We start from the raw sequence: 288,358 nt of genomic DNA on the forward strand, positions 1-288,358 counted from the left end.
CCATTCTACTTGCCCAAACTGACCAACCCATCTTCCATCATGAACACATGTCAAACTTCACATATTTTCCTGTGCAGGCCGGAGAAACTTACAATAGAACTGGTTTCCTCCCCATCATATAAACAGTCACCTCCCCATTGTAAAAGCCCAGAAGCAGAGAAACAGAGCCAGGTGTGGAAGATAGAAGTGTAGGATAAGGGATGCTTGTGGGTCATAAACAGGCATGGCTACTGTATTCGGCCTTCTAATCTTGCTCAGGCCAATGTACAAAACAAGTTGCTCAGATCTTTAATATAGATTGACTAGAGGGCATGGACTGGTTTGGTGAGGCCAACATCACGTAGGCAGATTCAGCCTGTTCAGGTCAAATGGGAGTCAGGAAGAACTCAAGCTAAGGAATACGTGTCTTTTAATACTTGCTCTACCAGAATCATTGGCTCATGTAAATGCCTATGTAAAGGGCAACACCTAAGATGGCTGCTGGTCACAACATGGGAGCCTGTGGGCTCAGAATGAATTTGCCAATAACTCCTGCATGCATCATTGTATCGTGATGAAAATACACACACATATAAAACTTGCCATTTTCGTTTCTCAGATATCAAAATCATAGCAGAATAATGATATTTTAAACACAGGTTCAGATTTCACAGAACCTCAGACGCCCCTTTTGCCCTTACATAGGCAATTACTCAGTCTATATTAGCAGCTGTGTCCAAAATCCGTTATAAGCCTCTTGGAAGGCTTCTATTGTCCATCAAATCCGCTTCCATCATCTTCTTCCGCGTTGGGCCTCTCGATCCAGGCCTTTTCATGCTCAGTAGGAGTGCTCTCCTGGAACACCCACAGTTCATTCAAAGTCTCAATGTCTTAAAACAAATGCACCAGTGTCTCTTCTCTGTGACACCTCAGGAAATGTGCTCTTCATTGATCAAGGGCACAAAACATCTTGTGCAGAAACAAGCACCACTGAGAATCAACCTCTCAAGATCAGTAGCTCCTTTCAGACTCCAACACTCATCATTTAGTGTCAGAGGACGATCAAGCTGCTCTTCTCATGGGCACCGGAATGTAGTGCCTTTTCCAAACTTGGATTCTCAGGTGCACTGCCTTTCTGCTGGAGCAAAGGGAAAAGAGGTGTGTGTGGGGAAAGGCCAAAAACTCAGGCCAAGGGGGTCAGGGGACCGTGCGCTGCCAGAGGTTTCAAGCACATGACAGTTTGAACAAGTTGAACAAAGTGGATGACAGTCCTGCCATCAAAAGCAGGGATCCTTCGCATCTTTGCACTGAACTTCTGAGGCAAAACAGAAAATCAGCTCCTTTTTTCTTTTCTTTTTACAACGCCTTCTGATGAAACAAATGGCTTGCTTAGGAGGTACCACTGGAGGCACGCTGATGATCGCTGTCCATGCTGATGACCGCTGCCCACGCTGCTGATTGCTGTTCACGCTGCTGATTGCTGTTCACGCTGCTGATTGCTGTCACGCTGCTGATTGCTGTTCATGCTGCTGATTGCTGTCAGGAATTGCAAGGCCAAGAAGTCTGTAGTCGTCTGCCATGTTTACTGATGGGGACCAGGCTTTTTTGATCACCGGTCAGCAGGGTAACATTCTTCCTTTTTGACTCTGGAAGATTCCCGCAGAACCTAGTGATATAGGAAGTGTAACACAATTGTTAGTTTCCTTCAAGTCAGATATAAAAACAGTTCATGGGTTGGCTTTTTGACAAGAGGGCTGCAAGCAAGTGGCCTGCAATCTGCAAAGGAGTGGCAATATGTCATGGGAACCTAAATGGATGCCCTCACACAGTGGCATTGTCTAATGGGGTACATTATTTAATGGGGTAAATACATATTCTCCTTAATGATGAAGCCTAGGTGTTCCTAAACTCCTTATCTAGAACATCTCAAATAGAGCAATGACATAATACACATTATCAAGGACATGAAGAAGTCCCTTCTTTAAACAATGTGCATCAAATGCGCTATGTAATACAAAGGCTACTGATCAACTGTGCAGACAAAAGGGACAAGAACTAGAGAGTCCTGGTATCTGCATGATTAGAACACATCCTATAAAAAAATTGAAACAGCAGAAACAAAAGAGAACTGAAAAATTAAAAATAGACATTAAAAATATGTCGTACTAAAAAGAATGTAAACTTGAGGTATCTCCTATTGAGATGGAAAAATCTCCTATTGAGATGGAAAACTTGTATTGGGTCAATTAACCAGGCTATCACTATCCTGATAGTCAGTCTGAAAAGACATTTGAAGTGGGCCTAAAGAAAATTCTCGAAAACTAGTCTGGTCACACAAAAGGGAATGGTATGTAGCATAAGGGGGGTTCCTAATACATCACTGCAGTCTAAAAGTGTGAACATGAACAATACACCCATAATAATAAATGGGCTGACTGGTGAAAGGAAGATGGAGAAGGGAAAATGGAAGTAGAACACAACAAAAATCTTCAATAACTAAACATGATGCAACATTGGTCAGGTAAAAAGCAAAAAGAAAAATCTATATGAAGGACAAGAGTTTGCTTGGGTGGCCTAAGGCATGTGACACAGCACCAAGAGCACAGGGATACATGAAAGACCAATGTTACACCAATTTAACTCTACCGCTGACAATCTATACCCTACACGATAATTCTAACTAATGTTCAGTTGTCTCTTCAGGGAAAAAATGAATCCATAGGCTTATTCAGGAATAAAAAATGCGATCAAAAAAATGCGATATCGAAATTAGGCCACCTTTAGTCACGGATCTATAATTCCATCCTTAGGCCCAATCAAGGATACATAAATGCAGAGCTGCCTGTCCTTAAGGAAAAAGGCAGTAAGTGACTAACAACGGATAGCACACTTTGATCCAGTATATCATTTTAGTTTTCTTAAAAAAAAATCATCACAGCCAAATTTAGGCATGCACTGGAAAAACTGCTGCCTTACTCGCTCACAGTATGAGGTCCATATCTGTGAAATTTATCTTAATACAAATTCATCCAATTTATTGTGAAACAATGCATATCGTCATATGCGTTCCTTCACAACACAGGGGAACTTGTAATTCAAAGTAGCACCATAGAACAGAACATACACAAAAAAAAAAAATACACATATCAAGCCATCTCAAGCCATAAGATATACTTGCTGTATATCAAGCACAAGGAAAAAACAGCCCAGACAAACAAACAGCATATATGAATAAGCGGTCATGCACAATATTATGGCATATGTACTTTACATTATAAACCTGCAGCCCAATCTCAATTGTCAAGTCTAAAATCCTATACCGTCCTTTTGACAGCAGGGCATCAGGTAATTGATACTCTGCTGTAAAATATAGTGTCGCTGTGTCAAATAACGCGTTTCAGTGGACCAAATGTATAAATGAAACATAAACGCACACATTTTTTTCTTAAAGAAATTACGCAAAAAAAAAATATTTCTCTTCAACCAGCCAACTCACGTGTCTTGTGAATTAATCCATGAATTATCTGTAGGAAGAAGCAAAAAAGATACACAACACACACATTTCTCATAATACAACATCAATTATAACCCTTTTTATCAGACTACAAAACATGACACAACGTGACATACAAAAAACTTTTCATTACTTACCTGTAACCTTTTTCCATGTACCTTGCAAAAACACCCATTCTCACTCAGGCCTAAGGCCTTTAAGTTGCAGAATTTTGGGGAAGGGCTTCTACTTATTGCCTATCTAAAACTTAATGTAACACTTCGTTTTTCTTTTTGTCAAATAAACTTAACTAAAAAAAATTCGTTCCTAGCATGGAGACACACATATACCAGTTCTACAGATCATTTAGCCGAATGTTTGATTTTTTTTTTTCAAAAAAATCACTTTTGCTTTTGCCCTTTTTAAATCATGTTCCCTCATTTTACACAGTGCTTAATTTGTAAGACATGAAGTGCAGGTGCTACAATTTTGCATGAGGAATACCTTTCCTATTTGTTTATTATCTCAGATGTGCGCTTTTAACGCAGATGTAATGTGAATGCGGTAAATGAGAACAAGCCAGCCTGCAATGAATGAAGGTTACAGATTTAAATCATATACAATCAACTACATCTCATATAAAGCGCTTGTGTGCAGTATTTTGAAAGCAACTGGGAGCTATGCAAACCACGTGTGGGCTCTGCAATCCTTCAGGGTACTGACAAATGAGGCTGCAGTTTTACCAATTAAATAGTGTTCCTTTTATTATTATCAGCTGGATGCAATGCTGTGTCAGCCCTGCCGTATTTCTAATTTGAGAGAAATGTGTTGATGACATAATTTACCGAACAACAAGCGTTTTGTGGGAACATGCTGGAGCTATTATTTATTCTTTGGCTAAAATGCAATCATCATTTGCTGTACATGTGCCCTGCATCCTCTGCTCATTTTAGTTCAAAAACAAAAACCCCATCCCAGCTAATGTCGAATTTGTAACGCTTTAAGAAGACACTTTTAAATTATGAACATGAGCAGGAATTAAATTTATCGGAGCAAGTCAGGCTATTCAAGTGACCTCAGGTCAGGACTGTGGCAGGGGCAGGGATTTAAATACAAAGAGGCAGCTGAAGTTAGCATCAGATGCATGTTTATCCATGTCATGCTGCATTCCACAGGCGAGGCCCTAATTAAAAGGTCACAAATGTCAACAAGACAGCCTTACAAGATAACATCTCGGCCGCTAACACATTATACAGGTTCTGCCAGTCCCCTGCTCGTGGTAACTGAAGCTGACAAGGCCAGTAGGTTTAACCATTTCCACATAACCTGCAATATTTCACTATATTTAAAACAATTTCTATGACACATTGACTCGCTGAATCATAAGAAGGCACAACCTGCAAACATATATATTAAGATCTAAATGTATGTATTTTCTAAAGAGACACTTTAAACAGGGGCCCTGAAACCATTTAAAACAGTCTATTTGTCTGAAAATCGACTTTTGCATTCTGGATACTAAGAAATAAATATTCTATAATTTTATTGCTTAATGGGTATTACTAGAATGTCTAATACCTGATTTATGAGTCATACTTTTGAAAATACTAAGTTATACCTTATAGAAATGAGCTTGTTTGCGCCTAGGGTAAGGGAAATTGCGCACAGAAGTGTTTGGTCATTTTCGTGGTACAACATAAATTAAATCAAACATTTTAATGCTAGGGGGTCATAGTATGAGTGTTAAGCTTCACAAATATTAAAAAACGATTTTTGTAGCACTTGTTTTTAATAATTATTTTTCATAATTAATAATTTTTTTCAACTAATGAAGCCTAATTATTGCTATTTGTGACTGTTCTACATGTAAAACGCTCACTACATCCCTAGCCTATTATTTAGATACATATTAACACACAAGCCTATGCGCAGCTGCCTAACTGGGACTGCGTGAGATTACTGCGCCACAATTTTTTAAAAAGGACTGTTTGCAAAATTCCACCACCCGTGTTTAACTAGAGAGGTGCTGGCTGAATGAACATTCTTATTGGATATACTACAGCTGAAAAAGACTTGGCTGTGAACATCTAACACCGTGCGTCTAAAGAACAGGCAATTTCGTTTTTTCATTTTTTTTTTCTTGGAGCCTTATTTACATCTATTGAACGTGACCCATACACATACATATATTGAGCTCATTCCAGACACAAAACAGAAGGGGGGGTCAAACACTCAGGACACACAAAACAGCGCGCTCTAACCATTTCTTGTACATAGCGCCGTTCTTGTACATAGCGCCGTTGCAATTTACAACAAAACCCACAAACAACATAGACATTTAAACACACATTTTAACCCATAGGTCAACACTTAGGACAGGAACAAGGAACAGCCTACAGATTGTGTTAACCTGCCAATACTAGTTGTAAACCGTATTTACAACAAAAACGTTTTTAGTTCCTATTTTCTTTTTTTTTTTTTTTTTTAAATTCTTCAACAGATTTCCAGAAGCCTGTAAAAGAGACAGCCTCACAGACCTTTAAAGAGAGCTCATAAATTGGAGTTCCAACCGGAGGTATCAGACGCGAATCCTCCAACCGGGAATCCTTTGTTGCAACCTAGTCAATACTAATACAAAACAAAATACCGCGACCAGGCATCTGCGCTCACTAGTCAGGTTTCAAACTTCATGGGGCTATCTCCAACGATATACACGCAAATGTACGTGACCCACGGTTTTTGAATACTGCAGTGTTCAAATAAAACTAAGGAACCAATACTGGGGAAGATTATCCAACTAAAGCAACCGGCGATAATCTGAACCACAGCAACCAAAGGCCTACCAACTGAACCAAATGTACCGGTACCCAAACCAAAGATTATCTTAACAAAAGCAACCAGTGATAATCTACAAAAGCAACCAAGACTAAGGACCGCGTCACATTTCTGCGACCAATAAATAACTAAGGACTGCGTCACATTTCTGCGACCAATAAATAACTAAGGACTCAGAACCAAAAAAGGACTGGGAGCGACCCATTTTTATTCTTCAACTAAAACAGATGGAGAAAATATCTCTTCAACTGCCTATACAAATTGCAATTTGCATATACAAAAAAATATTTATTCAAATTGTAACTGTCAATTCCCCACTGCACTAACAGTCTGTTAAATACTTACAGCAAAAAAAGAATGGGTTCCTTAGTCAGGAGTGACATCTTTAGGAGAGTTTTAAGTCAGAAAAATCAAAAAAACATACTGGGCCACAGAGACAGATAATCCCCCAGAAAACCCTGTGCCCAGAGTACCTCTTTTTGGTAGAATTCTGTCTTGACTTCCCCAGTAGTTTTTCCATCCTTTGACAAAACACTCCTGTAGATAAGCACTCCATGATAAGGCCCCACGTTGGGCGCCATTTGAGGAAAAGTAGAAAATATCTCAGTCTCCCCACCAGGGATCTATCCAGCAGTTTGCATAATAAAGCAGCAAAGGAATTGACAGCCAATCTGTAAAATTAAAAGACATCTTTACTATAATTAATTATGAGGCTTCGTCGTCCAACCGTAGTTTTACAATTGAAAGAGGGAGCCTGCCTGATCTTTCTCAGGCAGGCTTTTTATACAAAAAGTTTGCCCCTAGGCTCACATTCTTGCTGTGACACACATCATTGTAGGTCGCTCCCATGGTACCATAACAAAGCAGGCTATAATTATGAATTCCATTCTACTTGCCCAAACTGACCAACCCATCTTCCATCATGAACACATGTCAAACTTCACATATTTTCCTGTGCAGGCCGGAGAAACTTACAATAGAACTGGTTTCCTCCCCATCATATAAACAGTCACCTCCCCATTGTAAAAGCCCAGAAGCAGAGAAACAGAGCCAGGTGTGGAAGATAGAAGTGTAGGATAAGGGATGCTTGTGGGGGTATAGAGACAAAATATCGACTCCAAAATATCGACTGGACATAATATCGAGTTTTAAATATAGACTGGACAAAATATCGACTGGACATAATATCGACTACAAAAATATCGTTTTTCAGGTAAGTGAAGTAATATCGACTGTATAAAATATAGATAGCAAAAATATCGATTTTTTAATAATATATTATATTTTATAGTGTATTTTTATGTAATAATATGTGTGAATAGTGTGTATTAATGTTATAAAATATTTTATTACATGAATTTTGTTTTGATAATAATTGCGTAATGTAATTCTGTAGCGGGTTGTGGGTTTATAGGGGAATAGGGTGGGAAGTAATTTAATAATACTTAATTAATTAATATATGTTTGTTAATATTTTTAATTAATAATTAATTGATAATTAATTAATATTAATTAGTTAATTAATTGATATAATTTTCAATATATTTTGTATTAGTAAATAATTGTTAATTAATTAATTGTAATTAGTTAATTACATTAATTAGAGTACATTTTTTATATATATAATTTTGTGTTATTTTTAAGTAATTAATTTTGAAAAAATAATATTAATTATTAAAATAATTACACCTAATGTTCTAATATATTTACTTTATTGTTATTGTTAATTAATAATTAATTGGTAATTAAATAATAATGATACATTTTGGGTAAAGGAGCATTTTTAGGGTTCAGGGTCAGTTTTCAGTTCATGGGTAAAGGGGTATTTTTAGGGTTCAGGGTCAGTTTTCAGTTCATGGGTAAAGGGGTATTTTTAGGGTTCAGGGTCAGTTTTCAGGTCATGGGTAAAGGGGTATTTTTAGGGTTCAGGGTCAGTTTTCAGGTCATGGGTAAAGGGGTATTTTTAGGGTTCAGGGTCAGTTTTCAGGTCATGGGTAAAGGGGTATTTTTAGGGTTCAGGGTCAGTTTTCAGGTCATGGGTAAAGGGGTATTTTTAGGGTTCAGGGTCAGTTTTCAGTTCATGGGTAAAGGGGTATTTTTAGGGTTCAGGGTCAGTTTTCAGTTCATGGGTAAAGGGGTATTTTTAGGGTTCAGGGTCAGTTTTCAGTTCATGGGTAAAGGGGTATTTTTAGGGTTCAGGGTCAGTTTTCAGGTCATGGGTAAAGGGGTATTTTTAGGGTTCAGGGTCAGTTTTGGGTTTTTGGGTAAAGGGGTATTTTTAGGGTTCAGGGTCAGTTTTGGGTTTTTGGGTAAAGGGGTATTTTTAGGGTTCAGGGTCAACAAATAAGATTTAAAAAAATTATTTTTATTATTTTCATTTATTATTTTATTATTATAATTTAATTTAAGTCGTTTTAAGTATATTTTAGTAATTAAAATTTAATATTAATTTAATTTAACACTGTTTTTAATAAAGTCGATATTTTTTACATCTATATTTTTGTTAACGATATTTTGTACTCGATATTTTTGTACTTACCTGTTTGTAGATACAAACTCGATATTTTGACTGTCGATATTTTGTCCACGATATTTTGGCAAGTCGATATTTTGTCAGTCGATATTATTTCAGTGATCCGCTTGTGGGTCATAAACAGGCATGGCTACTGTATTCGGCCTTCTAATCTTGCTCAGGCCAATGTACAAAACAAGTTGCTCAGATCTTTAATATAGATTGACTAGAGGGCATGGACTGGTTTGGTGAGGCCAACATCACGTAGGCAGATTCAGCCTGTTCAGGTCAAATGGGAGTCAGGAAGAACTCAAGCTAAGGAATACGTGTCTTTTAATACTTGCTCTACCAGAATCATTGGCTCATGTAAATGCCTATGTAAAGGGCAACACCTAAGATGGCTGCTGGTCACAACATGGGAGCCTGTGGGCTCAGAATGAATTTGCCAATAACTCCTGCATGCATCATTGTATCGTGATGAAAATACACACACATATAAAACTTGCCATTTTCGTTTCTCAGATATCAAAATCATAGCAGAATAATGATATTTTAAACACAGGTTCAGATTTCACAGAACCTCAGGGGTCCCCTTTGAAAGGGTAGGTGTGGACATTATGGGTCCACTTGAGCCTCCCACAGCCTCAGGGAACAAATTCATTCCAGTAGTAGTTGATCATGCTACTAGGTACCCTGAAGCAATTCCCCCAAGGGTTACTACAGCTCCTGCAGTAGCCAAGGCCCTCCTGGGTGTCTTCACCAGGGTAGGGTGTCCTAAGGAGGTGGTTTCAGACAGAGGTTCAACTTCATGTCTGCTTACCTGTAGCACATGTGGAAGGAGTGTGGTGGCAGTACAAGTTTACTACCCCATACCACCCATACACCAATGGCCTTGTTGAGAGATTCAATAAGACATTGAAAGGTATAATCATGGGGCTCCCTGACAAACTCAAAAGGAGATGGGATGTCCTGTTGCCAAGCCTGCTTTTCACCTATAGGGAAGTGCCACAGAAGGGAGTAAGGATTTCCCACCTTTTTTTTAAAAAAATTTTTTAAAACCTTTATTGCACAGTATCAGCAAAACAAATACGGGCCCACAACCGTCCGGCCGGCCACGACATCATTTAAGCAATTTAGCAAGCTATATGGTGACTCGGTAGTACATTAATACAATATATCAACAGCTTAGGTTACACTGACATCTTCGCGCTACCGAGAAAAAGGAGAAGTGAAGGTTCATTTTTAAAGTTTTTTTTTAAAGTATGTTGCAAAGTATAAGAACTAAGAAGGATCAGAAACCAAACAATCCACCGAAGACAAGAGAGGGCAACGTCCACCAGACGAGATCCAATAAGCAGACATAATCAGAGTAGCCGCACAGGGATGATACAACAGGATAAACAATAGCAAAATATAGTGCACGCCAGTCGCTGCCCCCCTCACTCAGAACCACCCCACTGACCCCAGGAAGAAACAGGGAAAGGAAAAGATTTTAAGAACAGAAAGAAAATAAGGCCCATAGAAACTGAAACTGACAAAATAAACCCCCCCCCCCACCCCCCACCCTACACGCATGCAGAGGCTACGGCCTACCCCCCCCCTAGCAGTGTGTCTGTCGCCCAAAAAAGAGTACCTGAAATACAGACATAAAAAGAAAAGGAAGGAAGAAAGAATCATATAAGACCGGAGGAGGGCCATACGTATGTGCTCCCGACAATCATCATGTACATTCTCGGCCGCCCATCCCCGGAACCCCGAACCAATGTAAAATAGCGTTCAACTCCCCCGACTATCCTCCATAGTCCCAGCAGTGCAAGCAACCGCAGTCCAAGAGAATGGGAACATCCTCAACCCTGCCCCCTGCGATCCGATGTATCGACGTAGTCCAGCCGTACAGCAGCCATCTTGGATGAGATGGGCGAACGGAAAGTCCACAACAAGGCAAAACGCTGTCCACCAAGGCCCGTCCATCTCAAAGCCATGTATGCCACAACAGTACAGAAGAGGGCAACACATTGCAGCAATCCTCTACGGTCGGCCGGCCAGAGCAGAAGCAGCAGCTGCAAGATAGAGTAGCAAACGTCACCAATAGACCACAAAGGAGATGTCGGACACGGCGTCCGAAGACGAGTCCCCATCCACTGAACAAGCCCACAGACACCGGGCCACTGCATCACCAACACAGTCAGCATCCCGGGGGTATCGGGATCACATACCTCCAACTCCTCCGAGCACACCTGGTTAGTCAGTCCACAGAAGTCGGACACAAGGTGTGGCGAAGTGCCCCGCAATCGAGAGCATGCTCGGCCAGTCGGGGGCACAACAGAGAAAATGGCATCCAGGCGGTCCTCTAGATCACAGGCGTTATCGCGTAGAGCAGTTCGAAAATCACCCAGGGCGCTCAGAACGTCCCCAATCCGCAATGGTGCCTCAGGAGGAAAGGATGCAGCAGGTCCCTGCATACGGGGCTCGGGGACTCGCGTTAGCCCACGAGATTGATCATCAACGTCTCCATCAAGCAGCTGTTCATCTCGCCGGTGCTCCGTATAGCACAGCCGGGCCAGGGGCACAAAGGAAGCACAGTCCATTTTTACACCATGCACGGTGCAAATGTAGTGTTAGCAGCGGTCTTATCCCCAGTTGCAGCCCAGGATCGTGTAGTACAAGTGCTGGATGCTCGATCTTTAAAATGGCACCCACCGCATCACTGAGCGAGACAATAAAGCAAACAAAGCCATCCACGGGCTGGGGCGACGACACAATGTAGCAAGCACAGCTGCGGTATCTCCCCGGCGTAAAGGCGAATGGAGCAGAGTAGGACGCAACCGCGGACAAACCCAATGCAGCCGCTGCTCTCCGCCGGCCGGCTCAGCCCCGTCTGTAATGGCCGCTGTCGTTGTAGGTAGGGCCGGCCAACCCCGAGGAACAAAGACCCGGTCAGCTCCAGGCAGCGTCAGGGAGAAGGCGAGGACGCCCCGTCGCTTCCACCGCAGGGAGCGCGCAGGGAAACACACCGTTGGAGTTGGAGTCACCTCCCAAGGCCGAAAACTCGACTCAAAGACAGGATTGCTGGCAGGATAGGTCACGGCACGGGAGGGAAGCGAAAGGATCGGCGGAGCCGAAGGATCAAGCGGCCATCATGGTTGCAGGCTAGGCTCCTCCTCCAGGATTTCCCCCTTTGAACTCCTGTTTGGTCATCCTGTAAGGGGACCACTTTGCCTTGTAAAAGAGGGTTGGGAGAGGTCTCTGCAAGAACCGAAGCAGGACATTGTGGACTATGTGCTTGGCCTAAGGTCCAGAATGGCTGAGTATATGGAAAAGGCATTCAAGAATTTGGCGGCCAGCCGGGAGCTTCAGAAGCACTGGTATGACCAAAAAGCTGCACTGGTTGAATTTCAACCTGGGCAACAGGTTTGGGTGTTGGAGCCAGTGGCACCAAGGGCTCTCCAAGACAGATGGAGTGGCCCTTACCCTATCCTGGAGAAACAGAGTGAGGTCACTTACCTAGTAGACTTAAACAAAAGGGATCCACAGAGAAATATATGGTATGGTCCCTACAATGGCGGGGAACACACTGTGTTCTTTAAATACCCCTCACACACCAAAAGGATCCTTGGTGTCATGCTTCATCTATGGAATGCCGCGTGCTACTAACCAGCGATTACGCAGGAGCACTGTTGTAAACTCTATGTGTGGTGCGTGAGGGTATTTGATACTATGTGAGTAGTGGGGTCAGGAGTGAATGGACGTGTGAGTGTTCCCACCCACATTGAGGTTGCTTGTGTTTTTAGGGCTCGTCCTTTCCTATTCCGCAGGAATAGGAAAAGAGCCCTAATGCAGCCAAACCATTTCTTAAGGCCAAGGGCTCTCCCCAGAGGATTTTGGGAAGTGCACGCCTCGTGCACGAGCTTGCCTGAGCCTTCTGCCTATCAGCCTGCCAGTTCTCCTCACCTAATTATTCACTTCACTCACTCTGGCTCTTCAAAGGGTCTGCTCCCCGACCCCCCCCCCCGCCTGCACTTCACGGCCGCTTGTGAATGGGGTAGCAAAGGTCCAGGGATTTTGAGGCCTGAACAACACTTGAATAAGTAATGTTGATTGGTGGGTGGAGACACACTCGAAGCTCTGGACCTCTCGAACTTCAAATGAAGAAACAGTTTTGAAAAGGGGTAAGTGTGTTCTCCACATGGAGTTACATTAGTTTTCCAAGATTAATATCCATTCTTCCTCGATCATAAAATGGTGGACAGAGACATTTTTGTTTTGTAGTGCAGTTCCTTTATTTTTATTTTCATTCATAGAACAAGGACAGCCGACACGTGTTTCGCCCCCTCTTGGCGATTTGCGCCGGGGCTTTCTCAAGGCTAAGTTGGCTAAGTCACGTAGACAAGTGTCGTTTCCATATGATTAACAATATCTCAAGTACGAAAATATAGTTCTTCAAGTTTAAAACAATTTTTGTAGGCAAGTGCCTCTGGTCCTACGGTTCTTCCGGCATGGCGGGTCTCGGGTTGAACACACTTACCCCTTTTCAAAACTGTTACTTCACGGCCGCTTGCCTTCTGTCCCTTAATCTCCCCGTGACTCCCCCCTCATCTCTCCCACTCCACTGCTTCAGGCCCCCACCATTTGCTCTTCTTTGAGTGCTTGCTTTTCAGACACTTTATTCTCTTTTTTTTCTTCAAGCGCTCCGCGAGAGTGCGGGTTTAATACATTTGTCTTCTGTGTATGCTTCTCTAGGACCCCTTCTCCCCACCCCAGCCCATGTTGCTTTAAATCCCAGAGTGCCTCTGCCCAACCTCCGCTCCACACTGCTGTATCTGTGTGTACCTAATTTGAGCACCAGTTGCGTTACACAAGATCACATCCATTTACTAAGCACATGAAGATTAGGTGATGTGCCCAAGATCACATGATGTTGAGCCGATGCTGGGACTGGAACCTGGTTCCCCAGTTCTTAAGTCAGCAGCCATGATAGTAACGCCACGTCCTCCTCTTAGACAGGTCATGCCTTGCTTTGTCCGTAAGGTGAATAAATATGATTTGCCAGTCTCTCTCCCCTGTGCAGACCCTGTTTTTGTGTCTCTTTTTGCCACTGCCTGAGCCCGACAGCTCCCACCTAACGCTCTAACACATTAGTGTCGAACCCATCGGCTGAGGAGAGCGACTGGCTACTGTTGATGTCAATCACGTTGATGAAATCTACAGGTCCATCTGGTAAAGTGCGAGCCAACCAGCAGCGCAGGGACTACAGCTCTTGCTAAGAGTCAGCTCGGGGGTTTCAAGAGGCCCAGGGCTCATTCTGTTACACTTTGCAGATATGCTTGCACTGGGAACGTGAGTGTTTAAGCGCGATTGACTTAATTCAGCTGGGATGATAATGGAATAATAAAGTGGCTGTGAGAAAAGAACATTTGTTTTCTTAAATTTGTTTGGAGCGACCAAAGAACGTTTGGTCTGTGTTGTCCCTGTGGTATTCGACTGCCTCTCATGTTTTCATTTTCGTTTTCTTAGAATGGTTTATTTCTTGCCCTTTAAATTCAGCGCTCGGAAGTGAGTTAAGCGGTGTCTTGTGAAAGAGAAATGATCTAAATAAATAAATGAATGTGTGATTGCACAAAAAGGAAGTTGTGGTCATTGGAATGAATACATTACAGTAATAAACTTTTTGGTGCATCACAGGCAAGACAATTACCTCTGTATTGCTCACCTCTTCCTGTTTATTGCAAGCGCAGTTAAGCGCACACAGCGACTCCAAGGATGTTCACTGTTTAATGCAGGATTTTTTTGATTTAGGATTTTCACCCACACCACAAACCTTCATAATCAGGTTATTTATTTCATGTTTACTTCCAGGGAGAAAAAAAGGTGGTGGAAATGGTCCAAACCATTTCTTCAGAATCACTCGAAATTCCTCTTGTTTTTGTTTACGTTGGGTGCCGTGTTAATTAATGTTCATGTTTTGTTTACTCTGCTTCCCATTACAGCCAGTGGTCACACAGCCTTTCGTACAAATAATATAAATTATAATATAGTAGGCAGAGATGCCTAGCAGCATAGTCAGACTTGTTTTCTTCAAGTTGTCCCCTTAATTTAAGTGCAAGGCTTGCAAATTAAAATAAAAACATAGATAAGAACGGAAAGACACGCCCCTTTCACGTGCCCCTGGTTGTAAAAGGAAGTGACACATAGGTTGAAAGCCTACAGCACGTGTTGTGCACATGAAAGTGACAATGCGGAAACAAAACGGCTGGCTGCTCTGGAGTCTGCAGAGATCTTATCGGCGCTAGAACCGTCTCCACCACAAATGGGCCCCAAACACTGTCGATCGCACAAAGTGGCCATATGTTAAAGTGATGCTGACACTCTCTAATAGATGTTTTCCACTTTGAATTCTCACAGCTCTGCCCAGAAGAGAAACGTTTTCCTTTCAAACTGATTTGCCCGATGCTGTTCTATTCACTTTAATCCTGAATGTGAATTCCTGCTTGCATACAATAATATTGTATTTGTGCACACAAACGAAATGGATGTGTTATACATTAAATAAATGCACATTTGAATCGTTCATTAAGGATAAAAGCATATTTGCAAATTAATTTGACAGAGTGCCTGTGCCAACCAGGGAGGCCTTGAGGGCAAATAGCTGGGCTTTCAGAAACTTGATCCGAAACACGACTTGCTCATGATATGAATGTCTTTTTTTATGAGTGCTTAAGTTCATCGTGTTTTGTGGCTTGGAGATAACACACGCACAAATCTAGTCAGGCGCAAATGCTATTTCAAAGTGTTTGTATATTGAAGTCAAATCGTTTTCCATCAACAAGCACATTTTCAATGTCACTTCACATTGTGACATGAATGGCAACGAACAGCTGTGTTAAGAGATATATTGTTTACATTAAGAGATATATTGTGTGCAACTACTGATTACAGAATATGCAGCCCTTCATATGAGCAGTCTGTGTGCAGACACACATTTATAGCATATCTAGTTTTAAAAGCCACCATATTTTTCGTATTTTACACTGGCAGTGAGCTGCTCTTCAAGCAGGGGCATCCCATGCCACTGACACTGTCCCCAGCCCTTACAGTGTATCTGAAATGACAACATGGAATGTTTTACTTTTACTAGAAGGCACCACAGTTTTCACCTTTTACAGTGGCAGTGAGTTGCACGTCAAGCAGGCTTTGCTATTCCGCTAATACTGCCCCAGCCCTTCCAGACTTTCCAACTCACAATCCACCTACACATAATACCAGTACACTCAAAATCACATAATTACTATCCATATAATGCCACTGCACACTATGTCACATAATTCCACTACACACATCCACTCCACACCACACACTTACCCATCACACAATTCTACAACTAACAATTCCAACCCAACCTACATAATTTCACACTACATACTTGTACAGGGACACCACCACATCACTCGGGACACCACCACATCACTCAGGGACACCACCACATCACTCGGGGACACCACCACATCACTCGGGGACACAACCACATCACTGGGGGACACCACCACATCACTCTGGGGCACCACCACATCACTCAGGGGCACCACTCAGGGGCACCACCACATCACTCAGGAACACCACCACATCACTCAGGAACACCACCACATCACTCAGGAACACCACCACATCACTCAGGGGCACCCCCACATCACTCAGGGGCACCACCACATCACTCAGGGGCACCACTCTGGGGCACCACCACATCACTCAGGGATACCACCACATCACTCGGGGACACCACCACATCACTCGGGGACACCACCACATCACTCAGGTACACCACCACATCACTCAGGTACACCACCACATCACTCAGGGACACCACCACATCAATCAGGGACACCACCACATCACTCAGGGTTTTTTAATATTAATACATCTAAGTCATGTAAATACAACACATATTGCATTACAAATGCTATAGGTGTCATGTTTGCAAAAGTTAACACTATTGGCATTGTAAATGACAAAGTTATTAATTTCGCTATTTTCAAAATAAAAACATAAATAAAACATTTGTCATCTACAATACTAATACCTCTAACTTTACTAATGCGAGCCCTATTGCATTGCAAATGCTTGTTTGCCCTTATCTCCCTTTACTTTAACATGCATATGTCTTGCTTGATGCAGCACCCTTTTTTTGCCAGCAGCATTGTAACTTGTGCCTTCAGGAGAGACTGTGTTAATGTATTTTAATGCATCTCGTAACACGGGGTCTCATGTTTATTGTAAGAAGTACTGCGACCATTGTTGCACTTGCAAACAACCGATTAGCTTTCATGGGCAGTCGGTATTCATAGGCATAGAGACGCCGCTTTACTGCAGATACGCAAGAATCACGAGAGCTCCCATCCGTATTATTATACATTGATGCATTTCGCAACACGGGCGCTCTCGTTTTTATACAGAGCGCTGAGATCATTATTGCGCTTGTACATAACCAATAAACTTTCATGGGTAGCCGGTATTCATAGGCACAGCCTCCATACTGCACATGCGCAAGAATCACAATAGATTCCTACCGGCAGGACGCATGGGCAGATCGGCACCTGTCTCCTCTACTTATTTATTTTATTTATTTATAAAGTTTTATATAGCGCAAACTTGACCCAAGAGGGTATCAGAGCGCATTACATATAGGATTGTTGCGTTACAAGTTACATCAGATACAAAAGCATACTAATGAAGAGTACACATAAGCAATGTTACAGTAATTCGAAGGAGGGAGGTGAGGGAGGAGTAATAGCGGGGAGACGAGGAGGAACAATGCCCAATGTCCGGCTGGGTAGGTGACGGTCAAGAGGGAAAACCAGGGCCAGACTCCTCATTAGCTGTCAAGCAGCTCCACTGGTCATCAGCCATGTTGCTCAGGTCTCATCGTTCAGGAAAACCAATTTTTAGTTTATTTGAAATGCGAATGTTATATGGCGCTAATTAGACTCGGAGGTATCAGAGCGCATAACCAGGGGAACGTTGCATTATAAGGTACATCAAAAGGATTATAAAGTGCTGTCTAGACCCGTAGATATCAGAGCGCTATAGCAGAGGAAGATTGAGTTACAAACTACATCAGTTACAATAGCGTAGTAGGCACAGTAAACAAACAACGGGAGGAAGGAGTAATAGCGGGGAGACGAGGAGGAACAATGCCCAATGTCCAGCTGGGTAGGTGACGGTCAAGGGGGAAAACCAGGGCCAGACTCCTCATTAGCTGTCAAACAGCTTCACTGGTCATCAGCCTTGTTGCTCAGGTCTCAGCTTTCAGGAAAAAACAGTTTTTAGTTTTATTGATTGGCGAAGGTTATATAGCGCTATCTTGACCCGGAGGTATCAGAGTGCATAACCAGGGGAACGTTGCATTATAAGATACATCAAAAGGATTATAGTTTGAGTGATCAACCTTCAATAGAGTAAAGCTGGTAGTCAGTGTGCTTATTTGCGTTTCCATAACGGCCCTAGATTCTCGTATTTCTCGCAAAATTAAGTCCAGCTTATCATCAGTACTGATGGGCTCCATGGGCGGAAACAATTCTGAGTCCGGATGGTGCATCTGCGTGTTGGGTACTGTTCGCGATGGGCCGTCAGGGGGTGGGGGTTCCGATTGTTTGGTTCTGGCACGCCCCATATTCTCCAAGGAGTCAGAAACAGTATTGGCTCAATTCACCCCCGGCACCTGTGGGATGTTGATAGATAGTCCACAATAGTTACTCAGGGCCGTATCTTGTGGTCAGGAGCATCTCAGTATTGAGCCCCCAATACTATCGACATACCAATGCGCTACGTTATCTTTCAATTTGGCATCGATCTCCGGTGGCACGGACGACTTCAACCACACTCAGATACTGGCACCCCTCTCGCATGTAGGGCACAACCAGCAATGACACCCAGTCTGGCACCTCTCCAGGCTATCATGTGCCCCTGGGTATGCAGTCTTGTCTAGAGATGCAGGGTAACAACCACAGAAAGAAGTGTCAGGGCAACCGTTGGTATGTGCCTGGGGGCACAGAACCTGCCAGACTGACTATGTTGATCTTTCTTAGACACTGGTGTTCTCTGTCAATCCAGTGAGGTGAGCCCTGGCATCTTGTATATTAACAGTAGCAAACCCAAGAAACTGCTGGGCTGCACCCCCGGATGTTGCAGCAGGCCTTGCACACTCCCCAAGTCTCTCATACAGCTCACCTTTGGCAGTTATGGTCTGCACTGCGCCGCCATGCACAGCCTCAAATTTGCCCCTTCTCCTTCAGCACTCGATTTCAGGGTGGCCCGATTTCTTGCAAATTACACACCAGGATAGGCAACCCTGCTTTCCTTTGCCCGTTCTACAGCACTGTACATAGATAGAGGCAGCCCAGATCCGAGCCTCATTCGCATTCCCAGCGCCTTCTCTCGGCGTTGTACAGAACGGCCACACCCCCACATCAATGAGGTCAACGCGCCGGTGTAGGAGAAACACTGCTACGCAGTAGGCATCTTGAAATCCCATGCAGACCGGAAAAACCTTAAAAGGTATCTAACGTCACCGAGACCGCACGGAATTCCTTACCAATTATTCAATCAGTGGGTGTACTTAAGCCTGTTCCCCCGCGTTCCTCATTTACCCACGGAGCCGCGGCGGGGACGGTTGGAGAGAGTGAATCCTTGGGGTCTGTAAGTACGGCATAGCCGAGGTAGCAATCTCGATCTTGGAACTGGATTCCATCTATGTGAGTACCAATGCGAAGGCAACTACAAAGACTGTTTTTGTTTCTTTTTGCCCAGTTACTCTAAGATGCTATTAAGCACCCAGTCCCCCCGTTGTTCAGGCTCATGATGCTATTCAGCAACTGGTAAAAAGTATGCATCTCTCGAACAACTGTTTTCCGTTAGACAAACAATATTATGACTGTAGGACTGCTTTTTACAATCTACGGCAATCTGAATAGAGTGTGCGTTTTATGGTATGTGTGTGTTTGTCTTGTACTCGTCATTAGGTCTCGCCTGTCAATGCGCATGCGCATTGAGTTTGCAAGACTATGGGGGCTTAAACAGACTTTAACCAACTTGCAAGGAATCGATGGAGATTCCTTGCAGTGCCCGTGAAATTCAAGCTCAATGCGCATGCGCATTGACATTAAAAGCGCGTGCACATGCCCCCAGCCGCCTGCCTTGCACGTCTATTCCCTCAGCCGCACTCCTCCCACACCCCCGCTCCGCCCCCTCCCCTGCCTGCCGTGTCGCATTTCTTCAGGGCACCTCCCCTCATCCCTTCCCCAGCAGCATCTGTTCCCCAGCCTGCCGAGAGCAGCTCTTCCTGCTCCGCCCTCTCCCCACTCTCTCTCCCCTCACGACACTCCTCCCGCTCCGCCACCTCCCCACTCTCTCTCCCAGCACACCTCCCCCTCCAGCATACAGCACGGAATTCAGGCTCCGCCAGCAGCTCTTCCCCTCCCCACTCTCTCTCCCAGCACACCTCCCCCTCGATCCGCCCCTTGTTTAAACCTTGAAAAGACATCCCGCCTCTCCTCCCCCTTCCTTCCCTCCCCCCGGCTTCTTCCCACCCTCCTCCCTTTGCCCGAGGACATCACGAGAGCCGCTAACTCTCCTCCAGGAGCCAGATGATGAGGGAGGAGAGGCACAAGTGCGGACCTCTTCTGCTGGCACACGAACAGCAGCATCTGTTCCCCAGCCTGCCGAGAGCAGCTCTTCCTGCTTCGCCCTCTCCCCACTCTCTCTCCCCTCACGACGCTCCTCCCGCTCCTCCCGCTCCGCCCCCTCCCCACTCTCTCTCCCAGCACACCTCCCCCTCCAGCATACAGCACGGAATTCAGCAGGAAGAATTGAGTCCAGGTTCCGTGGACTATTCTGCTCATTGCCTTTTTCAGGAAGATTTCATTATGACTGCTGCCAAGAGGTCCTTCACTATTAAAGCAGCTGGTTAATCCTCATCCCAAACTTTGATTCTTTCATTACGGCAACTAGCGTTCTTGTCTTCCCTCCCTCTGTCTAGGTCTATATACTGAATGTTCTGTTATTAGCGTATTTCCTCCACTGCAAATTAATTGCCCATCAAATTACTAACAATAATATTTTTGACATATAGCGCTTGGAACTCCGCCAGCAGCTCTTCCCCTCCCCACTCTCTCTCCCAGCACACCTCCCCCTCGCTCCCCCCCTTGTTTAAAGCTTGTTATTCTGAATGTCTGTCTAATTTTACCCCGTGTACAGCTGTGTTTATTCTACGGGTAAGCAACCTTGGAGACTGCAGCCCATGTCTGCTTGCCTTCAACTGTGTTTTTACTGTAATATATGGACTTCGTGGGCTTTATTTGATTCGTGTTCGGCTCTGTCTAGTCTGTTGTTCAAATGGGGGTTGTTTACAGTTCCGCAGGTAGCTGAACCTTTTCCTCCTGCTTGCATCACCAAACACGCCCTCATTGCCCAGTTGGAGGTGGGGAGCGGCGGGTGTTGATGAAAATGATCTGATAGCTTCTGATGGGCTCGTCACAATTCGGCTTCGATAGTTTTTAGTGACACAGCCATCGCTTAGTCTTCAACTATAAACGTATCCATGCATCCATTCACCCACCCATTCACATTTGCATCCATCCATGTGTGCATCCATCCACCATCACCTCCAAATCCACCTCCACCACCACATCCACCACCACATCCACCACCACATCCACCACCACATCCACCATCACATCCACCATCACATCCACTATCACATCCACCGCCACATCCACCGCCACATCCACCACCACATCCACCGCCACATCCACCGCCACATCCACTGCCACATCCACCACACCCACCACCACCACATCCACCACACCCACCACCACTACATCCACCACCCCATCCACCACCACCACCACTGCATCCACCACCACCACTGCATCCACCACCACCGCATCCACCACCACCACATCCACCGCATCCACCACCACATCCAACATCACCACCACATCCACCACCACATCCACCACCACATCCACCACCACATCCACCACCACATCCACCACCACATCCACCATCACATCCACCATCACATCCCCCATCACATCCACCATCACATCCACATCCACCACCACATCCACAGCCACAGCCACCACCACATCCACCACACCTACCACCACACCCACCACCACTACATCCACCACCCCATCCACCACCACCCCATCCACCACCACCACCGCATCCACCATCACCACATCCACCACCACCACATCCACCATCAACTCCAAATCCACCTCCACATGCACCACCACATCCACCACCACATCCACCATCACATTCACTGCCACATCCACCGCCACATCCACAGCCACATCCACCGCCACATCCACCACACCCACCAACACCACATCCACCACACCCACCACCACTACATCCACCACCACCACCACTGCATCCACCACCACCACTGCATCCACCACCACTGCATCCACCACCACCACTGCATCCACCACCACCACCGCATCCACCACCACCACATCCACATCCACCACCACATCCACCACCACATCCACCACCACACCCACCACCACCACCACATCCACCACCACATCCAACACATCCACCACCACATCCACCACACCCACCACTACTACATCCACCACCCCATCCACCACCACCACTGCATCCACCACCACCACCACATCCACCACCACCACCACATCCACCACCACATCCACCACCACATCCACCACCACATCCACCACCACATCCACCGCCACATCCACCACCACATCCACATCCACCGCATGCACCAACACCACAACCACATCCACCGCATCCACCACCACCACATCCACCTCCACCACCACATCCACCACCACATCCACCACCACACCCACCACATCCACCACCACATCCACCACCGCATCCACCACCCCATTCACCACCACCACCGCATCCACCAACACCACATCCACCACCACCACCACATCCACCACCACATCCAACACCACCACATACACCACCACATCCACCACCACATCCACCACCACTTTCACCACACCCACCACCACCACATCCACCACACCCACCACCACCACATCCACCACCACATCCACCACACATCCACCAACACATCCACCAACACTTCCACCACCACCGCATCCACCACCACCACATCCACCACCGCATCCACCACCACCACATCCACCACCGCATCCACCACCACTGCATCCACCAACACCACATCCATAACCACCACCACATCCACCACCGCATCCACCACCACATCCACCAACACATCCACCACCACCATATCCCCCAGATCCACCACCACCACATCTATATGTGTGTGTGTGTGTGTGTGTGTGTGGCTCTGTGTGTGTGTAGGTGCAAATGCAATGTTCTTGGATTTTCGTCACAATAAAATACACTGAACATAATCTTCACAAAAGTTATTTACAAACGTTTAAGGTATTGCCATTATAAATTACAATAACTTTTATTTAAGTATTAATTATTTACAAAAATAAAAGCCATTGTTATTTGTAATATCAATACATCTAAGTCACGTAAATACAACACACATTGCATTACAAATGCTATAGGTGTCACATTTGCGAAAGTTAAAACTATTGACATTGTAACTGACAAAGCTATTAATTTTGCTATTTTCAAAACTAACACATAAATAAAAAAGTGTCATTTACAATAACAATCGCTCAAACTTTCCTAATGCGAGACCTATTGCATTTCCAATGCTTGTTTTTTACAGGGCACTGCACCGGTATAGAATGACCTTTTGTGTCTAGAGAGTGTCATTTTCACTTTTTTAGGTCATCATCTAACTATGCTGGATGTTACTACTGAAGTACCACATGTGTTTCCCTTGTGTTCTTCTTTGTCATTCCAGGTCCTCATTGTAGGTACTTTTCATTGGAGGTCCGCATTGCAGGCACTTCTTTATCAACTGAGATGAATAGGCACATTTAGAGTATTATTATTTTTACTATTCTTTGTAAGACAGGTAATTACCCATTTTTCCTGACGTGAGTAAGGTGGGGATCTATGCACCCCATCCTGAAGAAGAAGCCCTGCTTCGAAACATATCGACGCACAAGTGGGGTATTGTACATTAAATACAATAATACCCCCACCACACCCCTTTCAATAATACCAGCAGGGAGGCTGAATGAAAGTCTTTTCAGCCCTCACCTGCCAGGTATTTTTTAAACACTCACACATCCATTCACTCCTGACCCCACTACTCACGTAGTATCAAATAACCTCACGCACCACACATAGAGTTTACAACAGTGCTCCCGCGTAATCGCTGGTTAGTAGCACGCCACATTCCGTAGAGGGATGCAAAGACCCCTATGATGAAGCATAACACAAAGGGTCCTTTTGGTGTGTGAGGGATATTTAAAGAACACCGTGTGTTCCCACCATTGTAGGGACCTGTGATGGTGGGTGTGCTGCGGGCCGGAAAAGCAGGCGAGGAGGCCGTATATAGTGGGCTATACTGGATGTTTATTGTACAAGTTGGTAGAAGGAATGTCACAACAAAAGGAAAACAAGGATGGGTCCAGGGTCGCAGTCCGCTCCGGGTCTTGGGTTGTAGTCCTGGTCCTCGGATACTCCAACGACAGCTCCGATGTAGGGGAGGTCCACGGAGGGCAGTAAGAGAGGAAAAACAAAGGACCGTTAGTCTTATCCTGGTTATCAGGCGCTATATACCGAACACCGTCACCCGGGCAGTGAGGGGGGGGGAGAGAAGAGAGATCGTGAGGAAAGGGAGGTAAAGGGAGGTAGGAACACAGGTCGGATGATAGAAAGGGTGTCGAGACTGGAAGTGCGGGGATGGGGAAACGGTCGTCGTTATGCTGTGAGGGTGCTATACACTTATGCTACAGTGCAGGGTGCATGATGCTACAGAAGGGGGGGGAAGGAGAATTTACAGGGGCTTTACAAGGACTCCTAGTGAGCAGGGGAAAGGAAGGCTTAAGACACTCACCCGGTCCGCCGTAACTCTCCAAGTGAGTTACGGCCGCTCTTCAGCCACCTCCTGAGGACTCCACCACTCTTCAGTCCACACCTCTTCGTCACACGTCTGCTCTCCTTCTCCACCTCCAGTCCGAGTCTCCTGCCACGATGCTCCGACGGGGTTCTCTTCTCGAGTCTCGGTTTTATCCTGTGCTGGCGCTGCCCCTGGGGCGGGACTTCCGGGGTCGGAGGGATATGCTTCCTCCGGGCTCGTTGTTCTGGTTGGTCCCTGCGGGAGAAAGAAGGGCGGGGATCCGTGGGTTATGGCTGGTTTTCCGAGTCCTGTCTTCGCCATGGGTTTTGGCTTGCGAGCTCGCAGTCCCGGTGGATTCGAAGGAGGTATGTGCGGGGGAGGGCGGCCTCCATTGTGGGGCCGCGGGGACGCCACCTCACAGGACCATACCTCATACTTCTCTGTGGATTCCTTTTGTTTAAGTGTATTACGACTGAGGAGACCAAATCCACACCCTCTCCACTCCTTTTTTGTTTTTGTTTACACTTACCCAGTTGACCTGAGCACAAGCAGGACACCCAAAAGGGTTATTCATGTAAACCACCTTAAACTCTAGAATGACAGGGCTGACATCACCATGCTGATGGTGACTGATGAGGAACAGGAAGCAGAGAGTGAACCTCTCCCTGATCTTCTCTCTTGCAGCCCAAAGGATGGGTCAGTGGATGGAGTAGTCTTTTCAGACACACTCTCTGCCCAACAGCAGGCAAGTCTTGCAGCAGTATGCTAGTCTATTTCCCTGACCCCTGGTCTGACCAACTGGTGTACCCATGATGTGGACACTGGTGGCAGTAACCCTGCCAAAAACAAGATCTATCAACAATCAGACCAAGTCAAGGAAAGCATCAGATCTGAAGTCAGCAAGATGCTGGAGTTAGGGGTTATTGAACCCTCTGAGAGCCCCAGTGGTTCTGGTGCCCAAACCTCATCTACAGGATGGAAAGAGAGAGATGAGGTTCTGTGTGGACTATAGAGGGCTCAACTCTGTCACCAAGACAGATGCACACCCCATCCCAAGAGCAGATGAATTGATATACAAGTTGGGGGCAGTCACATTTCTCAGTACCTTTGATTTAACTGCAGGGTACTGGCAGATTGCCATGGCCCTAGGAGTAAAAGAGAAAACAAAATTCTCCACACCTGATGGGCAGTATCAGTTTACTGTAACGCCTTTTGGGTTAAAGAATGCCCCTGCCACCTTCCAGGGGTTGGTGAATGAATTCCTGACTGGGTTGGAGTCCTTTAGTGCAGCTTATCTTGATGATATTGCTTTCTTTTGCTCCACCTGGCAAGATCACCTGATCCACCTTGGGGAGGTATTGCAAGCCATGTAAGCTGCAGGACGAACTATCAAGGCATCCAAATGCCAGATAGGGCAGAGCACTGTGGTGTACTTGGGCCACCTTGTTGGTGGAGGCCAGGTACAACCCTTACAGCCCAAGATCCGGAGTATCCTGGACTGGGCAGCTGCAACAACCCAGACTCAAGTCAGGGCATTACTTGGCTTGACTGGGTACTACAGGAGGTTTGTGAAGGGATATGGGCCCATTGTGACTCCCCTTACAGAACTCACCTCCAAGAAATTGCCCAAGAAAGTAAACTGGACTGTTTTGACACCCTGAAAGACGCAATGTGCTCAGCACCAATTCTAAAAGCACCAGATTACTCCAAGCAGTTCATAGTGCAGACTGATGTCTCTGAGCTAGGGATAGGAGCGGTCCTATCCCAGATTAATGAAGGCCAAGACCAACCTGTTGCTTTTATAAGCAGGAGGCTACACCCCAGAGAGCAGCATTAGAGTGCCATTGAGAGGGAGGCCTTTGCTGTGGTTTGGTCCCTGAAGAAGTTTAGGCCCTACTTGTTTAGAACTCACTTCCTGGTTCAAGCTGACCACAGACCTCTCAGATGGCTAACGCAGATGAAAGGGGAAAATCCAAAACTACTAAGATGGTCCATCCCTACAGGGAATTGACTTTGAAGTGGAACATTGTCCAGGGACTTGTCTTAGAGATGCCCCTTAAAACCTAACCAACTCCCAGAGTCCTGATTGTGTGGCTGCTGAGGCTGCCACCACCAGACATGTTTCTGGACCCCTGGGTCGAGAGCCTGCTGCTCTCCGGGGCCTGAAACTGTGCACCTCCTGGGACGAGGTGCCAGGCTCCTCCCCAAGGATGGGCAGGGGAAGCTTCAAAGGCATACCGCCCTTGTGAGCTTCTCCAGATCATTTGCTGTACCCAGCAACTGACCCCCACCGGTTCTGACCCTGACTCTGGTGGGAAGAACGGTGGGAAACCCTTGGGGAGGAAAGGAGGTGTTCCAGCCTATGCCAACCCCACCCCTCAGGTGGAAGAGGCGAGGTGAAGCACGACTCCAGGCTCCGTCCACCTTGAAGATGGGGAGCCCTGCCCAATCACAGCTAGGCTCCTGCCCCCCCCCCTCCCCCTACAGGAGAGGATCAGGCTAGGGGGTGTATCCACCCCAGAGCAGGGACCTATTGGTCCCTGCCCTTGCCCTACCTGCAACGCCCCTAAATTTAGCATTTAGGGGCACCCGAACCTTCCTTCCTCAGATACCGATTGCAACAACAAGAAGACCAGAAACAAGAAGACCTGCTGCACAGCTGCTAACAAAAGGACGATGCCCACTGACTTGGCCCCAGAACCCTACAGGCCTGTTGATCCTTGAACCTGCTCCTGTGAAACTCCGGCGTCTCCTTGCGGACAGCAACTTTGACAACCCAGGAGTACCTGACTGCCTTGAACCTTCCAAAAGACTGGGACTCCCATGAGCAGTGGTTCTGCTCCAACAACAATACCACTGGTGCTAACAAGGAACCGCAAATTGAAGCCCACTCTACACCCGCCAAGCCCGGCCTGTGCCTGAGTGACCCAAGACCACGAGGACGTCCCCCTGGTGACTTGGACCCGAAGTCCAGCGCTCAAAGACCCTCCTCGACAACCCAGACGACGCCTGCAGTCTCAGAACCAGGGACTCCCGCCCCCCAACCCCGACCAGCCGAGGGTAAGATTTACAGACACCAAAAGACACCCCTGCACCCGGCGCCCTGCCGCCCCATGCACCTTCCTTTGGGGTACCTACCTCTTCTCCAGGATACCAATGTACCTCTCAAAGTGGTGGTCGCACCTGAAGAATCTCCGTCCCCGAGCCTGCAGCCTTTGTTCATTTTTTTACTCTCCCATTGGATAACATTGAGCACCCGACGGCTCAAAAGCACCCTGCACCCAGCCGCCCGAGTGCCACTGGAAGTGCAACAACTACCCTACTCTACTTCTCCACTTGCCCTGAGTAAGTGACCAGGAGCTCAGCTCCCACACCCGCTTGGCCTGCTTGCTTGCAGCCACCAACCGAAGGCCCCCTACCCTCCTTTGGGTTGCATTGGGCCTACTCTCTCTTCACCTGGCTGCTCCTGTGCCGCTGAGTGTGTAACTACTGTACCTTTCCGACCCTGGGAGACCCCTGAGTCTATGCCCAGAACATTAACTCCACCAGTCGTGTACTTACCTAAAAGCCGATAACTCACTTTCCTTCCATAGGCTAACATTGACTGGTTTTCACTGAAATGTCTTTTAAGTGTGGAGTTTTGAAACTTTAAAATATTCATCTAAAATCAGCCAAATAACGAAGTCTGAGATACTCACCTGTGATCAGGAGAGAAGCCAGAACTGTACTTTTTAGCCCAGTACTGAACCGCAAAAGTAATCTTAACTGTACTTACCAGTTACCTGCATTTTCTTCCATGGAAACCATTGACTGTTTTTCTGTGAAATTTCTTTTAAGTGTCGATTTTTGCAAACTACAAATATTCTTTAAAAATCGTACCATCTACTGAAACGTAAATACTTACCTGTCTGAGGTAGAGATCCCAGTGCTGAACCTAGGAGTCTAGTACTGGATTACAAAAGTAACGAGAACCTACTTTACCTGTGACTTGAATTTCCTTCCATAGGATAACATTGCTAGTTTTTCACTGAAAAGTTTGTCAACTTTGAAAATACATTTATATTCTTTAAAAATTACAACAGTAACCAAAACGCTTTTACTTAACTGTTTACAGCTTAGGTCCCGGGACTGAATCCAGGACCCGGTCCTGTGGTTAGAAAAATAATACTGAAAGTAATCAACTGCATTTATGTAGAAAAACCCATTGAGCTCAATGTTAAATTGTGTTTAGAATTGTGTTGCCTATTGCAACCCCAGTAGCTATTGTGCTTACCAAATCTATTGCCTTTCTGCAAAGTAATTACCAAAAGTCACTCATATTGAGAAAAGTATATTTTGATACCTGTTGGTTCTAAAAAAAAACAGCAAAGTAATTACCAAAAGTCACTCATATTGAGAAAAGTATATTTTGATACCTGTTGGTTCTAAAAAAAAACAACTATATCTTTTGATATAAAAACCATTGGCCTAGAGTGCTGTTCTTGAGTGTGTGAAACCTTTTGCTGACTGAGTGTGTACAACAAATGCTTAACATTGTCCTCTGATACTGCCTTACTGCTCGACCAAGCTACCACTTTAGAGAGTAAGGTCATATCTGACTTTGGCCTCTGTCATACCTCTGGGGACTCTATACACACTGTACCTTACTTTGGTCCAGAATATATATAGAGCCACTTTCTTACAACGACGTCCGTAGCCCAATTGTAGTCCAGTTGGGCTACGCACGTTGGACGCTCCCTGGCTCCAAGCTGCACGTCGGTCCTGAAGAGGGAAGGCCTCCGACCGAAAGCGCTGCCTCACGCTTTGCTTTTGACCTTAAAAATGCCCAAAAATGCTTTTGATGTGCACCGCTTACAGTAGTGTCACCTTCGCTCTCGTGGGAGCCAATAGCAAAGTTGTAGGCCCGCTCACGGCCAAAAACACCCTCATGCTAGAGGCGCGTCAGTCAACCAACCTCCCCCCCCAGCGGGAACTGAAGCCACAATTAGCAAGTAACACTCGCGCAGTACGCGTACCCAACATAAAGCTGCATCATTAAATTAAAAGGAAATCGCCCGCTTCGGGCCGTTAACACTCTCGCATCGCGCGAAACGTTTGACAATATTCAGTAAACTAGCATGAGTCATGCAATAAACATACATGTGTATCAAGCTTGTTCCGATAAGCGCATAATTACTAGTAAGAGTATAATAATTTGAATGGCTCTTATCTCTGCCATGAGCAGCAAAGAAAGAGGCTCATGGGACTGTGATGGTGATATTTATAGGATCTAGATGGGACATGATTGGTGGAAGAGCATCATGGGAAATGTAGTTTACTTATGTTATGAAAAACGTTTTAGGTCTCGCCTAGCGTGGCAATCATGCGCTTCACGCTCTGTGAGACATATTGTGGATGAGGAGCTTTCAGAAGGGGACTTGAAGCCCCGCCCCTGATTTTCATTGGCTTGTGTCATGGTTTATGTAAAAGGGTGGCCTCCGATTGGAACTGAGGGTTTTTGGTTGCCGCCCTTTCCCCTTTTCGTCCGGCCCCTCTGGACTGGATCGTCTGCCTTTCGGCAGTCGTGAAGCACTTTCTTATCTGTAGGAGGCTTGTAAGTGTGACATGTGCATGTAGGTGTGAACACATCTGTTTCACTTGTCTTTCTTAAAGGCATCCGCCTGTTTATTTTTGCATCGCACTTTCACTTAAAGTGAAAGCGCAATGCAAATATAAACAAGCGGCTGCCTTTTCGCAATGACAAGCGCTTGTTATTTGAACGCAGCTGAGGTCGCGTGGCTCTTTGGAGCATTTGTTGCTGCTCTTGGACTCTGGAAAGGATTCTGCGCGGTCCCACTGATATTCATTAAGTGATTGTAAGACCCCTTATGACCTCACAACCGTAGTTCTTTGTTAGTGCACCGGTGGTGCTGCTGTGATCCACACGCCCCTAAGAAATACCGCCTCCACCAGTTACATTGGGCTGTCTTGTTTGTTTTGTGTGAAATATTTATTGGGAGGCGTGGGGCTGGGAGGGGATCGCTTTCCGAGAGCTTTTCTTCCTTTGACACTTGAGCCGGACTCGCTTCACCGCTGATATTAACGAATTGATTGTAAGACCGCTTATGACCTCTCAACTGTAGGTCTTTGTTAATGCGCCGGCGGTGCTGTGGTAATCCACGCGCCCCCAAGAAATACCACCTCCACCAGTTACATTGGGCGGTCTTGTTTGTTTTGTGTGAAATATTTATTGGGAGGTGCGGGGGCTGGGAAGCGATTGCTTTCCGAGAGGCTTTCTTCCTTCGACACTTCAGTCGGGCTCGCTTCAAACTGTGTCACCAAGCTGGGGTGGTGACGGGCTGCTGGGGCCTGCTCTCAGCCTCAGGCCGGCCACATTCTGCTCTGTAGTGTTGAGTTCTGTAATTATACACTTGTGCCTAATTGGGACCGCGGCTGGAAGCTGCTGCACAGTTCCCAAATAATGGTTGGGAATGTTTCACATGGTGAGGATCTGGCAGGGAATTAATTTAATTTCTTAACCGCCTGCTTTCTGTAAACAGTGCATTGCAGTGATTTATAGAGCTTTGTTTGGTATCGAGCCCCCTTGGCCGTTCAAAAGTTCACTGCACAAAGACAATGACCGCCCGCACCTGTCACTTCAGACCTTGTCCCCAAGTATTTTATTAGAAGGGATGCGCCTGGAATCCTCGCTTGTGTTACTTTTGTTGCTAAAAAAGCAAAGCAGAAAAAAGGCTAAAATTGTGTATGAAAAACGAACAAACAAATGCTGACATGTGGTGACAACAGGGGGAGGTTATCTACAGATTTGCCATGAGAACCCACTCCCATAAGGACGTCACAGCAACTGAAGTTTGTACCTCTTAGCATATACATCTTAGATTGAAAAAACACAAGTGAACAACGTCAACAGGTGCTTAATGCCAAGGTGGTTTTCAGTATTTTCTGCCTGCAGATAATATCCCTCGCTTGTGGTGCTCATCTCTGAGGGAGAAACGCCCTAAAAACAAAATATGGAACCGCCTGTCACCAAGGGCTGCATGAAGGGGTGTAAAGTGTTGACGACAAAGCTCTGAGTCGCACCATTCACCAGCGATTTTGAGGGAGTGGCTAGAGACTGCCCTGAATCGTTTTGAAACAGAGGGAGACAGAGGGGGGGAGTTGCCAGTTTATTTTTTTTCCATCTTCTGTAAGCTAATGAGGGTGAAGCATGAGCCATAGTCAACGAGGCCACAAAATTAGCTGTGACAGGGAGCTTGATCCATTGCGCGAGCACCGTTCATCCCTCTACCAGAGTAAACAAATGTGCATGTTGGGGGGACGTGCTGTGTTCATTGGGCAGGCTGCGGGGAGGGGTGCTACCACTTTCCAGATACTGCACCCGGGATGTCCCGGACAATGCTGGCGTTCTCAGACATGGTTTGCTGGGGTGATGACTTCCCTTGTAAACTCCTGGCTCGTGAGGAGGGAGTTGGGCTCGCAAGACAGTTTTACCACTGTCTGAAAATGTTGCTTATATTACTTGTAGAGCAGAGGTGGTGTTTATTATTTCACTTGAAAGGCACAGGGTGTGTTTATTTTCCACATTCTCTGAAGTTGCATGTAGGCACTGCGGCTCTTCCATTCTGCAGGGCTGCAGGTGGTGCTCTATAGCGTGTCTTCACTGTTCGCTGTCCCGCCTTCTTGAGGAGTATCTCTCTCCATCCTTACATATATCTCTCGACCATCCCGGATATCACCCGCTCCCGTTGTCAGACGCTGATTGTCCCAAAGTCTACTGGTCCCAATTAACACCTATGACTTCACATGTACTAACTAATTTGTGCCCCCCTCTCGCTCCTAAAGGGTGTACTGCCTGTCTCCCCCAAAGCCTGCAGTCGACCCCTCTCACCAGTGACCCGGTCACGCCCACTTCCTAAAGTGCCACAAGGCTTTCTGCCAATAAAGCGTGTGCTCTTCCTTTGATACCCACTCTCATATGTTCCAAGTCTTCACCCCCTACCCCAAAACAGCACAAGGACTGCTATTCGCTCTGTCTCAAAAATGCAGCCGGTGGTCAACACTTTTACCTCACAATGAACCGGTGGGGTCTCCGCCCCCAGTCTTACAAAGGACTCGGGGTCTTCTATCAGTCTAGTCTAGGTACCAAGATACCCCAAGAGGGTAGCTGAGAATGGCATTATACCCAGAGAATGTAACCAGAGATGCTTCCCAGCCAAGGGAATGTAACCTTAGACGTCTGTCCTCAAGGAGGACTGTGTCGAGACGCTTGTCTGTGAAGGGAATGTAACTATAGTGCCTGCCTACACAGGGAATATAAGCCTAGATGGCTGCCTCCCAAAGCGGAGGGGGGGGGGCGAGTGCTATTAGCATTGGAAATGCATTATATTTATGTTTTTAAAAAACAATCACATTAATAAAAGCCAGTACCATTTACAATGCCAATAACTCACACTAGTGTAAATGCAATGCAAATGGTTTCGTATTGAAACCTTTTTTAGCAATTGACATATAAAATTACAATGCATTTTATTTATGTTTTACAAAAGAAAAACAAAACAAAAAAACAATGTCATTTACAATGTCTATAGCTCAAAATAACGTCAGTGCGACAGCCCTGCCAAGTGTCATGCATCTTGTGTGACATTAACGCATTTTAAGTTACATTAACGCATTGCCGCATGTAAAACGATTGTCAGGTAAATCAGCGTACTTAAAAGCTGAGTGTATTACCATTTTTGTAGAGTCTGATATTTTGTTAGGTTACAGAAAAACAAAGCAGTTGGGGCACAGCCTACACGACTTCTGCTATGCTTTGTTCACCCTGATTGGACGGTATTTTGCTTGTTCTGTAGGTAGGCTTGTCCAACCTCCTCCGGCACTAATTGGTCAGCGTTAATATGCACGTGCATGCAGCCTTATGGCCTGCTCAACATAGCAAAGTTTACTAGTGCCAGGCGGTCCATGGAGTTTTAGTACTGCTAAAGGACGAAGTTCAGCAGCAGCCTGGCTTGTGTCAGGGACTGAAAGGCGTGGCACAGGCAGAATGTTTTCCATTTTCAAAATCCTATTGCAACAAGGAATTGCTGCCACCAGAATTAAATTGAAGGACACGGGAGTCCTCATGGACACATGCTGCCTTCCCCTGCTGGAAGTGGGGAGTGTTCTCCAGGGGCTATCACTGTAAGGGAAAGTGCTGGGTCTGAAGGCTCTGAAGACTGCGTGCCAGCCATGCCATGCCCTCTTCAAATGCAGTGAATATTTCACATTTGATTTCTAATCACTTTTTGTGATAAAAGAGACGAAACTTAGCGCTATAATACTGTGCTTCCCCATCACGTGTAAATTTTGCCTAAAAATAGATACATTTGAATATTAAATTGTCGATTCTGCGTGGATTTGTTTCAGTTTGAGCTATAATGAAATTCTAGTTTAAATGAAGAACTATCAATAAGAGATTCTCGTAAAGGATGAGAACATATATTGTTCACACCTTCGTTCCCACTGTTGCTGAGGCCTAAAGGAGCAGGGATTAGCTACTATAGTTATTAAACAAGCATTTACAATGCAATGGTTTTGCCTTTGTTAAAGTTAGAGCTATTGGCATTGCTCTTGACATTATTTTTATTTATGTTTTTTGTAAACATAAATAAATAATCTCTTGCCCCTCTTCATGAATGATGAGATTCTTTAAAAGATGTCGGTATTTGTCTAACAAGGTTCCTTTTAAAGTTAAACTGACTGCTTGGTACTAAGGAGTGGGTGTTCCCCATTGAAGGCGATTCACTTCTGCGGTTCTGGGGAGAAGCCGTTCAATTACTGGTTGCAGGGCACCATTTATGTATTTTGTCATTTATGTTTCTGCTGCATGCAATGCTTAATTTGAACCAGTGGTTGACGGTGGGGCCCACAGGCTCATTTTTGCAGACCGGCACTTATTTTCTTGCATCAGACATTTACTGAGAGCAAGAGAGGGGAAAATTCACAAAAAGGAAAGAAGGAGGAAGAGAAAGAAAGAAAGAAAAACATTGCAAAGGGATAAAGCAGGAACCTGCAAGAGTTGCACTTTACAAATACTGACTAAGATACAGGGGGCGGGAGTGCCACGTGGTGGATTAGAGAGGCATGAGCTGGATTTAACACTACGAAGCCTTGGTATACACAAATTTCTTTGCGGCTTTCTGAATGGAGTTATTTGGAAAGGCAGGCAGGTAGGTGGCAGGCGTGGGGGTTGGGTTCATGCACAGGTGTGCACGCGCCTGCCCGTGTATAGTGACACCCACTGGATAATGTCCCGGTCAGCTGTGCAGGGAGGAGGAAACCCAGAAGGCTGTTGATGTGGAAGCTTATATGGACTCCATATTTCAGTTGCTAGACAGAATATTGTCAGATGGGGCAAATTAAATACAAATACTTTTGTTTTTTTGCTTGCACAGTATGAAATGCTCCACGTCACTCCTCCCATGGGGCCCCCGGATGTGCTGGTGAACAGTCCCGTGTCGGATGCTGGGGGCTGGGTGGATGTAAACAAGGAGACCCTGCAACACAAGAAGTATCCCAATGTGTTCGGAATTGGAGACTGCACCAACCTCCCAACATCGAAAACGGCGGCAGCTGTTGGTAATACTGAGCACTTATTAATCTTTTTAAAGTGTTGTTTTTACCTTTGTGGCCCACAGTCTGACACATTATGTGCAGAGCAAAGCATATCCACGCACAACCTGCCTATAGACGATTTGTTTATCTGTGGCAGCCATGCACGTGTCCTGGAACTGATAAAGATGGACGCAGGTTCTGAACTTGACGCCTTCCCTCTTCGCAGCACAGGGTGTACTTAACACTGAATGTTCTCATGTGACAGTGCAGAGACAATTTTTAAACGTCACCTGTTGTGTTTATTACAACTACTGTGACATCGTGGCTTTCGGGTTCATGTAGCAGAATGATCTTACTGAACATGTGCATGATATCAGATAATTCTGCGGCTGGCCTCGTGAGACGAACAGTCCCGTGTCGGATGCTGGGGGCTGGGTGGATGTAAACAAGGAGACCCTGCAACACAAGAAGTATCCCAATGTGTTCGGAATTGGAGACTGCACCAACCTCCCAACATCGAAAACGGCGGCAGCTGTTGGTAATACTGAGCACTTATTAATCTTTTTAAAGTGTTGTTTTTACCTTTGTGGCCCACAGTCTGACACATTATGTGCAGAGCAAAGCATATCCACGCACAACCTGCCTATAGACGATTTGTTTATCTGTGGCAGCCATGCACGTGTCCTGGAACTGATAAAGATGGACGCAGGTTCTGAACTTGACGCCTTCCCTCTTCGCAGCACAGGGTGTACTTAACACTGAATGTTCTCATGTGACAGTGCAGAGACAATTTTTAAACGTCACCTGTTGTGTTTATTACAACTACTGTGACATCGTGGCTTTCGGGTTCATGTAGCAGAATGATCTTACTGAACATGTGCATGATATCAGATAATTCTGCGGCTGGCCTCGTGAGACGAACAGTCCCGTGTCGGATGCTGGGGGCTGGGTGGATGTAAACAAGGAGACCCTGCAACACAAGAAGTATCCCAATGTGTTCGGAATTGGAGACTGCACCAACCTCCCAACATCGAAAACGGCGGCAGCTGTTGGTAATACTGAGCACTTATTAATCTTTTTAAAGTGTTGTTTTTACCTTTGTGGCCCACAGTCTGACACATTATGTGCAGAGCAAAGCATATCCACGCACAACCTGCCTATAGACGATTTGTTTATCTGTGGCAGCCATGCACGTGTCCTGGAACTGATAAAGATGGACGCAGGTTCTGAACTTGACGCCTTCCCTCTTTGCAGCACAGGGTGTACTTAACACTGAATGTTCTCATGTGACAGTGCAGAGACAATTTTTAAACGTCACCTGTTGTGTTTATTACAACTACTGTGACATCGTGGCTTTCGGGTTCATGTAGCAGAATGATCTTACTGAACATGTGCATGATATCAGATAATTCTGCGGCTGGCCTCGTGAGACCCCGCTGGTTCAAGAATATCAAATATGTGCCTTGATAATTTTTCGGAAGTAAGACTGTGGTTTCCTCTGCAAGTCTTTCTCCTGCTCGCACAGCAAACGAGTCAGTGACGTGGAAACGCCCCGTCCATCTTGACGTCACCTCGTTATACAACTCGCTTGGGTACAGCTGTCGCGCCTCTGCTATCACGCCGAGGAGTCCAGGGTAGAGAAATCTAGGCTGAAAACGTTTTCTTGGCACCTTATCGGGTCGCGCGCTCAGCCTGTCTGCTGTGACATGGCAATTTCATGGGGCCGGGGTGGGCAGACCGTGAAGGGGGAGGTGGGTGGGTGTCTGTGGGAGCGCACCCGGCCGCTTCTCTTCAGCACTCCACAGACGGTGTTCCAACGCAACATGTTCCCCAAGTGCAATGCCGTGACAAATATAGTTTCTGATGTAGCACTTCATTCTGCACGGTTTACAAGCACTTAATATTACTGTATCAAATAATGCTTAATTTACCAACCCATGAAGGATGGAAGGATGAGTTAACCTTGTCTGAAGTCGAGCACGTGACTTCCAGACCTCTCCAGCAAGCGTTAATTTACTGACGCCGCCGGGCCCGTCATATTACACAGTACAGACTACTTTTATTCCTCATAATGGACGCCGCCTCCCACCCCTGCCACTGTGTTGCCCCCGCTGTCCACAGCGCACAAGCAGCGAAAAGGAAGCGGTGATTGACTCACTCCCGGCTGCTCTTGCCACACCGACCTGCGGGGGACGAGGAGGGGCAGAAAAGGAAATACCTTCTCCGCATTAGCAGCTCACTCCCCCGCCCTCGCAGCCAGCGTGGAAAACAGACCCACTCCCACCCCGAGCGGCGCAATGATGAAAGGCGGAGCACTCCTGCGCCCCGCAGCCCCCACCTGAGCTCACCTTCCGCTGCTGCTTCTCCCAGGCGGGGTCCAGCAGGAGGTCCCGGTCCCAGTCGTCCTCCGGGTGCATGTAGTCGTTGGTCTGCATGTCGTAGTGGTCCATGCTTGCTTCCGCTCCCTGAGCCCCGGCCTGGAGTGCTGCTTCGTGCGGTCTCAGCCTCCCCCTTCAGCCGCTGCTGCCGCCCCCACAGTGTAACTCACGAGGCAGCCCGAGCTACATTGTGCGGCTGGGTGCAGGCTGCTCCCTCTGCGGGGGCTCAACCTAACCTCGGGGCACGCCCCCTCCCACCCACCGGGCGCAGGCAGCCAGCAGCGGGCCCCGCCCAGCCGGCCGCGGGCCGCCCTCACCCGGTCACGCCATTGGTGCAATGGAGTTCGGAAAAGTTCCCTTTCGAATGCCGCTGCCCCGTCATTGGTGCCCGTCCCTGTCAGTCAGGTCTCCCTGCAGCTCTGAGACTAGGTTGAGTGCCCGAGCCAGGCCCCCGCAGCCCACGTGACACCCAGTGCCTGGGACCCACTCTTTTGATGACGTTTCAAAGCTTTTAGGGGGCTTACAGTAGCAGCCAAGGGCTAGGGCAGCACCACTTGGTACGGTGACCAGATTTTAGGAAGCAAAACAGCCGGGATCTCGAGGCACCTCTAGCAGAGCACCATAGTGCTTGCCGTCTTCCTCTCCTTCTTCCCCGGGCTGCGGGGGGCGGGCACTTCCGGCCGGCCGCGCTAGGATTGGCCGGCCGGCCAGTCACGGGGCAGGAGAGACGCAGAAGTGCCGGCAATGCCGGACCAGACACGGGGGCGTTCCCGGCGTCGCGTGACGTCGGCAAAAGCCAAAGAATGTCGGGAACGCCCCCGTGTCTGGTCCGGCATTGACGGACAGGCCCCTCGTCCAATGGCAAGGCTCCGTTTACGGAGCCAGCCAATCAATGACGAGGGCCGAACCAAGCCACACTACTCTTCTCATCAGGTTTTCGCCTGCGCGAAAAAGCTGCGCAGAAAGCGCAGCTTTCGCCAGGCAAAACCTAAAAAGGAGATTGGGTTGACTGAGATTTGAGGTTGTTCCATTGCACAGATATAACATTAATTTAAACAGTAGAAGAGATACAGACAGGTGACATGGGGCAAAATTAGCTGCGAGGCAGGGGTACAATTCGCCCCAATTATCCGTTCCGAGGAGGCAGACTAATGCTTAACCGTGAATGAACTACACCTTGAAACAGATGTAGAAAATACAGACCCTTCTCTGAAAAAAAGCATGCTGTTCCTTCCTTAAAAAAATCACAAACTAGTGCTGCTTATAAGATACAGCACAGTACTCTATGGTATGCGTAGAGGAGCATCAGAATCATCCATGTCACTGTGCTATCCTGCTCTCTTCAGACTGCAACTGTCTACAGCACATCACAGCCCTGTCCACTGTCTGAGCAACTGTCTGCAGTGAGAGTGTCACCACAGACTGCAGCTGCAGTGTATAGGCCGAGCAGCAGAAGTTATTTTCCCAGCACTGACTCCATTGTTAAGTAAAAGAGAACCTGGGGTTTAATGTTCCTCCTGGGAGAGAGATTTACCCAGTGCAAGTTGACTCACCAGTAGCGTAAAGGGTTAATGTGCCTGCTGCAATTAACGTGCATCATGCATATCAACGAACCTAATGTTGCTAAAAGGAATTAGTTTGGTTAAAAATGGGGGAGAGGATTTAGCCTTACGACTAGAGCGGTCGACTTTGAAGCTGGTGGGGAACCGGTTCAAGTCTTGGCAACAATGCTCAACATCCTGTGATTCTGGGCAAATCAATGAATCTCCCCGTGCCCAGTGCTTTAAATGGGGGGAAAATAGTGCAGGTACTCATTTCAATTCAATAATCTTTATTTCGTTGCTTTGCAACATAAAAGATATACAGTAATACAATAATAAAAAATGCATATATACAATACCAGAAACCCAGTAATCAATATTACGGATCATCATTTTGGAGAATCTATTATGGTTTAGAATTATCACATAATTGAATAAATAGTTTAAAATACATTATACAAAGTTAAGAAATCATTAAATCAAATTTATAACAACCAAGGCATAAGATTTAAAAATTATCAAGGCAAATAAAACCGAAGAAAACCAGGTACTCATTTAAATATGGCGAGTGGGCGGAGCTTGGGGTGTGGCTCAGCTATACTTTTTGACTTCGATACTACTTGCAGTACATACCAAAACACATATGAAATTTCTTTCAATAAAGAAAAATAGGTTTGTTTACTCATAACACACAACGAAAGCCAAACGTGGCGATATTTTCACATTTCCTTATTTTATAATATATGCAACACCAATACTGTTAATGGCTGTTGCTTGGCACAATTCTATATATACTCGAGTGACACAGAAAGAAACAAGCAGACATGCACATACAAAGCATTACACACATTTAATTTAATATAACTTCCAAGAGTGTTTCTATTCTCCCCCACCCTTTCTCTTGTTGTTGTCTCACACAAAAACAATCATGGGCAAGCACACAGGCAAGTAGTCAAACATGAATGGACAGTTAATAAAAAAATCAGGTGGGATTAAAGCCATTCGAACCTGGTTACCTCCCACAGCTTTCTTTTTTTTTTTTTAAATTTTTGGAAACCTTTATTGTGCAACAAAAGCGTACAGGTACGGGCCCACAACCATTCAGGCCGGCCGCGAAATCAAGTGATAGCACAATAGGCAAAATCAAAACAGCTCAGCAGTCCCTGAGACGAGGAGCAGCAATTATCCGAAACATCACATACTGGAAAAAGGGAGGACCACTGAGTACAGGATAAATGAGGTTAATTTTTAAAGTTATAGGTAAGAAGGATCAGACGCAGTCACTTCATCGAGAACACATGGCGAGCAATGATCCCAGCGGATTAGCAACAAACTAAGCATTAATTAGAGGATCATCAGAAGAACTTGAAGATAATAACAAACAGTACAATACACACTGGTCAGTACCCGCCCCATGATCGTGGAACATCTTGACTAACGTTAGTGGAGAGACAAACAGCAGACACAATAAGCAGCGCTACACCTAACCACCAAACTGACCCAAAGGAAAAAGGAAAGAGTAAGAAGAGTCAAGAAAGAAAGGAGAAAAATAAGGCCCATAGAACCAAGACGAAACAAAAGACCCACCCCCAAACCCCCCACCCAGCACGCATGCAGAGGCTACGGCCTACCCCCCCCCTAGCAGTGTGCCTGTCGCCCAAGAACCGAGTCCAGAAATATAGACTCAGAGAAGAGAAAAAGGAAAGGAAAAAGAAGACATAAAAAACAGTGGAGGAGGAAGACCATCAAGAATATAATCTCGGCCGCCCACTCCCGGACTCCGCCACCGATATGACACCAGCAGTCAATTCAAGCAATGTCCCGCTTATCCCACTTAGTCCCAGCAATACAAGCAGCAGCAATCCAGGAAACGACCTTAACCTTGCCCCCTGCGATCAAGTTGGTCAATGGAGTCCAATAGTCCAGCCGACGCCACGGATGATAGGGGCGCCCGGGAAGGCCAACACAGAATGAGGGGTCGTCCACCAAAGTCCACGAAAACCATTGCTGCATGTCCGAGAGTGGCACATAGAGGATCAAAACAAAGCAACAATCCATCGGAAGCAGCAGGCCAGAGCAAGAACACCAGCTCCTGGAAGGGTTAAAGAGTCACGCCACCAGAACACAAAGAAGACGGCAAACATGGCGTCCAATGACGATGCACCAACCATTGCGTGGAACCATGAACACCAGACATCTTACGATCCACTGCGGTCATCACTTCAGCTGAATCATGAGCGCGATCAGCCAACGCCTCCATATGTACCTGGGTAGGCAGTTTACTGTGGTCTGAAGTAGAGTGTGGCGTAGTGTGCAGCACTTGGGGGCATTCACGGCCACCAGGAGAAATAACGTCGAGCCTGCTTCCCAGATCTCGGGCATTGTCGCGAAAAGCAGTTCTTATAGCCTCCAAAGCGCCCAGGACATCGCGGATTCCCAGCAGTGTCTCAGGAAAAGAGGATACAGCAGTGTCCGTCACCCAGGGCCCACGGACGTTTAGCAGTTCTGGACGCAGGTCGCCATTTTCACTCACCGACCACGAACCACTCCGATGAACCGGGAAGCACCGCTGGGCCGGAGACGTAGGGGCAACTGATCGCATTGCAGCACCAGCTGAATTGATTCCAGCGAGCATCCGGACCCCCAATCGCGATCTGAGGACTCCAATGCCGGGCACCCAATGTGCGATGCAGAAAATGGCGACCGTCACAAAACAGGAGCAACAAAGAAACTGTCCGGGCCACTTCCAAGCCGGGAGGGATACAGTGTATTCTCCCCGGGCACAATGTATCCAAGCAAGCAAAGTCGCTGAGCGGGATGGGGCGCTGTAGCGAGAGGCACAGCGCGACAGTCTCCCGCCGGTCGATCGAGTCCGCCTCTTCTGCTGTGGCCGCTGTTGTTGTGGCCACGTCCGGCCGTCCCCACAGACAAAGACTCGGCGTCTTCCCCACGAAGAGCCGGGAAAGAAGAAAGGACGCCTCCCCGCCGCTACCGGTCGGAATGAGACGGGGAACACACCATTGTGTTCAGGATCGTTTCCCCCGTTCACTCGCTGGGTTGAAATGCAGGATGGAGGACAGGATAGTGAGGTAAAACGCGAAGGTCGGCGGAGCCGAGGGTCTAGGCGGCCATCGCGGCTGCAGGCTAGGCTCCTCCTCCTGTCCCACAGCTTTCTTAATTACACTGTTGTGTTGCTTACTTATTGTTACTGCTCCTTTAATCCTACACATTCTAGTTATGTCATTACTGAATGTGGAATGTTACATATGTCATGTTGATGTGCATCCTTTGTAAGAGTCAGTTATTCCTTGATACTGAACTTGCTGGATTACTTCTACTGTGCTCTTCGATTGATTAAAGCATCTACCTTAATTTATTTGGATTCATCTTCATTTCACTGGCGACGGGATTCGAAGAGCAGAACCTACGTGGAATACCTGATTTTTATCATTTTTTTGGGGGGTTTACCTCATTTTACTGGGAAGGACGTTAAAGAACTCTTTGGACTTTTATCTACTTTGGTAAATATACCAGATATTTATTATTACTTTTGGATTAATCTTTGGGTGCTTGAGCATAATTTATTTCATGCATTTTTGAAATGACAAGCTGTTGAAGTTTATATAAAAAACAACAAGATTGACATTAACTTCTTCGTTTGGATTTAAATTATACTCCTAACAAGAATGACAATTTTATTGTGTGATTGAAAATCAAATGAGGAGGCGCTTTACCGTTTTTGCCAAGAAGCGTTTTGTTTCCAAGAAGCGTTTTTGCCGTTACTGCCATTGCGCATTGCAACTCGCACCACAGCTCGCTCAAAGGCTCGCACCATTTCCAAAAGAAAACATTTCTTTCCGTTCCATTCTCAACTCGTCAGTGACGATCTACTTCAGTGACGATCAACTCGGCGCAGTGAGGACGCCGACGTTCCGCTTTGAATTCTGGGTAATTGCGTGTGACGTCACGCGTTGCAGCGGCCATTTTGGTAAAACCTGAAGTTGCGGACTTCTCCGTTTTCTCTCGAAGGAAACAATTAACTATTTACTTCATTGCTTTGAAGTAACGGAGAGAAGATTTCAACGGCGAGTTACCTTTAACGGTCATTCGCACACCTTCTTTGAAGTATCGGAAAGAAGATTTCAACGGCGAGTTACCATTAACGGTGATTCGCACACCTTCTCAAAACCTTATCAGCGTGTTACCATCAACGGTGACTCGCACACCTCTGTTTATTTCTCGATATAATTATTTACTTTACGGTATTTCTGTATAATGATTATTAATTCTCTGTGATATTATTTAACCAGTATAGCAATTGTGTACTAGCACAGTTAGTGATATTAATTGAAGTATTTAGTCCAGCATTTTCTCATTTTTAATTTTAAATTATTGTAGCATTAGGATTTAATTTAGGATGACTCAACCTAACTACAATATTAGCCCTCCTCAAGCATTTTGGGTTTCTGGTAATGAACCACCACTTAAGTGGTTGGAATGGAAACCTTATTTTTGTAATTACATAGATGCATTAGATGAGGATGGAAAAATGTCTCATGCTCAGAAAAAGAGACTTCTTCTTCATTCTTTAGGTCCTGTTGGACTAAAGGTATATGAAACTATGACTAAACCTTCTTTTCCTGGTGATTTAAATGTTTAACTAAACATCCTCAATCTTTCTCAAATTTTAAACCTAAATGTTACAGATGCAACAGTTTAGACCATTTGGCTGATTTCAAAGGATGTCCTGGTCTGAAAGCCAAATGTTCTAGTTGTGGTTTAAAAGGTCATTTAACGAAAGCATGCAATAGGAAAAAGAAGAGTAAAGTACATTTTGTGAATGATATTGATGAGGAAGAAAACTTTGAGAACGACGTTGAGGATAATCTAGTGATGAATGTTCATGATAAGCTAGTTTTAAGAATAAGAGACGAAGACATGGTTAACAAACCTATTTGTACAATGAGTATTGGTGGAGTAGTTGTCAAAATTTATGCTGATTCGGGCTCACCTTATACCATTGTTAATGAAGAAATGTGGAAATCTTCTTTTATCCAACATGTTGGTGAGAAGTTATTACCATCAGATATCCACCCTGAAGGTTATTTGGGAGACCCTATTTCTATCCTGGGTTTTCGTTGGTTTGTTTTCAGATTCAAGGATAGAGAGTGTAGAGGAAAACTTTATATTTCAAAGAAAGGACCACCTGTTTTAGGGTGGTTCGACCAAAAACAACTCCACATTATCTTAGATCCAAATAGTAAAGAACAAGTTCTAGTAGTTGATGATTGTTCAGTTGTTACTGATAATATTTTAAAGAAATTTCCAAAGGTTTTTAGTAAAACTTTGGGGAATTTAATTGGTTTTGAACATAAGATCATATTAAAGGATGATGCTTGTCCTAAGGTACACAAGTGTAGAAATGTGCCTATCTTAGTGAGAGATGAAGTCAGTAAAGAGCTGGATAAACTTGTGTCTACTGACATCATAGAACCAATTGAGGCGAGTGAATGGGTTTCGCCAATTGTCGTCGCGAGACGTAGCAATGGTAAAATCAGATTGTGTGTAGACGTAAGATATTTAAACAACAACATTGTGGTTGACAAGTTCCCACTTCCTAAAATCAATGAGATGGTCTCTAGTATTGGTAACGCCCAATGGTTTTCTACTATAGACCTATCGTCTGCATACCACCAGATTTCTCTATGCCCTGAATCAATGAAGTTTACATCCTTTGTGACACCTTTTGGTTGCTTCCGTTATAAACGCATGCCGTTTGGCTTAGCCTCAGCGGCTGCAGTTTTCCAACGGCTTATGTACCAATTATTTAAGGGAGAAAAAGGTGTCAGATTTTTTCAAGACGACATTCTTGTTTTCGGAGATGATGAAAATGAGCATTTATCAAGACTACATAAAGTTTTGAATATTCTTGAGAGCAAAGGTCTTACTGTTGAACATTCTAAATGTAAATTTGCTCAGAAAAGTGTAACTTATCTAGGCCATATCATTGACGCAGAGGGGGTTAAACCCAAACCCTCTTTGGTTTCAGCTATCTCCGAGGCTCCTGTTCCGACAAGTAAAGATGACATCAAGTCATTCTTAGGAATGGCTGAGTTTTGCTCTAAGTATGTTCCTAATTTTGCGAGTGTCTCATACAATATTCGGCAACTTTTAAAGAAGGGTGTGAAGTTTGAATGGTCTAAATCTTGTGATGAAGACTTCATGAATATTAAGAACGCTATTGCCCAGACCACTGCTCTACACAGTTTTGATCCATCTTTAGAGAATGTAATTACTACTGATGCAAGTAACAAGGGTCTGGGAGCCGTTTTGGTGCAGATAGATGAGAAGGGGAAGGAAAATGTAATAGCCTATGCCTCAAGATCTCTTTCTCCTTGTGAAGAAAAGTACCCCATTATAGAAAGGGAGGCCTTATCCTGTGCTTGGGCACTTGATCATTTCAAATCTTTCGTGTGGGTAAAATGTGTTTGTTACGCAGCGACCATAAGCCATTGGTAAAGATTTTGACTACCGAAGGGGTTATCAATGCTTTTGCTCGCCTGGCAAGGATTTCTATGAGATTACAGAACTTCATTTACAAGATTGTTTATGTGCCTGGTAAAAGCAACGTCCTTGCAGATTTTCTGTCAAGGATGCCCGTAATGTTAGAGGAAGTTGATAATAATGATTGGAATGAATTACAGATAGCATATGTTCATGATGAAGGCCTTTCAGCCTTCAGCAAAGAAGAATGGAATAATGAGTATTTGTCTGATGAATGTTTACAAAAGGTAATTTCCTACACAGTTGAGGGTTGGCCAGATAAAAAAGATGTGTTGGATGATATTTTTAGACCTTTTTGGGAAGTCAGGTCTGAACTCTCTGTTGCCCATGAGACTTTATTAAGGGGTGAAAGAATCGTTCCTCCTGGTGGTTTGCGTGAGGGAATCATTGAACTTTGCCATGAAGGTCACCCCGGGATTGTGAGATTCAAATCTTTGGTAAAAAATGTATTCTGGTGGCCTGGTTGTGATTCTCAAATAGAAAAGATTGTTAGAGATTGTGTCATTTGTGCTTCTGCAGACAAAACCTTACGTACCCTTCGTCCTCCTATGTTGGAGTGTTCTCCTCCTGAATCTACTTGGGAATCTGTCGCTGTGGATATTATGGGTCCTATTCAAGATCAGGATGGTTCTCATCGGTATTTAATAGTCATCATTGATTTGTTTTCTAAATGGCCGGTTGTTAAGGTAGTAGAGAGAGCAGATACTGATTCTGTTTTAAGTTTCTTGGATGAAACTTTTGTTACTGAGGGTATTCCTTCTTGCATTCTCACCGATAATGGTGTTCAGTTCTTATCTGTTAAAGCGAAAAGATATTTCAGTAAACTTGGTATTAGGCATAGAACTACTTCTCTTTATAATCTTGGTGGCAATGGAGTAGTAGAACGTTTTAACAGGGTATTGAAAAATACTATTCAACTTTCTTTTAGTAATAATTTGGATTGGCCAACTCAGGTTGGGAAAGTTGTTTGGAATTATCGTATTACTGTAAATGACTCTACTGGTGTTTCCCTATTTGTCCTAATGAAAGGTAGGAACTCACGTTCTAAAAGCATTCCTACTTGGTTATTCTCAGGTGAAATTGAGCCTTACTCTAAGGATCTAGTAAAGGCACGGTTGGTACAGGTCCACGACAAAAGTAAAAAATATCATGATTGGAAGCATGGATCGAAAGAGGTTAAGATAAATGTTGGTGATTGGGTTAGAATAAAAAAACCTTTTAAGGTACAAAAAGGTGAATCTACCTTTTCTGAACCTTTCCAAGTAATGGAAATTTTAAAGAATTCTGTTAAACTTAGCAATGGGAAAGTTTGGAATTTAGGTAGAGTTGCCAGATGTAATCTGAGTTGTTCTTCTAGGCCTAACACCCTTTGGAAACCTGAAGATTTGGATGTTGATGGTACTAGTGGCAACGATAATTTGTTTGACAATTCTGGTGTGAATCTTAGTACGAGTGGTATTCCTGATTCCAGTGTGATTCTTTCCGAAAATGATGATCTAGGGTCTTCTAGCAACATCTCTGGGGATTCTGTTATCACTCCTATGGATAAGGGTTCGGCTACTGGTGAGGATTCTTTCCTCCGCCATTCCTCAAGGAAGAGGGTGGTTCCCTTGTGGCTTAAAGATTATATCACTAACAATAGTTAAGGGTTTTCATCGCAAATTATAGTAGTAGTTCCTTTCTAATGAATGTATGTTTTCCTTTTTTCTTTTTTTTTTTTATTATTTGATAGGGGGATGTGTTGTGTTGCTTACTTATTGTTACTGCTCCTTTAATCCTACACATTCTAGTTATGTCATTACTGAATGTGGAATGTTACATATGTCATGTTGATGTGCATCCTTTGTAAGAGTCAGTTATTCCTTGATACTGAACTTGCTGGATTACTTCTACTGTGCTCTTCGATTGATTAAAGCATCTACCTTAATTTATTTGGATTCATCTTCATTTCATACACTCAATGACTCTCACCACTGGGCTGCCTCAATGTCTGTGTTTGCAACACAGCATGATGGTGAACTCCCGGACGGTATGCAAATGATCCCACGCTGAATTGCTCAGCTGGGCTCGGCTCCGGTCTACAGAAGTGCCTTGCCTATCAATGAAAGGCCGCCAGCACCAGCGTTTCATGAGTACTGGTACTCTCCTCTGCACTAGAGAAGTGCTGGTACTCAGAGAGATAAATGTAAGAAGTGCCTGTACTCAGTACTGGTGAGTACTGGCCCATTTAAAGCACTGCCTGTGCCTAACAAAAATGAATGTGTCCTTTTGTAACGAAACTGGTACTCATGTAAAGCGCTCTGATACCGGATATCTCGGGTCGAGTTTGCGCTATTGAACAGACAAAAAAAAAAGCATTCTTATTACTAAAGTCAACCCCAACTACTATGGTACGTATTCAATCCTCAAATTGTGCTCCTCCAGATCAAACACTTAAAATATACCGCACAGTTACACAATTGTTTTACTGTACGGTCAGCTCACAAGGATACTAAATGAGTGCCCTTCCATATAGGTTTCTCTTGTCTTCATTGCTTGATTTTGCTTGCGAGAAAGGGTCACTCATAGTCGTTGAATGTCACTCATAATTACACTAAAATCACGAAAATGTCATGGCAATCTGGAGCCTTGGCAGCTATGGTGCGTGACCTATTGCATTGTAAATGCTTGTTTCATTGGCTGCTGTGTTTGACAGTAAAGAAAGAGAAGCATAATTCGAAGCCTCCAGTCCAGTAATAATTGTGCGTGGGCAGTTTAACACAGTTGTGAAAATGAGAAAGTCATGCAAATAGTCCCACTCTTGTAGTCAGAAGCATTTTGTATATTTTATGCAATGCAAGTCAATCAATCAATCAATCATCGCATTTATATAGCGCACTACTTACCCGGAGGGTCTCAAGGCGCTGGCTTAATTTTAGGTTGTGGAAAAGTTTTCATGATTACCTATTTGTTGAGCATATTTCTTAACTGATGGAAAGCACGCATTGTCTTTCATTTTAGAAGCAACAGATTTTAAATAATTATCAACAAAAATAATCCAATTAAAAACCAAACTTTGCTGACTTCTTGCGGCAATGCCCATATGAAGTCACTTGAATTTCAAACGTCATATTCTAGTAAGATGGCGCCGCTGCGTTCCGTTATTCTTTTTACATTTTACATTCTAGATCTGTAATAATAGGCTGTGTTCTGTGGTTGAAACGCGACGCATTGGTAATGAGCGCCATGTTGAACGTTTGACGTCGATACGCTCCTGCTACGTCACGAGATGGTCCCGCCTCTCTCACTGGTTAGAGACTGACACCCGGGAGTGGATTGTGCACCAGGATGAGCACGGCCAGTCTGCTGCCACCGGCGCCTCCTGCGCCGCCCGAGCCCGGTGAAGAGGAGGAGGAGCTAGAGAGCGTAGAAGAGGAGGAGGAGCGAAGCTTACGGGGTCGTGAAAGCGACGAAGGTGGGACCCAAAATGCTCTCCACTGTATTCTTTTCCGTGAAGGCTTCTGGACAGCTGTGAGCACCTCTTCTGATCACAGACACCTACGTCCCACCCTCATCTAATTATAATTAGCTCCCCTCATCACTTTTCATGGTGCATCTAATGCTTTATCTCCCAATGATCCATTTGCAGGCATCTTCCTGCAATGTTGTTCCATTATCACTTTCCTCTTGGGACTAGTTTTAGTGATTTGTTTTTTGCCTTTTCGCGTTCTTCGGCTACCCGGTGATTGTTAACTTCCCCAGCGATCCTCTCCTTGTTACTTGGCTCAGTGAGCCTCTTTTTGACATTCTTTGTCACCTTCACCAGAACGACGTACTGCCACCTGTCCTGGGACATATCTGCTTTTTTATGATCTCCCTCGCGCCCCCATCCTCAGCTCCACGGTCGTCCTTCCACTGTCAACATGGTCATGCACCCCCACCCCACCGACAGTTGCGACAATTACTCCCCTATCTCATTGTGGCTTTCTGAAGGGACACTCTTCCCTTTGTCAACTAATGAAAACAACTACGATCATCCATCCTGGGGGACCGATTTAAGGACCGTGACGCTCAAACTTCGTCCAAGATCAGATTCACCTTCTTCGTTGACTTCCCTAATCGACCCCGTTGTCACTGACCCAGAAACCCCACTCTTCAATGTCACCTGCGTGCTGAACTATTTATGTCCTTATATCATTGTCATCTGCCTCAGCGTCCGCCCTTTTTACCCCTTGCACGAAGGACCTTAACTGTTCGACGTTCTCCTACTCACCTACTCCTGGACCCTACTTGTTCGAAGGTTTATTATGTAGTTAATTAAAACCATAACAATATAAAACATTTAAAGGACATGTAATAATAAGAGCAGAAAAGTAGCTAGGTCTTTGCGATACCCTCTAACGTAACTGACACATAGTACCTAAGAGTAAAACTCACAGTCTGCGATCGACTTTGTTCTTGCCAGTTCAAGGGGAGCCATGGCACTAAAAATCCAATTCATTGCATTGTTACATGGTTTTATGCCATGGATTAAAAAAAGTGGTTTTAATAGTGTTTGCTGGAAGTGGAGCAATGACGGACAGCAGCAAAGTTAGTGTGTAAAAGTTTCACATTTGTGGCTGAAGCCTGCAATTTACAATGTTAGAGAACAGTGGCCAGTTTGGATTGAAGTCTTTCATTTGTAATGCCAACATCCTTGCGGCCAAAATTTGGGTCAGACTGGCTTTCCCGATTTGTGCAATTAAGGTAAAATTGTTCAGGAGGCCAACATGGCAGTCATTGTTGTATGAGACTGCCGGGGCCCTTAGTGTGGACTTGATGTTTTTCATATCTGGGGTCTTCAAGAGAAGTTTTATCTGTTTTTCCAATATGCTTTTTACTGCAATGTACGTAAATGATACATTATTTTGTTGTTGTTGATAAATTTTATTTCGGTCGAAAGACCATAAAAAGTGCATATAAAATACATCAGCACAAACAGTAAAACAAAAAATATCATAAAATGTTAAAAAGAGAATTAAACTAAGAGTTATCATGATACAAGACATTAAGCAGAATTGTGTATACAACAATCAAGTTAAAAAGGTATATCTCCTGCGCCACATGTTAAATAAATAACGAGAGACTGCAAACACAATGGGTGGATATGTATCATATGTCCGTATCCTACAAGCCTGTGTAAAGTGCAAAAGTCCCAAGTTCTTGCAAATGGGTGTTAGCCAGCGTTTTCTAATTGCAGAATAGGCAGGGCAGAAAAACAATACATGGGTTACATTCTCAGTTTTAACGCTGCAAGCTGGACAAACTTAATTGTTAGGATTTGACCATTTAGATGTAAAAGACCTAACTGGAAGAGTGCCATGCCTTAACTGTAGGTACAGCTTTCGGGCGACTGGGGGTTTGATTAAGTCCATAAATTCCTCGACTTTAGGTTCTGATTTAACTAGGAGGAATTCAGATGTCAGCTTACCCAGTGATACAGAGCTCATTAATATTTGATAGTTTGACGTACGTACATGAGAAAGAAGTTCTTTCTTGGATATCACGAGGCAGAAAATCTCAGGAGTTTCCCATAGTTCAGGAAAACCTAAACTGGTACTAACAGCACTAATATGCTGGAGCCAAGGGATCTTTTTGTTTTTACATTATTTAGAACAGTCAGATCAATTTGAAGAGTGGCTGCCGCCGCTGTTAAATAGGTGGACCGAGGGCTGTTTTTAATTTTAAATATATTCTGCTAAATAAATTTCAAGGTGCAGGGCGTGGCCGTGATGCATCTATAATAATATTTTAGAAATGACCCCATGCTAGACCATTCAGTGCCCTCCAGGCCTAATTCAAGTCTCGCCTGAGATCCCCTGGTGTAATAAGGCAACTTAAACACTCTTTTGTAGACTTTTAGATGTAGTTTTTCCATAGTTTCGATGAGTTGGCCTGGAAAGGCCTCGCTGCTGTAGGTGATTGTGATGGCAATACTGCGCTGAGCACTTTTCGAATTGGGGCTGAGGTGAGGTTTTCAAGGGCTGTGTGCAATTGGCAGAGTGTGGTGGTAATTAATGCTACCTTATCCTTTAAGTGTTCCAGGTGTGTTTTAGGTGTGCAATTTGCCAAAGACCATGTGCCCAGATAATTATAGGATTTTGCTCCTATGATTTTTAAGTGGCCCAGAGACCAATTACTTTTTGTTTGCTTTTGCATCCTTCCAAATGATATCTCCTTTGTTTTGGAAGCGTTTTCTATCATCTTTTTTGCCGTGTTGCATATGTGAAGAGCGTTTAGTGCTCTCTGGATTCCTATTTTTGAGTTGTTGAGCAGAACACTATCCTCAGCATACTGCAATATCATGATCTTAGTTTTGCCTATTTTGGGGGCATTAGATTGGCGTTAAGTGCCCAAAACATGCCTGCTGTATATAGATTAAACAGCATTGGCGCGAGAGAGCACCCTTGCTTTATCCCTTGGTTAGAGTTGATCTTCCTAGTTAACGCAGTGTCTGACAGCTTGAGCCTCACCCAAGTTGATGAAGATAGTGATATAATGGCATTAAGCAGGTCACTTGGTATGCCCCACACCTGGAGTTTGCTCCCTAAAATACCCATGTCCACCAGGTTGAATGCTGATGAATATTCCACAAAGCGTGCGTAAAAAGCTGAAGATTTCCGGCTGTGGACGAGGTAGGATAGAGTAATTATGTTATCCAGTGTGGAAGAGTTGGGTCTGAAACCTTTTATACAAAATGGGATTGCCTGCAAATTCACCTGCCTCCGGACCTGCACCGCTCCCGCCAAGCCGAGTACCCACAGCAACCACCTGAAGTGCATCCTGCTAAACACCCGCTCCGTCCACAGACACGCCGTCGAACTCTGGAACCTGCTCGACACCACATCACCAGATGTCGCCTTCCTCACGGAAACCAGGTTGAACGCCTCCTCCGCGCCCGACATCGCCATCGCCATCCGTGACAGATACAAGATCACCCGGAGAGACCGCGTCAACCAGACTGGAGGAGGCATCGCCATCGTACACAAGAACACCATCCGCATCACGACCGACTCCAACGACACCTTCTCCGTCGCCGAGCACTCCACTTCCAGATACACACCGACCCAAAGACGACCCTCAGAGGCACCCTCGTCTACAGACCCCCGGGACCACGCACACAATTCAGCGATGACATCACGACTTCATCAGCCCGCACGCCCTCCCCTCCGCTGACTACATCCTCCTAGGGGACCTCAACTTCCACCTGGAGAACAACAAGGACCGCAACACCGCCGCCCTGCTGGATAACCTCGCAAACCTCGGACTCAAGCAACTGGTCGGTCAACACCCCAACCCACTATGCCGGCCACACGCTTGATCCTGTCTTCTCCTCCAGCAAGCACATCACATTCAGCCACTCCACTGGACTTCACTGGACCGACCACAGCTGCGTCCACTTTAGCTTCAGAAGAACAACGACCCACCACCACCCGCAACAGGTTCCTCACAGGAGCTGGAGCAAGATCACCGTCGAGCAGCTCACCACCTCCGCCAGCACAACGGACCCCAACGAAGCAGCCCGCAACTTCACACAGTGTCTGACCGCCTGCGCAGACGACCTCGCGCCACTGAAGAACCCTCCCAGCAGACCCAGAAGCAAGAAAGCCACCTGGTTCACCGACGAACTCAAGGACTCCAAGAAGAACTGCCGCACCCTTGAGAAAGCCTGGCTCCTCGACCAGACCACAGACAACATGACCACCCGCAAGCACCACCAGCTCATCCGCACCACCAAGAAGAAATCACTGAAGGAACGACTGGACAACAATGCCCACGACAGCAAGGATCTCTTCAGCATAGTCAAGGAGTTCTCCAAACCCAGCACCGTCAACAACGACATCACTCCTTCACAAGACCTCTGCGACTCTCTCGCCTCGTTCTTCCACCGCAAGATCGCCGGCATCCACAACGGCTTCGGCGCACCATCCACGCACCCAATCGTCGAACCAACGCCCCCCACCGCCACCCTCCGCACATGGACCACGGTGACCACCGAAGATACAGCCCGCACGATGAACACCATCCACTCCGGATCTCCAACCGCCCCCTGCCCCACCACGTCTTCAACAAGGCCTACTCCATCATCGCACCCCAACTCCGGGACATCATCAACATCTCCTTCAACACCGCCACCTTCCCGGAGAGCTGGAAGCATGCCGAGCTCAGCGCCCTACTGAAGAAACCAACAGCGGACCCCACCGACCTCAAGAACTTTCGCCCCATCTCGCTCCTCCTTTTTCCTGCCAAAGTCATCGAGAAGACCGTCAACAGACAGCTGGCCACCTTCCTCGAGACGAACGGATCCCTCGACCCCTCGGAGTCCGGTTTCCGAGCGAACCACAGCACCGAGACCGCCCTCATCGCAGCCACCGGCGACATCAGAACCCTGCTCGACAACGGGGAAACAGCGGCCCTCATCCTCCTGGACCTCTCCACAGCGTTCGACACTGTCTGCCACCGCACCCTAGTCCAACGCCTCAGCAACACAGGTGTCCAAGAGAAGGCACTGGAATGGATCATCTCGTTCCTCGCCGGAAGAACACAGAGAGTCCGCCTTCCCCCGTTTCGATCCGAGGCCACCAAAGTCATCTGCGGCGTACCGCAAGGATCATCACTCAGCCCCACCCTCTTCAACGTCTACATGAGACCCCTTGCAGCCATCGCATGCCAACACAACCTCAATGAAGAACAGCCGCCTGAAACTGTACTCAGACAAGACGGAAGTTCTCATCCTGGGACCATCGCCCTCCACCTGGGACGACTCCTGGTGGCCCCCCGCCCTGGGCATCACTCCCAAGCCAACAGACCACGCACGCAACCTGGGCTTCATCCTGGACTCCTCCCTCTCGATGACCAGACAAGTCAACGCAGTCTTCTCATCATACTTCAACACCCTACGCATGCTCCGCAAGATCTTCCGATGGATCCCGACCGAAACCAGGAAGACGGTCACCCAGGCACTCGTCACAAGCCGACTGGACTACGGAAACACCCTCTACGCCGGAACCACAGCCAAGCTACAGAAAAGACTCCAACGCATCCAGAACGCCTCTGCCCGACTCATCCTGGACATCCCCCGACGCAGCCACTTCTCCGGCCACCTGAGGGATCTGCACTGGCTCCCCGTCAGCAAGAGAATCACGTTCAGACTCCTCACCCACACACACAAGTCCCTCCACGACCTGGGCCCCAAGTACCTCAACGACCGCCTGACCTTCTACACGCCCACCCGCCAGCTACGTTTGACAAGCCTAGCCGCCGTACCACGCATCCGAAGAGCCACCGCCGGAGGAAGATCCTTCTCCTACCTGGAGGCCAAGACATGGAACTCCCTCCCCACCCACCTTCGGCTGACCCAGGACCATCTCGCCTTCAGGAGACAACTCAAGACCTGGCTGTTCAAGCAATAGCAGACCCCTTCCCCCAAGCGCCTTGAGACCCTTCCGGGTGAGTATTGCGCTATACAAATGCTATGATTGATTGATTGCGTTTGTTGTTGCCCATGTCTCAAGATCTTTTAGAATTGCAGAGGAGTAGGTCTTGGCCTCAATATCCAATAAGGCAATCATGCGATAGTTGATGGGGTTCTGTCTGTCGCCCTTTCTAAAAATTGGATGCAGTATTGATCCTCTCCAGCTGTCAGGCACTTGATGAAACTTAAAGCAGGTGGTAAACAATGAAGAACGTATTGCAGGCCTTCGTGCTGAATCTTCTTTGAACAATTGGGCTCTGAGTCCATTTTGGCCAGGTGCACTTGAAGCTCGTGTTTTACTTAACGCTTTTTGAATCCTATTGATCTTGTACTTGGGGACACAGCCATTTTAGCCATCAACAGGGTCTAAGATTTCAGGTAGGAAAGCTCTCGGTTGTTAAACTACATTTAGCTTTTTTACATGCAAGGTCCACATTGCTTGATGGATGACATTACTCCTAATAACATCCGGGCATGTTTTGTTTTTAATATACCCCCATAAATTGGCTTGGCTCTGCTTGCTCATAATCAAGTAAACATATTGCCAATCCTTGTCCCTCTGCTGATTTTCATCTTGCCATTCCAGTTGCTTATGTTGTTTTCTTGCACCTAGAAGTTCCAGTTGCAACGCAAATTTGACTTGTTGGTTCTGGGTTTTCTTGCATGCCTTCGTCGGCATGCGGATAAACCACGAGCTAGTCATTATAGATATAGATATATTTTTGTTAAAAGGTTTTGACTGAAATCGCCCACGGCCTGGGTGGGAATCCAGTGATTCATGGATGCCCGGTGTGTTAATAGATTTTCACCACTTTGGGCCTGCAGGGACTGTCCGGTAGTGACTTTCCATGATGTTAATTTTTTGTAGATTAACTGGGCCTCTTTTTATTAAATGTGCCGATTCGTCATTGTGGGAGGTACCCAGTACCTTGTGACCTTCGCGATTAGAGGGCGGCGGTTAAAAATTGTACGAAGGGGAAGGTGATCACTCTCGTTTGTGGGATGTACTGTGAAGCTCTCAAGTTGGTTCATAAGTTTTCCAGAGGCAAAACATAGTCAACAGTGCTAAATCCCTGGGGGCGTGGCCAGCAGCATGGCCGAGAAGGATGTGTGCCTGCATAGCTCCTGCGAACTACAGTGATCCGTCGTGCATTCTGGTGGCCTGAGGTCCCAGAGACCACATATTTTCACTCCTGGGGGTTTAATATTGCCCCGACAGCAGAAGATTGTGTGCGGAGGATGCGGCTAGCTCGCTAAACGCCGTGATGAAGGCTGGCTCAGATGCCTGCGAGCGCAAACAAAGATGGCGCCACTGCGTTGCTGAAGGGAGAGCCGGTGCAGCTAGAGACCCTGACTGCTGGAGAGGGCAGCGGGTACGCTGAAGTACGCACGCGCCTGGCCGCCGATTTCCCTGTGGTGAGCGGAGGCGGTGAACAGACCCCCATAACTGCCCCAAGGGAGAAGCGAAGCGGCTGACGGAGGAACTGGCCCCCGGATTAGATCGCGCCGCTCTGGCAGTCAACGGCAACCCTGAGGGTGAGGGCTGGCCGCTGTGCCTGCGGAGGCCGGAGAGTACTGCGGAGCATGCGCTGGGCAGCTGGGATCCGCAGTGGGAGCAGATGACCCTCCGTCCGGTTCGGGAGGGAGGCGACCGCAAAGAGCCTGGGAACTGTTTGCGGCGGGGGAGGCTCGGTGACCATGGTGGTGGAGACTGTGGCCTGGGGTAGTCTGGAGAGATGGAGGGAGACCCCCTGGCCCACAGGAGGGACCCTGAGAGGCGGTCCCCCCCACCCCCCACCCGAGTTGTGCACGAGCTGAAGTGTGCCATTCCAGAAATAGTGCAACTCATTGAAGGAGCTGGGCGCATAGCTTTGGACAGTGGCGCAGAGCGGCTTCTTGCTGTAATAACAGGCAGCCATAGGAGGCAACCAGCGCTGCATTTACTACTGGGATGAGGCTTTTGGGCACACACAACTACGCAACATTAACTCATAAACTGTTATCGCCACGAAATACAAGCCGCAGGTGATCTGGCGGCCCAGAGCTGAATCAGTTTTGCTTGATCTACCCCTGGCCCTCGTGGACTTGGCCAACCGGGGGACTGACTTTTTCCCCTGCCCCCCTCCGTGCCTGCATGGAGAGCCAGTGGTGAGCGATATCTGGTCCCAGAGGTAAATATTCTGCTAAAGGTACACAAGCACCTGACTTCGGGGGGGCTGGCCGGATGGGGACTCGAGGAAAGTGAGGAGGTTCACGGTGATAGGATCGTCTTTGCAGGTGTGTGGTCCTTCGCGGCGCAATATGGGCAGGACGAAGGAAAAGGACCCTAAACCTCCCCGACAGGGCACACTTGGCCGCTATACCAAATCAGTCCCCCAGCCAGATGATGAATCTGTGGCTACCCGTTCGGACACAGCCCTGTTGATGCATGCAATCCAGGCATCCCATGAGGTCCTTGAGAATAAAATCGGAGCGGTGGGCACGGAAGTCACACTCCTGCGGCAGGATCTTCAAAATTTGGCAGAAAGAGTAACAGAATCCGAAACGAGGCTGGGGGAGGCTGAGGACACCATACAAGATATGAGGAAAGGTATGGCAGAGCTTCAATCGTCCCATCAACAGCTATTGTGGAAGGAGGATGATGCCGAAAATAGGGCAAGGCGCTACAATTTCCGCTTTGTTGGTTTTAGGGAGGGAATCGACGGAACAAACATAGCGGAGTTTTTGCACTCTTCGTTACTGCGCACTTTCTCAAAGGATACATTCTCTAACTGCTTCATTATAGAAAGGGCCCATTGAGCGTTGCTGGCCAAACCACTGGCAGGAGCGAGCCTCGGCCAGTAATTGCTTGTTTCTTGAATTTTCTAGACAGAGACATGATTCTCCGAGAAGCAAGAAAACTCTGGGAGATCCGACAAGACGATGCCCAAATAATGATCTTCCCTGATTATAGCCAGGAAGTGCAGAGGCAGAGACGCTCCTATGATTTGAAAAAAGCCAAACTGAGGGCCCTCCAAATCTAGTACATGCTACTGTTTCCGGACAAATTAAAAGTAATATACAAGGATAAAACCACTTTTTTCAAAATCCGTAAGGGGCATGGCAATGGCTGGAGGAGTGCCCTTCGTTGACGAGGCCCATGACCAGTACCCAAAAGATGGATGCTGCAGAACGACCCATGGTGAGGTCCAAGGGGGCACCGAAACCACAAAGAACACGTCAACGGCGCGGGGAGCGACTTCCAGGGGCGACTCCATACCCCAAAACTGGACCTGACAAAAGGAGGCATCAGAGTGGTGGTTCCCTCGACTCTAACCTGCGGACGGGTTCCAGATTCTTCTGCCTCACAGAGAAATCGCGTTCGGATGTGGAGGAGGATCCTCCGCTTTCCTCCTCCTCCTCCTCCTCAGTGCACCCCTTGGCGGTTGAGATAAATGCGATGGAACACGAGGCTACACCAGACACCATGGCGACCCAGGGGGAACCCCTGTACTCTAACTCATGATGCAGGGACTGATATGGCTGACCAAGAATCTGTAGCGTTCGCTTGGAGCAAGCAAGTTGAATGCCCCTCTTTTTGTTCATTTGTTTTGTCTTTATTCTTTTTCCGTTCTCGCTTGCTCTTGTTCACACCTTTTTATATGCTGTAACTTTAAAGGTTCAGAGTGGGCTTCTCCTATTTTGTGAGTTTGGGACTGGGTGGGCGACAGACCTCCATCACCCGAAAAGCTCATTCTCTACCATTGGGCCGGAGATGGGACAGCGGGGGGGGGGAGGGGGGAGGTTGAGTGGGGGGATTCAACTGTTTCCTGGGGGGTGGGACTTGTTATATGTTTGACTAGGTTTATCGTTACGTTTTTAAGGCATGCCAAATGTGGGATCATTCCACACACCTGCATACTAGTCACCCGACTCCTGCCTACCACACATGCATTTCACAATTAATGTCTCCTGCGACGGAAGGTAGTTACCAGGCTGTTTCACAAGTGGGTGGCTGCTTCAAGATCCTTACGTGGAACGTGAATGCCTGGGTAACAAAATAAAGAGGGGGTTGGTCCTGCCCTACATAGGTCCGGATATTGTCTTGCTACAGGAGACCCACCTGCAGGGAACGAAATGTGGGTTTCTGGCGAGAGGACAGTATAGAGTTTTGGCGCATGCAGGATGCAGGATACACAACAGGCTCCAGAGGGGTTGCCATTTTGATTAAGAAATCACCCCCCTTTGTAGCTACCCGGACATGGACGGACACACAGGGGACGTACGTGGGAATAACGGGAACATGGGGACGGCACAAGATCACAATAGTCTCGATATATGCACCACTGAAACTTCAAGCCAGAACACTTACTGGACTAGCTGATATCCTTCTGGACACACTACAAGTGGTGAGCGGGGACTTTAACGACGTTGTGTCTTCCCAGATGTACAGATCAAGGAATCGACTTGATTGGGAAAGCTACTGGAACTCTGGATGCTTTTATTGCCCGGGCAATAGGGATCTTGGAAAAAGAAATCGCTTTTACAGAAAAGCGATTATCCCGGAATCTATTGACAGGAAAAAGGTCGTCTTTAGGACGGATTGGCTCTGCAATCACGCCTGATAATAGTATATTAATGAACCCTGCACTCAGTCCAAACGTATCCAGTAATGTAGTTCCTCAATTAGTACCCTCGAACGTCTTGGAGGATAGCATAAATGCGGTCTGTATAGCATCAAGTACTGTTATTGGGGATAGCACTCAAAACTGTAACCCGATTCAAATAGCGCCAACATTGGCAGACTCTCATGTTTTAGAACCAGACCTGAATTTAGTTGAAACTTTTAAAGCGAGCAAGCGGAAAAGAGGAGGGGGTCATAACAAGGGTAGTAGAGCAAAAACAGCCAAATTTAACACCAGTCGAGCTGTGGCCAAATCTACTAAACATAAGGGAACCCCGTCCGCTGAACCCCCAAATCAATCCTGCCCAAATGATGACTTTCTTCACAATATTGAAAAATTGGTTAAAAATCTTCTGAGGCCCTTATTGGAAAAGACACAAATAATAAATTTGAAGTTGGACCAATTAGAACATCTTGTTTCGGTAAATACCGACTCCCTTGAACAATTGGTTAAGAATAGCCAGGGCATTGAGAATTCGGTTGGCAAACCTACTGTTATAAAGAAAGCAGGATTAGAGAACCCAGTAGGAGCGTTACAAACAGTAATAACAGCTGATCCTGCTAAAACTGTACCACAAACAACCTCTAATAATCCTACTATGGCAGAGGTTGTGTCCGGAAATCAAAAGCCTGCAGTAACTGCTCCAACCACAATAATTTCTTCTGTATCCAATCAGGCGGCTATTACTACTGGGCCTAAGGTAAGATCAAAACAGGGCCCTATAAACCAAGGAGTAAAGGCTCCAGCAAAAAAGGCGGTTTGTGTAAATTTGCCTCCTGACTCTGCCCCTTTTACAGCTATTTTGACAGGAGTGCCAGGGCTCAGGCCTAACCAAATGGAATCAAATAGGGATCTCAGAAACAGTGTAATCTATTGGCTTAACAAACATAGACCGCTCCCCCCTGCCTCTAGGACAGAGATTTTAAATGTTAGAAGGGTTCCAAGGGTGGGGCCAAGTGTTAAAGATTTGGAGGGAGACTGTATCCTCATAAATTTGAGAGAAAACTGGGTTAAGGGTCTTATTTGTCGTGATCCAAGGTTTGGCAGACTGGGTGATATACAATGTTTGGAATATTTTTACCCCAATTTAAAGCATGCACTTCCTTATCCACCCCAAAATTACCAAAGAATGAGATTTCAAGGTGAGGAATATCTTGGATGGATGCCAAATAACATACCCTTAAGAAATCGCTTTGAATCATTGATGGGGTTGGAGGATATAGACTGACTACCAACTAGCCAAAAGCCTGCCAAACAGTGTGGTGAAGTGGGTAGTTTCTTAGTGGAACAAACGACTGAAAGGTTGAGGGGCATCACTGATGAGATGACACTAACTTGTATTGTGATGAATGAAAATCCTGTTGAGGTGGAAGTTTGTGACACTGTAAATTCTATGTTAAATTTGCCCGATACCAGGCCAGTTGTGGCCACGCATATAGATTCTTTGGGTGACTCGCCGGGGGTAACCGGGCTTCGCCTAATTTCGTGGAATATTGCAGGTCTCTCTAGGAGGTTACAGGATGATGCTTGGTTGAACTATGTAGGAATCCATGATATTGTGGGTCTCCAGGAGACATGGAGTAGAACTGATCAGGTTCTTAATGGTTTTCAATCCTTTAACGTACTGGCTGTGCCATCACAGGCAGGTAGGGCAAAAGGTGGTATTATGACCGCCATTTCCCTTAAATGGAGTAATTTAAAAACATCTAGTATAGTGGATACGCCCTGGTACCAATTACTTTTGTTACAATCCCTGTTTCCTGTACCCCTGTTGTTGATTAATTGGTATTACAATATTTTCGATAATCATGACACTGCTGTAATTGTGAATCTCCAGGAGGATATATTCAAGGTACGAAGTAATTTACCTTCATTGTTTATTTTATGGGTTGGTGATTTTAACTGTTCTTAGTGCAAATTTGGTGGGACAAATGTCTGCGGTCTAGTTGATCTAAATGACCACCCTATGCAACATTTTAAGCATACACCTCAGGGTGATGCGTTAAATAACATTATTGTCATCAATGACTTATGCATAATGGAATCAGGGGTTGCCCCAAATTTATGTCCAATACCAACTTTCCAAGGAACTGGGGGTACTATGAGTGTTATTGATTTCGCTATTGTATCTAGTAGTCATTTACATTACATAGATAAATTTGAGACGCATGTAAATCCGGTGAGCGATCATAACCCTTTAATTCTAACTTTGTGCCCTCCTGCTATTGCGAGATATCCAACCTGGGATCAACCGATTACATATAATAGGAATAAAGGAGTCACTCTGAAGTGGGAGAAAGTAGATGCAATTGGGCTGGAGGTAGACATATTAAACTCTAATAGCTCTGAAAATGAGCTTTGTTTATCACCAACAACAGACCCAGAGAATATAATTAGAAACTTTGAAATTTTGTGTGGGAATGTGGCAGAACACCTTAAAAAACCACTGGCTTCTAAACAGTCGAAGGGCTTTAACTGGTTTGATGCTGTTTGTTCTGCAGCCCAAAAATTGTTAAAAAGGGCTTTGCACCAAAAACCTAGGAATAAGGAGTTGGTAAGAATTGCGAGAATTACCTACAAAGAGGCAGTTAAAAAACGAAAGCTGGATCTAAAAAGGCTAGCTTGGGATGACTTAGAGAAAGCCTCAGACTTAAAAGATAGTAGGCTTTTTTGGGAGGTTATAAACCGTCCTTTCCTTACAAATGATGGTAACGATAATATGGTAATGCAGATAACAGCCGAGTCATGGGAAGCCCATTATGGGAACATTTTTAATCCCAAGTCTATCCCCCTTACAGGTTTGCAGGATGAAATAAGGGATGGGGACATCCCGGTTACAGCTTCCCTGCTCAGTTCTTCGCTCGCCCTCTGTGAAGTGGAGGAGGCTCTGAGGAAAGGTGTCTGACTAAAACCCCCTGGCCCGGATGCGGTGCCGCTTGACTTTTTCAAACATAATACTGTCCTATGGGCCCCATTGCTCTTGAATGTTTTTAAAGCAGCTATTGTTGGTTACATTCCCCTATCTTGGAAGGAGGCAGTGGTGGTGCCAATTTTTAAGAAGGGGATAAGTGCGATCCACGTTGCTATCGCCCAATATCACTAATTGATGCATCATGCAAGTTATTGGGTAGGATAATCTTGGCCAGACTGGAAACTTGGGCAGATTCTGCGGGTCTAATTGTAAATTCCCAATATGGGTTTAGGAGAGGAAAGGGAACGACCGAACAGTGCCTAAATGTGGCACTAATTATGGGTAAGTACATGAAGGCTAGGGCTTCTTCCATCCACCTGACCTTCATGGACTTATCCAGTGCTTTTGACACTGTTTGTAGAAATAAACTCTGGCAGATGATGGAGGATATGGGTTTCGAAGAACCCTTGGTTACTCTGCTCCTTAGACTACATGCAGCCACAAGTGTGGCCATAAGATTCGGGCCAGGGGGGGAAAAAACAAAATCCATCCCCTCAACCGAGGGTGTGCGGCAAGGCTGCATTTTAGCACCTTTTTTGTTTTTAGTATATACTAATGGCCTGGAAAAGTTTTTGTTGGAACATTGCACGGATTTCCCAAAAGTAAACGGCAAGAAGATACCTATGTTATCTTATGCCGATGATACGGTATTAATGACCCTTACAGCTAATAGTATGCAGACCTGTTTGGATGCATTTAACAACTTCATGCTGGACCTGGACCTAAAGGTAAACTTTGCAAAATCTTTTGCAATGGTCTGTGGTCCCAAAGGGATAAAAACTCGTAAGTTCATGGTAATGAATTCCACCATCGATAAAATCGAAAATTTCAATTACCTGGGAAATGTATTTAATAACAAACTGAGCTGGGTTCCTTTGATGAAGGCGCGTGTACAAAGCACTAGTTGATCAATTGAGGGTCTATTCCGTTTTTGTAGCAAATTAGGGCAAAAACCAGTTCCACAGTTAAAAACTTTGTATAGAGCAAAGTGCTTATCAGTGGCAACCTATGGGGCAGGGGTATGGGGGACAGAAAACCCAGCTATGATCCAGGTCATGGAAAATAAAATTTTAAAACGCTTGTTAGCAGTCCCACTAGGTTCATCTAACACTTTTTGCCATACTGAGATGGGATTGGAATATGTGTCTGACATCATTCGCGTTTCCCCTCTAATATTATGGGGTAAAGTATGGCTATCAGTAGATCTACAGCTCTCAAAAGATATCCTTTGGGATTGTAAAAATCTTGAACATTCAATGCAGATTCCTTGGCTTTCATATGTTTGTGATACTTTGCATAAAATTGGTCTGGGCCATTTGTATGATAATCCTGAAAACATTCAGGGGGATATAAAAAACTTAATTAAATCAAGTTATCGTAATAGCTTAAATGTGTCACATTTAGACCAGCCGACAGAAAGCTTGGGTAAATCGAAAGTCCAATTTAATTTAACGTTTACTACCCATGTGCAATGGCGTTTTTATTTGACAAGATTTAGATTAAATACTCTTCATTTTCTTTTTGCCTTCCCAAAACAAGGGGGTTGGTGTGAGAGGCTGCCCCCTTGTCCTTGTGATGACAAAACCAGACAAAATACCATCCATCTTGTTCTTTTTGGTCCTCTTTATAAGGAACCAAGAATTAGGTTTATTAAGCCTATTCTAAAAAACCGGCGACCATGTAATTATAAAGAGGGTTATGATTATTTGTTGTCATTATCCTCACCTGGAGTATGTTCTGCCATGCTAAGTTTTATACGATTGCCATTGCAACTTAGGAAACTGTACTGTTAGTCTGTCTGGTTAATACCTTCCTTTCTCTGCTATCTGTATAACATGAGCTACAACTTCATCCTTTGGTATAGGGTGTGATCAATTGTCAAATGTGTTGGAAATTTTTATTTTTAGCTTTTAAAAATGTGTAAACTGTAATAGGAATTATTTTGATTTATTGATGTTAATATGTTCTTTCTTAAACTAAGGTCTGTATACTTTTATGATTCTATTATTTTGAATCGAATAAAGTTTATGAATCGAAATAGACTTGATTACTCATCAATGACACCCCTGGCCAGGGCGATCTCCACACTAGGACTAACCGATGTATGGCGATGGTTACACCCGGACGCCAGAACTTACTCATATTTTTCAGGAGCACACAGGGTGTATTCCAGGTTAGACTATGTCTTTCTCCCCCGACATGCCCTTCGCATGGGGGCAGGGGTTGGCGACTGACTGCATGGGACCTCCAGAATAAGGAACTGCCTCGGGGACTCAGGGCAGATACGAAGGTATACTTCGCAGAAAATATATGGTCGGTCCAATCAGGTGTAATACTCTGGGAAGCCTTTAAGACAGTTCTGCGCGACAGGGCCCACAATAGGATAGCATGGGAGAAAAGGAAAGCACAGGAAGAGCTTCATGCCCTGGAAACTCACATCCTGGAGCTAGAACACAGGCATGTTTTAGAACGGGACCCACAGATACTTCGACATCTAGTGGACAAACCACAACAATACAAGGCCCTAGTGACAGATGAAGCCAAAGCTCAAGCACAGGCGACCCTTCATAGATTATATGATGTACGGGATAAGTCTGGAAAGCTACTGGCGTGGTTATGCCGTAGATAGCAGGATGCCCGCTGGGTAGAACAGGTGATTAATGGTGAGGGACAAACCCGGCGAAAAGATGTCCAAATAGTCCAGGTATTCGCCACCTACTATAAGGATTTCAACAAGGCTAGAGACCTTGGCGCAACAGAAGATATACTGCCGTACATAGACCGCATTGAGACTCCCACCTTACTGAGGAGGATAGGCTAAGCCTCGAAGCTGACATAACGACCACTGAGATCAAAGAGGCCCTAGCCAGACTCCGTCCGGGGAAATCCCCAGGCCCGAACGGATTCCCCGCTGAATTCTTTAAAAAAGCAGCGGATCTACTGAGTGGCCACCTCCTGGCCCTATTCACGGAGGCAGCCCAAGAGGGCATTTTACCACCTGACCTCTGCATGGCCACAATTATCCCTGTTCATAAGCAGGGTAAACCCCCTGAGGAATGCGCATCCTACCGCCCCATTTCTCTCCTGAATGTGGAGGACAAGCTCTTGGCGACGATTCTGGCACTCCGACTGTGCAGAGTAATCTACTGTCTGGTCCACTTAGATCAGACAGGCTTCCTGCCAGACATGGCGACCAGATTAAATCTTAGGAGAACCCATAACTAGCTGATGGAGGTGTAAGACCGTCAGGAACCACATATGTTCCTGCCTTAGACGCTGAAAAAGCGTTTGACGCAGTACATTGGACCTTTCTTGAGGTAGTGTTAACCAAATTCGGCTTTGGTCCCACATTCTGGAATTGGGTGTGACTCCTTTATACAGACCCGAGAGCCAGGGTTAAAGTGAACGGGGTGTTGTCAGACGATTTCCCCATAAGGAGAGGGACCCGACAGGGGTGTTCCTTATCCCCGTTACTATTCGCCCTTACCATTGAGATAGTGGCCTGTGAGATTTGACAGGAAAAAGAGATACAGGGGTTTAAAATCAAGCAGACTGATACGTCCGAGGAGAAAATATCTCTCTACGCGGACGATGTCCTCTTATATGTCACCCACCCAGTCAGCACAATCCCAATGCTGTTTACCCTTTTGGGCCGCTATGGCTCCTATTCAGGATATATGATAAATTGGCACAAGGCAATCCTATACAGCCCCAGGCAGGGAGAGATTTGGCCCCTCTCGCCCGGTGCCCTTCGGGTTATGGGAACAGGGTTTACATATCTGGGGATATATGTAACCACGGATAGAAATCTCTCTTACCAGAGAATCATACAGCGAGTGCTCACAAACTAACCTCTTCGGTGTTCATGACGAGCTCAGCTCGTCATGAGGTACACTGCTCGTGTGCTCATGACGAGCTGAGCTCGTCATGACCACACCCATTTACATTATGGCCCAGCACAGGGTAAGAATTCAGAGAGCAACGGAGGTGTTAATGACGCCATTAGATGAAAGACTCTCCCCGTCACGATTTTAGGCCGTGCCGCAATGTTCAAAATGATTACGTTGCCGCACTTTCTCTATGCCCTACAAAATGAATATTTCCCCCTCTCTGGACAGGTTTTTAAAGATATAAATGCCGAGCTTTGGTCATTACTCTGGCTGGGGAGACAACCCAGGATAGCCCTACATACGCTTCAAAGGAATCAATACAATGGGGGGGGAATCTCCCTGCCAGATATCGAAGCATATTACTGGGCAGAACACTTATCGCCAATAAATGAATGGCTTCACACTCCGGCCGATCACCCCAAGTATAGACTAGAGAGAGGTACGATGGCGCACCGCACCTGTTTGATACATATATATATATATATATATATATATATATATATATATATATATATATATATATATATATATATATATATATTATTAATTGATTGAAAACGTAATGCTGCTTAGATTAGATTATCAATTTTGATTATAATTTTCACTGTGCACTGGTTTTTACATGTTAGGAATACACATGAAGATATATATGATAGAGTTCCTAACATATTTTGTTTTGTTGATTATTTAGGGCAGGGTTATGGGTCATTAAGACCAACCTCACATTTATTTACTTTTTGCACTAGAAGTCAAGGAAGGGCAATTCTGGCACCCAAATTTTTGAATCGCAATGAGATATACATGAATTGTTTACGTATTAGTATGAACAGGGAGTCCGTCCCAATATGGGGAGAGTGCAGTAGTCGAGGTCGAATATAGATACACTCCTGTTGAGGACCTCCCTGGACCATCTATCCTAAATCTGCAAAGTTGAGATGTACAATTATTTGTGAAAACTGATCGTGGACCTAGGGACTGATAAGAATGCATAGTTGCACAGAAACGCTAGATTTGCACATGTTCTGATGATGCACTTTAAGTACGATATGCACTTCATAGTGTTAGCACTTAGCACTTTATATTTATATATCCGTTATCCCTTGGTCTGAGTCTCAACCCGGAAGTGTGCAGAGATATTTGGTACGGAAGCCAGGAATATAACAACGAGGTTTTTACAGAACTTTTTCAATATATGTAACTGTTTTAGGAATCGTATTTATTATTCAAACGGTGGTCCTTTTTATACCCTGACCAGACATGTACTAGGACTCTTCATTCAAACCAGGAATTTTGAAAATATGTATTTTACAATGATTTTTAAATGAATGGTTAATGGACTTGAATTCGTAGTGAATATGTATTTTTAGCGAAATGTAACCTATTTTAAAAATGTATTTTACATCAATTTTGAAAAATAATGTGATATTGATGTCTACACGTGTTTTTGCACAGGTGGTTTTAATTTTATCACGTACTAGCACTTTAAAAGGTGTACCTTGAAGCTTTATCGCTGTCATGTGAACAAGGCTCCGTGTGACACTTTCTGCTTGAATAAAGTTTGTAGTACCTCGAGGTCCGTGTCCGGTGTCCTGTTTTGCCGGCTGGAAAAGCAGCGTGTGCTGGAGTGATACGGAGTTCACAATATATATATATATATACACACACAGGGTTAGGGGGAAAGAAAGACTGTACCCAGCAACGCGGGTTACTATAGAGGTCTGGGAGAGCGACCAAGATGATTGGCTGGACGCACAAACCAACAAAACAGGCCCCAATATGGTCCAGTTCTTGGTTAAAGAAACTGCGTAAGGGTTTGAAGGGTGGGACGATATTGGAGTCTCTACATTGGGAGACCTGCTACAGAGGGGAGACCTAAAGTCCCTCCAGACACTGAGGCTGGAATACGGATTGCACTACTCTCAGTACTTGAAATATGCGCAGCTGCGCCATGCATGGAGGGCGGAGACGGCGCTCTTCTCTCCCTTAACAGAGTATGCCCCGCTCGAGGGCCGCTTATTACAGGAGACAGCCCTGATGCATCATAGAGAAGTCGCAATTAAGTCCTGTCTCCGGCTTATACAGTACAACATTTTCCATAGGGTATAATATGACAGACTACGGCTGCATCGTATGGGGCGGGCTAGTGACACCAACTGTCTGCGGCGTGGGCATGCTCAGGGGGACTTTTATCATATTATCTGGGAGTGCCATATAATTCAGGAATACTGGGGTAAGATACGGAGGGAATTGAGTAGGGTACTGGAGGTGGCCCTTCCGGTGAAGCCAAAACTGGTGCTGCTGAGAGTAACCAATGAAGTCGACCTGAATCGTCCACTCCTGATTTTCGTATCACTAGCCTTAGTGGTGGCTAAGCGAGACGTGGCCAGAGCGTCGGGCGCTCCCATACCCCCTCATATAGAAGACTGGAGAAGAGGCATGGATATGTATATGGCAGCAGAGAGGGTCACATGCAAAGCTTGGGGATGCCCCAAGAAGTTCAATAGAGTGTGGGGGAAATGGAGACGATATCATGGCCTGGACGGGGGACTGTGACAAGGGAAGAATGGATAACCGTGGGCAAATAATGCAGCCGGGGAGACAATCACATGAACCTTGCAATGTAGAGACCTTTGGGGAATTGTTTTTCAGATCTGTCGTTTTACTTGTTAGATTGATGGTCTGGTGGGAGGAGGGTGGAGGGATACCGGGGAATGGGGGATGATTACATATGACATGCCTGTTATGTTTAGGAACTTAAAAAGCAAATAAAAATATATAAAAAAAGAACAGTACTAAATTCCTCTGAAAGTTTTAAAAAACGGCGTTGATGGTTCAAGGTTATTATCTGTGGTCTGTGTGGACTTAAGTCTGTGGTTGCTTAAAATTGTATTTAGTTGTGTGCTTATGGGATTTAGAGGTAGACAGTCGACGTTGGAACAGATTATTATTTCATGGTTTACACAATCGCAAAGAATTTGATCCAGATTGTCGCTCAGCTGGCTCAGTCTTTTAGCCCATGCTGAGCCAAAGTTATTAAAGTAGACATTAATCAGGAGGATCTTGATTCGGGAGGCAGATGTCTTAAGTCTCTCCAGTGCGAGCACTTGAAACATCTCATCTTGAGTTGGAATTGATGTTCTTGTTAGTTTCATGTTCAGATTAAGGTAAATTGTCAAGCATCCCGATGGCTTCACAAAGATGTTTTTTTTTCTTTGCTACTTGGCGGACCCCGTGAAAGCCAGCATTTGTTAATGGAGTTAATTACCACGTTTCTTGTAAACAAAGTACATCAGATGCCATTTACAGTGATTTTGTGGTATTTAAGCTTAATAGTCTTGATAGCCCAGCTACATTCCATGACAGAAGAGTTATATGTTGTTGAGACTTTGGTGGGCACTTCTTGTTGTTAGGAATAAGCTGTTGCTTCTCTGGACAAGATATTTGGCACCCAGTTCCAGCCGGGTTAGTGTTCTCCCCCAATTATTTTCCTGATGTGGCCCCTTGTTGATGAATAAGAGCAAGCTATATGTATGTTTTCTGACAGTGAATGACTGAGCTAGTGCCCAGTCCCCCTTAGTATGCTGTACGGGTGATCTTTTAGGTTGGATAGATTGAGTGTTTTTTTTTAATGCTGCTGGATATTTGGGCGCTGAGATTTTTAAGATTCCTATGCCCCAATCCTCAAGGATAGACTTGCAAACTAATATGGCTTCTGCCAATGAGTTTGTTTTTAGTGTTAAGACTGTGGCTTCCCTCCTGTTACTGCACACTGGGATGGATTTGAATTCTATGCTCAAAATGTCCTTGTATGTTATTTTTAACTGGGTGGGAATAGCCTTAGTAAGTTAGAGCGGTTCAGTACATCGTGACTCCCTTCCGAATGATAATGTGGAATGAGGGCAAGCTTAGTCGGTCGGTCCTCGCCAGAAAATTATTTTTGTTTGACCTTTGTTATGGGTATAGACAAGGACATGGGGGAAATGATCTTTGGTGGTTGGTTTGATGCTGTCAAGCCCGAACGGTGTTCTCTGTGAATCAGCACGTTCTTTCACGGGCGAGTTAACTTCCTGCGGAACTTGTCAACGCCCAACCTAATGATTGCTGCTCCCTCTGTATTTGGATGATGGACGCTGAGGGTCGAGCTACAGGGCTTTGGTCAGTAATGAGACTTAAGTTTTGCTTGAGAGAACTAATGTCATTGTGTCAAGGAGTTGAGGTGGTGTTGTTTGCCCTTATTCCGGATCTTTTGTCATGTATCTTTTGTTTCTGGGCAAGGTTTTCTTCTGCTCTTGCGTGGTTGGTAATTGCATTCCCTGTGGATGTATTCCTGGCATAGTGGTTTGTACTGCTGGACTTTGTGCCATATTGGAGTCTGTGTTTGGCTTAGATAGAGTGGGTGGCAAAGCCAGAGTTGCATGGAGAGGAAGAGCAGGCGATTGAGCAGGTTATAATATGTTGTTCATTTTTCCACTACCTTTAGACAGTGGGTGTATGCTAGACATGTTATTGGATTGTTTTGCTTCATTAGAAGCTGATTTGAGAAACGTTCTTTCTCTGCTTTGCTTCTGGCCTTCTTTTGTCTTTTTTTCCTGCTCTTTTTGATATGGCAACGGCCCATTCGTTGTCTTCGGGTATTATTTTGCCATTGTGGTAGCCGAGCACAGTTTGGTCCTTCACTTTTGAGACCAATTCTGCAGAAGATAGGAAGACTTCCTGATTTTAGTTTCCTGCTAGGATTTGAGGGGAAGATTTTGTATGAGCTATAATTGGTGACATTGTACCCAACTGGTAGATTCCTTGTCAGCTGCCTCCAGTATGCAGGTCACTCTTTGCTCGGTTTATCCAGTTTCTGTGTCTGTTGTTTTTTGGTCAGACCTGCTAAGGGTACTTCTTAGGGTCGATGTTCTATCCATTATCATTAGGTTCAGGACATCTGGCAAGGTACACAGTTTCTCCGCAATCTGATGACAGGAGCATGATGAGCAAGGGATGTCTTTGCCTCTAACACTTTTTAACCTCTTTTCCAGGGAACTGACTTTTTCCTCTATTTTTAAGATCGAGATGGCCAGTGCTTGGATAAAGTCAAGTTGCAATTCCAGTTTGTCAGACTGCCATATCAAGGCGGCTGAAGTGGCGTTTACTTAAGCCAATAGGGTGCTAATATATTAATAGGGTTCAATGTTATTGTTCATCTTTTTAATGGCAGATGATTCAAGATATTCCATTATACTTGTGCTCCTCTTGGAGCTATGGTCTGCTAATAGTTGGAGCTCAAGTGCTTCCTCAGTCTTTATAATGTTTATTGAGTTTTTATCCTTGCTGCAAAGTAGAGCCCCGAACAGGCTCTGGCCTACATCTGTTCCCCATTGTCCCGTTTTAAGGTTTTCAGGATCTACTTGTTCAGTTTACCTAAAGCTGCGGCCTACTGTGCCATGTTGCCTGCTCCATCTTTTTTTCCCATTCGCTGTGGGTCAGAGCAGCCGAGGTTATGTTGTATATTTTAAATAGGTATTGAGCCTTCAACAAGCTAACCGTGGAAGTTGGAAGGCAAGTTGTAATATGGGTAGCATTTTCGCCGTTTGGTCTTTTCCCATAATATTAGTTGATAGATCCATTTCTACCAGAACACTATCCGGAGGTCTTCCAGATGATGTGTTAATTACTGTATTATTTATTAATTGCTGGTGCGCCTGGTTGTGCCTACTGTTTGTTCTTGGGGACGGGGTTATGAGCGATATTATATCTACGATGGGGTCATGGGTAGCTGCAGGGCCTCCATTGGATTCCTTTCTCCTGATTGAGTCTGGGGTGTTTAGATGAGGTCCCCCGCTTCTTGCCGCCCATCCAATAAGATTTGAGGTGTGAGGCTGTTTTTTTTTTTAATTTCGTTTAGTCTGCCCCTTCGTCCTTGTTGAGGAGGTTTTTTGTGTGGAAATCTACTATTAATGTTTTTTCCACAGTTTCTGGAATGCCACCATTACTGATGAAAGTGGCCTTTTTCCTGTCCTTTTTGTCACTTGCTGTGGGTGTGAACATAGATGTTAATGGAGTATGAATAGGTGTGCAAGCTGTGTCTTTAATGGGCTTAATAGCTTACAAGGTCTCTGAAGTTGGTTGGCTTGTCTTATTGAGACAGAAGCTGGGTATTGCACCAATAGAGAGAGGTGTGCGTATTCCGTCGTAAGTTGTCATTAGCACTTCAATTACACCCCCCATACTCCCCCCGCCCTGAAAAAAGGCAAGGACGAAGGGGCAGACTAAACAAAAAAAACCCAGCCTTACGCCTCAAATCTTAATGGATGGGCGGCAAGATGCGGGGGACGGAGCTTCCTCAAACTACAAAGAGCCACCTGAGCTTTTCTGGTCCAGAGCGGTTCAGATCGGGCTACGCAGGCTCTTGCTGGGGAATAGGACATGCAAACAAAACAGGTGATGGACCGAATGTGGATCAATGTCACACATTCAACCCAGTCCAAAGATCTGGGCCCAAATCCATCGTTTTTTTGCACTCCACACCACCCTGGGTTAGACAATGGCGATATGCAAATCAGCTCTGACCCTGTGCCCCATGGGAACAGTCCAGTCCGAACTACAAAAGCCATGTCCTTCCCAGAACGGAATCAAGCATCCGAGGACCGGACCGGTTTCGAGGTAACACCTCTCATCAGCCCGGCTAGCTTGACTCCAGTGGTGTGGAGTGCCTGGGACCCACGTCTGGGCATCCCCAGCGCGTGGGTCCCAGAGCCTCCACACCACTGGAGTCAAGATAGCCGGGCTGATGAGAGGTGTTACCTCGAAACCGGTCCGGTCCTCGGATGCTTGATTCCGGTCTGGGAAAGATATGGCTGTGTAGTTCGGACTGGACTGTTCCCATGGGGCACAGGGTCAGAGCTGATTTGCATATTGCCATTATCTAACCCAGGGTGGTGTGGAGTGCAAAAAACGATGGATTTAGGCCCAGATCCTTGTACTGGGGTGAATGTAAGACATTGATCTACATTCTGTCCATCAAATTGTTTTTTGTAATTTTCTCCCTGAGTGTACTGGGGTAGCCCAGACGTGGGTCCCAGAGCCTCCACACCACTGGAGTCAAGATAGCCGGGCTGATGAGAGGTGTTACCTCGAAACCGGTCCGGTCCTCGGATGCTTGATTCCGGTCTGGGAAAGATATGGCTGTGTAGTTCGGACTGGACTGTTCCCATGGGGCACAGGGTCAGAGCTGATTTGCATATTGCCATTATCTAACCCAGGGTGGTGTGGAGTGCAAAAAACGATGGATTTAGGCCCAGATCCTTGTACTGGGGTGAATGTAAGACATTGATCTACATTCTGTCCATCAAATTGTTTTTTGTAATTTTCTCCCGGGGAATAGGACATGGGCGCTCTCATAGCGCCTTTACACTGACCGCCTAGTCTCAAACAGGTCTTATAAAAGTGGTGGCAGCAGCTTTTACCAGTTACCAAGTTCGCTATCTGGTTGTCGCAAGCATCGGGGGGCCTCACCCGGATCCTTAGCATCAATCTGACGGGCGCGGTGTAACCGCAGCTGATCTTACCTGGTTGTGGCTGCGGTTGCGGCTACAGGTTGCGGGTTGTGGCAAAAGCGGAAGTGTACATTCCGGAATTAAATTACATAGCTCCCTCTTTGCTCTTATCCACCGCTCTTACACAGTAACTAACACTTGACACTCGTCATCGGCTGCTGCTGAGCCTGTCCTCATTGAAATTGTCACCCGCAGCAAACATGTTTGCCTTTATTATCACCTTTTGTTATTACTGTCCCCCTTACCACTTTCTTCCACCCATGACTTCCGAAATATCGTCTCTAATTCCAATTCACCAATTTCCAATTCCTCTGATGTTGCGCTCCTGTTTGCCTTGTCACTTATTCTCGAGGCTCCACCTACTCTCCCTGTTATGTTTATCGAACTCTGACTTTGTCACCTGATTAATATCTCCTAGCCTTTGGTTGTAAGCAGTCTTTTTAGTCGGCAGGTAGTATTTGAGGGTGGAGGTGACAATGGAAGGAGGCTTCTGTTCACTCTAGTTCAAAATGTCCACGAGCAGCTTACAACCACGTATACAAACCATTGCTGTAATGTTCTTAACTTGGTGTTCTGAAACTTTGAGTAAGCAACTTAAAAAGGAGGAAGTTGTGTGAAGAGAATGTCTTGTGCATTTATAGGTGTTTTGTGAATTTTAATCCCTTCAAATATCTTTATTGTGTTTTTATTAATGCTATTTGATGACAGTAAAAGAGTGAGTGCTATGTTAGTGTCCGTTCCTTCATATAAAATTCCAGTCAATGATTTACCTACTCTTTGGGATTCTGGTTTAGCTGAATGGGGACAACACTGGAAAGGAGAGGCAAGGGGAAGTAAGATGATCCTACATATATGCAGGCATGGAGCAGAAGAAACCTTTTAATAACATCTGCTCAAAATCGAGAAGTTTATTCCAGAGTAGCCTGTAAGTCACTTACTAATAACAGCAACACAAATGAACAATTGTTTAGGGTGTATGCTGAGAAGGGCTGAAACAATCAAGAGGCGAAGAAAGCTTTAGGTCAAGCTGTAATTTTTTTTGTGCTGACCATTTAATTAAGACAGCTTACTGTTGTAAGCCACCTCTAAGTTTAACTTTAAACACCCAGTCCTAAGAAAGGGTATAAAGTTGCAAGGATGATTTAATATGCATTTCCTTTAATAGTATACTCTGTAATGTTGTGCCATTAGGCTGTTGGGAATCTATGAGTGAGGGGAATTAAAAGCCTTTAAAATCAGCTATGCTAAAATTTCAGAAACATTGGTGGCTTGTGGTCTTAGGTAAATGCAGATGGCTGTACGGTGGACCGTAGTTCAATGTAACAGTACCAAATTAAATTCAGATTATTTGGTTCAAGGCAGAAATTTCATTAAAATATAATGGCAGCCTGACCAGGAGCCCAGAAGCACTGTTGTGATATTTGAATGCAAACGAAACAATTGATGGACGGAATGCTGGACAATGCAAACATTCTTCTCCAGTCACCCCAGTTTGGACCAAGCCACTTGCAAATCAGTCTTGAACCTGTTCCTTATGGGAACAGCCCAGCCTGAACTGCCAAGCCAGGTACTCCCTGAACCGTAAACAAGCATCCTGGGACCGGTTTCAGGGCATCACCCTTCATCAGACAGGCTAGCTTGAGTCCAGTGGTGTAGTGAGCACGGGACCCACGTCTGGGCATACCCTTACCACTTAGGGTGAGATATGCAAAAGAAACAATTGATGGATTTAATGCTTGACAATGCAAACATTCACCCCAGTCCATTCATTGTTTCTTGTGAAAATTGAATGGCCAGACTGAGGACAGTTTAGCACAGGGATTACGATTTGGGCTGTTTTGTGTCTTGGGTTGTACCTGGCCAGGCAGTTCGGACAGGATAGTTCTTCGTCGACCAGGTTCAAGATTGATTCACATATGGCTGGGTCCGGACTGAGTGGGCACGGTGGACAAATGAACAATGGGTTGTAATGCTACTCTGTGCGATTGCCGGTGGTTAGACTTATTGCAAGCATTCCACTCATCACCTTTTATGTTTTTGAAGTACAGGTGTCTTGACAGTGATGCACAGTGCAATGTGACAACAAGCAATGGAATTCACATAAGTTGGTTTCAGGCGGGAATTTCAGGAAAACATAAGTCTGACCAAGATTACAGGAACAATGTTTTATTATTTAAATTACCAGCATGAGGACAACTTCACACAAGAATTGCGACTTTTTTTTATTTTTGTGTCTGCACTGGGATAAAGTACACATAATTTGTACTTAGCTAATATGCCTGGTTCTCTGTTCCCTATTGACACAGGACCCTGCCAGCCACTTCTTTTGATTTCCCCAAGCAAACCCAACATGCCTGGTAGGTAGCTTCACAACACTGAGAACCTCCATGACGTTGGGTTTGGGAAGGAAGATATGGGAAGAGTGTATGAAATGATATAATGCATGAGAATTGGTCTACAAGGAGAAGTTTTCTGTATTTATTTATTGACCAGGTACTCAAGAATACAAGATACCTTTTTTCCCTGCTGCCTCTGTAAAAAGAGCTATCGAGATCTTTACCCTCTGGCACCTCGGCGTAAGCGTGCATCTCCAAACATCATTAAATGCAAAGTGCTCACTGTACTGGCACACTTGAACTATGTAGATGCAAATGTCTAACTCCAACAGTAAAAGTGATATAGCACACTTTCATTCCCATTTTCTTGTTTACAGATACAGAAGATGCAAGTGAGACTGACATGGCAAAGCAGGATGACGTGGACTACGTGGAAATGAAGGAGCAGTAAGTACCCCAAGGGAGGTATTCTGTTAATCAATTAAAGCTAAGTTTGTTTGAGTTTTATCCATTTGAACGGATTGAGCTTTTACATAAGACAAGTGTTGTCCTAGTGCTTCATTGCTCCCCCTTTAAGAATATTTTTTTTCGATACACCAGAAAGAAAAAGTTGTACTGGTGTCTGGACGGGCACTGCCTAGAATTAGCAACTGAATATAAATATCTCAGAGTCTTACTAGACAGCTGACCCCAGATGGAGGCCCTGCAACCATTTAGCAGCGAAGCCCCTAAAAAAATGACTGCTAGGCTTAACCTTAGATCCACTACCACAGGTCATCCAGGTCAAGCTTCAACCATTGCTAACTTATTGAAGCAAACTAATGCGAGGGAGAGATGCGATTACCTTGGACAAAATCAACATCTGGGCCTACAGACCGATCTTCCACCTCCCGTCCTACGCGTCTCCTGCCGAAATTCGGACTGAATTTGGCCTAAAAAAGCAGACTGTGGCTAGAAGGGGGCGTTCGCTAGCACAAGATCAGGGGAGCTGAGCATGCCTCGGCTCAATAATTCACACCTCCTGACTGAACTGACACGTTGTGGAAACTCACCCGCCAGAGAGTACTTTTTTGACTCTCTATCAAAACTAGGTCTTACAAACCTGTGGGACACCCCTGCAACCCACCAGTGTTTCAAGAGGGCAGTAACAAAAGCAACGAAAAGCATATCCACAATCGAACACAAAGTAACTTTTGCAACAAGACTGGTCTGCTCTCAATGATTAAAAAGTCCTTAAACCACAACCATACTCAAGTGCAGGATTCAAAATGAAGACGAAGGAAAGATTCTTAAGATACCGCCTGGGCATCCTTCCTATACTCCAGCACCAACCTCCCTAGGAACAAAAACCAGGAGAGCATATTTGCTGCTTTTGCGGAAAGAGAAGCAAGGATCTTGTGCACATAATCTGCATCTGCCCAAATTTACAGGACATCAGACGCACCCTGCTCCACCCTACCTTCAAACAAAAAAGGCATTAGGACCTGCAGGCAGACAGTGAAACTATGCTTCAATGCTACTGTCATCCAATTGAAACTGCCGCCTCACAAAGTTTCTCCGCATAGCCGAAAGGAGACTGACTCAAACATTACCTCACAACAAAGGCATAAAGAGTAAACAACAACCAGCCCAAGAGTATACCGAACACCAAACAGGAGCAAGTCAGGCTACTACAACAACATCCAACGGCTGAGCATTCCATCACTCTATGCAAAATGCTTACAGAACCTCCCTTCAAGCAACCTGGAGGTAGACAAAGCCAGAAAAATCTACAAGATCCCACAAAACAAAACATTAAAAATAATAATAAATACAAGGGATCCAATTTTTCACAATGAACACTAAGCAGTTTGCTTTTTTTTTTTAAACTGTTTTATTCTCCTTCAATTTGCATCAGGTTAGGCAGAGGAATCTACAAAGCAAAACAAAAAAGCAGACGGGATACCAAACATGCCAACAGTACAATACATATAGATCGCTGCACTGTAATTATGGTAGACCATTAAGAACTGAGCCGCCACAAAATGAATCTATAAAACATTACTAAGAAAAGTCTTCAATTACTAGCTCCCTAAACCGGCCATTTTGGCAATCTGACGCAGGTCCTGCTGTTTAACGTATCACACTTTTGTAAGTATAAACCAGTACTACTCCCTAGATCCTATAAAGCGACTATACCATCGGCCAAAAAAACCAAAGAGGAACAAATACTCCTGACATCCGTTGCCTATTTTGCATTTCCATTAGTGTTTTCCACCAAGTAAGGTTATTCAAGAACTCGTTGATAAATACCTAAGTTGCTAATTTTTTTATATCGTTATACTGTCCATTTGAATTACAATCTGTTCCCAGCTACCTAACGGTTCCTACATCCCAATCATATGGGACTGCCAAGAAGACATAATATGCTTAACATTGGTATATACATGCAATGGAAAATGTGCTTTTAATATTGAAAGCTGCCAAATGCTGATCTTACAGATTATTGATTTCATAGCACGAAACGTCTTCACTTTAACATTGGCACACAGAGAAACATGAAAATAATGTTAAAATATTTTTTTTTCTTACTGCACACATTTCATTATTGCTTTATTTTATAATGTAAACGATATGGCAAAGGTTTTAATTAATCATGCAAATAAAGATTTAATTACCCTTTCAGAAGAGGTGCCCTAGCTCGGCTTAAAATCCAGTGTACTGATTCCATGCAAAGAGAGAGGTTTCAATACATTTCACTATTAAATGTAAAGGTGTATTCTTAATACGCAACATACTTGCCGTGCTAGATTGCTTTTGTGAAGAAATCAGCATCGTTGTTCTGTACCTCAGGCTTATAGCCTCTCTGTAACTGCTAGGCAGAAGATCACCTTTAAATCAGGAAGGCGTCTCAGTAGCATAAAAAAAACCTGTTTCTTTATATGATGCAGAAAAGTGAAGTAGTGATATTTATCAAGCCAGTATAATACAGCACGTCTCATATGGTTGGATTGCATCTGTGCACTAGATGATCTTATTGTCATGACCAAAGTTATGCTGGAACACAATGTTGTGAAGGGTAACTCCCTGGTGTGCATTGTCAGGATATTGCAAGTCATAGAGAAGTTGTGAGACCATAAAGGGGAACAAGGCCTAAGGCCTTGTTTCTTTATAAGGTCACACCATAACTCTTTCCACAAACCACTTAAATCCTTGGTATCTTGCTCTTCCGTATGAAAAAGATAGTGTTTGAGGCATGTGTGCTGTAGATACACATGCTTTGCATACTCCTGCCATCTAGTGTTGGGTCCGGATGTTTGCAAGTTATTTTTCTATGAAGAATTCTTTTTCAGTCACAAGGTAAGGTGACTCCTCCTTTCGGTGATAGTGCGCATGGGTTCGATTGTTAGATTGTTTTCTTTCAACCATCTGGTTCGGATGTGGTTTGTGGCACTCCGGTTCGAGACCGTTCTTCGGGATCCCCTCAGTGCTCAACCTAATGTACCCTCATTGGCATTGTTTTGTACGCGTCCCCTTATTTCCGCATGTCGAAAAAATAAAACTCCCATCTTCAATCGAGAAGACTTTGTTGGCGACTTTCGGGCATAGCCATGTCAGTCGACTTCCACTCCATCCTAATCATCCAGACTTCTGCAGATGGAATGGACTCCGTTTCTATTCAGTCACCGGTTCCACTCCAAGTATCCGCGCACCGACCTGCATAAAGTCTGCAACTTGTGCCTCTCACCAGAGCACAAAGAAGAAACTGCAATACTTGCAGATCGTTTCGATCAAAAAAGACTTTGCATGGCCCGTCGATGTAGGGACATGCAATGGCAGAACATCAACTACACAATGGATATCTTTGGGAAAGGTACCGAGGAGGAGGAAATGGAAGCGTGGGCAGCAGAAGAGGAGGAGGCCTTCTCTATCCAGAAATGGGACAGGGTGCCAAGAGTAACCAAGCCCCTTTGCCCACCAAAATAATTTCCACCAAACAAAAGGCTTCTGCGCAACCACTGGCTTCAGGACCGGGTTGGCACTGAGACACTGCTTCTAACGTCTCTCCTTCGGGCTCTGCTGCGAAACAGCATATCAAGCCTTCCAGCTCGGGCTCGAGTTGAGATAAAACATCTTCGTAACAGAAACCTTTGGCTCCAAAGGATAAAAAGGACCAGTCCAGCTCGCAACCGAAAGATACCCTTCTAAAACCTCTGGAACCTATCTTGGAGCTTGTGAAGGAAAAATTGGACCCTAAACAAAATAAAATTTATAACAATCCAGACACTGGACATATTTTGGCCAATTATGCAATACCTTCCAAAAGAAAGGTGGTTCCATAGGATACAAGCTACAGAATTCCCATAAAAAAGGGACATAGCTACAAGTTCTATCTACCCTATCCCTCAGTCCCCTCTGCCACTTGCACGATTACCAGGCTCATACCTATTAAATATCACACCTCCGGGCTCTCAACATACACAGCCTGATATAGATGAGGGGTATGACAATAGTCCACTACCAATAGATCAATGACATGATTACAATATTGCTCAACCAATGGGTAGTTACCCTGATTTATACATGGCAAAACCACCACCTCCTGATGACAACACAGCATACCAGGAGTTTATCTCAAGGGCAGCATTATACCATGAAGTTTCACTATACGTGGAATCCTTAGAAGAGGATTTTCTGTTTGAAACATTAGGTTCTACACATAGGACAACTCCAAGTTTAGCCAAGTGAAAAGGCATGATAAGAAATGACAATGATATTTTTAAAGAACCAGTATGTGCCCGTATATTAACACCTAGGGTCAATTTAATAAAATTAAATTAAAGAAAATTTACAAGCCTCCACCATCTGATCCAGCTTTTATTAAGAGGCAGTTGCCTTTAGATTCCCTAGTGGTATCCAGTGCTTGAAAGAGAGCAATTTCTTAAACTACAGCACATGCACCTTCTCTAAGCTAATTGATGCATCGGGCAAAAGATTAGCTGCACAATCCACCAACCATTGGCGCATTGCCAACACACAAGGAAAGTTGGTAAGATATGATAGAACCCATTGGGACTAAATGAAAGAGCTACTCCAACACCTCACAGAAGAGTATAAAACGAGAGGACAGAAACTAGTGTAAAAGGGAAAATTAATATCCAATTCCTCCATCAGCTGTGCACTAGGCGCTGCTGACACTGCAACTAGTGTAATTAACATCACCATTCTCCTTAGAAGACCTGCATGGCTCGGAATCTCTGGGTTTAAACCAGAGGTTCAACAGTCTATTTTCAATGTTCCATTTGACCAAGAATACCTTTTTGGCCCTCAGGTGGATGTGTCACTAAAGGAAAAAAATGAAAACAGATACAGAAGTGGCAAAATCAATGGAAGCACTTCAGCCACCATCCATTTAAGCTTCTTTTTCGCCACTCATTCTATAGAGTATATACAGTTTCTATTTGATTCTCCTTCCTGCCATCATGACTTCGTTGAATTAGTTTTTCTTATTTTGAATGGTTTTGTCTAGACTATCACCCTTCGGATTGGGGTGTTTCTCAGGTACCCTCGTTCAAGTCATCCCTCTAAGAATCAATCACATGGGCGCTGGTACCGAGCTGCACCTTTTCCTTTTAGGACAAATGCCTTTCTCCTGCATGATCTCCAGGAGCCACTGGTTGTAGTCCAAGCCCCAGGTGGCTTCTCTCAGCAGTGCGGTCTTACAGGGTCCCTTCTGTCTAGCTGTCAGTGGCTTAACTGAGACTGCTCTATCTGTGGCTTTGCAGTACTCCAGTATGCCTTCGGGAGTATATGAAGCTGGCCTAAGCCACTCACCCTGTGCTTCTAGGGCATCTGCCTTGGTGTCTCTGATCCCAGAATGTGTAGTGGGTGCCAGGATCAACAATGGATTGTCGGGCAGATGGCTGGAGCTCTACCAAAGCATGTCCACTATATTGGCTTCCCAAGTAACTCCCCCAAACGTGCATAGCATAGAAAAAGATATTTAGCATAAATCCGAGACCTTTCTCATGACTCCTCTCGAACAGTTACCAAGTATAGCCTTATTTCAGGTCTAGGTTAGAGAGGATAGCGCTTCTATGTTCATGCACTCACAGGTGGGGTATGCTACTCCCATTTTCAAATATTCTTACACTCTTGCCCATGTTGTTGATATAGTTTGCCATCCAGCAAGGGTTTTAGGGGCATATGTAGATAATTTCCATTTTGCGATTCCCAAATAGCGATTTTTAAGATATCGCTATTTGAGAATTGCAAAATGGAATGTAGGTAAAAATTCGATATTTTTTTACGAATCTCTAACATTCCTTAATTGCGATTAGCAAATTGCGAATCGCAATTAAGGAATGAGTGTCCCATTCATTCCTATGGGCCAAGAGGCCCATAGGAATGAATAGGGAAACATTCTCAAATTGCGATTTTCTATGAGAAAATCGCAATTTGAGAATCACAATTTCAAGGGTGCCAGGGTGTCTAAAGGACACCTGTTGCACCCCTGGAATGTGCCTGTAAGTACATGTGGCGCACAGACATGCCCTAAGGGCATGTCTGTGCGCCACATGGCACTTTGAATTTTTTCTAAAAATGCATTTTTGAAGGAATTCGCTAAATACCATCTACTTGGAGTAGGTGGTGTTTTGCGATTCCTTATGCCAAAATCACAATTTCTAAAAGCACCCCTACATAGCTTTTAAGGAATCGCAAAATTGCGATTCCTTAAATGCTTGAGCAAAATAAGGAATCACAATTTTTGCGATTCCTTATTTTGCTAAGTGGCACCTACATATCATAACGCCGTTTGCGATTCGCAAACGCCAAAATTCACCGAATTTCGCCGTTTGCGAATCACAAATGGCTACCTACATATGCCCCTTGGATCCAGCAGCTTACTGGAGACATTACATTATTTTCAGCATAAAATAAAAATCCCTTTTTTTAGGAAGCCTATCATGAAATATTTTTATTTTTTGTGCACTTCTCTCATTTCACTCAAATTGCACAGCAATTGCTCTTGGTCTACTTGTTTTAGTTTGAGATGGTACAGAAAGTGACAAAAGTGAGTACACCAATTTACCCAACCACACAAGGAATTATAGAATTTAACATGTTGCTGTAGGATTGCTGTCATATCACTCTGCACTGTTTTAACCCGTTTACCGCGGTGTCAATTCCACTGCGGTGCGGGTGTTCTAATGCGTGGGCGGGGCCGCGTCGGTCAACGGACATGCGCAGCACTACTGAGTTAGTGCTCGTGGTGGCCGTTGGCCGTCGCACGTACGCAAGGCGTTAAAACCAAGGTGCTTCATTTTGCTTATTTGTGGCTCTAGTGAGCAGTGGGATTCAACATGCATTTTGAACTTATTTAAAGTCTATAAAGTGTGTCCTTTGTTTGTCTCCTTTCTTTTTAGGATGTACCAGGACAAGCTTGCATCTTTCAAGAGGCAGCTTCAACAATTACAGGAGGGTAGGTTTTCCCTCTATGGTGCATCATTTTTTTTTAAGTATCCTTATTTTTAAATGTACATGGAATATTTAATTATATGGTACCAGCCACTTGAGAAGTTGATATTCCAGGTTGCAGGTTTTGAGTTCAGAGTCACTTTTATGCAGGTTATTACAGAAGGTAGAGCGTAATGCTTGCAAACACCTGATGCTGATCTGATTTTTAGAGAACACGACCTTTATAAAAATCTTTGCTCAAGCTATGCACTTTTAGAAGAAGTAGGAATTTAAGGATTTTAGTACAAAGCATTTTTGCAGTCGGAAACAGCCCAATCAAGCTGTTTCCGACTACAAAAAGTATTTTACGTATGTTCTAAGCACAAATTGTAATTCAGTAACACATAACCGAATCACAATTTGAGATTGCTATTTAATATTTGGAAAGGGTGTGTTTTGGGCTTCCTTTCCAAATACCAAATCTGAAAGAGAGATATCAATGCTTCATTAATACTTGAAGGAGATGATAACCCATTTGCAAACGGGAACAGGTCCCATCAAGACTCCTTCCCCTTTGAGAATGGAAAACAAATATTTTATTAGAGCAGGCATGGGTCCCATTGACCAATTATAAAATAAAACAAACAAAAAAATCCTTTTTTCTTTTTAAACGCATCCCCCTTTTCTTTAAGAAATACGGGCAGCATTTAGAATGGAAAAAAAAAACCTCGACCTTGGTCTGCTGACCTCAACAGACCACCATCCCTGTGGTGGCTGCAATTTCTAATGGGTAGACATTGCAACTTACTCCATTAATATTCATTAGGTAAGTCGATTTGCGAACCCATTAGAAATGACTCTTATTTATACCTATTTTGTACATTAGGAAATCACAAGCCCTACATCTTGTACATCTGGCTCTTAATTGTTTGAACTGGCAGTCTTAATGCTGCCACAAACTGAGATCCAACAATCTTGTGACTAGAGGTGGATTAAAAAAATATATTCACTTGCTTTTGCAATTGCTGTGGGATTTTTATTTTAAAGCATGTACTTTGGGGTAATATTGAACAGTTTTCTATGAATTCGATTTGTTGAAATGAAAAAGATGTCAATTGAATATTATTAAATAAATGCAACGTTGAGTAATCTTGTACTAAATCAGGTACTGCAATGCATTGGATAGGGTACATAGTTGCACCTTGTTTACAATATTATGAATGGGTTTCATGAAACATAATGTATTTCCCCTGCAAGTGATGATGGAGCAAGTATCACCAAATACAACCTACGGCATGGTTTGTCTATTGATGTCTTTAGCACCAGTTTGAAGCTCCTTTCAGCCTAGTGTTGTAGTCATTGACCTACTGAATGCTGTACCTCTTCCTATCATTGTACTTGAGGATTTCTTCTGTCCCCCCATTGGGACTGGCTTCCGGTCTTGGTCATTGGCACACATCTAGGGCTCTCTGAGCAACCAGACTGTAAGTATTCCTTATCCAGTGATATGTGCAGTAATGTTGTTTTGAGCTGCTGCCAATGCATACTGAGTGGCTAAAGATAGGGTGGGATAACATCCTCGTCTGCTGCTACTGCACATGACTTTTGCACAGGGGATCCTGGGTTGAGTTTGTTACCTACCCCTTTCTGTTGCTCCTCTTGTTTGTTAGTTCTGGTTTCGCTTTCAAACTGACAAATCTTGTAATCTCCTTTTATTTACTGGGGAATATACTAACTTTTTCAAATACCTTGCACTTTCTTGCATTATAGGAAACTGTCAGTACAGCAAAACTGACAAACCCTTTGTTTTTTATCCCATCAAACCATGTAGGCATAAATATGCAATAAATGAATGGTTCTCTAAGTATTTATGAATTATTATTATAAATATTAAATGTCAACACCCTTTTGATAGGTACGTTGCAGGAGTACCAAAAAAGAATGAAAAAACTGGATCAGCAATATAAAGAAAGGATACGTAATGCAGGTATGTGTGGACAAGTCACCACCAGCTGGTGATGAGACTGAAGTAGCAGCCCATGCAAGAAGCTATTAGGTGGGTTCCAAAAAATGTATTGTAACAGGCAAAAGAAAGATTGGTGAGGGAAAGAAATACAGGAAAGGTAAAGGATGAGTTGTGCGTAGTACTGTGGAATTATATGAGATTTTGAACATCAATTGCTGACATGCATATTTACTAAACCATATAGTTAAACAAAGAGAATGGGTCTGCATTCCGGATATGCCTCTTTTTCTAGCAGTGAGAATGGAAAACCGTAGCCAATGTTGTTTTTAAGGAAGAAAGAAATATCCTCCCGCACACCACGCATCATTAAGAGGGATTTGGTGTAACATATAACATAACATGTGTATTTCTAAAGCGCACGTTCACGCAAGGGTATCTTGGTGCTGAATATCAGATGTTATTGTTATCCACCTCAGAGGTACTCATTTTATCAACCTCCGAAGGATGAATGGCTGAGTGGACTTGCAAAGATTTGAACTTGTGACCATGTATGGGACCACTCCTGCGTCCTACCAGAAGCTTGAAGCTCACAAGTGCTGTTGTTAGACTAACAAACATTCTGTTAAAGCAGGCTTTGCCTGAAACCACTGCTGGCTGGCCCACTGATAGGGTTCCAATCATTGCTGCAATGAAACAGGATGTTCTTGATTTAAGACATCTTAATACTTGACAGGATGAGAAACTTCCTGAAAATCTGATTGATTGGAAGAACAATTTATATAAAATAAAGGCTGTATCTACCCAGGCTAGTTCAATAATGAGGCACGAAACCTTCTGTAAAAAACAAACTAGACAAACTAACCTAAATACGATGCCCTTAGACGTAGATAATCAACTGCCAAACGGAACCGGAGTAACTTTTAGGGCCCCTTTGGACCAATATGGGCCAGTGGGTGTACAAGGTAGGAGATTTGCGGGTCTGCCATTGGACTGGGCAGGCAATGGCCTACCGACAAGGCCAGCCACCCTGGTTTACAATAGCGTACCTTTACATTACAAATCACTACAGGCATTACATCATGTGGCAAACACCTCACAAGTAATACCAATTTTCATGACTAATGTTCCTAAAATAGATCCCACCTGCCTTAGAAACGAGAATGGGAAAGTCCTTAAAAACAAAGCCATACATTGGCTGAGACATACCAGGGGGTGTAGATGAACAATTAGAGAGGACATTATATATGCCAAAAGGTGTATCCAGGATTAGAGTCCAGTTGATGCAATCGAGCTGACCTTATCCACAAACCACCTTGTACATGATTTAATTGCCCTTGAAGCTAGATCTTCCCTATCTGCTTCTACGAAAATTAGGTTGAGATTAACTGTTCCCCCTGCACCTAGGCAAGATAATAACTTGAGCCAGGAACGTGTGGACACCCCCACCTCATCCCTTTTGCTGAACGATTGACTGTCCACAGTACTACCCTACAACCATAATAGTATATCTAGTGCAGACTGTATGATTCCAATTGACTCCCTGCACTTACACTATGATGGTCACCAGATTGGCTAAGAGTCCACGCTTTGCTCACCAGAGATGACCCAAGATCCTGACTTTATATTGGCCCTGAGTGAAAGCCCTGCCCCCAGAAGGTAGTGGGAAAATGACAAAAATGTTGTCCTGGAACCTGGTGGGTATAAGTAGGAAGCTAGATTACCCACACTGGTTGGACCTTGTTACCCTGCAAGACATATGCTTGTTCCAGGAAACTTGGTGCCAGACTCCAACTTATATACCAGGGTTCAACACCTTTTTTAAGTTGGCAATACCGTCTAAACAAGGCTGGGCTTCAGGGGGGCTGCTCACTTTAGTAAATCTTACCATAAACTGCGAAGTAAAGATGCTGGCCACTAACTGTCCAGATATTCTGGGGATTAGGCTTACAGACGGTAAAGGCCAATCCATTGACATCTACAATGTATATGCCAGGAGCACTAGAGGTGGCAGTTCGTTTACCCTTTCTATCCTGGATAACCTATTGGGAAGTAAGAATGTTAGCCACCTATTAATTAGCGGTGGTGAGTTCAACGTCACATTTGAGCCATTGGATTGGGTAGTGTCTATTGATGTGACTGAGGAGGACAAAGCCTGGATGGTGCACCCTCTGGAACTATCTCCAATTAAAAAATGGTCACAAGCTGCTCTCCAAATGAACGTGATATCCCTAGAATACAGGTTAAGGGCTACTAATGCCCGAACCAGCTCAGATGGAGGCGGTGGGATGACTTTCATGGGATCAAACTGGTCAAGTAGGATTGAGTATATATTAGTGGATCTGACTCTGTGGCCCCTAGTAAGGGATATGTCTATAGCTCCGGCTTGCAATAGTGATCACAATTCCCTACTTTTAACAATTAGTCATCTCTGGGGGAGAATTGGGGAAGATAACATATCATCATTAAGCACAAGGGAGTTAATCCCTACAAATGATAGGCGTCAGCTTAAATGGCCTGCGGTCCTGACTGATGAATCCAAGATCCAAAAGATTAATGAAACTCTCGCCAAGCATTTAAGGATACTAGAAACAATAAACAGGAACTCGCCCTTACAGAGCAGTTGTAGTACTCTCCACAAGGATTTTTTCGATCAATAGGCATCTTTGTTTGTTGTCTCTAGTAACAAGACCAGGCCCGCAGGGAAGGATTTTAGGAAATAACTCTTGGTTCAATAAAGAATGTAGGGCTGCGAGAGGGAGGCTGACCACAGCGATCAAGAGCAGGTATCTCATCAATATGCTTAAAAATAGAAAGGAAAATAACCAGGCCCAGGCAAAGCGAAAAATGAACGGGATGAAAGGAGATGGGAAGACCTAGGAGAGGCTATTGGACACCCTGACACTAGATTATTTTGGTCCCTTGTGTCAAAATCTAGCTCAGTGCACTCACCTCCCCTGGCCAATAATACCCTTGCAATAGAATGGCATAAACATTTTGGGGAGTTGTACTCCTCCGGTAACATCTCTTATAGATTCCAAATCCCCAGGACCTGGGTGCTCAAACAAGTAACATCACATTCACTAGGGAAGAGATCACAAGTTCTCTAGATGCCATTATTCCTGGCCCGATGGCATCCCTGGTGATCTTTTTCGTGCCGATAGGGCTAACTGGACAACCTATTTTTTTTAAATTGGCCAATGATATTGCTGCTGGAGGAAGCATCCTGGATTCTTGGAAGGGGGCCGCGGTGATACCAATTTTCAAAAAAAGGGACAGATCTAAGCCTGCCAACTACCTCCCAATAAGCTGGATAGATTGTGCCCAAAAGGTATTCTCCCGTTCGCTCTTAGCCAAAATCCAGACTTGGATGGATGAGAATGATATCCTCTCTCCGTTACAGGCGGGCTTCCGGCGGAAGACCGGCACTGTTGATCAGGCGTTCCACCTTGCCCTTCTATATTGGAAGGTAGTTGTGCTGGGCAAAGGCAGTTTATATCTTGCCTTTATAGATCTTAAAACAGCGTTTAATCTAGTCCCCCGGGATCTACTCTGGCAGGTTCTTTTGAAATGTGGTGTGTGTCTGAAAATTTTAGAACCTCTGATTAGGTTACACAACGATAATTTTGCTTGTGTAAGGTGGGGGAAACAGGGGCAACTCACTGACCTGATTAAGATCCGGCTGGGGGTATGCCAAGGGTGTGTCTTGGTCCCCACCCTATTCTCCCTTTACATAAATCGAACTGCTGATCTCCTATGCTCTATTGAGGCTGATGCCCCCTATCTGGCAAACCAGAAAATAGCTACATTGTTGTTTGCCGATGATACCCTCCTGGTATCTAAAACCCCTATGGGCCTTCAAAAGCTCCTGAACCAATTTAAGGCCTTTTGCGACATGAGGGGCTTGGTCATTAACACTACGAAAACCAAATTGATGATGACGATGAACTCCTGCAAGTCTTTTAAAAGAAGTTTGGTTCTAGACAATGTCCCGTTAAAGAGGGTCAGCTCTTTTGAATATTTGGGCATCAAACTGTCTGGCAATTTGGAAGAACCATTTAGACAAGGTGTCCCTGAAATTCTCACAGCTAACCGGGGCTTTATGGCGTAAGCTTTGTCTTTCATATACCAAGCCTGTCGCCCCAGGCCTGAAACTATATAGCTCCAAGGCAGTTAGTAGTGTGCTTTATGGGGCAGAACTCTGGGGATCAGTGGACGCTAGCTTGCTATCGACAGTGGAAAATAAGTTCCTTAGGAGTCTGGTATCACTTCCCCAAAGTGCCCCCCCTCCTCCCTTTGAAATTGGATTTGGGTATTAGATCAATTAATGATAAAGTGAGAATTCGGCCTTTGCTTTTCTAGTACAGGCTGGTCTCCACTCCCGACTTGGCCCTTTATGCCCCTGCTTTTAACATTGGATAAAAATAATAAAAATTGGGTGGATCAATTACGTCATTAACATCTGGGCAGCTATTGGTCTCCCAAATGAGCTTGTGGGTTCCCCGCCCTCATACTCTAAGGACCAAATTAAATCTCTATATTGGTCATGGGTTGAGCAGAATATTTACCTGAAAACACGCCACTGTAACCTAACTGATGCTTTTCTAGATATTAAATCTGGACAACTGCTTGAGCGTTTTTTTAGACATCAAGGAGCCGGTAGACAGGAAACTGTATACTCAGTTTAGATATGGCTGCCTACCCATCAATGCTCACACTAATTCCTGGTTGGCTGAAAACATCCAGCCCAAGGGCTGCCCATCTTGCTCATATGTGCATGAATCCATAGGCCATGTTTTCTTTGCATGTCCCCAGGGCCGGACTGGCCATAGCGGGCACCGGGCGTTTCCCCGGTGGGCTGCTAGGGTGAGGGCCGGTTTTGGGCCCCTGGTGGGCCGTTTTTGTTACCGGGGTCGGCAATATCGGCCCCCAGTAACAAAATCGGCCGAAACCGGCCCTCGCAAACTGCTCGGCTGCACTCCCCCTCAACTCTGGGGGGGTCAGCTGAGCAGTTTGCCAGGGCTGGTTTTGGTTCCCAGTCCGGCCCTGCATGTCCCGCGTACACCAGACCAAGAAGGACTTGGCTGGCACCAGTATGTAGACAGTTGGGAACCTACAGTTTTAACGAAGCTCTTCATGTTTTGAAATCAGACACAAGACCACTCTTTGTATGTGCAGTCGCTAAATTCCTCAGTCAGTTCTGGGCATCCAGGCTTAGGCTTGTGACTGCATCCTCGAGTTGAACAGTCCAAATGAATGGGAGTTCCGGGAACTGAGAGTCTCCTACATTTTTAAAATATTACTGCTAAATCTGGTTTTAATGTATTTTTAATGTGTTTATTACTTTGATTTTATTGTATAATGAGGTAAAAGGCTCTTAAAAGACTGGTTTATAGTAGAAGGGGTGTGCATTGTATCAACTTGACAATTGCCAGTTAATAATGCACTTGCACTTTAGTTTTATACCAAATATCCTTGATTAAGATGGCAAATGACAAATGTTTTCCTCTGTCAATCTCCTTTCGTGTTTATATATCGTAACATGAATTATTTGATTCCCCAGGAATGATGTAAGGAACATTCCCATTATTTTTATTCCGAATACAACTGACAAGGATGTATGTGTTTGTATCTTTTATGGTATTATAAACCAAAATAAAGATTTTATGACTGAAATAAATGCATGTGTATAATCCCCCCCCCCTTCTTGACCTACCAGTTAAAATATGTTCCTAAAGGTAAGACTATGGCATGTATTACTTTGGTTTCCTCTCTTAATTGTTTGAAAAGAGATAGCTAGCTCTTTCAGCCACAATGAAGCAATTCTATTAGTAGACGATAAATAGAACACAAAGTAGTCAGAAGAAGCAGGACCTGCATTTGTACTGCAATTTGATTCTGAATGAGGAGGTAAAAAAATCAAGGACATGGTTCAAATGGTATGCGTTATGTTATGTTATTTGGATTTATATAGCGCACAGCTGCCACAGCAAATCGGCGTCCCGGCGCTGCCAGCATCAAAATAACTGACCTAGACACCAAGACAGTAGAATGCCAAAAAATAGAAGAAGCATCCAAAGAGACTAAATTGAAGGAAAGAGGAAAGTTTTAAGTGCTTTCCTAAAGTACAGCAAACATTCTATTCTACGGATCTGAACAGACAGGGAGTTCCATAACTTGGTTGCCAAGCAGCGAAAGGAACGGCCCCCTGCACGAAGACGTTTCACACGGGGAACAGTAACCAGGTGGTGCCTCAAGGAGCGCAGCTGGCGCGAGGGAACATATGGGGTAAGCAGGTCAACTAACAGGCTAGTCGTAGCAAGCTTCAGAATCTTAAAAGAGAGACACAACGTCTTGAATTGAATGCACTCAGCCATGGGAAGCCAATAAAGTCTCCAGATGGCGCCAGCCGACGGGCAAGTCTGCGGGAGCCCCAACAAGGCTCTGGCTGCGGCGTTTTGAACACGCTGCATCCGTGTTATTTCAGCCTGATTGGCCACTAGTAGGAGAGAACTGGCATAGTCCAATTCGGGATGGAATAGCTGACTGGACAATCAGCTGGCGCGTAGGTAGATCAAAAAGCTTCAGAAGGGGCTTAAGACCCCGCAGAAGGCCAAAGCAGGTGCCAGCAACTTTTTTTGTATGGTCTTGAAAACTGAGGGAGGAATCCATCCATACCCCCAGATTCTTAACCGCTGCCTTGGGGTTAGGAGTACTACCCAAGACGACCGGCCACCATTGCTCACTGCACAAGCTAGAGTTCTTCCCCACTAAAAAAACCTCTGTTTTGCTAGCGTTCAGCTGCAGGCAATTAGTAGTCATCCATTCTGCAACGGCAGCCAGGCCGCTACTAAACCTAGAGGCATTCAATGTGGGAACCTACAGCCAGGGCCACCACCGGCTCCGTATCATCTGCATAGGAGACCATGGTGAGGTCCCACTGCCTGGAGACCGCTGCAAGAGGCTGGACGTACAGGTTAAACAATGAGGGACTTAGCACAGAGCCCTGGGGCGCCCCCTGATCGATGGAGTGAGCCTGAGAAAGAAACTGGGGCTGACACTCTGAATGATCTTTCAGTCAGAAATGATCTGAACCATTCCAGCGCCAGGCCCACCACACCCGCCTCCTCCAGCCTCTGTAACAGAATACATGCGAGACCGTATCAAAGGCGGCACTAAGATCAAGCAAGATCAGTGCCGCCGTCTGACCGGAATCGAGAATGGTCCGCAGGTGTTCAGTCACGGCCAGGAGAGAAGTCTCCGTGCTGTGGCCCGGGTGGAAACCATTTTGAGATGGATCCAAGATGTTGGTATTACTCAGGAAATTCGTTAGTGTGTTGTTAACATGCGCCTCTGTTATCTAAGCCACCCAAGGGAAGAGAGATATAGGCCGGAAATTTTCAAGTTTGGCCGGGTCGAGCGATGGTTTTTTGAGAATGGGGGATACCAACGCCTGTTTCCATGGCACCGGGACAACTGCTGTGGAAAAGGAGGAGTTCACTATCTTGGATGACGGGGCCAGAAAAAGAAAGAGTGACTCCCTAAACTGGACCGGCTTTAAAGGGTCGGCCGGTGAGCTAGATTTAACTTTATTACTCAGCCGAATGAACTCATCCTGTGAAATACTGGGGATAGCTATCAGAGAAGGCAGTGGCGAGGATCTATGAAGAGCTGTAGGCGAAGGAGAGGACACTTGTGGGAAGGACCGATAGATGGTATGAACTTTCTAAACAAAGAAAGTGGCCAGATCCTCACACTGCTGTTCAGATGAAATAGCGGGTGCCAAATTTTTCCTAGCACTAAGGTCTTTAAGGATCTTGAAAATACATTTGGCTGGGTTAGGGCTAAGCTGAATTTCATTGGCATAATAGGCCGCTCGAACAGTACAGATGGTTCTGTGATAATGTTTGATCTCGGCTAAGCAGCACACTTTTTTCCTAGGGTCGTAGTCCTTTATCCACTCGCGTTCTAATCTCTTACAGGCCTTCCGTAAGGTGGTCAGCGAATCATTATACCAGGAGCTGGCGTCAGGAATACGGCCCTTGGACCATTTAGCAGAAATAAGAGAATCTAACCCTTGGGTGATCCAATCACAAAATGATCTATAGCCTGTATCTGTGTTATTATAAGGTCCCAGGGGATTCGTGCCAAGAAGTCAGTGAAAGTCCTCCAACCTCAGTTTACGCCAAGGGCGTTTGAAGACAGGCAGTTGGGTGGCCTTATTCAGGGGCTCTATGGCAGGGAAGGACATTACTACCAATGAATGGTCGGTCCAACCCATGGGTTTAGGAGTCTCCGCAGTTACAGAAAGAATATTCGAAAAATAGGATCCAACAAATGGGCAGCTAAGTGGGTGGGACCCGGGACCAGTTGGGTTTAGTTGGTACGGTGCCAGATCTGCAAGCAAGCTTACAGATCTCATTGTCTTGTGTTAAATCAAAGTGCAGATTAAAATCGCCCCAAATACTGAAATTGGCGGTTCCCATAGCGAGCATGCAAACAGCCTCCAATAGGGCTACTTTAAATTTTGAGGCAAACCCGGTGGGCGATAAACTAGCAGCCAGATAAGGTCAGATGGGTACTAACGGTAATATAAAATTACTTTGGGACTGCTAAAGGCAGTCAGATTTTCAAACTTCCCATAGACTTAAGGATGGATAATGCCCTTCTTATACTGTGTTCAGACACCAACTTGTCCCACTACTTTGAGAAGCTTAAATTCAGACATTTGACACTTAACATGCTGTTTAGGTGCTAACTTTCCAAACATCTCTGTTCTGCTTGCTTCTGCTGTCTGGGGCCATGATGTGCTTCGAGAAATTACTACAGATAGAGGCATCCCCAAACAATTAGCCAACCAAAATCAAAGTGGCTTACCACATTAATTCACCATTATTGGCCTTTTGAGTGTACATTTTACATGTAATTTATTGCAGCACAATTGCTGATTTTTAAAGCACAAATCTCACTTCAATATTAGCAGAGTCCGGGCAGTTATTAGTGTAGTAAACTATTTCTCACATTATTCCTTTAGTGAACCTCCTAACAAATATCTTGCTTTATTTGAAGCTTAACATAAGAGTGTAGCAATGCACATTTCTATGCAGAGAAGTACTTCCTGTACACCACATATTCATTTAATTATCTGTTCAGATCTTGGCTGTCATGCAAGAGAACATGTACCACAGAGTCAAAAACAGCATAGGTATTGGTGAACAGTGAAGCTGCTCTGTAGTAATTGCACTGACTAGTACCATTCCAATTTACAGGACCCACATAGCAATTAACCTTGGGAGGAGAATTCTATTTCTGTTCAAGGTAAATGTTGATCTTTAGTATGGTGAAGTAGTGTGGCTCACTGGTTAGAGGCGGCAGACCCGAGAGCAGAGGACGGCCCGGGACCAGGGTTCGATTCCCGGCGCGGCAGGTTTCTGGACCAGGGTCAGCGGACTCGATAATTCTCTCGCCTCGGTGCCCACTCTGATCAGCGATCACACTCGGCAACTCTGGGCATTAGCTTGCCTCATCTTCACTAACGGCCCCACCAGACCGCCGGGGATGCCTGGTCTCACCCTGGAGATACCCATTAAGAGACCATCTCTCAGGGAAGCCAGGAAGGGTTTCGCAGCGGTCGAAGCGCCTTGGGACCCTACGGGTAAGTAGTGCGCTATATAAATGCCTATACATTTACATTTACATTTACAACTCATTGGACATAAGACCTGATATCCTTCCTACTGTTCTTAGTGGTGTATTGCATTTGCATTGGGTTAAATAGTCTCCTTCCTAGGAGATTTCTGCATCAGTGTGTAGAGGATGACTGGAATCAGTGCATTGTGATTTTGGATGACATGATGACGCTACTTCCAGAATACTTGCAGGTGATCACATTTTAATGTCTCCCAAATAATTGGATAGGAATTTTGTTTTCACTTGAAACTTCAGCCACAGATGACTGTGACTGATGCTCTTATGATCGAATGGAGGAGATGACGCCAAGCTACTCCACAACCAGGGTAAATGTTTCCCAACAGAAAATGAATAGCACAAGGTAATGCACATAGTGCATATGTCATGCTGCCTACTGTTAACAATCAATTGTATAGTTGTCCAGAAAGGCAAAACCTCAAGCATGTACTGTCTTACTAAAAAGTGTTTGACAACGTTGAGGGTCCTTCTTGTCAAAGCCCAAGTTATCTGGCACAAGCGCACATCTCAATTGGTTTTTATCACAGCAGTTCAACTTCCAGTTGTAGAAATGGTGGTAGCCAACCGATTAAGTGTAATTTCCCAGGAAACCACAGCGCTTTCAGAACCACAGAACTCTAAGATGTTTCCAAGAATAAACCTGTCTGCAACTTGATTATTTGCAAAGGCAACAACAGGTAATGCCAAGACTTTGTGCACAGGTACCACCAGCCCAGGACAAACTCTGTAATTGCTGTGAGGGGAAATTTTTATCTTCCTTTCTGCCCCAAAACACACACACCAACAGTGCTCCTTAAACTGGTACAATCTACATCTAGGGCCTTATCTGTACCAAATGTTAAGAGAGGCCACAAATTCAGCTGTTGTCTTTTAGGCCAAATCACCTGTCTAAACTTAAAGTAAGGTTAATGGAAGGGAATTGGTCTCCCAGCTTTAAGCTATCTCAAGTCTTCATCAGCTCTACTCAGTGTAGTTGGGGGTTTGCCCTGGACACAGGATAGATACCCCAAGTGCAGTGGTTTGGGATCACATTCTAGCAATGCTAGGAATGTGAAAAGGTTGCCTCATGGACCCACAGTACCTTTCCTTTACCTTCGATTTGATAAACCATTGAATTATTTTTTATTGATATCACGGAGATAAGCCTGCTGTTGGGTAGCTCATTCCGGTCGAGAGGTATCCCAACATTGTTAACCGTAAATTTAGATTTAATCCTATGTTATTAGCTTGTGGAGTGCCACAAGGTCTCTCCTTTTTTGACGTATGTCACATCTTTCCCCATAACTTCCCATTCTCATTTTTGTAACTGAAACAGAGTCCATGTCTTTGGTAGATGGGGATGGTTACTTCGAATACCGGAAGTAGTTATCTTCAGGTTATACTTCCACTCTTACAGTCCAGGAATACCATGCATCTAATGTTTTTAGATTGTATTAGGAGGGAAATTGTGTTATGTTGCAACTGTTTTTAAACGGTATTGGATTAGCTAAAGTTACAAAACAGTGAGTGAATTTAAATGTAGTTTAGCAAATTCTAAAGTAAGAAACAAAATAAATGTAACTGATAAATCTACATTTTAAAAATAATAAAGGCATAAGTGTGCAACTTATAAGTCCTTTAATAGTTTTCTGTAATGGAATGGTGAGGGCATTTAAAAGCTCTGGCACTTTGATCCTCCCATAATTTCGGGGCTGCACCTGATAGATTTCCAGAGCCCCAAAACCAGTTTGAAGCCTTTTCAGGACACAGGAAACCTGGTGGGTGTTTCTCACTCCTTCCATCAAGTTATTCTCTATGTAGTAAAAATGTCAGACAGAACTGTCAGTGAATGTTTTGCATCTGCAGGTGATATTGTGTATACCCTCCATAACCTCCAAAATCTGTGCTCATTCAAATGTGAGTATTTTTGAATCATTCAAAATTCATTCTGTACTGTACTTCTACAAGTCGTGTGAGGAATAATTATCATAACAATAAACACCTCTGCAGTTTAAATGTATGCTTAGATTGAAAACAAACCACAAACATTGTTAATTACACATCCGTAATGCATCCATCTAAAAATCTACATTATGCTGTGCTGTGTTGCAGCTTCATGTATGAATCCATAATATTTGCCAGTTCATGTAAAGCCCCTTGTACATGTGGCCTTAAATTGAGCCTGCGATTGACAGCCTATCTCCAGGTCAATCAGTGCTTCTTTTTTCCCCCTCCAGGTCCTACAGATCTTTGATACCCTTTTGCCTGAAAGAGTCTGTTTAGTCAAGCAGGGGCTCACAGCGCTCGGAACCTGCTTCGCAACACATGACTGAAAACAGAGCTTTTGTTGGTTTATTAAGAAGTATGCAGCAGCTATAGTTCAAAGTACTTCTTCATTTCCTCCAGTATACAACTTGCACAATGCCCAATCTGTAAGCAGCCTTCTAACTACTCTGAACACTTCAGCAGCGAATTGATAAAAACATGAACAGCTGAACCTTCATGACAAGCACATACCGACTCTGAAGTTAAGAAACTCACGTTAATAGGAGACTAAAATCCTGAAATGGCAGATATTACTAAATAAATCAGCACTAAGGTTTCATTCAGTACACGAACAAGGACTATATTTGCATGCATGAAAGCCTGATATACAGTAACATTATCAAAACTTACAAAAATGTGTGCTCACACCTGGCAAATAGTGGGACAGTCTCTGAGTGCTGAGGTACCCAGGGGAAGGCAGCAGCATCCTCTGAGGAGGAAGACATTTCACAATATAACAGCAGCGAAACAGAAGGAAAAGTGCCATAAACCAAAAAATAAAAAGGTGAGATGGATTATGAGTTATCCATTCCACCAAGAGCCTGTTATGAAGACGTTATGCATAACTTTTCTTTTTATTGATCTTGAAGTAATTATAGCTTGTGAGACTTGTGTGGGAGCAGAGTGAACTAGTGTCTGTAGGCTTGCTGGCCTTTGGAAAACCTACACAACTAATGATCATACCTCTTCCTTCTCTCCAGTTTTTGCTATTGGAAATGCCATCTGCCTCAGCATCATGACATTACGTTGCAGTGCACAGGTGGTTTTATGTTTATGCAGATGCTTGTTATCAATAACCAATCATTTGCTGATTTTTTTTTCTACCTATTGGCTTTTCAACCGCTTCTATATATTGCTAGTTTCTTGCTTGATACTTACTGGGACCAACTAAATACAAAGCAGTGTTTTTGTGGTGCACCAAAAAGGACATTAATGCCAGAACTGCTGCGGTCTCAAGCTTTACCTCGCTGATGAAACCTAAATTGCCCGTAACATATCTGGGGTTGCATGTGTTCCTGTTCAGATGGGACGTGGCTAAGCCGATAAGGGTGGACTTTTCCATTTTGGAGTAGATACTACAATGATTTTCTGAAGGTTGTTTCTAGTGAGTGAACAAAACAATGGAATTGAATAGTAGGAGTATGAGTACCTACTAGGACTTCGTTAAGCATAGCTTTCTTTATTTCAAAACTGTACTCATTTTATCACACTCACAAGGAAGAACTGAAGCATCAGATTTGCAGAGTGTAGAATTTGTGTGACTCCTTAGCTGCTGCTTAATTTGATTGTGTCCTCCGGTGGAATTAATACATCCAGTTGTGTTGTAGTGTATAAAATACCAACATGACAAATGTGCGAGTGAAAAAAGTGAAACCGTTGCTTTTCACTTGGTGTTTGATGCAGATCTTGTAACCATGGTGGTCATACCTCTCCTTGATTTGTCAACAAAAATCGATATATTGCCATTTTAAAATTAAATTAATTTTCAGTTTATAAATGTATTTGAAAAGGAACACATTCTGTAGCATTAACTATGTTTTTCTGTTTGCAGAGCTCTTCCTGCACTTGGAAGTAAGTATTGTAATGTACATTCCCCTATTCATCTTCGTAAATGCTGTTTTGTTTGTTTTTCACAGATTCTTTGAGGGAAGTTGTTTTTTGTTGAAATATGGGTTTGCAAACGTGTTCTTGGCAAAAGCAATTTCTGGTAATGGAAAGTTTAACTTATAGTGGGCATTCTTTTCTGTCTTTCACTTTATCAGAGGGGAGTCTCTTCACGTAAAGTAATGTCGTTTCAATGCTGCACTTCTTTGTTTTTAGTTTCAGGTCAATTACATTTTTAATACACCCTTTGATAAATAAGCAGGTTGCTTCTGGAGGTAGATTTCCCTCTGCTGCTTTAAAACACTTTGATGCCTTACCAATGGCTGATTGTGCTCTCTAAAGCTGGCTAACATGGATGTCGATTGACGAACATGCCAGGGTTGGCGGAAGTGCTTCACACATCCTCTGAACCTAACTTCACAGGATGTGACATCAGACGAACTTTGACCCTGAATGTCCTCAGGAAGTGGTGTCACATGACTTTAACCCCGATGACCTCACAATAATTCATATTGCTAAAGGTCGAAATTAACTGCATGATTAATAGAACATAACATAGGCAAATGTACATTTTAGAAACCACCTATATTAGGGCACTGACATCATCTTTGAAAGTGGTGAGACATAAAACTTATCCTGAATTGTAGTGAGCCAGACCTCTTCTAGGAGGGGTTCTCCTTTTGACAGCATTTTGATCAAATTTGTGCTTTTAAATACACATTTTGAAATACATTGAAAAAGTTATTTAAAAGCACAATTTTCACATACATTTGCTAAAAAGCCAGTGACTCTGAGAGAACACACAATGATATTCAAGTCCTTTCATGGGGTGCCAGAGCCATTGAAATCTAACGCTACGAAGAGTTGATCCCATTGTTTCAGACTTTGGTATGTGTGCCCCCACCTGTCAAACATTACCGCCAGGGCCAGATTTTGTCATGGGTGTCTCTCATATGCCATGGACGTTCCTTTATGCCAAAAATGGTCTACAATATGCCAGTATCAGAATTTGCCAATTGGTGCTAACCATATTACGTGGGTTACCATTATGTCAAAATTACTTCTACTATGCCAGAGCCAGTATTTTGACAGGTTCCTCCCAGCTCCATCCCCACCACCCCAATATGCCATGGGTTTCTTCCCTTATGTCAAGATGTATCTTGAAAGAGCGCCATAATTTTGCCACAGGAGCCCCAGATTCCAAGAATCTCAAGTATGCCAGTACTAGCGTTTTTCAATGGGTGCAGAACATGCCCACTATTTCCTCTGTGCCAGTACCAATATTGTACAGAGGGTGCCCATTATACTAAGAATTATCTACAGCATGCCAGTCCTATTATTTTTTCACGGGTGCTTGTTCTTCAGTATGCCAGTGGCAGTATTTTTCCATGCTCACTTAGATTCGCTCACTCACACTCCATCATTCTTTCTTACTCACCATCTTATACTTCCTCTTGCTCATACATTCTTACCCTGACTGAATCATACTTAGTCAGTCGCACACATTCGCACCTTCGTTTACCCTCACTCACATTAACTCTAACTCACTCACACTTTCTCACTCGTGCCCGTACTCTTATTCTCACACATTCTCTAATTCACTCATTCTCACTCACACCATCACTTTAATTTTTATTCATTCTCTCTCCGCCGCACTCTGCAGTTATTCCTATTCACTCTGACTCACTCAGTCACTGACACTCAATCTCACTAGCTCTCACTCACTACCTGTCACTGACTCTGACTCTAACTCCATTTGATTCACACCTGCTCAAACATTCATACTCGCACATATAAACGCATTAATGGGCACAGACCCATTCGCTCCCACAACCACACATACAACATTCATTCAAAAACACTTTTTTTACTTAACTTATTTGCCACTGGAGGTCCTATTCCAGCTCCTGGTGATCCTTTTATTTTATTGCAATAATAGTCAATAATAAGCTATTACTCCTTATTAGTGCAATAAAAGAAAGGGAAAGAAACGAGGATGGAGCACAGATGCCCATAAGACAGAGATGTCTTGGCACTGAACTGAGGCTAGGGGTCGCAAAGGCAGTGCCAGGGGTGGCAAGAAGCAAGCCAGGGTTGCAGCTGCGACCCCTGGATACCCTTAAATGACTTCTATGATGCCAAATAATGGTAACCATATATTTGAAAAAACATTTTTATATAGTTTGAAAACACAACTTTGTAATGTATGCTTGCTCATTCAGATTTGTTATAAGGGACCCATCCCAGGTACCTTACTGAATCCGGATTTTATTTTTCTGCAATAGCATGTCTCCAGTGAGAGATGGTGTTTAAGGTTGTTGAGAATCGGGCTATGAGGGCACTGGGTCTGGATGCATAGTGCTGGTAGCGTCCGTTAATTTCTTTCTGTTGGTATTATTTTGTGATCAAGAACCCAACTTAGTAATTTTTCATATATTTGTTGAGAAATGTTTTCAGTGTCTTTTCAGCCATGTTTCCTGCAATCCTTCTTCGAGGCATATGGTTCTTGTAGGAACCGTTCAGTGTTAACTGCCAAAACCTCCACCCTCCACCCCCCAAACTCTACAGTACCAATTACCTCTGATGCCTCAGAAAATCTTGTGACACCGTGTTTTGGGATTCAGGAAAGGGAAGCAAAATTGATGATGGCTTCTCTTAGGAAAGTCAAGATTAATCTCTCCTTCCTGCTGTAAGCATTCCCATACCCATTCCAGGACTCGCCCCAGGAGTCCACCCCAGCATTAGAACAAAACATGAGAGGTCACTATTCGTTCTCTCACCAAAAGCGAAGAAAGTCATTGGAGAGCTCATAATCATCTTCTTTTTCCATGACTTTCTTTTACAACTGTAAACCAGTAAGTTACCCACTAACTGGAGTATTTCAAGAGCAAATTCAGGCTGTTGAGAAAGCCTTTTTGTCCCTTTTCATCAGTCACTCTCCTGAGCAATTTTAAGAGCAACCACAGTGACTTTGTTTGGGTGCTGTAATGAAGCTGACATCTTCAGTTGTTGCTTGGGCCTTTTCTGTACCTATGCCAAAGACATTTCTAGGGCCATCTCGATAGACATAAATTGGCTCAGATGTCTGTACCAGTCTCAAGACAATGCGATGAGAGTTGTTGCTGACCCAAAACTTGGCTCCATCTCAGCCATTTTATTTAAGGGTCTATCATGCAGCCAGCTACATTGAAAGCTGGATCTTACTTCAGAGAGACTAAATTCACTCATATTCAAAGTTCTAAATCAGCAAAGTTTCCAAATCTTCTTGAACTATGTTGTTCACACTCTGATGCCTTGCAAGTCCTGCTAGCTCGTCAACTGGACAATGTTGCAAGAAGCTTTAATGGTTTACAGTTTTCATCTTTGGCTTGAAGCCAGCTTCAAGGGTAATCATCATTATAATGAAGTGGCAATAGGTCATCTTTCTTGTCAATATCATTTTTAGGACTATTGCCTTCTGAGACCCTCTTTGTTTCATCTGCAATGTTGGAGACTTTCCAATGCAATCATCCTTTTGCATTTCCTGAGTCTCTTGTCGAATGAAAGGGAATAGTTTTTTAGCTGAACCCAGAAATCTTAGTTTATGGGAATTGTTGCAGGTACTGTTGCTGAGAGCGTCACTGGCTTCGTGAACCACAAGAACAGTTTTGTATCGTGGGCATGATCATTTTGCATTTTATGTGTTCTCAAATGCTCATTTATAGACCAGGCCACTCATTTGTATGTTTGAGAACAGTGGAAGCAATACTACAGTCTGCTTTGAACAATGATCTATTAGTCTTCAACCTCCATTGCTGCAGCAGCTTCAAGGGAGGTTCAGTGCACAACTCCGGAATCACCAATAAGCATATGCAACTGCAAATGGACGCGGTGCACTCGGGTTCACGTTATGCAGTCGCCACGAGGGATACTGGCCTCAAACTCGGTGAGAGGGCAGATCGACCTCAGGGACCCTCAGAAACCCACCTCCTGTGTTGCTGAAATCTTCGTAGTGTGCAGGAGCTCAGGTGCAGCGGACCGATCAGTTGCGGTTAGGTGCCTGCGAAAGTAGGGGAGTTACTCCTTCACTCCAAGGGAGATTCTTCAGTTGTCTTCAGTGCACCACAGATCCTGCGTGGAGCCTGTATCGAGCAAAGGCACAAACTAAGCTTCAGATGGTAAGGGGGACTAAGTCGAACCCAGTCGAGGTCCAGCGAAGTCCAGGGTGTCCAGACGGTCGAAGGCCAGTGGTTTCTTCTTGTAGAATCTTGTCCACGTAAAATTGAAAGTCTTACAGCCAGGTAAGCCCTTTTGTACACACAGGAGAGGGTTGGACAGATTCAGGGGACCCTCCTAGGGGAGGGGCAGGACAGAGGGATGGCTACACCCATGTCCTTTGTCCAGTTTCACACCAGAGCAGGAGCCAATGGCTCCCAGAACTGGTTTGAGCTGGACTATGCACACGGACACCAAATGTGGTTCAAGTGCAGACTTTCAGGCATTCCGAGTGCACCCACCCAGCCCCAATACACTAAACCCTGTCAGGGAGGTAGTCACACCGCCCTGTGACAGGATGCCTATTGCGCTGCCTTCTTCTGCTCGAGCTTGGCCCCGCAGCAGGAGGGCAGAAAAGTGTCTGTGGTCGGCAGCATCCATTTTATGCTGTGCAGGCCAAGAAGGCTGGCAACGGATAGACCAGTGACCCCATGAAGCTAGCTTCTGAAGGGTTGAATCATACCTCCCACACCAATTACTGGTGTGGAGGTATGATTCCAAGGTGTTTAATACCAAACACGATATGTTATGCAGCCGTTCATGAGATAGCATTTACTGCGAGGTTATAATGCACCTCTACCTCTACATGTCTGGCTAAGTCACAGACAACCTGGTAAAATAGTCTGTGAACAGAGAGGCTCTGCTTATGCAGGGGCACCCACTCACATAAAACCCAGCACCATGCACTCAGGATTGTTAAGGCCTGCTATAGGGGTGACTTATACGTTTTGAGTGTAGTGACAAATAGATAAAGTTAACCTATATCTAAAGTAAGTGGTGCAAGAACCATCTAACTCAGGCTGTAGTAGCAAACCTAGAGTTTCATTTTGCATGGCCTCGCATGGGTGACATAATACATGCTTCAGCCCATGGGAGGCCTTTGCGGTACTTATGCCCTGGGTACATGGGTACCATATACTAGGGACTGATAAGGGTACCCAGTCCCCAATCTGGAGTGTACCAATGTACATGTATGTCAATTTAAGGAAGAAAGCAGATGGACTGGGGTCCTGATTAGCAGGATCCCCATCAGACTAGTCAAAAACAGTGAGACATCAAGCAAAAAGTGGGGGTCACCATAAGAAGCAGATCCTACTTTCCTACACATATGAACAAAAAAATCTTATAACATTTATTCTTTCCATAACATTCTACAGCGGTATAAAGTCTCTACATTCTTTAACCCTGAAACGGTGATTGAAATTCTACAGAACAAAAAACGTATAAATATGATCAACTAGTCAACTGTTTTTTTGTGTGTGTTTTTTAATGAGAAGTTTAATAAGGTTTCCTCTCCCAAAACAGGGCATGTTACAATGGATTTCAACTTGTATTTCCTTCTAGTATTCATGTCCTTTCTGACACAGAGGTCAGGCATCTTAAACTAGGACCATTATTATTATTATTATTATTAAGTAGTTTTATATCGCGCCTGGTTACCCTTGGGCATCCCCGCGCTCATCCAGAGAGAGACGCCATGACACGAGACACAGGAATTAAGCAGGAAACAGGTGGGTTTTTAACAGCTTGCGGAAGCGTAAGAAACTCGTTTCCGAGCGCAAGTACAGAGGAAGGGAGTTCCACAGGATGGCCACGTTAATTGAGAATCTTCTGCCACCAGTTCTTACCTTCCTTACCCTCAAGACCATTGGTGGCCACTGTGCACTCTTTACAGGTTTGTCCCCTGTAGATATATTCAAGGCACCAACTTTGGCTTCAAACTCCTACCTTCGCTAAGTTGTATTGCCTGGTTGTCCAGCAGAATGCTATCAATGCAGGTTACTAGGGTGTCCAATATGTTTTCAGTAATGTGAGCTTCTTTTCTTCCCTTGCTTTATGCATGATGTTGGGTGATACATTGGTAATCTTAATTCATCATTTAAATCTCTGAAAGATACCAGTGCAGAAAAATTGTAGGTACAAGTAATAACCCTGTCGTCTTTGAAGCCCAGTTCTCCTCGATAGGAGATTTTTTAATATTCATAAACAATAAATATATATCCACCTGAATGCAAGATCTCAGGTCACTTATAAACTCCTCAATCCTAGCATAGAATTAGACGTTAGTTCTTTTGTTTCAATGAATAGGGACAAGTTTCATCTGCGTTTCTCATAAAAATGTATTCTTCAGTCAGTTCTCTTAATTATATTTTTCTTTTCTGATTTTCTGTCAGGAAAATTCGTAGACTGGGTAAATGTGTGTTTTATCATATGATTTCTTTGTTTGGGCATCTTTCTGAGGAGATAGAGTATTTTCCTCCATAGGCCTAAGCATGTGAATAGGAAATGTTTTCTTGCTGTTGGTGGCAAAAGATCTGTGACCTTTGACCTTCAGCCCAAAATGTCTGTGGTGTTAAGAATTGGTGTAAGTAACCTGTCATGGGGCTCCCAATGATGCTCATAAGTCACTCCTTCAGATACTTTGAAAGGCTTTTCTGCACTATTGTAAGTCCCTCAAATGTAATGGAGGCATATGGCATAGTACCAGGGCTTCATAGGAGATTGGTTGTCCTTGATATTGGCATGATATTTTCGATCTCCGTACTCTTTTTATTGTAAAGCAAAAAAGTGCCTACACCTTAGGGCCAGAAAACAACAGGCTTTCACAGTGTGCGGGCATTTTTAGGGAACCTAAAAAAGGCATGTTTCCATAGTTGGCACAGGAGTCTACTCCAGGTGTTTCATGCCAGAGAGAAGGCAAATGGTTAACACTGTATCTCTTAAGCGATAAATAATGCTGAACAAACAGTACAGCTTTTCCTCTAAAGCTAGTCAGAAGGAAGGAGTGCTGTTGGGACCAAGTAAGAGGTGTGCATGATCATTTCAGCAACTAACAATAAGGTATGAGACCGCCATTTGTTCTACAATAAGAAATACAAGAATACAAAGTTCGATGCCTCAAGAACCTTATGGAAAAATTGGACATTCAAGATGTCCTGACAATCCAATTGCTGTGATGGTTTGAGTGTGACAGTACCTCACAATAACTGAATTTGAAACTCGAACAGCCAACAAGACTACATCTGCGTACTTCATTGAAGTCCTTCTGGTCAGCAATGTCCTTCCTCAGGAGTAAAGAGTTACATTGGTCTCCTTTTTACTCCTTTGCTCCTGATTTCTCCGGGCTTCGGCGTTTCTTCAGTATTGTGTTGGTAGAAGCCATTGTTTAGTCTCTGGCATTTCATAGGAAGTCTGTTGGACAATCTATAGAGACGGCTTTTCCCTCAGAAAAGTTGGCACAATGCTGTTTTTTGAGGTTAAAGGAGAATTAGTGAAACTAGGTAAGAGTTTTTGAATTGGTTGTCAAACTCAGCAGTTTTTAGAGCTTTATCAATCGATTTAAGTAGGAGACGGCTCGGATGAGTAACTTGTGTACTATTGAAAGTAATTGCAGGGACATTACTTAATTAGTTGTCGGTTCTTTAGTTGACAGGCTGAACACTCTTATATAGATTTCAGGAGGACCATTGTCTTAGGTTGAATCAGATACTACATCACTTGACACTGAATATAGAAATTATATTTGTGAATTATAAGGATGAATGTTTATGCCCTAGCGCATTTTGTAGTGTGAATGTTATGCCTGGATTTTATTTGGTTCTACCAGCCTTTTGAAAGACAGCTGCAGATATTGTACCACTAGAGGAGGGTAGAGTGGCTGTCCTATGAACAGAGAAAAACAAAAGTCAGTTTCTTCTCCTATTATCCCAATCCTCTTTCCCCTTGGTGCTCATTTCATGGTTCTATGAAAAAGTTTTGAACAGAGTAAGAGTTTTTGGGGGCATTTGGAGCAGATATCATTCTGTTCTCGTGGAAGAATTCGACACCTGACAACTGCCTCGTCCAGCCTAGCGCCATTTGGCCCCTCAGTCTGCACTTTTTCTGGAGTGCTTCTCCACGCAGGCAGAGGACACTCTCACAGAAGACTGAGTCACTTCCTCAAAGTTGTCTTCATCGCTCATCCACAGGAATGAGGTGCAACAAGCAGCAGTCTAATTTGTTTAATGTTCTATGGTGTTTCTTAGCATTCTCCCCAGCATCAAGGCTCTGATGGGACAAAGAAACCTGCTCTGTTGAGGAAGACTTTACAGGGGCCTCAAACCAGTGTGTCCATTTCCAAAGGATCCATGTCCACTTTTTTTTTTTAAACACACACTTTGTTTTTTTATTTTGTCGAACCTTTTATGGTCATGAATACATTTGGTAATTTTTGTATTAGAAAGCAGATTATCATACATTTGTAGGCACCAATACTTTACAGCTGGTAATCTGTACTGGGCTTGCATAGTTTTAGCTGCATATTCACACTTCAGAGACTTTCTTTTAATACAGGCATTAAAATAACTAGATGTAATTACAAGTTTGTTAACTTAACTCATCCCGCTCTTTCCCCACCCTCTTATCTTAGTCAGATTATTTACTGTTGTGCAGCTTGCCTCGGTTACCTTGGTGCTACATGTATGGCTCTAGATTGCATTTGTCATGTAGCTGTGTGTTAGAACTGTTACTGGATTGGGCCCAGCTGTATGGTGTCTGGTTAATAGGCGTCTCCTATGCGTCATGTGTTACAGGAAAGGGTGTGGAATCAAGGGCTTTGAATGCCTCTAGCATGAGATCCTAATCCATTGAGATTTTATTCTTTCTCCGTCCCCGGCCTCTTCTCGTTTGATTACTGCTCTCTCTGTCCCACCCAAGCGCACCACCTCGCCATGCCAAGTGTGGACTGCTGGAGGCCTGACCGATTTCCATCTCATTGTTCTGGAGTGTTTAGCTATGAGTAAGGCTGGGTCGGTGAAGCGGAGCTGAACTTTTTGCGATTTTGGACTTTGATGCATACCTAGTATTCAGCTTCCAACCGTTTCTCTTATAGTTAGGCCTGCAGCTGTTCCTATATTATGCTTGAATTCCGTCCAGAACTCACTGAGGATTGGGCAGGACCACAACATGTCTATAATGTCAGCTTCTTCTACTGTATATCTGGGGCAGTGGTTCTGTGTAGTCGAGAACATACACTGTGGGCGGTGTGGGGTGAGGTAGGTCCTATGTTAGATCATGTACCGTGTAAATTAAAATTTGGCATAGCGTGACACCTTTTTGGGATATTCTAATATGCCGGCCCATTCCCTGTCAGACAATTTCCTCTCTACGTCTCTGGATCATTTGTTACATAGCTCAGTGAGGGAGATCCCTGCATGTGCCCGGGTGCCCTTGTAAAACCATTTTATGAGGTGGCGCCCTTCCCCCATTAAATATATTGCCTGCACCAGTTTGTGTGTTGGAGGTTCTTCCCTGGTTGGAGCCCAGTGTTTCTTTACATAGCGAAGTATAGCAGCATTGGTCATGTACAGGTTGCCTGGGCTCCTATTCTCCATTGTGAAGTTCTCATGGTCCATGAGGACTCTGATGTGAAACAGCGCCCCTATGGTGTTGATTCCTTCTTCAGACCAGCTGAGGGTATTCCATTTGGTGATCAGGCAAGGGAGTGTTACTGGCGTATGGAGACGCTGGTGCATATATTACATTGCTTTTTTCCAATATGTAATTGCTGTGCATAGCAGCGTTGGGGCATCTTGAGGGATTTTGCTTTGGGGTAGTAGTAGGGTGTGCAGGGCTCCCCGGTTACTGTCTTGTCTAGTTCGTGTAGGTTTCGTCCAGCAAGCCAGTAGAATAACCATTGGAGTTGACTTGCATAGCAGTATGCGCTAAAGTCGGGTGCTCCCAGCCTTCCTCTGTCTGTCTCTAGATTTAATTTGGCAAGTCCCACCCTTCTGATGCTGGTCCCCCAAATCAAATCTGATAATAGTGTTTCGAGTATTTTAAATAGAGAGGTAGGAATCGGTACCAGTAGATTGGAGAAGAAATATAAGCGGCGTGGGAGACAGACAACTAACATACCAACCACAACATCATCATCTTTCATAGTCCAATAGAAGTAATACATGGAAAACTCTTGCCCCATCCATATCTAGAAGGGTAACCTTAATTCCAGCCCTGGTCTTTTGAACTACTTCCAGTTTAGAATACATGAAGTTCGACTTTAAAATAAGTGCAGAAAATTGTAATGCTAAAGCAAGACACAGCGCTTCCAGTTGTACTAGTTCAACATTTGTGGCGTGCCCCTAAGTCCATCTATTATTGATCAGTCGTTTGCTGTAAGAGTATATTCCAATATGACCTCTACCTCAAAGGCTTGGGAAGCCATGGCTTTTCTAGCAGAGTGTGCACTATATCTCGATGAGTTTAAAACCAAGACTATCCAGAAATAAAGTCAAACTCTAGGTCTTGGATCTTTGATCGCAAGGTTTTTCTTGGACAGCTCTTAAGTTGGGTCGATGTTTTGACCTTTCACAATAGTTGCACATATCTTTTCAGGACATAGACCATCTGTCTAACCTGAGATCAAACTAAGAGAGGGCTATTTGATCATTCTCGCTGGCTACTAATTTCTAGGTAGTTTGTGTAGTGGAGACCTACTGTACCCCTCCATTGAGTCGTATGACGAATCCATAAAAAGGGTAATTACTTTTTTCTCAACATGCACTAGCTCACCAGTGATAATTAACTGAAATTAATACAAATAGACAAGATGTCAGTGAGGGCAAAAATCTGGTTCAGATTGCATGCAGCATTCTTGAAGAGTCACGCATCTGTGCTAATGCCTATAGCTCACAACAGATACATGTGTAGCAAGTGTCTGTGGCCCTTCCACCTTGAGCAGTACAAACAGGTTAAAAATTCCCTGAGGCACCAACTAAGAAAGGACAACACAAACAAAATAAGTAAACCCAACTTAAAACCTTCTAAATGAATTCACTTTGCAGACAAATAATCACATTTGATAAGTGTAAAAGGCAGCACACTAGTTGGTGGATGACTAGCAAAGAAAAAGGTGGAACTAGGTGTGATGTAGTTAGATAATTTGCATGTTTGCATGGGATTGGTGGAAAGTTACAAAGTATGTGCTGTTTTCATCCCAATTGCAAAACTATTTTTACACGCAATGGGACGGCTGGGAGGAGACCAGAAGAATAAATCTAGAGAGACAGGAGACTTTTTTTATTCAGTACTCATTTGAAGTGCATTTCTGCTTAAAAAGGCAGGTCAAAATTTGTGTTTAGGTGGATTTTTTTCCTAGTATCAGCTTGTATCATGCCCTTATCCTCTCTGATTTAAAAGTTCATATTAGTTTAAATCACTTCACCAAATGACAATACTTTGTTAAACATCAGTGGGCAAGTAAACATGTTGACGGAGTGCAGGTTGGGGCCGTTTGATCTCAGCCATAATTTCTTTAATTATTTATTTATTTAGTTTATTTATTTTTGGAGTTTTCTATAGCGCTGGCCAGACCCGAGGGTATCGGAGCGCTTGAGAATAGTTCTGGAGGGAACGGGTGAGGAGTAGTACAGTACAAAAATGTTCATACAAGATTAGGGGTTAACAAACTTCTTTGGCGCGTGCGGGCGGGATTGAGGTAGTGTCTTTGAGGTAGTCAGGGTAGCAGGGTGAGCTGCTGAGGTAGAGTTCGGGAATGCACGATTGAGGTAGAGGGTTTTTAGGCGGCTCTTGAAATCTGGGAAGGAGGGGTTGGTTCTGATGTCCACTGGGATGGAGTTCCAGATTTTTGGGGCGTTGCCAGCAAAAGAGCGGTTTGCGGTTTTTTGTTTCCGTGTTTTCAGGGGGATGAGTAGTAGTGAGTTTGAGCTTCTGAGGTTTCTGGATTGACCCGCTTTCTTGAGCTTGGAGGCTAACTATTCCGGCTTCCCTGTGTGCAAAGCTTTATGCGTGAGACAGGCCGTTCTGAAGTTGGCGCGCATTTCCACTGGGAGCCATTTTAAATCCTTGAGTGCGGGCGATATGTGGTCGAATTTTTTTGCACCAGAGACCATTCTGGCGGCTGCGTTGAGGGTGGTTTTCAGTGGCGCAAGGTGGGATAGAGCTGTGCCGGATAGGGTTGCAATCCCATAGTCTAGTCTGGATAGCACCAGTGCTTGTGTGGCTTGTTGGAGATCCCTCTGGGGGATGTGTGGTTTGATTTTGTTTAGGAGTTTCAGACTGAAGAAGGCACTCTTTGCGGAGTTCTTAATGTGGTTCGTCATTGACAGTTTGTGGTCAAGAGTGATTCCGAGTGATTTTACTAAGTTGGTCAGGGTGAGATTTCCTTTGAGAGCGTTAATCGCTTTCACCCATTCGGTGATTTGGGGGTTGTCATCTTTGTTGGAGATGAGTAGGATCTCGGTCTTTCCTTGGTTGAGTTTGAGGTGATTCGTCCCTAGCCAGTCTTGGATTTCTATGAGAGTGTTTTTGAGCCTTAGAATGTCGTTGAAGGAGGTTGTTTCTATGTAGATCTGTGTGTCGTCTGCATAGAGGTGGAAGGGGATGTTAGCTTTCTTCAGTATGATGGTGAGGGGTACCATATATATGTTGGACAGTTGAGGGGAGAGAACGGATCCTTGGGGGACCCCTCTGGTCACGGGGAGAGGATCGGACGTGAAGGATTTTATTTTGACTCTTTGAAAGCGGTTCTGAAAGAAGGAGTCAAACCATTTCAGGACCACATCGTTTGCACCTACTTGTTCCTTGAGGGCCTTGATGAGTAGCTTGTGGTCAACCGTGTCAAAGGCCGCTGACAGGTCTAGGAGGATGAGTAGGCAGCATTGATCCGAATCGAGGGAGTTGCGAATGTCATCTACGGTGTTCAGGATTGCGGTTTCGGTGCTGTAGCCTTTTCTGAAGCCTGATTGGTTGTGGTCAAGGAGATTGATGTTGTCGAGTTGGTTGTTAAGTTGGTTTAATACACATTTTTCTAGGATTTTCGCTAGCAAGGGCAGGCTTGAGACTGGTCTGAAGTTGTTTAGGTCGTTGGAGTCTAAACCTTGTTTCTTCAGAAGGGGGGTAACCTGGCCGACTTTGAGGCAGTCCGGGACGGTACCAGTTTTTAGGGATCTGTTGATGATTTCACACCAGAAAGGCGCCAGGGTGAATTTGAGGTCCTTGGCCATTTGGGCGGGGATGGGGTCGAGGTTGTGGGAAGAGGGTTTGGAGGATGAGATCAGGTTGATTCTCGGCTTCGTGAACAAGGTCGAAGGAGGACCAGGTGATCGAGGCGGGGCTCGTAGAGGTGGTTTCAGTTGCTGTTGGGTCGATGTTGATGGTCGTGTGAGGGCTGACGTCAAGAGATAGTTCGATCTTGGCTGTTTTTTCATTGAAAAACGTGACGAAGTTATCACACAGAGCTTTGGAGGGTTGGGTAAGGGCAATGGATGGTTTGGATGTTTGTTTTTTGATGATGTCAAAGAGTTCTCTAGGTCTGTTCTTTGCCTTGTCAAGCGCATTGCAGAAGAAGTTAGTTTTTTCGATGTTGATGTGATTTTTGTACCTTCTTCTAGTTGCCTTGAGTTCTTCTCGCCGGGTGGAGGAGGGGTTCTTTCTCCAGTGACGTTCTGTTGCTCTGAGGGACCTCCTTTCCTCGTTGATATCTTTGTTGAACCAGGTTCTCGATGGGATGTTCCTCGGTTTTTTTAGTGATTAGCTTTGTCCATCTGCTTGCTAAAAGTGGTCTTTACTAATAGTCCCTACCCTAAGAAGGATATCTTTACATCTTTCACTTTGAAGCAGGTCCATCAGATATCAAACTTTTAGATAATAGCCTCCGTTCCTTTTAGATAATAGCCTCCGTTCCTTAAGCTTACCGAAAAATGGGTGAATAAACAGCTGGCATTTTATTTGGAGACCCATGATTTGCTACACCCTACTCAAACAGGATTCCGGAGAGGACAGGGAACCGAGACGGCTCTGTTGAGGGTGGTTGAGGATTCCAGGAGGATTTTGGACGCAGGTGGCAGCGCGGCCATTATCCTCCTGGACCTCAGCGCCACCTTCGACACGGTTAACCACTGTGTACTTCTATCTCGCCTTGAAAGGATCGGAGTCACAGGCAAGGCCCTTATGTGGCTCGAGTCTTTCCTCAGCGACAGAGTTTTCAAGGTTTTCTCAGAGACCAGCTGCTCCCTTCCAGTACCATTACAGTGTGGGGTACCACAGGGTTCCTCCCTTAGCCCCACACTGTTTAATGTGTACATGGCGCCCCTGGCAGAGGTAGTGGCCCCCTTTGGAATCCAGTTAGTAAGTTATGCTGATGACACTCAGCTAGTCGTCTCCTTAAACCAGGTGGAACCCCTTCCGACCAACCTCTGCAGCTGCCTGGAGGCGGTTGCGAAATGGATGGATGCGTCCCATCTGAAGTTGAAAAGTTGAATGGGGGGAAAACTGAGCTGATGTTACTAGGAAAAAAAGCCACATTTAACAATTCCACACTGTGGCCCTCTTGCATGGGGCTTGGGCCTACCCCAAAGTCCGAGATAAAAAGCCTCGGCTTCTGGCAGGATATGGAGTTGTCCTTTAAAATCCAGGCAAGAAAGACAGTGGCCACCTGCTTTGGCCTGCTGAAGACAATTCGTAAAATCCTTCCTCAGCTACCCGGAGCAGCCAAGAAAACCACAGTCCAGTCCCTTATTCTATCTAGACTGGACTATGGAAATGCGCTCTATTTAGGAGCCCCTGCTTCGGTTACTCGACAACTCCAGATTGCCCAGAACTCCGCAGCAAGGTTACTTACTGGGACCAACCGCCGCACATCAGCTGCACCCTCTTTTAGGACCTTGCATTGGCTTCCAATAAGGGAGCGGGTTCACTTCAAAACCCTCTGTCTGGTCCATAAAACTCTTAATGGGATGGGCCCTACCATTCTAAACGACATGATCAGGCCATATAAACCATCCAGGAATCTTCGTTCAAACCAGCAAAACCTTTTAATAATTCCCAGGACCAACAGGGCCCAAACTGGGGACCGCCTCTTTTCGCGAAATGCGGCCAAGCTATGGAATGATCTCCCTCCATTACTCCGCCAAGAACCTAACCTGCTCGCATTTCGCAAAAAGCTAAAAACTGTACTGTTCCCTAAGATCTAGATAAGTCAGACCTGTACTTCGGACACCTTATATCTCTTTTCCTCTGGTTAGTATCAAGAGCTGGGATGCTCCCGAGTAGCCATGCGCTATAGAAGAACCTCTACAATTACAATTACAATTAAAATTCCTAGTAGATACAGACCTGTGGGGTGTTTTCCTAGTGTGGAACTGTCGCCTCCTCAGTGTATGCAAAATCTATCCGTGCAGAGGTGAGGGACACTAACCCTAACCCTCAAGCGGGACCCTCTGGGTGGTCCAATGTCAGAAAAAATCCTAATCCTATGCACATGCTAAAATTATTGATAAACTGTGATAATCTTATAGCACTATTTTATCATACACTAGCAGCCCGTTCCGACGTTGTCCGGGTATGAATGGAAAGGGGCGACCACTCGGTCCCCCCGAACGTATGGTGGAGTACCCCGATCCCCCCGGGAAGCCATCTTGGGCGGGAGGCGAGTCTCGGCTGGTATGCCCGAAGCGGCGTAGCCGGGGCGCGCCTTTTCCCGCCCAAGAGTGGGTTGTCCTAGACACTAAAGCCGCTAGCCACGCCCCGGAGGCGGATTGGAGGCGGGTCCACGCCCGCCCGAAGACGGATAAAAGGAGCGACAAGCCAAGAAAGCATCCTCTTGTTCCTGTGCTCTGAAGCTGCACCTCCCCGTTGCACGTGAGCTCGAGACGGACCGAAGAGCCAATTTTGACCCACCCACCAGCCCCTGAGGACAGCGAGTTGTTTTGAATAAAGTCATATGACGTGGTATTGTTTTTTTCTTACAGGTTGTTCTGAATAAAGTTGGTGATTTGGTATGCAATAAAGTTGATAATTTTCTTTTTCAGCATGTTTTATTCAGCAAAGTAATTGCAACAGAGTTGAACAGTGATGTTCTGTGGAGTGTATACTTTGAATTGCTTAAGTATAAGTGTCTTTTCTCCTCTTTTAGTCTTAGATTGTCGTATTTATTTTGGTCGGGCGGTAAGGTCATGATCGGTGAGCAGTAATTGGAAGATCCCTAGGGGTGGGGTGTCACCCATTATGGATGGGAGCGCCCGGGGGGAGGCGGCCATTGGCCCCTCAACGGGGAGGCGGTCCCCTCTAAGGATGGGACGCCGAAAGGGAAGGCGGCCAAGGCCCCTCCCTGGGGAGGAGGGGCTACGGGCCCCTCCTGGGAATTTCCCGGGGCCAGGACATCTGCGACGGCAGATGTGGTAAGTTGTGTGGGGTGGGAGGGGGGTCTACGCTACCTTCTAGACACCTCACACGAGTCCTCGGACGACCACTAAGATGGCGCCGAGTTAACCTGGGGCCCCCGTCAAGACAAGGGAAATTGGAAATAGGCACAAAGGTGCAGTCCTCTGTGCGACCGTCCCTCACAAGTGAGGGGGGAGTTCTGGTTTAGGGATCTGACACCGGTTACGACCTTGCCGTTGGCCCGTAATGTTAGGATGTACAATTTCAATTTTGAGAAAATGCATTTGCAGGATGTTTAGTATCGGCTAGGAGAACCTTTGTATTAGAGATGTGTTAAGGTCAGCCAAGAACATCGTAATGTGGAAATGAAATTGTACATGATATGAAACTGTTATTTTAATGTTTTAATTTTGTTTCATATTTAATAAATACGGCCGGGAGGGTAACTCCCTCCCGCCTTCCAAAAGTTCAGAACCGTTTCCGTATTCCCATTCTTGGGGATTGTGTTGAGAGGGGGTGGCGGGTATCTCAGCCATATTGCTGCCGGCCAGTAGTATATTGTTTTGTAGGATTTCATTTTGATAGCATTTCTTATCTGTGACAGGCCTGTGAAACGCTCCGATTCACAGTGCACTGCTGATGCACTTAAGCGTGCGCGTTCAGTAGTGTGTGAACTCGTGTTTCCCTACTTTATTTTTCCTTGCAATATTATATAGCGCTAACTCGACAACATGGCATGACCACAATTTACATTACAGAAGAACACATTCATTTGTGGTAGGCATGGGGAGACAAAGCGATTTGCCTGGAATCACAGGATGTTGAGCTGATGCCGAGATTCGAACGTAGCTCCCCAGCTCTAAAGTTCGCAATTGTAGAACTTGTGGCGGGAGGTGTGTCTAGAAGGGTATGTCGGTGCTGGCCATCAATGAGATAGACCTGTGCGTTTTTCAAATGGGTGGTGAAAAAATATAAGTATGTTGCTGGAGATGTCGGCCGCCGTGCCACCAATGTACTTACCGGGGGAGGGTAAACACCCATTATTTCGCAACTTTCTTTCCGCATACCATCTCTCCGCATACTTTCATTACGAAAGTACCAGGACTCCGGAATGCCATTATAACGTATGGCATTACATTTTATATGCTTTTACCACGCATACATTTACAACGAAATTCGTTGTAACTGCATGAATGGTAAAAGCATGTTTTTTTTAATGTTTCGATAAGGTAAGTATGGATATAGGGGTATATGTTTTGGGGTACGGAGGTATATGTTTTGGGGTGTTTGGGTATTTTAAGGGTTCAGATATAGTTTGGGTTATGGGGTACAGGGGTAGTTTTAGGGTTTAGGGATAGGTATGGGTTTTGAGGTACAGGGGTATTTTTAGGGTTCAGGGGTAGGTTTGGGTTTTGGGGTACAGGGGTATTTTAAGGGTTCAGGACTAAGATTGGGTTTTGGGGTACAGGGGTATTTTTAGGGTTCAGGGCTAGGTTTGTGTTTTGGGGTACAGGGGTATTTTAAGGGTTCAGGCTAGGTTTGGGGTACAGGGGTATTTTTAGGGTTCAGGGCTAGGTTTGGGTTTTGGGGTACAGATGTATTTTAGGGTTCAGGGGTATGTTTGGGTTTTGGGGTACAGGCGTATTTTTAGGGTTCAGGGGTATGTTTGGGTTTTGGGGTACAGGGGTATTTTTAGGGTTCAGGGCTAGGTTTGGGTTTTGGGGTACAGATGTATTTTAGGGTTCAGGGGTATGTTTGGGTTTTGGGGTACAGGGGTATTTTTAGGGTTCAGGGCTAGGTTTGGGTTTTGGGGTACAGGGGTATTTTTTAGAGTTCAGGGCTAGGTTTGGGTTTTGGGGTACAGGGGTATTTTTAGGGTCCAGGGCTAGGTTTGTGTTTTGGGGTACAGGGGTATTTTTAGGGTTCAGGGCTAGGTTTGGGTTTTGAGGTACAGGGGTATTTATAGGGATCAAGGCTAGGGTTGGGGTTTGGAGTATAGGGTATATTTATAGGGTTAAGATGGGTTAGTGTTTAAGGGTGTTGGGGTATTTTAAGGAGTAAGGTTGGGTTATGATCATGGGGTGCAGGGGTATTTAAAGGGAGCAGGGTGGGATTAGCACACAATATGAGACATGGCATGAAGGGTGGAACGTACCACACGCCCCCAGTGTTTGTCACACCCCCAGCACAACGCAGACACGCCCACAAGGGACTACTTTGCTGGCACGGTTCTTTTATCTTTTAAATGTATATGGTGGGCGTCTGTATAGCCTATGCCCTTCTGCTGCAACTGCCCTTTCCAACACTGTACTGGGTGTTGTGATTGGTGCTGTGGTTCCTGAGATTACCCGCCTCAAAGGTTTGGGCTCTCTTTATATTATTAGTATGGATAGTATGGATAATAGAAGTACATTGATGACAAAAAATAATTTGTTTTTACTTTTTAATCATTGTATTTCTAATATGTATGATAATGTAAATGTATTTGAGCTTATATAGTGCACAGCTACCCGCAGTGGGTTTCCCGGCGCTTGCTTAGGGAACCCGTCCTGTTATTCCCCTGTGAGATAACCCCGGCAGGGTATCCACAAGGTGAAAGCCAGGCATCCCGCCGCGAGGGGGCGTTGTGGAGATTAAGCAAGCTATTGCCCAGAGTCGCAGAGTGTGAACCCGTGAGTCGAGAAGGCACCGGAGCGAGAATTATCGAGTCCGTGGAATTTTTGGCCCAAGACCCGCCGGGGCGGGGAATTGAACCCTGGTCCTGGGCCGATCTCAGCTTACGGGTCTGCCGTCTCTAACCCCTGAGCCACACTTCTCCAACATAGTGATATAACAGTATTACAGCGTATCAATGATTTTATCTTGTGCATAGGATTAGGATTTTTTTAGGCAGCAATTAAGTTCAGTATTTTCATTAACGCTGGCACTGCCCATCACTATATCCCTCTAGCAAAATGACCAACTACCTCTTTCAGTGCACCCTCATCAGCTTCCCCACACCCCCAAAATAAACTTTACAGTGTAACTAGTCTTTCAACCAGACGTATGCACCTCTCTTGTTACCATGCTACTGCACAGCTAGGGGCCTGAGACATGGTAAAGTGTGTGTCATTCACATAAGGCCCTGCCCCAGAATATCTCACTTGACTGACCATCTTCATGCTCTATCCCTCCCCATCCCACATGCTCTTCACATCCCTATTCTTCTTCTCACACTTGTTGCCTTTAGTTTATCAAACACTGAATCCCTATTTGTAACCAAGTATGAGGTTTTGTGCCATCATCCTTACTTAGTTCCTCCTTCTTTAACACCTTAGCACAGGGGGTACTGATGTTAGTTGTAACTCGCTGCTCTCAGTTACCTTCCTAGAGTCCATCCAGTCTACCAGAATGGGTTTGGCCATCTCCAGCCGCTGAGTAACCTATGGCACACCTAGCTCTCTACCCTTCAAGAACAGAAAAGGAGAGACTGGCCAAGCTACTAGCCAAGAAGTCCGAAAACTGGACTAATGTCACTGTAGTCATTGATGCAGACTGAAAATTCCATCTGAAGTCTGGGCATTGTGACATTAGTGTGTTTGGCTTCATCAACTGCAAAAAATAGGCTCAATTCATTTTCCAACATTGTTACAGGTATCTTTTTGAGGCTTATCTTTACCTTTTTATGGATGTGTTTCTTATCCCTAAATAAATGCTTGTCCTAGCTTCCACGGTGTTACAGATGTCCTGCTTTGAAAGTGCATTTATCTGGACTTTTCAAGTCTTTCTGGAGCCATATTACGTTTAGTGCCCCAGGGGCGCAAAAGTTGTGTGCCCCCCTTTTTTCATCCCGAGCCACTGTGGTTTCACACAATGTGGCGTAGACTCTAGTGCGCCCCTATCTGTAATACTAATAGCCACTAGACACTTGGTGCACCAGCGCTATCTTCAGAGGGCATTGCCTCATTTTTTGCATGGAGGCGTAGCCCATTATGAATGAGGGCATCAGTTTGATTCTGTGCACCATATTCTTGTCGCTGGCACAGAGACAAAGATGCCTTGAGGAGGCGCACTGACAGTGTGCCACGAAAGGGTGTCATACTGTCAGTGCGGCCCCACAGACTGCACACTGCAAAGGATCCATGGACCCCCAGATATTCATTGTATTGGGGTGCACTCTCCCAGTATGCTCCTGGTTCACCTATTTAAAGATGCAGCATGGCGCAGACTAAGAAAGTGTCCCCAATCACTAATGTGGGTCCCGGTTTATGTTATCTTGTAAGGTTCTATGACGGTTAGTACTGGGTTAGGGAGCACTCCGTTCTGCTTTTTTCAAAAATTCTTTTCAAAATGGTGCTGCGGTTACTCGGGTTTGTCAGTCCCTTGGATTAACTAGCTTGTTTATGTTGGGTATGCTGGCCCAACGAACCGTGCACTGTCCACTTGGTGCTATGCACCTGAATTTGATTTGTTTCTTCAATGAATAATAAACCTAAAATGTTCAGTTACTTGTATTTATTTTAAACTATTTCATTTCTCCTTTCTCAAAAAAGTGTTGTCACTTGATATTTATATTTCGATAACTGATATAGCATTCACAGTCATAAACAACAATAACATTTCATTTCATGTTATGCTTTTACAATGCTGTACATTATACATTCTTTGCCAAAGTGCCCAATGCATTTCGGCACTGCCAATGTGCCTTCATCAGGGGCTAATCTGTAAAAAATAATAAACAAAAATAACCTTGTAATTACTACTGTTAGGTTGCCCATGGGTTAGTATTGATGTGTACCTTGGGTGTTCTCATACCTGTATGCGTTGTACTCGATGTTCAAAACCTGCATGTAAAAATGTGTCTATTTAATCCTACTGCCAAACGTTTTCCACTCAATAAATTCATACCATTGGTCAATAAATGAAAACAAAGTTTCCAAGAGGCTTACCACAGATGTTGTACGATCTAGCACTCCCTAAGTAACAAATAGAAAACAAATAGAAAACGTATTCAATGTCCTTCTCATTGCTACTGAGCAATTTTATGTATTACCAACTATTCCTATACATAGACCATCGTACCTGTGTGTCCAGCACTTTAACGTTCTGCAAAATACAATAACAAACCACATTTCCAATGTTAATACTGCTGAATCATTAACTTGCTAGTTATGTCTTATCAACTAGCGCTTTCCGCTCTCACATACCTTAAAATTCCGACTGTTCTGCGTACGCTGCAAAAAGTAAACAAACAAAGACCTCTATCAATATCATTGCTGGCTGTGACCAGTTAACTCGCAACTATTCCACTGGCCGCGTGCTCGACCTCCGACCTTACCTAATATCCAAAACTGCCTCTCCGTTACGAAATAACCTCCTGTTCGATTTCCAAAAAATGCTTTCACCGCTATTCCCGGTCTCGCGTCTCATATCAATTTACCCGTGAGCCAACTACGTTCATAAACACAAAAAATGGACTACTAAGCTACCAACCCGCAATGTCTAGACGCCATCTTGCAGTGGAGGTTCCTATTTTTAACTCTAGTACCTCGAACTAAGATGCATGATCAAAACCTGTTATAAACCTAGATGTATATAATCAAATAGATGGACTCACTATACGGTTTATATCTCATTTCAATACACCCGCCAGCCAACTAAATACATTAACACAAACGATGGACTGTTTAGCTACAAACCAATAATAATTAAACGCCATCTTTCAATTGGGATTTATATTCTTAACTCTATTGACTCGAACTCAGTTACATAATCGAAGCCTGTTGAAAACCTAAATGTTCTTATTTAAAGAGATGTATTCACTCTATGTTTTGTGTAGTGTGGTGCTTCAAGTTTTATGCAACCATGTTTGTCATGAATTATGACAGTGTAGCAATATATACATTCACCATTGTGTTACATTTAACAAAACCATATTCAACAAATACTTGTCACAATAATTGTCACATAACTAATGTTATATTCACAACTGTAAGTGTACATCATCCTGTTTGATTCTGATACTGCCAAATTTTTCTGTATATATACAAAACCGTATTCGCCCATCTAAAACGTTATTGTCCTATACTGCCTGTGCTAATACTTATGTTGATGGACCCTGTCCCCCTACAAATTGAATTGGTGCTACATCAAAATTATTTTATGGTTTGGCTCGTACCTTTATATGGTGATATTCTGGGTAGATATGCGGTAATCTGTGAGGGAAATCATTTTCTGGATGTGGTTATCAAGTTTATTATATGCTCATAGGTAACAAGATAAGTTATATTTATCGTTGAGACCAGTAGGAACCATTGTTTGCAATTTTTTGATCCAGAATAATTCTCTTTGCAGCAATTTTTGACTGTTGTTAATCCCTGCCTTCATTTGTACTTGTTCTATAACAAGGAATCGTAATTGGGAAATTGTGTGAGCTGCGTCTTTCCAGTGTGGCGCTAAGGGCGATGTTAAGTTCAAGTTACGAATGCTGCTCTTGTGCTCTGTGATTTTTATTTTGCGTTCCGTCTTGCCCACGTAGAGCTTACCACACGGGCACTTAATTCCATACACTACATTTGCTGTGTTACAGTCGCTGTTATGTCTCAAGTCTATAGATCTTCCTGTGGTGGGGTGGGTCAATGCATTGCCCATCACTACATTATTACAATGCGTTCAGTTCATACATTTGCTCATTCCTTTGTAAGATGTTGTTGGTGGTTTATGCTTCAATCTTTCCCGCAAATTTTGCCCCCTGGTATATGCATGTACCGGTAAATCTCTGAATAGTCCCTTAAAATCTGGTTCGTTCATTAAGAGTTCCCATCTGGTGTTAATTATTCTTTTGATGCGTTTTGACTGGGTGGTGTATTTTGTTACAAAAAACATTTTTTCTTTGGTAATTCTTCTCTTGGGTTTCAATAAATCAGTTCTGTTCAATGCGACCACTCCAGCTATACTTTCATCAAGTTCCTTGCGAGGGTATCCTCTGGCTTCATATTTAGTGGCTTGTTGTTGAATGGTACTTGTTGCTACTTGATTGTCTGAACATATTCTTTTGATTCTTATAAATTGGGATTTTGGAAGATTTTTAATCAGACTTCTGGGGTGAAAACTGCTATATCCTAACGCATTGTTCTTATCCGTTGGCTTTGTGTATAGTTGTGTGGAGAAACCTGATTCATCTTTAGTGATTCTCACATCCAGAAAATCCATTGTTTTAGAATCTATCTTGTGTGTGAATTTGATCCTGGGGTTAATTGAATTCGTCATCAGGATTAACCTTTCTAGGTGCTCTTTGGTGCTATTCCAGATCAAAAAAATGTTGTCTATAAAACGACAGTACATTTTCACATATTTCCAATCTTCCGTTTTCATGATGTTTTCAGCTTCAAACTGGGCCATAAATATATTAGCATAGGCCGGCGCTCCCGCAAATCCCATGGATGTTCCTGTTAACTGGGCATAGTGTTGTTCTCCCCAGATGAAATAACTGTTGTGTAGACAGAACTTTAAAAGTTGTAACAAAAATACTTTGTGTGTAGACAGTTCTCCCATTTTCAAAAGAGCCCATTCGGTGGATTCAAGGCCTGCTTCATGTGGGATCGACGTATAAAGAGACACTACGTCTATAGTGCATAAAATCCATTCTGGCTGAAAGTCCTGTTGTACCCATGTTAGTTTATTAAGAAAGTCCGTAGTGTCACGTATATATGATCCCCAGTTTTGAACAAACTGCTGCAAAAAGTGATCAAGAAATCGGCCGAGGGGGTCAAACAATGACCCGCACCCCGACACGATTGGTCTGAAGGGTGGATTTGTTAGATGCTTGTGCACTTTGGGAATCATGTATAACTTTGGAGTTCTAGGATACTTAGTCGTCAAGTACGCTTTTACTTTTTGATCAATCCAATGATTGTTTTCTGCTGTTTGAAGTAGATCATCCAACATTTTCTGTAATTTGACAATGGGATCCGATGGTAACTGTAAATATGTGTCTTGATCCGAAACATGTTGATCAACCTTAAATTTATAGAATTGTGCATCCATTACCACTAGGGCTCCCCCCTTGTCTGCTGGTTGAATCATTATCTCCCTGTTGTTGGATAAGTTGTTCAAGGTGATCCTTTCTCTCTTTGTCAGATTATTATGCTTAGGTTTATTGTAATCCAGTTTTTGTAGGTCCTTCTTGACCATTACCTCAAAAGTGTCTTGCATTTTATGTGAGATGGGAGGTTGAAACACACTTTTTGGTTTAAATTTTTCAAGTTGGCCATCTGAAGTTGTACTTGTAGGCTCAAGTGGTTCCACTATGTTGGTAAAGTAGTGTCGTAACCGAAGTGTTCTCATGAACCGAAGAAGGCTCCCTCGGTCTCCATTTCATTAGTTTGTGTTGTAGGTACATATGTGAGACCTTTGTCAAGCACTGCTAGTTGTTGGTTCGTGAGTTTAATGGAAGATATGTTAATAATCAAATCACTTTCCTTCCGCTCCGCAAGGCTTTTCCTACCTCTTCCTCTCCTTGTTTTGCATTTTCCGTTGTTGTTATTGACGACTGCGTGGGCGGTCGATCTTGATCTTGTACCAGCGAAAAAAAAGGCGCACTTCCTCTGCTTGTGGATTGCTCTGTTATTTCTAGTGTGACAGATGATCCTTCTGTGGAGACACGAACCGGTCCTCGTCGTATTGATGTTTCTTTATCCGTGACTATGCTCTCCTCAGATGAATGTGTTGTTAATGTCGTTTTTTTAGGAACAAATTGTCGTCGGGCATAAATATCAGCCCAAGTATAAACTTCATTTAGCTTGTAATCTATGGTGTCCCGTTTATACTTGCGCAATTTTCCCTCTTGTAATTCCTTTTCATATTTGTCCAGTTTCTGATTGATCCCTTCTAAATTGATCCTCCAAGTGTCTGCCTCCAGTCTCATTTCCAATTCGGTTTTTAAATTGAATATTTCATCCTCAAGCTCTTGAATTGTTTTAGCCAATTCTTCAATGATGAGCAAAAGGAGATCTAGTGAGCACTTGTTCAAGATGCTGTACCATTTATCCATGAACTTTGCGTTTAGATTAAAGCGAAATAACATTGGCTTGATCGCTAATCGTAGTCCCCTGGGTATCCTCTTAGCCTTGTGGTATTGAATCAACGTCGTCGCGTTAGGTAGTCTAATTGTTTCAGCTGTTGGCTGATTGAGCCCCCATGGGCATCCATGTTTCTAACTTCCTTAATTAAAGTATATATTTGATCTGCTTGTTCAGTAGTATATGCCATGGCTGTGGCCCTGTTTTCCGTTATACCAGTGATGTTGTCAAACTGCATCTTGATTTTAATCTTTGGTGCCTCCCTAAATGTGACAATAAGTTCTATGACGGTTAGTACTGGGTTAGGGAGCACTCCGTTCTGCTTTTTTCAAAAATTCTTTTCAAAATGGTGCTGCGGTTACTCTGGTTTATCAGTCCCTTGGATAAACTAGCTTGTTTATGTTGGGTATGCTGGCCCAACGAACCGTGCACTGTCCACTTGGTGCTATGCACCTGAATTTGATTCGTTTTTTCAATGAATAATAAACCTAAAATGTGTTTATGAACGTAGTTGGCTCACGGGTAAATTGATATGAGACGCGAGACCGGGAATAGCGGTGGAAGCATTTTTTGGAAATCGAACAGGAGGTTATTTCGTAACGGAGAGGCAGTTTTGGATATTAGGTAAGGTCGGAGGTCGAGCACGCGGCCAGTGGAATAGTTGCGAGTTAACTGGTCACAGCCAGCAATGATATTGATAGAGGTCTTTGTTTGTTTACTTTTTGCAGCGTACGCAGAACAGTCGGAATTTTAAGGTATGTGAGAGCGGAAAGCGCTAGTTGATAAGACAGAACTAGCAAGTTAATGATTCAGCAGTATTAACATTGGAAATGTGGTTTGTTATTGTATTTTGCAGAACGTTAAAGTGCTGGACACACAGGTACGATGGTCTATGTATAGGAATAGTTGGTAATACATAAAATTGCTCAGTAGCAATGAGAAGGACATTGAATACGTTTTCTATTTGTTTTCTATTTGTTACTTAGGGAGTGCTAGATCGTACAACATCTGTGGTAAGCCTCTTGGAAACTTTGTTTTCATTTATTGACCAATGGTATGAATTTATTGAGTGGAAAACGTTTGGCAGTAGGATTAAATAGACACATTTTTACATGCAGGTTTTGAACATTGAGTACAACGCATACAGGTATGAGAACACCCAAGGTACACATCAATACTAACCCATGGGCAACCTAACAGTAGTAATTACAAGGTTATTTTTGTTTATTATTTTTTACAGATTAGCCCCTGATGAAGGCACATTGGCAGTGCCGAAATGCATTGGGCACTTTGGCAAAGAATGTAAAATGTACAGCATTGTAAAAGCATAACATGAAATGAAATGTTATTGTTGTTTATGACTGTGAATGCTATATCAGTTATCGAAATATAAATATCAAGTGACAACACTTTTTTGAGAAAGGAGAAATGAAATAGTTTAAAATAAATACAAGTAACTGAATATTTTAGGTTTATTATTCATTGAAGAAACGAATCAAATTCAGGTGCATAGCACCAAGTGGACAGTGCACGGCCAGCATACCCAACATAAACAAGCTATCTTGTAAGGTTCGACACCAAATGATCTGTGTTCTTCCTTTAGATATGCAAGCAGTGCCCATGCAATCAAGGATATATTTTGCAGAAATGGTGTCAAAATAGACCTTACTAAAAAAGATGGTACACTTTCTGCCTAAAGCAGATGCCTGATTCCTGGTCATGGTACTGTGCAGAATTACACTGCAAGGGAAAGGAATAACTGTAATTGTGACAAGCACTGCTATTTACAAAGCTTTTAGATATTTACTTAGATGGTCTGAGGTAAATTGTTTCAAAATGGACGACATAAGTACATTCGTATGCAATCTTATTCTCTTTTTTGCCTTAGACTGAGCAAGTGGAGAGGAACTACATTAAAGAGAAGAAGGCTGCTGTGAAAGAGTTTGAAGATAAGAAAATTGAGCTGAAGGAAACTTTGATTACAGAGTTAGAAGAAAAGAAGAAGATGATTGAAAATGAGAAACTCACCATGGAGCTGACTGGAGGTAAAAACAGCAGTAATATTCCTACTTGAATTTAGTAATGACCTCATTGTGTATGCTTTGCCCCAGCCTTTCAATTAATTAGTATTGATAGAGGAGGACATCTTTTGGCTCTTTACTCTCTCATAGAATTAACATTGTCTTTCCAATTGGTTACATCCATTCCCAATTACTGCCCCTTTACTTTTCATATTTGTCCTGTGTGAGCATATTCATTAAAGCTCTATAACTCCTGAAGTGCTCTTTTGTATTTTTCTCAATGTACCTCATATAATCTGTGTTTGAAGAAAATTTTGTGATGACATGGGTCTGCCTAATCATTGGGTAACTCTAGATTCTTTCCTCCACTACGTTAATTCCTTCCTTCCAGATCTTGTAGTCATTCTTCCAGTCATGTGATTAACAATATCCAAGCTTATCCAACAGTAATCTCTGTGTTAGACCCTTTTATATCTCTTTAAACTGGCAGTGTGTATGAATGTGGATAATGGTTTATTCAATTAAAATTATTAGTGTCAGTCATTGGTCACTATTTTAGACTTGTGTAACTCTTTAATGTCTCAGTGATGCCATGATAGTACAACCTCTGTTGCTTAGTGTCAAGACAGATGAGCTGAAACGAAGGATAAATAATTCAGGATCTGTCCTTCAGTGTTCACCCCATATCTTCTGACCCTGCTTTGCTTTTTTGTATTTCTTCTGTATCTTCCTCCATACAGGGAATCACAATGACATTTTTCTCATATCTCTAATAGTAAATAGGTTTTCTTGGCGTCCCTTAAAATGTCTTCACTCCGTAAATTATATTCAGTTGAGTAGGATATAAAATGCTTAATAATTATGTTTTAAGGCCATTGTTATATACTTTTTGCCTCCGATTTCATAAGGGGGGTAGGCTTGCTGGGATCTGGAGTGGTTTCACTTCTTCTAGGCTTTGATGCAGCATGGTCTGACTTTGTGAGATGCCTGAGCCTACAGAGGTCTCATCTGACCTTAGAGAGATCGCTGGCTTAGTGTTTGGCAATTCTGACTGCTGAGAGAGAGAAGTGTGCTTCGCTGTGAAGAGCATAAGCAATTATAGTACCAGCTGACCTGCTGGACTGGTGGAGCTAGATGCCTGGCTTTGTGCCTATAGGCCCTGACTAAGGGTAAACCCCAGAGCCAGCAGTGTGTGTTTGATGTACCTGAGAGGAGGTAGCATGCTTACATAACTTCCTACCACCATTTTGGCACTTTAACAGTGGGAAGCTGGTGCTCAGGAGCTTGTGGTATGTATGTGCCAATAGGCTTGGGGGAAGCAACCTGCTCTGTAACTGGCAGGAGAGTATGACCCAGGAAGTGAAAAAGCAGAACTTTGGAGACCCGGTGAGTCACAATGGGTCCTAAAGAAGAGAAGAGGAAATGAAAGGGGAGACTACTTTGCTTCAATATGAAACTTTAGAACAGTTGTGATGGTTCCAGTTGCAGAGTATGAGGGCAGTAGTCTAAACCCCTGAGGACATGACTTCTTAATATTGGCATTCCTGGGTGATTTTATATGGAACAATGAAAAGCAATAAAAAAGTCCTCGCTATTAACATTGCACATCCATCCATGAACATGAGTATTTCAGAAATCTTCCAGGATCATTGTGTAGTGTAGTTCCTATTTTCCCTATAGGCCCTGCGCATTGGAATAATATAAACAGCAGTGTAGACGTAGGAGTGCGGTCTTCTAGGTCTCTACTGACTATGTTAGACTTAATTTAGGTTTGCGCCAGCTAGCTCAGAGGTCACTGGAAACTTTCTTGACTGAATAGGAAGTGATCAGCTTCCCTGGCTCAGACAAGGGATTCAGCTTCCGACAACCGCATAAACATGACAACTTTGCTCCTCAGAATAAGAGTCAATCTCTAGAGTCGTGTGAAACAATAGACAGCTATTTCACTCAGTCAGTTGTGCAGATTTTACTTTCACCAGGATGCAGAGAACAGAGAGACGGGCATTTTCCATAAAAGATATTACTTATTGAGCAGTCTTCCTTCTCATGCAAGAGAAATGAATTGCCACAATTGCAAAACTTGTTATTATGAAAAGTGCGTACAGTAAAAGGAGTATTACGAAATAATACTGTAAAAGCATTGATATATTTTTTTAGCCATAAGATAGTTAAAATGAATAAAATATATACATTCATATATACATTAGCTAACGACCTCAACTGGTGCTTCTAACTACGCCTACCCCGGTGTACCTGACCTAAGCCTAATACAAGGGAGGGAGTAAGTAAGTAGCAGTTTAAGTTAAGTTGGTTTTGCCAAGAGTTTGTTTCAAGAATTCTCTCTAAGGGTTTAGTCAGCACCCTACCTCTGGAATAGAATGCAGGAGGTCTGGTATCTCCTCTCAGGACACGATATCCCAGTTACCCGCAAGGGTAGGCTGGAAACGCCGGAGCTGGATTTTCTCGGCAGGAGAAAAGACAGCGTCTTTCTCAGCGCGTCAAGAAGGAGGAGGGGCAGCGTCCGTGGGCTTCTTGCATCTGCTGGGCTCTGCAAGGGACAGCTGTTCGGCTCCAGTATTCACCACCACCGTGTGCTTGCTTAAGGCAACGTTGGTATATTTATTCCTGAAAGGTGCCGAGTTTGACGTACGTTTTTGGACATAAGACGTCGATAAAGATGTTACTAAGAACTGGTCGTTCTTACAGTGCTCGCAGGAGTTCTATTATTAATCAAAACAAAGCAAGCGGGGCTTTCCCAGGTTGCTGGGGGTTTGAGATGTCGAAAGAACTCGGTGTGTTAACTAGGAATCTAAGGAAGTGGCTTCTGCTGTGTCATGGACTGTCATGAGCTGCAGAGACGAGTTACTGAAATATGGCTCTGATCGTTTATGCCATTATAGGGATATGTATTGATTATAGCCTTATAGGGGCATGAGGTCATAATATTGATCGGGGTCCTAGATAGAACACAAGAATTGAAACAGACCACCTGTTGGGGAGACTTTGACCACACAGCTTGATTTTGATAGTAAGGAAGAAAGAGTTTGAGTTGTGAAAGATTTCTGTACTGATCTGTATGGTATCATAGATTGAGTTTGTGGGAGACCCCTGTGAGAATTGTAAATATCTTTTTGCCGTCCTGATGAAGTCCACTGAGGGCTTCCTCATTTATGTCCTATTGGAGGGTGAGATCTCATGCATGGGAGCCCTATCACGGTTGGTAAGGCTGATAGGCTGCCTACAACAGGCCAGAGTGTGCCTTCTTAATCTAAAGGGGCAGTAGTGGCAGAACTAGGTTATCCTAGCAAAATGGAGTTGGTATTGCTTAGGAGGAATACACGTCTGAGCACAATCTTGATATTTCCGGATCATATTGAAGCCATTCAGGAAAGGAAGAATGATTTACAGTGTATTAACAAGCGTTGGCAAAAACAGTAGGTTTTGTTTTTATAAAGTGGGTGCTAAGTCATTGTTTTTGCCAATGTCTGTAAAGTGTTGTTAAAAAAAGTAGAAGAAACATCAATTCAAAATAATGGATAAAAAAGAAAACTCATATTTTGAGGTATTGCTAAACTGATCACTGAATTGATGCTTTCAATTTTGGTAAATGTCTTGGACGATTTTTTCATATTTCACCCATGAAATTGATCAAAAACTAAACAGCTTATTGCACGCGATACAGCTTAAAACGAACCAGCTTAAAATCTGGAACTATCTTTAGTTCAAGATATTTAATTGAACTTAACAGCAGCTTGAGAAAGTGTCAGAATATAAAGGAAACTGCTTGCTTTTTACTTTCTTCATGAACAGGCACTGGAAAACATATCCCAGCCATTTGATGATCTAAGCAGCTTACATAGAGCACCTACTTTACAGATATTCTATTAATGTTTATTTATATCTTATTTTGCTTAATGTGAATACAAATTTGTTTTGAAAAAATCATTTTTGGGCGTTTATTTCCCATTGGGACCTTTTCATATAAGTTTAGGTTCCCCACCTATTAAACCTGTTGCTTTGCTTTTATTGATCCGTTGGGAGTTACACTGATTGAAGGGGCATGGGAATGGGACAGAGAAGTAGCACATGGGGACAGAGTATGAAATAGATGCTCAAACAAAAGAAAGCAGTTGTTCCCTAATAAGAGATGTGAAGGATGCAATTCAAACCAATCAAAAAGAAAAAAGGCTGCGCTCTAAGAGAAGGACCAAAAAAAAGAAGAAAAGTCATCAAATAAGAAGCAAGCAAATTAGATTGACTAGAAAGCCAACAAATGATAAGTAGTGAGTTGACCCAAAGACCTCTCGGTTTTGATAGGTGCACAATAGGTCTTCAACAACAGACTGCTAAGAGCCGTCTGTATGCAAAACCTAAAAAGGAACTAGTCCAACTGAAAAAGCAAGCATCTTTATCGCACCCCATGAAGCGCAAGGCCTTGCACTTTGGTTGTCGATGACACATGGATTTTTCTATTATCACTGGAAGCAGCACTGCAGTAGGACTGCAGAGTCTACCCAAAATATACATTGGACTCTTGTTTGGTTAATTCATTAGTGTAATTCTCCAACCTTACCCAAGGTAGAGTCTTTTGTGCTGAATCTTCTGGACTGCTAACCAGGAGGCTTGACTCCAACTTTAGGCACATGACTTTAATTCTGTTTCTTTCCTGTCCGCCACACCCCACAACATTGGAGGGGGGTGGGATCTACACTTGATCGGAGAGCCCAAATTACAATCTTGATTATTAATCACAAGATGGCTATTTTATCCAGTTGGAGAATGTTATGTGATAGTAATGTGCTGTGCTATGCACTGAGTTTCCCTTACAAGATGTTTGATTCCAAAAAAGGAGAATATATTTCACATTTGAAAGAATATTTGATCTTTTTTCTTGGCTACCTCTGGTATTCTCTTAGCAAGCTTCAGAAGCCAGCTGTTATCGTCCCGGTCATTCTTATCTTCCGTTTTCTAGTCTATAAGCTTATACCGCCTATAAGTCAATGTAGGAATTGGATTTCATTACAGGTAGTCCTTGAGACATTTTTTGCCAGATTTCTTGGGATCAGAAATCAAATTGACTCTTATTGTCACATCACAAGTGTTCCGAATGTTTATTTCATTCCTTATAACCACAATCCATATTGAGTCTCTTCGCAGCACATTGCTTACTTTCGACGAATTCCATTCTTACCGTACTGTACTTTCTGTGATTATAGTTATGAATCTGGACTCTAGATTAAACCTGTTCGCTGAAATGTTAGAAGCCAGTCATGTATCACAGTGTGAAAGTCCTTGGATCTATGAGTCTCTAAGTTCATAGTTGACAATGTGCTTTTTGTAAGATTCACCAACTGATCTTCATACATTTGTTGTTACAAACAGGATATGCTGATGGTGCACACGCCCTCCTGCGACTCTTAAAACTGATTTTACTCTTACAGTAGCAATGGTAGTTTCTTCCGGTGCTTTAGTGGTTATCCTATAATTACGGTGCTCTTCTATTAGGGAATACTGACACTTCAATAAAAACTCTCTTTAGGCAGACAAACATAACTTCTTGCCACTCAAGCTGCCACAAAAAATATAATCTACAAAGTGGAGGACACAAAGCCCCATTCTCTCTACTGCTTATTAATTATTTTTAGGTTGAGCCTAGTGGCAGCGCGCATGCTTCTTGCTCTGCGAGGCATGCTGTAGTAGGGTATGCTGTGGAAGCTTCATCCACTCTCCGCCTATAGTTGTCAATAGCTTTTTGTCATCGTTTCGAAAATGGTGGCTTTTAAGTGATTATGAGGCTTGTTTTTTCCGCCTTGGTACCACCTTGTCTCCATTAGTTAACGCCCAAAAGGACTGGACCTTTTACTTGGCTTGTTACACAGTGGGCTTTATCTGGTGGGTGAGCACTATTTTGATCATGGACACTGATAGGGGCAATGGCGGCTGCAGCGCTATGCGCTCTAAATTGTATGCTATTTACTTTGAGCGCAGTGTCAGGTTCAGGGACACCACGCTCTACTTGTTTTTCTTTTTACTTTAAAACTGAGCTTGGCGCCGCTTCAAGGACTCCGAGCTCGGTTTCTTTATATATTTTTTTTCTTTAGACACTGAGCGCGGCACCCGCTTCAAGGACACCGTGCTCCGTATTAAAGTAAAAAAAAGAAAAAAGAAACCAGGTGTGGTGTCCTTGAAGCTGCGTCGCACTCAGTTTTAAACTTAACCATTTGCATTGCAATAGGTCTCAAATTTACTCGAGTTTAAGCTGTTGGCATTGTAAATGACAGTCCCTTTCATTAATGTTTTAAAAAACTAAAATAATAGGCATTGTCCTTTACAATGCCAATAGCTTAAACTCTCGTAAATGTGAGACCTATTGCATTGCAAATGCTTGTTTGTTTGTGATTAGGTTTGGGACTTATATATCTCTGACTTGACCTACTTCTAAGAGCACAGAGGCAGGAAAGGTTAAATGTTTGGAGAAGATGAAATGAAGGACAGATGAGGAATGTGTGAGGGAGAAAAGTCCATGTGATATAATATCACTGCTTTGAGCCGATGAACATATTAGTACTTGAGTGGATGTGGGTAAATGTATATAGGGTAAATAGTCAGATTTCAGGACAGATTGCTGCGTCTTAAAGTGCATTGAGTTAGATCAAAGCCCTTAACATCTAAGAAGGTACATTTGAAAGCTGAATCTGAAAATAGGCTGGTGTACCCTAGCCCTTATTTTTCAAAGTCAATCTCCTTTCCTGAAATCTCCAGCCTTGTCTACAGTACAACTCTGACTTTGAAGGCAAGCTTTAATTACACAATGGACCAGCTGCAAAATGTAGGAGACGCATGTGGAGCCAACACTATTGACTGTTCTCTGGATTATTGTGTCTTGATTAGTGTGACCAGGCATCCTGTATGTGCCAAGACACTCCTGGTTTTAGCAAATTTAACACGTGTCCCGGTTTTCAAAGATGGTCGACTGAAAACAAAAGGAAGCATGTTTTTATGTGTTTTAAGGCAGGACGAGTTAGCAGCTCTTATCTGAAAGCAATCTAATTAACACACACAATGCTGGTTTTAAAAGATGTATTTTATTTGGTCCTTTAGTGTCTTTTTATCTGCATTCATATGTTGATGAGTTGATGACTCTTTTTTAAGTCATTCTGCGCCTCCCGATTGATGTAGATTGTAGTCCTTCGATTTTTGTTAAATGTTCCTGTTTTTGTAAATCTAGTCACCCTAAACTCGATGCCAGTGTGTAACTGATCGTTTTGTGCAACTGTGTCTCTTTTGGCAATTATTATTATATTCCTCAGGGTTCTGCATCTTTGCTTTAAAAAGTTTTGTTTGTGGCTTACAAGGAAGGATGTGTCAAACTATATTCGCAAGTCTAAAACAGGTGTGTGTTTTTCTTAGCAGGGTTTTCAGGTTGGTGGAAACAGGTCAGCTGTCACACGATGCGCACAAAATGCAGGCCTCCCAAATCACATTGTGGTTTTTCTTTATTGTCTCACATTTTTTTATTTTCCTACTGTAACCATGGCCAGAAACTTGTAGTTTTGTGCTCATGAAAGTTATTCAACAGGAGCTTAAACGAAAATACTAAGACTTCTGTTGCTCTCCAGCATGGAGAGCGAATCCAAAGACGAGGCTTAAGTTGTACCCAGGGTGACTGTAATTATGCGATTTTGTGGACGCTGTATCTTTCACATAATGATGTATCTGTTGCATTTGCCACATAATAAGTCATTTGCTGCATAATCTGCAGATTTTAACAAAAATACATGTTATTTCTAGCTCAAATGGTTGAAAAGTTCCTAAAATATCAGAAAAATGTGTTTTCGCACAATAGGTTGTTTGAAAAGGTTGCCTGGTCACCTTTCTGTTGCTTATTGCTATGTTTGGGTGTTAAACTGGTTGCAACCTATGCCCAGACTGTGTCAGCAAGCGTAAACTTGATGAAATAATGAGGTAATAGTATCAGAAAATGTGTCACAATTCCGCTGCATAATTTGCGTTTTATTGCCGCATCAACCCTGACGCATAAATTGTCCCCCTCCTGTCGCATAATTCTAGTCAACCAGGTTTTACCTAATTTATAAGGACTGAACATGCACGCAGTCGTTTCTTCAGAAAATTTGACAATTCGGGGGATTTTCAGCATTCATGTTGGCACTTGGCACTATGACGTTTATCACGGAGAACCTTGCAGCATCAGACAACGTTAAATAGGGGACTGCTAATTGCCCATCACAGTGATAAATGTTTTATTAAAAACCTTAAGGTTATTGTGATTTTCTTTTCCACTAACTGGGCAGTGTACTTGCCTGAAACTGATAGTGTAGTGTGTCGAGATGGTTCTCATGGATGCCTTAATGTGTCGCAGGGGTTTGTTTAGTGCGCATGAGCTTCATGGCATGATTTTGGGCATTAATGTAAGTGGAGGAATGTGAAATGGCGGCAAATGCTGTCAGTTTTGTAGAGGATCAGTTAGATCATTTAAACAAGCAGTGTTAATGTTTGGAGAACTTTGGTGAATCCTGATGAGACGCTCTGCTGTACAGGAGATTGAAGAGGATAGCAGTGTGGTCTGTCCCTTCCATGGGTAATAGAGTGAAGGATGAGGTTCAGCATTGGGAATCAGACAATGTCCATGAAGTTTCCTTTGGTCTGAGGAAGAGTTGTGATTTTTTGTCCTAGATTGCCAGTTTTCCAAAGGAATATTTCTTTCATTGTCTTTGTGACAGTGTTCAGTGGAAGATTAAAGCTATCGATCTTGGTGTTATTGGTGTACTTATTGAAGTTATGCTCTGAAGGTTTAATTTGGCTCCTGTTGGCCTGTAGATGAGCTTTAGCATGACTGTGTAGCTGCAGAAAGCAACAATTGACAGGTGAGGAGATCCAGTAACGTGGCTGATCACTGTTGTTGGCAAGTGAAGGACTGCTGGTGACTGCGAGGACACATCCTGCATTGTGAGGACAAGCCAGTTTTTAGATACAGTATTTATTTGGAACAATGATCTTGAATATCTGCAAGGGAGTGTGTGACAGGAACATATTTTCATCCTGCTAGGGAATTTTCGTGGTGTCACAGATGCATACTATGTAGTGAGTGTTGATGAGCATGAGATGCAGAGTGCTCTTTATGTGATAGCTGTGGGTGGTGAGAAAGATGTGAATGACCTTGCTAGGGTTGGTCCTTCGCGGTGGCACATTCCAGTATGTTATTTTATGCATATGAGAAGGTGGTGAAGGTAAAGGGTTAAGCAAATTGGAGTCACATTGTACTGGAGAGGGGTGCGAGGTGCAATTTAGTAGAATAATTTCCAGGCACTACCAAGCAACCTTGTCTTTGCCATTAACTGAGGCTGCACAGGAGAAGACGAAAGACTGCATGCTTTGCTTCTAATTGGCTGTCTGATGGGTGCAGCTCTCACATTGCCATCCTCAATGTGTTCCCTTTTTTGTTGATGGTGTAAATAACTGCAAATAACTGGCCGCAAATTACCATGTTTATGTGAGCAGCAAAAAAAGAAAAAATACTTGGATATGCTCTAAAACCACCTACTTGGGAGGGTGTGGCTTTCAAAGTGTCAAGTATTATTGGAAGCCCATGGGGACTATAATAGCTACCCCTACCAAGTCAATGTCAAACTGAATAGCTCCCATACTTCTAGTGGATGCTAGCTTCACCTTGGCAAAAGTAGCGATGCCCATATAACCGCACCATTTCTGTGTAGTGACCAACCCAGCACACCAGTAGCTGTTCCCATTTTCCACAACCTTCGAAACGGACCTGGAGCTGCAGTGCCTTCAAATATCACTGCTAAAGAAACCGGGATTTAAACTTTGTTGCACTTACAATGGACAGATGCTCATTTCAGACTCACTTAAAATCTATGTGTGCTTGGTGTTGAATCACGTCTCAAGGTTGAGCAAAAAAGGTGACCTCATGCTTCTTAAACCTATTAAAGAAAGGGAGGCCATAATTTTTATGGCATGCGCGCCTAATGAGTGTCTGATTCTATGCCAATCAAGTTATCGCTCAAGGCTTGTTTCTCTGCCTTGTCCAAATCATCAAATAAAAAAAGAAACACAAGTAGAAGATGAATTACAGCAAAGATTATTTTCTTATGCCTTGATGCATACCGACTCCTGCGGAGTCTACTTTGGAGCTGGAACTGGTGGTCATTGTTCCACCCAAGGAGTTCTCTCCAGCGGTGCCACCTGCTCCGATACCTGCTACTGGTCCCATCACATCCCGTCCTGTTGTTGTTCCCATACACAGCACCTAAGCCGATACTGCCTTACCAAGAGGTTCTCCCACCTTAGCTCAATTTGTCACTGTCATAATGGCATTGTTAAGGCAGGGTGTGGTACCCTCTGGTGCACTTTAAAGCTTTATGGGCCTTTTTAAATTTCTGTAGGTGTGTCCGCCCTCTGTGCCATTTGACCCCAAGCCTATCCGGGAACGTCTCTGGTGCTGTGATTCTTCCACCTATATCGTTTTCTGACTGGCGACGGTGGTAGAGACCTAACCTTCCTTTCAAACCACTCATTGCTCCAGAGTTTGGTGGTACAGTCTTTATCCTGTTCGGAAACAGAACTTCAGTGCATTCTCGAAAGCACCACTGTAAGGAAGTCCAAAAAGTGGGTGGCTCTACCTCATATCAATGAACTATATGTGCCTGCTTGCCACATGCACTTAGACCTTGTGGTAGATGGTGAATCGTTCGGGTCCTAGTCTCCCAGAATACTCAGGGATCACTTTGCTGAAGTGGTTCACAGTGGACAATATGCTGGGTGCCACATTATCCGAGCAGGTGAACACAGTTGATTCTGTGGCTAGGGAAATGGGTTTCTCTGTAATCTTGAGGAGGCATGTCTGGCTTGTGTCAACCAGGTTCTCCAGAGATGTGCAGGCAAGTCTCATTGATAGGCCCTTAGATGGAGTTCACCAATTTGGGGATACTATAGACTTGGGCCACACCAGGGAAGGTTGCCGTATGTTCCTCCCTCCACTTTTTTATCCTTGGCCCTGGACTGTAAACAGTTCTGGAAGTTTTGGAGCTTTTACAATGGCTATTCCTTTCAGTAGAACCAGCCCTTCCTCTTATTAGGCCCAGCAACCTAACCAGCTGCTTCACCAGTAGAGAGACAGACGCAAAAGGAAGGGTTGTCGAGCCCATTCAGCTGTCCTTCTCCTCCTCCTCCTCATCATCCTTCCATGCATCACCTGGAAACCCGCTTAAGCTTTCCCTAAAAGGAACACTTATGGCTGATTGGAGTGCAGGTATTCTCCTTTCTTTAGGCTTGGAAGGCAATAACTTTGGGCCAATCGGGTCTTGCAAATAATAAAAAGTTGGTATGCCCTTCTTTTCCAGCAGGCTTCTCCCCAGATCCTGGATTCTTCTGCAGGAGCAGCCCTCCCTGCTGTAATAAGGAGCAGTGGAGTTGTTACCAGTGCAGGAGTTTGGGCAGAGATCCTACTCTCTGTTCCCGAGAAGAATGGTGGTTTTCACCTGATTCTGTACCTCTGGTTCAGGTTCTTCTGCTTCCAGGGCCAGATGCGTATATTTCCAGATAATAATTTTGTATTTGTGTAGAGTGTACATGCGTTATGTGGTAATGTTGATGCACCACAAACACTCTGTGCTCTATTTGCACTAGCATTGGTGCTTTGGGTCTACACCAAGATAATGACAGTGGTTGCACTGCATCTGAGAAGCATGGGTATTTCGGTGATCATGTACCTAGATGACACTACGTGTTGGGCCACCCCCAAGCAGCCTCATCCTTGCTTGATCGACTTATGCTTTTCCATTAAAGTGGCCAAGTCTTACTGAGAGCCCTGTTAGCGTCTCCTATTAATAGGGGCAGTACTGCACACAATGTGTTTTTGCACCCTCTCTGCTCCTTATAGGATCCAGGAATTCCAGGTTCTTAGTCTGATGTTTTGAAAGGGTGTTCGAGTTCCAGTCCTAATGGATCTGCGCCTGCTGGATTTACTGACTTTTTGCATACTCGTCACTCATTCACATTGATATTCAAACGCCCTCCAGTGGCTACTTCATCAACTGTGGTTCCAGCACAGGAGCGTTCTGACGAAGTACATCAAGATCTCTTAGTGGACTGCGGTGCACCTGGATCGATGGTGGGTGGAGAAGCACCTGTCATAACGGATTTTATGTAACCCTCCTACAGCAGTTACCACAATGATGACTGCAGTCATGGATTCATCCACCTTTGGTGGAATATGCACCTGGAGGAACTGGAGATCATAGATCTTTGGTTTCTAGAGGAGCATATCCTACCCATCAACCTACTCCAACTGTAGGCTGTTTGCCTGGCCCTGTAAGCCTTCCTCCTTCTCTTCGCGGCCAGTCTGTTCAGATCTTGATGGACAATACAACCACATTATGGTATGACAATGAGAAGGGTGGAGTAGAGTCTCCTATTCTCGGTCGGAAAGTGCTTAGTCTTTGGGCTTGGCCGTGCAAGCACAGTCTATTGCTGGTTGCCAATAATGTGGAAGGCTTTCTCAACACCAGGGCTGACAGCCTGAGTCTGCATCATTTTACCGAACGCAATTGGTGTCTCCTTCTGTAGGTGGTCCAGACTATTTTTGCTCTGCAGGGCACCCTTCAGGTGAGAATGAACACTGTCCACAGTTCTGTGCCCTCCAGTTTCTATTGCAGGAAATCTTGAGGGGTGGGGGATGAGTTTTTGTTCAGCTGGAGTTTTCCTCTTCATTACGTGTTTCCTACCATATACCCTTGGTTCCTCAGATTCTGAGGAAGATCTGTCAGGACCATGCCTATACTATTCCAATTGCCTAACCATGTAGGGTGTGGTGTTCATACCTCGACATCTGTGTCTCCCACCTGGTCTACCTTTCAGGTGAACTTCCTCTCACAGGCAGAGGGTCAGGTTATGCACCCCAGCCTCCAGAGCCTCCACCTTTGTGCATGGAGATTGAAGGCACTTGAGCTCCTTACTTTGGAATCGGAGGCAGTTGATTTCATATTGTAAGATTGTTACCCCGCCACAAAGTCTGTCTACACTGAGGTGGAATTATTTTGCCACATGGTGTGTGGATCAACAAGTGGACCTGTAGAAGACACATCTTTCTTTCTGCACTTTGCCCTCTCGCTAGCCCAGTAGAGTTGTGAATTGGATACAGCCATTGGTTACATTGCTGCACCTTCCGCATTTTTTTGCTCTCTAACCAGTCTTTTTATTTAAGTCTTGATTGTCAAAAGATTTCAGAAGGAGCTGACATACATTTCCTCCTACACATTTTGTTCTGCTACAGTAGGATTCAAATTTGGTTCGGAATTTTTATTTTGATGGGAGCTCTGTTTAACCCCCTTTACCGCTGTCAATTCGGTTTGTTGACCTTTGAAGCTAGTGTCCTGGTGGCCATTATCTTGGCAAGAAGCTGATAACTCTGTGTCTTCACCCTCCTTTCATGTACTTCTACCTGGAAAAATGGGTCCTGCCCAAGGTGGTAGCATCTTTCCATTTGGGTCAGTCCATCATCTTCCCTTCCTTCTGCCTTTCACCAAATCTTACCAAAGAAGAGAGACTACAAAAACTGGATTCTGATCAGCTCAGGGCACATGAAGGAGATCAGGTCTGACAGACATAATTTCATGGGTTTATGTGGGCAACATAGAGGGCAAGATTGAGCTTTGATTTACCTAATCTCTATGGAGGATACTTGTGTTTTGTTGTCATTGGAAATAATGGAGAACAGTGTTGTATAGTAACTACCAAAAGAGGATAATTAATACTATTAAATGGAGTACAGAATATATCCATCAGGGTTTGATTGCATTCTCTGCATTCTCTCCCCTCTGCCTCCTACTAGCATTCAAATAATTCCATTTGATAAGCCTCAGATCAGTATAATAATACCTCCCCAAGCCTATCAGTGTTAGTGAACTGTTTATTGTATTTTGTGACCAAGCTGGGATTTTACACAGCAGCAGTAGTTTCGAGATTATGGTCCTTTAAATTGTTTGGGCATGTTATGGCAACTATATCTAGCTTAAACTTTGCTTAAGCTGCAATTGTGAGATATTTGTACTCAACTGATCTGTTCGTAAAGATCTCTAATTTGTGGCTATTAAAATGTTTTGAAGCCTTTGAACTTTTAGAAGACCGACGTTTCTCTCATTTATCCATATATTGATGAGAGTGGTAAGGTTTCAACGCTTGCTTATTCATTGTTCATAGATTGCTAGATGGCTTAAACAGGAGATACCATTTTTAAAACTAGATTATTTTGAAGGTTGTCTTAGATGTATTTATTAATGGTAATAAGTGTGCTAAATTACTACTGTAAGCCTATGTAGCTTCCTTAATATGAATGTGATTTAAGGATTTGTATAATCTTCAACACCGTTCTAGTGACTAAATTCCAAATCTAATCTTTATAAGTCTTGTGTCAAGCATTTTAGGCCACAGTGTAGACATCTTTATGGTGATCCTGCATTATTGTAGCTTGATACTCGTCAATTAAATGAGATTGGATTTTTCAAAATATATTAACTATATTGGGTAGTTCAGACGTTCTCTTTCACCTTACTGCCAAGAATAAAGTACTGTTTTAGATGCACTGTACAGTTTTGTGTTACTATGTGTGCTACTAATTTTAAGCGGAAACAGGTCTTAAGTGAGTCACTATCGTGATATTAACTAACATCTTCCAAAATACATGCAGCAGCATTTTGTTCTGGTCAACTCCAAAGAGTTTCTACATGTTCCTTGGTGACACATGCTAGTCTGACTGTTCAACAATAGATTTTTAATATGCCTGGTGCTTCTTATGTTGCAACTTGCATTAAAGCTTCATCCTTTAAAAAGGAGCAACCCATTCTGAAACTGCTCTGAGCAAGGAGTAGCGCATTCATTTGCATGCATTCTGGGATAAACTTTCTGAAATATCGAAGTGTATTCTCTGCACAGCTATCCGGTCAGAAATAGTAATTCATGGCCATTAAGTATTCGCTTCAGTATTCAAGAGAAACCTGAATATAGAGGGATTTGATTTTAAAAACAGTTGCAGGATTCTAAGTCTTTCTGCGCACTGGAGTGACTTGGGGGAGGGTGGGAGCTACAACACGTAATTCAAAGAGAAGTAGAGACGACTACCACATTCAGGCGTCCATTATTTGATCAACTCACCCATCTACCCCACCCTTCTCGCCTATCCATGCCTTAAACTGTTTATTCTGATCCTCTTACCCATTCATCCACCACGCCACCTTCTTATATCTGTCACAAACAACACACATAATGTCTCTCTTCTTTCATTAATCAGTCAGTCAATATCTTTATTTCGGCCTAAAAGACCATAAAAGAGCAAGATAAATGCATAAATACAAAATTTATAATAACAAAAATACAGAGCATGAGAAGGAGATCCGACCGACTAAATATATTACAGTTAAACCTGGGTAAAATATGTTAAAACGTTAAGTGCACAGCAGCATTAGGGGGACACCTTTTTCCGTCTTAACCTCCACATAGACATCGAATACCTTGAGACTGCAAAGACAGTGGACTGAGTTGTATTACTTCTGAGTATTCTGCGGGCGATACTGTAATTCCTCAGGCCCAAATTACAACAGACTGGCAAAATCTACTTTTTCCTTAGACCATGATAGGCTAGACAAAATAGAATGACATGTTCAACCACTTCAATCACCCAAGGTCAGAAAGGGCATGCCTCGAGTTCCATAAAGTGGTAAAGGCTCGAAGTGGGAGGATCCCTAGACGGAACTTTAAGTACAGGGTTTTGGCATGGGGGTGTTTCACCTCATTCAAAAAGGATTCAAAACAGTAGTCAATTTTGAACTCCAAAAAAGAGGCAGTGAGGGAGGCCACCCTAGAGGTACTTGCAGTATTTTGGGCCACATATTGCCAATAGGCTCTTTTCAGTGTCTGTTTGGAGACAAGTGCAACGTCAGTTCGTGTTGACCAGCGGTTGCCAAAACCAATCTGTCTCAACCGTTCACCGACCAGCCTAAATCAGGAAAACTTACTGGACCCCAACGGCCCCATTACTTTTTCCAAGGCTCCTCTGAGAAATATAACTTCCAGGGCTGGCCATAGTAATCACTCATAGACTATATTTATCCCTATCCATCATATGCTTGCTTCATTCATTCATCTACTTGCTGCTCTACACGCATTCACTGGCTCATTTATGAATCCTTCCAGCGCATTTTTCTGCTCACTCATCCTTTTCCCTGCTCACCCATGTGTCCATTCACGCATTCAGTATTAAGGAGGATTTCTAAGAACTTTGTAAGAAGACCAAGAACCAAGATGTCTACACGGGCAGTGAAGCAAAACTTGACAGAGGAAAAATAGCACACACTTGAGGACTATGCAAGCTACTCGCAACTTACAAGTGAAAGCGTTGTGGCAAACTAGCTCAAAAAAGCTAGCTCTGTTAATGGCTCTTTAAGAAGCCAACTAAAGCAACAACTGTTATTTCATTAGCATGTTTACTGCAGTAGGGCCCCTTTTAAAGTGTAGAAAGTGCTATTAAAAGCTAGTATTGTCCTCCTGCTGTACGTCAGGAAAGAGTGCAAATACAACAGAATATAATTATGTATACTTTGAGGAGAATCACTTCTGGGTACTTGAGCTTTTCTTCCCTTTAGGAAACTTCACACAAAAATCCTCTGTAGTACTGCCAGTTCCTACCCTTGCTTTTTCATTACGCTTATATTTGCCCTGATGGTTCCAATTACATTTTTTGTGGTGTTTTGAATGTTGAGTGGTTATTGATATGTGTACGTAAACAGAAGTTAGAAAAATCCCATTAAAGAAGTTGAACACTTTGAGTAAAAAAATAAGATTTTTTCACCTTCTTAGCTTTCATTATTTTTCGCATTAAAAAACATCACAGTTTTTCAATATTAAGGGAAAATAATTCTGAAATCGGAAATTAAAAGCCAAAGGGAAAAGAAATGGGCAAGCAATGCCACAAGTATATTCAGGAAAAACACTGGGTAAGAATGTGAAATTTAAAACCGCAAAAATGCCAAGGCAGGGATCAGGGACTTGAGAAGGAAGATTTGTACAAACTTCTTTTAAATTTGAATACAAAAGAAGGTGTTTTGATCTTGCTGATATCTGTTTGAAAATCATTTATTTTAAATTTTTAGCTATTTACCTTGGACTATTCAAGACAAGACCTATTATAATATTCATTGACCTATCCAACTTTGATTGTGTTAAGTATCTGGTGGCGGCTTTGGGATGTAAGGACATGTCAACTGAGTGGTGGTGATAATGTGGCGTTTGACCATATTGCACTACCTGCTGGTGGTGGTTGCTGAACTTATTGCTGCGTCACATGTCTGTTGGCATCAGTTAACTGTATTGTAATAACCTGTAACAATATTTGCTGTATTGTGGGGGGGTGGGTTGGTGGGGATTGCTAGTGACAGCTGTGACCATGACCATGGCAAGTCTTCGGAAAACTGTGTAGAATTATCACATTCTTATCTGCATCAGTTTTTTTCTCTCTCTAGACTCCATGGAAGTGAAACCTATCATGACTCGTAAGCTGCGGAGGAGGCCAAATGATCCTGTTCCTATGACGGACCTGAAGAGGAGGAAGCAGGCTCCTGATATCCTTTCACTGGTTGCGGGGCGTCGCTACATTGTTCACCTATCATTCGGGGGTTAATATGCCTGTCCCTTACTGGATAGGAAAAATAAAATAAATTCCGAGATCTGATCAAAGAGATGTTGGATAGGGATTTTTTCTTTTAGAATGGAAACCATGTTAATTCACAAAATCCAGTTGCTTTTCTGATTGTGTGCCATTTATTTTGGAACACATGATCCTTTCTTAGCGGAGATTTCCATGGTTTTGCAGAGTTTGTACCATGCAGTACAGTATAGGGCGTTTGACAGTTTAAAGAGAATTTCACTCTCTTAGCTTCTGCAGTATTGCTAGTACTCTTTAGCCCTAGCTGTCTCCTAGCAGATCACCTCATCAATCCCACTCCTATATTCAATATGAATAACTGCTCAGTGGATGCAAGGGCTTCTATTGCCTTGCACCACCTTTTAGTTTTGAATATTGTTTTAGCTAGAATTATTGCTGCTTTTCATTAGAGAAGAGCTGACCCTCTTTTCTACATGCAGGTGATGGGGGACCAGTGTAATGCAAATGGAGGCCTTTCACGGTTTTCCTGAGCCATTATATATTTTGTATGAGTTTAAGCGAACCTTCTCAATGTTGAAATCTCCACAACATTGTGGGATTGGGTAAGAATGAATACTAGAGGACTCTTGGGTGTATGGTTTTTGAAATCCCTAAATCTATTTCGATGGTGCTGCTTTCAGTGCTTGCATGCTCGTACCATTGTGATACATGCAAAGCATCCCAAGCTGGGAGCAGCTTTTTAAAGTATTTCAGCTTTAATGCTTGTGAGCCAACTAATTTAAGTTCATATTTATTTCCTTTAAGTGTTCTACAGTTTGCTTTACTGCTCTTGTCTTGTGCTGGCTTAGTGTGATGCCTTAACTCTCCTTAACGCTCTTCACCTCAGTTAAATTACCTTCTCACAGATGAACAAATAATGGAAGACCTGCGGACATTAAACAAGGTAAGGTGATTTAGTCTTGATTGCACTTTAAAGACGTGTGTATGTTTGAAGAGTATGTGTACATGCTCTCAGTGTTCCAAAGAGTAGTGATGTGGCTGCTGTTTAACAGCATAATTAGAAATGTCAGAGAAATGTAGTCTTCCCTAATAATTATTAGCACTGAGTTATTTTATGCTTATAGTAAATGCAAAATATCTTTGCAGTAGGGAACTGCCACTAACATTTAGGATTAGAAAATGTATTTTCCTGAGATAAATTGGATATTAAAGCTCCAACATTACAGAAAGACATCTATGTGGGTGGAAATTCTGGTTTAACAGTGTTGTGGGTACAGGTTCTACTGTTTGATATTTTTAATTATCGCACTGCCAGGCGATCTCTCTGCATTTAAGTGATTTTAGCCGCTGGATTGAAAGGGAGACAAGTTAAAGAGAGAGGGTAGCAAATGGGGAACTCTGGAGGAGCTAATGTGATGTTCTAGACTCTGAAAGGGAGAGGAGTGAGTCAGGTTGATAATGGAAATAAAGTTAAAAAAGTACAGGACATTTAGATGGTGTCATATCTTTACTTAGTACTTTGTCTAGCAATAATCAATTCATTTATCTGCAGAATTAAGCTCTCAAAAGATTTGAAGGATGTAGAGTAAGACGTCTAAGACATGCACAATTTACTGCCCTCAGTTTGTCGTATGTATGTGGTGGCTATAGAGGTGGTCTCTCACTGTGAGCAAGAACATCTCCCTCTAAAGCCAAGGGGTAGAACATTTAACTATGTATTATAGTATTCTAGCCTGATCCTTCAGGCAGTAGTCTGTGTGGCTGATTTCCTGTTGTACACCTTATTTCATGGTCTCCCAACCGAGCTCAGCTTAAAAAAAAGGAGTGTTTGTAGATCACTATCAAGTCTGTCATGGATACACAAACTATACAGTTGTATTTTCTGTTACCTTTTTCGTTTTGTCTCGATATGAGAACTATACAAAATTAACTTTCTTCAAAATATACTGCCCATATTCACTTCATTGTGATTATTGAATGTTTTCCCTAAAGACTGAGAGGAGGTACTGTATGTGTTTCTCTAGAAAGAGTACACATAAAAATGTCAAATGCCATTACCTAAATTGACAGATGGGGAGTTAGCGCCTATAAACAACAAGAATAAAAAAGGATTATATATATATGTTATTCTGTGTTTGCCACTTCTGCTTGGTATTCTTTGAAAATATATAGTTGATGCAATAAACCTGTTGCTCTAGGTATGCAATTAGATGGTATGAATGTCGTCCGCAGTATTGATTTGAAGGTGATTTTAATGAAATTGGGTATTTTCTGATTTCACATACATTGACATTTATTTCAGAAAAACTTGCTTCATTATCACTTCGATGTAATTTCTATGAGCTATCAACAGGTAACCTTTGAATTTACACACAAATGTGCAGCACAATAAAACACTTGTTTCTCAGAATGATTTTAAAATTGTTATTATGCTAAACATTTGCCATGTATCCAAACACTATTTTGTATTTTATTATGAACTTGCACCAGTAATGTGCATGATTTTTGTGCTGGCGTCTCTGTGAAGATCTCTTAAACACCTAAGGCTTATTGTAAGTCAGATTGCCCGACAGGTGTAGCAATTAGTACATTACAGTTGAATGTAACAGGGTGTTGATCATTGCTATACAGCTACGTTTTGCAATGCTTCATTGTCATGGACATCCACATGCTTATGTTTTTCAAAGCTGTCTGGAACCACAGTTCGTGTCTAAAACCAGGAATATCGAGTCCAGAAAACTTGTATTAAACCATTTTATTTCCCTGCCTGATAACATATATTTTCCCTATCAACTCCACTATCTTACCGATACTTATTTTTAATAAAATGTCACAAAAATCCACTTGCACCTTGGAATAGACTTCTAATGTCATTCAGTATATTTACTGGAGGTCCATGGGTTATATTACAAATGTTTAATATTAACAAATAGTTGCCTTGTAGTGACATGATCGTATGTACTCCAGCAACCAAAAGCCTGTTATGCAACAGACTCTTTTGCAAACGGCTGAAGTGAAATATGTAGAGTTGGCAATGGAAGTTGCATTTTTCAAACTAGCATGGTAGTTCGAGGCCATGTACTGTTGTCTTCTCTTCTTGCTCATAATTCTTGCTACTATCCTGCCTTTACCCTTTTCTGAGAAGCTGGATGTTCTCACACAAGTGAATAGCACATATAGTTGTTTTGTGCTTTCCTGTAATACTGCCTCCTGGCTGCTGTCTTGGTCTTTGGCATTCTTGATTTACTACTTTTGCTTCCTTTCATATGTGTAGTTCATGGTCTTCTTGTGGGTCCCAAGACTCAGAAGCCAACGCTCAACGCTTGTGTCTACTTAACCCCCCTCCTACACACGCATTGTTGTAGAATAAGCATTCCCTTTTTATTTGGACCTTGAATGTCTGTTGCTAGCTAATAGGGCCATTTTGAAGTGCGTGCTCTCTAGGAGTTTAAGGAATTCCTTGGTAGGAAACAGCAGCAAGTAAATATCTGTTCATAGCATGTATTGCTGCAGATACACATGATCTACATGCTCCTGCCATCTGTTGTTGGGCTCAGATCTTTGACAGTTATTTTTCTTCTAAGAAAGCATGGGCACTAACACCATGTTAGATTGTTTTTTTTTATTCTGCCATCGGGTTCAGATGCTTACTACTGTGGCTCCGAGTTTGGATGTGTTACCCACGCTTCTGCTCAGGCCCCTAATGGTGCAATTTGATTTCGATCTTTGGGAAAAGCCAATTACACCACAGCCCAGACCTCTCTCACCTTCTGCTCAAAAAATGCATCCCAGTATTGTTGTGAGTGGACCCATGAGAAGATGCAATGCAAGCCTTCAGTGATCTCCCCTAACATCTTCTGAGAACAAGCCCCGCTTCATGTCGAGGAAGAAAAGTACACTGACTCCTCCAGCTTCCTACCCCACCAACTGTCGCCCAGTCCAGAGGTGGCCTTTTCCTCCAACAAAGAACAGGAGGAAGAAGAACAAGAGTTTCTTCTCACCTCAACCACGTCCGTCCCTCGAACCAAGACCTTGCAAAGTTTGTATGGCCTGCACTGACACACACACCAAGTTTCCCAGTAAGCCTTAGGCAGAAGCAAAACACTGCATCTAGGGTGTTGGGCACCAAGCCTTCTGAATACTACAGAGCCTTAGGAGTCTCTGCCGCCTTCAAGCTCTGATCAGTACTGAACAAAGGTTTCGGAGGCAGTGCTGCTCCCCACTCAGTGTCTGTCCTGTTAGGTAGTTGAGTCCTGATAGCCTCCATAATCCCTGAGGACCTTTGAAGCCAAAGCCACCTCTGACATTGGTATTACCTCCACACTCACCAGAGGAATACCTCACACTCCCATGTGGGGAAGTCAGCCCCTTTGGCCATGGTGACCCATTTAAACTAGCGCCTACGGATGACCCGTGGGATGACTATGATGTCAATCCCCTGGGGGATCAAGACTTGATTATTACCTGTAGGGACATGGCTCGTAGACAACACAGCGGCCTACCACATGATGATTCAACAGGCGGCCACTTTTTACAAAGTGGACACACGTCTTCCATCATGAAGATGATTTCCTTATGGAGACACCCTTCAAGTCAGAAAGAACTGTAGAGTTTCCTGCTGTTTTAAAGGGCATGCTAAAATGAGCTCCTAATACCTTTTAAGGAGCTTGTCAAGGCTGGCGTGGCAACACCACGGGTTGGATGGTAAATAAGCCTTCCCTCAATGACCTGCCTACATCTGGAGTCATGTCCCACAAGCCTACCTTGTCGTACATACTTCACCCTCAGGCAATGGGCAATGCTCCTAGGTCAGTAAGGAGATCAAAAGGCTAGACACTGCCAGTAAGAAGGTGGCAGTAGAAGCAGCTTCCCACTGGAGGATAGCCAAGTCTACCTTCTCTCACGCTATGACTGTTGCTCAGTAGGATGACACACCAGAGTTAGTTAAGCATCTCCCAATCAAGTAAAAAAAAAAAAGGGTGTAGTAATATAGTTGCAGAAGGGAAAACTATTGCTAGCACCACCATCCGCTGCACACCTGAATGTGCAGACAATTCACCTTGGGGCAATGCCATTATCCTCATCAGACAATATACCTTGCTCTGTATTTCAGGCTTTAAGCTGAAGGCCAATCAATATTTGCTCAACATGCCTTTCCTGGGCAATATCGGTTTGGCCTGCAGGTTGAACAGATGTCAGAAAAATCAAAAAGGACACCAGCACCACAAAAACAGCGGATGCCCTTCAGTCCACATCACCTAGGTGTTCCTTATCCTCTTCGCCGCTAATGACAAGGGTAACTCGTCATGGAGTTTCCATTGATTTCAATGGAAATTGAATGAGCAGAGTAAAAATGCCTTAGCAGCCAAGTGGTTAAGAAGACCTCAGTACAGGGCAGGCCCCAGAGCCGCTTCCCCACACTTTACTTCTTCATACCAGAAGCAGCAGCAGGCAGATAGCACAAGGATACACTGTGGGCGCCATTTGGGGCAACAATTAAAGGGGCAGGAGTACAGGATGCTCCCTTAAAGAGCCATGCCTCTACCTCAAAACATTGACTACTTTCCCCCACCTTCCCAACTGATCACACAATACATGTACGGGGAAGACTGCATGATTTTCTTCAACACTGATAGGAAATCGCATCAGACAGGTGGGTTTGCCATGGGTACAGCCTAGAACTTTATCTCCCCAAAACATCCACCCTGAAGTTAGCCATAGATGCAACCTCTAACCCACCCCCCCACATCATCAAGCAGGGCAGAGGGAGTTTACTCTTTACTGCCTCAACCCGAAGGACTGTTCCTCATGTCCAAGCTGGACCTCAGGCCCCTGAATCGCTAAATCCCCCTCAAATACTTTCATATGGTAAGGCTACTGGATGTCATCTCTCTGCTTCAACAAGGCTATTATGTGATGGCAATAGACCTAGAGGATGCCTACTTCTACATTCCAATCCACCCACTTGCTGTCACTAGCTCTTTGAAGTCAAGGTACTCCCCTTCCACATCACCACTGCTCCAAGGGAATTTACAAAGTGCCTAGCAGTAGAAGACACCCACCTAGGGAGAGAGAGCATCAATGTTTTCACCTGCCTTGACAATTGTCTGATCAAGATCTTGCAAATTCCTAGCAGATATTCAGGCTGCAGTCTCACTCCTACACAACTTTGGGTTCGCAATTAATGCTGTCACCTCCAACACCTTCAATCCTAGCCCTTTCTATGAGTAATACTAAACTCAGTAACAGGCAAAGCCTACATCAATCCACAGAGGGTGCTTGCATTCCAGCAGGTCTTACCTCTTTTTTTAGCCTAATCGTTAATTCACAATCACAACTTTTATGCATCTGCTGAGCATGATGACTTCCTTTATTACCATAATACCCCACACCTGGCTGCACATGCGTTTGCTACAGGGATGTTTTTGGGTCACTGGTCACAAGCACAAGCCATCGCTCTCTGCAGTGGTGGGACAGTGGTAATCTGTTGTAGGGCAGGCCCTTCTTAGACCCTATTCCTCAATCACTAGGGACTCTTCTCAAGCCACCTGTGGGTGATACCTAGACCACAGGACCGTGCAAGCTGTGTGAGCTCCTCATCATCAGAGACACCAAATCAATTACCCCAAGCTCCTTCCCTTCTCATCTCACCCTCAAAGCCTTCCTTCCTCTCGTTCAGGTCAGGGGAACACTAATCAAAACAGACAACATGGCTGCCATGTAGCTCCTCAAAGAAAATGGCACTATGCACTCTCTCCCCCGTCACTACTGGCATATAGGAAATGTTACTGGGCATTCGCCATCACTTTCATTGCATGGTGGAGTACCTTCTGGGGGTGGACAGCAATCAGGCCGAGGTGCTGAGGAGGTCACATCAACAAGTCCACGAGTGGGAACTCATCCCACAAGCCCTACTCCATTACTTTCAGCGATGGAGCATGCCACATATAGACCTGTTGGCCACCCTTGAAAACTCAAAATATCAAAACCTTGCCTCCAGTTACCCACACCCACAATCTATGGACACCATAATGTAGATGAACTGATCATGCATCTTTGCTTACGCTTTCACACCTCCCCACTCTTCATTTGTAGTCAGGAAGATGCAGCAAACCTCTGTCTTTCATGCTCTAAGCCATACAGCTCTGGTAATCAGCACTCCTTGAGATATCACTCCACAGCAGCGATAATCTTCCCAACAGGCCAGTCCTTCACACCAGGAGTTAATGACAAATCAAACATCCAATCCCCAAATAGTTCAATCTAGCGAATATGCACTTGAGGGCCTAGAGTTTGGTTACCTACCTCTTCCACAACAATGCATGCATATCTTAGAAGCATTCCTCAGACCTACCACATGAGCCTGCTACACAGCAAAGTTTAAGAGTTTAGTCCATTATTGCATCCTTAAACACCTAGATCCCCTTGTAGTGTAGTTCCTATTTTCCCTATAGGCCCTGCGCATTGGAATAACATAAACAGCAGTGTAGATGTAGGAGTGCGGTCTTCTAGGTCTCTACTGACTATGTTAGACTTAATTGGTTTTGTACCAGCTAGCTCAGAGGTCACTGGAAACTTTCTTGACTGAATAGGAAGTGATCAGCTTCCCTGGCTCAGACAAGAAGAGATTCAGTTTTCCAACAACCACATTAACATGATAAATTTGCTCCTCATAATAAGAGTCAATCTCTAGAGTCGTGTGAAACAATAGGCAGCTATTTCACTGTCAGTTGTGCAGAATTACTTTCACCAGTTATGCAGAGAATAGAGAGACGGGCGTTTTCAATAAAAGGTATTATTTATTGAACAGTCTTACTTCTCATGCAAGAGAAATGAATTGCCACAATTGCAAGACTTGTTATTATAAAAAGTGTGTACAGTAAAAGAAGTATTTCGAAATAATACTGTAAAAGCATTGATATGGTTTCTTAGCCATAAGATGGTTAAAATGAATAAAATATGTACATTCATATATACATTTGGCTAACGTCCTCAACTGGTGCTTCTAACTACGCCTACCCCGGTGTACCTGACCTAAGCCTAATACATGGGAGGGAGTAAGTAAGTAGCAGTTTAAGTTAAGTTGGTTTTGCCAAGGGTTTGCTTCAAGAATTCTCTCTAAGGGTGTAGTCCGCACCGTACCTCTGGAATAGAATGCAGGAGGTCTGGTATCTCCTCTCGGGACTCGATATTCCAGTTACCCGCAAGGGTAGGCTGGAAACGCCGGAGCTGGATTTTCTCGGCAGGAGAAAAGACAGCGTCTTTCTCAGCGCGTCAAGGAGGAGGGGCAGCGTCCTTGGGCTTCTCGCATCTGCTGGGCTCTCTGCAATAGACAGCTGTTCTGCTCCAGTATTCACCACCACCGTGTTTGCTTAAGGCAACGCTGGTATATTTATACCTTAAAGGTGCCGAGTTTGACGTACGTTTTTGGACATAAGACGTCAATAAAGATGTCACTAAGAACTGGTCGTTCTTACAGTGCTTGCAAGAGTTCTATTACTAATCAAAACAAAGCAAGCGGGGCTTACCCAGGTTGCTGGGGGGTTTGAGCTGTCAAAAGAACTCGGTGTGTTATTTAGGAATCTAAGTAAGTGGCTTCTGCTTTGTCATGTACTGTAATGAGCTGCAGAGACGAGTTACTGAAATATGGCTCTGATCGTTTATGCCATTATAGGGATATCTATTGATTATAGCCGTACAGGGGCATGAGGTCACAATATTGATCGGGGTCCTAGATGGAACACAACACCCTAGGTCCCACGGTCCAGGATATTCTCTGTTCCTTCACCTGCAAAAGTCAGGTCTTGCATACACTTCATTAGCAGCCATAGCCACTTGCATGCAAAACAGGAAAAAAAAATATTTTACACATACCAGTTGTTAAAGCCTTCATAGATTGCCTCCATAGTCCTCCCTCCCAGAGTCCCCTCGTACAGTCTGGATCTTCAATATAGTCGTCACCAGGCACAGGAGACATCCCCTTTTGATCCTTTGTACTCTTGCACTCTCTAGTACCTTTCCTGGTAGGCTTTCTTGTGGTTATTGCATCTCTTAGCTGTACTAATGAGCTGCAATTCCTTCCTCTACAAGAACCCTTCATTCAGGTTCACTAAGATAGATTGGTACTCAGCACTAACCTTTAGTTATTTCCCTAAGGGTGTCCCCCCTTTCATTTCAATCAAACAATAGAGATCCCAGCTTTTTTTTCTCTGAGCCACACTCAGTAGTGGAAAGAGCCCTTCATACTCTAGACTCCAAATGGGCTTTCATGTACTACATTGAAGAGACCAAAACTTTTTGCAAAACGGAACACTTGTTCATAGCCTTTGCTAAATTCCACAAATGCCAGCCCATTTCTAAAGCAGACCTTGCCAGGTGCATGGTCAAGTGCATCCAATTTTACTATCATAATTCAAAAAGAGCACTTCCCATTACCTCCAGGGTACCTCTACATGCACCAAGACAGCAATCATGGCTTTTCTAGGTAGAATTCTGTTAGCTGGCATACGCAAATTAGCTATTTGGTCAACCCCACATTCTTAAGCTAAACATAATTCAGTGGATATATTTGCGGGACAGCAAACAGTTGTGGGCTAAATGGTCCTCGGGACACTATTTCAGAAATCAGCATCTTCCACACGCTAACTATGTCAGAAATCGACATCTTCTGCAGGTTAGCCACCGCCTGTAGAAGAATATTACTTTACAGTCAGTGCAGAGTGTGTGTGTGTGTGTATGTATGTGTGTGTGTGTGCGCGTGTGCGTGTGTGTGTGTGTGTATATAGATATATTTTTTTTTCATCAATGTGTCCCCACTTCAAAGACGCACTCCACAGCAGATCTAGTAAAAAGCAAAAGGCATTTTTGCCTTACGCATTTCGGAACACAGCTCCTTGATCACAGGCTGCCAGGGTGCACAAAGACATATTCAAAGGCAAATCTTTTCAGCACATTTCAATTGACCTTTAGTTGGTTTCACAGGCCAGTTAAACTGGTGTTCAGGCTGGGATATGTAGTTCCTTTCAGACAGTGTTCTATCTCTTGTAGACTCTGCGCTACAGTGCTGAATATGCATTTTAAAATTACCCCCAGTGGACCTCCAAATTATAAATGCTTCATAATTTGTGCTGATCTACTGTCCCAACCAGCTCCGGATTTCCAGGCTTACATGGCCTCAATTTGGGTGGTGCAGTCTTCACAGCCTGACTCTGCCGTGCTGTTACTTGTTTATCAATGTGTCCCCACTTCAAAGATGCATTCCACAGCAGATCAAGTAAAAGCAAAAGGCATTTTTAATTCAGAGTTCTTTGATTGTCTTACGCGTTTTGGAGCAAGCTCCTTCATCGCAGGTTGCCAGGGTACGCGCAAACCTACTCAAAAGCAAAATGTCTCAGCACATTTCGATTGACCTTTAGTAGATTTCACAGGTGAGTTAACTGGTGTTCATTCTGGGATATGTAGTCCCTTTCAGCCAGTGTTCTATCTCTTGTAGACTCTGTGCTGCAACACGAATATGCATATTAGAATTAACCTCCAGTGGGCTTCCAAGTTATAAATATATATATCTCCAGCTTTAACTCCAACCACTTCCAACCCGCAACGCCGCCGGCGAAGGAGACTCGGACCCCACAGCTCTTCAGGGAAAGAAGTTCTTTATTGCATCAGAGCCTGCGAACGACGCGTTTCGGGTTCACATTCAGCTTGCGTACTGAGTCATTATTATTTTTATATGCATGTTTGGTGAACACCCACTTTCACTTGTTCCGGTCACATGACCCTAAACATGGACAACAGACTTCTTTCCTGATTCCATCGCAAATATCCTTATAGGAAATAATGCGTGTAATGCTAATATAAGATCAGTGCATTTCAACATAATGTAAACCGATACAAAATATATATATTCAATGTATAAATACATTAATAGTCCATTTTTCAACTGGATTAGTCCGCAGGGAAAAAAACCTAATATTATTTTCCCATCTGTTTTCTGTCGAAAGTGCATAGTTTTAAATCACAAATATCTCTCAGGATAAATCCAGGACATAATTCCAAAAAAGTGCATCAGTGGATCTAATCTTTAAAGTGCAAATATATTTCTAAAGTGCAATCAAGTGCTTAATTGTGCAAAAACCACCAAATATAAAAATAAACATAAAGTGCAGTACTATTTACAATAAGATCAATATTGATATAATTATATAGCAAACACGCATTAATATTGTCAACAGTAAAATGTAATATTAAAATTCATATTAAATAATAGATCATTTGCTAAAAAACCTCATTATAAAAACCAGGTTTAAAAAAGGAAATGCATATACATACCAGCAGATCAATTACAATCACTAGTTTATCATTACACAGTGAGCCATCCTACCACATCAGATATTAGAGAAAATTGTACATATCTTCTGTGTTATTTAACCCCAAGGGCCATTTGTTGTCTAACTCAAGGATAAACTTCGTTTCTAATTGTCTTAACTGTCACTCCCTATTGCCACCTCTTTTAGATTTTGGTACAGCGCTAATCACAAAATAGGAAAGACAATTAATATCCTTGTTGTGACGTGTTAAAATGTTGTGCCACAGGGTATGTAGGGTCATTGTAAAGGATGGTTCTAATATGCTGCAGTATTCCAACGTGCACCTGCAGCTTCGTACTATTGATGTAGTTAAGGCCACAGGTGCACGACAAAACATATACAGCATATTCTGTTTTACAATTGTAACTGCCTTTGATGGGGACCTGAGAAACATCAATAGGGGTACAGTAAGTTGTTTTATTGCAGCCAAACTTACAGGCTCTACATGTTGTACACCTTCTGAATCCTTTGACCGGTTGTAACCATGTTGCAGTTTTTCTCGTTTCAGGGGAGTTTTTATCGAGATTTGTTCCCATAGATCTCCCTTTTCTAAATGTAATGGTCGGTGACAAAGCCAACTGATTGTGCAAAATGCTATCAGTTAAAACTATTGGCCAGTGTTTCTGGACGATAGCTCTAATTTTCCTTTCTTGTTTGGAGAAAGTAATTAATCTCGGGTGTCATTATTGCTACTAGCGCCCACCATTACTGTGTTTTTCTTTCTGGAAGAGGGTCTGTCTAGGACGCTTGCTAGCCTTCTTCATAGCCTCCCTGATGATTTTTTCACTATAGCCTCTTGCTATAAGTCTCTTCCGCATTTCTTCATGGCACCTATTGAAATCCTACTCCTTGCTGCAGATAACGTTTCAATCTTAGGATTTCACCATATGGTATGCTCGCTATCAAATGCCTAGGGTGGGAACTATTGGCCTGTAATGTGATGTTCCCAGATGTAGGCTTTCTATAAAGCGTACTTTCTAGCTTACCATCTTTGACATGAAGCCTCACGTCAAGAAATTTGATTTGTGTTTTGTGTATGTGGGGAGTAAAAGTAAAATTCATAGAATTGACATTATCGGCTATAAAATCCTCAGCCTCAGATATATCCCCTCGCCATAACATGAACACATCATCAATGTATCTAAAGTATGCAGCTACGTGTTTAGTGAATGGTGCCCTGTGCCTGCTTCGGAGGACCTGTTCCTCCCACCAGCCTACATGTAAACATGCATAGCTGGGGGAGAAACAGGCCCCCATAGCTACTCCCCTTTGTTGTTTGAAGATCTCATTGTTGAAGAGAAAAACGTTATTGTTGAGACACCATTCAATGAGTTCAACAATAACTTTACTGTGCTCATAGTACTCACTAGTTCTACCAGCTAAAAAATGTTTAACAGCTCTCAGTCCCTGCGCATGATCAATGCTTATATATAGAGATTCTGGATTGGTGTCAGTACAACGCGTTATTTTACAACGTATTCCGTTACAACGCGATTTTTACAACGCAAAAACCATTACAATGCATGCCATTACAACGCATGGCATTACATAGCAGATACTTTTACAACGCATGCCATTACATCGTAAGTATAGGTAAGTATATCTTTTTTAAAAAAAATGTAATAAAGTTAATTAAATTAATTTAAATTTATAAAAATAATATAACATTTTTAAAACAGTAATTAATTTAATTATAGTAATTTAATTAATATTAAAAATGATATTAATTTAATATATTTAAAATAATATAATTAATGAAATATACAAAATTTATAAATAGTAAATAATATAATGTAATTAATTACAATAAATATTATTATAATTTAATTAAATTATAAATAATACATAATATAATTATATTTAATATAATTAAAAGAATTTAATTAATTAAACATTTTTAAATAATATAATTTAATTATAATCGTTTATTAATACAATTAAATTAATAATTGTAAATATAGTTATTAATGTAATTAAATTAAATAAAATTAATTTAATTAATTTAATTTATATAAAGTCGTAATACCCCTGTACCCCAAAAAACAAACCCTGCCCTAAAACCTAAAAACACCCCTGTACCCCAAAACCCAAACCCTGCCCTAAAACCTAAAAACACCCCTGTACCCCAAAACCCAAACCCTGCCCTAAAACCTAAAAACACCCCTGTACCCCAAAACCCAAACCCTACCCTAAAACCTAAAAACACCCCTGTACCCCAAAACCCAAACCCTGCCCTAAAACCTAAAAACACCCCTGTACCCCAAAACCCAAACCCTGCCCTAAAACCTAAAAACACCCCTGTACCCCAAAACCCAAACCCTACCCTAAAACCTAAAAACACCCCTGTACCCCAAAACCCAAACCCTGCCCTAAAACCTAAAAACACCCCTGTACCCCAAAACCCAAACCCTGCCCTAAAACCTAAAAACACCCCTGTACCCCAAAACCCAAACCCTACCCTAAAATCTAAAAACACCCCTGTACCCCAAAACCCAAACCCTGCCCTAAAACCTAAAAACACCCCTGTACCCCAAAACGCAAACCCTGCCCTAAAACCTAAAAACACCCCTGTACCCCAAAACCGAAACCCTGCCCTAAAACCACCCCTGTACCCCAAAACCCAAACCCTGCTTTAAAACCTAAAAACACCCCTGTACCCCAAAACCCAAACCCTGCCCTAAAACCTAAAAACACCCCTGTACCCCAAAACCCAAACCCTGCCCTAAAACCTAAAAACACCCCTGTACCCCAAAACCCAAACCCTGCCCTAAAACCTAAAAACACCCCTGTACCCCAAAACCCAAACCCTGCCCTAAAACCTAAAAACACCCCTGTACCCCAAAACCCAAACCCTGCCCTAAAACCTAAAAATACCCCTGTACCCCAAAACCCAAACCCTGCCCTAAAACCTAAAAATACCCAAACACCCCAAAACCTATACATCAGTACCCCAAAACATATACTCCTATACTCATACTTATTTAAAAAATTACTTAAAATAATATATTTAATTTATAATATTTAAAAACGAAATAAATATTTTTTTATAATTAATAATAATTAAATCAATTATAAAATATTAAATAAAAAAATAAAAAATTAAATACTTACCAATACTTACGATGTAATGGTATGCGTTGTATTAGCATCTGCTATGTAATGCCATGCGTTGTAATGGCATGCATTGTAATGGTATTTGCGATGTAATAGCTGCGTTGTAACAGCATTACGTTGTAAAAGATGCGTTGTAAGAGTAACACACCAGAGATTCTATATCTAGCGTTATTAGCTACAGATCATCAGTCCAAACCATATTCCATTTGTAGCATGTGATATATATTCACACATAAACACCAGCTCCAATTCCTTGATAGAAATCAGACACAGGGGCTCGATTTTTCTGACTATTCTCATGTTTTTATTCTTTCACTGTAACGCATTTCGGCATCTCTGCCATATATATATATATATCACCAAAGGTTTCTTCGTAGAAACGAAAACACCGCACTCCAACAGGGTGTGATACTTCAAGGTTTTATTCTTGTGCAGTTAACACCACTGACCCCCACCAACGCGTTTCAACCTAACAATAGGTCTTGCTCACGGTATGTGAGTCCATCATCACTTTCCTACTTATAATGGCTCCCATTTCTGCCATTTAAGAGGCATTCTGGGATATGTAGTCCATATTTGTTACCAAGTTTTTCAAAACAATAGGGCTGACTATTTCATCTGTTCTATATAGTGCAAAGCTGTTAAAATTGATTATTTCATTGTTTATGTCCCAAACGATTCCATTATTTCATTCATAGCATTTTAATTAGGTCTTTTTCGTAGTTTTTCAATATAATTCAAACTTTATTGGCAAACCTGGACCAGTGACATTTACCAGCATTTTGCAGTGTCACTCCCTTGGTAATCTGGTTCCGACAATATGTTATTGCTCAGTGCATCTTTGTATTGTTTGATGTCCCTTATTTCGATCTCAAATTGTTTTTCTGACTATTCTCATGTTTTTATTTTTTCACTGTAACCCATTTCGGCATCTCTGATATATATATATATATATATATATATATATATATATATATATATATATATATATATATATATATATATATATATATATATATATATATATATATATATATATATATATATATATATATACATCCATCATCTGCACGGTTTGGAAGCCATCCAATATTATCTTGACATGAGAGATGTAACGCTAAGAGAACACAATGCCATGTTACTGGAGATGATACGTATTTGTTTAACCAACAATCATTTCCAGTTTGACAAGGACATTTTCCATCAAGAGCACGGGGTTGCTATAGGCTCGTGCTTCTCCCCCAGTTATTCATGTTTACATGTTGGCTGGTGGGAGGAGCACCTTCTCCCTGGTACCCATCACCACTGGCTTCAACATCTAGCCTACTATTGGCGATTTATAGATGATATTTGTATCATCTGGAAGGGCACACAGGAACAGGCAGCACTCCTTGTCAATGGCATTAACAACAACAACCGCAATTTGAGATTCACTGCTACCATAACATCAAACTCAGCTGAGTTTTTAGACGTATATGTCTACATTGAACAGGGTCAGATTCACACCAAATTACACAGGAAAAGCAGTGCGGGTAATTCTATCCTTCATGCCCGCAGTGCTCACCCTCCACATACCATCAGTAGCATTCCGTTTGGCGAATTCATTCGCATTAAAAGAATTTACAGTGATTCTAACACAACTAACTAATGCGTAGCTGATTCTATGCAAAGGTTTTTGCAGCGCGGTTACAAAAAAGATCTTTTAAATCGCGCACTCTCAAAGGCATCTAGGCGTTTGAGAGACGAACTTTTGATTCCTAGAACTATTGAAACCTCTGAATAAGCTTCTAGGGGTCTGTCCGCCTTATCACCACCTACTGCTCTCAGGAGCGTAAATTAAGACAAATCATCAATGCAGAGTGGCCAATTGTTCTTACTGATGTGATTCTAGGCCCAATCTTACCTAAGTCACCAGCAATCACATTCAGGAGGGCACCCTCCATGAAAGATGCATTGGACAAAACCCAGCCTGAGCTTACTGTTAAAAGTCCTTGGTTTGCTAAAACAGGTTTTTTTAGATGCACGTCTTGCCGGGCCTGCACATTTGCTGTTAATGGCACGCACTACACATCAGCGTTCAGCGATAGGCCTATAAAAATAAATGAACATCTAACCTGTCGAAGTGAATATGTCATTTCCCAACTGACATGCACATGTGCATTATCATACATTGGGAGCACCAAGTTGCCAGCCAACCAGCGCATTTTACAGCACATACGCGCAATAGTGAATTCAGACATAAACTATCCGGTGGCTCGCCACTTCAAGGCAGTGCATGACAACAAACTAAAGGATTTAAAATATACTTTACTGTGCTCAGTCCCTAACCCCGGACGGGGTGGTGACCGAGAAAGATTACTCAGGCAGATGGAAGCATATTTTATTTTGTTGCTAGATTCGAGATCCCCTAACGGTTTGAATGTTATTGATGAGTTACACCATTATTTGTAATGTTTGATGTTATTTCAACCCTTGCTTTTCTTTTTCTTTTTCTTTTCCTTTCTTTTTCCTGTGGTGGACATTGTCTTATTGAATCGTTGCTGAAAACTAAATTTAATGATACATATGTATTCACAAGTGGGATGTGCTCTTGAGAAATATAGTAAATACCATAATTCAAGTTCAAGTAGGGCCATCAGCCGCATGTGTTTTTAATAACTTCGTTCTATTATGAATTTTGTTTCACATTTTAAGCACTTGCACTTTACAAAATCAAGCATTACGTAGTTGGCATGAGGAATATGAATAAGTATGTGTTGAATTGAATATGATTTGGGTAATATGACAGCTACCTCTATGCACTAGCACTTTAATCTATTGGATTTATACCTCATCTGTAGTAATGTGCATATTTATGCATTAGCACTTTTGTATTTGAAATTTATTTTTGCTATTGAAATTGAGGTAGTAACATCTATTTGACATGAATTATTGGATATTTTATTCAGTATTTCTATGCCTCTATATATTCGATCTTGGAAACCATCTTGCACCACAGAATAATGATTTTAAATGGAATTTTAAAGCACTGTGCTATAATTCTTTCGCCTCGTTTGCCAACAAACTATGTAAACAGTTAATTTTATGCCTGATTGTATCGTTTTTTACCCATGCGTCCGTTTTCTTTAGGCGCTTGGGCTTTTAATCACTGTATCTTGCTCTGCCTACTCCTGACGCGTCATGTGATCAAGCTCCGCCCGCGGAGCGAAACTCGTCAGGGAGAGCACTTGCTCTGCTATGGAAAGCAATACATTTGCACTGCTGACACTTTAATCGTGTGATGGCGTTTTGATATTATTCAAAATACACTTTGGAGGAGAGGTGGTCTGCGCCCGCTTGTGACCACGACTACAAGCGGTCGGGTTTCTGATATATATATATATATATTTCACACAATTCCTCCAGGCTGGAGAAACAAATGGATCGTGAGCAAGGTATCTGGATATACCGAAACGCGTAGATCTTAACATCTGCCCTTGCTGAAAACTTAAGAAAATAAAAAGAAAAATTGATAAACGACCTGTGGAGTGCGACCCGTTTGTTTCTCCAGCCTGGAGGAATTGTGTGGAAAATTGTGAGCAGCGTGGTTCAGCTGCAGGGCGCCGCACCCGAATTGAGCCGCTGCAGTAACGGCAAACTGAACCAGAGTGGGAGGAATATATATATATCTATCCTACTGGCAGTCACCAGTAGGTAGTTATAGTTAGGATTATTTTCAATAGGGAAATCGCAACATTCTATTGGGAATAACTTTGGCTCCGGTTGAGGAATCTGCCTGAAAATGTCTTCAAATTTGCCTCGCGGCGCTCCGGTCCTTGCCTGAAAGTTTGGGGGGGATTCGTCAAGCGGGGGCCGAGAAAAAAGGGGGGTCCCAAAACATGTTTTCCCCATGTTAATTTCCATAGGGCGGTCGACCTCACTTTTAGCCCGAACAGCTGAATGGATTTCCACCAAACTTGGCAAAATTGTAGGGACTGGTGTGTGCCTTTGCTATGTCTCAAGATATCTGCTCCAGTGGATTTTGAGTAATTTAGGTTAAAAAAAATATATATATCTATAAGCGAGCCCCTGTACGCGAACCAGCGCGCTACGCGAGTTCGCGCGCGGAAAGCTGATTGGCTCTCGGGTGTCTGTAAACATTCCAAACAGTCCTGAGCGGCCACCATCTTGTGTCTCGGTAGGATCGAGACACAAGAGGTGGCAAAAACAAAGAGGGAAATGACCAAAAGGGGGCAGGATACGCCCCCCCCCCCCGACCCCCTAGGTTTGATGTGGGGGCCATAAAAGGGCCCAGCGGGGCAAAAAAAAATGTTTTTCTTTTTCGATTTGCGTGGGGGGAGCGCCCGGTGAGCGGACCGGGGAGCGTACCGTGGGGAAAAAAGAATTTTAGCCTTTTTTTATAAATTGGAGGTAGTTCTAAAAAGAACTGTTTTTTTTCTTCTTTTTGTTGTTTTATATTTTTTTGTTGTTTTTAGGAACATTTTATACTTTTTTGGCTTTTATGAACAGTTTTTTATATTTTTTAGTATTTTTTATGGGGACAAACAAAAAACAGGAAATTGTAAACAGCTCAACTGGAGCAAAAAAAACCAGGAACAAATTAAGGCTTCTTTCGGCACCGGTGGTTGTCTCCAGCACGGTTTATAAGTTTGATGCTCTGCTCCCCATAAGAAATGGTAGTCCCACAAAATATACAAGTAATCTTGTAGTCTCCAAACTGGCGTTGGATGCATGGGACCATCTCTCTAGTTTCAGGACCCGTTGGAGTGGGTTGTTTAGAGGTGCTTGGAGAAGATTGGGGAGGGTTTTTGGTCAGTTCTCTGACCTCTGCTGCAGAATAGTTATTGGGGTGCTTTCGTTGCATGTGGCGTAGCATTGTGTGATTCCCAAATGAATTTTTTTTTTGCAGGGTTTCCCCTGGAAAGTTCTGCGCCACGGAAGAGACAGGTCACCTTTGCAGCATTAACTTTTTTGAAACCCCTTGGGATTTTAAAAAACTCCCATATAAAGTGCTCCTTAGGTTATGGGGGATTGTCTTCAGGCAGGAACTGCCTTCTCTCCTCCTCCTCCCCCTCTTCTTCTTCACCACCAATGTGATGTTGTGGTGGTCCTTGTGGTGGTGGTGGTGGTGGTGGTGGTGCAGATGCTCCAGCTGCTGCTGCTACTGTAGCCATTTCTCTATCAATAGAAGCAGGTCTTCCTCACTCAAAGAATAAAGTGAGAATGAGGAAAAAAGGTGGGGGTTTTCATCATTTGGAAAACAAAACTGTTCTGAACCAATGAAAAGTGTTATTTTCAGGTCACATGACCAGGGCTTTCATCATTTGGAAACCAAAACTGTTCTGAACCAATGAAAAGTGTTATTTTCAGGTCACATGACCCGACGCGCTTACACTACGCGCCCCGGTGCGCGGCTGGGGGCGCGCCCGGCGGCTTTTACGTAGCACGTTCGTATGCGCGTGGATGCTTCCTGGTGCGCTTATGCCGTGTGTATCACGCGGACGGGGCTACGCGATACCTCACGATGATGTTTTCGTTCGCGGCAATAGCGCTAACGGGACGCTCACCGGTACGCTCCTTGGGGCGCGCCGCAAGACTGCACTTACCGGTGCGCTCACCGGGACGCGCTCCAGGGCAAAAAAATAAAAAATTAAAAAATGAAGAATATACATATAAAAATAGTATTACATAAATATACAATATAGGATTCATAAAAATATATATATATATTTCATAGCTATAGAAATTTGCTATTAAAAAACCTATGAAATTCACTGAAAAAACCATAGGTTTCACACCAGTTATAGTTAGGAATTAGCATTTAAAAAACCTTGGAAATTCACTCAAAAAACCACAGGTTTCACACCAGTTATAGTTAGGAATTAGCATTTAAAAAACCTATTAAATTCACTGAAAAAACCATAGGTTTTACACCAGTTATAGTTAGCTGGAAATTTTACTGACATAAAACCATTGAAATTCCCACGTTATAGTTAGTTAGACTCACTATAACTTACGCGCCTGCAATGCACTGCTGATGACGTCACATATTACATCACTCATGACATGGTCAGTGACATCACTCATGACATCACTCATGACACCATCCTTGTGACAGAGTGACAGACCTCCTTTCAGTGTAATGTAACCCTTGAAACACATATTCAAAAATAGAAAATAACATTTTCAAAAAAATGGAGATACCCATACCAGTTACAACAACCAATTCGGGAATACCGCCATCTATATACACATCCACTCATTCACCAACAGTTCTATATAGTCACTCATACATATATTCACTCATCATATGTAGTGAAACACCTATACATCCTGTTACACACCGACAGTCATCCAAAAGTTACTCACACACATACTCACACATGCAAAGACACTTTTGAACATCCATTTATTTGCATATACAGCTATACACACACTACCAGCTTACTTCTAAGGAAACTTACACATACATACATCTCTTAAACAATCACTTATAGAAACACATACTTATTTAAACAGGAACTCTTACAATCTCTTACTCGCACATATACTCACTTATATACATCAATATTCACATATACTAGATTAAAACATATGTAGTTACTGATAAAGACACTAGTGAGACAGTCATTCACTTAATAACACACACAGTCCTGCACATATGTTGTGTTCAAAACACATACAAACAGAGAATCAGTCATTGATGCATCTATGTGCTAAGTCATACCCCCACCAAACCATACAGACACTCATACTGATACTAAAACAACATCTAATAACCCATATACACACACATGTAGGTACTCACAAACCCATGCAGCCACTTATACACAAAGTGAAACACTAATACATATATTTAAATATTTAAACATTTCTCACTAATATATGTATTCACTAAGAAACACTTAAAAGCCAGTTAACCAGTCAATTAAAAAAAAAATTCCATTTAGACACTTGTTTAAACATTTATTCTTCCATTGACTTTTACATATACATATATAAAACATATTTATTTTTCAAAAAGACACACATTCACTGGATGGTGTCATCAGTGATGTCATGAGTGATGTCACTGACCATGTCATGAGTGATGTAATATGTGACGTCATCAGCAGTGCATTGCAGGCGCGCAAGTTATAGTGAGTCCAACTAACTATAACGTGGGAATTTCAATGGTTTTATGTCAGTAAAATTTCCAGCTAACTATAACTGGTGTGACACCTATGGTTTTTTCAGTGAATGAATATATATATATAGCACATGCTACAAATGGAAAATATTACCTTGTGAGCATATGTTCATGGCGTGTAGTGCTGTAGATTCACATGTGCCCTACATCCTCCCTGCAAGCTTGCTGCTCTAATCACAGACCTAGCACTTTACTTAACAAGTTCCTATAACCGTTTACATGTCCGTAGTACTTTCCTTACTCATCGCTCCATATTGCTCTCAAATGCTGTGCGAAAGACAATCGAACATGGAGATAGTGCCTAAGCACATTGCAAACTAAGGGAGGAGTTATACTGCATCTTGTGACTCGAAGAACTTTCTTAGAAGGAAAACAGATTTCAAATGTCCATGCCTATCATTAGATGGCAGGCGTATGCAGAGCATGTGAAACTATAACACTATATACTACAAGCAGATTTTTACAGAGTAAGTAGGATCTTAATTTTTTGCACAGGCGGCTGGCCCAGAGGACCCGATTTCCTTAGCAAACATCTCTACTTGGGATATACTGGGTGGTCAGACTGTACTGGCAGCTTCTTCACTGGGATCCATCTCGAGCCCCATTCTGGTTCAGTACTTTGAATTTTCCCAGCGGTTCATCACAGACTAATATTTGCTGCTTCCGCTCTCTCCAGCTGCTAGGTGCTGATACACTAAACGTTATCCTCCGTATTTTCATTTGTCTCTGAAGTCGTTCCTTCCATCATTTAGGGCGAAAGCCCTTCTCGTTCAGACAGACAGAATACAGCAGCAATGTATTATTTGATCAATACATAGGGGACTCTCTCCAGACTTCTCCCTGGAAGCTCAAATTATGTGGAAGGGAAACCCGATAGTTAAAATTGACTGCATCACTGAAACCTCAATAGCCAGTTCAAGTTTTTGCATACAAAGTTCCTTAAGAAGTGCCTTCACTTTATCTGTCTTGGTGTTTATCACTATCACAATCCTTTTGTTGAGTCTGCATTCATGTAATGAACTGTGCTCGAGTCTTTCAGGCCAGTTTTTATGAGAACTTCAATACAATTCAGAATGATGCAACTCTGCTGCTTAGATGGCACCATGAAAAATGCTACTTTGGTCATTCAGTCCCTGCACTGTTACTCGTTGGTAAACTGATCTATTTGTTGACCCTATGCCTCACCTATTGTGCTTTCAGTTTTGTTAATTGTTTCTGTAAAATAGGCTCTGGCACTATAATTGAACCTGTACACTTTGAGTCTTTTGACATTGCCTCCTTAGTATTTCTGCATTTAAAATATTTTAAAGCATTGTGAAAACTTGTCCTGCAACTATATTACAAGTTAATTTTGATTATTCCACATTTAGAAAATGGCTTGCTTTGGTTAAATCTAGCACATCTGGACTGAATGTTTTATTGCCCAGAGAGCAGCTGCTGTAGTTGTCCATTTTTTGAAAGGCCTTTTCAGGTGTCTACTTGTAACTGCAGATACCTAACTTTTAGAAAATCTCTGGGTGCCAGACTGAATCCAGACAATTTTTACAACAGTGCTTCACAGTCCCACACAAGCATGACTGTGGTATGTGTGCTTAGGCAATAACTGTAAGTTGTACAGGACCAATAGGTGATTCAGGTCTGGGAAATTAACCTTTTGTTGCGGAGTATAAGAACAGGTTGTTGCTAAAGCATTGGATCCAGGTTGCTGGCACGGTTGCGGTCTCAGTCACGAGGCCGCATCTGCAACAAAAATCCATCAATAAACCACAATCCTACCAGATCCCCACGCAGATATTTCCGTTCACAGATGCAGTGCCATACATGGTGGTGGTCAAAGCCTTTTTATCGCCACAGTGAGTCTGAGACATTTAGGGGATGATCCTGATGTTTCTGTATAAGTCCAGGCTTTGGTGAGACTTACCTTGATCTTCTTGGTCTCTGGTTCTTGGTTATCTTTGTTTGTTGCCAGTTTTGATAAGTTTTATTTGAATGTTATTTTTTGTTAAACTGCTGCATCAAACATCATCACTAGCAATAACACTTACATCATCGTTTGGCGGTGTTATAAAGAGAGTACAGTTCAGCTCTAATCATCATTTAAGTACCTCGGAGAATCCCAAATACCCTGTGGGTCGTGTCCTCCCCATCCACCCCTCCCTGGCAACCTGGCTCCCCCAAGATCGGTATTTCTCCCAAGCTCCACAGATCGTCTCCCATTTTGGGGGGCATCCTCTGCTCTGATAAACTACTTCTTCTGCCTGCTGGCACCAATCTAGGACTTTTTTCCAGCCTCTGATTTTAGGGGGATTCCACCGTCCCCTAAGTCCTAGCGATGTTCCTCATTGCCACCCCTGCAGCCAACATCAGCCAGGTCTTGGTGTTTTTGGGCCATGTTGTCACCGAAGTTACCCCAACAGGGACCTCCTTGCGTCCGCGGGCACCTGCAGCTCCACTACTATAGTCCTTATCGGTGCCACTCGCGCCCAGTATCTTTGACTTATGGTGCATACCCAAGCATATGAAGGAAGGAGCACACCTCCCTGCACCCCCTGGCGCACTGACCCGAATCACTGCGGCCTATTTTTTGCGGGAGCTTCCGGGAGGTGTATGACCTGTGTAAGATTCTCAGTTGGATCGATCAAATTCTTGTTCGTATAGCGCACTCCCTGGGGCTCTGCATGGCATCCGCCAAACATTGTCCTCTAATAGATCCAGATCGGTCTCCCAGGCCTCCCTGAGGGGGTCTAGGGTGATCCGGAAATATGTTCATAATCATACGATATATTAAAGTGATGGCCTTGTCTACTATGGGTCTAGTAGCTATCTGTATTCCAATGGGGACTAATAGGGCAGCTGGTTTCCTGGCATGTGGCATCGTAAGGCATGCCTTAACTGCAGATACCAGAACCATTTTCCATTAGCCATCTGAAATTCAATTGAAAGTCTTTGAATTTAACCATGGTTCCTCTTCGCCAGACCACCCCTAGGCGGTCTATACCGATGAGGTCCCATCTACAGAAGCCCTGCAGTCACCCAAGCTCTCCCAGTAGGTCGCTATCCCATAGTGGGGTTTGTTCCGTTAGTTTGGCCTCCCATCCCACTAGTTTTGTGGCCACTCGCCATGCCTGTACCTCCGTACGTGTGTGTGCAGGAAGAATTTTTTCGTGGTTTTTCTAGCACAATGCCACCGGGTGCCTTCCGATTCCCAAGGCATGGCGGTCCACCTGGAATGCCAGTTCCGTGTAGGGTGCAAAGACTCAGTCATTAATATTCACGATTTGGGAGGCATAGTAGTAGCTTTTAACACCCGGAACCGCTAGTCCTCTATCATATGCTCCCAGTTGTAGTTTGCATAGCGGAGTTCGCGGCTACCCTCTTCCCATGGTAGATTACTTAGCTACCTTTCAATCTCTTGAAAAAAAGTTGCCTGGATCAGGTGTGGTGTGTTCTGAAATAAGTACAGGAGATGCGGAAGGGCCATCATCTTGAATAAGACGACTCGACCCATAAGGGTTACCGGGAGCTGTCTCCAATTACTGCCATCCCCTCGTAGCCTTTCAAGTTGGGAATGAAGATTCAGGACCAAGAATACCTCTTTTGACTTAAATATCCAGATTCCTAAGTATTTGAATTTGTCCTTTATGAACAGGGCTCCACAGGCCGATGTGAGAGGAGGGATCTCTCTGGCCAAAGAGAAAACTAGCGATTTTTCCTAATTCATCTGATAGCCCGAGTAGCTGCCAAATGTTTGAAAGATATGTATTTGTCAGTGGAATGTCTGCCGAGGTCTGCGCGCATACAATAGAATTTCATCTGCTTATGGGGAGATTCGTGTCTCCCACCAACCCTCCCCCCTCACCGCCCCCAATGCCAATTCCTCGTACCAGGGGATCCCAGCGCATTCACGCAGAAAGTGGCTCGAGAGCTATCGCAAAGATCATGGGGGTGGGGGAAAGTGGGCAGCCTGGCCGTGTGCCTCCAAGTAGTGTGAATGGTCTAGATACCGTCCCATTAACTCTTGCCCACGGGCCTGAATACAGCAGGTGAACCCACGCACAGAACTTTGGCCCGAAACAGAGTCTTGATCGTACGGCAAATAGGTATTTCCATTTTATGCTATCAAACGCCATACGGGCATCCAGTGAGAGCACTGCGGTCGCCTCCTCCGGTTGAGATGCAGTTACGGACATGATTCTGTACAGACGTCTGAGATTTAGCTGCTGTGTGGCATGAACCCCGATTGATCTGGGTGAATTATTGTGTAAATCGTAGGCTGCATTCGGTTGGCCAACACCTTAGGAAGCACCTTTGCCTCGAATTTTAGGAGGGATATGGGTCTGTATGAGCTGCATACCTCTGGGGGTTTACCTTTCTTTGGAATTACCACAATGGTGGCCATTCGTAGGTCCTCTGGCAGCTGCCCCTCCTCCTTTGCCGCCTGGAACATATTAATCATTGGCTGGGCTAGTGTGTCTGCTACACATTTGTATATTCTGATGGCAGTTCATTTGGACACTGTGCTTTCCCTGGTTGGAGGTCTCTGATGGCCCAAGCAATCTCCTCACTAGTCAGGTCTTGTTCAATAGCCTTGTTGTCCTCTTCGGAGAGTACTGGCTGAGTGATAATCTTTAGTAAGTCAGCACCGTCTTCTCCCGTCCTGGACTGACTTTGTAGTATGCCGCAAAGGCCTCCGCTATTTCCACTCCTGATCTACACATGTCTCCGCTAGGCGTTTGGAGCTCTAATACCCAGTTCCGGTCTCTATCCCTCTTTTCTAGCCATACCTTTATTTTATTAGCTTTGTCACCGAGGCCTCTATGAAGCCATTGCATGCTTTCAGGCAGTTTCCTCCCCAGGTCCCTAAATTCCCTCTGTTTGAGGTGTAGCTTATGCGCAAATGTCCCGCATATCCGTATTCCCCATCTGTAATTCAAGGGCAGTAATTTTATGTTCTAAGTCGTTGCATTGGGAATTGCTTCCCCCCCTATTGCTGCCTGCATGTAGCCCTGTGCCACAGCTTTGTATGCCTCACACAGTGTGGACTGCAATTTTACTGAGCCAGACTTTACTTTGAAATACTGTTTCGTTCGCTCCCTGAACTTGTATTGGAACCCCTGGTCCTTGAAGCGCCATGGATCGATTCTAGGAGGGAGAGTATGGTCATGAACGGGACCACGGAGGCTCACCTCCATGGGGGAGTGGTCTAAAATGCTCCTCGCTTTGAGGCGTGCATCCGGAAACTGTCACTCACATATGCTTTGTGTGAAAAGATAATCCAATCTCGACCCACTGCCATGTGCAGACGAGACGTGCGTGTATTGTCTGACTGTTGGGTTGTTTACTCTTCACAGATCTGTTAGTCCCAGTGCGTCCACGATCGGTCTCAGGGGCTACTGGCCCATGACCTGGCGGGAGACAACCGTTCTATCAAGTTCTGGGGACATTGTGGCGTTAATGTTCCTTTCCAATATGAGGATGCCCTGAGGCATGTTGAGCAACAGCCTGCTTAGTATCAAGAGAGTTTTGGTATGGAGTTTCGGGGGTGTGTATGTAGAACACAAATTGGGGGCCCTCCCCTCCCATGTTCCTTTCCAATATGAGGATGCCCTGAGGCATGTTGAGCAACAGCCTGCTTAGTATCAGGAGAGTTTTGGTATGGAGTTTCGGGGGTGTGTATGTAGAACACAATTTGTGGGCCCTCCCCTCCCACATTCCAGTCAGCGCTACATATCTGCCCGATGGGTCCTGCCAAGTGCGACCCGGCAGGAAGGGCACTGTATTCTTGATAAGTATCGCCACCTCCCTAATGCCCTAGGTAAATCCCGCATGACACAAGTGTGTATTCAAATCTATTGCGTGCTAGGCAATGATTACCACAAAGGTGTATCTCCTGCAGAAAGACGAAGTCTGGGGAGTGTCTGAGCAAGTATTGCATTACCCTGGTATGTTTAATTTTGTCCCCAAGGCCGTTGATGTTCCACGTCCAACCCCTCAGAGGCGCAGCAGAGTGTGTAGTCATAACAGCACCAGCACTAGAGGAGCTGCTACCCTGCCTTCCATTCCCCCGCACCATTCTGAGACCGAGCGTTATGGAGTTTGTAAAGTGGCGCGTGTACATATCAAATATAAAGACCTTTAGAGATGCTCAATGTAATAATACTTAAATAAAGTCCAATCCCCCCCAAACTCCCACCCACTACCCTGCACCGTAGGTCTATAACTACCCACTTCCCCAATTTGCAGATTGCCTGTCGTCCTTTTTTAACCATTGTAACACACTAGGGTGGGCTAGGACCTATGCCTTCAACCAACTGGTGGCCCACCCTCTCCCCCTATAACTTTGAATTTGATTGTGTCTGTGTGCTTGGTACAACCTTGTCCTGGCACTTACTTGTGCTTCTGCAATTGGAAGGTCCTTAGCCCAGTGCCCACCTCAATATGGTCAAGGTCCTGCCGGGCTCTGACCTGTTGCGAATCCCACTGCCTCATTTTTTCCACGATTATGGTGAGCCCGTACTTTCCCACTCCCCGCATGTTAATTTGTTCGAGCTTCGTGAGCACTCTTCTGGAGTGGAACTCCCATCTGTAGCCAGGTTGTGCTGCCCCATAGTGGAGTCGTCATTCTTGTTCCCGTGTCATCTCCATTCCTGTTCCCACTGCTGCCTGGGTGCTCTTCTACCCTCCAGCCAGTCCCACACCTTCTGTGGGGCAGTTAAGTACCATGATTTGTCTTTATCCAGTAAACAAAGTTTTGGTTGGGAACAGCATCATATATTTATGTTTTTCGGCCTGCAACACCTTCTTGACCTCGTCAAAGGTACGTCTCCGATGTTGCACCATGAGGGTAAAGTCCGGGAAGAAATGAATGGTTGCATTTTCATATTGTAGATCTCCCCACGTACGTGTGGCCTGCAGGATGGCATCACAGTAGTTGAGGATTCTGGCATTTATAGTCCATGGGGGGGTGGGGGTTGGTGGCAGGTTTGGACTTTGGTATGGGCGCACTGTGTGCCATTTTGACCAATAAGAAGTACAAATTACGTTTGGGCTTCAGATAAGGACAATTTAGGTCTACACAGAAGAGTTCTGTCAAGGGCCCCTCCAGGACCCCACCACCCTGATTATGTTCCTGTGTGCCCTCCCCTCCTGGTCTTCCAGTTTTGCAGCAAACATTTTATGTTGGTGGGAGAGTTGTTGAACCTGATCCTCTGATTTCCGGGTGACGGAATGGAGGTCGTTTATGTTTTGTTCATGTCTGCCCTTGGTAGATTCACCTCAGTGGTGACTATGTCCATTTTGAACTGCAGGTCGTTCCCAGCTCCTGGATAGTGGCCATTATGGCTCCCAACGAAGGTTCTGTTAATGTTAATGTTATTTTGGAATTTATAAAGCGCAAACTATCGCTCCGAAAGGAGCATCCTGGCGCTATCGGAACGGGGAGGTCAGCAGAAGTGAGATCTATATGGCAGCGAGTACATAAGCATCTGACAGATTAAAAAGCCACGTTTTAAGTTGGTTGCGAAAAGGCATTTCCTGATCAAGTAGCCCTAGCTCCTTTGGCACCCCATTCCATGCCCTAGAGGCTAGGACACTGACGGTTTTTCCCCCTTTGGTTTTAAGGTGGAAAGAGGGGATATTGGCTAAATTACAGCCTGTTGATCTCAGAAGTCTTGTGGGACAATAGTGGGAGTAACTTTTAATGATATAATTGAGGCCGATGTTGTTTGAAGCTCTAAAGGAGGTCAACAACATTTTGAAGAGAATCCTTTTATGTAGGGGGAGCCAATGAAGTTTCCGAAGCGCCGCAGAGGCAGATGATTTCCTGGGGAGTTTCAGTACCAGACGAGCCGCTGCATGTTGGACGCTTTGTAGTTTTTTTAAGGTCGTTTTCTTTACTCCCGCCATAAGACCATTACAATAGTCGAGGCGGGAGAGTGTAAGGGCCACCGTCACTGATTTTCTCACATCAATAGGGAGAAAGTCAAAGAATTGCTTCAATGATTTGATGACATTAAAACAACTACCGGCCAAACTACTTACATGGTGGTCGAAAGATAATGACGCATCAAAAAGAATGCCCAAATTCCTGGCTGTTTCTACTGAACTCGGAGGAGCAGTGGCTCCCTCTGGCCACCAGTCATTGGGACTAAAGTTAACATTTTTCCCAATGGGCAGTATTTCTGTTTTCTCGGAGTTACATTTTAAACAGTTATCATTCATCCATTGAAAAACGTCCACAAGACCATTCCGAAAATTTTGTTCAGCCAAGCCGGAGTCTTTATCCAGGGATACAATCAATTGTGTATCATCAGCATATGATGTTACCATTATCCTGTATGATTCAATCAAATAAATGAGGGGCACCATATAAATGTTGAAGAGTAATGGGCTCAAAATGGAGCCCTGGGAGACTCCTGAGGTGACACTCTTCTCCTTTGAGTGGAAGGGTCCTAAGGCAATGGTCTGAGTTCTTTCTGATAGGAAAGATTTTATCCAATTTAGAGCCCCGTCTGTTATACCATTTCATTTCAGCCTATCAAGGAGGATTTTATGGTATCGAACGCCGCCGATAAATCAAGGAGAATCAAGACGGCGTTCTTCCCTTGCCTCCTGGCTTTTGGCCAACGTTATACCCTCCACCCCGGGGACTGTGCATTTGTCCAGCTTATTTGACTGGGCCTTAGGGCTCATTATAGCTTTCCTCTAGCCTAGAGTTTGCCACCTTCTCGGTGGGATACTGGATTATGCGGGGCGGAAGGGGGCACGGAGTGCTCGGCTCTGACACTGGGCCCCAACCTACAAGGCTTCACCATCTCTTGTCCCCCGGGGAGTGGGCTCCCACTCCCCAGAAACAGTTTTCAACATACATCACCACAGGTCCTCCCCAGGCTGGATATGCCTTCCACACCTTGTTCCACACAGTATAACTGCGCCCTGCTGTGTGGCGTTGAAATCTAGTCATGATCAGTGTGCAGGGCAATGCTCGCTCGTTTCTGTGGCAGTCTCCCACACTGTTCAGTTACCAGGTCTTCAAATTCCCCCCACGCATGTCTTCTGCATCCGTCATTGCAGAGTCTTCCTCACATGTAAAGTCCCAGCACTCGCTCTGCTGGTTACTATCTACAATCGGGGATGCAGCACCGCCTCGGGCGCAGGAGTTGCGAAGGGAAAGGCTCCTTCTTGTCCCATGTCAGGCTTCAGTCTGGCCCCTCCTCTCTCGTCCTGCTACAGGGAATCGAGCTGCTATCTCCCCTCCGGGTTCAGGCTACCTCGGGACGTTTGGTGGGAGCTGGGACTGGGCGCCCCTGTCTGTCGCCTCAGTTAGGGTTACAGTTTCAGAGGCTCCGGCCCGATCCCGGCCTAGTTCCCCTTCTTCTGCCGGTCCCGGCAGCTCATGTAGGTCAGTTCTCCATCACGCCCCTCTCAAGCCTCTGTTGTGAAGGTCTCAGCGCCGCTGGCATCGCAGGTTCTCGATGTCCAGGCTCGAATCCGCTACTTCAGCAGACTCCTGTCGTGTAGGACACCTCAGTATGCCCCTAATTACATGGTCGGGCGGATTAGTCTGGATTTTGGAAGGAGATGGTGCAGGACGCTATGGAGCGATTACAGTATCCGGCCATCTCGGCTGGTGCCTTCCAACGCCCCCTCCAGTTGTGATACGTTTTAGTACAGGTTTGACACATGCTTCTCTCCGTTCAACCACCTATCCCGCCTCAAAACCTCTTGCTATTTCTCAATGGGATCTGAACTTTGTTTTAATATTATGCATATGCATGTCTTTTGAGCCGATGCACAGCTGTTCTTTACAGCTCTTGACCTTGAAAGCTGTCTTCCTGGTTGCCATTGTGTCAGCATATTGTGTGAGTGAGCTACAGGCACTCTCAGTACAAGCATCTTACACCTCCTCCTTTCCAGGCAAGCTGGTATTGAGGACGGGGTCGGTCTTCTCGCAAAAGGACGCAACTTTTTTCCAAGTTGGCTAATAAATTATTTTGCCAGTGCTTTTTGCTATGCCTCACCCCTCTAAAGAGGAGGAGAGGCTCCATTGACTAGACTTTAAAATGGATCTGAACTTTTACATCTACCACACAAAGACTCTTCGTGTGGATGATCAGTTCCTTGTGAGATTCTTGGGGGCATAGAAAAAACAGGTTGGGGAAAGAAGGACCTTGTCAAGGAGGATAGTCTGTTGTATTTAAAAACTGCCATGCACTCTCAATAAAGCAGCTCTCTCATTGCCATAAAAATTCTCCGTATCCAGTGTGGCACCTGGTGATATTCTAAAGTTGAGAAATCTGCAATTTGATACAGTATCTGCCAGAAAGAGTGTAACCAAAGGTAACTAAGTTGTTTTGCTCAAATATGGCAATAATGATCATCACTTGAAGAGTAAAATAAGTTGCAAGTTCCAGCTCAATCATAAGATTGCATAATATACACAACATATATATTTATAACTGATAACAACTAGAAAAATATCTTAATAAGTAACTTTGTCTTTTACTAACCCATATCCATTTCTACAGACAAATGTCCTAAACTAAAATCCCCAAGGGCCTTAATGGCCTAAGTTTTCATGTTCCATATACAGTTTTCATGTTTCGTTTCTGAAAGCGCAACAATCTCAATAATAGTTACTAGAGAATTGGGATTTCTACATCATGTCCATAGTTTAGATACTTCAAGGCATATTTTTTGTGTGCCACAGGGCTGCTCACTCAGTATGTTTCTGTACTCTCTGCATAAAGCTGAAGTAGTTGTGGGTTATTGTAGATCTTGTTTGACAGAAATATTACTGTATTGTAAATATTTGTGCCATTCTCTAGCTTGGTGCATTGAATTTTGTAACTCTCGTTGCTTCAATTATATAAGATGTTACTTCCTTATAATCCAGCACATTTTTCGGGACAGAAATACCAGAATTGAGCGATTCGCCCTAGGTTTCACCGTAAAGCTCCATCTGTGTCGGCCAACCTTAGTACCTATTTTTGCATATAGGTGGTCAGATCTACTGTAGTTAATCTATAGAAGCAAACCCTGGAGATTTGTCTTCGAAATGTTTTACAGGGGATTGTCGCTGACTCGCTTGTTCACACTGCAAAACATCCCCGTTAATGCTACATTCTTTTGCGTTCAAGAACTATGCCATTTCCTTTTAGAATCAGATGCAGAGGTCTCTTAGAAACCAGAATAATGCCTAGGATTAGAAAACATTAGTCTTATTGGTATTCCAGTGAAATCCTTGTCGTTCCAGGAAAATAACAAGAGCTCTGAGGGACTGTATCATACTCAGGAAGATGTCTACCGCATCCGAATGCTCCATAGTGTATTGGACAGACTAAAAAGCGTCAATGGTGTTTACAGAAGAAGTAGCTAGCAGACTTAAAATAAACCACTCTTGCCTATAGAGCTGAACACAAGTGTGCTAGCAAGGCCAATGTGAAATAAGCCCATCCCTTTTCCAGTAGTAAAAAAAAACGTTAGGAACTTAGTACTCTAAAACAGGAATGTTGTGCTGCTTCTTACCATCCTTCAATTTACTGTATGGTATCACCTTCATCAAGGTGAAGAAAAGTGTAATTGAGATCAGTCCCAAACCTGCTTGGAAGGAAAGTCTATGTTGTGCCACAGGAGTGCACCGATAAATATGCTGGCCAATGCTTCGAAATGTTTGTGTTCAACTTTCAAGATTCTTAGAGTTGTAAATAAGCCTCATAAAAAGTGTTGAAATGCTTAATTTTGTAGATAACTAAGCAAAGAGATGGCTGTCTATGTTACTAGGCACAATTGAAATTTAAGGCATGTTCCTGTGTGCATTAAAAATGGTCATTATCATTTCCTTTAAATAGAAAGCAGTGTTCAGCTGTTATAATGACAAAAGAGATTAGTCATCACAAAGTTAATTCTAAGACTTAATTATAGATTGCTAGACAAAACTGTTTATTAATTTTTCATATAACACTTTATTAGGTTTTTAAAATATTTTCAGCAAAACACAACACAAGAGCAAGGCAGAGATTAATGTTGTTACATTTCCACTACACAAGAAAACATTTTGTCAATTAAACAGTGACGGCACCATACCTTGGGAATATTCCCACAAAGGTCCCCATATTTCCTGATGTTTTTGTGGACATCCTCTTGTTGATTTGTACACATGCCCTTCTGCACTAGCCAACCAATCCATTCTGAGGGTCCATTCTGTATAGAAGGAGCTTGATTTGACTACAAGCGACGTGCAAGGACTCGTTTGGCTATAACCAAGCCAGTTGCCATCAATGTCCACTGGATCTTGGTCACCCCATTTCCCCATCTTGGGGTCAGGTATAGCTTGTCTAACCACAATCCGCAAAAACCTGTTGTAAATAGATGCCAAATGCCACAATATATAGCGGCATACCCAGATTCTGTGATTGAAAATACCCAGAAGATACCTAGCTCTTCCCTACATCTAAGACATTGGTGTCCAATCCTTCCTTCATTTTGCTCCTCTCAGTGGGCTGTACTATACAGGGTCACAGCAGAACTTTGGGAGCTGTTTGCACCTCCACCTAGTCTGCATCATCCAAGGGGCTTTCCTGACATCCATCATAAAAGGCCAGTGTAGATCCTTATGGACAACACGACAGACATGTGGTGCTACAATAAGCAGGATGTAGTGGTCCTGCATTCTGTGTCAGGAGGCATCTTTCCTCTGGAGGTGCTTGGACCACAAAAACGTATTCCAGATTGGCAGCCCCCTAGCCAGGTTCTTTGAATGTCAGAGTGGACAAACTGAGCTCTTCTCCTCCGGCATCTCCATCCAGAGATGGCGCAGGGAATCTTTAATGAATGGGTCACAATCTCACAAGATCTATCCACCGCCCTCAACAATGTGTAGTTTATACAACTTTGTGCATTAAGGGGGAAGTCTGGTGTGTTGTTTTATTTAACATTAGTATGTGCGATGTTAGCTGGAAATACCTTTTCCCTTTGTTACTGGTAATGTAAGTTGGGCTTCTAAGGGGTTGTACTCTAGAAAGGACTAAATATCTCATTGGTGTACTTCTAGGGCATGTTGCATCTGCAAATGTCTGTAGAACTCTGAGTTGTGCATATTATACACTTCTACAAAACATGCAAAATATATGAACGGAGTGAACTGTCCATACTTCCAATTCTCTCAGTCATTTATGAGTAGAATATGACTTGTTCAATCAAATAACTTGATATCTACCAGCCCTAGTCAACCGTTATAGGGAACACCACAGATATCCATAATTCGATCCGAGACTGGTTACAAGCCCATAAGATCTGGGTTATCACTGAGTGTAGAGATCCCCAAAAATGATTTGCCACTTTGTAAGGGAAACTTTGAGGAACGATTAAGAGGCGGGGTAGTAGAATCAATTTAACTAGTGCTCCACTACCTGTCACAGTGAGGGGAAGGATGCTCCATATCCAGCTCGACCTGTGACAGTACAGGTGCCATTTTCAGCTCTTATGCCCTCTTCCTGCTATCCGTAATGCTTATTCGGCACAGGAAGTGACGTCAGATGATGCCACCAAGGCCATAAAGCGCACACCAACATCAATTCCCTTTTTTCTGTGCTTTCAGCTATGATCCAGAGGTTTACACTTTCCTTCAGCAGTGAAATATCCTCTAGAGCTCTGGATCCATGTAGACGGAGCAGAAGAAAGGGAACCGGTGTTGATGCACTGGGACTGTCGCTTTACCGTGTCTGTGTAGTTCAGCGCCCTTTACTGGTAATCTTGTTGGTTTTACGTTTTTTGGATCCAGTCTGACACTTGGGGGTTGCTCTATGGGTGAGGGATGTGCAGGTAGATAGAGTTTCCATCAGAAAGATCATTACTGCAGGTAAGTAACTTTTTTTTTATCCCTGAAGGCTCATTCAGCTAGTGGGTCAATGACCAGGGTGAATTGCAAGGGAGAGAGTGTGCATACCAGTACCTCGTTCAACATCAAAGGAATATGATAATACCCAATTTATTCTGACCTGGCCCCATAGGTCCGTATTTAGTGTATTCGCATATCTGCAAAAGATTGGGCTGATGTTCGTGTTTCAGTTGACAGAAAATAAATAGCAAGTGAACTGTATCAATGGCATTCTCAAAGTCGATATTAACTGTTTCTTGTACGTATACCGAAATATTGATTCAACATTCCCTCTATCCTTTAAAATGAGAACAACGTATACTTCAGTAAAAGAAACTAAAACTTTCTCATTCTGGTGTTGCATGTAACAACATTCACTTTTATTTTGCACTCTTCCATTCAACAGCCTTTCCTTGTCATCCTTTGATACCTATGTTTAGAATTCAAGAAACTAAAATAAGCAATATGAATGTCAACTAACAATCTAAACCCAAATCTCATCACATCTTACGAAGGTGCAATTACAAATACCTTACACTCCGACATAGCATATGAATATCAGATCACATCTTTTCCACTTAAACACAGTGGCGGCTGTCACATACAACAGATAGCAAAACACACAAGATGATGGACGGAATGTTGCACAATGGCAAAACATTAACCCCCAGTCACGGATTTGGGTTTAATCCATCGTTATTTTGCCCACTAAGCCACCCCAGTTCAGACATGGCCATATGCAAATCAGTCTTGACCCTGTGCCTCAGGGGAACAGTCCAGACCGAACTGCCAAGCCATGTCTTTCCTGGACCGGAATCCAGCAACCTAGGACCGGTTTCTGGCTATCAGCCATCTTCAGCCAGGATAGCTTGACTCCAGTGGCTTAGTGAGCACGGGACCCACGTCTGGGCATACCCTTCCCACATAGGGTGAACAGCAAAACACACAAAATGATGGATGGAATGTTGCACAATGGCAAAGCATTCACCCCCCGTCACGGATCTGGGTTTAATCCATCGATATTTTGCCCACCAAGCCGCCCCAGTTCAGACATGGCCATATGCAAATCAGTCTTGACCCTGTGCCTCATGGGAACAGTCCATACCAAACTGCCAAGCCATGTCTTCCCTGGACCGAAATCAAGCATCCTAGAACCGGTTTCTGGATATCAGCCGTCTTCAGCCAGGATAGCTTGACTCCAGTGGCTTAGTGAGTACGAGACCCACGTCTGGGCTTACCCTTCTCACATAGGGTGAACAGCAAAACACACAAGATGATGGACGGAATGTTGCACAATGGCAAAGCATTCACCCCCCCCGTCACGGATCTGGGTTTAATCCATCGATATTTTGCCCACCAAGCCGCCCCAGTTCAGACATGGCCATATGCAAATCAGCCTTGACCCTGTGCCTCATGGGACCGTTATAGCCATGGCTGAGCGTTCTGTCCAATTCTCTCTCCCATCGTTCCCTACTAGGATTATGTGCGTATGCCTGTGTGACCTACAACATCTTATAAAGATCAGAGATGAGTTTGTTGTCGAATGTTCGAGTCATGAGCCAACGTTCGTAAGGGGAACAGCGCCTATCTGCGCTCGAGCGCACCTGTGGTTGGAGTGCCCAGTGCCGTACCTGTAGGTATCTAAGTCTTTCAGCCTCTGGGAGACTATACTCCTGCCTGAATTGGGGAAATGAGATGACCCCTTCATCCCCATAGATATGACACAAAACCTGACATCCAGCAGGCCTCCAATGTGCAAATGCTGCCGAATCTGTGCCAGAGGTAAAATCGGGATTGTCGACCAAAAGGTGAGGGGAGATGGGAAGGTGGTAAGTTCGTGCTTGATACTGGTAGTATCCCATACCTCCAGGGGGACCCGCGTTATGTGCGAGGCATACAAATATGGGGGCCTACGCAGGAAAGGAATTTCTTGCAAGGGTCTTTCCGCCACTGCCTGGTCCTGAAACAACCAGTGTTTCTCCGATTCCCATCTACTCCATTCGACCAGGTGCCGCATTTGCGCAGCTTGAAAGTATAGCCGGAGATCAGGGACACGCAGCCCTCCCTCCTGTGGGGGAAGTGTCACCAGTGTCCTTCTCATTCGCGGTTTCCGACCGCTCCAAATAAACTGGGCTAGGTCGGATTGTGTCTGCCGAATCCATCCGGCAAGTGGTCGAAGAGGAAGGGTGCGTAAGAGGTAGAGGATCTGAGGTAACAGTCATTTTGACCGCCGCAATTTTGCCCAACCAAGAGAGGGGATAGTGTTTCCATCGACCCATTTCTCTGCAGATATTCCTGCGTAGGCTATCATAGTTAGTGGTAGCCACTGCAGGGAGGGATGGAGCCAGCTGTATCCCCAGAAATTGGGGTTGTGTCCGTCCCCATTGAATGGGAAGCGAGGCTTGCAGATAGTCCAGAGTGGACTGTGTCAATGAAAGGTCTAGGGCCATTGACTTGTCCGCATTCATTTTGAATCCAGCCGCTCGAGCAAAAGCATCCAAGTCTGCTAGGCATGCCGGGAGGGCGCTTCTCGGGTTAGCTAGTGAGATTAACACATCGTCCGCGTATAGGCTAATTTTATGGACGTATCCACCAAATGTAATCCCTGTGACCTCCGAGTTTTGTCGTATTTTCTGAGCTAAAGGCTCCATGTAGAGGGCAAATAAAAGGGGCGACAACGGACACCCCTGTCTTGTACCCCTCTCGATGGGGAAACGAGAGGAGGTGTGCCCATTCACTCTGACCGGGGCAGTGGGAAATCTGTAAAAATTAAAGGCAAAAGTACGAAATCTCCCTCCTATCCCCACCCTCTCCAGCACCAGTAGGGCCAGTGGACGCGGTCGAACGCTTTTTCTGCGTCCATGGTGAACATCATGTATTCCTCGGGCACCCTAGTAGCTTTCTCAATGAGATGGAGAATCCGTTTGGTGTTGTCTGATGTTTGGCATTCAGGGATAAAGCCCGCCTGATCTGGGTCAATATGACCGGGCATATGGGGGCCAAGACGAGCAGCAAGAATCCCTGTATACAGTTTAAGGTCTACATTTAGGAGGGATATCTGACGATAAGCCCCGCATTAGACCTATCCTTTCCGGGTTTGGGGATTACCGCTATGGCGGCCTCTAAGAGGTCACTCGGTATCGCTCCCTGGTCCGGGAAGGAGTAAAAAAGCTGGGCGAGGAGTTGGGCAAGTACAGTACAAAACTTCTTGGAAAAAATAGTGGGGAAGCCGTCTGGTCCGGGGGCTTTCGCCAGCTTGAGACGAGATATAGCAGTTATAACCTCCTCCGTTTGGATGTTCCTGTCTAGATGGTTAGCCTGAGCCGTAGTCAGAGATGGCAGGGAAACAGAGTCTAGGAGGGCAGTTCCCTCAGCTCCGTCTAGCGAGGCCCTTTTGTATCGCTTTGTTCGCCCTAAGTTGGCAGGGTATGCTCAGACGTGAGTCCCTTGCTCACTTGGCCACTGGATTCAAGATAGCCTGGCTGATGAGGATTATGAATCCGAAGCCGGTCCCAGGATGCTTGTTTCCGGTCCAGGGAAGACATGGTTTGGCAGTTCGGGCTGGACTGTTCAACAGGGTCAGACTGATTTGCATATGGCATTGTCTGAACTGGGGTGGCTTAGTGATCTAAAGAATGGTGATGGATTAAACCCAGATCAGTTGACTGGGGTTGAGTGTTTGATTTGCTGAAACGCTCCGTCCATCATCCCCTTTTGTATCGCTGGTGTAAAGAGTGGCATAAAAATCCCAGAATGTCTACACTATAGCAGCATCCTCCGACACACTGGTCCCATCTGGTTGGGTGATCTCCTTGACCCCTTGCTGCTGACGGGCCTCCTTCAGTCTATTGGCTAAAAGGTGCCTAGATCTATCACCCCCCAGTATAGTAGGCGTGTCGCAGCTGTAGAGCCGCAAACTCAGCTCTGTCCTGGTCTAGCGCTGCCAATTGATAGCGCACCGTTTTGAGCTGAGGCCACACCCTTGGGGCACCCGTCCTCTGGTGCATCTGCCCAAGTTCCTGAACCTGTTGTGTGAGCTCGTCCCTTTTGCGCTGGCGCTCCCTATTATCGGCAGCCGATATGGCGATAGACTCACTCCTAACTACTGGCTTCAGAGCTGCCCATTGAGTTGCGAGAGTCATGTCCGGGTTCGTATTATGAGAGAGGTAATCGGTAATGAAGGTTTGTATGTGCTTAACTATGTCTGCCCTGTGTAAGAGAGTATCCCTGAGGCGCCATACCCTGGCTGGCCGTGATGCGGTTGGTAGGGTGAGAGTGGCGAGTACCGGGTATGATCTGACAATTATGCCACTCCTATTTCAGCTGTAGTCGTGAGTGCTCGCACTGAGTCAGATACCAGAAGATTGTCCAGTAGTGCGTATGTCTTGTGTGCATTCGAATAATAAGAGTATTCCCTATCTAGGGGGTGAAATCTGCGCCAAAGGTCGTGTAGTCCTACGTCCTGCAGACTTTCAAGTCCCTCTGTTGAGAGCGCGCCCACCTGGTGAGAGGGCTGACAGGATCTATCTTTTACGTTATCGAACACTGGGTTGAGGTCGCCCCCCAGAATAATATTGCGGTCTGATGTGGCTGTGGCCTCGGTGAGTGCGGAGTGTAGGAACTGTTCTTGGCCTTCATTCGGGGCATACATGGAGCCTATAGTAAATGTCAGGCCGCCTAAGATGAAACGGTAGGTCAAAAGTCTACCCTTAATATCAGCCACCTTATGCAGGACCTCCCCTTTGAATCGCTGGGCCACCAAGCTCGCCACCCCCGCAGTTTTAGTAGAGGAGAAGACCTGAGTGGGGAATCTGCGGGACTGTAGCCGGTGGCAGTCTCTCGCCAGCAAGTGGGTCTCTTGGAGTAAGCATATGTCTGCTTGTGTGTTTTCCAAGCATGACAGAACCGCTCGGCGCTACTCCGGATTGTTAAGACCCCTCACATTGAGGGTTAAAGTCTTAAGTGTGGTAACAGGCATTCCCAACATCCATCGGGGTCAGACTTGTATGTATGGAGCTATATGTGGCGTCACTAGTGTGTCTGGCTGCTGGGCAATGGAGGGTCTCACAGACTCGCAGATCTATGTCCCAGACAGCAGACATCGGAGGTCACGTGTCAGGCGTCTCCTTGAGCTATGGTGTCCCGACCACTATCCAAGCCAGTCCCAAACCAAGGTCCAACAGATGTCTCCTGCTCCTTTAGTACCGCAGCTCAACAGATCCCCGCTCTCCCATTGCAGCCCCCACCACGTTGGGCAGATCTGTGAGCCAGCGCCAGTGTCCCGCCGCAGGGGCCGTAGCGATTTCGCCGAATCAATTGTTGGCGGCACCCGAGCCCGTCACTGTCCGTGTCCCAGCTCCAAAGTGACGGATCCAACACTCTCCCTCCTGGATTCCCCCGGGGCGGAGGCCCACTCCCGCGCAACCCAGGCCGGCAGAGTCAGGCCCACAGCTGCATCCCCACAGGGCCCCCCACGCTGTCTTATAAGCCTCTGAGGCTGAGTTTCCATTCCGATCACCCCCGTAGTAAGCCAGCGGCCCCACTCCAGACACCCGCTGCAGCCTCCGCAGTCCGCTCTCACCCGGACCCCGAGTTCCCAAGGCCCGGCCCCCTCCGGGCTCCCACAGTCCACCAGGCCCAGGCAGGATGGTGGGGAGGCGGAACTGTTCACAGCCGCTTCAAACCGTGAGCTCCTCTCTCACGTGAGGCTGCCGAAGTGCCTTCCTGGGCTCCACTGAGTTGCTAGAATGGCCCCTGAGGTAGGGCGCTGCACTGTCTCCGTCCCCACCGCATGGGCCTCAGACTCGGATTGCTGCTCCCCCAAGATGGCGGCCACCCCATTCCGGGCCTCAGATCAGGGTCTCGCTGCCTCCCGCTTGCCGTGCTGCCGGTACCTGCCTCTCCAGGGTCCTCTGCGAGGGTCACCTCCGTCTCCAGTCATAGTCCCTCTGTGCTGGCTATTGTCTCTCTCCAGGCTCCAGCAGCCATCGGGGCAGGAAGGCCAGTCCGGCCGCTACCTCGTCGCCAGATGTCTGCCATTCCTGCCGCCGGGCTCTGTATCTGGGCCCTGCCAGACCCTTGGGCACACCCAGGGTGGGCGTGCAGCACTGTCCCCAGGCCCGTGACCGTCGTCTCGCAAGCCCGAGGCCCAGAGCGCTTCCTCCACAAAATGGCAGGCTGCTACTCACCGCGGCACCGCACCAAGCTCCTGCCTTCCGTCCAGGCTGCCGCTGCCTCCCGGAGTCAACCGCTGGAATTACCGCTTTCACAGGGCAGTGTGGGGATCTGTGTCTCAGCGCGGTGGACTCTTGCCGGCACCCTAGTCGTGCAGCGCAGCCCTACCGTCTCAGCTTCCCGTCGACTCGCCGCAGGGTCAGCGCTGGATCCCCAATGTTTGCAACCTTCATTCGCACCCCAGGTAAGTCAGCCGGTACCGGCACTCTGCCCGACTCTGGCTATAGGCTGATTGTGGCTGTGACGACCCGTGGGCCGGTGCTTAGACGATCGTTGACGGGAGCTCAAGAGCAGTACGTCTGCTCACTCCGCCATCTTGGCTACGCCCCTGCATGTGGGGTTTAGGGGAAGATCACAGCACCACTGATTGTGAAGCGTGCCAACAGTTCAAGCCGAAGTTGAGGCGGGAGCGCCAGACGAACCTACTCTTGGCGCGTCGCTCATGTTCGGCTTCATCCCCTCGATCAGCCTCGGAGGAAGGTTTTAGAAATGGCCGTCGTTTGAGTTCTTATCCCTCTCCAAGGTCGGGAGAGCATCGCTCCCCGGTGGGTAAGTGTCGCAGCTTGTCCCCGGGGCTGGTGTTCGGCCTGCCAGGGGCGTGGGCTCTCCGCGGGTGATGCGGCCCTGCATGTCTCCCTCCTATCCACCGTTTACCTGTGACGGGGCGTCGAGAGCCCAGATGGAGACCTATGCGGCGGCTTTGCAGGCCTCGCTGGCGTCTCCTCCTCCTTCCCCTCCTTGGGCGTCGGCTGATCCCTTGCATTGCGCGGGGCCCTCCGCGGCGTCGCCGGTGGCTCCGGCGCCGACTAGCTTGGCTCCAGGCTTGGAGGATGTGGTGCTGTTGGGGTGTGGCCCTTCGGGGGTCCCTCCTTCGGACCACAGCACCTCTGCCTCGTCGCAAACTCCCGCGGGAGTCCCTGTGGTGTGGTGGGAGGTCGCCGGCGCTCTGGTCGCATCCCCTAGCACCACTCAGCCCTCTGGACAGGCGGAGGTCTTGTCCACGGCTGACTGATGCCGCTCTGGCACCGGCGGTTGAATCTGCCCTGGCAGCGCTGTATGGGTCGCCGGACCACCTCTGTCACATTCTGGGCCGAGGCTGGCAGAGGACTTCTTGTAACTCACCTGGTCCCTCTTGTCCCTCCACGAAGGCGGCTGCCTCGTCTGATGTCGAGTAGGTGCCGTTCCGGCGCCGCCCCTTGGCCACTTCGGCGCCGGCTCAGCTCCGGACCCCGGTGCTGCGTGACTTGGAGGAGCCCTTTCCGGCGTCTCCTTCGGCGCCGTATGGTGATGACGTCCTGCCTCAGGCTTCGGACTCTACAGCACCGGACAGGCGTCGAGTCGCGGATTAATCTTCGGACGCTCCCTCTTCTCCGGAGGTTGGGTGCCTGCTGGTGTCCTCCTCCCAGGGGACAGGCCGCTGCGTGGTGGCTTTTACACCGGCGTCATGAAAGGGCAGCTCCCAGCCATTCCCGAGGCCGCGGTGTTCACCGGAGGAGCATCAGGTCCCCCACTCTTCGGTTCCTCCTTCTAACTTCCAGGTCTGGCCTTTGCCCGCCCCGCTTGGCTTTGGGCACGGCCGCCATAGTTTATAGCCGTCGCCCACGAAGGATCTTCTTTCTCCACCGCGGGGCCCTACAGAGGCGGGTGCGGCCTTCGCTCATGCAGTGTCCACGGCTGTGGCTATTCTGCGCATGGGTGACCCGCCATGCTTGGCTTCGGACTGTGTGTTCCCTGAAAATGTACAGGAGCGGCTAGTTGACCTTCCGTTCAATGGGCACTCTGTTGTTCGATGCCCCGGCAGACTCAGCCATCCAGAGTTTCTTGGCAGGGCTTCATCCTTGGCCCTGAGATTAGGCCTCCTGTTTTCTCTTGGGCTGTTTGACAATCCTTCTGCAGGGTTTTTTTCCCCTGCGGTTCTTTCGTTTTTCCTCTGCTGCAGAAGTTTCTTCCAAAGAGGGTTCCCATGTCTTTGGACTTAGCGAACCCTATGTGGGGTAGTGGTACCTGTTATATAGCTTGTGCTGTGCTAAGGGGTTGTGGTCGCCTTCGGGGCTCTGCTCTCCGTGGTGTTTATGTATGTTGCAGATGCAACTCTCTTGCTGGATTGAAACACTTTTGTGGCGCCCTGCGGCCTGGCGTTATGGCTCAGGTTCTGCTTCTTTGAGTCGTGTGCTCGGCCCCTCGCTAAGGTGTGTCCGGGCTCCTGTTCGCCTTCCTGTTCTCTGTCCTGGGGGCTGAGATGGTTTTGTGCTCCTCCTTCTTTCCGGCGTTGCCTGCCCGGTCTTCCGGGGGTCCTGGGCTATCCTCCCTGCTTCCGACTACCCTATTGCTGTCAGCGCCGTTCTGTCTGGTCTGTTGCCTTCCAACTGTGGTGGGCTCACCTTCTTTTCCCTCGTCTCCTTGGGCCCTCTAGGTTGTTCTTCTTCCTATTCCTTTCCCTGGCATTGGCTGAGGGTTCTGCGGCCTTGCAGGGGCGTGGAGTGCTTCGGCCTTGCCCTTGGTTCCTCTATTGAGTGTGAACAGGCTTCTTCTTCTTCCCGCAACCCTCTTGGGGTCAGTGGTGTTCTGCTCGTGAAGGTTCCCTTGCCTGGGAGGGTGGGACTCCTCGCCCTATCTGTTGGACTGGTCCCCTGTGGGGCCCTCTGTTATGTCCAGGCTGGTGGGGACCCTCCTTCCCTGTGGGTATGGCTAGGGTATCTATTCTACTATAAGGAATCTGCGGCTAGTAGTCTCTATCAGATGTACGAGTTACTTACCTTCGGTAACGATGTATCTGGTAGAGACTATTCTAGCTGCAGATTCCTTCACGGCCAACCCTTCCTCCCCATTCTGCGAGGACCTTTGGCTTCTGCACTCGCCTCCCGGTGGGTGGCTATGTCTTCTGTGAGTGCATTCTTCATCCTTTTGACAGGATTATTTGTCTTGTTTTTTGTTCCTCTCCTCTTTGGCACTCAGAGGATGGGTCTATCAGTAGTCCTGTGCCCCTCTGCTCCGGTTGCTCCGGGGTTAAGGCTTGCCTTTACTCTCATTCCTCCCCTCCCTCCCTCTTTGTTGCCGAGGGTCCTGGCCCCTCTTCTAACCTATGGATTGGAGTCATCTGGCCGTGCCTTGCCTTGTTCCTTTGGGAGTTTGTCATACTCTGTGCTGGGGTTGCCTTGGACGGTTGTCGTTCTCTGTTTGTCTTGGAACTCGTTCCCCTTTGTGCTCTTGGTTGGGGTTATACTCCTGCTACATGTTGTAATGACATTTTACATATGTTCCTTGCATCGAAGGGGGGGGCTGTCTCAATGCTGGCAGGGTGGCTGCTCAGGGCTGTGCTCGGTTTTCTCTTCTTTCCCTGCCTTTGGGTATTGCAGTGTTGGCACTATTCCTTATGGTGTTGTTCGTCACCATTCCTTTTTCCTCTTTTTTCTGCTCTTTCACACACTGTTCCCATGCTCCCACAGTTTGTCTGGTGGCTCCGCGTTGTGGCGCGGAAAAGTTCTCCAAAGAAAACTGACGTAGGCGTGCCGGGGTGGGACTTATGTGACCTCACTGACGTCACGTATGCAGACGACACCTCGGCGGAGTCTTGTGATGCCGCCCCCCCGTGCGCAGGGATGCTGTGGCAAAAAAGTTTTCTGGGTCCAGTCTCAAGCCTGGGGATAATTGTACCTTAAGGAATCTGCAACTAGAATAGTCTCTACCAGATACATTATTACCGAAGGTAAGTAACTCGTACGCGAATATCATATGTACTTTACTGCTAACAAATTTGATGATGCTGATATAAGATTCAGGGGACATAATGAATCATTGTGACACAGATGGGAACTGGCAGCATCTTAAAATGTTAACTTGTATATAAGATTTTACTGATCTTAGAGCTTGATTGATTGTAGAATCTTATAATTGTTGCTTTGGTTGCCCCCTTGTTTCCAGGTCAAGTCCCCTAAAAGACCAGGTAAGCTTGCAGAATAACATATTTTTGCACGAATAATCTATTGCATTTTATTATGTTGCAGAAGCATGTTGTTACTCAGTTGCAATACGTGGCTGACTGCATTTTGAATAGAAGGGCAACAGTATGAGTTACCATTTAGTGGTTGCAAAATCACTTGATGTAATATTTCGTAAAATAAATAAAATGCCTCTCGGAGTACGCATTTATGGATGATATAATTTCCTAGTTTTAATGTATGGTCAGCAGTGAAAGGTTTCTTCTTGTCTGTTGGCCTAACACTATCCATGGCGCTATTACAGTTTATTATTTGGTATCACAGAAAACTTTACACCTTTCACTATTTATATACTATTAATAAGAACTAACCAAAATCCTACAGCCCATGGCTACTGAAGTGAATAGGCATCCAAAGGTTTGCATGATTGCTTTTGTTGAAATGTCCTTTTGTGATTACACAGCTAGGATTTCGCATATGCATCTTCATGACACCCCCTGGACTTATGAACACAGTTTGAGGTTGCAGAGTCTTTTTACCTCAACCCACAGGCTTTTGCCTTTGTTATTTAGTGCTATCCAAACAATTATATTTTGGTTGTTAAATTTGTAGTATCTGCATGTCGTGCATGTTGAAAAATAACCCTCTATTTACCCATCTACAGTCAATCCACGATGGATCGAGCTTTTATCTCCCATTTTGTTACCTTATGCGTGTAAATATTTTATTGTAATCAGCCTAGGATATATGGTTGCTGTGACTATTACAATCTGTATTAGATCTTTATGAACATAGGTGACATTTTAAATAATTATACCCACCGATTCCCATAGCAAAGAAGCTGTGAACATCCATTATCTCCTGGCACTCTCTTTGCTCCACCTTTCTAGATCAAAACCATGTTAGTATTGTGAATAGAGTAGGAAAGTTATACTTCTTTTTGGTTTATAGTTCCTCACAACTTTGCGTTTATTTTAGTAAATTTAAGTTGATCGAAGATGAGAAAAAGGTTTAGAAAAAGGTCCTCACTCTTTTTTACAGGAATGACGAAGGTTCCATGCAAAGTTATGCCTACTTTTTCTTTATTATGTCATAACATTTTACCAAAACCGTGCTATGGTGAATGTGAACATATTTTCAGGGTTTTTGTTTGGTTTAAAACATAATAAACAGTAATTAAGTCTAGGGTTTTAAAATAATATACAGACTTAAAACATGTTTATGCCTGAGGTATCGAACAAAGCTATCATGCAGGGGGTGCTTAAGTGGTGGAGCTCCCATTTTCATCGGCACATTCTAGTTATTGCTTAGGAAAGTGAAGGATTCTAAATCTTTTTTGTCCAGCAGTAAGGGCACCCTTGGTGGCATAGTCCCTTGGCTGTGGTAGAAATAGTCTTCTTTGTTAGAGCTCTGTGAGGTACAACTGTTTTGTTCTGCTGTATCTGTAAAAAAAAAAAAGACGAAAAATATGACTTGTGCATGTTTTGTTCCCTTTTTTTTGTCTGCTAATACTGTTATGTTCATCTGACCAAATAGCCATCATGGATTGGAATCTCTTCTCTTTTAGTAGTATGGCAATCCAGACACCGGCATTTCAATCAAAGATACGGGCCAAGTTGAAGAAAGAAAAATATCCTTCAGCAACCCATTTTAGTCAGTTATTGATCTATCCTAATGCCCGCTGACTGAAATGCTTCCAACCTACCTAAAGCTCAGATGAGTGGGTACTAGCAGAAAACCTGACCGGGCAGTGAATCTGCTCCGGCTTTGTAACTACTTGGGCAATATAATCACTCTTCTCCTTTTAACAGTGACAGGCATCCTAAATATAGTATGGAAATAATTTAAGTACTTTAAATACAATAATTACTATTTTGAGTGTCTTATCGCCAACCATTGACCTAAAGTACAGTTAATGGCTTCTGCCTCGGTCACATTTAAGAGCCCAATATCAGCTGTTGCTTTTAAGAGAAATGTCTAATCATAAAGGATGTATTCAAGGTTACTTCATTAGATTGTAATTCATTCAAATATTTTAAATTAACCCTTTAATATAATGAAGCACACTTCTGAAAATGTCGATTACCAAACCCGTTGCTTCACCTTTATTCTGGACTGAAAAACCTTTCGTAAACTGGTGCCAAAGAAGGTCTGCATAAATATGATTTTGGAGAATGTCTTTCTGTTTCACTATTCAGTCTTCGCAAATTAGCGCCAGCAACTGCGAGTACTAATTTGTTATGTAGAAACGTAAGACTTTTCAATTGTATTTGCTGTTTTGATTGATTTATATGTTTGTGCATATGTGCCTTAGTAGCAGTTTGATAGTGAATTTTCATATTCTTTTCTGATTTATTAGTATCTCCTTCCTCTCCTGAGCATCTCCCATCCACCCCTGCTGAGTCACCGGTACACCGATTTGAAGCTAGAATAGAGGAGGGAAAACTCTACTATGATAAAAGATGGTAAGCTGTGAAGAAAATGCCATCCTAACATTGACATTTCTATTCCAAGATTAAGAATTTTGTTAATCTCGATGTTGAATTCATTGCATATTGGTATTTTCTTATAAAGCTTTATATTTTTGGAAAAGAGAAAACAAACAATGTGTACATACTAAAATTACACAAAAACTAAACGCAGTGACTGTGCAGATAGGCGCTCTCCCCAGGCACTTTTGCTCCTGGACTTGTGGGCCGCGTTTGACACAGTCGATCACACCATCTTGATCGACCGTGTCAGACAGGCCGGCGTCCTGGGCACTGCGGCCCGCTGGCTGATGTCCTTCTTGGAGAATCGCTCTCAGGCAGTTCGGCTTGGAGAGCTAGCCGGCACCAAAATGTCCATCACCTGCGGAGTCCCACAGGGCTCTTCCCTGTCACCTCACCTGTTTAATCTCTACATTCTTCCACTGATTCAGGCCCTCAGAGATGAGCAAGTGATGGTGTTTAACTATGCAGATTTACAGCTGCTGTTCACGATTGATAATTCTGAAACCTCTATCTTGAATTTTCAATCGACTATGAGGAACATCAAAGCTTGGATGGACCAAAACCACTTGAAATTAAACCCGGGAAAAACTGAGCTAGTTCTAACGGGAGACAGCATCAAACACTGGGGCCCCCACTACTGGCCGCCAGATATGGGTCAAGCCCCGACCCCCTCACTGTCGGCAAAGACACTTGGGGTCACTGTGGACTGCGATCTCTCGCTGAAGGCCCAAGTGGGCCAGGTGGTCTCTTCTCACCCCGGAGGCAATCACCGAGGTAGTGATCGCCACCGTGCTGTCCCATCTGGACTATGCAAACTCCATTTACCTAGGCCTCCCCCTCTATCTGTCAAAACGCCTCCAGATGGTGCAGAACTATGCCGCCAGATTGATTCTGAACCAACCCAGATGGCAACCTGCTACCCCTCTACTTATGAAACTTCATTGGCTTGGCTTAGTGATCCAGCTTTGCACCTTTAAAACAGGATGCACAATTTTCAAATCATTACACTGCAGAAGCCCCAAATTAATTGACCAACTTATCACAAAGTTCGTACCATCTCGCAACCTCCGCTCATCCCATCGTGGCCTCCTTCAGATACCCTCTTTCAAACTCAAGCGCTCTGGCGGCCGTAGGTTTGCCACACTGGCTCCTCGTCTGTGGAATACCTTCCCTCTTGAGATCTGGACCTGCCAGGACCTCTTCTCATTTCGGAAAGCCTTAAAGACCTGGCTCTACAGACAAACCTATCAATAACCCTACATTCCATGTCCACGGTCATGTTACTGTCTATTCCAGCGCCAGCAAACCAATCGGTGTTAGTGCGCCTAATAAGCTTTTTATTAACAAAACATAACATAGTATGCATCATTGTTATGTGACCAATGTTCTGTATCATGGGATATATTTTAATATTTACAATATTAGAATATATTTGAATATTATGTAGAACTGATGTCTTGCAGCATGCATCGTTTCTGGATTCACATGCAGTGCATTAATCCGCCATCTTGTGTTTGGTCCATAATGGTGTTTTTTGTCCTTTCTTTATGTATGATTTTTTTTTTGTCGTCAACGTCTATTATTTGTCTATAAGTCCCACCTTGATGACTTCGGGTGCAGTGCCTGGAATCTTCTATATGTGGTAGCCACCTTAATATTCTTTTTTTCCCGCCACTGGGTCTGAATGCACTGAGTCAAACTTCAGGTCGAGGGTCAAGAAAAAAGGTTTGTTTTCTTGACAGAAAAAGTACAGAAAAGAAGGCAGACAGCAAGAAGAAGGAGAACATCACCAACAATCGATGCAGAGGGACGACACCGAAAAGCACCGGAGGGTGTTAAAAAAATACAGGAGGATGTTGCTTCCTCAGGAGAACACACATGGGTAGGGCACACTGCTCCACGGCTGAGTCTCAAGGGTCTGATGCTGTAGATCCTGTAGAACAACTCTCCAGCAAAGAAAAGGCCACACATGGCACTAAGGTGGTGCCAGGCGAGTCCTCCTACATCGAGGAGATGTTTATAATCAAAATAAATTAAAATCGAACAAGCAAAGACACCAAAAAGGCCTGCACACTAAGGACATATGCGCCAGGGAACAACACCATGCTTAGGTGCCGAAACAAATACAATAGAGTCGAAGCACATCAAGTCTGCCACTTGTGTGGTGGACGAAGGTAAAAGGAAGGAAAAACAGCCTTTGAAACCAGCCTCTAGTCTATGCCAAAAGGTGATCGCAACCATGGAAGAGAGACTGAAAAAGAAGACCTAGACTGTCAATGTTAAAGGGAAAATGAAGGGACTCGAGGCCGTGTTGGAGGCACTATTCTGAGGAAGCTAAAATTCGAAGAGGCTCTGATGGGACAGAGAATCACTACTTAGGAGAAGTATCATGCAGGACTAGAGTGAGACCTGGCAGATTTGGATCCTCTGCAAACTCCTGAACCGGCAGAGGAAATATGATGCAGAACAATGCGACACAGAAATGTTTGACGTTGAAGTACCCGGAAGAAGGTATTGACTCCTACATCTCAAGACCTTCCCCGCCAGATGACATTGTTTACTACAACTCTGTCATCAAGAGAACAGCAGAAAAAAATTGGATGAAGTTGGAAGAAGATCAAAGTGAATCCTGTTTCTTGCTTAAAAAAAAGCTTGAATCATAAAAAAGGAAGAATCTATATCTTCCCATACAACCAAGCATCTTTGATCAAGGGAGAGAAGCAGTCAAGGAGCCAGCTATATCCAAAGTGGTAACCCCCAGGGTACAGAAACGTATAAACAGTCCTCTCAGGACCCAGCTTACTTCAAGGCAGACTCGATTATAGTCACCAAGGGATAATCAACATTCCAGCAACCATGGGACCTCCACCTATCAGAGAAAGCAAATACTTGTAGATGGTGGGCAGAAAGATTGAGCGGCCAGCAGCAACACAATGGCACATAGCCAATTTAAAGCTCTTCTTCACAGATATGGTCACCAGCAATCGGATGAAATCAAACATCTGATGCAACAACAACTGTCAGATCAGTACAAAAAGAGGGCAAAAGATGTAATTGCAGAGTGCAAGCATATTGCAAACAATTGTTTGAAGTTGTTCCTGGATGCAGCGGACACTGCAATGAGACATCTTGGAATGGGTATCAGCCTGAAAAGATATGCAGGGTTGAAACTGTCTGGGTTTAAACCTGAGGTGCAGGGATGTGTATCTACACGTTCACCGGAGACACTCTTTAGAACCTCAGTTTATGAGGTCTTGCAGAGCTTGAATAAAGAAAGCGAGACAGCACAAGCAATGAGAACACTAGTTTCAGGGGTACCAAAGCACCAAGAATACCAACCAGCAGAGGAGGGCTGCAGGACACTCAATCACCTACAACACCCAATACAGGGGACCACACTGCTATGGCAGTACCCAGGCCTGCAGCGACAGCCCTTTCGAAGGAGAGCAAGTGGCAGAGGATCAGCCCCAAAAAGAGAGTTAGGACCCTTAAGCAAGTGCCTCCACACTTATGATCCCACCCCACGTGTAACATTAGTGTGGGGAAGGATCAGAGGAGTTATTAATCACTGGAGTTCCCTCACCTCCCTGGATCCTAAACATCACCCATCAGGGATATTGTGTTGAACTGTTAAAACAGCCTCCAACTATCAAGCCAAGGACAACCTTAATCAACCCAAAATAGCAATGGTGCTTCATTGAAGAGTCTGATGATCTATTGCAAAAACAGGCAATAGGGAGAGTCTTAACAGGGGAGAGGGGGCAGGGAGTTTACTCTATTTCCTGATACCAAAACCGGACAAAAGCATAGGACTGGTAAGCATAAACTAAAGCCTAAGACCCATAAGCCCATACTAAAGCCTAAAACGGGGCTTGAGAGCCTTAAACAGGTACACCAAGACACTGAATTTCAAGGTGACAAATCTTCAATAGGTCATACCATGCTTAAAGAAAGGAGACTACATGGCAAACATAGGACTGAAAGAATCATACCCTCACATCCCCATGCACCTAAAACACAGGACGTTCCTGAGATTTGTAGCATACAAAGTATACTACTAGTTCAAAGTCCTGCCATTTGGTATAAAATCAGTGGCAAGTGTGTTAACAAAATGCCTAGCCACAGTGGCGGTCAATTGAAGGAGAAAAGAAAACACTTGTACCCTTTTCAGGATGACTGGTTAATTTGAGAGACGCCAGGTGAGCATAAGTACTACAATTCAAACCTTACACAATTTAGGGTTCTCCAAGTTAACCCAAGAAAAGTTAGCACCAACACCTCAAAAAGAAAAGCATTTTCTAGGAGCATGGCTAGATTTCGAACAAGCAAGGGCTTTTCCCACACAGAGAAGGATCAACTCACTGACCGATCAGATTTGCCTTTACCAGAAGGGGCAAGCTCTGAAAATGAGGACAGTGGGAAAACTGCTGGACTTAATAGCTTCCTGCATTCCCTTCATGCTAAACGCAAGGCTCCACATGAAACCAATTCAGCAATGTCTAAAGAGACATCAGTCACAAGCGACTGGAATTTTCGGGTTCTAGTGGTTGGAACAGACAAAGCACACAGGAAACTAAAATGGTGGGCAGAAGTTTTCAGAACCTAACTTCCTCAGTCAGGATCACAACGGATGCCCCACACTCTGGTTGGGTGCTCACATGAATGTGTTGAAGATCAGGGGCGTATGGAGTCTGCAGGAAGGAGTGAAGCACATAAACCTATTACAGCAAATCATGGGGAAGATAGCGCTGGTGCAAATGGACAACACAACAAAAATGTTCTACCTCAACAAATAAGGAGTGGCAGGATCCCACAAACCATCCACTCTAGCACCTGAGCTATGTTTTTATACCATTGATTTTCTTTTACTGATAATTAACTAATCAAAACAGAAAACAAATTGAAAATCTCAAGATTTGCCTTCTTCATGTATGTTTACTTCTTCAGATAACTTTCAGAATTGATTAAAATGTGTTCTTTGGTCAGGCACAAAAATTGAGGTATTGAGTTGTTCATGATTATAAAAGATTATCCATGTTTTCCAGCCTGAAATCTCTTATAGGTAAATATGCCTTGCATAATTCTGCCGTCTAGTGGTTGGGACCGAAGTGTTTGTAGTAGTATTTATTTTTTAACTCCTCTGGGAGTCGGTGTTGGTAGAGTTGTGTGGTAATGAGGTTATTCTTCTCTGTTTATAATAAAATGAAAGTAATAACATCTCAAATGTGACAGGGTTCCAGAGGTTTGATGGGTGAGAGAGAGAAGGTTATTGCGTAGCGAGGCAAAAGCTCTCGTGCTCGCTGTACTGGTAATATGCTTGGGGCTGAATAAAGGAGACGTTATTTTAAAGAAGTCCAGTGTCATTATTACAAAAGTGGCAACGAGGCGAAAAGAAGCAAAAAGAAGCTAGGAAGAAATTACATTTTAAGCCCCAGCACAAGGACTCAAGCGATCCGTGGTACAGCAGTTAATTCAAAACATTTTGGCTGCCAGGTACCAATGTACGGCTGTTGAGCAAATGTGCATCAGAAATAGGGCTTTCAGTAGGTTATTGGGCATTTCATTGAAGTCTACAGTGTTTCAAGTATTGACCGTGATGATTGTGATAACCACTGTTTTCCAACGTCTTAACTGTTATGGTTAAGCAGTGGTGCAGGTCACTGTGCGTTCGATCTGCAGCACACACCTTAGAAAGCAGGAGGTCAAGAACCTGACCCCGTTATGCAGCAAACTGTACGTGCCACCATTTTGAAACATCAACAGATCTGGAAGGTAACCAGGGTGCGTCACACGTTGTGTGGAGAGTGTATGCGCTTCAAAGTGTTTCTCACGGAATGCGAGTAAGGTTAGGAGCACATTTTGTGCATATTTAGAAGCACTCCAATTGCTAAAAGTATTTAAGCGTGTGTGTGTGGGACTGACACACTCCTTTTAGTCATAGTGGATGAAGCATTGGCAGCACTTTTCTACAATTAACTTTTACACTCCAAGCGCTGAAAGCATTTAAGCGCATGTGCTGTAAGTTCGCTCAATGTAACTGGCGCATTCCCATACCTGATTCTGGATGAAGGGTCAGCAGCATGTTTCTTCAATTAACATTGCACATTACTATGGCTCATTCTGATATTCAAGTGTTTTCAGTCAACATTGGTGGGAGCACCTGGCATTTCCTTGCATCAACTTTTCATGTGAGAGTGTTTCTGCGCATTAGGCACTTCCTGATGAGAACCATCACATACTTTATCCGAACCATCACATACGTTATCCGGCATTTAAAGCACTTCTAGCATTCAGCAGTTATATGTGCGTCAGCACCTTAAATATTATGTACATTTATGTTTATGATGCATAGAAGGTTGTTACTAAATGATCGAAGCGCAATTGATTGTTTAGGGGAAAACCTCTGAATATTTTCCAGTGCTTATGTCCGCAGTTCAAATATTCTTTTCCATTTTTCCTCTTGTAATAGCCAGCTGAAGTAGTAAAGCATTGTGACATCTTCAGGCATCAAGCTATTTCATCACAGTAGCACATGTTCTCAGGATATTGTTAGCTATGTGCACTTTACATTTACTAAACTTGTCAACGTCAGAGGGATGTTTACCAGCAAAATGAGAACTGTCAAAATTCAAAAGAGTACTTTTGTAATTTATTTGACACTTTATTGAAGAGGAAATGTAGTCCGGAAAAGATAAAGAAAGTACTTTTATGTTGTTTAGGGCCGAAATGGTTACAAACATATAATGAAATTAAGAAAAAAGTCAGGCAGGAAGCAAGCAGTAGGTGATGTATTCACACATGCTTTAGAAGACTTAGATGCTTATTTTTCACCAGTAGTATGTGTAGCTGAAGATAGGCGGAAAGGTTTTCAAGGCAATCCGGGGTAAAACGAAAATGTAGGTGAGTATTTTGCAGCACTTAGACATTTAGCTATTACATGCAGATTTGGGGTCTTACAGTAAGAACTTGTCATGACCAAATTATAATGCATGCTAGTAATCCAAACTTACATGGCTAATTATGGGTGAACGGGGAGGCTCCATTGTAATAGGTTATAATTTTAGTGAAGAATGCTAGGTTTAACTGGTAGATGTGCAAAAGCTGTTGTAGAGGAATCTCAGAGTGAAAGTAAACCGGTTAAGGTAATTAAAGCTAAGAAAAGAAAAGAAGGAGTGAAGTTAATACGGTAGTCTGGTTTTACATGTTGAAAATGTTTATTGTAATGGTTTCACCCACTACATGAATCGACCTCCTGGCCCGGTTATCGGATTGTATGGCAAATTTGCACTTTTCTGCCCTAAATGTCATCTCTCTAGACCTCAGGATAGTCAGTACACTCTTTAAAATATCATTATGTTCCTCCAAAGAATATCATCCAAGTATGTTTGCACCCCTTTGATGTTTTGAAATAATGTATCCATAAGTTTCTGAACTACGCTACCTGCTGATGTGAGCTCGAAAGGCAGCCGTAAAATCCTTTGGGCAACAAAAGGGGTCACAAATGTAGTAAAATCGTGAGATTCAACAGACCAGGCCACCTGGTGACATGCTGATCTTAGGTTAATCAAAGAAAACCACTTAGCTCCTTCAAGATTTTCCAATAACTCTTGAATTCTGGGCAGTGGGTGACAATCCACGATTATATTTCTATTGAGAGCGCGCAGGACTGCGCAAAGTCTGATCTCTCCTGACTTTTTGCATGCTACCACAGTGGGAGCCACCCACTGCGACCAACTGTGTGTTGAATGATGCCCTGCGAACATAAATTATGCAAGGGAAATTTCGGTTCCTCCCTGACACTCATCAGAATGGAACGCAATTTATGAGCCACAGGTTGAGTGTTGGGCACTAATCTTATGTGGTGTTCCATGCCCTTCAACAGGCCAACATGGTCACTAAACACAGTTTTGAAATCAGATAGTAAGCCCTTCAGCACACCTCCCTCAAACTAAATCCTTGTACATTCAATTTGACACACTGGTAACTCCCCCACTTTCATCGGGTTCTCATCCCCCCGGACCAGATAAAGCCCCATAAAGCTAAGTCTCTCCACCCAATAATGTTTTTCCATTTTTTCTACAATTGAAACTTTTATTTCTGTCTCTCTACCTAAATATTGTACGATTCCCACATAGTATCCAATCATGTTGATGGATTTTTCTCCCAAAAGCTTTAGGATTCACATCAGATTGTAATAACGAAACCCCCTTTCCCCATTGATCATCAAATGTGGTTATTGGGCAACCTTAGGCCGCATTCACCTGTAGTGAAATGTGATCAATCGAGACTATACATAAAGGACCCTTGATCGTAACGGGATCCCCACACAATCTAATGTCAAAATCCCATTACTTAGTGAATTTGTGCATGTATCCACCTCAGCCTCCACACTGCCAACACTTATTGGTTTTCTATTGCTTCTACACACACTCTGAAAATGGCCTACTTTTTTGCATAATATACGTTTACTAAAAGCTGGGCAACCTGCATAATTACTAATATGGTTTTTTGAGCAACATCTGAAACAGAACATTATATGCTTCTTCTGAGTAAACTTTTGAGACTTGGCCATAATCGGGATAAGAATGCTTAAAAAACGAATTATGCTTCTAAAAATCGAAGGACCAATTAAATCTGGTTAACTAGATCCAGGCCAGACAACAGTTAACTATGACCTGGAAAGGTGACAGAGTCAAATGAATCAGTGGTTAACACGCCCTTCCTACCAAACCAACTGGACACTCCTCACCTCCAGCGATAACTTAACAGCTTATAGAATGAAGTGGTGCACATTGTCCAAGCAGGAATGGTCAATCACACCTCCCAGCAGGCTAAGACCCAGACCGCTAGCTGCAGGAAGCAGAGCAGAGGCCTTGGCTGCAATGTTGGGAATTCTGCATTACTGCTGCCAAGCACACGCTCGTTAGAGTATACTTGTATTAAAGCAGCAACAAACTAGGCCCAATCCAATATGGCTGGCACATTGACGTCAGTGCGTGTGATCGATGACGGTCAATCGTGTTGTGCTGACGTCTGCAGTATGCTTGAGCAACAACACACAAGCCTTTCAGCAAGCCGACAAACCTTCTCAAAATGTTGAAAGGCACGGCCTCTGGTAGAGAACACCTCCATGGTGTGTCCGGTCACGATGCAGGATACTCGCTGACGCAGGATACTCGCTTTACCGCACCTCTCCAGGATACTCCGACCATCGATTCGCTCAATAATCAGCTGATCCTCTCTGCACGGCGTGGGTGAACAAGGTTGGTGGCAACCAGCTTCCCAGTCGACAACAGATGAAGTAAGGACGGTAGTCTTTTTTTACATATCAAAGTTTATTGTAATGGTTTCTCCCACTACATGAAGCGACCTCCTGGCCCGGTGATCGGACGACAACTGACAAGATGCCATTCGAACCCTGGTCAGTGTCTACTCCCTGCACAGGACACATTCAAGCAAATACAACAAACAAAGCACAGGTCTTGTGCACTACATGCGCTATACCTAATCTAATAACACTACGAGGAGTAATTACTCGACTAAAGCTACATGCAATGCCACACCAAATACTGGTAAAGAGGTCACGAGGAAGAAGAGAGAGGAAAATCTTAAGAAGTGTTACAGGTGCGAGACATTTGGCTTATTACAAGAAATGTTGGACATGCAATCAAAATGTTCCATTTGTAGTATAATGGGACATTATGCAAGAAGAAGAACAATAATACATTTATATTTATACAAGAGGAAGACATGTCAGAGTCAGATCATCAAGGGGAAGATTCTGATGCTCATAGTGTGTTTTGCATTGAATTTGATGTGCTAAATGTTGAACATACTGAATTGACCATTGATGGAGTATTAGTAAAAGTAGTGGCAGATTCTGGGCCACCATTTCCCTAATTCAACAAAACTGAATGGAATGAATTGTTTGAAAATGTTCTGGGTTATCGGCAAGAAAGGCATGATGTTTAAACTAACACGTACATGGGTGAGACATTGACTTGATAGGATTCAGTAGATTAGAATTCCTATTTAAGCGAAGAAAAGCTATATGTAAGTTATATGTGTCAGAAAAGGGCCCACCGTTGCTGAAATGGTATGATCAGGGAGAATTAGGGATCATTCTGAATTACAGTAATGGGGAACCTGTGTTCCTATGTTGTCTGTTCAGATAGATAAGAATATTAGCAAACCAGTTCTAGATGAATTTCCTAGTGTATTTCCAGGAAGTTCGGGCTGCTGAAAGATTTCAGCCATAAAATTAAATTAAAACCTTCAGATAAACTACGCGTATACAAAGTGAGACATAGTCTGTTTTCCATTAGAGAGAAGGTTACTCTGGAGTTGAAATATTTGATCGAGAATGGCATTATTGAACAAGTGGAATCAGCGGAATGGGTTTCACCATTGGTAGTAGTCAGGAAGTCTAATGGAAAGGTCAGATTATGTTTTGACCTTAGAGAATTAAACAGATATTCTAGTAGGTCCATATCATTTACCCAGGATTGATTAGGTGTTTTCAAACACTAAGGGTACACACTGGTTTTCAACATCGGATTTAAAGTCAGCATATCATCAGGTACAACAATATCCAGAATGCAGGAAATAGACCTTTATAGCTCCAATTGGATGTTTCCAATTTCTAAGAGTTGACTTTGGTTTGGCATCAGCGCTGCCATGTTCCAGAGACTTGTGAGCAGCCTATTTGCAGGAATAGATAAAGTAATGTTTTTTCAGGATACCATACTTATCATGGGTGAATCTAGAGAGGAACATGACAATATGATTAGGTAAGTTTTGGGAATTTTAGAATCGAAGGGGCTGACAGTAGAATTTGGTTAGTGAAGGTTTGCTAAGGAAGAGGTAACCTATTTATGACATAATCTCAGTGGGAAGGGGATTAAACCAAAGCAATTGTTGGTTGATACAATATGTAATGCTCCACCGACATCAAGCAAGGATGATGTTAGAGTATTCCAGGGCTTAGTAGAATTTCACTTAAAATATGGCAGTAATTTTGCTGAAAAAACGTATTGCATCAAGAATTTGCTAAAAAAAAATAGTTACATTAATGTGGTCTGCTGAATGTCAAAGGGAGTTTGTTGAACTTAAAACTTAGCTTAAAAACTTGAAAGCTTTTGATCCCAAGTACAAATTTTGTATTGCTACAGATGCAAGCAAAACAGGATTAGGAGTTGTAATTTCTCAATTTGATGAACACGAGAATGAATCGATGGTGGCTTTTGCCTCACGGGCTCTATCACCTGCAGAAGAAAAATATGCAGTCATTGAAAGAGAGACTTACGATGGGGTCTTACTCATTTTTGACACTATGTGTGGGGTTAGAATGTTCTGTTAAAAATGTATCACAAACCTTTGACAAACGTTCTTTCTACCACAGGTTTGCAAATAGCATCTCTTCAATTAGCACGTATGTCCATCAAGGTGCTGGATTTTATCTATGACATACAGTGCGTGCCAGGGGTTATCAATAGAAATGTAGATTTTTTTTAAGTTCTATACTGTTACCTGCTGATGATAGTTGAGAACAATATTTGAAAGATGATGGTGTAGCAGGTGTATTCGATGAAGGGGTGGTGGGCATACACATGGATGAATGGAAGGAACTAATAAGTATGGACAAATGTATGCAACAGGTTCTCAAGCATGTTAATGATGGATGGCTGGAGAAAAGGAAAATGAGCAGAGATGTACATGTGTTTTGGGAAGTACGGAATTAATTGAGTGACGAGAAAGGTGTATTACTAAGGTGTTGAAAATGTGTACCACCCTATGGTTTGCAGATTTTTTTTTTTTAGGGATTTGATTTCAAAAACGACACACAGAATGACAAATATTTATTGGTGGCCAGATTTGAATAGTAATATTGAAAAATTGGTCATGGAATGCGGCAGTTCTGATAAGACGCAGAGGACATATTGTCCACCATTGTTACCCATATCATGTCCCAATATGCCTTGGTAAAGGACAGGGATGGCATATTGGCCTAATGGAGGATGATTTTTCTAAATGGCCGTAAATGTACATAGTCAGGAAAGCAAAGAACAATATATTTTTTAAACAAGGAATTCTTAAATGAAGGTTTACTTAAATGTTTAATTTCAGACCATGATTCCCCAATTTTGTCAGATGTATTTTTGGAAAGAAATGGCATTTTACACAAGACCACATCAATGTACTATCCCGTGGGGAACCACCTTATGGAATACTTTAATAGAATAATCAAGGGCTCCATAAAAAATACCCATTAGTAATAATCTGAATTAGTAGACTAAAGTGTTGAACATGTTGAGGGCTTTCAGAATTGCTCCTAACCTAAGTATTGATAAAAGTCCCTTTGTTCTCATAGGATGGCGAGAACCAATTTGTTCCGGTTGAGATAGGGGACTTTGTGAAAGAAAAGAAGGTACAAAAAGGTGAAAGTACATTTTCAGAACCCTTTAGAGTAGACCCATTATTCAGTAACTCTGCATTACTCAGAAATGGGAAAGTTTGGTATCTAAGCAGATTGGCTAATTGCATGTATGGGAGCACAGAAAGTGATGAATGCAAAAGAAGGAAGAACGACAGACGTAATTATGATTTGATGGATGATGTTGACAAGTTGGAGAATTCAGAGGAAACAAATGATATTTCAAATGCAAATGGAATGAGGGTAGAAACCCAGTTGAGCGAAGGTGTCAATTCAAATAATCAGTAGGATAATGGAAAACTGAATAACCAATATGGAAGGTATAGAAGAACAATTTGCAAACCCAAAAGGTTTGAGTACAATATTTGTGCATAAATGTAGGGATTTAGTAATGTAGTTAAATATATTGTATAGATCTTATGTCATTGTTTAAATAAGAGATCTGTTGTATCATGTCATTTTTGTTCCAAAAAAAATCATTTTTGTAAAAGGGGAAGATGTGTAGTAATGAGGTTATTCTTCCCTGTTTGTGATAGAACAAAAGTATTAGAATATAGAATGTGATAGGGTTCCAGACGTTCGATGAATAAGAAAGAGAAGGCAGCAACTCTTGTGGTCGCTATAATGCTTATACGCTTGCGCTGAATAAAGAAAACTTAATCCTGGAGAAGTCTAGCGTCCTCTTTAAAGGTTGTGTGACTCACTCATGACGTTGACTGTAAGCTAGTATTGCCCCTGTACGTGACATAATTCTAGGATTCCTTTCCCCCATTAGGTTTTGAGCTCTGGCCAAAAAAATTAATTTCATTGACAAATTTGCTTGGGTCTTTAGGTTTTGGTCAACAGAGGACATTGAAAAACCAGCTTTCCAGATCAAGCAAAGACTAGCTTTGACTGGGTCGAAGAATGTGTATATGCAATGTTGTTGTTTTGGAGCCTCTTTAACACCAGTTTAGATTTTTGTACTCTTCAAATTCTGCTTCCATTCCGATTGAAAGTTCACCCTAAATGGTGAACACCAAGTATGTATGAGGATTGTAATACCTGCACTCCTTTTAATTCTAAGACTGTGATCTATAAAGAAAACTTAGTGTCTGCACAAAGGTATCACCCCTCTTACTCTCCTAAGGAAGTGGAGTTTCTCCTCTTTCTTTCTTTTCCTTGCTGTGTGTACCACCAGCCTCTCTGATCAACGTGCTTTATACCATGTGTAGGTATTGCACAGACCTGTCATTTTGAATGGTTTCAACAAGAACATCTTCCTTTTTTTCCACAACATAAAGTTGCACTTTCTGGTGCGCATATGCTTTTTAGATTACTGTGTGGTATGCAGTAGCATCATCCAGGGTTGATGGATTACCAGACATCTCTCTAAAGATAGGTTGTTCCGGCTCCACATTTCACTCATGCCACCGGTCGCCTCCTCATCCAGAGGGATTGGTTCTTCATAAGGGTCAGGCATTTTTGTAGGGTCCTGAACTAATGTGTGCTATAATTCAGATTCTGAAGGGGGCTGTGGTGGTATTTGTCCCCTATGCCTCTTTGTTTTCTTTCTGGAACTGGGTTTGCACAGATCTCGTAAGAGATAGTCTCTTTGAAGGTGAGCTTCCTTTGCTTCGGGATAAACTGGCTTGAGGGCATAGGCTGTGAAAGTGGTCTAGCTAGGATATGACCTGTGTCAAAACTGATATATAACCTTCTCTCCCTTACATCTGATTATTGCTTATCTTGTGGAGTATAGTCGATCAGGACTGATGTTGGTTTCGAAGTTGATATTGAAATCCAATTTGGTTCAATGGTGGATAGGCTAACCTGTTGAGCTGGGATGTCTTGACGTCTAGGTTCAAGTTCGACCACTAGAGTCTTTCCTAGTGCCAGGCTCAGCTTTCTGAATCAAGGGAGCACAGGCACAGAGGATAGCTCAGATCGCTGAAACCTTTTTGTGGCTGGTTCTGGGCTTGAGGCTTGGCTCTTTCAAGAATGTTCCTTGTCCTGGCAGTGAAGCTTCTTTCGCTGTCGAGACCTAGAGAGAAGAGCCTCAAAGTGTGTTGTCTCACCCCTCTAAAGACACATACTTAGGACTTCGCTTCTCTTGGGTCCCTGGAAAAGTGAAGCTGTGACTCCCCTGCCCCCTCCTTGATGCTAGGCTCAGTAATGGCTCGGACAATCCTTGTGCTGTATTCTATAATGTGCCCACTGCCTCTAGCGTTGGTGCCAAAGAGTCTCTTTACACTGGAATGCAGAGAAAGCCACAGTTCCTCTCGTCAAGGTCCCTTGAGAGACAAAGGTTATAGAGCCTATGTTTGTCCAATCACAAGAACTTACTAGTGAAGTTTGGACAAAATTTAAAGGGACTTTTCTCCACACACCTCTTGCCTCCTGCATGAGTCATTTATATATGACCTGATCCAAGGTTTTCTAGTATGATCTTTCGCTCGAACGCAGTCTGTGGCCTATGTCATTCACTGGAGCAGTGGGGGTTAATTTACGGTGTCACATTTTTGTTTCATTGGACAATGGACCTGAAGTTCCAAGAAATATACGTCTGAACCCCAGGGAGGAGAAACCGCAATCTTAGGTTAAGTCTATCCTTTTGCTTTGTGGATATCAGATGAGGGATCATCATTCATTAATTACTTTAAAACCAAAACTTTTACTTGTAAGAAAAAACATTTATTAATGCCCTGCCCAAGAGTAGGTGGCAGGGGTGTACACATCATGTGAATCTAGAGCACTACAAGCTGCAGATTATTACCTTTCTAGTTCAGAATTCAGCTAAGTGTTTTGCTCTTTAGTGAGCCATGCGCGTTATTCGCTACACCGACTCCGCATCTGCTCTACTTTTTTTGTAAGTATTTTAAAATTAGAAGTAACCACCCTATTCTCAGTGAGCCAGATTACTTTTATAACAGCAGGTCCAGTTGATGTAGATCGTTAAAGTCATTAATTTGGTTTCCATATTTAATTTCCTAATGTAGGTTGCATAATTCTGTGCTAGTTTAAGGATTTGAAAGAGGTTTTATGTAGAAATTAGAAGACACTCTGCAAGGGAATTAGGTATTAAAGGTGATTGGCCCTAGGGATTGCATTGGTGACTTGAAACAAAGACAGAACATATTTGATATCACCACTGCATGGCTTGCGGTTGGTAGTGCGCAAGTGCAGATGGGCTTGCTTTTTGTTTATATAGTGGATCATCATGAATTGTGGACAACTAGATGCGGATCCAGTCTGGCGCCTGGGGGTATTCACAAGGTGAGTAATCTGCAGTTAGAGTATGCACCAGAAAGAGCCTAACTTGTTCTTTTGTGATGATTTCTAAGACAAGAAAATGACATTAGCTACAGAATTTTTTAATACAAAATCCTCATCTATACATTTGATATCTGCTCTCATGATACCAGTCCTTACATGACCCAGAGACAGTTGTATATGAATGCAATAAAGATTCTCAGGCTCTTTAGTAGGATTTGTTTCCGGATCCACTCGCTCTAGTGTTAACATCTTTCAAAGATACAATCTGTCTGGTCAAAGAGATTTTAGGTTCAAGCTTAGAAATGATTTTGGGGTCTACCATCTACTTGCGCTTGCTAGTATTGGTGTACATATGTAGGTTTATTTTATTTATTTGCTTCTATGGTTTCAGCAGTTTTTTTGGAAGTATTTTTCTGTTCTTGCGTGAGCTCATTTAAAAATGTAGCCTTTTTCAGTACAGTTGCATGCATCTAATCAATCAAGTATTTTTAAAAATACTTCTGGTGTATAACGAAAAATAATAGTAATAATGGCTTCTTTAGTCGTACCTTTAAATGGAACACTCGACACTACTGACACTCCAGGTATGCACATAACAAAGTCTTTTGCCATTTTTTGAGGAAAGTCTTTAAGCATAGGATTAAGAAGCACCATCCACGCTGCGACAAAAAGGGATAAGTCTTTTACAAGTTCAGGCACACTATTAAAGTAAAATACAGTTGAAGCCAACCTGGAATGAATAAAAGCAACCTGTGGCACATGTTTTTCGCTCTTATTGAAGCTTGTCAAAGAAGCATAGCTTTCTGCAGACATAAAGAGCGACCTGTATAAGTCAAAATCACTCAGTTTCAGGCTTACCTTGCCACATATATATGTAAAAAAAGGAGCAGGGAACCCTGGGTAGTTCACAAGTAGTTCACAAGTTTTAGGTGGAAAGGAGTTCTTTTATACGGAACACTATACAAAACCACACCCACTCTCCAAATCTATTCACCTCTAATGTCGATCTTTCTGTTTTTCCGAGTTTTGTTTTTAAGCATAGGATTAGCACACTGCCATCCATGCTTAACTATAAATAAATACATAAATATAAAATGGAAGGTGTTGGGGGTTATGGTAGGGCTCCAATAAATTGATTCTACCCTGCTATAGCTTCAAGATCTTTAGAATCAGTTCTTCACATTTTCAGAGGCATCTCCTCAGACCATTTGGCAATGTCTCTAATTCATGCTTCCAGTTTCTGGGATGTATCCTCCAGCCAGCCAGTTGACCTTTTGTAGGTAGCAAGGGGAAGTGTGCAGCTCTTTTCTTAAACACAATTATGCAAAAACAGGTAAATCCATTGTCATATTAACATGTTTTTAAAACATCAACGCACTTTAAAAGATTTCACAAAAGTGAGCTGATCATATATCTTCTTTTCCTCATTGCAGGTACCACAAAAGCCAAGCAATTTATCTGGAATCAAAAGAAAACACGAAGATTAGTTGTGTAATCAGTTCAGTTGGGACAAATGAAGTAAGTGCTCTTAATCAAATGCACCAGGCCCATTTTTAGGTTATTTATGTTCTCCCTTTTAAAACATGAAGTTGAAGGGAATAAAATGTCTCTTTGTGAATATGTGATCACTATGTTTTTGTCGCATCTGAAAACTGAATCCAGGCCTTTGCAGAAAACATGCAGTAGATCTTCTGTGTCTATGCTTAAAAACGTGGCTGATGAAAGTAGAAAGAGAACAAATGTATTATACATTGTATGTGCAGGAAGCTGGCTCTTTATAGAGCGGACCAAAACGAGATACACTGTGTAAAGAGTCCAGGCAACCCTTATTGGTTTACAGAGGCAAAAATTATAACGCTAAATGCTTTCTTTTCTGGAAGTGTGGGCGAGCAGGTTAGGCTTTATCAGAGGGTAGTGCTAAGCATTTGTTGTACTCACAGAGGCAATAAATGACACAACGCAAGAATAAATCCGAGACAATGTAGAAAATTAACTTGTGTATTTATGTAAACTTTGATACCAAGAACACTGTTATAAGGTAAGTACTTTTTAAATTCAGGTAAGTAAACTGTTCCCTCAAATCTGTCCTTAGGCAGCAATGCTTCGCTACGGGTGAAAAGACATACGTTGCATAAATTTATTTATGGCCAGATTCCGGGGGTCTCCTTTGGGACTGCAAGTCATAGGGGGCCATGGTCAAAAGTACAATCAGCAGTTGTTTTCCTGTCCTAGGGCGTCCGGGTGCAGAGGTGCTGTTCGGGTTAGTAGCTGTGCGAGTTACGCTGGTGAAAAGAAGAGGGACCACGCAGAAACAGGCTGCAGAGGGTGACTTAGGGACAAGTCTGGAAAGTCCCAATGGGGGGCTCTGGTCACAATGTTCCTGGGAACAAGGGGGCACAGCAGATTCAGCAGTACCCTGGCTGGGGCGCTCGGGTGCAGAGTGGAAAGGTTGGCTGAGCTCTGTGTGCCCCTGGGCTTTGCGGTTGTTGGACTGGCCGGTTGAGGGTGCAAAATCAGGACAGCTGGGCCACCCTGGAAGTGGGTCTCAGTAGTGCAGACGTCCCTTGACAGCTGCCTGGTCCGGTGCAGTGGGAGTCCGGATTGGACTCTCAATGGCTCTGTTTGCTGCAAGGGGTCTGGTCCCCAGGTATTGTTCCTGTGAGGCTCCTGTTGGTCCTGGTATCCTCTCACTTGGTGGGGTGACAGATCTGATCTTTGGGAGCACAGGGTCCTCTTCCTGGGAGGCTGTTTCTAGCTGGCTGGGGAGCTGCAACTAGGTGAACCAGACTTTGCGGTTTCAGTACCTGCAGACTGGAGGGGAGTAGCTCCTGTACTCCAAGGGAGATTACTGGCAATTGCAAAGGGGTGACAGTCTCTATGGGTTTTTGGAAGCTGTACCGCTGCAGCACGAGTCACTGATCACGATTTTCAAGACTGGTGCAGGCAGGGTTTGGCGCAAAAAGTCCACAACAGTGTTCGGTTCTCGCGTTTCTTGTGGCTCTTCTTGATCTGTTGAATCTAAGTTTCTGGTTTCATGGGTACCACCTAAATACACAAGTTAAGTGGAGTGACCGTTAGTAGCAATTGGGTTACTTACCTTTAGGGTGTCTATACCCTCTATGAGACTGCTTGCTGTGGGAAGTGGGCATAACACTGATCTATAGAACCTAATTTCACCAAAACTAAGATGATGGAATTCTAATAGTTGTGTCCACATCAGATAGCCCACCGTAGGGGTGGAACTAGCTTAGAGGGGGGACACACCTCCTGACAAGCTAAGATTTCTACCTGTCCAGGTACCAAATGGGCCTGGTGCTGGGGATGGCACTTCCCCTGTCTGGGAAAGCCTTGGGTTGCATACGAAAGGCAGCATAGGACTTTGAAGCTCCTACCTTCATATGCTGTTCACTTAGAAGTCCTGCTTGGAGGAAGTGAAATCACCTCTGGCTGGAGCAGGCATTATTTTTGCCCTCCGAGTGCATGGGCTCTCACCTGCAAGGGGTCAGAAACCTTTCTGTGTTGGCAGGCTACTCTACACCAGTCAGCCAGCACACTTGTAGTCGGTAGGTTATCGGGCGGTACCTCTAAGGTGTCCTCTGGGTGTATGTATCAATATATCCATCACTTGAATCCGTGTTGGTTTATTAATAAGAGATGTTTGATACCAACCATCTCTAGTTTTAGTGAAGCCGTAGATTTAGGTGTCCAGCACATGTACTCAAAGTGGCTACCCTCTTCACTTGTAATATCTAAGAATCGACTTAGCCATCACTGGGGCACATCTGCTCATGCTGATATGCCCACATATATATAGTAGAGTGCACTCAACCTTAGGGCTGTAGGGGTGATTTACCTATACTGCAAGCAGTGTCTGCAGGCATGGTGCACAGGTGGGGTGCCATTTGTGTCTAAACTTTTCTCTGCACAATGGCAAGCAGCTTGCAATGTCAGTTTACATGTTGGCACTGAGAGGTTATGGGGATGGTGATTCTAGCACGTTTGGAGTCATGGGCTAATGTTTCCGGATTAATACCCAATGTGGTTTTAGAAAGGGGATGGGCATAAACAAACAGCGTCTTAACCTGTCCCTGATTATGGGCAGGTACATGAAGGCCAGGAGGGGTCTCGATTCACCTGGCCTTCATGGACCTGCCCAGCGCATTTGACACTGTTTGTAGGGGAAAGATATGGACAATGATGGGGGAAATGGGCTTTGAAGATCCCCTTATTACCCTATCACGCAGGCTACATGAATCCACCACTGTGGCTGTGCTCCTTGGACCAGGAGGTGAGAAGACCAGGCCCATTGCCTCCACGGAAGGGGTGCGCCTTCCTATTTCTTGTATATACTAATGGTCTAGAGTCCTTCTTGACTAAACAGCAACTGGATTTTCCAAGAGTAGAAGGTAGCCCCTCTGTTGTCCTATGCCGATGATACGGTATTAATGACCCTGCCGGCCAATAATTTACAAAAGGCCTTCACTGATTTTACGTTATTAGGACTGGACCTCAAAGTAAATTTTGGTAAATCATTAATTATTGTTTGTGGTCCGGAAAAAATTAAGACTAGGAAGTTCGTTGTGAATGGAAAAATCATTGAGAAGGTGCCCAATTTTACCTATTTAGGTAATGTTTTTAACAACAAATGGAGTTAGGATAAACTAATTATGACAAGGGCCCAACAGACCAGTAGAATAACAAAGGGGCTGTATCATTTTGCCCGTAAATTGGGAAATAAACTGGTTACAGAAATGATAATTTTATATAAATCCAAATGTTTATCTGTAGCTACTTTTGGGGCTGGAGTATGGGGTTATCATAAGAGTTATCAGATTCAGGTTTTAGAGAACAAATTAAAAAAAAGGCTTTTAATGATTCCGAGTAGTACTTCAACCTCATTTCGTCATTCAGAGGTGGGCCTGGAATAAGTGAAAGATAGGATAAAAATTGCACCCCTTACCATATGGGCGAAAATCTGGTCTTCAGAGACTTTGACATTCACTAGGAGTATCCTTAAAGATTGTATGAACCTGGATAATGCAATGTAACTCCCTTGACTGCGTTATGTTAAGGATACTTTTTATACGATTGGCCTAGGGGAATGTTATAATAACCTAGATACTACGGAGTCTAATATGAAAATGATTATAAAAAATGCATACTGCACTGAATTAAGGATATCTGACCAAGGCAGGGGAACGTTAGATGATGGGGCATTAGGTCCCCAGCAATTTTATTTGTCTTTTACTTTGCATGTATAATCGCGTTTTCTGTTGACAATATTTCAATTAGGAACGCTGCATGCATCTTATAGTGGCCTATCCTAAAGTGGCTGGCTGGAGTGAGAGAGTAGCCCCCTGTCCTTGTAATAATCTGACCAAACCGAGTACAATGCATTTTATGTTGTTCTGTTCCCTGTACAAATACCCTAGAGCACTTTTTATTAAACCTATATTGAACGTTATTAGGCCCTGCTCTTATCAAGAGGGCTATGCATATTTAAGGGCACTATCTACGGCTGTAATCTCTAGAGCAGTACTTAGTTTTATTAGAACTGCATTTATAATCAGGAAACGTTATGAAGTGTGAAAATGAATCTAATTTTATTCATTTTACTAAGAATTTTCTTTTTAGTCAATTGTACAAACTGAGGTGGGGATAGCCATGATTATTTTAAAATTGATTAATTTTGCTGGTTTATTAAGATCTATGGAAGGGAATATGTGCAAATTTTGTAATTGTTTTTAGATGTTTTATTGTGTAAACATTTATGATTCTAATTAATGACTCAAATAAAGTTATTTGAACGAACGAGAGGTCCCTTAGGGTGGAACAATATATTCTGCAGCCCTTAGGGGCCCTCTTTAGCCTTCTTGCTCTAGGTACAAGGGGTACCATTTATTAGGGACTTACAGGGGTGCTAAAGGGGTGCTAAAAGTATTGCTAATTGGAGGGACAACTGTACAGTTTTAAGGAAAGAGATTTGGCATTCGAGGCCTAGAGAACAGGAACCCGGTAAACTGCTATCAAAATTGCATCAGATACCAAGCAAAAAGTGGGAGTGACCATGTCTAAAAGGGATATTTTCCTACAGTATGTTAGAGCGAAACATAAGATCTATACTTTTAAAAGCTTGTAGAGAGGATAATAGAATATAAAGACAAATGTTAATAAGCTTTCAGTTGTAACTGGCCACCTTGTAAAGTGCCTTCATTAGACCTCCGTGTAGGCTAAAAAAGGAACAACTGTTCATGACTGCAGAATGGAAAGTCAACTGTTGTTGCTACTGATTAGCTAGCTCCAGCATTTTTTAGTAGAGTAGTTTCTACCAATATCCTTAGCCATTATTTATATCTTTATGCATGCATAATAATGGCAGATGCTGCTCTGTCTTGACTAAATGCATCCAGAAAGATGGGTTTTAAGCCTTGCTTATCCTGTCACCTGCTGAGGTCAGTGACGGAGCTGCATGTCGTCTGTGGTGCTTTGAATGCAACCACTACCCAAAGTCATGTTACGAAGGCCAGGCCATGAAGCCAGTGGACTGAATACTTCTCCAGATACTGGGCTGCTTTCTCCACCTACCGTGGCTTTGGAGGAGGGAGCCTTATATGCAATGGCAGGGCGGCTGAGGTCTTTGACCTTCAGCTTCCCTTGGTGGCAGTACAGACTTAAATCTTGACAGAGATGTTGCAACCAAGAGTCTCCATATCTGAACCCCTACTCCTGTTCCTTGTCACCCTTACTGACATCCTCTTGGGGACCTGGTCCGAACCCCATATGGGCTGCTGTGAACAGGACAATCGCCTGCCACCATTGCCTTGCAATTGGGGACCCAAACTTCCGCACTCAGCACTCTACCCCTGAGAACTTGGTGGTCCAAACCTTAACATCTCGGGCGCATAACCCAGCATGCCCCCAGATAGGGAATCCAAGAGGCTGGATTAATTTGGGAAGATGCTTTCTTCCCCCAGCTTGGCATTGCGATTTGTTAACAGCGCATGCCTTTTGGGTCGCTACTCTCACACACTGTGACGTTAAGTGTTGCCACTTGTCCCAATGGCGGCACGGGTTGTACTCTCTCAAGCAGTTGCTGATGGGAGAGACGCAGCAAAGGTCACCATTTGCTGCAAACTCAACAGGACTGACTCACTGGGCAGGGCGGGTTTCTCCACGGTGGACTTGAAGCACCATGCCTGGGTGAGGCCGACTAGTTTTTCAGGGGATGTTAAATCCTCCCTCAAGGACATACTTGTTGATGGCACTGTCTCTTTGGAGAGAAGGTGGATTCGACGTTTGACCGTTTCAAGGATTCTCTAGCTACAACCAGATCCATGGGCCTCTCAACTGCCCCACGTCCATCCCAATCCGCTTTTCGTGGCTACAGAAGGGGTTTCCAACCACACCAGTTCCCTCCCACCCACTGAGCAATGCATGCGGCCCAGCTTTGATCAAGCCCTGCCCTTGAACCTTTGCTCCTGTCTGCACAACAGTCGCAGAACATCGCAAGGGTGCTATGCGGAAGCAGGACTTCTAACTCCACGTGGTCAGGGCAGGTGCTCCACCAGCCAGTGCATAGATTCCATGGGGTTTGCCGGCAATGTTGTATCTCCCTGAAGAAGGAGAAGGGCAAGCGCGTCAAGAAGGAACATGTGACAGTTGCCCTGAAGCAGTGATCCACCTCGGGTGGAAAGAAACTGTAAAAACTGAACTGAGAGAGACCTTAGAAACAACATCTGCTCCTTAGTCATAATCACACAACGACCCTATCCTAAAAGGTGGAGGAACTGCCTAGACTATGAGGGGGGGGGTGGAATGAGAGAAGAAAGCAGATGGAGAGAACTGTGCCTTGGACAGAAATGTGTGTTATGGCTATATTTGTATATGGTATTTCATTCTGGTGTGCATCAAAGTACTTTTCTTCGAAATCCAGCACGTGGTTTGATATTTATGTATAGTGCTGCTGTGTGATTGTAGAGCTGAAATACCCCCATGTTAACTCCTTGAGAAGCATGTGATGGCTCGCTACTGCTACTGCTGCTGCTGAGGGTCAAGCGCTGAATGGGTTTTAGCGGATCCAGGTTTTTTAGCCATATTAAGATGTCCTCGAGACAACATATGTAAATGACTTAAACCCCTACTTCTGAGCTCCAGTGCCCCGCCCCCCACACCAGGGTCTGACACCGGCTCACTTATCAGAGTCCTAGAACTGCTTACGGTAGCGATGGTGCTAAAAGCTTTTCAGACTTACTGGTACCGGAAGATATCTTTGATCTAACAGTGATCTACTTAAAAAGGGTCCTATTTTAATCAAGTAGTTTACAAATTAGGCGTTACTGCCAAAAATGCAGTACATAGTTACGTGGTGGTACGTTACGTTGTTGGCACTATAATGATTACTTAGGCGGTGAAGGTTATTGTTGATGAATGGGGCAGTACATTACACATAACTGCACGCAAACATGTAACTCATTACATTACCTATTATTTCGATTTGATGAGGTGATTGGTCCGTAATGAGAAACAAGTGTTGTCCATTACTAAAGTCGGGGTTACTACCAAAAAAGATGCGCCAGATTGTGCTGACTGATTGTGCTCATGCATGTCAAAAGCATTGAACTACTAGATGCTGTAGGCTGCACGTTGCAAGCACGAACTACAGTTCGCGGACACTTTTACGAACAGTCTGGGGTTCGAATTGGGTCAAGAAAAATAATCCAAAATCGTTCACGGATGGGCACTCTCATAATGGACTTGTTTACAGCAAAAGTCAATAAGCCATGCCTGCTACAGCATTCATACACGCCTTTCACCACCCGACCCAGGGCAGGGCCCTGTTGAACAATCGATAAAGCAAGTTTCAGGAGCTTTCCCTCTGTTGCTGAAACTCTGTATGGGAGTGCCTGGCCATAGTGTGAGGTGACCATTCAGTGTAACTAATAAAACAACAGAGACACTATTCTGCTCACCACTTTAAGTATAACGAATATCAGTCCAGACAATATATGCACACTTTATGTCTGTAATCTGCAGACGGGCGAAGGCAATTATCATGTCGGTAGCAAATTAACAGCAAATTCCCTAACCACAATTCTCAGCATCCCTGCTACAGCAAAATGACAATATGGTTTTCCGTACGCAGGTACTTTTGTGCACAAACCTGCCATCTAGTGTTGAGCTTGGATGTTGCAAGTTATTTTTCTTGGAAAAAGTAGGTTCAGTTTCGATGTGATGCACGCAGTCTCCCTTGAATCCACAATGCACCAGGACAAAGACTTCACCTTAAACCTTTTTTCTCCTCATCGGGTTCCATTGGTGCTCCCTTACCTCTGCGTCCCGAAGTCCAGATTTCGATGCCAGAAGCACGAAACACAGCTTCTTGAAGACAAAGAGTACAGCAGTGGACCACTTAGATCCGAATTATTAACAAGGTTTGGCCCAGAAGAGTATGGTAAATACACCATTTAAATGTTGCTCCACTTATAATAATAACATCCTGTGATCGGACCAGTTTCTGGTCTGTAACTTCTGCCTACTGAGGGACCACAGCAACCATGTGTGTTTGCCATGTGAAGAGTTCTGCAAATAAATTACAATTTGACACCAACGCGATGAAAAGTGGGCATCCTGCTCCATGATGTTCAACCAGAACTCTACTTATGTGTCCTGATGACTGACTCCGGAGACCAAGACTCTCCTTGCCCTCTAAAAAACCCTTCCCCCAGGATAAAGACTGCACCTTTGGTTTCTAAATCAACACTCAAAGTTGTCCACACAACGCCCAACCTCAGAGAGACACTACTTCTATACATGCTCCGAGATTCTTTCTACTGGTGCTCAACTTGAAAGCAGCCTCAGCTCCATGCCAAGGAGCTTCCCCGAGGGCACCACCCTTGCTAGACCACTTTGAAAAAAGCGCAGTAGTCTAGGTATCACCCACTGTAACGAGACCATTCGGATCATTTAGCCTAGGGTGCCAAGCCTCAACACCGAGCAGCCTTTGTCACCAAGGTAATCTTTAAAGTCGAGCAAGACCTCTGAAATACGGTCACCACAAGATATTGAACAGTTGGATGCTAGAAAGAGAATAATCAGATAGATGAGACACTAGTAGTGCTGTCACATGCCCACCTCGAACCACACTGGCTCCTCATAAGTTATGGCTTGCTTTCCAGGATGGTGTATCAGAGGATCTCGGAGCTTAAACCATTCCCAAAAAGAAATCTATAGACACCGCTCAAACACCACCTCCGCCAATACTGATATTGCCATCATACTGTATACATTCAGACTCATACGAGGAATCCCCTTAGACCCCCCACACTAAACAACAGATCCTCCATCCCCAATAACCTCAGAAGAGTCCCCCTCGCTCTTGAACCACCCACCACCCCCAGCACACCCCGTCTCAAATGCACCCTCCTCAATTGTAGATCGGCCTCGAAACATGCCGCCGCCATTGCAGAGCTCCTCTTATCGCGGGACCTCGACATAATCATTCTGACTGAAACCTGGCTAACTGAATCTTCTACACCTATAATGGACATTCTAGTTCCCCCTAACTACCACATTATCAGGCTCGACAGATCAGGCCAACTGGGGGGTGGAATCGCATGCATTTACAGGAACAACATCTCTGTTCGGAGAGCCAACTCCACCTCACTACCATCTCCAAATTCCTGTGAATACATCTGCCTCGACATTATCAGTGAGGGCAAACCGATATGCTCTCTTCACAGCATTTACCACCCTCCCAGGGACAACTTCACCTTCTCCCAACAAATCATGGATATGATCTCAACCAATTCCGGGCGGCAGCTCACCCAAATATACCTTGGGGACTTTAACCTCCACTGGAACGATCGTAACGACACGGTGGTAAATAGTCTTAAAAATTTCCTCGACGCTCTTAACCTCACCCAAATATGCAACAGCCCGACCCACGAGAAAGGCTCTATCCTTGACCTGATCATCTCCAAAGAGGACTCTATCCTACTCGAGTCCATCCAACCCTGTGACTGGTCAGATCACCATATTATCACATTCTTCATCAATGAAAAAGTTAAAGTCAACCCGACTCAATTCCCCAAACCGAAAGTTTGGAAAAGAGACATGAAAAAACTCAACCCAGGCTCTTTGCCCCCCAACAGGCGCAATCTCCTTCTTCCACCGACAGACGATACGGACGTTCAAACCCTGACTGACCACTATCTCAATGCCATGACCACAATAATTAATGAGGCTGCACCTATGCAGCTGAAAAGAGTCACTACTAAAATCTCCAACCCATGGTACGACGGGAGTCTCAATGAGGATAGACGAGACATGCGAATGGCTGAACGTATCTGGAGAGCAGCTCCCTCTGCAATGCACCTAAAAGACCTGAAGACAAAGAGAAACGCCTACTTCAGGAAAATAAAACGTACAAAATCAGACTTCTTCAGCCGCCAGCTCGACCAGGCAAAAAACAGACCGAGAAAACTATTTGAGCTTATCAGATCACAATCCAAGGAACAACCCCAACCAATTAACACTGCGAGTAAAGCACCCTCCTGTGAAGACTTCGCTGCTTTCTTTATCCAAAAAACTGACAACATAAAAAGCGATCTCCTTATTGATGCAAGCCTCCATTCCAAACCCCAGTGCCCAGCAACCGCTGAACCAAAAAACAATGCTACATGGTCAACCTTTGGCACATACTCGGAAGAAGAAATTGGTAAACTGCTCAACACCCTGAAACCATCCAATCACCTCACGGACCCCATGCCTGCCTCCGCAGTAAAAGAATTTACCCCTCTGCTTCTCCCTCTCTGGACTAAAATTGTCAACAGCTCTCTCCAACAAGGAAGGGTCCCTGACTCCCTCAAAGTTGGTCAAGTCACACCTCTACTAAAAAAGCCCACAGCCGACCCCTCCGACCTCAACAACTACCGACCCATCACCAATATTCCCACCCTCGCCAAACTACTAGAAAAATGCGCACAACTACAATTGACTAATCACATTGAGCAATTTGATCTCCTCAACCCGCACCAGTCAGGCTTCCGAGCGGGACACAGTACTGAAACGGCCATGACGCACATAATTGACGACGCACTTCAAATGCTAGACCAAAACGACACTTGCCTCCTCATCCTTCTTGATCTCTCTTCAGCATTCGACACCGTTAAACATGAGAATCTGCTAGAACTCCTAAACACAAGAATGGGCTTATCTGGTACTGTTCTCAAGTGGTTCACTTCCTTTTTTCACAACAGGACGCAGAAATTCAAGAGCAACAACCTGTTGTCCTCGCCAATACCTGTAACGCTAGGAGTCCCCCAGGGCTCCTCTTTATCCCCAACTCTGTTCAACCTAGTCATGGAACCACTCACCACCTTGCTACAAGCATCCAATGTACACTTTCACATGTACGCCGATGACACCCAACTTTATCTCAAATTACAATCTCCCAATGACATCCTGCTCCTGAACGCAACAATCAGATGCACCCAATCCTGGCTTGCTGATAATCACCTCAAACTCAATGCCCTGAAAACAGAGTTCCTTCTGATCTCACCTCCAGCTAAGAGCTCCACTGCTCAAACCTGGCTTAAACACCTAACTGCACTCAATGTCCAACCCACCATCGTGGACTCAGCAAAATCTTTAGGCATTACACTTGACACCAATCTCAACATGCAGCAACACATCAGCAAGGCAACTAAGGGCGCGAACTTCCAGATCAATACTCTGAGAAAACTTAAACCCTTCCTCCCAGCCAAAGACTTCCAAACCGCAGTACAAGCTATAGTCATCCCCCGAATTGAATACGGCAGCACCGCACTAGTCGGACTCCCCCTAACCACAACCGCACCACTAAGAGCCTCCCTAAACGCTGCAGCGAGACTCATCACTGGGTCAAAAAAGCACTCCCACATTACCCCTGACCTGAGAGCCCTGAATTGGCTGCCATTTGAAGCCAGAATACACCTGAAAATCGCCTGCATGACACACAAGGCGGTTCACCTTAAGTCACCCGGTTACCTCGCCCAGAAATTGACAATATCTGGCGGAACCAGAAACACTAGAGGCACAAATAATCTTCTGCTGAAACAGCGAAGATTCCGGAAGGAAAAAACATATAAGCGCTCCTTCTCTGGAATGGCACCTAGGATCTGGAACTCTCTCCCTCCAGAAACAAGGCTTATCCCATCCACTACACTCTTTAAAAAAGAAGTAAAAGCTATCCTCATGGCTAAATACACTTGAACTAGTATCTAGAACTCTGTTAACACTGTACTACATGCTTCTACCTGCTTGACCCCTTTGCCTACTTATATGAGTAGTCGCCCTCACATACCCCGTATGTAACCTAGTTGTACTGTTTGATTTATTGATTTATTTGTATGATTACGCCCCCATCATGTACCCCTCTATGTAACCTATTTGTACTGTTTTGATTTATTGGTATGAGTACGCCACCATCTATGTAAAGCGCTCTGATATCTGCAAAGATCTTGTCCGCGCTATATAAAACTTTTAAAATAAATAAATAAATAAACCTTTAGCTGACGTTTGCCCTTGTACCACGACCAGTGAACCAGCAAGGTGATGCTGGCAAGATAATATAGCGGACCTGAAGGGCGACCCGTCTTTGGTGCCATACTCTCAGACCTTCCCCAACAGACGACACTTTGACATATCACGCAGTTAGTCTCACAATCCTAGACGCATAAATGAGGAAGAAAAACGCTTTATCATTAAGACCCTTCAAAAACTGAGGGGACTATGCTGTCTGTGACACTTCTAAAGACTATGTGAAAGTGCTATAAATAGATCCTAAAAGACGATGTAAAAGCGAGAGTGGTCTTACCAAGGGTCCAGTAAAAGGGCCACCCTGCACCACAAGACCGGTTATTAATGTGTCCACTTCCCGCCTATCTAGTTGTGCATTCAACTCTTAAGAGAGCAGTCATGCAGGACACAGGTGACACTTCCCTGACAGACAAGAGTCGTAAAAAATAATTTACACTGCTGGACAATGTGTGGTATGAGAGTTTTCCACACAGTGGCGCATTACCAACTCCAGCAGTGTGCCTGGATGTTATGGCAGGCATTAATGGAAGGAAATGGAGGAGTTGCTCAAGCACTTCCCAGACGCATACAAGAAATAAGTGAATGATATTGTAGAGGAGGAAAAGGAGCAGTGGTCACCGAGGACTGGAGTAATCTGAACGCTGGCATCCTTCTGCACCACAATACATGGCTGAACGTATTTGAAATGAAATTAACGTTTATACTGTGCGCTACTACACTAAGGTGTCTAGGCGCTGTAAGATTCTGGACTAATAGAGAAAAGAAGAAACTGAATTTAGTTGTTTAAACAGCCAGGTTTTCAATTCTTTCCGAAATGATAAAAAGTCAGTTTTGATTTTAAGAGAGCTGGGAAGAGTATTCCAGCTCCAGGCAGTACCCACTATAAAACTTCTTCCGCCCCAACCTGCCATTTTTGATTTTGGAATAGCAAGATTAAGGGCCAAAGAAGATATAAGTTGCCGCGAAGGGGCATACCTACGAAATTTCTTCTTGAAAATGTCAGGGCCCTGACTTTGTTGAGCTTTAAAAACAATCCAAAGAGATTTAAAGAGAATTCGATTTTTACGTGGAGCCAATGCAAACGTGGTAGGGGATGAGAAACAGAGTGAAACTTAGGAATGGACAGAAGCTGGAGAGCAGCCGCATTTTGCAAAACCTGGAGATTATTGAGGCTTTTAATCCTGCTGTTTAAGAAGAGTGCGTAACAATGATCTAATTTTGATAGAACTCAAGCAGAGATGATGGCTTTGCGAAGCTCCAGGGGAATGAAAGGTAAAACTTTCCGGAGAATCTTAAAGGTTAAAAAACAGGAGGAGGTGATGGAGTTGATAGAGTTGATATGTCCTTCAAAAGTAAGTTTATTATCGAAAAGAAGTCCCAGATGTTTTACCTTTGTAACCGGAGCAGGGGCATCCCCCCTTTCTACCAGCCACCAAGTGGGTGTCCAGAAGGAACTGTCTTTCCCAAACAGCAGAACCTCTGTTTCCCCTGAGTTTAGTTAAGCCATAGAATTCGGATTTCCAGACAGTGACACCACGATCTGTGTGTCATCTGCATAGGAGACCACAAAAAAGCTGACATTTTTTATGAGCCTAGCTAGAGGCGCCACGTAGATATTAAATACAATGGGGCTCAGGGATGAACCTTGAGAGACTCAACAGGGAAGAGAAAAAGCCTTTGACCGTAACCCATTAATTTCAACGATTGCTCTCTATCAGCTAAAAAGAATGACAAATGTTTTAGGGCGGTACCTCCAATCCCAATAGCTACTAGACGGTCGATGAGGATATTATGGTTCACCGTGTCAACGGCTGCGGACAGATCTAATAGTTTAAGAGCAGCCCTCACTCCCTTATCCAGGGTTAAACTTATTTCCTCCCCAACCGTCAGTAGGGCAGATTCCATACTGTGATGTCTTCTAAAGCCATATTGGGAAGAATCTAATAGATTATTATTAAAGATGAAGGCAGATAACTGTGAGTTTATGACCTTTTCTACTATTTTTGCTTTGAGGGGAAGGCGAGAGATTGATCTGTAGTTGTTGGAGTCTTTAACATCAAGGTTTGCTTTCTTTATGAGCGGGAGGATGGAGGCTCTTTTCCATTCCTTCGGAAAGTAACCTTCGCTAAACATTCTATTAAAATTATCCGTAAGATAGATGGCAACCGTCCCTGATACTGGATAAAGAATTTTCGGTAGACAGGGATCAAAAGGTGAACCGGTTTTAGTCTGCGTAAGAATAGCCTGTACTGAGTCTGCCTCCAGCGGGCTAAACTTGTGAAGATCTGGCGAATGATTTGGGAGAGAAATAGCTGTAGCAGCTTCTGAAGAAATAGGCGGGTTATCACAACCATACAAGTTCACAAAATGAGAAGGTAAAGAACAAATTCCCTCCTCTGAAGTTTAAATATTTAGCCCTATCTTTTGATTCCCTCCCGTGTGACCCGTAAACAGAGATTTAAAAACCGACTCAACCTTATTCAGAAAGAAAACTGCCATAGAGTCAGAAAAACTTTAGTTTATGTCCGTATGAACACATTCAGGCTGTCTACTTAGCTTTTTTTTTACTATTTTGAAAGTTTTTTAGTAACGTTTAGTGAGGCCTGATTTACCACTGAAAAGTGGTTAACTTTAGCTTTGAAAATTGCAGCTTTGTAAACCTGAATGGCCTTTCTGTACACTACCTTGTCATCAACATCAAAATGAGATCGCCATTATCTTTCCAGCTTCCAAAATTCGTTTCAGACTTCTAAGAGTATCGTTGAACCACGACTTTCCATGTCAACCTGTTGCTTTTAGAGCTCTTTAGAGGGGCCAATTTATTAAGGGTGGAAAGAATCCAGCTATGGTAATCTATAGTGGCGGACTCAATAGCCTTAGAGGAATCTGGCTTGGATGTGACCAAATGTAGCTTGAAAGCATCTGATGTGATTTTATGCCATGACCTGGTGACGGAGTTCCTAACTTCAGGTATATGAGAAGTTGCTGGCCCAGCTGTACATTTAATATTTAAAGCAAACATAATTGCATAATGGTCAGACCAGACCAAATGCAAAATAGAAGTTAACAAAAGGTGCTGACTATTAGAAAAAATTGCGTCTAGAGTATGGCCTGCCTTGTGAGTAGGGCCAATTACATGTTGAGCAATGCCGCCATATTCCCTAAAATCAAAGAGGAGAGCTGAGTCCTTATCTGCGGGGCTATTGAGATGAAAGTTAAAATCCCCCATGATAGTGAAGCCGGGGAATTAGTCTTAGCATCAAGGAGTTGACTGTTCTCGCCTCGAAAGCTGTTTCTAAGACCAGGCGGACTATAAATAAGTACACCGTTAAAAGTATAATAGTGAGTAAGCAGAATCTTGAATGCCAGTGCTTCACAGTTGTAATTCCATCCAACGCCCCGGCAGTGACTGAAAATTGTTCCCTGTAAATAATAGCTAAGCCGCCCCCCTTTTTCCCACCCGGTCAAGCCTAAAGATGTTAATACCTATTTAGTTTCTGCCCTCACAGTACACCGCCACCTGCTGCTCAGCGGTCATCATCTCTACTGGCCTCAGGATGATGACACTTTGGGGAAAATTACTAAGGATACGGACAATGCTAATGCCATGACCGGTCCTGCAACATTAACAACAGAGAATGGATGTTCGCTGTCTGTTAGCCTGTGCAGTGCCTAAAGCAGTGCCACATGTTCTTGTCACAGCTTCAATAATTTTTTCACGAAGGCCAGCAACCATCTAGAGAAGGACAACACTTCAAGGGTGGCTTTCGTGGCAACGGCCATGCTAAGGCCAGTGGTGCTCAAGTTAGAGGAACCTCTGTCAATAGGGAGATACCTGCCTTTACTCATCCAACGCCTACTGGATGACATTTAGGGTCCCACCCTTATTGACAGGGTACAACCTCTGATCATTGAGTGCTCTCCATCATTGATTGCCCATGTATATTGTTTGGTGTTCCACACCACACCACCCAAAATAGCACACCCTCGATATAATATCAGCAAAGATCACCTGCTCCTGCTTGATAAGGTACAAGCACCCCTTCTCAAAAGCACCATAAAAATTGCCCCAGCAAATCAACAGGAACAAAGACCTTATTTGCTCTATTTCCCCATTCCCAAAAATAACAAAACTAAGCAGCGGATTCTTGACCTCAGAACGCATAACTGCTACTTTGCCTCCAGTCACTGATAAATGACAACTCATTTGCAGGAAGTAATTCCGCTTCAAGTGGGAAACTATATATCTATATTAGACTTAGTAATTCTCTTATGACTTTTCTTCCTTACAAAACTGCTTGGTGCTCATAGACAGATGGATGAATGCCTATTTGTAAAACTGAATATGGAGAAGACCAAACCTATTTTATTTTGGGAGAATCAACCATTCGTCCAACTGATTTTGATCCATGCCCCCTGGCGATATCTTGTGTAAAAGGTTCATAAATCAAAATTGACTCCATGCTAAGGATGGACAGCTGTGCTTTTGCTATAGTTTCCTCCTGTAGCTACCATTTACGTTGTCTTCGTGTTTTCCTCCTATTACTCCCTGAAGGTTACAAATAAAGTGCTATAGAACAGCCCTCATAGGAGCCTTGTTAGAATACTGCAATATCTGGGTATGAAGAAGTCTCTCCATTCCAGACTCCAGGCCATTCAAAATCAGAATGGCGAGAGGGCCTCCTCATCACTGCTGTACTTCTATCCTACACACAATACATTGATTATTTATTCGTAATTGCGTGATGTTACAATCCTTCGCATAGTTCACAATGCCCTACACAAGGACACTTCTGCAGTCTATCTCATGGAGGCTTAGTTCTGAATATATGACTTCTAGATTCCTTCACATGTTAGTTAAGTTTTTTTTACCCATTCCTCAATACCAAAAAAGTAATGGAGGAAGGCCCTTTTTTTCTATAAGCTGTTCACATCTGGAACCTTCTTCCACACAGCTTTTAATTACTCATAAACCATTTTCACCTCATTAGAGGTCTTGAAATAGGCCATTTTCCAATATTATAGCCTCCATTCAGTCAATCAGTCAGTCAAATATTCTTTATTTAGTTTTTTTTGCAGCCATAAAAGAAAAAAAGCGAAGAAATAAAATCCAAACCAAGAATTCACACATAAATAACAATATAGAGAATCATTATAAACATTCAGATTAGGCAGGGTTAGTCATCGAGGCAACCTCATTTAATGAATCTTTAATGATACATATAAATATGAATCAATATTAGTTACATAAAAACTACATAGAATAACCAGAGAGGGATGAATAAAATAATGTATATGTATGGGGCGAGAGACATAAAAATTGATAAAAGTTAAAAAGAAAAAAGTGTCAACGTTCAACCGTGAAAGTCTATTCTTAATGGTATCCTCACATTCCAATGTTCTCGATCAATAGATACAAGAACCATGTTCATATAGAATTCACTAAAACCACCTGGACTAACCAATAAGGATATATATGGAATTCAAATTAAATCATTAAAGTCTCAGTTAATTTTTGCTTCCTGTTTCAGTTTGCCACTTGTGAGCTACAAGTAACCTTATGAGTGTTAGTGCACCTTCTAAATAAAAATAGCATAACAGGACCAATGCTCGTTTTGGTGTTCAAGTAAGCAGTTAGTGGCCGAACACTGCAATTTAATGCTCACTGTTGAACCACTGATAATCTTGTTGAAACAATAATGCTGTTTAATCCATGCCCCACAGTTATGCTGCTGTAACATTTTTCATGGAGTATGGATGGTGTGGTTTTTGCAATCTGTTCCAAACACATATTTCAGATAGGTCTCTAGTACTGTTAGTTTGATTATACATCTTAGAACTCGGGACTTGCAAAAATATGCTTGCATGCTGCCTTGGCTCCTACTAAATGAGAGAGGGCCGACAAAACAGACACTGCGCACTTAGGAGTGGGCAAACTACTCCGCCCCTGCTTCGAGAGCAGAGCAGCCTCGCCCACCCGCTCACCCACAAAGCGACAGAAAACACAAGCATTTGCAATGCAATAGGTCTCACATTAACGCGAGTTTAAGCTATTGGCATTGTAATTGACAATATGTTATTTATGTTTCAAAAACCAAAACATAAACAAAAGGCATTGTCCTTTACAATGCTAATAGATTAAACTCCCGTAAATGCGAGGCATCACGGACAATGGGAGGGCAGCTGTTGGGGTGGGGGGAGGCGGAGAGGGTGAAGGCACTGACAGCGGGCGGAGAGGGGTCAGGGAGGGAGAAGGCACGGACAACGGGAGGGAGGGCGGGTGGTAAACGAGCACGACAACGGGAAGGGGAGGTAAAGAAGGCACCAAAGCACGTTGTGCCTGCAGTAAGAGAAACCGAAGAAAGAAAATGGTGCTCACACTGTAAATAACACGTACTGTATAACAGCTGAAGTAAAGGGGCAAGTCGCCATCGGTGGTGACAAATGAAGAGGAGGCAGTACTAAGGAGGGACTAACAAGCCTATTTGCGAATCAGAAGTGAGCGGGACTTCTATTCGCTACTCCACCTGCTCGCTGGCTCAGGCTCGACCTAATAAAATGATAGCTGAAAGCTATTATCATTTTATGTTTCCTTTGCAGTGTACTGCTTAAAAGCAGTGGGGTAACGGTGCTCCGCCATAGCGGAGGAGCCGCCCCTGTTAGATGGTACTAACATTTTGTGGATTCCACGGAGGTTGACAGCATCATTGTGGAGTTGAAGATTTGTGTTTAAAATGTTTGTTGATCTTCATTTGTCATGATGGGACATAATCCACGAGCATTTGTACCTGGATATAATACCTATCATGTAAAAAATAATTTTATAAGGCCCTCCCTGGAGGGTTGTAGGCAAGGCGCTGTGTTAAAGCTTCTTCCCCGCCCCAGTTGGCGTAGAAACACAAGAGTTATCATGTACGCGGCCAGCCTCGGCTTGAGGTTGTTGGCTTAACGCTGTGTTCACAATAAAAACAGATTTGAACAAAGAAAAATAATTTTATAGGCAAGTAACCTTTACAATTTCATGCTGTCTTTAACCCTTTCCAATATGCGGCGTGTTTTTTCCTTCTTTTTGTTTTCGCTCTACTTTGGACAATAGGCCCTTCTGTGTGTGCTTTAGCAAGAGCAGACTTTTGTAAGTGAAGTCAACTTTATGGTTGTTAACACTTCATGTTTACACAATTGCATTTGCACTCCCAAACCTCGGACTGTTCGTTTTACATAATCGGTTGCAGCTTTGAGTACATTTAAATTTCTTATCAATACCTACTCATAAATTGAGTTCTCATTTGATTGGGATTTATAAGCGGCTGCCACTGTATTGCAATGAATTTTCTGTTGACTCTGTGCAGTTGGCACTCTTGATGATAAAAAAGGCTTTTGGAGCAATTTGGCATCTAAAATAACGGATGTGGTACCTAAATAACAATCTGTCAATGAATCAATCAGTACTTGTTGAGCTCTGCTACTCGCCTGTGAGGGTCTCGAGGTGCTTGGGAGGGGGAATGGGGGAGGGGGGTTTGCAGGTCCGACTGGGCACTGTGGTTCATTCGAAGAGCCAGGTCTTGAGGTCCTTCCTGAATTGTTAACCATCGCTCATGTGTTGTATCCTTCATAGTGATCACCATTTCTTTGTTGACACTAATGTTTTATATCTTCTACAGATATGGGTTCGGAAAACCAGTGATAGTACCAAAATGAGAATCTATCTAGGTCAGCTCCAGCGGGGGGTATTCATGATCCGCCGGCGATCTGCAGCATGACCTTCTGTCCAGCGAAGAGCCTTCTTGAAGGACTAAACTCCTGCACGGAACAGCATTTGGGCCTCTGACTTAAAGTGGCTGCAACGGAGCAAAATTAATTTGTTAATCTGCGGGCTAGACTGTTCAAAGCTTGGTGAGAAGCCTTTTGATTCTCAGCACAAGTCTTCATCTATGTTGAAGGGTGCGCTCCAACGTGGATTTTTCCGTATTCCAGTTTGGTTTCCAGGACAGCAGAGAAGAACACTTATTTGTATCTCGAGGTTTAAAGGAGAGCCATATCGGACACATTCAAGGCAGACATTTTGTGAGGTGTATGTGAAATCTCTAACCCAGGCAAGGGATGTAAATACAGGAACAGTTTTTTTGCCATAAGAAGGAGGCATGTTATTATCTGGCACACACCATGATAGTTGACTGACTTGAATGGTTTGTCACCTTCCACGTGTATAGTAGCTTTTCAGTGTGTGTATGTTCGTGTGTGTTTTTATGGCAGTGTGAGATATTTTCAAACTTCCTCTTGCACTGTATCTAGAAATTATTTGAAAGTGGTGAATCATTACAAGTTCAAGTCAGATGGTAGCCCTTTTTTAAGTTGAATGCTTTAAGTGAAAATGCCATGTTACTGGCAAATAAACTTTTTTTTTATCTAACTTGTGTCTTAAGACTTTACATATTGGTTTTGTGAGGCATTTATTTGACATGTTAATATGCTCTTGTGCAGACTCTCCATTGATGTTCCCTAGTGCGACGGTCAACTGGGCACCATGCAAAGAAATAGATGTTGTTCTAGATGTAAAAAAAACATATCCTGGGATCTACCCATGTGTAAAGCACTAAATGCATAAGTGCTCCACGTTTGATTGACATATCCTCTTCATTTACTCATATGCTTAGATTATGTGATGAAGATCTAAAAATTGTCTTCCTTTTATTATCTGTTCTCATTTTTGTTCGACCATAAAGGTAGATTACCGCCTAAATTAGCTGGCCCTGACCCCAATGAAGGTTGGTTGGTAATGACTCCGTTAAGCTAGAAATAGTCGAATGAAATGCACCTGGAATGACTGATGGCTCTAGTAGTAGTAGTAATAATCTTTATTCGGCTCATAATGCAACCATAAAAGTACAATTTAGTCTTAGCGACATACATACTATAATAACAATTTTAAAAATCAATACACGTTTTAAAATGAAGAATCCTACTGACATTAATAGCATAGCATAAAAACAATCCATGTAAGAGACCAGATTAACTAGTACACATTATGTACACAATAAAACCAATCACATTGTATAACATACAACGTTTTTTTAAGAGGTTTAATATTGATCCAATAAACGAGAAGAGCCCCATTATTATAATTCATTTTAAGGCCCCAACCACTTCTTGGGAGACTTCAGTCAGATGGTTATACATTTTTACTTAGCTTGCCCTTGCATGTTCTTGCATCTATAGCACCATGCCAATAACTAGTATCTTGAGAGAGCAAAAATCAACCATGCAGTAGTGTCACTTCTGAAAATCCTAATGGTGGGCCTCATTTGTCTTACAGACAAAATGCGACAAATAGGAACTAACCAAGATCTCCTATTCGCGGCATATCTAGGACAAAAAAAATGCTCTTCTGTTTCAAGACTTATCTGGACAGAATGGGCATAGGGGTGAGATGTTTTGGCCATTCTATCTACATCGAAAGACATGAAGTGTCAAAATGCTGTATTTCAATTGTCAGTATAAGGATTTTGCTTGGGTTTCAATTTGATTAAAAAACTCCTCGCAATACAGGTTGTCTTTAAAATCCCAAAACCTGCCAGTTAAATCCACCACAGTATTCAGATTGAGCCATTGGTCATAGATGTAGTGCCAGTATCTCAGTTTAAGAGACATCAAAAGTATTTTTCTTAATGCAGGCTGGGTTCGTCCACAGCTCACTCATGACTAGGATATGTAGTCAAGTTTTAACCAGGCAATACTCCCTTTACTGCCCAGTGCTATTAACTTTGAAAATGATTCTCTCTTAGGGAGTGGTGTATTACTATACCAGACACGTGACCAATAGCCTAGGGGTCTAAACGCTGCCACTTGTGCTATAATATAGAGACCAAGATCCAACCGAATAGGGTTTAGGGGCACACTACGTGGTAAGCCCAGTAAAGATCTCCTAAAAATATTATCTGTAGATCTCAGCGCCGTATAAAGCAGCACTAACCCCCTTCGCCCAATAAATGTCGATAACCTGGTTAACTCGCCTATATTTACTTGCTTTCAGTTTTATAGACGGGGCAGATGTGACATTTAAAAGGGTGAGCTGGGCCATGGTTTATATTGGTAAATCTAACCCCTACATAGACACAATCATATACTTGATCTAGCATAGAGTTTCCCAGCTTCACTTTACCCTTAAAAAATTGACAGAGATGAAATGACATAAATGTGTCTTGTTGACATTAACTTCAAGACCAAGATCATTACATGCCACTGAGAACTTGTTAAATACATTGTTTAACCCCATGGATTTTCAAGAGACAATTAGTGTGCCATCTGCAAACATTAAAGACCCAACTGGGCTAGCAGTTATCTTAGGAGGGTCCCCATTACAATTGTATAGGGACTCCAAGTCCACAAATAGAACATATGTGTTCCTTTTTGATCATCACGTACTTCCATAGAATTATTACAAATAAAAATAGCTTGTCGATTGTCCTAGTGTTCTCTCTAAATCCAGCCTGAAGGGGCGAGAGGATCTAATTTTCATTAATCCAAACTTGTAATCTCCCAAACAGGTGCTTGCAAAACAATTTTTGTGAGATATCTTATCAGGTCAATCGGCCTGTAATTAGTGGGGTTGGTTTTGTCTTCCTTTTTATAGACGGGGACCACTTCTGTCCCTAGCAAAGAGTCAGGGACCTGTGCACCACTTAAAATAGCATTGACACTACGATTAAGAATGACACTCCATATTTCCACTTCAGAGAGTTAAAGATCCATAGGGATTTTGTCCAAACCAGGGGCTTTCCCTATGTTGCACAGCGAGGGCTAGCCTGATTTCCTCCAGGCTAAAATAAATGGGTTCAGTGTCCCTGAATTCAATATTTATGTAGACGCTTAATAAGCTATCGATATCTGGGTACATTTGAGTCTCTCTGGCATAGAGAGTACTAAAATGATTTACTCATGGCTTCGGTTGAATATGAAAGTCTTCATCTATAACCGGACTCTTGTCACTCTTAGCTACAATGTGCCAGAAAAGCTTGCTATCCTTGCTTTTGGCCACTGAAGTTAAATATCTCCAATGTCCGTATTCCCATTCTCTTTTTGCTAGATTTTGAATCCTTTTATAATTACATCTTTTTTTTTTAACCACAGTTGATTTGTGCCCCAGCTTAATAGCACCCCATTAGTTCTTTCCTTGCTGCCTTACAGGACTCCTTAACCTTTGCGCTGCTTGGCCTTTTCGCCTCTGTGCTAAGCCTTTTTTTGGGATATTTGGGGTAGTTTGCGCTTAGGCCCCTGTAACTTTTTGACCACATAAAGTATCAATGCCATATTTGAGCCCTTTTCTTCCAACATCATAGGATTTTGAAATGTAGCCAGGGTGTGTTGATTCCCTGGAGGGGACCCAGAAATTAGCCAAAATACAGCAACATTTTTTTTTAAATGGTGAAAAAGTGCTGCAGAAGAAAGCGTCTGGTTTTTCCCCTGCAAATGGTATCCAAAAAAAGTTTGTGGTGCTGATATCGTCATCTTATTTAATTATCATTTATTATCTTCCCAGATTTCCGGGACAAGCAGACTTTTAGTCAGAAAACCAACATTATTTACACCGTTTTGCAATTTTACTGGGACATAGCCTATTTTTGCTACATTTTGTGCTTTCAACCTCCTTCCAGTTAGTGGTAGAAATGTGTGTGAAAGCAATAATAGATCCCCGAAAGCTATACATTTCCGAAAAGTAGATACAATTCTGAAGGGGTCATTTGTGTAGATCCCTCAAGTATTTCAGGTCTCGCGTGCGAATGCAGCGCAGCTGCTTCGCTAGCGAGACTCTATAGATGCTTTCCTTAGCGAAGGGAGACAGGAGGTGGCACGCGCGGACAGGAGATGTGCACACGTCCACTCCGTACGCATGCACATCTCCTGTCCCCGGAGGCTGACAACGCGAGCATCGCGCGCTTTTAGTTTCCCTCTCCCCGTCGGAAACTGTGATCGAGCCTGTGTTTTCTTTAGCTTTAGAGGAGAGCAGCAGCGTAACTAGGAAATGGCAGGGTGCGCAGTGACTATTTTATTTACGAGTCCCGTTCTCTGCGAATGTCCGTGTGATGCAATGGCTGCAGCAGCAGGCCGCTTCACTTGGAGTCTAGAGCGGCCCTGCTACAACACAGCTGCTCTCTCGCGTGGAAGGCGTTACAAGCAGCCGGGCAGCAAAGTGCATCATTAAGGCCATAGGTACAACTGGGTTCTGCCACACAGCACTGAACGACCCACTGGCCCGTAGCTCACCGTGGATGCCCCGGCGCTGACAGAACTGCTGCTCGCTGAACCCCCCACCCCCTAATAGCCCAGCACACCTCTGCACGGGGGTGGCACAGCAGGCCAAACACAGCTTTCCCAAGGGGTCCAAGTGCAGCGCGCAGCCGTGTGTGTAGAGCAGGACGCTTACTGCAGCTTTCGACTTAGAGACATAGCTAAGTGCCCCCACCTGACCTCCCCCCGGTGAGAGCGGCCACATAGACTCACTGGCTGTCTCAAAGCACGGCTCGTCCAGAGAGATACACAAACTGTCTCTGGGAAACAATGTGCATCTCACAGGATGTCAGTGAGACCAGTGTCCGGCGTCGGGTCACGCCGTCTGTCTTAGTCCGAGCGAGACCCAGGTCAAGGGTCCCATCCTCGCCGGTCTACTGTAAAGAGAACATCCTGTGCTGGTGCCACATTAAAGCGCATCAACCACTCATCAGGAAAGTAAGCGCTATATAAATATATGTTATAGAGTATTACATCTATCTTATAGTGAGGCCACGTCCAGGGTCAGGTCCATGGCTACCTACTAGTGAGAGACACACCCAGCATTAGGGATCACGCTCAGCTCCCCATGAGCCTCAATAGCCTCCGCCCCACCATTTACCCCAATGCAGTGCATGGAAAGCTCTAAAATCTAGGAATGCACTGGGGGTGCTGTGTACTCACTAAAGTGCAGTGCACTTTTTTGTGCATGCATTATACAGTGCTCAGAGATCCTGATCTTTGCAGTTGTTACACCACAGGCTGGAGTGAAAGACACCACAACCCCAGGTGTTCTACGCCCCCCCACATACAACCCAAACCCGCCAACTTTCCCGGAAATGCAGTGCAATTCTGTGTGCTCATAGCCAGTGTTCAGTGCCCCGAATTAAATCTAGCCCCCTCTATTCCAAGACACACGTAGGCGCTCTGGGCCCCAGGTAGCGCTGAGCCCCCTAGACTCCAGTATAGCGCTGCGCTGCCTTTACTCCAGTGTAGCGCTGTGCATCCCTAACGCAGCCCTCGGAGGCCGCCCCTTCCCTGATGCACATGCCAGTCCCACTCCAGAAACCATCTTATCAGGGCAAGCTGTACCCCGGCCCATCCAGGCAAACCAGCAGCTTCAGCAGGGGGTATATCTCGCTCCGGGGGAGGTAGGGGGAGAAATACACACCTGCCTCCCCTGTGGCACGCAAAAACACGTTCGTAGATTAAACAGAAAAACAGAAATCGCCCGGGGGAACACAACCTGCTGCTCTCTACCAGAGGGGCTCAAAATGTAGATGTCACATGTAATAAATACACGTGTGTCGTGAGGGTACATGGCACGCTGGTGAGAATGATGGAAGTACAGCTCTCCTTGGCCGCATCGAAACTCACCACACTGAGCTCCCTGCGCGTTTCTCCCGAGAGGAGACCTCGTGAGGGGCCTGCACTGAGGTACAATCATTCGTTTTCTTTAATGATGTGTTCACAATATGCAGATCACTCCAATAGGTGCATGCAACGCATATGTCCCCCATGGACTTGTTTTATACGGCTATCAACTATTCATCTCTTCAGGTGTCACACTGGACAGGGCTCCCACTTCGGAAGAAACGTGCAGGTTTGTCTTAGGATGCAAAACATGTCTATCTCTCCTGTGGTACGCACACACAACAGACTACACCTACAAAAGCACTCTCTTACGAATACAGTATATTCAGATGTCTCTCCGATCGCACAACGTGTAGATCTTCCACGGAGATTACACTATGTGCAGCTGTCCCCTTGGCGTACGCAATGTGCGGGCTTCTCCCAGGTATACACATAAAACTAATGATGCGAGAGTAGCCACAACATGATGCACGGCACACAATACACATTTCTTTACAGGAGCACACAATGAGCCGGTTTCTGAAGATACATAGCATAGGTGCAGAATTTCGCTCTGCAAGAATCGGTCTCTTCCGGGGGCACAAAATAAACGTGTGTGTGTGAGGGGGAGGGGGGATGGGTTGCATTCTATGCAGATTCGCAAACCTCATTTGTTACGCGGACGTAAAATGCCGGTTCACCCCGGAGTACACAAAAATACATAATTCAAGAGTGTGTTTGGGGGGTGTTTAATTGCCCCTGGGGTCCTGTCCACCCCGCTGCTCAATGGGGGGTGTTTAATGACTAATGCCTCATGCATGGATGGGGTTCACCAGACTGAAGTCTTGTTTTTTTTATAGAAACTAGCAGTTTAAAATAAGAAAAATTGAAAATTAGTTGAAAAAACCAGCCATTTGTGCAAACGTTTTCAGCTGTAACTTCTTCTAAGTATGACAGATGTTTGAAAGCAATATACCGTTACATCCGCTGGACCCTTCTGGTTGTGGGGATATATAGGGCTTGCAGGTTCACCAAGAACCCGAGGAACTCAGAACCAGTAACAGAGCAGTGACTTGCAGTGGTTTTTCATTGTGTACTGGGTATATAGCATTCATTTGGTAAAATATAAAACGTGAAAAATAGGTATCAAAGACACCTATGTATTTCCGAAATGGGAACAAAATATAGAGTTTAGAAACAGTAGCTATTTGCACATCTCCGAAATTGTGATTACCCCTGCTAGCCTGTGAATTGTAGGGCATTTTTCAAACTGACTTCTTTCTTTACACATTGTCTTACATTAGGCTGGCATAAATGCATAGAAAGTCAATAGGTAATAACAGTTGCTCTACAATTCTGAGTTCCCCTAAGTCTCCCGTTAAAAATGGTACCTCACTTGTGTGGGTAGCCCTAGTGCCCGCGACAGGAAGCAGCCCAAAACGCAGTGTGTATACACCATTTTTACAGTGAAAACTGACCCTTTTTTTGCACACTGCCTAGCTGTGGATTTTGAACCCTAGCTCAGCCAACACCTAGGGAGACCTAGCAAACCTATACATTTTTAAAAACTAAACACCCAGAGGAATCCAGGATGGGGTGAATTGAGTGGCTCTAACCGGGTTCTGTTACCCAGAATCCCTTGCAAACCTTTAACTTGGTAAAAAAAACACATGTTCATCATATTTTTGTGATGGAAAGTTCTGGAATCTTCGTGGATCCACAAAATTCCACCCACCTTGCATTCCCCAAAGTCTTCCAATGAAAATGGTACCTCACTTGTGTGAGAAGGCCTAGTGCCCGCGACAGGAAACGGCCCAAAACTCAATGTGGACACACCACATTTTTACAGTGAAAACGAACCCTTTCTTGGCAAAGTGCCTAGCTGTAGATTTTGAACCCTAGCTCTGCCGGCACCTAGGAAAACGTAGCAAACCTATATATTTTTTTAAACTAGACACCCAGGGGAATCTAGGAGGGGGTGACCTGTGTTGCTCCTACCAGGTTCATTACGCCGAATCCTCTGCAAACATCACATTTTGTAAAAAAACAAAAACACACTTTCCTCACATTTCTGTGATGGAAAATTCTGGAATCTGCGTGGATCCACAAAATTCCACGCTCCCTGCATTCGTCCAGGTCTTCCTATAAAAATGCTACCTCACTCTCGTGGGTGGGTCAAGTACCCTTGACAGGCAAGGGCCCAAAAAGTAATGAGGAGACATCAAGATTACTTATCACAAAATGACCTGGTTTTGCAAGGGGGTCACCTGGGTTTTTGTACCTGGGCTCAGAGACCATCTAGGAAAACCTACCAAACCCACACATTTCTGAAAACTAGACACTCGTGGGAGTCCAGGGAGGTATGGCTTGCGTGCCCCTCCCCCCCCCCCCCCCCCCCCAACGTTTTCTTCCCCCTAATCCCCTGCAAACATAATTTAACTGAAAAAAGTAACTTTTTTTCTGAAATTTCTGTGTGGGAATGTTGTGGGATCGCCGGGCTGACACAAATTTCCTACCACCCAGCGTTCCCCCTGGCCTCCCGATACAAATGATACCTCAGTCGTGTTGGTGGCAATTACCTGGGTTTATGGCCCCAGGCTCGGAGGCCATCTAGGGAAACCTACCAAACCACACATGTTTGAAGACTAGACACCTGGGGGAGTCCTGGGAGGTATGACTTACGTTTTCCTACCCAGAGTCCTCTGCAAACCTCAAAATTAAATGAAAAAAAATCACTTTTTTCTCAAACTTCTGTGTGGGAAAGTTGTGGATTTGCCGTGATGACACAAATTTCCTACCACCCAACGTTCCCCGAGGTCTACCGATAAAAATGGTATCTCACTCGCGTGGGTGGGTCAAGTACCCTTAACAGGTAAGGGCCCAAAACTTATTTTGTGGGGGGAGCATGGGCATGGGCATGGTCATGCCCATGTAGTGCATGTGCAATCAATAATTTCAGTGAAAAAAAATCCCTTGTATCTAGTGGGCTTTCTGCCCTCCGGGGGGGGGGGGGGGGGCGGATTAGGGGCTACTGCCCCCAACCTGCACCCCTGGGGGGTAGAAAGACTGCCATTTTGTGGGCGGGGGGAGAGTGGGGACATAGGCATGCTCACGTTGGACAGCCGCCACCCCTACATTTAAAGGGGAAACAACCCTGGGTTCTAGTGGGCTTTCTGTCCCCACCTCCCGGGGGCAGATGGGGGCAGAAAGACTGTCATTTTTGCAGGGGGCATTGGCATGTCCGTTTTGGGCAGCCCTTACCCAGAATTGAAATTGCCCCAAAAAATCCCTGGTTTCTATTGGGCTTTCTGCCCCCTCCGGGAGGGCGGATAGGGGGCTACTGCCCCCATCTGCTCCCCAGGGAGGGCAGAAGGACTGAATGTACCCAATTTTTGGGGGGGAGCAAAGGCCCTTGCCCAAGGGGCTGCTCCCCCTCCCTGGTGGCTAGAGGGTGGATCCCTGCTTGGGGATCACCCTCCTGGGGCGATCCCCAAGCAGGGATCCACTAGGGAGTGGTACCATTGGAAAGGGGAGATTATCCCTTTTCCAACAAAACATCTCCTGACTTTATACGTGCTCAGGGGGCCGAGAACTCCCTGAGCACGTAGAAAGCAAAACTGAAATGAGCCTCTTGGCTCATTTCAGTTTTGGTTTCACTGAAATGACGTTGGCGCGACGTGTGCGCTGATCGTCATTTCAGGGACACAAAACAGACTGCCTCGGGATCTGGGGAAGCTCTTCCCCAGCTCCCGAGGCATTTGGGGGGAGGGGCATGGGAATCCCTCTGGTGCCCGCACCATAGGGATTCCCTGTGCGACACACTGGTGCTTTGGTCGTTGCACCGAAGGGGTTAACCCATCCTATTTTATTATTATGGTTAAGTGGACTCTTCATTTTCCTATAAAATAAGATTTTGATTTCATCAAAAAACTATGCTCATGTCAATAAGTGTTTTAATTACTTTGGTATATCTGGGCAATAATATCTTGATTACCCTCAATCGTGGGCCATTTGACCCTTATTCTGCTATTACCAGTGACAATTGGATAAGCGAACTCACTAATTTACTGTCCAGTTCTAAAGACAAAGCATTGTGATCGCTGTCTCCTCTTGCAATTATCTCCATGTCACTCAAGAATTGTCAGGAAGATAAATCCAATAGAATATACAACAACAATTGCCCCTCTTAAATGTATGTTTTAGAAACCTGTCTGATTCTGAGCACCTATTGCAGGCACGTAACCAGTGTTGTGAGTGTAAATGTGGCAGATTGGAAGTCGACTTTTGTGTTTCTAGCTGGGCCAGCGGGCCACAACCCTTGGATTCCCCACTCATCCTCCTCCCCTATCACATCTGCAAGCAGGTCTGAGGGATTATAAGTTTTGTTTGAGACCCCAGCAATTAGTAGGAAGTCATAGCCCTCTGTCCTGTCAAGGAAATCATCCAATGCTGTTACAATTGGAGATTTTTGGTGCTGTGTGGGGAATCTGTGATAGATGTTAGTTACAAGTTACATGCCCTGGGTGTACTGCGATGGCAGAAACAGAACTCCACGTCCTCCTCTTCTGTCCTGCTTATAGTAGACCTAAGTCCCAATGGATTATCCAGCTTTGCAGAAATGTGGGAATTAGACATCACACTGAGGCCTTCAGGATATTAAAATATGAAACTGACCCACTATATGTGTTCGCTACTCCTAGGTTCCTATACATGATGTGGTGTATATACAGGAGCACTCTAAAGAACAATGAGTTGTTGTTAACTTAATCAAGCTTGCCCACCAATCATAATCCCAAGCTTATCCTGTATATTGTTTCCTGATTTTACTATTTGTAATGTTAACTTTGCACATTCTCCCAAATACGGATACATCATAGAAATATATCTTTGTATAATATCTTAACTGTTTTTATTAAGTATTTATTGAATCCAGTTTTAATGGTTTTAACATAATCAGCTAGTGAACCCCACCCAAGATTGTCACGTCTGGGCTGACGAGTCAGTGTATAACGCACAAAATTGCACTTTCTTTCCTACCTTTTAAAAATAATTTGTTGAATTGATTTTAATCCTGTAAAATTGTGTATATAAGGTGCTTATAAATGTAATGCTAATTTCATATGTGCTTTTATGACTGTCTAGCCGAAACAACGTTTTCTTGAGTTGAGTTAGTTACAAGGGATGTTTATTCCCCCCTGACATTTCCTACTTAATCAGCCAAGATGTCCCTTGATTTTGCAGCCAATTTTTTTTATGGAACATTGCAATTTGGTACTAATCCAGATAATTGGACCCCCTGCTGGACGACCCATTGGCGAATGAGATCCTTTAATATTGCAATATGAAAACACCTACTTTTTAAAACTCAGTTGTAACCCAGGTCTCTTGAAAAAGACAAATATCAAAACCGTCTATGAAATCCCCTCAGTCCTCGTAATTGATCTTCATTTGATGCCCACCAAGTTCCTTTACTTTGCCAGTGCTCATTTGCACTGGAGGATCAATGATTTCTTCCAATTGGCCGCTTATTTCAGTTCCTAAAAATTCCTTCCATCCACCTGGCCCCTGATAGTGTGAAGAACTAAATCTCCAGAGGCACAGGGACTCTCGTTGTCTCACAGTGCGGTGCTGTGTTGTCCCCCCCCCCCTGTGTACTTGTTCTGTAGCCTCTAACCTAGCCCCCTCGGCACTGCACTCTGGCCAGAGAGCTCATGTTTGAGCCCGGAGGGGGCCCCTCTACGTACCGTGCAGGGAGGCCCCCTCAGTTTTCGTTACGCCTGTAGTCCGCAAACATATTGCAGTGGCGTCAATCCAGAACTTCCAGGGCGGCTAAGCATTCAAAATGGCTATGAGTTGGGACCGTAATCATTGTGCGACTCTTGTGTTTTACTTGTTACCAATCTACCTCTTGCTAATACTGAAGGCCTGTAAAAATAACCATGCAGGACTGCCTGAATACAACTCTTGGGATGACAAAAATGGGACCAATCAAGATAATAAAAAAGAAATTTCACTAGTGTATGATTTTTTTAAACTTATGATTACACAATCGCCAATCTTTTTTTTATTTATCCCTGGACCAATCCAGGGCTTTCTCCTGGCCATTTTGATTTCAGACTGTAAACCTCCCTACTTGCGAGCTTAGCCAATGCATGGATTTGTTTTTTAACCCATCAAAATCCTCTTCATGACATAATGGAAGTGGCGGGACATTCTTCAACACTAAGACTTATGAGGTGAAGTTGATGGGGGAGTTGTGGAAATACAGAACGCTCATACCCCTTCGTGTTTCCCCATGGGCCTGCCATTTCCTTTAGCATTGGAAGTTCCAGCTTCCTTTCCTAGCCATTTAGTAGACTGATAATTATATTGTCTTAGTCTTAAGACCCCTGGTCGCTCCCCCCTCCGCTGCAGCGACTTGTGCCCTCTTCGGCCGCTCCTGCTGAATCCCCTCCCTGGTGCCACGAACGCCGTCACCGCCGCCTCCTGAGTGCCCGTGCCCACCCCTCTGCCCTCTGTACCCTGACTGCCTGAGCCCCGCTTTTCTTTTTTGTTCCCCGGGTGCCTGCCTTTCCTTTGCCCTACTGGTCTTGCCCTTGAGCGTGCCTAATTTCCCTTGTCATCGCTCTCGTGGTTTCCGCCGCCGTATTTTCCCGCTTTTGCCTCCCCTGCTGCCCCGCCCCCGTGCCCATTCGGTTCCCCTTCCGCCTCCCAGCTGACCCTCCCTCCCCACCTCCCCACCATATGGCGGCCACTGTGCGGCCGCGCCAGAGGTGCGCCTAAGGCAAGCGGGTCTGCGCCCGTCTGCGCCTGGACTGCGCCCAACACCAGAACACCTGGCCCCCACGCCAGCGAAAAAGCAAGACTCCACTACGAGTGCCACACCCTCATCGCTCTCAAATACGGACGGACCTCCAACTGCTACAAAGCCACCGCCAAGCGCACCCACGGCCCCTTCACCTGCCGAAACTGCACCTTCACCTGCACCAACGACGCCAAAGCACCGGCAGCAACGGGATCCAACCGACTGCGATGCATCCTTCTCAACACCCGCTCTTCACGCGAGCACGCCGTCAAGCTCTGGTACCTACTCAGCACCACATCACCAGAGATCGCCTTCCTGACCAAGAATGGCTGAACGAAACCTCGGCCCCAGACATCGGAGTGGCCATCCCCACGGATACAAGATCTCCTGCAGAGACCGCACCAACGGAGTTGAAGGAGGAATCGCCATCATCCACAAGAACACCATCAAGGTCTCCACAAACACCGACGACACCCTCACCACCGCCGAACACCTGCACTTCAAGATCCACACGGACCCCAAGACCACCCTCAGAGGCACCCTCGTCTACAGACCGCCCGGCCCGCGTCCCCAATTATGCAACTCCATCACCGACTTCGTCAGCACGCCCGCTCTGACCTCCACCAACTACATCCTGCTCGGGGACCTGAACTACCATCTGGAGAACAACAGCGACAACAACTCTTCCACCCTGGTCGACAACCTCGCCACCCTCGGAATGAAACAGATCATTACCACCCGACCCACATTGCCGCCACACTCTCGATGCCATCTTCTAGTCCAGCACCCACGTCACCTTCAGCCACGCCTCCGAACTCACCTGGACCGACCACCACTGCGTTCACTTCACCTTCCAGAAACCCATCACCCACCACCGCACCCTACAGATCCCCCGCCGATGCTGGGGCAAAGTCACCAAGGAACTACTAGAAACTCACCTCGCACTCAACCCACCAACCAGCCCCATCGACCCAGATGAGGGGGCCCGCACCCTCAGACTCTGGATGGAAGACTGAGCCAACACCGTAGCACCTGCTAGGCTACCCACCAACAGAGACACCAGCCAGAGAGCCAGCTGGTTCACCCCGGATCTCCTGGCCTCCAAGCGCACCTGCCGAAAACTGGAAAACACCTGGCTTAGCGATAGAACGCCCGCCAACCGCGCAACCCACAAAAACGCCATCCGCAACCATCACCTCCTCATCAGGACCACCAAAAGAGCCTGATTCACAGACCGCCTCGACAACAACGCCCACAACAACAAAGAGCTCTTCAACATCGTGAAAGAACTCTCCAATCCAAACTCCTGCACCAACGACATCCCGCCTTCACAAGCCCTGTGCGAAACCCTCACTGCTTTTTTTTCACCGCAAGATCACCGACATCCATGACCGCTTCAACCCCCGGCTGAACCCTACGGACCCCGCCACGGCGAACACTCCGATCCCCACCCACCACGACCTCCTGACCACCTGGACCGACGTCGGCACCGAAGACATAATCAAGACCATGAACACCATCCACTCAGGTTCCCCGTCTGATCCTCTTCCCCACCACATCGCCAACAAGGCGGACAGCCTCATCGCATACCAACTGCGTAACATCATCAACCTCTCCTTAGGAACCGCCACCTTCCCTGAGAGCTGGAAGCACGCCGAGATCAACGCCCTGCTAAAAAAAAAAAACCTAAGGCGGACCCGAGCGACCTCAAGAACTTCCGGCCCATCTCCCTGTTTCCGTTCCCAGCGAAAGTCATCGAAAAGATCGTCAACACCCAGCTCACCCGCTATCTAGAAGACAACAGCATCCTAGACCCCTCCCAGTCAGGCTTCCGCAGCAACCACAGCACCGAGACCGCCCTCATCGCCGCCACAGACGACATCAGAACACTTGACAACGGTGAGACGGCGGCCCTCATCCTCCTGGACCTCTCCGCCGCCTTCGACACCGTCTGCCACCACACACTCCGCACCCGCCTCTACGACGCAGGGATCCGATACAAGGCCCTGGACTGGACCTCCTCCTTCCTCACTGACAGAACCCAGAGAGTCCGCCTCCCCCCGTTCCATTCCGGAACCACCAAAACCATCTGCGGCATCCCGCAGGGATCCTCCCTCAGCCCGACGCTTTTCAACGTCTACATGGCTCCCCTCGCTCGCATCACCAGACGACACAACCTCAAAATAATCTCCTACGCCCACAACACCCAACTGATCCTCTCCCTCACCAAGGACCCCCCTCACCGCCAAATCCAACCTGCACCAGGGCATGAAGGCCGTCGCTGACTGGATGGAGGCAAGCCGGCTTAGGCTGAACACAGACAAGACGGAGATCCTCATCCTTGGGCCCAACCCATCAGCCTGGGACGACTCCGGGTGGCCTGCATCACTGGGAACCCACCCGGCACCTACCAACCACGCACGCAACCTAGGGGTCATCCTTGACTCCAAGCTCAGCATGACCAACCAAGTCAACGCAGTCTCCTCCTCCTGCTTCCTTTGTATGCTCTGCAAGATCTACAGATGGATCCCTGTGGACACACGGAAAACTCACCCACACCCTTGTCAGCAGCCGGCACGACTACGGAAACTCCCTCAACGCCGGAGCCCCGTCCAAACTTATCAACAGACTCCAAAGAATCCAGAACGCCTCTGCACGCCTGATCCTAGACGTCCCACGCCGAGACCACATCACCCCGCACCTGAGAGACCTGCACTGGCTCCCCGTCGACAAAAGAATCACATTCAAACTCATGATCCACGCACACAAAGCACTACACATGAGCGGCCCAGCCTACCTCAACAACAGACTCTCCTACGTGCCCAACAGGAAACTCCACTCTGCCGACCTGTCCCTGGCCTCCATCCCACGCATCCACAGAATAACTGCTGGGAGCCGATCATTCTCCTTTAGCGCCGCCAAGACCTGGAACTCCCTCCACCTCCACCTACGACAGACCGCAGACCTCCCGGCCTTCAGAAGACTGCTCAAGACCTGGCTCTTCGACCAATAGCAGCAGCTCCCCCCCTCCCCTCCCCCCTCCCCAGCGCCTTGAGACCCTAACGGGTAAGTAGTGCGCTTTATAAATTCCCTGATTGATTGGTTGATTTTGTGCTAGTCACATTTGTGCTAAGGGAATCGGGCTAAATCGTATGGTGTACCATTACATTAGACACAACTTTTTTTGGATAGTTCCATCTATTACTTTTTTAAATTTCTTCATTGATTTTGGTGTAAACAAAGCATTGCAAATATAGTTGTGCACTCTTTCCAATGTCATATTCGACCACGTACATCATTTATGTACAAGCAATTTAGAAGGGCAAAATTTAAGGAGAAGAGGCAGGGAAATCTAGACACAAAGAAGATGAAAAGGAGCAATTGAAAATCATTAAGCAGCAAGTCATTGGTGCAGAGTTTGATATCTGGACACCCATGCAATCCCTCAGCAAGGAGTAACTTTGAGCTACTGCCTCTAGGCTACTTCTGTAGGCCACATGCGTAACATCATGCCTCTATGAACTGGCAACTATTTAGGTCTTGTAACCCACTAGTCTCCGCCCACACTAACCAAATGCACAATGGTGGCATTTAGTCAGGTGTAGATTGGCTTTTCAAAAGCAATTAATGGGCATTGTTTACAGCTAGTACAAAGTGGGCTGGACCTTAGGGTGATAATTTAAACAGTCAAGAGTGTGGTACGGAACCACCTTATTCAACAACCAATACAAAAGAAGGCATGATTCTAATGATTGCCCCAAAGTTAGTTGCGGGGCTTCGACTACCCAAGGGTTGCTTACGTTGGGGACCCCATAGCATAGATTTACTTTTTAACAGTACAAATAGCCGTGGTTTGTATCTAACAGCAGCGAGTCTTTGGTCTGAAAGTGTTGTAAATAATTAAACAACACTAGTGGAATCAATAATTAAACAACACTAGTGGAATCTGGTGCTAGCTGTAGAAGTACAAAATTACCGAGGGCAAATAAGGGCAAAGTAACCTCACGAAAACCAGAAGTCGTGGAGAAAACCTGCCAAACCTCAATGACCACTGATGAAGGAATCGTTGCTTCCACTGAAATTGGTCCACTAACTAAGCTTATTTCATGGAATGTAGCGGGTCTGGCATCAAAAGTAAAATGCCCAGAATGGCGTGAATTTATTGATGAGCATGATTTTTTTCTTTTTAAGGAGACCTGGTCTTTGAAGCCCCTCCACTGTGCAGAATATGTAAACTTCTGCAAGGAAGATGTAACTACAGGGATGGGTAAGCCACCAGGGGGGCTTACAACTTGGGCTGATACTACCCTAACATGCAAGCTTAGGGAGATTAAGTTGGATTCCCCAGATGTATTATGCATTAGCTTGACTGTTTTCAAGGATGTAATTTATTACATATATAATGTTCACTGAGACCCAAGGAGAATAAAATGGAGTCCTCCGTTTTAGATCTTTTAAATGCTAATTATCTGCTTTGCCAGTCAAAATGAGGAAAATCGGAGGGTGGGGGGGAAAGGTGGATGATGGACGGAATGCTGAGTGATTCAAACACTCTCCCCGAGTCAAGAGATCTGGGTTAAATCCATCATTCTTTTGCCCACTGCGCCACCCCAGTTTGGACTCAGCCATATGCAAATCAGTCTTGACGCTGTGCCTCATGAGAACAATCAAGACCAAACTGCCAAGCCAGGTCCTCCCTGGACCGGAAACCAGCATCCCGGGACCGGTTTCAGGGTTTGTCACCCTTTATCAGCCAGGCTAGCTTGAATCCAGTGGCACAGTGGGCAAGGGACACACGTCTGGGCATACCCATTCCACTTAGGGTGAAAAGTGTAACTGCAACAAATGGTGGACGGAATGCTGAATTATTCAAACGTTCTCCCCCAGTCAAGAGATCTGGATAAAATCCATTGTTCTTTTGCCCACTGCGCCACCCTAGTCTGGACCCAGCCATATGCAAATCAGTCTGGACACTGCCTCATGAGAACAGTCCAGACCAAACTGCCAAGCCAGGTCCTCCCTGGACCGGAAACAAGCATCCTGGGACCGGTTTCATGGTATGTCACCGTTCATAAACCAGGCTAGCTTGAATCCAGTGTCACAGTGAGCAAGGGACCCACGACTGGGCATACCCATCCCACTTAGGGCGAAAAGTGTAACTGCAACAAATGATGGACAGGATGCTGAATGATTCATGCATTCTCCCCAGTCAAGAGATCTGGGTTAAACCCATCGTTCTTTTGCCCGCTGTGCCACCCCAGTTTGGACCCAGCCATATGCAAATCAGTCTTGGTTAATCTCATGATTAGAAATTCCTTCCATCAAGAAATGGTCTTCTATTGCAGTTCAAGTTAATGCACTAACATTAAATCAGGGACTTTGTGCCTTTAATCGAAGACCAAGCTTTGATAAAATTGGTAATCACTCATTAAATCGTTTAAATAATACCAGTCTCATTGATTATATAATGCTGGATGTAAAGTTATGGCCATACCTGATTGACATGATAATAATACCCTGTCATGATAGTGACCATAACGCCCTAGTCCTTGCTCTTGGCATACCTTTCAATTCTAAAGCGTGTAAATGGATACAACCATTTGCTAGAAGACAGAGAATTACTAACAGACTTAGGGTTAAATGGAGCAATATGAAATATTCTAAGGCGTCAGTTGGTGAGATTTATAGACGAGTTGCCGATGGCATGGAGGTTTTTTTTATCATTGAACCTGGCAGGGGACTCCTGTCAGCCCCTGCGGGCAGTTTCCAACATGCACAACCGGATGTTTTAAAAACTGAAGAACCACTTCTCCATTGAGATTAGGCGGTTAGTGAAGAGGAAGCGTTCCCCATCTTCGTTGAATAAACAGTGTAGTGTTGCCAGGATAGCATTGGTTGATGTGATAAAAAAGCAAGATAGATCCGAGGCTCAGGTTACCAGGAGGACCTACAAAAGAGCAATAATTGATGCAAAAAAGATTGGGAGCTAGGAAAATGGGAGGGTCTATTAGTCGCTGCTAGAACCAAAGATCATCACTCCTTTTAGAATTTGGTGTCCTCTGGTAGAAGTGATGGGTTTTGTTCCATCGGAAACAACATTTCAGCCAGCGATCGAGTTACCCACTTCTCCAGTTTATACAATCAGAAGGGAGACCTCATGGGCCCTAAATGCAAGCAAACAGGCCTTGGGGTAACATGACAGCTTTGTGGAGATAGAGTGGTGAAGGTTGAAATCCCTAAGACGGTGCCATACGGGTCTAAAGAGCAAAGTGAAGAGCCTGGTTTCCTGGAGATATATGCCAATGACATAAGCTTGTCTATTAAAGGCATTGTCCCTAATAAAGCTCCAGAGTTCGATAAGGTCCCTGGGGATTTGCTCATGAGCAAAATGGGTGTCAGGAGCACCTATTTCTCAGTAATGTGAAAAGAAATTACTGAGTTTTATATAGAGCATACTTTATCCGAAGGTATCGAGTATCGAGCCCTTTACACAATCAACAATTGTTTTACATGATGACACATAAATCTTTTTGTTAGGCACGTGGATTTCCCCAGAATCACAGGATGTTGCGCGTCCTTGCCGAGACTCAAACCCACTTTCCCAGATTTGAGGTCGACCGCCCTAGCCGCTAGGCAAACTCCTCTCCCCAATATACTGCTATTATGAAAGGGGCACCCATCCCACTAATGTGGCAGAGATCATTCCTTTAATTAAAAAGGGCTCTTAGGATGTGCCAACTAATTATAGACCCATAAGCCTTATAGATAGCTCTCAAAAGCTATTTAGTAGGGTCATTTTCGTTTTGCAGCGTAAATCCTTTACTGGATTCACATGCTGTGCATTATTCTGCCATCTAGTGGTTGAATCCGGAATTATCTTTGTGTTTTTTTTCTTGTTTTGGTCGCCGCCGACCACCATCTGGTGCCAGGTACGTCGCCTGTGTGACTTCAGACGGTATCCTGGAGGTCGACATACGTGGTAGCCATCTTCAAATTCTTTTTTCTGCCGTTGGGTCTGGAAGCAAGACTGGAAGCTCCGAAGAAATTTTGTAATTTTCCCCAAAAACTTCAAAAAGGAAGAAGATTGCCAAGAAATATCATCGAACATCAACGTCAGAACCAGAGGCAAGATCAGAACAAGAGGACCACTTTGGTCCACAAATGGGGAGGTAGGGGTCATGAAGAATACCCCCTTCAAATTCTTCCCAAAGTACCACCACAAGTAAGCTCAGCGCATCCCACACAACGTCTACAACCTCTGCATGCCTGAAGATCACCAGGACAAGGACTGTGAGGCCTGTGCAGTGTTCCTGCCCAAGACTCTGAGAACACGCCAGAGGCAAAGACAGACCCACAATGCCACAATGTCGCAGACATCAAAGAAAACTTTCTTGAGAGACCTAGGTTTCTCTAGTGACGAGAAAGAACATGGAGCACCAGCGGAGTCGACGCACAAGGAATTGAATGTTGTGGTCCTAGAAGGAGACTCCGCAAAAATCCACGCAGAGAAAAAGGCGAAGGATCCGAAAAAGAAGACCGAAAGGGTAAGACACCTTAAAAATCCATCGGACCTGAAGGGCCACAAACATAAGGCACACAAAGCAGCCCCAATGCCAACCAAAAAGGAAATAGAGGGTCAGCCGCGATTGAAGACCCCAACCAAAGGTTATCGAGGATGGGAAATCGCTAAAAACTCCTAAGCCAAGGGCCGACACCGAACCCACAAAAAAGGGCACAACACCATCGAAGACAAGCATCCACGTCGTGAAGAAACAAAAATCTCCGGCCTCAGATGCCGAGAGGGCCCACAAGGTTGAAAGGAAGAGGCCCCAGGAAGAAATTGCGGTGATCCTGCAAAAGAAAAAGGACTTTGATGCCTCACTGAAGGATTTTTTAATCCCAAAGAAACCGGCGACCGAACTAGACAACGTCGACGCCAAAGAGGCAGAAGACGCCGAGGGAGAGGAAGAAGGTATTTACACTCCCTCCAACCCTGGAACCTCGAGGCGAAGAACCCGAGGAATATGGAGATATACCTCAAGACGAGGAAAACTCCAAATCCTTCGAGGATACGTGGAACGATCTCGATACCGAGAGCCCGGAAGAAGATATTAGCAGCTACCCTTACAAAGGTTTACCTCCAGATGACATAGCTTTCTACAATGACATTGTTAAAAGGTCAGCAAATCAATTTGGAGTACCGTTAGAGGAGGAAAAAGGGACACATGTTTCTTTCTAGAAACACTGGCACCAGCTACAAGAGGAACGCAATACCTTCCTATGCTGCCCAGCATCCTGGACCAAGGCAAAGAAGCCTTCAAGGAACCAGCTTCAAACAAGGGGGTAACCCCCAGAGTGGAGAAAAAATATAACCCCCCCCTCAAAGGACCCTAAATACATTCACGGAAGTACAATACCTGACTCTATTAATGTCACCACAGCCAGGAGGAGAGCCAATGCAGTCTCCAACACCAGGTCCCCACCAAAAAAATTAAGTAAGAGGATGGATATGGTGGGGAGAAAAATAGAGAAGGAAGCAGCAATACAGTGGCGTATTGCTAACTAAAATGTCCTACTAAATAGATATGGCCACCAACAGTGGGATGAGATAGCGGAAATGTAGGACAGAAAGAGGGCAAAAACTATTGTCCAGGAGGGGAAACCCGTGCCAAACACCTGTCTAAATGCCTGCCTTGGATGCAGCTGATTCTGCTAGTAGGCAGATGTGCACAGGAACCATCCTGAGAAGACATGCCTGGCTCAGGATCTCGGGGTTCAAGCAGGAGGTTCAAACCTCCATCATTAATAGGCCATTCAATGGAGAAGCACTGTTTGGCAAGGAAGTGGATGAATCCCTTCAACAAATAAAGAAGGACAATGAAACAGCAAGGGAAATGGGTGCCTTGCTGTAGAGAGGTTTCTTTAAGAGAGGGGGATTCAATAACGGAAAGCCCGCAGGAAGAAGCACCTTTGCACAAGGACAACCGATGTCACAACAAACTCACGGGCAGAACCCAAGTCAGTAAATGGGTCCTCAATCAGGTTACCAAGGTTGGCAACAAAAACAGAAACAGCCCTTTCGAGGAAGAGGCAGTGGAAGAGGTAGAGGCCAATCCTCTAGAGGAAGAGGAAATGGATTCAACTGACTCATTCGCAAACAAGGACCTACACAAAACACCGGTGTGGGGTAGAATATCCTTTTTCTACAAACAATGGGAAAGGATAACAAGTCAATTGGATATTACATTTGGTAAAGTATGGGTATTGCATAGAGCTTATACACACACCACCTGCAAACCCACCCACAGCAAGAAATGTTTTGAAGTCAGAACAAAAGGTGTTGAACTTCAAGGAACTATGCCTAAAACAGGCAATGAAAAAAGTACAAAAACAGGAGTGGTTCACAGGAAACTACTCACCATATTTTCTGATACCCAAGCAAGATCAAACTCTAAGACCAATCATGGACTTAAGGTTCATAAACAAGTTCATACTAACACAACGCTTCAAAATGTGTACGCTCCAGGAAATAATCCCACAGATTCAAAAAGGAGATTACATGGCAACAAAAGACCTCAAAGACGCCTACCTTCATATCCCTATGAACAAAAAACACAGAAAGTACCTAAGATTCCTGAACAACGGAACGCATCATACATCCCACTTATCCCTCATGCAAGACTACACATGCAACATTCCAAGAATGGCTTACCAACCGCTGGTCTCAAGCCACAGGAAGTTGGTAGGATCTAGTGGTTGTTGTTACACAAAGGGTGCAAGCACAGATACAATGGTGGGCATCCAACAACATAGTATAGGGGAGATCTTTCAGGAACCCAACTCCAACTGTGACAGTCACCATGGACGCATCCCTCAACGGTTGGAGAGCGCATGTCAACCTGCTGAAAGTACATGGCCTATGGAACGAGCAGGATTCCACGAATCACATCAACTTCTTGGAAATGAAAACCATATTTCTAGCTCTAAAAGCATTCCAAAAACACTTTCACAGGTAAACCGTAGTAATCCGAAAAGACAATACAACAATGTTCTATCTGGAAAAGCAAGATGGGACAAGATCCTTTCCCCTGAGCAACTTGCACAGGAAATCTGGTAATGGGCAATAATTCCCGAAATCAGTTTACAAACAGTACATCTACCAGGAGTAGACAACATTACAGCGGACCAGCTGAGCAGACGGAACAAGTGCTCCCACGAATGGGAGTTGAAGAACAAAACAGTACAGTATCTGTTCAAAATCTACGTAACCCAGTGTTAGACCTGTTTGCAACAGTGCAGAACAAAAAAATGCCAGTCCTTTGCATCGAGGTTTCCACACTACCTATCAAAGGGAAATGCACTTACACTCAACTGGTCCCAGACATTTGCTTACGCCTTTCCACCGATACCCCTGCTGCAAAGAGTGTTACAAAAAGCAAAAGATCCAGGAACAAATATGATTCTCATTGCTCCTCATTGGCCAAGGCAAACATGGTATTCAACTCTCCTAGAACTATCCAAAGGGGACATGGTCAGTATCAGAGCAGAAAAAGACATGCTAACAATGCAGCAGGGTCAGCTCTTTCACCCAGAGACAGCAACACTACATGTAGCAGCTTGGCGCCTGAATACATAGAATTTGGACACCTCAATCTACCTCTACAAACCATGGAAATTCTAAAGGAGGCAAGGAAACAGTCGACAAGAAAATGCTATACAACTAAATGGAAGTGATATACCACATGGTGCACCACTAACAATAAACAAAGTTCAATCAACATGCAAAAAACGGTCATTACATTTAAATTTACATAAAGTTAAATTGTATATATTTCAGCCTCATGTTCCAACAGATGTGTTTGGGGTAGGCTAACATTCTGTCCCAATCTCTATCCGGCATGTCATGACCCAGGACATCTTTCCATTGGTTCCTAAGTGTCACCAATGTTTTCCGTACCATGTCATTAAGTGCCGTATATCACTAGGTCACCTGACGTCACCCTGAGCCAAGGGAGAGCAGCAACTGCAGCACTGCATGTTGTGGGGACTTCTCCCTTCCTAGGCTCCATAAGCTAGTATACGATTGCGTCAATGCCTTCTATATGAGAAACTGGCGACTGGGCAGTGCATGATGTTTACATAGTTCCCCTTCGGGATAAGGGCACCTATTTCAAAGCGATCCCCTACTGTCGTCACCCCGACCCAGGTCCAAGGCCGAAGCTGGGCTGCTGTAAAGCACCGGGTTCCCATCACACTCCCACCAGCAGTATAGCCAGTGCATACAATGGCGCCCTGCCGGTCTGCGCTGTGACGCCAGCTATGGAGGGCCACTTGCAACAAAACACTTGACCAAGGTATATGCACAGCAGGGTATAATAACTTAGCAAGTAGAAGTCCCTGATGTGGTGCCAGTCCCAGATTGTCTAAAGTGCCCGGGTAGGTTCCATCAAGCCACCTGGTCACCCACTGCTGCTGAGCTGTTATGTAGTACAATTTGAAATCCAGAACCCCAAGGACACCCTGCTCTGGTGGGTGCCTCAGCACTGCAAGGGACACCCTCTGACGACCTCCTTCCCACACCAGCTCCCGGAGAAGGAGGTCTAATAGTCTGAACCATGCCCAATAAATCTTAACTTGGAGATTGGCGAAGAAATCTAACAATCGCGGGAGCATCACCATCTTGGAGATTGACACCCGGGCCATAAGCATTAAATGCAGAGGTCTCTAGAACGTGACACATGCCCGCAGTGTTCGCACCATTTTGCCCAGGTTCCCCTCACTCATATCATCTAACTGATGATACAATTGTATGTCCAGATATTTGAAGGTGACTGGAGACCAAGTAAGCCCCACTGGGAGATCTATGGGTACGGGAGTTTTTTGATTACAGGGGAACAAGCATGTTTTTGATCTATTAACTTTCAGCCCAATATCACCCCTAAATCATCTAGGTGTCTTACCGCCTCTCTGGCTCCCGCAGAGCCTCTGGACAGATAGTTAGATGTTGTCCGCATAGAGAGAGAGAATATGTTCAAGGCCATCAGCTACTATACCACCTCCCATCCCCTCTCTCCACAAAAGGTCTGTCAATGGCTCAATTGCGAGCACAAAGAGCAGAGGCGACAGCCTTGTCTGGTGCCCCGAGAGACTGCATAGGAAGCAGAAATGGTAGTGCCAGTTTTAATTTGCGCAGTTGGTCTCGTACATGGTAGAGATACCCATCTGATCCAGACCTCGCCCATATTTAACCTCCGTATAACCTCCTCTAGGTAGTCCCGCCTCACCAAATCAAAGGCCTTGACACAAACAGTGCCCCCGGTAGGCCCAAACCTCAGGGTGGTAAAGAAAGTAGTAGTCTTCCAAAGTTGAGGGACATACTACGGAGTGGGATAAAACCATTCTGGTACTCATGAACCAGGTCTGGCACATGGGGAAGTAGTCTAGTAGCCAGGATTTTACTCAAAAGTTTGTAATCCGTATTTAGCATAGATAACGGGCCGAAAGCGGTAACTGGCCCTGTGGGTTTTCTTTTTCGAGGAGAAATGACGGTCGCACTTTGTGTAGACAGTCCTCCCTCAGGGATACAGCGTACAGTGCCTCCAACTTAGGGGCCAATAGTCCTGCATAGAATGCACTGAATTCCACTAACAGCACATCGGGGCCTGCGGTGTTGCCAGTGGCCATGTCTTTAACACCTTCAGTGCGGTGCGAATTCTCGCGCTGTGCTGAAGGTTCTAACGAGCCAACGGGCTCATGACGGGACGGTTCCGTCATGAGCACAGGCCAACCAACGCTCATGACGGAACCGTTCCGTCATGAGCATCGAAGGGGTTAATATCCTGAGGAGGCACTGGGCTTCCTATGCTTTCCCACGCCTCACACAATAATGTTGAAAGGGAGAGAGGATATAGAAACATAGCCTGCAACTTTTCCGGGAGGGCTGCTTTGCTGCTTTACAGGGTCTTGTAATATTGTTTGAACTCATCATTTATACCCTGAGGGGAATAAGTATGCTTCCCTGTGGCCGATGAGAGATGAGTTCGAGGCAAATCATCCATACCAGGATCCTCCCCTACTTGCCTTCTTCAGTGTGTGTTTTCTCAACATATTTCTTGTAGTCATGGCAGCAAAATCTTTCTAAGATGGTGTGGTACCGTTCCTTCTTGGAGAGTAAGAGCAGGTGCTTGGCCGGGTCTAATCCCAAAGTGTTATTAAGCATGTGGAGTGTGGTGTCCAGTGTATGCCATTCAGCACTAAGTTCCCTGCTGACTTTCATCGACTGCCCCATACAATGGCCCCGGACGACAATCTCAAAGGCTTCCCACTCTCTAAGAGAGTAGATGATGCCATGCCCTGGTTTTTTCCCCCCAAATATTCTACTACAGCTGTCTTTAATGTTTCCCAATAGCACAGGTCTTCTAGTGCCACCAGCTGTAAGGGCCAGGTGGGATCGCTGGCATGTCATCTGACAGTCTGAGTCCCATGACTAAGGGACTGTGATCAGAAAGAGTGTGCCCCAGGTACTTTGTGAACGTGGCGTAGTGGCACAATCTCCTGGAGCAGAGGAACCGGTCCAGTTGTGTGTAGGGAATAAATATGTGATCGCCAGATGTCCATCAACTCCCAATGCTGGAGCCACTTGTGAAAGCCTAGCGCAATCTTATGAGAAGGTGTCATCAGCAGTGTGTTGGGGTGGGGGGAGGGTCGAGTGATCTAGCAGCATGTCAGTAACACAATTGTGATCCCCACCTGCTAGTAAATCACCATTCACCAAATGTCCCAATGGGACCGACAGTGTGTGCAAGAAGTGCAACTGTTCATGGTGAGGCTCATATATGCTTCCAAGTGTCACTTCTTACCCCAGTAGCCTCCCCCTTACTAACATGTATCATCCCTAAATGTCAACCAGTGTGTGTAGGGGTTCAAAGGGGGTCCCTGCTCTCACCCATTTAAATACAACCCTGTCATATGTAGAATAAGAGGTGGCGTACATTTGTCCATGCCACCTATGGTGCAGTCCCTCTACTTCAACCCCCGTAAGGTGTGTCTCCTGCAGCATGGCAATATGTACCCCCCCTTGCGTCTCAATTATCTATTCATGTTGTGTCGCTTGGTGGCAGAACTCATGCTCCTCACATTCCATGACATACAAATAAGTTCTATGCGTTTGTTAGCCATATAAGTATGTGTGGCAACAGTATACTCCGCCTTCTCCCAAGCCAGGTACCCTGCATCCTCCCCATTAACCGATCCCCAGAGACAAAATACAACACACTCCCCAACAACAAACTCCCCATTCCCAGGGCCGCACAGCAACAGCTGGTCACCCGAAGTACAGTAACCAAAGAGCAGAGGCAATAGCTAGGCTCCACAAAACTCCTTTAAGGAGTTAAGTGGTGGGGTGCTGGAGAGGGTGAGCCAATGGTCATGGATCTGCTCCGGCCTAATTTTGTCAGGCCCCCTTGTGGCCGATTTAGGCCCCATCCCAACAGGTTGTAGAACCAGTTTAGTGAGTCCATGGGTTAATCTCTCACACAACACCACTGCAGATATGTGTGACATCCCCAGGAAGAGGTGACCTCCCCCAGAGATGCAGCCGTACTACACAATGAGCGATCATTAGTTCTCAACAGTTCTCAACAGCACAATCCTTGATTTGTCGGTCTTCAATGTCAAATAAGTTCCCCCACTGACTGTGGAGTTATTACTAACAAGTCTCTGCTATTTAAAACCGAACCCTCTGATTCGGAGTCTGCTGACTTTTTTCAGGCTGGGAGTCCAGCTCAAACCCGTCAGTCATAATTTCTGATGTGGCGTTCAAGGCAGCTGCCGTATCCACTCCGCCTCCAAACTCGTCGGTTTCGTAGTGACACTCCTACTTCTGGCTTTCCAAAATCTCTTTCTTGGCCTATGCATATTCTCCTTTGCTTCACTGCGGGAGCCTGCTGGGACCAAGCCCATTTTTTAGGTATCTAACCAATCCCATGCTGTGCTAGGGTCTTCACAGAAGTGGGTTTTACCATCTAGGATGATCTTCGATTTTGCTGGGAACATCAGAGAGTGTTGGATCCCTTCTTCTCCAAGTGCCATTTTCACTTAAATGTATGACGCCTTTTAGCCTGAATGGAGGCTGTATAGTCAGGGAATAACAATACTTTCCTGGTCCCTACAGTAAACAGGCCGTGGCCTCTTCAAAAGGGCATCCCTATCTCTGAAATGAAGGAGTTTTGCCACCACCGGGCGAGGTAGCTGGCCAGGCGCCAGTTGTCGAGTTGACACTATATGTGCCCATCCAAGGGCAAAGATCTGTGTCGGGTAATTTGGAGCAACTTCTGCCTGAATCCATTGTTCATAATAGGCCACCATGTCCGTGCCTTCACTGCACTCAGGTAGGCCCACTAGGCAGACATTATTCAGCTGATTGCGCCCCTCTACATCTTCAGCCCTATATTCCAGGAAGTCAACATGCACCGGGCGCACTTCCTCCACCTCGACCTCCTTCACTCAGTCGGCGAATTTGTGATGTTCTGCTTTTAGGAGGCCCAACCCCACTGAGACAGTGCCAATGTCTTGTTGGAGCATGGCCCTCAAGTCGGCAATAGCAGGCAAAATCCTATCAAATTGCGGCTGGATGACAGAGGCCGCACCCTCAGAGGCCTTAGCATCTTCCAGTGTGGCTGGGTTGGGCTCCAACAACAGAAAAAAATGTCCTCTCCTCCAACATGCTAGAGGCAATTATTTAAAACAAAAAATAGTTTTAAAAAATCCATATTCAGACTCCAGTGCTGAAGAATATTTTTTCTGACTTAACCAATTAAAGTTTTTCTTAAAACAACTGTTAGATTGATATTTTGTTACATCTATGATTAGAATACCTTCATCCTAATTATTTTCAAGGATAAAAATTGAGGTATTCTTGAGGTCGGGCTTACATCCCAATCCGACAAAAAACAAATAACATAATGGGTAACTGTGGCCAGTGGCCTATAGGTCAAGGGAGCCGCTGGTCGAAAAAGTTTGGAAACCCCTAGTGTACAGTGTCAGTGAATTGGCTGAGACAGGCATAAGGCTTCGAATCAGAAACTGCAATTTTGCCTCCCCTGGAGTTATCGTTGTCATTAAATCTTTGCAGTAAAGCACCACTTGTTAATGGAAAGAATTTAAACCATTTGTAAGATACCACACCTGGTAACTGTCTCCCAGGTACAAATCCTCTTGGGTATGGATAGGTATTGATTGATTTGATTTGATTTTGAGTTTTGTAGAGCGCGCAGCTACCCTAGGGCATCCCGGCGCTAGTGACCGCAGTCCTGGAGGATGGGAAGTCAAGGGGGGAGTCCTCAGGGGAAGAGAAGAGTCTTCAGTCTCTTCCTAAATCTGAGGTGGTTTTGTTCTTGCCTCAGAGAGAGTGGGAGGGCATTCCACAGCCTGGGGGCATTGTATGAAAACAGGCGTCCGCCTGTTCTGGCCTTACTAATTCTGGGGACTTTTGCAAGGGAGAGGGAGTTGGATCTGAGTTGTCTAATTGAATGTTGATGAGACACAAGAGGCCTGAGGATGGGAGGGCCTTCATTGTGCAGAATTCTATGGGCAATGCACAGAGTCTTGAAGTTGATCCGTTCCTTGACTGGCAGCCAATGCAGACTTCTGAGGGCTGGCTTAGCCAAGTTCCTCGCTGCGGTTCCTGTGAGTATTCTTGCCGCCGCATTTTGTGCACATTGAAGTCTGTGAACTACAGAGACTGGGGCCCCCAGATATAGGACATTCCCATAGTCCAATCTGGAGTTCACCAGCCCCTGCATCAAGAGCTTCCTTGATTGAAGGGGAAGTAGATGGAGGATCTTTCGAGCCATCTTCATAAGGCCGAAGCACGTTCCCGCAGTTTTCCTCGCTTGTGTTTTAAAACTCAGATCCTGGTCCAACCATATCCCTAGGCTTTTTACCTCGGATTTTGGGGATGGTGGAGATCCCATGCATGGTGGCCAGGGAAGGGGTGAGGGGATTTTCTTTGGGTTTCCCAGGAGAAGTATTTCTGACTTTTCCCCATTCAGCTTTAACCGGGACTCGCACATCCATTGGTGAACTTTTTCTAGACAGCTAAATAGATTGGGGAGGGCGTTGTCTGATTGGTTGAGGGACACGACAAGCTGAGTGTCATCGGCATACATTATTGATTTAATCCCAAAAGGTTTAACAATATCCTCGAGGGGTGCCATATACACATTAAAAAGTGTGGGGCTCAGGGAGGACCCCTGAGGCCCCCCACACTTGAGTGCCTGAGCCTTCGAGATGGAGATTCCATCAGTCACTTGAAAAGACCTGTCTTCAAGGAAAGATGAAATCCAAGCTAACGCGGAATCCGCCACTCCTATCAGTCCCAGACGGTGAACAAGGGTTGCGTGGTCCACCGTGTCGAAGGCGGCACTCAGGTCGAGGAGGATCACTGCCACTGATCCTCCTACGTCCAGTATGCCCCTTGCTTCTTCGACCACGGCTAACAGTGCGGTGTCCGTCCCCTGTCCAGGTCTAAAACCTGTCTGGGTCTGACGGAGGAGGTGATTGGTCTCTAGGAACTCCGAGAGGTGTTGGTTTGTAGACAGAGGATTCTTGGTTAGTCCCCTAATGCAAAGCCCCAAACAAATAATACTAAAAAGGATACACTCGAACCTTTCAAAGCTCTAACTGAAAAAGCTGAACATGCATTTGTGCAAGTAAAGCAAGCTCCTGCCTCTGTGCTCACTTTAGGACTCCCTCATCCAAAACTATTTACATTGCACTGTCATGTACGTGATGGATTTGCTCTTGGGGTACTGGTACAGGACTGTTGTGAACAGAAAAAGCCAATATTATACTACTCTTCCACTCTATATTCGGTAGCGTCAGGGTTCCGCCTATGTTGCCGCTCTTTAGCAGTTGCCCACTTTATCGAAACCTCTGAAAACATTATATATTTAACACCTTGGCTGCTCGAGATATTCTTCCCCTGTGCTGGACCACAATAGAAACGGGTGTGGTCATGACGAGCTCAGCTCGTCATGAGCACACGAGAACTGTGCCTCATGACGAGCTGAGCTCGTCATGAGCACCGACGGGGTTAAGTTTTACTTCGGTGCTGCTTACATCCTGACTACCAAGACCCCACACCTTTTCACTACCAGGCTGTCCCGATAAAAGGTTCTTTTACTGTCTACCTCAATTACTCTAGTCCTTTCTCCTTCTCTCATCTCTGATGCCAACATTTAGCGGGGAGAACACCATGATTTCTTTTTGGTAGCAGTGAACCTGTAGCAAAGCTGTAAATTGATCTTTCAGATGCACAGTACTTAATTGTGAATTAGTGTTTTTTTGTTGATAGATCATGTTTTGTAATAATGAAATGAAGCTCATAGAAGGATATGCTGGATGCATCATTCATCAAAATATCAAAAGCCATTGACTGCCCTATGTGAGATCTGCCCAAGCTGCTGAACTTGGTGCTCTTACAAGAGCTTGTATCCTTGCTGAGAAAAGATTGTAACTGTGTCAGTAGGCTCAAAATATGCTTTTGGAGTGATGAATGACTTTGGGCTTCTCTTCATGCAGAGAGGTTTTCTAACTTCTGCTAGGACCACAACTAAAGATGGATTGTATGTAGGCAATTTGCTGATTGCTTTGTTTTTACTACACTAGATTGCCATTATTTAAATATGCTGCCCCCAAGAATTTGCAAAAGGAAGTTTCCCTAGGGAACCCCTCACTGATTCTGTGACTGCTCTACCTTGAACCACTGAAGCGGCTATGAATGTTATACAAACTGATTTATTTTCTGTATGTTCACTGGAGGATCTGCCTTTGTTATAGGAACAGGCCTCAGACATGAAAAAACACCACTGGACAAAACACAGTTGTACAAGTGTCCCAGGAGGGATGCAGAGAGACAGCGCAGGCAGTGCGGTCACACCAAAATGTCTGCTGCCCAACCTCGCCTGAATGTATCATGGAGCTGCTCATATCGGGAATACAGGAGATTTCCTATTGTGCAATAAGCCGGAAAGGTTGAAAGAAAAACCAGCATGATTAAGAACAGAATATCAATGATTCGTTCAAAATCCAACTTAAGTGGCTGGACATCTTGCATTTTGTTATCACTGTAGCCTATTAGGACCATTCCAACCCAGCGAACCAAGCTGGGTCCATATGAAATAGTTATGAGATCCCCTATGATGTTGCCTTCAAACCAACACATCCCAGCTGCTAATTTAGACCTGCAGTAAAATGTTGATGCAGTTCTCCAATGCTGCAGAAAACCTATTAAATATCTCCACAGTTTCCATTCTCAGGTTTAAGTTTCCTTACTAGACTTCCCGCCTGAGGTCTGCCACACTCTCCATCCAGGTGACTAGATATGTGTGAAGGTGCACTAGAGGAAGTCTGCTGTAAAGATCAGTCCACGAAATTGTAGATAAATCCAAAGAAAATGTATTTAAGTTAATCCTAAACACCTCAGCCTGCATACACAGCTCCATTTCACCCAACAGCCCAACAACATTCAGAATCAGAATCTCAGTGTTAACTCCTACATGATGTCATATGGAACAAACTGGTTTACATTCCATCTCTTACAATGGCTATGAGTTAGGTTCCGCATACTACACATCTCCTTTCCAATTACAGAAATTATAAAAATAAACTTGAGAACAATGAAGTTACAATATGGAAAGATATGAACAATATTATTGAAACAAAAGGGCACTTATAACATTACATACTCTTGTAGATACTTTGGTTTAACACGTTGCCTAGCCTTTTTTTAATCTTTGTTGCAACACTTCAACATTGAGGATTCATCACCATTACTCTCAATAAGGCTATCAGATGATGAACAAGAGAGTTTTGCAACCCCATTTAAATTCCACACCCTGTGGTCTTTAGTTCCGACGGCATTTTTAAAGTCTTTAATCACCTTCATCGGTAGCAAGAACGTTTGTCCCTTTATGGGTATTTTTGATCCTGACCATGTCACCCACTCTGATGATTGTCTCCTTTACTCCTTTTCTAACATCAAATCTCTTTTTATTTTCACCCATTCTTCTCATTTCCTTCACAAATGTGTCTTGGTTATCACTAACAGTTTTCAAACCGTGAGATTTGCCAAGAATCCAGGAGGGACAGATCATGGTACAAGGCTTTCTCTTGCGTAACAACTCGAAAGGAGTTCTACCTGACATGGAATGTGGAGAAAATCTGTAGCTTTTAACTTTGTCCTGAACTTCAGTCTGCCAACACTTGTGATGAGACAAAGCACGCTGAATATTTATTTGAGTACTTTGTTAAATCTTTCTACAATTCCATTAGTTTCTGATAATGCAGACTTCCTGTGTCAAAATACCTTTATCTGATAAATACTTGTCCATTTCTTTAGAGGTAAACTGAACCCCATTGTCAGACAATAATGCGGATGGGAAACCCTCTCTCGCAAAAACTTTGTTTAAAATTTTTATCACAACTCTTGTCTCTACCGAATTGGTGACTTTAATTTGAGGCCCTCTAGACTATACATCTATAAGAACCAAGATATACTTGTCTATGCTGGTATGTTCGATAGGACCCAACATATCTATTGCGATCTCTTCCCAAGGAAGTTTCGGTAGAGTCCTTAAAGTCATAGGTTGAACCCTAGGTTTAAGCATTTTGTCACAGAGATGACATTCAACACATTCCTGTGGAAATGTGCCTTTTTAAGGGGCACACCGGTGCAGGGTTCACCCTTATCTTGTTCAGGGGTTCAGGGGTCCATAGACCAATAAAATAGAGATTGACACTGAAGCTGGAATTCAAAATAACAAGTTTATTCACTCATGGGTGAGACTACGTCCATACAACACCCTCAAGTCTCCCAGGAGGTAGTGGCTTGAATACACAGACCATTCCGCTTATATACAGAGTTTTCTGCACTGGTAAGCATGTAGTTACAAATAGAAGGTACAGGCCGACACAGGAATAGTTACCGACAAACATGAGCAGATGGGAAATCACTTAGTCAGCAAAGTGTGAGGGGGAGCATGAGTGCTTATGGCAGTGCTAAGAGATTGACAGTTGAGTCTGAGACCAGGTGTTCTGGCATCTACAAACTCTTTAACATGCATATTGCTTTTAGCTGAGTCAGGAAGTCAACTAAAATAGACAGCACAGGCAGGAAAAAAGACGAGCAGTAGAGGATGGGATAATTACATAGCTAACAAAATGGATGCCACAGACAAGATGGCTTCAGCTTATGCTAACAGAAATTATTTTCCACATTCCCTCACACATCTCTCAATACAAATGTCCATCCCAGCTCACCAGTATATTTGCCTTGGTATTTCTTTTGTCTTCAAAATACCTGGATTGCTTTTATGTGTGAATTCAATCAATTGCATTCTTAAGCTAACAGGAGGAATCAACCTGGTCCCTCTCAACAAAACCCCCTTCTGACAGGACAATTAATCTTTCACATGAAAAAAACCCTTAAGGGAATCACTCACTTTGGAATGATCAGTCCAATTATTTTTGATTCCACTCAGAACAGCTTGTAAAGTTTCTTCTTTTTCTAGCTCTCTAACCCATATGTCTTCCTTTAATATGCTCTCATTGACATAACACATTGCATATTCACCAAATTCACTAAGATTTTCTTCATTCACACCTTCACTCATGTCAACTTTATTAGTTAAATGTGAACAACAGTCAGCTATGTTCTTCTTAGCTCCTGGGATATATTCTATGTAAAAGTCAAATTCTTGGAGCGCTACAATCCACTTGGGTATTCTGGAAGATATGTTATCTCAAACTTTTTGTTTCAAGAATTTCTCTCAGTGGTTTATGATCAGTCTGGATCGTGAACAAATCTGCTCCTCTCACACACCCGGATAAAAACAAAATAGTACGTTCCACACCATCAAGATTTTGCATCATGATCGCACCCACCCTGTAGCACTGGCGTCAGTCATGACAATGATTTCTTGGTTGGGTTCAAAACATTTAAAAAAAGAAGCTGTTGACAAGAGTTGCTTAATCCCTCTAAACTCCGTTTCACAATCTGCATTGCATGCAAAACTAACACCTTTTCTAAGCAGAAGCCTCATATTCTGTGTCCTGTCTGCAAATTTGGGAATAAGCTTAGCATAGTACTCTGACATTCCTAGAAATTTTATGACTTCATCCTTGCTACAAGGTCTGGACATGTTGATGGTGTCTACTAGTTCTTTTTTTGGTCAGTCTCTGAGGCCGTAATCTTATGACCTAAATCATCAATGTCAGTGATATTGAATTTGCATTTTTTATCTTTAAGAGTCAGACCATTGTCTCTGCATTTATTCAAGACCAACCTGACTCTGTTGTGATGTTCTTGTTCAGTGCTGCCAAAATAAGTATATCATCTTGATATATTTTTATTTTTGCATCAAAGTTCTTGAAAATATGCTCCATCATTCTCTGAAAGACTGCAGCAGCTGAAATGAGGCCAAAAGGCATCCTTAGAAATTCAAAAGTCCCAAACGGAGTTACAAAAGCTGTCAAGTTTTGGGATGTTTCATGTAGCTTCACTTGATGGTAGGCTGACGCTAGATCTATAGAGGAGAAAAATCTTGCCCCTTCTAACAGCGACAACATTTCAGAGATGTTCGGTAATGGGTAGTGATCTACAACAACACATTTATTGAGTTCTTTGAGATCAATACAAAGTCTAGATTCTCCATTAGCCTTAAGTGCCATGACAACCGGAGTCAACCATTCTGTTGCTTCAACTTCAGCAATGATGTCACCTTTTAAAAGTTTGTCAAGTTCAATCTTCATTTTATCTTCAACTTTAATAGGAAGACTTCTAAACTTTACTAATGACTGGTACGGATTTTTTTTAATACTATTCTGCGGGAATAACCTTTTAAACAACCCAATTTTTCATTGAACACTCCATGAAAATCATTTTCAAACGAAGAAGAGTCAGCTTGCGACAACTTATTTTGTTCAACATCAAGAATTACCTTTTGACTTTTTTGTGAGTGAGTAGATTCATACTGTGTTAACTTTATAGATGGAGTTTCATTTGGATCAAGAATAACTCTGAAATCTCTTTGAAGAGTCCAACTTACCAAGGAATCTCCTCTTTTGGAAATATAAATCTTTCCTGTGGCTATACTAGTTTTGTAAGAAATAATACCATCACAAAATCCTGACAATTTAATGGGTTCACCACCATACCCTCTAGCTTTAATATCTGGTTTATGTAAAATCACTTTGTATTTATCATACACTTCTTTTGGAATCAAAGTGATTTTAGCTCCAGAGTCGAATAACATGTTCACTGGAATATTTTGAATGTTCACAACATCAAAAGGGCCACTTTTTTCACCTTCACTGATCCTCATTGTAATTTCTTCTTCTTCTCATTCTTCACCACAAGAGATCTCATGAATTTTCTTCTTCATAAAATCACTACGACAACATTTCGAGACATGACCCTTTTTCTACATTTTTTACACATTGCTTTCCAACCAATACAAACTTTATAATTTGCAGCATGACCATACTCTCCACACCTATAACAAGTTCCCTGAAAATGTTTAGAAAAAGATTCATTCTTGTAATTAGCAGTCCTGCTGTGTTCATTTTTGAAACTAGAAGAGTCATTGTTATGTTGTGAGTAACTCTTATCGCTTTTGTTCTGTTGAGAAAACATTGTATTATCTTGTTTGTGTTTAACTTTTCTTGCTAACAGTATACTCTTTTCTTTACTCACTTCATCATCATTTTTTTAACTGTTCTACACAAGCCTTAGTATGTTCACACAATTTAGCTATAGAGATGACATCAGTAAGAGAAGGATTGTCTTTCTACCAACTAGCCTCTTTAACTTTGTCTAAAGTACAGCCCAGCATGAACTGATCTCTTAACCTCTCCTCATAATTGGCTCCAAAATTACATGTAGAGGCCAGTTTCCTCAATTCAGTAATGTATTCTTCAGCACTCTCTCCTGATCTCTGCATGCGCTTACCAAAATGGTGTCTTTCCAGTACAGTGGAAACTTTTGGTAAAAAATGTAAATCAAGTTAATTTAGTCAAACTTCGTAATCATTTAAATTATCTGCAATTTGTGAAGACAATTCAGGAAGATGTTGGAAGACTTCCTGTCTTTCTGAGCCTAGACAATGTAAGAGAAGTGACATTTTCCTTTCGGCACTGAGGGATACACCACACACACACACACGCATAATGTGAAAATACATTTTTTCATTTCTTTCAAGAAATAGGTGGGTCACCAGGAGAGTACAAGAAAAATGGAGGAGGAGGAACATCTTGCATGGTGAAAATCAGTGAATAACACAAGATAATTATATTAGATGCTGGATGAATATCTGTAAAAGCAAAAGGATAGTGAAAACAAGGAAAAAATAGAGACTTGTTTAAAACGCCAATAAAATATTGCATTAAAGAGTTTCCAACACTGAGTTAGTTAAACTTGTTGCTGTTTAGCATCAAGAAATGTTAAATGAAAAGATTTCCCACAAAGGTAATAATGATGCTTTTTCTCTAAACAACAATTAGGATGTTATGTCTTTGAAATAACAATTTCCCACGAAGGCAACACAGGTGCTTTGTCTTGAGGCAATAAAGATGTTATTCTTTGGAATAACAAGTACAAGAAATTCCACAAAGAATCTTCCTAAAGTGTAGGATCACTGTTTTCTATTACATCACAACGTGAGCAGCACAGTGTTCCAAAGTATAGAACATTGGCAAGAATGTTCCTTTGTTACGCGCTAGACTGATCCTTCACAGGAAGTGAAGTATACCGATAGGTTAGCAGTCTAGTCTTTATTGTAAGAAGCAGGATGTAGGTGGTCTGTTAGCAGTCTAGCTTTCAATCCTTGCACAAGTGACGCAACACGAAGCAAATCCACAAGCTAAATCTAAGAACGTCACAGGAGAATGAAGACAAGGGACACTCGAGAAGGCAAGTGAAAGCGTTTTAATGGTAAACAATTCTAAAAACGCCAGTTGAGTTGAAATGAAGAGCGTTGCTTAAGAGGGGCTTCAAATGTCAAAGTACATCTTAATTTGAGCAGTCAAAGACCCCTGAATAATAATTCACGCTCCAGGAAAGAAAGATTAAAGTTAAAGTTGTTGTGCACTAACACCACACAAGACTTTCCCAGTTAAGTCTTTATCGCCTGTACGCGTTTTTTCACAAAACAAGGAGATAAATCTCACGTAAGTCTTTATCAACAGCCTGTACGCAGTTCTTCACAAAACACGGAGATAAATCTCACATCCCCACTCGTTTTGGAAATAAATAGCGGAACTGTTAGAACTGGGATTTCTAGTTGGCTAAGGCTTACGCCAAAGCCAGGCAGAAACCACCATTCTAGTCAGGGCAAGTGAGTCACACGCCAAGATAACCCCTGCTCAACCCCTTAGTAGCTTGGCACGAGCAGACAGGCTTATCCCGGAGGCAATGTGTAAAGCATTTGCGCATGCACACGACAGCAACAACATCCTAGGCACACCACAAAAGGAACTCCACACAAGGTTATATAAAAATAACTTTTGTATTGTCAAAACACATCAGATAGTAATCACACAATATACATTGTGCCAACTGGCACAGGCAATATTCACACAGGATTATTTACATCAGGACAGGGCCACATGGGCCACTGTCAGAATCAGCTCTTAGTAGAACTAGCACTTAGAATAACTGTCACACCCAAATCACAATTATAGATCACAACCAGTAACCTCTGGTAACAGGTAGGTACACACTACGCAATACTAATAACCTTAGGCATAGATCATGCATGGACACCTAACCTCTCTAGTATAACATACTAGGCAAAGCAAACTTCCAAGCATGAGCACCTTTAGAAGTATCCACAATACCACCAAGCACTCAGTGCTTGGTGGTATTGTGGATTGGTTTTAGCCTGTTGGCTATACATAAGGGTCTTGGTAACGGACTCTTGCCCACCTTGAGCACCATCCTGACTTTCTCAACAGACTGCTTATACACGCTGTGCGCCCCTGTATAACCGTTACCATTGCTTACCTTTAGAAGTATAACACAAGCATAAAGGGAAAGCACATTACGCAGCAATCACATTTAGGCCTAACCAGTAAAAATACAGTAGGCAATCTCTCACTAGTCTAAACACCTTAGACTCTACCTCCTAAGAATAAATCACATTTAGGGGCATAACTCACAGTGAAGTAAACTCTCACTAACATAAACCCACATAGGTAAAATAACCTCATAATCATAGTAACATCACATTGCACAACAATCACATTAGGCAATTACCAGTATAAACAAAGTAAAATCACATTGCTCAAAAATCACATTAGGGCCTTGTGCCCTAACCACATACCAGCCCCCTGGCCCACTGGCCATCCCAAGAAGGGGCTCAAATGCCCTGTGTCCAGAATGTCAGGGCGCACTGCCAAAGCAGCGCCAGTCAGGGGTGCGCCACCTGAGCAAACCTAAACGTTGCAGCTGCCCACTAATTGCTGGGCAGCTGGGAACAACAACAGGGCCTAAACGTTGCAGCTGGCACTAAGTGTTGCGTACCTGAAAAATCAAAACTGCAACATGGGCCCTCACTGGCCCTCTGGAGCAAAAGACTGCGCCAAAACGTTGGAGCCCTCTGGGTCTGGAACAATACTGTGCAGAACAGTGGAGCCCTCTGGGGGGGGCGGGCACCGGCAATGTGCCCCGACGCCCCTCTCTACAAATACAACCACCGGGCCCCACTCACCGGTCTCTGGTCAGGCGGCTGGTAGCGGGGCTCTCCCTCACGCTGGGGAGCTCCGCTCCCTGCTTCAAACACGGCCTCTGCTCCTCTCCGCCTGCAGCTGTGGGCGGACTCAGGTAATCCTCGGCACCACTTCCTGCATCCATGCTTCCCTGATGGCGGCTCCTTCACGGATGGGGCACAAGTGCAGGACCAATCCGTGCGCGGCTCACCAGACGAGCCCCTCGTGACGCGGCAGCTTCTTCCTGGGGACCCGCCAATCAGAGCGGGCTCCACGGGACTAGCCCCCAACAGCGGCCCAATCAGAGTGCGACCCCTTCGGTTCTCCATCCGCGGCCCCAGGCTGAGGATGGCGATTTCTCTGGCGATTTTGGCCCCGGGCAGCGGTGGTGATATGCAACCCGGGCTAAATGAGGGGTAGGCTCCCTCGCAATCAAAGATAATGTAGGTGGCCATGACGCGGGACGGCACCCGCAAATCAAATATACATAGCACGGCCAAAATGCATGGTGGGCACCTGCTTTGCACACGCAGGCAAGTTAAAATAAAGCGCTTTCCCAGGGGCTAAGGGGGCATAGAGACTACCAAGCCCCCAGAAAGGACCCTTACAGCAAAAAGCGGGTCCCAGCAACAAGGTCCAAGAGAAGTCCTAAAGGACGAGTCCATCAGGTATCCAGAGGCTGGTCAGGGCCCAGGGAGGCAAGCCTTCCCCTGGGCCCAAGCCGCAGCATGCCCCTGGCAGGATTCAAGTGGTAAAACAAGAACATTTTGTAAGGGCACACAGCCCCTTTTTATACAGTCCAAACCTTTGTCTAAAGGTGCAGGGTGGGGGCAAAACCAGACGCAGCTGGTTTGTGAGCACTCTTTATGAGCTCAGCCTCCCCTCCCATTCACTAGTCAGGCTAGGGTCATCAGTCGCACCACAGGGGGCAGAGCCAGCATTGTGTGGGGAAAGCCCAGCCCTATTCAGGTCCCAGGTGCACCCCTCCCCTCACATCAGCATGCTAATCTCTCCACTTACCACCGCGGCAGATCCATCCAGACTCTTGGAGCCAGGCTCACCAGCAAGCTCCAGCCAATCACGTGCCAGCACACTCACTACACACGCACACCCATGTCTAGAAGTGGCACTTCCACACTAGACAAAATCATGCCGCATACATCATTGCGCAGAATTCAATCTCACGAGTTTGCACATACCAAACTTATTCCCCATGCATTCCTATGGGAGGGCAGGTCACTCTCACCACACACACAGAGAACGCACGCACTTTACACTGGACCACAGTGAAAAAGTGCGCAGAGACCTGAAATCACCAACACCAGGTTACAGAAACAGGCTAGGCAAAAGCAAAAAAGTTTCGGGGTGAACCTGCCAAAAGGGCCGAGTCCAACAGGAACAAATAATGAAAGTTCAAAATTAAATGAAAGTCATACAATACCAAGTAGGCAGATGAATTCCCAAAAGTCTTCACAATTTAGTGCTGAGGTGTAGGTGAAGGGTTCTTTCAGCACTTCGCCAATGTAAAGATCAGTCCACGAAATTATAGATAAATCCAAAGAAGATTTATTTAAGTTAATCCTAAACATCTCAGCCTGCATACACAGCTCCAGTTCCCCCAACAGCTTCACTTGAATAATAACATTCAGAATACAAAATTTTCTAGCTATCGCAACAAGAATTTTAGATTCTATTAAGGACACGGAGGCGAGGATTATGCTTTCTCATTTCTTTACTGCAAAACACAGCAGCCAAAGAAATTAAAACTATAGTATTGAAAAACTACAATACCCATGAGGCTTTGAACCACGGCTCTATCACAATAACCAATCACAGTGTACATTAGACATACAAAGCAGGGAGACACTAATCTGGCCTCCTCTTTCTTTGCGCGAATCAGTCCAAGAATAAAGTCTTAAACTCTCAACGGAGAGATAAACAGTTCCAGTAATAAGTTCTCAACGGAGAACAATCCCAAACCAGCGAAGGCGTCCACTTCCGTTGTGAAGGTACAGCATCTCCATCCAGAGAAGGCATTCAACTTTTGCTGGAATCATTTCCTAAAACAGAAAAACAAGTTTGAGAAAGGGAGCCCACAACTGCATTTCTCATTGGGTGGGCATCAAAGTTGTTAAACAACATAACATCAAACAACTTCACAGTTGCATAACTGTCCCAGTGGGTGTGATAATCCTCGCCTACGTGTCCTTAATAGAATCTAAAATTCTTGTCGCGATAGCTAGAAAATGTTGTATTCTATGGCAGGACAGGAGGCTTCTAATTATGCTGGTTCAAAGCTCATCAATCACAGCATCAGAAACATGAGGAATAGGTTTGTAATAAAAAACTTTAATCATTGAATCTGAAGACCAGTCTGCTGCTCTAAGGATGTCCTCTAACCGGGACCCTAATAAATAGGCTTTAGAAGCCATAGCACCCCTAGCAGAATGAGCTCCATACACTGAGACATCAATGCCAGCTTCTGACATAATCCATTAAACCCATCTAGCCAGAGTAGCAGCAGCAACCGGTTTGAAAGGTTTTTGCACAGCAATCAACAATTGACCTAAAGGATCAGCCCTGTGTGAAACAGTACGTTCTTCATAACATTTTAAACGCTGCAAAACGCATAACTTGTTATTATGTGGAGAAGCAGGATACTCAACTGACCGAGACATGGTCTTAGTCCGCCTTGTGATGACGAAAGAAACACCCTGCGGAGAAAACATTCTTCCAGCCAGGTCTAAAGCTCTAACATCAGAAACTCTACGACATGATATGAGACAGAGCAACATAGTAAGCTTAGCCGAAAGCTGCTTCAAAGAAAGACCCTTGTTCTCGGGTCAGGATTCCAAAAGATTAAGAACCTTCGCAACATCCCATAAGGTGTAATACCTGGGCCGAGGGGGATTAGCCACTCGAACCCCTTTCAGCAATTTACAGACCAGGGGATGCATCCCCACAATCTTGCCATCGATCTGATCGTGACCAGTAGAAATAGCAGACCTAAAATTATTTACCGACCTGTATGCAAGACCAGACTCTGCACATTCTGACAAGAAATTCAACACATCAGTTATAGATGATCCCACGGGATCCACCTGTTTTGAAAGGCACCAACCCACCCATCTCTTCCAGGAAGCTACATAAAGCTGGCAGCAGCCTGCAAAGGTCCTGCGAATGCTCTCATGTCTCCTGAGAGCGTCCACACCATCAAGGTTAGCTGATTCTGCAGGACCAGTGGGTGGCACGACCCCACTGGGTCCTGGAGAAGCGTCGGAAAGGTTGGAAGCAGAAAGGGGAGGTTGACAGACAACTCCAACAGAGTGGGAAACCATGACTGAGTTGACCAAAACTGGGTCCCTAACACTAGTGAAGCCTTCTGGCGCCGGACAAAGGCCGCCACCCTCGGAATCAATGCAAACGGAGGGAAAGCATAACTCTTCTGCAAGCCCCAATGATGCAGGAACGCATCCGTCCCCATTGCCATCGGGTCTGGTCTCCAGCTGAAGAACATGGGAAGCTGGGCGTTGAGGCGAGAAGCAAACAGATCTATCTGACATGGGCCTCGCATAGCCATGATCTGAGCAAACAGCAAGGGATGAAGTCTCCAGTCGCTGTAGTCCCGAAGGAAGCGGGAGTTCCAATCCGCTACCTGATTGAACTTCCCTGGGAGATATTCTGTCACTACTGAGACCTTGCAATCCAGACAGAAGTGCCAAAACTCCTTCACAATTAGAGCTACCATGCGGGATCTCGTCCCCCCTAGACGGTTGATATATCTCACTGCTGAAACATTGTCCATTCGAAGCAGTATGCAACAATTGCTCTTCAGCGGTGAGATAGACTTGATGGCAAAGGACCCTGCCAGCAACTCCAGACAATTTATGTGTAACTTCAGTTCTTCTGCTGACCATCGTCCTCCTGTGGTGAACTCCCCACAGCGAGCGCCCCAACCCCACTGACTGGCGTCTGACTCGACAACCACGTCTGGAGCGGTGCCGAAGATTGCTCGCCCATGAGCTTCTGGGGATAGGGGAATGAGATGGTCGTAATGAAACTTCCTCTGGAGGTAAAAGATTTTTAATCTCTGAAGGGCCCTGCAGAGCAATGGGCCCGGGAAGATAGCCTCGATCGAGGATGCCAGAAGGCCCACAATCCTCGCCAGGACTCATAAGGAATTCATCTCCCTGGACAACGTGGTCCTGATTTCCCTCTTTATGGATCTGATTTTGCTCAGTGGAAGAAGTAGTTGTGTTGACACTGAATCTATCATGAAACACAAGAATTCCATCTGTTGGTTTGGTAACATCACAGATTTTTTGGTATTGATAACAAATCCCAGATTCTGTAACAGGGACGTCGTTCACTCCAGATGAGTGAGGAGGAGATCCCGTTCCGGTGCCAGAATTAGAATGTCGTCCAGATATACAATGAGTCTCATGCCCATCTCCCGGAGACGAGATATCACAGGTCTGAGTAGTTTGGTGAACACCCACGGCGCTGAGGAGAGGCCAAACGGGAGTGAGCGGTACCGGTACCACTGCCCTTTCCATGGGAACTTCAAGAATTTCTGATGTGAGGGGCAGATAGGGACCGTGAGGTAAGCATCTTTTAAATCTAGACGGACCATCCAGTCCTTCTCCAGCAGGAGATCTCGCAATAGGTGGATACCATCCATCTTGAAGTGGCGATACACCACAAAGGGGTTGAAATCTCATAAATTGAGTACAAGGCGCTGACCGCCACCTTTTTTCTGCACTAAATAGATGTTGCTGCCAAATCCTTCCGGAATGAAGGGTCCCACAGCAATGACTTGTTTGGCTAACAACTCTTCCAGTTCTGAGTCTATAAAACTCTGTTCTAGATGGGAAAAATGGAGAGGCTGAGGGGGACAAACCTGACGGGGACTCTCTACCAGCTCTATTTGGTAACCTTGCACTGTCTGAAGGACCCAAGCATCAGAAGTGAGATTCACCCAATTCATTACAAAGTGTTGTAACCTTTCCCCCTAGAGTAACAACAGGATGCACCAGACTTACCAGAGGATTGGACGTCGAAATTCTTGTAGCCTCTGTTGACACCCCGGTTAAAGCGGCCCCTTAAGCCGCGGGATCTGGCCGGGGAAAAACCTGCCTGGTCAGGCTCCTGGGTATACCCTCTGCCACGTCAGGGTGCGTAACCTCTCTGAGGACTGGTGTTGGAGAAGCGGCCGGTCGAGCGTCCTCTGCCATGCCCGGCCCGTCCAGAGACCTGATGTAAAACTCTCTTCAGGGACGCCTGAGACTTATCAAGTGATGCAAAGGTGCTAACGAATTTTGCAATGTCCTTAACAAATTTATCACCGAACAACTGACCTTCAGCCAAAGGTCCTGGCTCCGATGAGGCCAGCTCCACTAACTGTGGGTCGATGAGAAGAAGGACGGATTTCTCCCTCTCTAAAGCAATGGCCCAATTAGCGTTCCTAAGCATGCAGATGGTGCGCTGCGCCCAACCCGCCAGCACTTTGGGATGAATGGCATCGCCAGTTTCTTGAGCTTGAAGGGCCAGTTCAAGTATCTTAGCTAAAGGGCCCGAAAGGTCGAGGACCTTGTCTTGGCACGCTCTGAGCGCGCGGTCAATCCCCTTTTTGGGATCCGTTTTGTATTTCTTGAGGAAGGTAGTCATGGAAGTGTCGATGTCGGGGGTAATGGCCACCTTGTGGGTAGGTCTGGACGTGGGCATTCGGACTTCAGGAGGGCTCTCACTTCTTTGTCAAAGGCCTTGCGCAGGTTAGATTCTAAGTAGCTAGCAACAGCCGGAGGAGGAACCCAATCAGAAGATCTAGGATGGACAATATCAGCCGGGTCAAAAGTGAAGGGGGGCGGGACCACCAGGGAGGATTCATGTTTATGCTTTTTTGCGCCTTTGCGCGCCTTGGGCGATTGGGACGAGTCTGTGTCTGTGCCAGTACCTGTAGTGGTATCTAGCACCGGGATAGGAGAGGACCTGGGTAAGGAGAGGGATTGGGTGGCGTCTTTAGATTTGTAAATCTTAGCATAGGAATGTATATGAGGCCAAGGGGAAACAGAGGGGCCACTGGAAATGGAAATCAAAGGTTGGGCAGAACCAGATGGAGGGACAGGATTGGGACCGGACGGGACAAGCAACTCCAATTTCTGGGTTAAGGGTAACAAGGCTGAGGATAAAGCTTTGTCTAGTTTAGCATCAAGTTTCTTATCTATATGGTCCTCCATGGACTCATCATTATAATACTCCTTGTCTCCCTGCTCACCGACAGCGTCTACTTCCTCCTGATAGCAATCAAATTCTGCCATCTTCCAAGTAGAAATAAATTCTATCAACAAAATCCCCAGAGGGAAGCTTAATTATCAGCCCTAGAAAATGGGCGTTGGTTGGGAGAGTGCCTGGCGCAGGAGTCAAAGAACAGTACCAAACTGAACAGTCACAGTGTCTGCAGTCCTATTCTAGGACTAATGGAATGTGAAAAAGGCCCCACTGCAGTAGCACGGGGACCGTCCAAAAGTTGTGATAAATAGAGGTCCTGGTGCCTCGAGGGTTAATTCCTGTGCATCAGCTCCGAAATCGGCATCAAACGCTGATTGCAGTGGAAGTCTGGGCCCTTAATTGACTCCTGGCCGTGCTGCGTGCCCCCCTTCAACCGGGGGTAATGGCATCTGTGATCGGCACTTCAAAGGGGCTGAGCGCATCTGAGGACGCGCGCGGCCCCTGAGACGCACGCTGAGCGCCCGGGAAGGGACCCGACGTGCTCTCGCTCCCAGCGGTGGGGGCCACTCTCCCCCGGCCCGTGGACCGCGATCGCAGAAGCGGCGGTGCCGGCGGCCGGAGGAGAAACAATCAGGGGCAAAAAATAAAGCGCAACACGCGCTGAGAAAGCACACAACGGGGAGACGAGTGGGCTCGAAGAAGCCGCACTCCGATTACCGACAGGGATAAGCACACAGCGCAGCCTACAATCGAAGAAACAAAAGCCCCTGGAAACAATCAAAGGGTCACAATAAAGTACAAATTCAACGTACAATGCGTGTATATAAAGCAACCAGTATAAGGAGTCAAAACCATTTAGATAATGCATATAAAATAGGGAGGCACTTATCTGGGCTGCGGAGCAGCAAAGAAAGAGGAGGCCAGATTAGTGTCTCCCTGCTTTGTATGATTAATGTACACTGTGATTGGTTATTGTGATAGAGGCGTGGTTCAAAGCCTCATGGGTATTGTAGTTTTTCAATACTATAGTTTTAATTTCATTGGCTGCTGTGTTTTGCAGTAAAGAAATGAGAAAGCATAATCAGAAGCCTCCGGTCCTGCCATAGAATCAGAATCTCAGTGTTAACTCCAACATGATGTCATATGGAACCAACTGGTTTACATTCCACCTCTTACAATGGCTATGGGGTAGATACAGCATTCTACATCTGCTCTGCAACCATGCTGGAGAGACACGCACCTTGTGCTGCTCATTCCCAGCACAGCTGTGAAGTGCCGTCGACTGCTGAAGTGGGTCCATTGCTCCCAGTGCAAGCATTCTGTAGCCCATGAGACCCCAACCCACCAGTGCCAAACTCTGGACTTGCACTAGACCCTATTCTAGGGCTGCCTGCTGGAACTGCTCCTGTGCCCTCTCCTGTATTTGAATAGGACTCCCAAAGTCAACGGACTGAAGGGAGATGGCCCACCTGCCCTGCTTTCCATGCAGCTGTGCAATGATGCACCTATCAACTCCCAATGTTGCCACCTCGGACAGAGGTGAGCGATGGACTCCTGAATACTGTGTCCCTTTGTTGGCCTGGCCTGCTCTCTTTGCCACTGCCCTAAGCCTCTGGCTCCTGATAGGATATCTCCTGTTTGTGGAATGGGCAGTTTCCATCTAGTCTAACTGTACTGCTACTGTCCTAAAGCAGAGCTGCGGTTGTGTGTATGAAAACAACTCCTACGTGCTCTTGCTAAAGAAATACCACCAACCGATAAATACTTCTTTCTGATGGATTTGCACTCACTTGCCCATTACCATCTTGGGGAAGAGCCTATGATCAGATTGTCTGTCAACAGAAACCACATTTGCCTCCCCCCAAACTTGCAGCAATCTAAAGTATTTTTACTTTCTCCTCTGCTACTATTTGTCCAACATAACACACCTCAGAACGGGGATAGTTTTGCACACACCAAGGGACCTCTAACCAGCGCATATTTGCAAACTGCTGCCTCATTGCTCCTGCTACTCTCCTCCTCTGGAAGTGGAAGGGCCTGAAAGCACAGGCCCCCCTCCCAATCCAGATGCTGCTCTCATAGTATGAGACCAGAGCCAGGATATGTCGGAGCGCCCTTGTTTGCCGCTCAGACAGTGCATCGGAGCCTCTGCCATTTCTCCAACCTGGCTGTGCAACACAGCTGGGTTGGAGGAACATAAGTGTGCATGTGTGTTTGGCCGGCCAAACAGTAACATTTTCACTAAATTTAAAAAGCCTTGGCTAATGCCAGATGTAAAAAGTGCCCTAAGTGTAAATCAAACAAATCTGCTTTTATTGTTTTAAGTCCACCTAAAGTGCCAAAATTGGGACAAAAAACAATAGCTGCTCTGAAGACAAAATAGAAAATCAAGTGGATTCTTTCCAGGGGAACATGAATGTCCATGTTTGAGCTGCCTGCGAAACCATGTCCGATAAAACACAGCCCAAAAAGGTGTGGGTTCTTGGAAGGATTCTCATGCTTGTTAACATGGTCCAAACATATAGACCTATCCTGATTGGTTGAATGAGTGATTACCCTTCCAAATAGAATAGGGCCTGCCCTAGGAGGATATAGCATCATTTTGAATGACAGTGGCCCCCACCCAACCTCACAAACTGCATGTGGCTCGGGCTGTTAATTTTGCACAGGTTTGTGGGTTACTGAAAAGTTACCACCTGCAGATCCCCTCCTTTTTTAGACCATTCATCATATGAAAATTGCAGATTTGCACTGGGATTAAGTAACTGCACACAATATACAAACAATAAACAAGGCCTGGACTTGCCAAGCAGCTATGAGTGTTGCAGATTTCCATTTTTTATTAGAAATGTAGACCACAAATTTACAATTATTTCAATTGCTATAGCCTGAAGATATAGATTAAACACACAATCATGACTTTAAAAAGGATAAAGAATGCAAAGAAAAGAGCAGGCCATATTTGCTAGGGAGTAACACAGGGTGGTGCCGCAAGTCATTTGGCTGCGCCGCGCTGCGTTCCTTCCGAAGCAAAGGGATGAATCATATTTACAACAATATGACGTATCCCTGAGCTCCCCCTGCACTGGCGCACAATTGGCTGCCATGCGCCAATGCAGGCTCAGGGTGCCTGCGTTGCAGGGGATTATTGTTTTTGTGCAGGAAGGTGTTCCTTCCTGCACAAAAACGATCCAGAGAGGTGTTTTCCTCTTTCTACGTGTGCTACAGAATGCAGCATGCGTAGAAGAGGATAAAACGAGGAGAAATAAAAGTATTTCTCCTCAATGTGCCTCTTTACTCCTCCTCTGGGGATTCGTGGGATTCTAACGCATTCCCAACTTTACGGAACGTTGTCAATCTGGGAATGAGGCAGAATCCATGGGTGTTGCAGGAGAACACCCATTGAATGCCCCTTTAATGCAAAGGGCTGCCTGAAAAGGGGCCGTATTTACAAGGACATGAAAAGCCACGCAGGGTGACTTTACATGTCCTTGTAAATATGGAGCACCACACTGTGCCACCGGTGCATCACAAAAAGTGACTCACCGTCTGCGCAAGGGTTTTGTAAATATGCCCCAAGATTTGTAAAGTTCAGTATTAGCTTACCAGTCATGGGACCGAAGCGTACTTATTTTTAGGTGCATGCGCATACGTTATCAGGCAATTCTCCACCATTAACAGTGGAAGAGAGCCAATGGCGTAAGTGGACTGACTCATCGTTCCATGTGGTGTACGCTTAGGTGGATGAAAGCAAAATGCAAATGACAGGAGGAGAGGTGATTGGATGAAAAGTACTGACCCAAAGCCCTTCTCAATGGCAAAATATTCAGGGACCTATTTACGAGGTGGTTTGTGTCGCTCTTGCACCACGCAATGTGGTGCAATAGCGACACCAACCTTAAGTCAGGTTTTTGAAGCCACACAAGGCCAATTTGCAAGGCCTGAGTGACTCCATAAATCTGGAATAAGGCAGCGCAAAGCCTTACACTGCCCTAGCAAGGGGTACCATGGGCCATGCATGGGTGTTCCCACACAACTCCCATGTTTTTTGACGCATTGCAAGATATACCAGAACTGGTAATTCTGGGAATACACCAAAAAGATATTCCTTCCCAGGAGAGGTGTAACCAAGAGAAATATCTTTATTTCTCCTCGTTTCTTCCACTTTCTATGTATAGAAAGAGGAATATGCACAAAAACAATCCTGCATGTAACGCATGCACCTTTGCACCATGGTGTACGGGTGTCTGCTTTGCCACTCGGCTGCCAAAAGGGCGCCAGTAAAGAGGAAAAGGCAGGAATGCATCATATTGCCGTTAAGACAGTGCATTCCTGCCCTTTCTCCGTCACAGCCCTCAGCATTCTATTTTTAGCATGGCAATTCAGAGTCTACTTACCTTAAACACCAGTTAATAATAGTTTGGGTTGCTCAAAAATAATTTTGATGTCTTTTCATCTTGCATTTGTTGCTTTCGGCTTACATTTCATAGGGGCATAAAATATCGGATTTTGATAATGTTCACAGTTGTTTAATCTGTCTTTTTAATGAAAATACCAGTCAGATGGCAACGCCAATTAAATGGAAGTTAATGTGAGGTTCAGTTCTGTCAGTATAGGCCTGGCTACAAATTGACAAGCACTATTTTCAATAACCAAGATTCTCCATTTAAACACTAGGTGGCAGGGCAGTGCAAAATATGTGGCCGACATTTACCTGCGAATATAATGCCATGGCTTGGTCACACTTTCCTTCTGCTCCTAGTAATGAGTTAGAACGTTTCTGCTTGATGAATCAGTCAGGAGCGGATAGTGACATTTGAAAGTGGCAATCGAAAGCTGTGGGCGAATCAAGAGCAGCAGGTGTCGGGGTTCACAGACGGCTAGCGGGAATGACTTAATAATAGCCCTATGCCCTTGTCAAGTCAGTGTAACTACCACTTTCAAATGTCACTAGCCGCTCCTGGTTAACCACTGGACCCTGCTACAACACTGGGCACCACCTCATAGGTTTTCGCTAGGCAGAAAGTGGTGGTCAGTAAAAGAGGCGCACTTTGCATCAGAATGCCTGAAGCAGTGGTTCCCAAACTTTTGACTCCTGAGGACTCCCACTGAATCACTATTGGAAGCCGGGGACCCCCAAGCAATTTGTACAATTTACATTTCTTTTTAAAAACGCCTTTTGAAGCAGAGGCAATTTCAAGAGGGAGACAGCTTGTATTGGGTCTATTAGCATAGACATATATGCATATAGCAGTGTATAATTTAGTGGTACAAGTCTCCTGCTCTCAGCCATAGCAGCACCTCTACATTCTCATTCCAGAGCCTTGGAGTGGTGACCCTTCCTTACAGCAACAGGTTAAGTGATTGTGAATTATTAGCATTTTTACCTATTCACAGTTTAAGAAGATCTAAAATATTATCCAATTATGAAGCAGTTTATAATAAAAACATGCCCCAAAGAGCAACGAATATTGTGAAGATTCTAACAAGATAGTGCACAAAGCGATGAGTCCAGTGTACAGAGCAAGGTCTATATTAGAAGTTCATCATGGAAGTGCAAGAGATGGCAGGAAGGTATCTGCACAGAAGGCATATTGTTTCAGCGAGATCATGGAACAATGCTATGCCAATTACCATAAACCCCTGTTAGACATCATCTTTAGTCACAGACAGCAGAACAACATTTTACCACCAAGGGGTGAGCAGTTCAGTTAAGGCATATTTCAGAGAGGCCTCGCATGGCACCTGACATGACCCTCTCCTGTTAGGATGCCCACTGCCCCGTCCTTTGCCAACAACAAACTGCAAAGGCTACACAGAATAAGAGCTCGATATGTCTGAATATGAAAGCTTGACAGCACACATAATTCACCCAAGGGATTGTGGAAAGTGAGCAATCAGACAGCAGCATGAAAATCCTACTGCTGATCCTGGCTGCATCTATTTCTACCTGCCTGCCAAGTAACGGTAACCTATACACATGTGCCTTTCAACGCCTTATTGCTTTTATTGTATTGCCTGTATTTTCATTGTTGTGTCTGTGACTACTGTTGTCTGTCTTCCCCCGCTGCCTGTACGTGGTCCGTGCCCCTTTTCCTTCCCTCTGTTTCCCTCGCTGTCCCCGTGCTCTCTCTGCCCGTCTTTCCTTCTGTACCCCTCGCTGCCCCGTGTCTCTGCCCGGTTTTCCCTTCTGTTCCCCTCGCTGCCCCGTGCCTCTCTGCCCGTTCTGCCTTCTGTTCTTAGCTGCCCCTATATTTCTTGTTTTTTTGTGCCCGTCTACCCTCTGTGCCACTCGTTTTTCCCTCGTTTTTGTGCCCCTTTTGCCTTCTCTTCCACTCGTTTTCCCCTTGTTTTTTGTGCCTTTCTGCCCTCTGTGCCCCTAATTTTTTATGCCTTTCTGCCCTCTGTTCCACTCGTTTTTTGTGCCTTTCTACCCTCTTTTCCACTCGCTTTTCACTCGTTTTTTGTGCCTTTCTACCCTCTGTTCCACTAGATTTTTGTGCCTTTCTGCCCTCTGTTACACTCGTTTTTGTGCCTTTCTGCCCTCTGTTCCACTCGTTTTCCCCTTATTTTTTGTGCCCTTCTGCCCTCTGTTCCACTCGTTTTTTGTGCATATCTGCCCTCTGTTCCACTCGTTTTCCCCTTGTTTTTTGTGCCTTTCTGCCCTCTGTGCCACTCGTTTTCCCTCGTTTTTTGTGCCTTTCTGCCCTCCGTTCCACTCGTTTTTCTCTTGTTTTTTGTGCCCTTCTGCCCTCTGTTCCCCTCGTTTTTTGTGCCTTTCTGCCCTCTGTTCCACTCGTGTTTCCCTCATTTTTTGTGCCCTTCTGCCCTCTGTTCCCTCGTTTTTTGTGCCCTTCTGCCCTCTGTTCCCCTCATTTTTTGTGCCTTTCTGCCCTCTGTTCCACTCGTTTTTGGGCCTTTCTGCCCTCTGTTGCACTCGTTTTTAGTGCCTTTCTGCCCTCTGTTCCACTTGTTTTCCCCTCGTTTTGTGTGCCCTTCTGCCCTCTGGTCCACTCGTTTTTTGTGCCTTTCTGCCCTCTGTTCCGCTCGTTTTTCCCTCGTTTTTTGTGCCCTTCTGTCCTCTGTTCCACTCGTTTTTTATGCCCTTCTACCGTCTGTGCCACTCATTTTTTCCTTGTTTTTGTGCCCTTTTTACCTTCTGTTCTACTCGTTTCCCCAGCCGCTGTGCCCCCTGCAGCCCCGCCCCCCTGACTGCCCACTGCTCATTTGCTGCCCCCGCCTCCTGATTGTATTTTTGTTGTCTCGCAGCCCCTGCGCCAACATTCACAGCTCTTGTGTGCTGTGAGGACACATGGGCGTTTCATTTCCCACTACGACGACAGGCTCTCGAGTCCTGCGGAGACCCTGGGAATGTCTCACGGACCCCTGGGGGTCCGCGGACCACAGTTTGGGAAACGCTGGCCTAAAGGAAACAAGCACCTATAGAAAGAGAAGAACAAATGTATGCCACTTAGGGAACATACATAAAACAAGCATTGGCATAGCCAATACGTCTCGCCTTTGGGACCTTATAAGTGTTTAGCCATGCAACAGTGACGCTGTTGGCGAAAATCCACGGAGTGCAGGCGGGTGTGGGTAGGAGGGGGGGTGAGGGTGCGAAAGTTCACGGACAGGGTATTGCGGGTGGGGGGGTGCAAAAATCCACGGACTAAGCCCTAAGCCTGGGCTTTATCGAATTCCACAAGAAAAACGTATTTCATGGGCTTAAATCAGAGTCTTTAACGTGAAGGAACAATTGTGAAAGCAGCCTCTATTACAAGTCAGCAGGGCTCTATGATCCTGGGAGACAGCCTTGTTTCGCAGCACCCGTCTCACTGCGATCATGCAATGAATGTCGTACATATTACAGGAAGGGTGTCCAAAGTAGACCCGGAAAGCCAGATCCAAGACAGTATTGCACTAGAGAGTGGCTATGTATATGAGTGTGGACTTTATCTCAATCCGGCGAGGACCCAGCCCGTGGCCCCACGGTGGACACCTGTGTCGCAGAAAAAAACCGAGTGCTGTGCATATCCCTTCACCCTTTGAAGGCGCACATGTGCAGTGCTGGTGACCTACAACTTGATGAGCACCTTGGGAGTGGCTACAATTGCAGATGTACACTTTATAACTGGGCCGAATACTTTAGGTGGCCTACACATCTGGATGCAATACTAATGACGAAGACCTTGAAAACGACACTGAGCTCCCAAACGGGCAAAACAGCTAACCAGGCACTGCATTCCAGATGTTCACCTGAGGCTGGACACAATAGTCTACACACGGCTGAGAGCTAGATCTAGTACTCCACTTGGAACTGGACACAACAGCTCAAATGTAGTCCCAAAAGCAAAATTACAGCGAAATACTTCTTGAAATTGTGTACAAAGTAAGAAACTCCCCTTCCCATATCTGTGAACAGCAACACCCTTCCTGCTTTCCTGGTGGTTTTCGCAAGAGTGGACCCACACTGACGTCAGCACATACCTTGTGTTATGATATACTGTACACATTTTTAGTTTTAAGTGATAATAGACCATGTATATAGTGCACACCACAAAAGTGAACCACCTCTAACCGCTGCAACACCCTCAGTTGTTCTTACTTCCCCTGAAGGTAGAAAGGTTCAGTCGACCTTGCTGGAATTACAAATGTGCACTCCGGGTTCCACAGATCGTTAAAGCAGATTGTAAACCCACTGATGTATTTCAACTCTATGCACACGTGCGCCAGGTCAAAATAACTATCACACTTAAGACTGGTTTAAAATGTAAATATGTCTTTAGATGTACTGTTTATCAAATGCACGCACAACTTTGTGACTAAGAATGTCAAAGGTAATACTGTGGTAAATAAATTTACCGGGACTATTTTTCTATACATTAAATGACAATAAGGATAGCTCAATAAAATGAGAGGCAGAGTCCGTGGTATCTGAGTCATACGGGCTTTAATTAAGTGCCTCGAGACACTGGACATCGGGTTCCATCACCACTAAGGTTCAGGAAGGGATATTCAACATTTTATTAACATCACACAATATATATAGTAAAACTGTACAGTTGCATTGAATACAGTAGGCGTAACAAGTGAAAAGAAGAGAGAAAAGAACATAGGGGCGTAAGAGAAGGCGTGTAATAGGGCGTACACGGAGGTGTGTGCTAGATACGTCACAGAAGTGTCATAGGTGGGTGGATGCATAGAGGAAATCTGCTGGGTCGGCAGGAACCTTTACCCTGGGTGCGCACGCAACTGAGCATGACGTGGTATTGACGTGTAACTGGGGAGAGCTGGGGGGCTTGACTTTAGCACTAGTAGAGGAGACTGATGTCTGGGATGTCAGAACGACCTGCACCTATAACATATCTGATATCTAGTGTTTGGAGGATGTGTTGTCTGAAGCAAAAGGTCTCTCGGGCAGAGGCCATACATCACTGAATGCTAGTGGGTGCATACGTGTCTACGTGCAATGCGCGGGCCATGGGCCTACTATGGCAACGGATGCAGTAAATTACTTGTAAAGAGACAGGAAGGCCGGGCCCTTTGCTCTGCAGCCGGGAATATGTTTACCTATTTCACTAGACTGGAATGTGTTTTTGCGGAGGCTGAGCAGATAACTGTAAGCAAAATACCGTCTTGGCAGGCAGGCCAGGCCGAGCCGGGCACCGCTTGCCTGGGCAGGAAGTAAGGTAGAGGTCAGGGATGCATACCTAAACTGCAGCCTTTCAGAGACAGAAAAGTCTCGGAGCCTCAATTCAGGGCCTGGCTCGGCTGAGCCAGAAAATGTATGCATCTTTTAAACGTGTATCATGTAAAGACGTTGGCAACATGGGTCTAAAAACCAAATTAATGTTGCTTTCATGGAGGACTTGGTAGATGACATGTTAACGTTGGACGCAAATGCAAATGCGTCTTCATTTTCGGTCATGGAGGGAAAATGCATGGATGTCATGCACATACATCGAACGTTGGGGTACACAATAGGGGACATACTTGGTCATGTAAAATACAATTTTCCTCATTCCCTCCTTGTCCCCTAAGTTCCCTTCAGGATATATCTATCTTCATGAGACCATCTATCTGTTTATATAGTATCATTTGCTCGTCTTTTTTCATTCGAGCACAGGATCGTGGACGTGGACGGGGAATACAAGCTGTGGCGCACAGGCCGCAAATCGCTGGGCCACATTGTAGACAGAGACAACAACTGAATACTATGAGCAGTATTATTCCTAGGAATGATAATACTTTCCATCCCCAAGCTGATATCACACTCCAGAGCCAGCCGGACCAAGTCCAGGTGCCTGGATTCTGGTGTATCTGGTGAGCTATATTATGGAGCCTTGTTATTGCTTTGTATACTGATGGTGCTTTATTAGGAATGAAAATACAACAACTGGATCCGATCACTCTACAAGCTCCGCCCCTATCAGCCAGAATGACGTCAAGGACAAGGCGGTTCTGAAGTACAACAAGTCTCATAGCAGACTGCTCTTCTGTTAAGATACCTAGGGCAGAAGCAGTTTCATTCACTACTGGTTCAAGGGTTCTGGTCAATCTACGTATCAGTTTACTGTTTTGAATGGGACCTATGAAGAAAAAGAAACCTTTATTGAAATCCGTATATTGTTCCAATGTGGTCTCAGTCTGGTCGACAATAGGGGACTCAATCTCCCTCCTATGCCTGATGGCAGTCAATAGGGAAGAAATATCTGGGACCACTGGGTACTGGAGTATGATGCATCTGATCAGTTCTCGAAGGTCGATCACCAGTCTGTAGACCGGAGGTGCATTTGGGTCAGTTCGTTTAAGAATCGGGATGATAGGGGAATTACATACATTGGAGTCAGTTTCTACCACCACTCCTTGAGCAATGAGTTTGTCAATAATTTTCAGTAAGGCCGCTACAGCCTCAGGGGGTAACTTGTATTGTCGGATTCGGGGTAGTACAATTCCTTGTTTCAGAGTGACAAGGTATGGTGTAATGTGCATGCAGCCTACATCAGTTGGACCTTGCGCCCATAAATGCTGTGGTACATTCTGTAATCTCGGATCAAAATCTCTTAACACATAATGTCCTTTAAAATCACGTAAAAACAATCTCACTCCTTCCGGAGAACAACAAATAACTGCTCCTAGTTCTTTCAATGTTTTTATACCAAGCAAGTTTTCTGGACATGATTTCGTAAGTAACAAGTCTGTAGTGCGGGACAATGGACCAACTTCTAGGGAAACTGGCTTTGACACTTCGTTAACAATAGGCTTTCCTGAAAAACCCAGGGAAACATTTCTTGAGCCTGAGAGGGGAGCCCCTGGAACCTTGTCATGACTGATGGTAGTTCTGCTTGCCCCCGTGTCAATCAAAATTTTTCTATCTTTCCCTAATACCTGACTATGTACATAGGGACCCTCTTGATCCACAGGAACCTCGATAAGGGGCAAGCCAACCTCCCTCTCTAGGCTATTTCATGAATACTGTTGATAATCCGGATAATCTGACTGTGCATACTGGTACATTTGCTGTGTAACTTGTTGTGTGGCAGCTATGGGCTGGGGTACGGCTACTGTCTGTTGGTTATTCTGAGGATGTTGCGTGTTCTACGGAACATGTTCCTGTCTAGGAGGACGCGGTCTTTCTTTCGTCTTACCGGTAGCTATATTGTGTTTCAGAACGGCACATTCATTTACATAATGACCTGGCTGTTTACAGTAATTGCATGTCCCTTTTACAGGAGCTGTAGAATGACTAGTCGGTGGCGTACCCCTCTTCTGGCTATCAGCTGGGACAGACTGCGCAACTAGCACTTACATTTTCGTGTCTTTCATACGTCTCTTTTCGTGTTCTTGCTCCTCTCTAATTCGGTTCTGGTGGTACTGTAACATTTGTAACATTTGGGAATGGGTGTTAGCTTGCCAGGTACTCTCAACCTTCAGTACTCGATTTTTAACTTGTGGTAAGGAATTCTCTACTAACTTGGTCACAAAAAGATGTGGATACGATTCACTACTTGTTTTTAGCCCGCTATTAATAATGAAACATTTCTCGAATCTGGAATAAAAATCACTAGTGTCTTCGTCTTGTTTCTGTTTACAAGCTGAGATCGTGTCCCAGTCTTCCTTTTTAGTAGCTAGTAATCTTGGTAAAACCTGTACTAATAACTCGGGCAATGCTTTGGCTTTTTCCCCGAGACCAGTACCAGGGATTCCTGTTTTATCTTCGTCTTCTAATTCTGCCCAATCAATCTTTTTCTCTCCCACCTCCCATTCTTTTTCTTTAAGTTTTTCGTAAATGCCTGCTGGCAATATTACCTTTAACATTTTAATGATATCGGGATACGTGTACTCTCCCATGCGGAGCATGTCTTTTAATTCACGGTGAAACCCTGCTGGATCTTTATCGTGACAAGGCACTAGTTTTTTCATTTCCAATAGTTCTATTTTCGTTAAGGGGGTGTAAACAAATACTCGTTCG

At 44.4% G+C, this 288,358-nt stretch overlaps 1 protein-coding gene across 4 annotated transcripts; it reads left to right on the plus strand.

Moving 5' to 3' along the window:
• The first annotated feature begins 49,097 nt into the window (after nt 1-49,097).
• On the plus strand, nt 49,098-230,873 carry SUDS3 (SIN3A corepressor complex component SDS3). Of its 4 annotated transcripts, none has more exons than XM_086943291.1 (14): nt 49,176-49,349; nt 76,764-76,814; nt 77,171-77,240; nt 84,200-84,255; nt 86,146-86,217; nt 99,758-99,777; nt 127,171-127,327; nt 144,853-144,951; nt 145,868-145,938; nt 147,298-147,348; nt 190,696-190,717; nt 193,072-193,177; nt 210,326-210,410; nt 230,132-230,873. In XM_086943291.1, exons 1-14 carry the CDS (start codon nt 49,223-49,225, stop codon nt 230,228-230,230), a joined length of 1,086 nt encoding a protein of 361 aa, XP_086799417.1. In that variant the 5' UTR covers nt 49,176-49,222; the 3' UTR covers nt 230,231-230,873. The 4 variants fall into 4 exon arrangements, with proteins under 4 accessions (XP_086799419.1, XP_086799420.1, XP_086799417.1 ...); XM_086943292.1 differs by having other exon boundaries at nt 145,877-145,938; XM_086943293.1 differs by lacking the exon at nt 76,764-76,814 and having other exon boundaries at nt 49,098-49,349.
• Nucleotides 230,874-288,358: the final 57,485 nt, after the last annotated feature.

Source organism: Lissotriton vulgaris, chromosome 11 (assembly GCF_964263255.1).
Source record: "Lissotriton vulgaris chromosome 11, aLisVul1.2, whole genome shotgun sequence".
In the NCBI taxonomy this organism is placed as follows: domain Eukaryota; kingdom Metazoa; phylum Chordata; class Amphibia; order Caudata; family Salamandridae; genus Lissotriton; species Lissotriton vulgaris.

What these genes read in the sequence shown, in the direction of transcription:
- SUDS3 (XM_086943291.1), top strand. Translation starts at nt 49,223, where the DNA reads ATGAGCACGGCCAGTCTGCTGCCACCGGCGCCTCCTGCGCCGCCCGAG. An exon ending in TTTCTATGAGCTATCAACAG is followed by an intron (nt 147,349 to 190,695) that starts GTAACCTTTGAA and finishes CCTTGTTTCCAG; the next exon opens with GTCAAGTCCCCTAAAAGACC. An exon ending in CTCTACTATGATAAAAGATG is followed by an intron (nt 193,178 to 210,325) that starts GTAAGCTGTGAA and finishes TCCTCATTGCAG; the next exon opens with GTACCACAAAAGCCAAGCAA.